This window comes from Staurois parvus, unplaced genomic scaffold (assembly GCF_062004578.1).
Source record: "Staurois parvus isolate SC_StPar_1 unplaced genomic scaffold, SC_StPar_1.0 ptg002268l, whole genome shotgun sequence".
Taxonomy (NCBI): domain Eukaryota; kingdom Metazoa; phylum Chordata; class Amphibia; order Anura; family Ranidae; genus Staurois; species Staurois parvus.
This window is the reverse complement of record NW_028320064.1, coordinates 6,291-294,648: the sequence shown is the minus strand read 5'-3', so window position 1 is coordinate 294,648 and position 288,358 is coordinate 6,291. Positions and strand designations below refer to the sequence as shown.

Below are 288,358 nucleotides of genomic sequence, written 5' to 3'. Positions count from 1 at the left end.
GTATCTGCCTAAGGGCCTTAAAAGGCAAAAACAAATTGCCTGAGGAGGAGTCTAGCAATGGGTTTAATGGGACATTCAAGTCCCCCCCAGTATCAGCATACCTGATTGAAACTCAGCCAAAGTAGCAGCAGTCATACGCATGAACGTGACCTGTTTGGTATTGGGAGCATAAATGTTGGCAAGTGTGATGGGTCTGTTGGAAAAAGAGCCCTTTACAAACAGATATCTGCCCTCCGGGTCAGCAAGGGAATCCTGTAGCACGAATGGGAGATGTCTGGCAAACAGGATAGCCACTCCTTTCGATTTAGCCAGTGGATTGGTGGCATGAAGAACAGTAGGGTATCGGAAGTTAAAAAGCTTGGGTATGGAGTCCCTGCAAAAATGCGTTTCCTGGAGGAGGAGTATATCCGCCTTTTGCTTATGCGCGTAAGAAAGCAACATAGATCGCTTTTCAGGAGTGTTCAAACCCTGAACATTGAGTGAAAGAATTTTTAAGGACAGCAGGCCCGCGTTAGAGGCGGGAGAAAGCATGACTGTCGAAGCCTGACACAACTGCAAATGTGCAGGGAGGAAGGAGAAAAAAACAAAAAAACAAAAAAAAAAAACCGGGGGGGGGTGGTGGAGTAGGAGAAAAGGGAGAGAAGTAAGGGGGCAGAGAGCGAGAAAAAAGAGAAGGAAAAAGAGAACTCCCAAGAGAGAAAAAAAAAAAAAAAGAGAGGGAGGAAAAGGGGGGAAAGTACTACATGGCTCGGGGAGAAGACCAGCTAGTCCACGTATGAAAGGAAGAGTACAGAAAGAGGGAGGAAAAATAGAAAAATAGAAAAAGAAAGAAATTAGAGCCAAAGAAAGAGAAAAGCAAAAAAAAAAAGGGGGGGAGAAAAACGAGAGAGAAGAAAAAGTAGAGGAGAGAAAACTAATAATAGTAGCCTAATGTAGGAGGTCAGTGAAAGCTCACAGAGCTCACTGTGTGGGGAACGAAGTAAGCGTTGAGCCAAGAGTGAAGCAACCGCCGGCCGGTCGCCTTGTAAAGTGCATAACCAAAAAGACAAAACTAAAGGAGGGTGAGTGTTGAAAAAGGGGGAGCTCAAGCAAGGCATGTAATACTGTGTACTGTAAAGGCCAAGCTAAAAGGGAAAAGACCTTGGACAACCCCAAGAGGTGACAAGCCAGGAGGCGTATGCGGGTGCCCGCGGCGGGCATGCTGGCAAAAAGGGGCAACAGTGATGGGATAATAGGTCACAGATATTCCCATATATGTATTGGGAAGATATCTAGGGGCTAACCAATCCCGCATGAGGACAGGGCAAATTATATCCGTATAAGAGCAGAACCTACAGGCAGGACATGTAAAACAGCAGATCTGTGAGAGGCCGTAAGGAGTAATACAGGCTTATCAATTAAAGAAGCAATAATACAACATCACATATGAACAAATGCCATACAGGAAAAACAAATTTCAATACAAAAACCGAGGTCAGGAGAGAACCCTAGAAAACATTATACCCCAGCTTCAGGCATCTGTACTAGTCAGGGTCCCCAGACTCAGTGCCAGAACTGTTACCCCGTGGAGACGAGCTCATCTAAGTATTGCAAAATATGGAACGGAGTCTACCAAAACCCCTGTGACACCCACGAGAATGAGCAGCACCTCTCTCATAACCAATGCTGAAAGGAGGGGGGGGCACACCCCCAGGCCTGGGGGGATGCATAAAGCCTCAAAACAGCCGTAAGCGCTTACATAAGAGCAGGTCACAGGGGAGTACACCAACCGGCTCCGTGAGGCCTCAAACAAAGTGCGCAGAGGTGATGGTCATTCACGCGGCGTCGTTCAGAATGTAACAGAGCTCCCATCAATCCCCTGGCAGCAACATAGCGAGGTAGATCCCTCTCCCCCCCATCCCACCCCCCTCCCCCTAAATAACAACTGCCCCTCATCAAAATCCCGTATCTAGTGCAGAACTCAAAAAGGATATCAGATGTAACCACGGGTATCATATAGAGCACGTGTCCAAAGCAGGAGCAGAGGCAACTCCCTCCGGTCAAATAGACCCCAAAAGGCTGCAAAAATCCCACGATGCAATAGGCGCAGAGATCCATAGCAAGAGCAGAAGGCTTGTTAGAGCAAGGAGAATCCGCAAACTAATGGGGTGTATACCGGGTGTCGATCTTAAACAAGTCTCCTGACCTGTATGCTAATAAATATCACCCCAAAACCTGGGGAGGTGGCATATCTACATGGATGACTAAAGCCTGCGGGAGCGACTGTAACGAGGCAACAGTAACCGTTGGGGCAAACCAGTAGAGCCCAACTCAAAGCAAAAGTAGCTGGCCAATCACAAATCAACAGGAAAACTGGAAAAACGGAGGCTGAAAGCCTCCTGGTGTGGCGGATCATTGGTTCTCGTACCGAGGCTTCCTGTGCGCCGGGGAGGCCGTGGGACTGGAAGTGTCCATAGAGGCCCCTGCAGGGAGTCTTGGAGGTGTTGAAGGGACCATCCGGCGCCGTCGTTGAGCAGGGTTAGGCCCGCCCGTTGCACCATCTTCAGCTCTCAGATCTGGGGCACGTGGCAACCTCATAGACCCGTTCCAATCGGGTAAGGCAATCGGAGGAATATCCAAAGCAGAGCAAAAAGATGGCAGTTCTTCAGGAACTCGTAGGTTGAAATTACGGCCATTCACTTGAGCAGAAAGGCAGAACGGAAACCGCCATCTATAGGGGATGTTGCGCGTGCGGAGAGTATCCAATAGAGGGCGCAGCGCCCGCCTTTGTTGCAGGGTTAGATTGGAGAGGTCCTGATATAGCTGTATCTCCGCCCCCTCATAGGCAAGATGTCTTCTCCCCCTAGCGCATTTAAGGATATCCTCTTTAAGCGGGTAACTTTCAAGACAGCAAATTATGTCCCTGGGAGGGTCTGTGTCTCCCCGCCTAGGACGGGTCGCCCGGTGTACACGTTCAATAGCAATCATGGTTGAAGGCGGGCGACCTAGGAGGTCATTAAAGATAGCTATTACCGCTTTAGGGACATCACAAGGTTCCACTGATTCAAGAAGGCCCCGGACCCTAATGTTGCGTCTGCGTCCACGATTGTCTAAGTCCTCAATTTGTCTATAAAAATCTCGAATGGTCGACACGTGCAGCGCTGATTGTTGTTGTAGAACAGAAATTGCGGCCTGATTCTGCCTAGTATCCAGCTCCACCCGCTCCACCCTTGTGCCCATAGAGCGGATGTCATCTCTCAATTCAGTGAGGGCAGAGGTTAATGTGGTGGTCAAGGTGGATTTTATGTCAGCTGCCACAGCCTGGAGGTCCCTTAATGATAGGGAATGTGTAGCAGGTGAAGAATCCAGCTGTGGCACTGTGTCCAGCACAGCATATTCGGCTGTGCTTGTAGAGCAGCCTGTGTCAGAGACTGCAGAGGGAGGGGGAGAGGGGGAGGGGGAGAGGGGGATGAAGCTGGAGAGGGAGAGGTCTGCGGCCCGTCCTTCTGCTGGGAGCGGAAGAGCTCCTTTATATGCCTCCCCTGTGTGTTCTGACCCCGCGGGGACCGCGATCTGGCCCCAGAGGGTGCCCTGTCGGTCTTCCCCATAGCAGAGGGGAGATGTCTCACCCGTCAATGCAGAGCGGCAGCAAGGTAGGATCCGGCCGGCGGGAGCTCCGTAATTATGCGGCCATCTGCACTCGCGGCTCGGCCACGCCCCGCATTTATCTTTCTTACCCACTTATATTATTCTTCAGTTTGATTTACTTTCCGACTCTGTCAATATTGTTTAACTTTACTGGTTGCTTTGGGTGACCTGTACTGTACATATGTGTAGCCCTATGTGTATGGAACACCATGACCACTGAAATCACCCTAACCTGATTATAACCACCATATTGCAGCTTCTTTGAGCTTACAACAATGTGTGTTTATCCATTTGAGCTCCAGAAGGGTTTACCCCCTCAAATAAGAAGTGTGAATTTCCCCCCCCCCCCATTTCTATTTACCTAGGTGGATGCAGTATCGGTCTAATCCTGAATTTGTCCCCTGATCGCTCTAAGTGTGAGAACTCAGCGATCACAAGACTGCTGATCAATGAGTTCTCATAGGCACTCTGAGCAGAGAGTGATGACTGTCAGTCACCACTGTCTGCTCAGCCCCCCACCGCACCCCCACTCTCATTGATGCACTGGGCTGTGGAGGGGAGGGAGCTGCTAGCTCAGGTTCTCAGCACCTTGCTTAGAGGCTGAGCCAAGTGCTGCTCAGGCCCAGCGCTACCACTAGGCAAACTAGGCAGCCGCCTAGGGTGAACTGCTGCCTAGAGACTCAACCACGGCTGTTGGTTTCCCTACTCTATGCCATGGCCAGATCTAGGATGGTGCTGGGATGGGCTTTGGGGGGATTTGGGTAAGGTTTTGTGCTGGGATTTAGCTAGAGTAGGGATTATGGGGAATTTGTCCTAGGTGGGGAGATCAAAGGAAGAGGAATGATGCTTGATAGGGGGATTTGTTCTAGGAGAGGGGATTGGTGGGATTTGTGTTAGGAAAGAGGATTGGGGAAAAAAATTTCCATTGGGAGTCGTTGCAGATACTGAACATCTGTTCATTGAGCATCAGAGTGGTCATATGGTCCCGCACCCCCTGAAGAGGGACAGACGGGCTCTTTCATGCCTGAGCAATTGTTCTAGTTGCCGACAGGATCAAATAGGAAGCCAACTTCTGCTGATGATCCAACAGGCCCGGTATGGAACAATGAAGCAAAGCGTACAGAGCATCCCGGCATATGGGGAGATGGAACAAGGTGAAAAGAGGCCAAATACACGGGACCAAAAACAAATCAGTTTTGGGCATAACCACCATATATGCAACACATCTCCACGATGACCACAGCCCTGAAAGCATCGATCACTGCAGGCGGGGTTCACCTGGGCCAAACGAGCCAGGACCCAATACCAACAAAACCATACTTTGTATACCGCCTCTAGTGTGGTTGTAGTAAACAAACATTTTGCTATAAATGACCAGGTCCTATTCCAGTCCTTCATATCCGTGACCGCCCCAGGTAGCGCTCCCACTGAGCGAAATATGAGGGAGAAGTATATGTTGAGTGTCTATTTAAAGATGCGTAAAGTAGGGAAATAAGGCCCAGGGCACCCAGACACTGTTGGCAAAGCTGTTCAAAGGCATATTTCTGATACGGAAAAGTGGAATTGCCCAGCAGTGAGGTCAGCCAGTGCCGCAATTGAAGGTAATGAAAAAATTCAACCTGAGGGACATCCCGTGACTCCCGAAGAAAATTCCAGGTGGGGAAGGACTGAGAAGTCAAAAAGTGTTGCACCTGTGAAAAACCATTGTCCACCCACCAAGAGAGTGCCCTTGGTTGATCTAACCCCGGCTGGAAGAGAGGATTGTTATTAATTGGGAGCAAAGGTAGGAAAGATGACATCAAGCCACTGGAGTAGCGTACCGCGTCCCACACTTGTAGGCAATGGAGAAAAATTGGACTCAGTATCATAGGGCGTAGGGCAGGGGGGAGCCATAGAAGCGTCGATGTCGCAAAAGGGCACAATTAGGTAGGTCCAGCCGGACCCAGAGAGGAACGTCAGAGGAAGCCTGCAACATAGACAGTGGCTCGCCTGATAATACTTAGTTACCTTAGGCACCCCAAGACATCCCTGGAGTTTATGAACAAAAAGCATGTCTGGAGAATCTGGGGCACCTGTTGACCCAGATAAATCGCATAATCCTCGCTTGAATCAACCAAAGGAAATGAAGAGGAACCCTCACTGGGAGGGTGCAAAAATAATGCAACAATTTGGACAGGATGATCATTTCTACTGAGTTAACCCGTCCTATCCAAGACAGGTACAGGTATGGAAATTGTCAGGAGAGCATAAGAGAGGACGCAGAGCAAAGCAATGGATAATAATATGCAGCAAGCAAAGAGCCATAGATGGGGGTCAAACAAATGCCTAGGTATTCAAGTGAAAAGGAATCCCATTTGTAAGGGAAGTGGGATTGTAGGCGCAAAATCAAATCTGAGGTCAAAGTAATATTGAGAGCGACAGTCTTATCCAAATGAATCCAGAAACCTGTTATTAAGGAGAAACGCGCAAGACCTGTTTCAAATTTGGAATTGTCGTCAGGGGATTAATGTGTGTCAAGAGGGCATTATCCACAAAAAGGTTCAACCTAAATTCCTGCCCCGCGTATGGAGCACCCGATATATTACAATCAGCCCAGAGCGCTAAAGCCAGCGGTTCAACGCCAGGACAAAGCGCTCTGGTGACAGGGGGCATACCCAGCATATTTAACAAAAACCAAAGGGGAAGAATACAAGAAAGAATAGAGTCCCCAAAGCCCCAACAAGACAACACAAACCACAGATATTCCCAGGATAGAGAATCAAAAGCTTTATATATGTCTAAGGATAGTAAGAATCCTGGGATTTTCCACTGTTGTAGAAAGTGTATAAGGTGGACCACTTTACGTATGTTATCACCCGCCTGCCTCCTGGGGACGAAACCTACTTGGTCCCTGTGGACCAGACTACGCAAATATTTATTGATATGAAGACTGAGCATCTTACCCAATATCTTCAGATTTTCATTAAGAAGAGAAATGGGCTGAAAGACTTGTGGTTCCTGCACATCATCTGTTTACTTAGGAATCATTGAGATATGAGCTCTGAACGCGTTCGGAGAGGGCAAAGAGTCCTGTTGTAACTCTTTGAAATAATAAGCAAAAATGGGCGCCAATAGGGTCGCAAATTTCTTATAATAGAGACCTGAAAAGCCATCAGGACCCCGGGGCGCGGTGGACCGTAGAGATTTGATAGCTTGAAGAACTACTGATACGGTTACACTGGCGTTGAGGGCCATCCGCACCGCTTTGGACAATCCAGGAAGTCGGAGATCTTCAAAGAATGCCTCTGCCTGAGCTACAGGGAAGGGATCTCGTTTAGCGTAAAGGTTTGAAAGGAAGTCCATGAAACAGGAAACAATCTGCTGGGGATTGGAGGTACAGCCTCCCGCAGGAAGTCGCAACTGGATCGGTTTGTGTGGTTTCCCCACAGGATTGAGTTTCCTGGCCAGCATCAGACCCAGCTTATTAGCACAGGAATAAAATTTATGTTTGGTCCAATGCAGGGCCGTTCAGCCACCAAAGAGGCAAGTAGTTCCAACTCGCAGCCAGAGCGTCCCGCGTACGTTTATGGGCCGCGGATGGGCGTATCTTCCAACGAACATCCGCAGAGGCCAGTAGAAAGTGAAGATCCAAAAGATTGCACTTATGCTTCCGAGCCGCTGCCAGCTGTATAATGTGGCCCCACACCATGGCTTTATGTGCTTCCCACAGGAACACTGCCTAAGAGACCGATCCCGAGTCTTCCACAAAGTATGTATGTAAGAAAGATTCTATTTGTTGGCAGGTAACCTGAATGGTCAATAAAGATTTGTTAATGCGCTAGTGAAAGGGGTGCCGTACCAACCCCGAGAGGGCAAGGAGTGGAATCAGGGGATCGTAGTCCTAGCAGGGTGAGGAGGGGATAGATATTCGCCTGACCAAGGTAAGCTGTTGGACATGCATAAATACATGGTCAAAACTGTCATGGGAATTTGAGTAGAACATAAAGTCGCGCTCAGTTGGGCGAAGTTCTCTCCAAACATCTGCCAGGCCGCCATCTGCAAGAGAGAATGCATACGTTCCTCTAGCACGTGAGAAGGGGCTGCCCCCTATCTAAGGTGTAATCCAAGGTAACATTTGAATCTCCCAAAAGAAGAAGACCCTTGAAGTGTCGGGAAATGATAGTGCAAAGATGGGAAAAAAATGTATGCGGAAAGTGGTTGGGGGCGTAGTAAGAGACAAAAGTAACCTCCTGGTCCCAGAGGGTGCCCTGCAGGAGCAAGTACCTACCTGTGGGGTCCGCTATATTCCAAGCACAGACGAAGGGGAGATAGTGTTTGAAAGCTATCAACACACCCCGTCATTTCTCAGGAGCTAAGGTCATGTAAAAAATGGGATAATGAGGTAAAAGATACCATGGGGCAGAGGACTGAGAAAACCTGGTTTCCTGCAAGCATACCACATCAATTTGTTGCGATTTGAGGAGATGAAAAACTTTAGACTGCTTCTGAGGCGAATTGAAGCCTTGAATATTTTGTGAATGTACTTTCAAGAGGGGTGAGGCCATGGCGGAATCGGTGTAGCATGCTCAGCACAAAAAGCATAAGTCGGCCTACAATTTCCACTCCCAAGGACGGTCGGACTATGGCGTCCCAAAACCCTGCATAAAACAAGAACAGAAGGAGCAGAAAAGAAAAAAAGACAAGGAAAGAAAAGAGGAAGAAGACACAAGGTGCATGTACAATAGCACAGCCATATCACACCAATGGTGAAGTACATCCTACACTTGAAGGATACCAGTTGGGGGTGACTCTACCACCAGACACATGGCTGCAAATGGATACATCAAAAACATAAGGAATTTCGATCCTCAGGAGCAGACATTATTTTTGTCCAAGAGACCCATTTCAAGTCTACAGGCTCCTTTCGTTTTGCCTCAAGATTTTTTCCCCAAGCCTACTCAGCCTTTGATCCTTCTGGGAAGGCCGGGGTGGCAATTCTGATTGGGTCACACTGCTCCCTTCGGGTTGTTTCCTCCAAAGTTGACCGACAGGGCCGTTTCATTATTTTGGAGTGTATGCTTGGTGAGACTCCCCTTGTTCTGCTGAATTTATACGCCCCTAACACGGGTCAATTGCAATTCCTATCCCAAACACTCGCTGAACTAGATTCCATTTCCACTTCGCAGGTGATAGTTGGGGGTGATTTTAATCTGATCTTTTCCCCCCATAAAGACAGGAAGGTTCTTTTTGAGTCCACCCCCTCGAAGCGGCAATGCTCCTCCTCAAAGTCTTTTTGTAGATTAATTAGAGAGCATCGTCTCTTTGACGCATGGTGGATTAAACATCCCCTCCATAAACAATTCACTTTTTATTCTACCCCTCACCGTAGTTATTCTTGCCTAGACCATTTTTTCATTTCTGCCCCATTGCTTTCGTTTCTGGTTTCTTCTGATATTAATCCCATCACTTGGTCAGACCATGCCTCTTTGACTTTAAACCTTTTTTTCCCCCCTGTTCTATCCAAACCATGTCATTGGCGCCTTATTGAGACCTTTCTTTCCACAGACCATTTTAGAGACGAATTGTCGCAGGGACTTGATACCTACTTCACCCACAATGTTGGCTCCGTAACCTCTTCCTCAACTCTATGGGAGGCCCATAAGGCGGTTTTTCGAGGGCTTTGTATTTCTCTGGGTTCTCGTCTCAAAAAGTCCTCGGCGAGTGCTAGGGCTTCTCTCATACAACAGCTATCTTGGGCGGAGCGACGTTTATTGGCCAAGCCGTCGATTCCTGGGCTCCAGAGGGTAACATTTTTACGTGACCAAGTTAAAGCTCTTGACTCCAGTAAGACTGCTCAATCCCTCCTTTGGGTTAAGCAGAAATTCTACGAATTTTCCAATAAGCCCCATCGCATGTTAGTCAATCGTCTCAAAGCTCAGTCCCCTTCTACGATGCCTGACCTACTAATACAGCCAGATGGAAGCCCTACTTACGACCCTCGGGTTATGGCAGCTCTTTTTGGCTCATTTTATGGGAAATTGTATAATTGTTTGACCCCGGACCTGCATCCACCCCTCACACAGTCATTATTTGATAGTTTTTTTGACACATTGTCACTCCCGAGAGTCTCACCTTCCAACATTGCCGCCCTTAATGCTGATATCACACTAGAGGAATTATTGGACACAATCAAACTTCTCCCTTCTCGTAAAGCTCCGGGACCGGATGGATTGCCCTACTCCTACTATAAAACTTTTATTGGTATTCTGGCCCCGCATCTCCTCTCTTTATATCACGATCTTTTTAAGGGAATCATACCCCAGACCGAATTCTCCCGTGCATATATCTCGGTCATCCCCAAACCCGATAAGGACCATTCTATTGTGGACAACTACCGCCCCATTGCCCTACTCAATTCAGATTACAAGATTTTCACCAAAATTTTAGCCAACCAATTGTCCGGAATCATCTCCAAGATCATACATAGGGACCAAGTGGGCTTTGTACCTGCCAGACATGCCGCAGATAACGCTAGGAGAACTATCGATCTGGTTGATCTGGTTAACAGGTCCTCTACCCCTACTGTGTTATTAAGCTTGGACGCTCAAAAAGCTTTCGACCGTTTAAGCTGGCCTTATATGTTCATGGTCTTGGAGAGATTTGGTTTCAAAGGTCCGTTTGTAGCAGCTTTGAAGGCCCTCTATTCATCCCCCCTCTCGCAGGTCAGATTAGCTTCTTTTCTCTCGCCTCCCTTTCAGATGTCAAACGGTACACGTCAGGGCTGTCCACTCTCTCCTTTATTGTTCATTCTTTGTCTGGAACCATTAGCCATCGCCATTAGGTCAAACCCGGATATTCGCGGGATACATTCACATGCCCATGAGTACAAATTATCGTTATTTGCAGATGACATCCTTCTTACGCTTACGAGTCCCCATACTACTTTACCGATTTTGCATAAGAACTTGAAACAATTTGGGGCTATTTCAGGCTACAAAGTCAATACGTCCAAAACTGAGGCGCTACCAATACACGTCCCGCCTATCGGTCTGGCCTCGCTTCAGGAAGCCTTTCCCTATCGGTGGTGCACCCACTCTTTAAAATATTTAGGTACTAATATTACTCTCTCTTACCAGTCCATATACGAGGCCAATTTCCCCCCTTTGTTCATAGCAATCTCTCGCTCTCTGAAACAATGGGATGCCTTGCCCATCTCTTTTCTCGGCCGCATTAACGTTCTAAAAATGACCGTGTTACCCAAACTCTTGTACCTGTTTGCGACTCTTCCCGTTCCCGTTCCTATGTCCAAGCTTCACTCCCTTCAGAAATCTTTCCTACACTTTATTTGGCACAATATGCGGCACAGGATTGCATGTTCTGTTCTGCTCTCTCCGCGTTCTAGGGGAGGATTGGGAGCGCCGGATATAATCAAGTATTATTATGCAACCCATCTTTGTTTTCTTATGTCCTGGTCCACGCAATACTCTCCCAATACATGGACTGAGATTGAATCTTTGCAACTGTCCCCAGTTCATCCATGTTCCCTCCTTTGGTCAACCGCGGCACTGGATGTCTCTTCCTTCCGTCATCTATTCCTTGGTCCTATGCAATTTTCATTGACAGTATGGCAGAAATGTAAGGCTAAATTTACACTGGCTTCTGAATGCTCCCCTTTGACAAATATCCTCTATAACCCTAATCTACCAGACAATATGGCCATATCCCGGATGTCTCTTTGGGTGGTATCCAATCTTTTTCAATTGCGTCACTTGGTACATCCTGTGACTCGTAAATTACATTCATTCCCGGATCTCCAGAAAAAAGCTTCTTTATCTCCTCATCACCTATATATATATTTTCAAGTACGCCATTTTTTCTCTACTTTATCATCCTCATTGACCCTGGGGAAGCCAACACCCTTCGAACGTTTATGTATGCAGGGCCCCCACCAAAGGGGTATTATCTCCAATACTTATAAACTCCTTATAGACTCATCCCCTTTATCTAATGAAACTCACCTTTACATGCGTAGGTGGTCTCAGTTTGTACAACATGATATTGATTTACTAACGTGGAGGAATATTTGGGTAAATGCATCTAAATCTTCTGTTTGTGTGGTTTATAAGGAAAACATATACAAGATTATGATGTTATGGTACAAAACACCTGAGGTTCTTCATGCTTTTAACCCGAGTGCCTCTCCTGTCTGCTGGCGCTGTGGTAGGGAGTCTGGCTCTCTCTATCATATTTTTTGGATATGTAACTCTATTGCTCCTTTTTGGGAGGAAGTTCGATCTTTGTTGCAATCAATGCTGCATGCCTCGCTCCCTTTTGACCCTCTGCATTTTTTGCTGGGCTTGCCATTCCCGGGTCTATCTAAACCAGCCAGAAAACTTGCTGCACATGTGCTGACCGTGGCCAGGAGAAGTATTCCTATGTTTTGGTTATCCTCTGCTCCCCCTACAATGCAGACTTTGTACAAACTTATTGCTGAAGTAAGACGGATGGAGTTTTTGACTGCTGTACATAATTATTCGTCTGCTGTATTTGAGTTGATCTGGCTCCCGTGGGATTCCTTCATTTCTTCTTTACTGGTTCGAATTTAAGATCCCGATTGTTTCCGCACTGATTTTGTCTCTTTTGACTCTACTGGTCCTGATTCTGTGTAGTTATGCCATCGATGTTTCTTTCTGTAATGTTTATAATTTTCCTTTTTCTTTTGTAAAGCATGTTGTTTGTAATTATTTGAAAACCAATAAAAATTGTTAATACAAAAAAAAAAAAAAAAAAACACTCGCTGTCTAGACACTTTAGAGAGTGCCACCACAGAGATCCACAGGGCATTACATTCACAGGGATTGACATTTTAAGCCCCCATTGGAGGGGGTGCAATAAGAGAAGAGCAGTATCCCAACTTGAAACCAAGTGGATATACCAATTACGCTCCCTGATGCCCATGGGCCTCAATGTAGAAATTGATCTGAATTGTTTTATTGATAATAGCTGAATTTGTTCGGTAGATAATATGTCTCTGCATTAGATCGCCTGCTTTTTAATTTGATCGATTTTTTACTCATTCCATTCATGTTTATCCATTCTATTCACTTTACCAGTTTACCCATTCCATTTATTTCCTGTTTCCCTTGTCACTTTTGTTATAGTGTAGAATCCACTCGTGCATAGTTTTGATCCTCATTTAATTTATTTTGTGACATTGACATTCATTTTCACATGAAATACTTCATATACATTTTTATCCGGGTTGGATTTATGTCCTTTTTTTATACTTTCTTATCATCATCCCACTTTTTTTATTATGAAGCATATTTTGGTAACACTTTTTTGTCTAACATGCTTCTTTGCAGAGAGTGATTCAACACTTTTATATGTTTTTATAATGACCATTCAATCACAGCAGTTTTCCCCGTTTACATTGCTCTGTAGCAGTACATATGTCATCAAGTTTGTACTACGGGATCATCTACGGAGCCGGGGTCAGAAGCCAGGAGGAGTCTTTGCCAAAGCCGAGTCGGTATCCAGGAGAGCAATGAGTTAATTGCTGCTGTGCAACACACAGGACACGAATGCAATGGACAGCTACAAACAGCAGAATTAAATGTGATAAGCCGCCACCTCCTGGGAGGAGCTGCAGAGGGCTGAAAGCATAAAGGATCCCACAATGCTTTGCAGACCTAAGATGGATGCCAGCACATGGAGCAGCACAAGCCCTGAGGAAAGGTAGGACCTTGATAGTACCTCCTCCTCAAGGGCCCCTCCCCCTCCGCGGCTCAACATAAGGCTTCTGGGGAAAGCGAGCGTAAAAAACGCGGAGGAGGGCAGGAGCATGAACATCCACGGTAGGAACCCAGGAATGCTCCTCGGGACCATAACCACGCCAATGGACCAGGAACTGCACCCGACCGCGAACCAACCGAGAGTCCAGGATGCGGCTCACCTCATACTCCTCATGACTGTCAACCCGGATAGGATGGGGCTGTGGCAGTGAGGCAGTAAAGCTATTGCAGACCAGAGGCTTCAACAGGGATATGTGGAAGACTTTGGAGATATACATCCCAGGAGGAAGAGCAAGGGCATAGGCAACCGGGTTCACCCTAAGGAGGATGCGGAAAGGACCAACAAAACAGGGAGCCAGTTTTGGTGCGGGCACCCGAAGATTGAGGTTACGAGTGGACAACCACACCCAATCTCCGTCCTGGTATGAAGGAGCGGGCAACCGTCTACGATCAGCCTGGAGCTTCTGGCGCTGTGCTGAGTCCTTCAAGAACCTCTGGATCTGCCCCCATGAAGAACGCAGGGCAGCAAGATGGTTCTCCACAGCCAGAATGTCCTGTGGCGAGAACAACTCAGGCAATACAGCGGGTTGGAACCCATAGTTGGCCATGAAGGGAGACATCCCGGAGGAGGAGTTAACAGCCGAGTTCCTCGCAAACTCTGCCCATGGCAGGAGATCGACCCAATTGTCTTGATGGTCTGAGATATAGCAGCGAAGGAATTGTTCCAGGGCCTGGTTGGAACGCTCCGCAGCCCCATTAAACTGCGGGTGGTAGGCCGAAGAGAAGGAGAGCTTGATACCCAACTGGGAGCAGAAGGCGCGCCAGAACCTGGACACAAACTGGCTCCCACGGTCCGAGACAATCACCTTAGGCAACCCATGCAAGCGAAAGATCTCCCTGGTGAAAGCCGTAGCCAGTTCTTGCGCAGTCGGCAATTTCTTGAACGGAACACAATGGCACATCTTGGAGAAACAATCAATGACCATAAGAATGACCATATGGCCTTGAGACGCAGGGAGGTCCACAATAAAATCCATGCCCAGGTGTGACCAGGGACGCTCCCCATTGGGAATGGGTTGCAGAAGGCCAAATGGAAGATACCGAGGAGATTTATTCTGGGCACAGACAGAACATGCTGCTACATATGAGGCGATTTCCGAACGGAGAGATGGCCACCAGAATAGACGAGAAACAACCCTTGACAACTGGTTCCTCCCCGAATGACCGGCAGTCTTGGAATTATGGTAGGTACGCAGCAGGTGGGTGCGCAATCCTTCAGGTACGAAGCATCTGCCAGCCGGTCTCTCAGAGGGAGCATCAGTTTGAGCCGCCAAAATCTGCTCCCCAAGGCGAGAAGTCAGGCTGGTACGAATGGCAGCCAGGATCTGATCTGGAGGTATGACCGAGGTCGGCTCAGAGTCCTCCCTGGACAGCTCAGAGTATTGCCGCGACAAGGCATCAGCCCTGACAGATGCGGAGGTAGGCACAACAACCGGAGCAGCAGCGGGAGCGACCACAGGAGTGACAACCGGCCTAATTGCACCAGGAGCAAGGTGCGCTGTGCATGCAAGCAGCGTCTGCAACGCCTGAGCAAACTGATCCAACAAGAGATCCTGCTGATCAAGTCTGGCAACCAACATAGGGAGTGAGGGCGTACCTGCACCATCAGGATTCATGGCATTCGTGTAGTGTCAGGGAGCAAGGAGCCAGACACACAAGGAGGTGCAATTAAAGGTAGGTTTATTTACACAGAAACAAGGCAAGAGTCTATGCAAGTCCGACAGCAACAGCGGATGACTTGGTAGGACAGAAGTTCTCCTGCCGAGGTCGTCATCCAGGATAATCAAGTCGAGAACCAGCGGGAATCATAGCCAAAGCCGGGGTCAGAAGCCAGGAAGAATGGTCACCAGAGCCGGGGTCAGAAGCCAGAAAAATATAGTGAAATATTAAACCCCAAATTGGAAAAATATATGAACGCCCTGGGAGGAGAGATGGACATAAGGGGAGAATCTTTACAGGCTCATGTGGTACTGTTACATAAAGAAGGGAAAGACGCCTCGCAATGTTCGAGTTATAGGCCCATCTCACTGTTGAATTTAGACACTAAGATATATGCAAAGGTCCTAGCAAATAGGTTGAAGGAGTTATGCCTGAATGGATACATGGAGATCAGGTGGGCTTTGTCCCAGGAAGAGAGGGCAGGGACAATGGGCTGAGATCCCTGATGCTGATACAGAGAAGTAAAAAAGGGGAAGTACCGGTGGTGGCCCTTTCAATTGATGCAGAAAAGGCCTTTGATAGAGTAGACTGGGGCTTCATGATGGACACCTTAGAATGCCTGGGAATTGGAGGTAGAATGAGGGAATGGATTGGAAAACTGTATAGTAAACCCTCTGCAGTGGTAATAGTAAATGGGGAAAAAACAGAGCCCATTGGGATGTCAAATGGAACAAGGCAGGGCTGCCCTTTGTCCCCCTTATTATATGTTTTGTCACTAGAGCCTCTTTTATCAACAATAAGGAAAAATGGAGATATAAGGGGAATTCAGATAGGAAGTGTAGAACATAAAGTGGCAGCTTTTGCTGATGATCTGCTGTTTTATGTGGGGAATCCCAGGACAACACTCCCAAATCTAATGAAACTGCTGAAGGAATATGGAGAATTATCAAATTTAAATCAATCCAACAAAACTGAGATCTTAAACATAAACATCCCAAAGAGTGAACAAGAAAAAATACAAGAAGAATTTCCCTTTATTTGGAAAGAAAGATATAAAATATTTGGGAGTAAGGCTTAGCACGTCGTATAAAAACTTGTATAAGCTAAACTATATTTCTTTATTAAATGAAGTAAAAGGGGAATTAAAAGCATTAGAGAGAGGAATCCCATCATGGTTAGGACGTATAAACTTGGTAAAAATGATAATTGTACCAAAAATCTTATACAGATTCCAAATGATACCAATTAAACTCCCGGAAGCTTTTTTTAAAGTAATAAAAAAAATGATAACGGGATATATCGGGAGGAAGAAAAAACAGAGGGTGTCCCACGAAATACTAAGTAGAGATAAAGAGAAGGGCGGTCTGGGAGTTCCAGATATAAAGAGATATTATAAAGCAGTAATATTAGGGAGAATTTTTGCTTGGACGTTTAATTTAGAGGGGAAAAGGTGGGTAAAAATAGAGAATACACTTAGTGGAACTAATTTGAATAGAATAATATGGCTACCGACACAATATAGAGGATTGAAGGAGGATTTAAGTTTATACACTGTAAATGTATTAAGGGAATGGGATAAAATACACAAATATATGAAATGGGAATTTAATTCTATACTCATGCCACTAAGAAACACAGAATTTTTTCCACCAGGTAGAGAAGAGATAACAGGTAGTTGGTTTATAAAGGAGGATGTCCAACTCAGAGATATAATGGGGGATGGGAAATTGAAGACCTTTAAAGAGTTGGAAAAGGAAAAGGGAAATATCTTCACTAGGCTAGATGAGTGGCGTTATTATCAATTAAAAAGTTTTTGGGGAAATCTCCCAAAACCCCTGAGAACGAAAAAGGATTGGAATTTGTTTGAAAGGTTGTTGGATTCACGGGGTGATGGGAAACATGGAATAGCTAAAGTATATGGAATTCTCACAGATCTAGACACAAACACTAAACCATTGCACATTGTGAATTGGGAAAGAGATATGGGGGTGGTATTAGATGAAGGAAAACAGAAGAAAATAAATAGATTAGTTCACGGAAGTGTAAGTTTGAGGGATGTAGAATTAAATTATAAATGTTTGACAAGATGGCACATTGTTCCGAGTGTGGAGGGTAAGATAAGTGCGGAGAAATCACAGTGGTGTTGGCGAGAGTGTGGGGAAGTGGGGACAGTTTTTCATATTTGGTGGGAATGTCCAAAGATTCAAATATTCTGGAAAAAAATAATATATTTAATAGAGAACATCATTGAAATGAACATCGGGTTAGATCCTGGGTTGTGCCTGTTACATAGTTCAGAGATATCAGTTAGTAAATATAAGAAATTAGGTTTAGGGTACTATTTGAACGCAGCAAAAAGCCTGATCCCCAAATATTGGAAGAAAAAAGAAATACCGAAAGAGGAGGAGTGGATAGAGAGAGTAAACTGGACCAGGGAGATGGAGAAGATATATTATATACAGGAAGATAAGCTGGAGATATACCTCGCAAAATGGGAAAAATGGGAAAATTTTGTAATAAGTATGAGAAAGTGAAAAGTAGAACGTTATAGAGAAAAATTGGGTAGGATATGCTTGCTTTGGATACAAGTCAAGGAAATGCAGAGTGGGGGGGGGGGAATTGATCAAGGTTTTAAGAGGGGGGTAATTGAAATATTAAGAAATAATCGTATATTTATGATGATTGAGATGAAACTGTTTATTGTTATTTCTGTGAAAATGTATTAATAAATATTTAAAGAAAAAAAAAAAAGAAGCCAGGAAGAATGGTCGCCAGAGCCGGGGTCAGAAGCCAGGAAGAATGGTCGCCAGAGCTGGGGTCAGAAGCCAGGAAGAATGGTCGCCAGAGCCGGGGTCAGAAGCCAGGAGGAGTCTTTGCTAAAGCCGAGTCGGTATCCAGGAGAGCAATGAGTTAACTGAACAGGAGCTTGCTGCTGTGCAACAGACAGGACACGAATGCAATGGACAGCTACAAACAGCAGACTTAAATATGATAAGCCCTCTCCACTTGTAAGGAGATGGAGGCCCCGATCTCAAAAGAGGAATTGGGATCGGCGCTCTCTCTTTCTAATCAGATAAAGGAAAGTGATGAGTGGGTGACACAGTATACAAATAACACCACATCCCTATAGTTGAGAATATAGAGTTGAAAAACGTGGGATTTAAAAGGTGCAAAAATATAACAAAAAACATATATTAAATAATTAAAAACATATATTACTGCTTGTTTTGCCATGTCTGTTCTGAATGGGAGGGTCTGCCTTCGTTATAACCACCTGGTGCGATCTCAGGCTTGTAATGAGGAAAGCTGTGGTGTTGGCATTACTTTAGTAGAGGACAAGATGGTGGTCATACACAATCTGACTGTGCAATCCCTGCTCAACACCACAGCTTTCCTCATTACAAGCACCAGGTGGTTATAACGAAGGCAGACCCTCCCATTCAGAACAGACATGGCAAAACAAGCAGTAGTTTCTTCAGAAAGCTGGGTGGGAGGGCTTTATCCACCCTCCTTCTGATATTCCATCAGTATATAGGCTTGTGGCCAGTAGGAGCATCTTTAGCTCTGAGGAAGGGGGTTTAGCTCCCGAAACGCGTCAGCTCATTCGCATCATTAGACACAGATGTACTGTGACTGTGTTTGTGGACCACATATACTGCTTTTAATCACGCTGGTTTGTGAGTATATATCTTCTTTTTCAATAAACACGTGTTTTACCACGGTAATTCACGATGGGAGTGCGCCCTTGTCTGTTCTTTTTCACTTGTGAACAACTTTACCTGTGTTACTTATAGTGACTCAGGCAAAGAGAAGAGAAAGTTTTTAGTAAATTCTATCTCTGATTGTTAGTACTGCTTGGACCTTGAAGAAGGGGGTCACTCCCCGAAAGCTTGTCCTCAAAATTGTATGTTAGTGCAAATAAAAAAAGTATCACGGACAGTACTCAATTGTTTTTATCTCTGATTGTCAATTTCAAATTCTGCCACTAGATGTCAGGAGTGGCCACTGGTAAAAGGATATCAGCTGAAAAACCAAACAAAAGCTTGGGAAATTCTACATGAGAGATCACCTAGATGAGTATGCAATCACCATGTTGTTGAAGCCAACCAATTAGCATTAGACTAGACCCTCAATATGATGCCAAAACAACTTGCAGGGCCACGCATTTAAACCAACACAGCAAAACACTTTTCTCCTGCGCTGGGAATGGACCCGGTGGAACCAGTAAGGATGTTCTGAAACATGCACTGCTTGCTGCCCTCAACAGACCGGGGTGGTCCAACTTCACTGAATGCAAAATAGAAAAACAAAAAGGGCGCACCGACCTAGTGCATTATCGTTTAAAATATTTATTGAAACAACAAGGTAAGTATTATACTCACAATGGACATAAAAACACAGGCATATCACACCGAACAAGATAATAGATCCAAGCAGCATCTGAGTCCATACGATGGAACCCTGGATGACCAACTGGCTAAGGCGTTTCGAGGCCACAACCTCTTCCTCGGTGCCAACCTCTGAGGAAGAGGTTGTGGCCTCGAAACGCGTCAGCCAGTTGGTCATCCAGAGTTCCATCGTATGGACTCAGATGCTGCTTGGATCTATTATCTTGTTCGGTGTGATATGCCTGTGTTTTTATGTCCATTGTGAGTATAATACTTACCTTGTTCTTTCAATAAATATTTTAAATGGTACTGCACTAGGTCGGTGCGCCCTTTTTGTTTTTCTATTTCCACGCATATCAACGAATTTGCAGCCAAACGGCCATATCCTGTTTCCCACCCTCTTTTATATCCTCCACGCCGGCTGGCTCGTGACAATCAGAGATAAAAACTGTCTCTTCTCTTTGCCAGGGGTCCTTAAAGAATTGAGCTCTGTCATTTCAAAGCCATTGTTTCTCATTTTTAGGGACTCTTTAATGACTAGCATAGTATTGAACACAACACAGAAATGGGAGTTCTTCAAAAAGACTGTATGTGAACACACTGCAAAATAGGTGAAAAAGGTACCAGGGGCATCTCATGGAGCCCCCTACTGACCCCGGGCCCTCGGGCAGTGCCAGAGTTTCCAAATGGTCAGTCCACCCCTGACCTACACCCTTGTTATCTCCTGCCACCCCTGTGTATATCTAATCTTTCCTGCATCCCAGAAGACCATTCATATCATTTTTCTTCTTACTCAAAACCTTATAAAATCAACCAGCTTTATCATTTCAGTGAGATGCATGAGTTCCCCAAGCCTTGGATTGCTGCACAATTAACATCTAGGAATACCTGAAGGGAAAAGTGGCCATAGTTCTGCAGTAAGAGAAGTGACATTGTTTGGTTTGAGATGCAGCAGAGGAAATTGGAGGGCAATCTGGCAGGATATTTTTGTTGGATCCATTTATAAGTATCATATATCATTTATGTTTCATAAAGCACGCACATACTAAGACTGACAGGCAGTAGTGTGCTAATTTGAGAGCACCAAAGATGAGAGTTGGTGTGACCTTCCTCCCTTGAAGCTCTATTTAGTCACATCTCCGGAGATGTCTTTCTGATGTCCTGCAGAGCAACAGACAGAGTATCTTTGGATGGAAGAAGTATAAAAACACGTCCTGGAGATTAAGGGTTAATTTTATAACCAGAGATGCACATTTTACCCATAATTCCCAGTTTGTATACCATTTATAGAGCACTTGAGGCCAAGCAGTAAGTGTGCCAGACAATGGTACAATATAATAAGATCTGGACAAGTGTAGGAGGATACGGCAGAAAGAGGGTCTGTACAAAGGACAGCAATCAGTGGGTTGGGGCTAGAGTACATGCAGCCTATTCAGAATGATTTGTTCTTGTTTTATTTCAAATTTTTACTTCAGCAAAATATAGTACCATCATATGTACAGAACTTTCAAAATATTTCCTGTTTATTAGGACTTCTCTATATTCCCATCAAGCAAAGTAGAGATATCGTCATTGTGGACATTATAAGAAGCACTCTGCCAATACAAATAATACAGCAAATATTCTTCCAGTCTTCTATGTAGCTTCAGGTTACTACTTCTCAATCCTGAAAGGAGAACCATTTTTTTTCTAAATGCTTCAGCAGGGTGGCAATGCTGTTCATTCTGCAGTGAAATCAGCGCAGCTTTGTCACTTTATGGACATATACTCATGTGTGAACTTTAACTAAGCGCCACATAATTTGAAGCTCAACTCCAGACCCTTTCTCTAAGCAGAACAGATTGTTTTTTTTTTTAAAAAGCATTTTAAACTATTATAACACACTTGGCAGTGTTTTACTAATCCCTGGATCCCGCATTCACTATATCTGCTCTCCCCGGACCCTGCATTCCTCAGGGGGATATCGGTTTTCTTTGGTGCCTTCGAAGACCAACAACTTCTCCTGTATGTTTCTGTTTTAAGGAATGTTTTTTATGTATTAAAGTTGAATTGTTAATAAAAGGCCATTCTACTCCAACGGTGTTTTGGTTTTACTTTATTGGTATGTTAAGGGGGTATGTGAGGGAGAGAGAGAGAAGGTGGTGTAGGGGGTCTTAACTAGCATATCTCTTATACACAAGTCAAGTGAAGAAGGACGCAGCAGAAAGAGGGTCTGGAAAGAGAATCACACAAAGGACAGCAATCAGCGGGTCAGGATTAAAGTACGTAAGAACCAGGGGGGATGAGCCATCTTGACATGAGCTGCGACATATTGTCCATCATCTGTTTCTATGGAGAGGATGTCAGGGGTGAGTTGTTTGTGTATGAGAAATAATACTCCTGCTTTATGGTGAAGTGAGGGGGAGCCTAGTACCTGTCCCACCCATAACTTCTGCTATTATTTTGAACACAACTGTAAAGCCTATTCAATCTGACTTTTTTTTTTATTTATAAATGCACAGGCAAATACAAAACAGTAACAACATCAAACAGTTTGAACAATAAAGCGAGTTACATCCCAAATAGTAGCGCAAAGAAAAGGTTCACTAGGTTAATCATCGTCAGTCCCAGTTTACAAAACACGTATAAACACAGTATTATAAAAGGCACAACTGTAGAAAGAAGGAAGCGTTTAGAAAGGGCCCATCGCTGGGCTTGGTAGGGATGCATTATTCAAAGATTGAGTCTCTAGGACCCCAAACACCATCTCACCATTCAATGTGTATTGGCTAAAGAATTGTGCAATAAGGAATTTTTGTGTTAGTTTAATTTGGGAAAATAAAGCAAACAACAAGAAAACAAGTAGGAAGCAGAGCAGAAAAAAAGGGGGGGGGGAGAGTAAAAAGGAGAAGATGGGTGTCAAGGTCCTACCTTTTCCCTGAGGTTGTGTTACTCCATGTGCTGGCGTCCATCTTGGATTCTGCTGTGCATGGTGGGAATCCTTTTTATGCCTTCAGGTCTCTGAGGTCCACCCCCCAGAGGAGCGTGGCTGATGACATATAAGCCTGTGGCCCGCACATGCTCTTTGCACTTGTGTCTTGTGTCTTGGTGTTACTATTACTCTGTTCTGACTCTCGTGACTCTCCTGGTATTCTGATTCGGCTTGTGACTTGACTATTCTTTGTATTCTCCTTTGATCTGACCCTCTGTTGTTGAACCCGGCTCGTGACCTGTGATTCTCGTCTGCTGTCCTGTACTGTTTTGTCCTGTTGTTGTTGACCCCGGCCTGTCTGACTACTCTTTTGTCTCTTCCACCAGCTACACGCCATTGGCGGCGGCCATTACCGCAGCTGAGGTGTCTCGGGGGCCGCGACCTGGTTCCTGGCTGCGTCAAGTCCATCCCCACCATCAGGGGCCCTGGTGAAGGGCAGCCTGGGACTTAGACTCCGCGCCCTGAGGGACTTCGGTCTGTGGGTGGTGGTTGTCGTCAGCCAGTGCGTTACATTGTTAGGCCTGCCTGTCCGTTCCTCGGCCCCTGCCCTGACATTGGGTAGGGGTGGGGGCAGGGGTAGGAAGGAAGCTGATGAGGACAGAGAAATATAGCAGCAAAGGTGGTGTATGGCACAAAATTAAGACAATCCACCGATACTGTATCAGTGGGCCAAGGATTTAAATGTACTGAGTATATTCATCGGAGAAGTGAAACTGATCCCAATAGAACTATCTGATTCGGTGTTCCTCACACTTTCCCCGTAGAACAGAGGTGAAGTGTTCCATGCTCTCTATATTGTTCACCATGGCGAACCACTGGGAGATAGTAGGGGGGAGTCTGTTGCTTCCACATAGCCGGAATACAGGCTCTTGGCACATTTAGTAGATGTTTAAGTAGGGATTTGTGGTATTTTTTCTTAGACAGAGGAGTCAAATTTAGGAGGATCGCCGTTGGGTTGTCTGACAGGGAAATGTCAGTAAATTTGTATACACTCCCAGAAGATGTGGAGAAGTGTGCCCGGATGAGCATTACATCACTAGCACTGATCAGTTTCTTGAGGAAACATTCCAGCTAGAATTGAAGGGGTCCTGTACCACCTAGTAACAATTTTATACGTTGTTTCCTGATACTTGCTGCACAACGAAGATGTATGTGCGAAGAAGAGGATCCGATCTTTTTGCTGATCAGAGAAAGTGACCTGCAAGTCCGATTCCCACTTTGTCAGGAACGGTGGATCTGTTGGAGCATGTAAGGATAAGAGGTATTGATAACAAAGCGACAGTGATTTACGGATCGGCTCCTCTCCCAGGCGCAGTTCCTCAAACGGAGTGAGTGGTGTCTGAAACAATTGTGGTTTGGGGAGGGAATGTAAAAAAATGTGCTAATTGGAAGTCTCGCCAGCTGTTTAGAATTTTGGGACCCAAGTATGCAAAAACAGTGCTAGCCAGTGCCCACCCCATGGGTCGAAGGAAAAAGGATGCACGTAAATGTTTCTGGGAAGCATGATGAAAGAATGAGAGGTCCGTCAAACCTGGGGTGAAGGACGGGTGACCTATGATTGGTGTCATTGGAGAAAGAAAGCTATTCAAAGGAGAAAATTTGTATATCCTTCCCAGTTCTGTCAGCATGGCCTGAATTAAAGAGTGAAGGTGGAATTGTCTGGTAAATTGAACGCCTGCCCAGGGCAACCCCCCCAGAGGTGCTCCCGCAAAGTCTAGAGAGACTAAAAGTTTACATAGGCTATGTCTGCACCAGTCTACCACTCGAGTCATGTGGAATGCTGTGCAATACAATGCCAGGTCTGGGAAATCCATTCCCCCCTCAGTTTGGGTCATAGCAAGAATGATCTGCTAAGATGCGGAGACCTCCCATGCCAAACGAATTGGACAAAAATTGACAGTAAAGCATGAAAATAGATCTGTGGTAATTTAATCAGAAGGGCCTATAGGAGATTCAGTAATCTGGGCATTGCATTCATTTTGAGTAAATTACATTGTCCAAACCAAGACAAAGCCAGATGTTTCCATCCGGCCAAGTCCTGTTCTAAGGAAGACAAAAATGGTTGGAAATTAAGCTTGTAGGTAGAGTTCAGGTTCACCGGAATTTCCGTTCCAAGATATTAGATATAGTTTGTCACCCATTTAAATGGAAAATTAGACTAAAAAGAACAGAGTCAGGAAGTGATATATTGAGGGCTTCCGATTTTTGGAGGTTCACCTTGAAATTAGATAGGGAGCCATAAAGCTTAAGTTCATGTAACAGGGAAGGCAGAGAGGTAAGCGGTTCCAAGATATAGAAGAGAAGATCGTCAGCATAAGCCACGACTTTATGATGGTATGTAGACTCTGTTAGTTCTCTTATGGTCGGGTTGTGGCAGATATGTTGGAGGAAAGGTTCTAAGGTAAGAATAAACAGAAGAGGTGATAATGGACATCCCTGTCGAGTGCCAATATAGACAGTAAACGGGGCAGAATTAAGGCCATTAACTCGTACACACATCAAAGGGGATGTATAGAGAGCTAATATCCAAGATAAGATCGGGGCTGGTATGCCAAGATATTTAAGAATCTCAAGAAGGAAAGTCCAGTCAACTCTATGAAACGCCTTTTCTGCGTCAGTGGACCGGAGCAGTAAGGGAGTGTGCTGCCGCTTGGACGTCGCCAGGATGTTTCACGTCCTAATAGTATTATCTTGCGCTTCTCTAGACTATATGAAACCAGTCTGATCTAGGGAGATAATGCGTTGAAGAATGACATTCAATCTTGACACAAGAATTTTGGTAAACAGTTTAAAATCGCAATTCAGCAGAGATATGGGGCGGTAACTGGCACAGAAAAGAGGATTATATCTGGTTTCAGAATCATCGAGATAGAATGTCTGAGGGAACACTCTGTCCATCCGTAAGAGCATTAAAAGCGTCCAGAAAATGAGGTGTAAGTTGCGGAAGGAAAGTTTATAATATGCAATGATAAAGCCATCCGGGACCTGGAGCTTTAACGGGCTGGGTGGATGCCACCGCCGCAGAAAGTTCATCAGCCGAAATCACTTGTGTTAGGGATTCCTGTTCATCTGGGGTTAGCAAGATTGGTTTTGCGTAAATAGTTTGAAACTTCTGCAATATGGGTCTTTTGTTGAGATGCAGAAGACATGGGCCGTATATTGTGACTGCCCATCTCATTTCTTTTTTTTTTCCATAATAAATTTTTATTTGGTTTTACAAGTATACTTACAACAACAAAAACAAAAACAAAAATAGAACAGTTAAAAGCTACACAATATCACAGTATAGGTGCTGCATCACCTATACATTTTAGGTGCTAAAATACCAGGATAGTACAAACACTCCCAAATGACCCCTTTTCGGAAAGTAGACACCCTAAGATATCTGCTGAGAGGCATATTGAGTCAATGGAAGGTTTATTTTTTTTCCACAAGTTTTTGGAGAATGAGAAACTTTTTTTTTTGTACACAAAGTTGTCATTTAAATTATATATTTCTCACACAAGCCATGGGTATATGTGGAATTACACCCCAAAATACATTCTGCTACTTCTACGGAGTATGTGGATACCACATGTGTGAGACTTTTTGGGAGCCTAGCCACATACAGGAGCCTGAAATCCAATGACCACTTTGAAAGCCTGAAGGTGCGTAACTTCCTCATTTCACTTCCTCACTACCTATCACAGTTTCGGAGGCCCTGAAATGCCAGGATAGCACCCCCCCCATGACCCCTTTATGGAAAGTAGACACCCCAAGGAATTTAATAAGACGCTTGGTAAGTATTTTACAGATCTAATTTTTTCTCACAAGGTTTTGAAATATATATATTTATAAAAAAAGGAAAAAATATGTTTTGTTTTCTTTCTTCATATAACAAAAACCTGCGTCAACAAATGAGATCTGCAAAATACTCGCCATGCTTCTTATCAAATTCTTTTGGGTGTCTACTTTGGGCCCCCCCCGTCAGTACTTTGTAGGACCCCCCTTTGGCTGCAATTCCAGCTGCAAGTCTTTTTGGGGATGTCTCTCCCAGCTTTGCACATCTACTGAGGGACATTTCTGCCCATTCTTCTTTGTAGAATCGCTCAAGCTCTGTCAGATTGGATGGAGAGCGTCTGGGAACAGCAATTTTCAAGTCTTGCCACAGATTCTCCATTGGATTTTGTGAGCACTGGTTTCTGTCTGAGCTGTGACTGGGCCATTCCAACACCTGAATATACTTTGATCGGAACCATTCCACTGCAGGTCTGGCTGGATGTTTCGGGTCATTGTCCCGCTGGAAGGGGACCCTCCGTCCCGGTCTCAAACCTTTTGCAGACTCTAACAGGTTTTCTTCTAAGATTGCCCTGTATTTGGCTCCATCCATCTTCCCATCAACTCTGACCAGCTTCCCTGTCCCTGCTGAAGAATAGCATCCCCACAACATGATGCTGCCACCACCATGTTTCACAGTAGGGATGGTGTGTTCAGGGTGATGTGCAGTGTTAGTTTTCTGCCACACATAGCATTTTGCTTTTGAGCCAAAAAGTTCCATTTTGGTCTCATCTGACCAGAGCCCCTTCTTCCACATGTTTGCTGTGTCCCCACATGGCTTCTCGCAAACTGCTAATGGGACTTCTTAGACTTTCTTTCAACAGCGGCTTTCTTCTTGCCACTCCTCCATAAAGACCAGATATGTGGAGTGCACGACTAATAGTTATCCTGTGGACAGATTCTCCTCCCTGACCTGTGGATCTCTGCAGCTCCTCCAGAGTTCCCATGAGCCTCATGGCTGCTTCTCCTTCTCTGATGAATGCCCTCCTTGCCCAGTCTGTCAGTTTAGGTGGACAGCTATGTCTTGGTAGATTTGCATTTGTGCCTGCCATACTCTTTCCAATTTCAGATGATGGATTGAACAGTGCTCCGTGAGATGGTCAAAGCTTGGGAGATTTTTTTATAACCTAACCCTGCTCTAAATGTCTCCACAACCTTATCCCTGACCTGTCCGGTGTGTTCCTTGGCCTTCAGGATGCTGTTTGTTTACCAATGTTCTCTAACAAACCTTTTCAAAGGGCTCCACAGAACAGCTGGATTTATACTGAAATTAAATTACACCCAGGTGAACTCTGTTTACTTCTTCTTCTGAAGGCAGTTGGTTCCACTTGATTTTAGTTAGGGATATCAGAGTAAAGGGGGCTGAATACAAATGCTGCCACACTTTTCAGATATTTATTTGTAAAGAAATTTGAAAACCATTTATCCTTTTCCTTCCACTCCACAATTATGTGCCACTTTGTGTTGGTCTATCACATAAAATCCCAATAAAATACATTTATGTTTCTGGTTGCAACATGACCAAATGTGGAAAATTTCAAGGGGTATGAATACTTTTTCAAGGCTCTGAATATTGGTACATAGGGAAGCTGGAATTTAGAAAAAAAAGGTAAACTTGGCTTTAAATCAGCTTTGAAAATCAACAAAGTGTGTAATTTGTCCAGAGCAGCTTGTGCTAAACCTTGGCTCAGAACAATATAGCAAATGAAGATGAAAATGGCAAGAAACTAAATTATAACAGCAGGTCTGCGCTTCCATACATTTCATTGTGTAGGATTCTATAGCGGGTCCATTCGCTTGGCTCATACCAGGAGCCTATGTTTTTGATGATGTTATTGCAGAACATTTGATCACCATCCGCCTCTTCGCTGTGCAGGGATGCGTTTGAATATGTCTGTTTACCGCTATGCCAGCACTCAAAAACAAGTTCCCCGCATATTATCTTCATTATTTGTCCATACAAACTCTGTCCCTGGCACACGCATTAGAGGCAAGAGAGTTACTTATATTTATTTTTAGCTGAAGTTGATTTCATGTTTGGAAGCGAAGAATTAAAATGTTGGTTAAAATTTACTGCAGAGTCAAAACAGTCGTATGCTACATAAATAATAAATAAATGTACTTTAACCACTTGGTAGCCGCGCTATAGCCGAATGATGACTACAGCGCGGTTACCCAGTTCTGGGATAATGTCATATGATGTCCTCCCAGAATGCACCCTCCTGTGTGCCCCCAGTGACACGCACCCAGCGATCTATGTGATCACCGTGTCCTACGGACAAAGCTGATCATGTGATGTGGTAAAAGGCCAATCACAGCAGCCTTTTACTATGTGATCAGCTGTGTCCAATGACACTGTGTGAGGAAAGTACTGCCGATAGCCGGCAACTGGCATGGAGCAGATCGGCACTGATCATCAGGGTACTGATGATCAGTGCCCTGCAGTGCCACCCAGCAGTTGTGCCCAGCAGTGCCACCCATCAGTGCCCAGCAGTACCGCCAGTCAGTGCTGTCAGTCAGTGCCTTCAGTCAGTGTCGCCCATCAGTGCTGCCTATCAGTGGCCATCATTGCTGCATATCAGTGCAGCATCATCAGTGCCTCCTCATCAATGCCCACCAGTGCCGCCTCATCAGTCCCACCTCATCAGAGCAGCCTATCAGTGCTCATCAGTGCTGCCTATCCGTGCCACCCTATCAGTGCCCATCAGTACTGCCTATCGGTGCAGCCTCATCAGCGCACATCAGTGAAGGAGAAAAATTATCTGTTTGCAAAATTTTATAATAGAAACAAAGAAAAACTTTTTTTTTTACAAATTTTTTGCTTTTTTTGTTTATAGTGCCAAAAAATAAAAAAAACCCAGTGGTGATTAAATACCAGCAAAAGAAAGCTCTGTTTGTGTAAAAAAAAAAATTATAAAACTTTCAAATGGGTACAATGCTGTATGACCGCGCAAATTTTTCAAAGTGCAACAGCACTGAAAACTGAAAATTGGCCAGGGCAGGAAGGGGGTATAAGTGCCCGGTAGGCAAGGGGTTAAATAAAGCATTCAGACTGTCCAACATTCCCACTCATGCTGTATAAAACATTAATTTGTTTTTGAAAGTCACAAATAAACATAAACACTCTAAAATATTTGGCCCAAAACACAAATACAAAAGATAAAAATGTACAAAAACGGCTTTCATATCTATAGAAATGAAGAGAGAGGGGGGCAGGTCATTTGTGTATGTTTTTATATTTTGTATTTGTGTTCTTGGCCAAATATTTTAGAGTGTTTTTGTGACTTTCAATAACCTTTATATATGTTTTATACAGTATGAGTGGGAATGTTGGACAGTCTGAGCTGGGGAGATATCGTATGTACAGTTGCAAGAAAAAGTATGTGAACCCCTTGGGATTACGTGGAGTTTTGCATGAATTGGGCATAAAATGTGCTCTGAACGTCATCTAAGTCACAACAATAGAAGAACACAGTCTGCTGAACATAATACTACACAAACATTAGATGTTGCCATGGTTTCATTGCACATAACATGTAAACATTCACAGTGCAGGGAGGAAAAAGTATGTGAGGCCCTAGCTTAATGACTTCTCCCAGAGCTAATTGGAGCCAGGAGTGAGCCAACCTTGACTCCAATCAGTGTGATGATATTGGATGTGTTGCTGACAGCTGTCCTGCCCTTAAAAAACACACACCTGTTTTGGGTTTACTGGTTTCAAGAAGCACTGTCTGATGTGAACCATGCCTCGCAGAAAAGAGCTCTCAGAAGACCTACGATCAAGAATTGTTGACTTGCATGAAGCTGGAAAGGGTTACAAAAGTATCTCCAAAAGCCTTGATGTTCATGTGTCCATGGTAAGACAGACTGTCTACAAATGGAGAAAGTTTAGCACTGTTGCTACTCTCCCTAGGCGTGGTTGTCCTGTAAAAATGACTGCAAGAGCACAGCACAGAATGCTGCAAGAGGTAAAGAAGAATCCCAGAGTGTCAGCTAAAGACCTACAGAAATCTCTGGCACATGCTAACATTTTTGTTGACACATCTACAATAAGGAAAACATTAAACAAGAATGGAGTACATGGGAGGACACCACGGAGGAAGCCATTGCTGTCCACAAAGAATATTGCAGCACGTTTGAAGTTTGCAAAAGAGCACCTGGATGTTCCACAGCACTACTGGCAAAATATACTGTGGACAGATGAAACCAAGATTGAGTTGTTTGGGAAGAACACACAACACTATGTGTGGAGAAAAAAAGGCACAGCACACCAACATCAAAACCTCATCCCCACTGTAAAACATGGCGGAGGGAGCATCATGGTTTGGGGCTGCTTTGCTGCCTCAGGGCCTGGACGGATTGTTGTCATTGATGGGAAAATGAATTCCAGAGTTTATCAAGACATTTTGCAGGAAAACGTACGACCATCTGTCCACCAACTGAAGCTCCGCAGAGGATGGGTGATGCAACAGGACAATGACCCAAAGCATACAAGTAATTCAACAAAACAATGGCTGCAACAGCACAGAATACGGCTTCTGGAGTGTCTCAGTCAGAGTCCTGACCTCAACCCGATTGAAATGCTGTGGCATGACCTTAAGAGAACGATTCACACCAGACATCCCAAGAATATTGCTACACTGAAACAGTTTTGTGAAGAGGAGTGGTCCAAAATGACTCCAGATCGTTGTGCAGGTCTGATCTGCAACTACAGGAAACGTTTGGTTGAGGTTATTGCTGCCAAAGGAGGGTCAACCAGTTATTAAGTCCAAAGGTTCACATACTTTTTCCTCCCTGCACTGTGAATGTTTACATGTTATGTGCAATTAACCATGGCAACATCTAATGTTTGTGTAGTATTATGTTCAGCAGACTGTGTTCTTCTATTGTTGTGACTTAGATGACGTTCAGAGCACATTTTATGCCCAATTCATGCAAAACTCCACGTAATCCCAAGGGGTTCACATACTTTTTCTTGCAACTGTATGTATACCTTGGTGTTGATTCTAAACCAGGATTTTTTGATCATTTTTGGTGTACTTTAAATAAGCCCTGTACATCCTGTGCTTATCTATTGTATTTTAGGCATTTAAGAGGTTAAAATCACTTTCCTGCTCTGAACTATAGCAGAGATGTTAGCAGTGGCATCCCTAGGGGGGTGCGGGCCGCACTGCGTGACACCATCACAGGGGGTGCAGGATGCCAGCAGAGCAGCTGGGCTCTGTGAAGGTCCTGGCCAGTTATTGGGGTGATCCCGGATCACAGTGACAGCTGCCCCCGGTGTAGCGGTAAAATGAGTACCTGTGAAGATATGTATCCCCTGAAGCAACTGCGCATGTGCCGGTTTGAGGCTGAAGGAGTCGATCTCCGTCTTTAGCACAGAGCTGCCACAGTTAACCCCTTACAGGCTGCAAACCGCTAAAGCTGATCCCGCGGATCACTATGGGTTGCAAGATCAGTTAACCCCGTATAGGTTGAACTTATACCAGGGGATACTTCACGGGATACTCATTTTACCGCTACACTGGCACCGCTCCTTCCTCTCTGGAGGGGTGACACCACGTGTTACAGCACCGGATGACACCAACCCTAGAGACGCCTCTGGGTGTTAGAATCACAACCAAAAAAAGTTTTATGATCTAGTTCTTTATTTCCTTAAACCTGCATATAATTCAAATCAAGCTGCATAATGTACAGTTGTGTTCACAATAATCGCCGTGTGTTGAAAAAAGTGAATAAAGCTGAAAATCCTTCTAATAGCTTTTATTTCCATCCACACAAATGCATTGGGAACACGACACATTCTATTCCAAATCACAACATGAAGAAAAATACATCAAATTTGTGTTGTTCCTCTAAAAAAATGGAAGAAAAGTGAATATTAGACGGTTCAAAAAAATCTCAGTGTTTGTATTCTTCTTTACAAACTCAAACATTCACTATATAAACTGAGAAATGTTTGAAGATTTGGCTTTCCTTTGAATGACTTCATGAATATTTGGTTGTAGTCGCACTGTTTCTGAGAACTGCTGTACATCTGTGTTGCATGGAGTCACCCAACTTCTGGCCCCTGTGATCAGGTATTCCAGCCCAGGATGATTGGACCACATTCCACAGTTCTTCTCTATTTCTTGCTTTTGCCTCAGAAACGGCATTTTTGATGTCACCCCACAAGTTTTCTATTGGATGAAGATCCGGGGATTGGGCTGGCCACTCCATAACGTCCATCTTCTTGGTCTGGAACCAAGATGTTGCACGTTTACTGGTGTGTTTGGGGTCGTTGTCTTGTTGGAACATCCATTTCAAGGGCATTTCCTCTTCAGCATAAGGCAGCATGACCTCTTCAAGTATTCTGATGGATTCAAACTGATCCATGATCCCTGGTATGTGATAAATAGGCCTAACACCGTAGTATGAGACACACCCCATATCATGATGCTTGCACCACCATGCTTCACGGTCTTCACAGTGTACTGTGGCTTGAATTCAGTGTTTGGGGGTCGTCTGACAAACTGTCTCCGGCCACTAGACCCAAAAAGAACAATCTTACTTTCATCAGTCCACAAAATGTTGCGCCATTTCTCTTTAGGCCAGTCAATGTGCTCTTTGGCAGATTGTAACCTCTTCAGCACGTCTTTTCTCCAACAGTGGGACTTTGCGGGGACTTCTTGCAGATAGCTTGGCTTCACATAGGCGTCTTCTAATTGTAACAGTCCTCACAGGGAACGTCACACCTTCTTTCATCTTCCTGGAGCTGATTGTTGGCTGAGTCCGCCCCATTTTGGCTATTCTATCCATTCCAATGGTAGTTTTTCGCTTTCTTCCACGTCTTTCAGGTTTTGGTTGCCATTTTAAAGCATTTGCCATCATTTTAGCTGAGCAGCCGATCATTTTCTGCACTTCTTTATATGTTTTAAACTCTCCAATCAACTTTTTAATCAAGGTACACTCTTCTTCTGAACCATGTCTGGATCGACCCATTTTCCTCAGAATTTCAGAGAGAAATGCACTGTAACCAGCATGTCCAACATTTGCTGCCTTCCTTCCTTAAATAAGGGCAATAATTGCCACCTGTTTTTCAAAGAATGAATGACCTCACTAAGAACTCAGCAGCATGCATGTCATGACTGTTGGGTCTGTTGCATTTCTATTACTCTACTACACCTGCTAGTAAATTATTTGCCATGTAGAAATATCATTTCCACCTAAACCAGCGATTGATCCGGTTAGTGATGTCTGACGGATATTATTTTGAACACAACTGTAAATAGTAAAAGTGCACCCATTCATTGACTAGGCTGAATACGGAAGGGTGCACTGGTAGAATGGCAGTAAGCACTAAGGCGCAGTGGCTAGGGGTGTTGAGATTGGGTGGGGGGGGGATGGGATTCAGCAAGCGAGGGGTACAACTACAACAGTGTGACGAAGCTTCTTTCATTGAAGTCACTCCAGCCCTGTCACCCTGTGCATGTAGAGCTGAATGCTTGCATAGGTTGAGGAGGAGGGTTTTTAGGGTTGTAGCCACACACCTCGACCCCGATGTCCATATCACCCGGGATGTAGAGCTACCATGGCTCTTCTGGGTCAGAAGGAAGTGACATGGGGTGCCCTCTAGGATGTGAACTGAAGGGCTGAGCACATTTTTTTAAGTGTTGACATCACAAGGGCACAGAGGATGATGTATGTTCTCAGGAACCAGGTAGGTAAAGGGGGGAGGGGGGCAGATTGTACACAGGAGAAAAGGAGCATTTAGGGGGAAAAGACAGTTTGTCCATAGAGGGATTTTAAAGTGCTAGTAAACAAGAAAATATTAAAAAAGCAAAGCACAAACTTTTGCCGTTTTTTTCTTCTCTAAACTCCCCTGCATGTTAGTCTATGTGTCCATGCAGACATAGGCGTCTAGAGGAGTTTAGATACAGGGGAGTTAAGAGGTAGAAAAAAAATCCACTACCAGTGTGTCCAGGAACAGTGGTGTATTGGCAGATAAAAACCCCCTTGATGCCTGTAAACGCACCTAAACACCAGGCCAATGAAATGAATTTGTGCCCAAGTGCTTGATGCTGGTTTTCCTGCATCCACATTCGACAGACTCTTCAACTTTTGTCTCATCAGTCCACAGAATATTTGCCCAAAAGTCTTGGGGATAACCAAGATGTTTTTTTGCAAATATGAGACAAGCCCTTGTGTTCTTTTTGTGAGCAGAAGCTTTGACCTTGGACCTCCCCATGGAAGCCCTTTTTGCCCGGTCTCTTTCTTATTATTGAATCGTGAACACTGATCTTAACCGAGGCAGGTGAGGCCTGCAGTTCTTTAGATGTTGTTCTGGGTTCTTTTAATGACCTCATTGGATGAGACGTTGTTGTGCTCTTGGAATAATTTTGGTAGGCCGGCCACTTCTGGGAAAGTTCACCACTGTTCCAAGTTTTCTCCATTTGTGGATAATAGCTCTTACCGTGGTTCGCTGGAGTCATAAAGCCTTAGGAATGGCTTTGTAACCCTTTCCAGACTGTTACATGGCAATTACTTTGTTTCTCATCTGTTCTTGAATTTCTTTAGATCAGGCACTTTGTCAGACAGCTTCTGTATTAACCTCTTGGTGTCCGCCCATTGCATATAGACAGCGAACGGGAAGCTTTGCAGATGTAGGCTAACGTACCTGTATGTCAGCAGATGCTGCGCGTCTCACAGAGCGTGCACCCGGAGCTCAGCGATCACTATATCGCCCGGACACATTACCCATGTGTCTAGGCAAACTCATGGTTTTTTATCATGTGACTGCTGTGACCAATTACAGCATTCATATTGTAAATGTAAGCCATGTACCGGGGTGCGCTCCCCAGGATACAATGAACGAGGAAAGCAACCCCAACACCAGCTTTTGCCACAACAGAATTTTACTTAGATGTGGCAAATGCTGAGAACAATAAATTTACATACACCGAGCCCAAAGGCTGAGACCCTTGTGCTGCACAGCACGGCGCCTCCTGATGGATGAAGGTAGAAGTTGTAGTAATTTACCTACTGGGGGCACAACTAAGCTGCCACACCTTACCCGTTATTACCCTAAAGGAGCAGGAATCAGTGTATGGGTGTACGGTATGGGCTAGCCTGCGGTGCAGCACAACAGCTTACAATCTTACACAAATCTACAGTATTCCCCATCCCATAACTGGTCCTGTAGCACGTGCCTGAGTATTCCTTCTGAGCAAAACGCCAATCTGGCTTGAGTTTGTGGGATGTTATCAGCTCTCCAATGTGAAATGTCACTTTAATTTATGGAGTCCTTCCAATGATCAGTAATAACACTTGTGGCCTGACACAAACAGAGACCCTAACTAACTAACTATAGGCTTGGACTCAGTCTCAAGGCGCCAACACTGAAATGAAGTGCGTGCACGATCTTACCGACCCGGGTCTGCTTTTCATCCGCTGGTGACTCTGAACTGAACAAATGTCTCTCCAACAATCATGCAGTATCGCAGTGTATGTTGCTTTGTTCCTCTGCTTTCATCAGAATTCCTGGCAGCAATCTTCCTTTTTCTGAACAGGATCAGGGTCTTGGACACGATCAGCTTCACTTAGCTACTCTCTGGTTACTGAGGGATGTTCTCACACCTGGATGCCATCAGATTCTCTGCTCACATGGCTCCTGCATTCACCATCCTCTAAACATGGCTGCTGTCTCTCTCCTTCCTGTACAGCAACCTATCGTGCTGCATGTACACTCACACTGCAGTGCCAGCCACCCCAGTGTCCCACTTTAGTGCCCCTGTGTCCTTGATCACTGCTCCAGTGTATCCATAATAAATAATGCATCCAGCCCCTGTCACCTGTCCCAGTGTGCACAAAAACACCCCCATACACCATACCAATGTCCTGATCACCACCATACCAATACCCTGATCACCGCCATACCCCATACCAATACCCTGAACACAGCCATACCCCATACCAATACCCTGAACGCAGCCATAACCCATACCAATACCCTGATCACTGACATACCCCATACCAACATGCTGCTCACTGCCATACCCATACCAATACCCTGATCACCGCCATACCCCATACCAATACCCTGAACGCAGCCATACCCCATACCAATACCCTGAACGCAGCCATACCCCATACCAATACCCTGATCACTGACATACCCCATACCAATACCCTGATCACCGCCATACCCCATACCAATACCCTGATCACAGCCATACCCCATACCAATACCCTGATCACAGCCATACCCCATACCAATACCCTGATCACTGCCATATCCATACCAACACCCTGATCACCACCATACCCCATACCAATACCCTGATCACAGCCATACCCCATACCAATACCCTGATCACAGCCTTACCCCATACCAATACCCTGATCACTGACATACCCCATACCAATACCCTGATCACAGCCATACCCCATACCAACACCCTGATCACTGCCATACCCCATACCAACATCCTGTTAACAGCCATACCCCATACCAATACCCTGATCACTGCCATACCCCATATCAATACCCTGATAACAGCCATACCAATACCCTGATCACAGCCATACCTCATACCAATACCCTGATCACTGCCATACCCCATACCTATACCCTGATCACAGCCATACCAATACCCTGATCACAGCCATACCCCATACCAACACCCTGATCACTGCCATACCCCATACCAACATCCTGTTCACAGCCATACCCCATACCAATACCCTGATCACTGCCATACCCCATATCAGTACCCTGATAACAGCCATACCAATACCCTGATGACTGCCATACCCCATATCAATACCCTGATAACAGCCATACCAATACCCTGATCACTGCCATACCCCATACCAATACCCTGATCACTCCATATGCCATACTAGCGTCCTTATCACTGGCATACCCCATACCAGTGTCCTGATCACCGGCATACCCCATACCAGTGGCCTGATTACCGGCATACCCCATACCAGTGTCCTGATCACTGGCATACCCCCTACCAGTGTCCTGATCACAGGCATACCCCATACAAGCGTCCTGATTACCGGCATACCCCATACCAGTGTCCTGATCACCAGCATACCCCATACCAGTGTCCTGATCACCGGCATACCCCATACCATTGTCCTGATCACCGGCATACCCCATACCATTGTCCTGATCACTGGCATACCCCATACCAGCGTCATGATCACCGGCATACCCCATAGTAGTGTCCTGACCTGGTCAGGTTTCAAAGACAAAGATACATAATTTCAGAACTTTTTCCACCTTTACCGCTTCTGCACCACCCTATAGAAGAAATACTGCTACAGGATGGCACAGCTGTGCCAAAATCACATATATATATGATTTTGCATTTCTGGGTAGGGGGTGCCCTACCCGGAAACCCTACCCATGCTGCCATTCGCAGCTTCGGCTGTTGATCACTGGGTCCCGGCCGATGATTCCCCACTGGCACCAGGCAGTCACTGAGTATCACTGATGTGGAAGAGACCTGTGTATAAACAAAACAGATCTCTCCCCTGTCAGCTCCTGCACACTGCTTTGTATGGCTCTGCATAGCAGTGTGCTTACAGTGTAAATCACACACAAAGCCCACATAGTAAAACAGCACACAGTTAACCCTTTGATTGCCCCTCATGTTAACCCCTTCCTGCCTCGTGCCATTAGTACAGTGTCAGGGCTTTTTATTAGCACTGATCACTGTATTGGTGTCACTGGGGATGTCAGTGACACAAATCCAGTTTCCCCCAGTGGCAGAATGCCCACCGCAGTCCCACTAAAAGTCGCTGATCACCGCCATTACTAGTAAAAAAAAACAAACACGTATTGGGATTTGTTTTTAACAAAGACATGTCGCAGAAAACATTTTGGCCTAAATTTTATGACAAAATTAGATTTTTTAAATTTTTTTACTGGACATGTTTAATAGCAAAAAGTAAAAAATATATTTTTTTTCATAATTGTCAGTTTTTCTTTGTTTATAGTGCAAAAAATAAAAAATCACAGGCGATCAAATACTGTAAGCACACTGCTTTGTATTGCTCCATTATGCAGAGCAATACAAAGCAGTGTGCAGAAGCTGACAGGAGAGATCTGTGTTGTTTACACACAGGTTTCTCCCCCATCAGTGATACTCAGTGATTGCCTGGTGCCGGCGGGGTATCACTTCCTGGGACCCGGTTATCGATTGCCGAGACCACGAATGGCGGCATAGGTAAGGAGTGTGCATGCGCCCCCCTACCCGGAAATGCAAAATCACATATACATGACTTTGCGCAGCCGTGCAGCCCCGTAGCAGTATTTCTGCTATAGGGTGGTGCAGAAGCGGTTAAAGGTGGAAAAAGTTCCGAAATGATTTCTCTTTATCAAATTTTTTTTTAACATCACAGAAACCTGACATTTTACAGCGGTGTGTAAACTTTTCATATCCACTGTATATCCCAGTTTGGGGACTCTATAGCTTTAACACAGACTAAATACTAGACACAGTTTTGGGTTATCTTTACCCCACAAATGTAGCAGAATACATTTTGGCCTTAATTTAATGAAGACAAATTATTTATTTGAAAAATTTTATAACAAAAACTAAGCAAATAATTATTTTTTTTCAACATTTAAAATTTTTTTTTTATTTATAGAGCAAAAAATGAAAAACCCAGCAGTGATCAAATACCACCAAAAAAAAGCTTTATCTGTCTCAAAAAAAGGATAAACATTTCACAGCGTTGCATGCCTGAGTAATTGTCACTCAAAGGGTCATAGTGCTGAAAGCTGAGAATTGGCCTGGACTTGAAGTAGTTAAAGTGTTACTCAACCCAGGACCCTGCATTCACTATATCCGCTCTCCCCGGACCCTGCATTCACTATATCCACTCTCCCCAGACCCTGCATTCACTATATCTGCTCTCCCCGGACCCTGCATTCACTATATCCGCTCTCCCCAGACCCTGCATTCACTATATCTGGTCTCCCCGGACCCTGCATTCACTATATCCGCTTTCCCCGGACCCTGCATTCACTATATCCGGTCTCCCCAGACCCTGCATTCACTATATCTGGTCTCCCCGGACCCTGCATTCACTATATCCGCTCTCCCCAGACCCTGCATTCACAATATCCGCTCTCCCTGGACCCTGCATTCACTATATCCGCTTTCCCTGGACCCTGCATTCACTATATCCGGTCTCCCCAGACCCTGCATTCACTATATTCGGTCTCCCCGGACCCTGCATTCACTATATTCGGTCTCCCCGGACCCTGCATTCACTATATTCGGTCTCCCCGGACCCTGCATTCACTATATTCGGTCTCCCCGGACCCTGCATTCACTATATTCGGTCTCCCCGGACCCCACGTTCACTATATTCACTCTCCCCGGACCCCGTGTTCACTACATCTGCTCTCCCCGGACCCTGCATTCACTATATCCACTCTCCTCTGACCCCGCATTCACTATATATGGTCTCCCCGGACCATCCATTCACTATATTCGCTCTCCCCGGGCCCTGCATTCACTATATCCGCTTTCCCCAGACCCCGCATTCAGTATATCTGCTCTCCCCAAACCCTACATTCGCTATATCCGCTCTCCTCGGCCCCTGCATTCACTATATGCACTCTTACCAGACCCTGCATTCACTATGTCTGGTCTCCCACAGTACACAGAACTTGGAAATACAATTATGTTAGTAAAAATAAACTGCTAAATACCTATCAGCAGTATTGAGCAGTCTTGTGACTTCTATCAGTGTCCAGCCGAGCACATGTTAAAGCTTGTAGGAGGGGTTTTCATTACAATCTAGGAGGATACAGGACCCCTGACCTCTGTCTGGATAGTGCTGATGGGCTTGTGCTGATCACATGCACTCTCTCAAGAAAAAAACTTTCTAGCAATACACCAAACTGAGCATGTGCAGAGTGACTCCACACGATACAGTATGTCTTCTCAGGAGATAGGAGGGGTACAATGGAAGAAGGGGAGGATCAGGGAAGTCAGCATTAAACCGCATTTTTACACAATGCAGAGGATTAACCCCTTACGTTCCACAGTGAGTATAACAAGCATGCTTTACTGCATATAGAGACTGATTGTACTGTTGTGGGTTTAGTAGCACTTTAAGTGAATTCTTGATTCAACAGGTCTGGTAGTAATCAGGCTTGGGTGTGGCAAGTGAAATTTAACTCCGCTTTCCAAAAAATGTGGTCAATCACAGTTCATTATTTAGCAAGGGAAGGTGGGGGAGCAATTGCTTTGTCACATCGGGCCAGGCAGGTTTGGGCAGCTTTTTTTCCCCTTAATAAATTAACTCATTTTAAACTGCATTTGTATTTACTCAAGTTATCTTAATATAATATTAAAATTTGTTTGGTGATCTGAATCATTTACATGTGACAAATGTGCAAATTAAAATGATCAAGAAGGGGGCAAATACTTTTTCACAGCCCTGCATTCTGTATATCACACTGGCACATATTTAGTAGGACATAAGTCAGTAACATAGTGATGACCGATGTAAAATGAAGATATTATGTAGCAGCGTATCTCCAACCTTATATCATACGTGGGCTGCATGACTGACTTCCATCTCATCTCTGCAGCACACAAAGGAATTGTTGTTTAACCTGCTGGTGACAGGATATGTTTTCTTTTTATAATGGATTATTTTAGGCTAGGTTTTATTTATAGCTTGACTTCAGGCTGACTTGGCGCTTTGCTCCTGGTAATATTTCACTTTGCTGTGCAGTAGTAAGAGCCAATCTGCGCTATGCAGAAATCCAGCTAAATGCTTTCCTTATACAGAGCCGTCATCATGACACCTTTCCTTTGTGCTGACATCTGCCATGAATACCATCTTTCCCTCCACTGTGTTAGAACCTCTGGAAGGACCAACATGGGAAATGAATAGACATGGCAGAATAATCATGCTCATGGCCAGGGGGGGACTGACAACTCATGGGGCCCCTGGGCAATAGGGGATCATGGGGCCCCTGTGTCCTTGCTCAAACTCAAAAAAGCCTATGAAAAACGTACCAGGGGCATCTCATGGGGCCCCCTACTGACCCCAGGCCCTCGGGCAGTGCCCGAGTTTCCAAATGGTCAGTCCACCCCTTCTCATGGCCATTAAAGAGACTCTGAAATGATGGTTAACACATGTGTTTGTGCCTTTGGTTGGACCCCTCACACCTCTACACAATAGGATGATGAAAATGAACAGTCATAGGATAGAAAGAAAAGAAAAGAAATAAAAAGCTTTCAGGAACCTAAAGTGGACCTATCCTTCAATGGTAACTTTCAGCTGGGTTTCTAGTTTTGCTGGAATGGATTAAAGTGATTGTAAACCTTTACATACAGTATACCCAGTGATTTTACTGGTCTCAGGTGATGAAACTCTGTCTCTCACCTGAGACCAGTCACTACATAAGTTGTACCTGTCTATCTGCAGTCTTCTATTCTCTACATCTGTTCAAAGTTTAGAATTTATAAAGGTTGTCTGAGAGGTCAGAAAAAAGGAGAGGAGAGCTGAAATAACACACTGTAAAGCTCAGTGAGGAGAGCTGGTCGGAGGGAAGGGACAAATCCCCCTCCACACAACTCATACGAACAGAGATGAGACTGTCAATCTGCTGGAGGTCCCTCCCCTGTCACCATTTTTCTCATGGTGTCAGGGAAAGTTGTCAAAATTGACTCATGCTGATAGCAGAGGAATGAAGCAGCAGAGAGAAATGACACTGTAGAAAGGATATGCTTTGTTCATATTTCATGTCTGAGATTTCTTAACCACTTTAATAAACAGGAATCGGAAGGCTGTAAATCTGTTCAACATCTGTAGCGGGACCATTGCTGTTTCCCTTTTAAGACTGCATGTTGTCAGAAAGGGTTTGATTGGCTCAGCTCTCAGCAGTACTGGAGTGTTTGTGGGAGTTGTAGTTTCATCAAAGAGGCAGACAATTAACTTTATACTGCACAGGACTACAGGACCAGGATGCTTTGCAAGGAGGAAGGGGGGAGGAGCCATGTTTGCCTTTGCAGAGGACATGTGGGAGGTAGTCTGCAGCCCCTACTGTTAAAGTACACTGACACTGTTTCCGGAACAGCAGAGGTTGCTAAGGACAACGGTTATCTACAGCAGCTGAAGTCAGCAACTGTGATCATTGGTACCAGTCACCCGCGACGGCAGTTACCGACAGCAACGACATCTCCCACCGCAGAGAGAGTGTTGGTCATCACAGAGGAGGTGTGTGACCATCCCAGGTGAGGCACCTCAGAGATTGTGCAGCACCGACAAAAGACTAGCAGAGAGACAAGAGCCCCATTCATCATCCCTTCAAGGAACTATCCCCTGGAGACTGTTCTTTGTGGATGTGGTGAGCAGCTGCTAACCAGTAACATGTCAGTCCTTCAGAGCGCTCCACCGATTCACTAACACAGTTCTGTGCAGCACATAGACTCGCACAGTGTTACAATCCCACAGTATACAAGTGAATTTGGGACTGAGCCTAAAGAGATGTCGGTTTAGCTGGGGACATATTGCTGCTGTAGTTGTAGGGGGTTAATACTGATCTATAGCTATACCGGTATATACAGTTGTGTTCAAAATAATAGCAGTGTGTTGAAAAAAGTGAATAAAGCTGAAAATCCTTCTAATAGCTTTTATTTCCATCCACACAAATGCATTGGGAACACGACACATTCTATTCCAAATCAAACCATGACGAAAAATATATCAAATTTGTGTTGTTCCTCTAAAAAAATGGAAGAAAAGTGAAAATTAGACGGTTCAAAAAAAATCGCAGTGTTTGTATTCTTCTTTACAAACTCAAACATTCACTATATAAACTGAGAAATGTTTGAAGATTTTGCTTTCCTTTGAATGACTTCATGAATATTTGGTTGTAGTCGCACTGTTTCTGAGAACTGCTGTACATCTGTGTTGCATGGAGTCACCCAACTTCTGGCCCCTGTGATCAGGTATTCCAGCCCAGGATGATTGGACCACATTCCACAGTTCTTCTCTATTTCTTGGTTTTGCCTCAGAAACGGCATTTTTGATGTCACCCCACAAGTTTTCTATTGGATGAAGATCCGGGGATTGGGCGGGCCACTCCATAACGTCCATCTTGTTGGTCTGGAACCAAGATGTTGCACCTTTACTGGTGTGTTTGGGGTCGTCGTTATGTTGGAACACCCATTTCAAGGGCATTTCCTCTTCAGCATAAGGCAGCATGACCTCTTCAAGTATTCTGATGTATTCAAACTGATCCATGATCCCTGGTATGCGATAAATAGGCCCAACACCGTAGTATGAGAAACATCCCCATATCATGATGCTTGCACCACCATGCTTCACGGTCTTCACAGTGTACTGTGGCTTAAATTCAGTGTTTGGGGGTCATCTGACAAACTGTCTCCACCCACTAGACCCAAAAAGAACAATCTTACTTTCATCAGTCCACAAAATGTTGCGCCATTTCTCTTTAGTCCAGTCAATGTGCTCTTTGGCAGATTGTAACCTCTTCAGCACGTCTTTTCTCCAACAGTGGGACTTTGCGGGGACTTCTTGCAGATAGCTTGGCTTCACATAGGCGTCTTCTAATTGTAACAGTCCTCACAGGGAACGTCACACCTTCTTTCATCTTCCTGGAGCTGATTGTTGGCTGAGTCCGCCCCATTTTGGCTATTCTTCTATCCATTCCAATGGTAGTTTTTCGCTTTCTTCTGCGTCTTTCAGGTTTTGGTTGCCATTTTAAAGCATTTGCCATCATTTTAGCTGAGCAGCCGATCATTTTCTGCACTTCTTTATATGTTTTCCTCTCCAATCAACTTTTTAATCAAGGTACGCTGTTCTTCTGAACAATGTCTGGAACGACCCATTTTCCTCAGAATTTCAGAGAGAAATGCACTGTAACCAGCATGTCCAACATTTGCTGCCTTCCTTCCTTAAATAAGGGCAATAATTGCCACCTGTTTTTCAAAGAATAAATGACCTCACTAATAGAACTCCACACTGCTATTATTTTGAACACGCCCCTTTCACATTAGTGATTCAATGACACAGAATCAGCAGCATGCATGTCATGACTGTTGGGTCTGTTGGATTTCTATTACTCTACTACACCTGCTAGGAAATTATTTGCCATGTAGAAATATCAATTCTACCAAAACCAGTGATTGATCCGGTTAGTGATGTCTGACTGCTATTATTTTGAATACAACTGTATGTATATACATGAATATTGTGTTTATTGATGTGATTGTGCCAATTCTAGAAGGTTTGTGTATTCAATGCATTTAACTGCTATTTTCCAAGTTAATTTGCAGTCTATTTGCAGAGTTTTACCTGTCTTAGTAAACCTGTTATAAAAGTTCCCACAAGGTGTGTTGGTGTACTGTGGATCCAATATATACAGGTGAAACTCGAAAAATTAGAATATCGTGCAAAAGTTCATTTATTTCAGTAATGCAACTTAAAAGGTGAAACTAATATATGAGACTCATTACATGCAAAGCAAGATAGTTCAAGCCGTGATTTGTCATCATTGTGATGATTATGGCTTACAGCTCATGAAAACCCCAAATCCACAATCTCAGAAAATTAGAATATTACATGCAATCAATAAAACAAGGATTGTACATAGAACAATATCGGACCTCTGAAAGTATAAGCATGCATATGTACTCAATACGTGGTTTGGGCCCCTTTTGCAGCAATTACTGCCTCAATGCGGCGTGGCATGGAAACCTCAGGGGGTTTTCAAAGCCCTTTGAAAACGTGTGTGTGACACGAAACGCATCAGGGAGGTGCCCCCCAACTGTCTGGACATACCAATTTACTGCCCCATGTTCCTGTGATTCTTTATTTGTAAGTGTGTTTCTCTACTACTTGAAATCTCTATTGAAATAAATACAATACTACACTATCAAAGCTTCTGGCCTGTGGCTCTCTTTTCTGGAGGGAGCCCGGGCTTTTTGAAGGTGCTCGGTTCCTCCTGGTCTCCTGGGTGCTGCTGGCTGGTTTGCTGGATTAATTCTTCCTTTGGCTGATGTATATCTCCGTGATCACCATCCTGCTGTCCTGGGAACATGACATCTAGTGGCGAGAGATCAGATGACATCATCCCTTCCAGTGGCTTCTTTTCAGAGTACCAGGAGTAGGTCTTAATTACTCCATGCTCCATGTGCTGAGACATCTGGTTAGTGCAAGCTATTCTCAGTTTTTCAACACAAGAGTCACAAACTTTTTCTCTATGGTTTCCCAACCCTGGATGCACAGAAGTCACTAGTTTATTATGTCTACCTTTATTTTTATCATGAATTATATCTAATTTATATCTATTATATGCGATCAGGTTTCTCTAACATATGGGATCTGGTTAATCTCTAATTTATGAGCGCTGCATATTTTCATGATATACTACCCGAAGTTGTTTTTTGAGGTTCACTTTCTATGCCAGCAGCTCAACTAATCAATTTATTAATCCATATATTCATATATCTATCTGAATAATTATTAGACACCTAGCGCTGTTGTACTTTATTCCAATGATGGTTTTCTGCACAACTGTCAGGTCAGCAGTCTTTCCCATGATTGTGATTCCTACTGAACCAGACTGAGAGACCACTTAAAGGCTCAGGAACCCTTTGCAGGTGTTATGGCTTAATTATCTGATTAGAGTGGGACACTTTGAGCCTAGAATATTGCACCTTTTCACAATATTCTAATTTTCTGAGATTGTGTATTTGGGGTTTTTATGAGCTGTAAGTCATAATCATCACAATTATGACAAATCACGGCTTGAACTATCTTGCTTTGCATGTAATGAGTCTATCTCATATATTAGTTTCAACTTTTAAGTTGCATTACTGAAATAAATTAACTTTTGCACGATATTCTAATTTTTCGAGTTTCACCTGTATATGGTTCATCACTGAAGTAAGGACAGAAGTGCCCTTTAATTCCAGCGGCTCCTTCGGGGGTGACGCTACATAATTTTCCCAGAAACAAAGTGTTGCTCTAGGCTCCCCCTGTGCTGATCACAAGCCTAGTTCTTTGGTCATGCGATCTCAGTGATGGGCAGCTTAGAGTTCCTGATCTCCAGTAAAGAATTATTGAACAGATGCTTAGTATTTTGGTTGTGTGAGAATCACATTAGGAAGGCAAATGGAGCAACATCTTTTGGACATACATTATAACAATGGCATCACCCTGACTTGTTTTACCAATGCTAATTCTAGGCAAATGCCTAAATTTCACACAGATGTTGGTGGAGCCAAGGGCTGTACATCAGTGAACATCATCCCTCTATGTGTAAAAAAAAAAATGCCTTTCTTAGAGAACCTCTATAAAATACACGTTTATTGGCTTCACAGGGGTTTGATCCCCTCTCTTGCCTTTAGTAATGGTGGGTACACACAAGCAGAATTTTGTTCAGAAATTATCAGAATTCGAAGAAACAGGATGGAAATTTTTCTGGTAAAAACTGTACAGATTTGAATGAAACTTGTTTAATATGCTTGGGATTCCATTCAAAAAGCAGGTCAAGACAAAGCGGTGAGAACATTTGAACAAAATGACTTACTCGGTGACGGCAACAATGCTCTGATGAACCATTTCCACATTGATGTATGGGTGACATTCTACCAGGGGCAGACTGACCATTTGAATTCTCGGGCACTGCCCGAGGGCCCGGGGTCAGTAGGGGGCCCCATGAAATGCCCCTGGTACTTTTTATAGGCTTTTTTTGAGTGTGGGCAAGGACACAGGGGCCCCATGATCCCCTATTGCCCGGGGGCCCCATGAGTTGTCAGTCCACCCCTGAATTCTACTCATGTATGCCCAGCTTAAGTCTTCACCCTGGGCTGTCCTTACTTGTTTAAGGAGCAGTGTCCGAAAATGAGATCTTCTCACCAATGGTATATCGGATGAACAGAACCTAGAGGATAAAATTGAGAAGCGCAAGAAGGAACTTGAGAGGAATCGGGCCAGACTGCAGACTCTACAGAGGGTCAGGTGAGTGAGGCTTCCTTAAAAGGGGATTCTGTTTTGAAAAGAAATGTACCATCTGCTTCTAATCCTCAATGTATTAATATGACTCCTTTGTGGGAAAGTGGATGAGATTAACAGCTTCCCGACCACCCTATAGCAGAACTACTGCTACAGGGCGGCAGGGCTGCACAAAATCAGGGAAGTGCGCGCGCCCTACCCACGTCACCATTGGTGGCTACAGCTGTCCATCATTGGGTCTCGGTCGGAGATTCCACGATGGCACCAGGCAATTGCCAAGGATCACTGACAGGGGAGAGGTCTGTATGTAAACAATACAGATCTCTCCCCTGTCAGCTTCTGCATGCTGCTTTGTATGGCTCTGCATAGCAATACAATTGCATAGCAGAGCAATACAAAGCAGCGTGCTGACTCAGTAAAACACAGCACACAGCAAAAACCTCACAGCACAGTTAACGCTTTGAGGGGCCCAGATGTTAACCCCTTCCTGCCCAGTGCCATTAGTACAGTGTCAGTGCTTTTTATTAGCACTGATCACTATATTGGTGTCACTGGGGATGTCAGTGACAGTTATTCAGTTCCCCCCCAGTGTCAAAATGCCCACTACAGTCCTGCAGTCCCGCTATAGGTCGCTGATCGCCGCCATTACTAATATAAAAAAAAAATCCCAGTATTTATACCGCCATTTGTAGACGCTATAACTTTCATGTAAACCAATTAATTTACACGTATTGGGATTTTTTTTCAGCAAAGACATGTCGCAGAATACATTTTGGCCTAAATTTTTGATGAAATTTGATTTAATTTTTTTTACTGGACATGTTTTACAGCAAAAAGTAAAAAACACACATATATTTTTTGTTTATAGTGCAAAAATAAAAACAGCAGAGGCGATCAAATACCGGTGAAAGAAAGCTCCATTTGTGGGAAAAAAGGACATACATTTTGTTTGGGTGCAGCGTTGCATGACCGCGCAATTGTCAGTTAAAATAACGCAGCGTGGAATCACAAAAAATTGCCTTGTAAGGGGGGGGGGGGTCTTCTGGAGGGGGAGGGGTTAAATGAAATCCGTTACAAGAAAAACATGGTGGTTGTCACTACTGACCAGTTCTGCAGAAAGTGCCTGACTCTCACGCTCTGGCCTCAATACTTTTTAGAGTCAGTGGCCCAGAACAAGCATGTAAATAAGGTCTGCTGATTTTTCTCTGTTATCCTGATCTGCGTACTTAACCTGTTGCTGCCCACATAGTGCACATGTGCTTCTATGGACAACCAAGGTTTCTGTGCTGCAAGCTTGCTCCCAGCACAGTTATTGAGCTGTCCTAGACAGCTCTTGGGTTCCTTGTTATGATCAGAACCTAGTGAGGCAGGCTTCTGATCATGTGACTACTGTAACAGGCCAGGGGCGGACTGACAACTCATGGGGCCCCCAGGGAATAGGGGATCATGGGGCCCCTGTGTCCTTGCCCAAACTCAAAAAAGCCTATGAAAAAGGTACCAGGGGCATCTCATGGGGCCCCCTACTGACCCCAGGCCCTCGGGCAGTGCCCGAGTTTCCAAATGGTCAGCCCACCCCTGGTGACAGCCAATCACAGTGGACCGGAACCTAACCACTATATAGAGAGGTAAAGATATGGCTTCAGCTTGAACCCTTCCTGGTTATGCTTCTCTCTTAGAGGAACATAGCCGGGAGGAGTTCAGGCTGAAGCCATATCATTGCCTCTCTATATAGTGGCTGGGTCCTGGTGTGCGGCGTTTCCACTGCCTGTCTTCTGATCTGTTTTAGCTAGCCTGGATGGGCTTGTTTGAACTTCAGCACCCAATCTGTGCTTTGGACTGCAGGAGGAAGTTTTGCAGTGGTTTTAGCAGCAATCCGAGTCTTTGCATATGAGTCACAGCCAATCACAGTGGTCATGTGAATTTGGTTTTGTAAATAAGTAGGTTCCACCATGCATTGGCATCCATGGAACAAGGCTCTTTGATCTCCAATCTTCTGGGTTTCATGATATGTCTCTACACAGGCGTGCCTTTATGGATGAGTATGAGAAGCTCGAGGAAGACCTGCAGAAGTAGTATGAGATTTATGTGGACATGTTTTGTAATCTCTGCTTTCTGGAACAACACCTGGACGATCATCATCGGGTGGAGTGATTTGAGGTGAGAACCATAAGGACCGGTCTACACATTTATATGTCATAAAACTCATTGAAAGTAGAAATCTCATTTAATACTCTGGAACTTGTTCACATCAATCTGCATTTTTGTAGCCACTGTGCTTTCTTTAACCTTACTGGTCCTTTAAGTTAATGTTGTTTCTTGTTAGTTACAATATATCAGAATAAGACAGTCGTCCATAAATAGTTATCCCTTAATAGAACCTTGGGATGTGTTTATTTCTTAGCACTCATCTCTTGAACTGTCACTTATTTTAAGGGCTTAATGCATTAGACTACTTTGAGCATTTAACTTGTCAGCACTAAACATGCTTCTCACAGGCACCCACTATGAAGATGTCACTTTTGATGGCTTCAGCCACACTGATTGGCAATCAAAAAATATTAACCTCCCTCCAACGAAACTAACAAACCGTTTAATGATTCCATGATTTAATGCTAGATTTATAGTAGGGTTTTATGCCATCAGAGTAAACATTTGACTTGTAAATAAATACTTGTGCTGTGTGTCCAGTGGACAATTAGTGCAGCTTTTAGCAGACACATAATGAGACGTGGTGCTGTGTGTCCAGTGGACAATTAGTGTAGCTTTTAGTAGACACATAATGAGACGTGGTGCTGTGTCCAGTGGACAATTAGTGTAGCTTTTAGTAGACACATACTGAGACGTGGTGCTGTGTCCAGTGGACAATTAGTGTAGCTTTTAGTAGACACACAATGAGACGTGGTGCTGTGTGTCCAGTGGACAATTAGTGCAGCTTTTAGTAGACACATAATGAGACGTGGTGCTGTGTGTCCAGTGGACAAATAGAGAAGCTTTTAGCAGACACACAATGAGACGTGGTGCTGTGTGTCCAGTGGACAATTAGTGTAGCTTTTAGCAGATACATAATGAGACGTGGTGCTGTGTGTCCTGTGGACAATTAGTGTAGCTTTTAGCAGACACATAATGAGACGTGGTGCTGTGTGTCCTGTGGACAATTAGTGTAGCTTTTAGTAGACACATAATGAGACGTGGTGCTGTTTGTCAAGTGGACAATTAGTGCAGCTTTTAGCAGACACATAATGAGATGTGGTGCTGTGTGTCCATTTACTAAAATAATTATATATCCATGTTCTGTGTACTGTGGGAGACTGGATATAATGACTGTGAGGTCCCGGGAGAGTGGATATAGTGAATGAAGGGTCCAGGGAGAGCGGGTACAGTGAATGCCGGGTCCGGGGAGATCGGATATAGTGAATGCAGGGTCTGGGGAGAGCGGTTATAGTGAATGCAGGGTCCAGGGAGAGCGGATATAGTGAATGCGGGGTCCGGGGAGAGCGGATATAGTGAATGCAGGGTCCGGGGAGAGCGGATATAGTGAATGTGGGGTCCGGGGAGAGCGGATATAATGAATGCGGGGTCCGGGGAGACCAGATATAGTGAATGCAGGGTGCGGGAAGAGTGGATATAGTGAATGTGGGGTCCGGGGAGAGCGGATATAGTGAATGTGGGGTCCAGGGAGAGCAGATATACTGAATGCGGGGTCCAGGGAGAGCAGATATAGTGAATGCAGGGTCCAGGGAGAGCAGATATAGTGAATGCAGGGTACAGGGAGAGCGGATATAGTGAATGCGGGGAGCGGGGTGCAGGGTGAAGGGATATAGTGAGTGTGGGGTCCGGGGAGAGCGGACATAGTGAATGCGGGGTCCGAGGAGAGCGGACATAGTGAATGCGGGGTCCGGGGAGAGCGGATATAGTGAATGCGGGATCCGGGGAGAGCGGATATAGTGAATGCGGGGTCCGGGGAGAGCGGATATAGTGAATGCGGGGTCCGGGGAGACCAGATATAGTGAATGCGGGGTCCGGGGAGAGCGGATATAGTGAATGCAGGGTACAGGGAGAGCGGATATAGTAAATGCGGGGTGAAGGGATATAGTGAGTGTGGGGAGAGCGGACATAGTGAATGTGGGGTCCGGGGAGAGCGGACATAGTGAATGCGGGGTCCGGAGAGAGCGGACATAGTGAATGCGGGGTCCGGGGAGAGCGGACATAGTAAATGCGGGGTCCGGGGAGAGCGGACATAGTGAATGTGGGATCCGGGGAGAGCGGACATAGTGAATGCAGGGTCTGGGGAGAGCGGATATAGTGAATGCGGGGTCCGGGGAGACCGGATATAGTGAATACAGGGTCCGGGGAGAGCGGATACAGTGAATACGGGGTCCGGGGAGAGCGGATATAGTGAATGCGGGGTCCGGGGAGAGCGGATATAGTGAATGCAGGGTCCGGGGAGAGCGGATATAGTGAATGCAGGGTCCGGGGAGAGCGGATATAGTGAATCCAGGGTCCGGGGAGAGCGGATATAGTGACTGCAGGGTCCGGGGAGAGCGGATATAGTGAATTCAGGGTCCGGGGAGAGCGGATATAGTGAATGTGGGGTCCGTTGAGAGCGGATATGGTGAATGCAGGGTCCTGGGAGAGCGGATATAGTGAATGTGGGGTCCAGGGATTAGTAACACTTTAAGGATGGTAAGGTACAAAGTCTGCTTTTAGAACTGACACATTCTGTTTGGTAGATGGTATGAATATGCAGTGACGCATAGTTATTAGAGATGAGCGAAGAAATGAAAAATTCGATTCGACTGATTCGGCGAATTCGTGGACAATATTCGATTCGAGTCGAATAAATTCGCTGTGAATTTAACTTAAAAAAGGGTGTTTCTAGGCTTCAGAGAGACTTAATATTAGTGCAGAACACTGTACCTTTAATTTAAATGCCCTTGGAGTCTGCTGGGGAAGAGAAATAATACTGTCTGTCAGTATGACATGCAGATGAGTGCCGTCGATCTTAGAATCACTGCACACTTCACTCCTTTGGCCAGTCACGGGGCCAAAACCAGTGTTTGGAGCCACAGTGTGGCGGTGGAGGCAGCAGCAATGGAAGGCCATACAGCAACCTATGACAAAATGGAAACCAGCAGGAGCGTGAGGAGACCTGAAAGTGGCACATGGCAGAGTGGGAGCAATGGGAGGCGGTACAGGGACCCAGGTCACACTATGGGCCCAGCAGCAGCGTGACCAGGCGGTACGGGGGCCCATGGCCGATATGGGGCTTGGTGGCACCTATGGAAGGCCTGTAATCTGCCAGCAACCTATGACAAAATGGACAACCGCAGGAGTGTGAGGAGATTTCAAAGTGGCACATGGCAGAGTGGAAGCAATGGGAGGCCGTACAGGGACCCAGGTCACACTGTGGGACCAGCATCAGCGTGAACAGGCGGTACGGGGGCCCATGGCCGATTTGACCTCATTCATCCCATAGTCCTGCCGACTCACGAATAGCGTGGCCTCCTCAAAGGGCCTGAGCAAGCGCAGGTGTCACACATGAGCTGACAATGGCTGACATCTAAGTTACACAGGGAGTACCTTTATCCGCTTTTAACATCAGGAAATCTGTGATGGCCTTTAGCTGTTCGTAAAGGCGGTCTAACATATGTAGGGTTGAATTACACCTTGTTGCAACGTCACAGCATGAGGAGTCGGTACGGGGGCCCATGGCAGATTACATGTCTGGCAGCAGCAATGGGAGGCCCGTAATCTGCCAGCACCCTATGTCAAAAAATTTAACACACCAGCAGTGTGAAGAGACCTGAAAGTGGCACATGGCAGCAGAGTGTGGCGATGGAGACAGCAGCAATGGGAGGCCGTACAGGGACCCATGAGAGACTCTGGACTTGGCAGCAGCATGAGGAGGCGGTATATAGGGGCCCATGGCAGATTAGGGGCCTGGCAGCAGCTATGTGAGGCCCGTAATCTGCCTGCACCCTATGTCAAAAAATTTAACACACCAGTAGTGTGAAGAGACCTGAAAGTGGCACATGGCAGCAGAGTGTGGCGATGGAGACAGCAGCAATGGGAGGCCATACAGGGACCCATGACAGACTCTGGACTTGGCAGCAGCATGAGGAGGCGGTATATAGGGGCCCATGGCAGATTAGGGGCCTGGCAGCAGCTATGTGAGGCCCGTAATCTGCCTGCACCCTATGTCAAAAAATTTAACACACCAGCAGTGTGAAGAGACCTGAAAGTGGCACATGGCAGCAGAGTGTGGCGATGGAGACAGCAGCAATGGGAGGCCGTACAGGGACCCATGAGAGACTCTAGACTTGGCAGCAGCATGAGGAGGCGGTATATAGGGGCCCATGGCAGATTAGGGGCCTGGCAGCAGCTATGTGAGGCCCGTAATCTGCCTGCACCCTATGTCAAAAAATTAAACACACCAGCAGTGTGAAGAGACCTGAAAGTGGCACATGGCAGCAGAGTGTGGCGATGGAGACAGCAGCAATGGGAGGCCGTACAGGGACCCATGAGAGACTCTAGACTTGGCAGCAGCATGAGGAGGCGGTATATAGGGGCCCATGGCAGATTAGGGGCCTGGCAGCAGCTATGTGAGGCCCGTAATCTGCCTGCACCCTATGTCAAAAAATTAAACACACCAGCAGTGTGAAGAGACCTGAAAGTGGCACATGGCAGAGTGTGGCGATGGAGACAGCAGCAATGGGAGGCCGTACAGGGACCCATGAGAGACTCTAGACTTGGCAGCAGCATGAGGAGGCGGTATATAGGGGCCCATGGCAGATTAAGGGCCTGGCAGCAGCTATGTGAGGCCCGTAATCTGCCTGCACCCTATGTCAAAAAATTTAACACACCAGCAGTGTGAAGAGACCTGAAAGTGGCACATGGCAGCAGAGTGTGGCGATGGAGACAGCAGCAATGGGAGGCCGTACAGGGACCCATGAGAGACTCTAGACTTGGCAGCAGCATGAGGAGGCGGTATATAGGGGCCCATGGCAGATTAGGGGCCTGGCAGCAGCTATGTGAGGCCCGTAATCTGCCTGCACCCTATGTCAAAAAATTTAACACACCAGCAGTGTGAAGAGACCTGAAAGTGGCACATGGCAGCAGAGTGTGGCGATGGAGACAGCAGCAATGGGAGGCCATACAGGGACCCATGACAGACTCTGGACTTGGCAGCAGCATGAGGAGGCGGTATATAGGGGCCCATGGCAGATTAGGGGCCTGGCAGCAGCTATGTGAGGCCCGTAATCTGCCTGCACCCTATGTCAAAAAATTTAACACACCAGCAGTGTGAAGAGACCTGAAAGTGGCACATGGCAGCAGAGTGTGGCGATGGAGACAGCAGCAATGGGAGGCCGTACAGGGACCCATGAGAGACTCTAGACTTGGCAGCAGCATGAGGAGGCGGTATATAGGGGCCCATGGCAGATTAGGGGCCTGGCAGCAGCTATGTGAGGCCCGTAATCTGCCTGCACCCTATGTCAAAAAATTTAACACACCAGCAGTGTGAAGAGACCTGAAAGTGGCACATGGCAGCAGAGTGTGGCGATGGAGACAGCAGCAATGGGAGGCCGTACAGGGACCCATGACAGACTCTGGACTTGGCAGCAGCATGAGGAGGCGGTATATAGGGGCCCATGGCAGATTAGGGGCCTGGCAGCAGCTATGTGAGGCCCGTAATCTGCCTGCACCCTATGTCAAAAAATTTAACACACCAGCAGTGTGAAGAGACCTGAAAGTGGCACATGGCAGCAGAGTGTGGCGATGGAGACAGCAGCAATGGGAGGCCGTACAGGGACCCATGACAGACTCTAGACTTGGCAGCAGCATGAGGAGGCGGTATATAGGGGCCCATGGCAGATTAGGGGCCTGGCAGCAGCTATGTGAGGCCCGTAATCTGCCTGCACCCTATGTCAAAAAATTAAACACACCAGCAGTGTGAAGAGACCTGAAAGTGGCACATGGCAGCAGAGTGTGGCGATGGAGACAGCAGCAATGGGAGGCCATACAGGGACCCATGACAGACTCTGGACTTGGCAGCAGCATGAGGAGGCGGTATATAGGGGCCCATGGCAGATTAGGGGCCTGGCAGCAGCTATGTGAGGCCCGTAATCTGCCTGCACCCTATGTCAAAAAATTTAACACACCAGCAGTGTGAAGAGACCTGAAAGTGGCACATGGCAGCAGAGTGTGGCGATGGAGACAGCAGCAATGGGAGGCCATACAGGGACCCATGACAGACTCTGGACTTGGCAGCAGCATGAGGAGGCGGTATATAGGGGCCCATGGCAGATTAGGGGCCTGGCAGCAGCTATGTGAGGCCCGTAATCTGCCTGCACCCTATGTCAAAAAATTAAACACACCAGCAGTGTGAAGAGACCTGAAAGTGGCACATGGCAGAGTGTGGCGATGGAGACAGCAGCAATGGGAGGCCGTACAGGGACCCATGAGAGACTCTAGACTTGGCAGCAGCATGAGGAGGCGGTATATAGGGGCCCATGGCAGATTAGGGGCCTGGCAGCAGCTATGTGAGGCCCGTAATCTGCCTGCACCCTATGTCAAAAAATTTAACACACCAGCAGTGTGAAGAGACCTGAAAGTGGCACATGGCAGCAGAGTGTGGCGATGGAGACAGCAGCAATGGGAGGCCGTACAGGGACCCATGACAGACTCTAGACTTGGCAGCAGCATGAGGAGGCGGTATATAGGGGCCCATGGCAGATTAGGGGCCTGGCAGCAGCTATGTGAGGCCCGTAATCTGCCTGCACCCTATGTCAAAAAATTAAACACACCAGCAGTGTGAAGAGACCTGAAAGTGGCACATGGCAGAGTGTGGCGATGGAGACAGCAGCAATGGGAGGCCGTACAGGGACCCATGAGAGACTCTAGACTTGGCAGCAGCATGAGGAGGCGGTATATAGGGGCCCATGGCAGATTAGGGGCCTGGCAGCAGCTATGTGAGGCCCGTAATCTGCCTGCACCCTATGTCAAAAAATTTAACACACCAGCAGTGTGAAGAGACCTGAAAGTGGCACATGGCAGCAGAGTGTGGCGATGGAGACAGCAGCAATGGGAGGCCGTACAGGGACCCATGAGAGACTCTAGACTTGGCAGCAGCATGAGGAGGCGGTATATAGGGGCCCATGGCAGATTAGGGGCCTGGCAGCAGCTATGTGAGGCCCGTAATCTGCCTGCACCCTATGTCAAAAAATTAAACACACCAGCAGTGTGAAGAGACCTGAAAGTGGCACATGGCAGCAGAGTGTGGCGATGGAGACAGCAGCAATGGGAGGCCATACAGGGACCCATGACAGACTCTGGACTTGGCAGCAGCATGAGGAGGCGGTATATAGGGGCCCATGGCAGATTAGGGGCCTGGCAGCAGCTATGTGAGGCCCGTAATCTGCCTGCACCCTATGTCAAAAAATTTAACACACCAGCAGTGTGAAGAGACCTGAAAGTGGCACATGGCAGCAGAGTGTGGCGATGGAGACAGCAGCAATGGGAGGCCATACAGGGACCCATGACAGACTCTGGACTTGGCAGCAGCATGAGGAGGCGGTATATAGGGGCCCATGGCAGATTAGGGGCCTGGCAGCAGCTATGTGAGGCCCGTAATCTGCCTGCACCCTATGTCAAAAAATTTAACACACCAGCAGTGTGAAGAGACCTGAAAGTGGCACATGGCAGCAGAGTGTGGCGATGGAGACAGCAGCAATGGGAGGCCGTACAGGGACCCATGAGAGACTCTAGACTTGGCAGCAGCATGAGGAGGCGGTATATAGGGGCCCATGGCAGATTAGGGGCCTGGCAGCAGCTATGTGAGGCCCGTAATCTGCCTGCACCCTATGTCAAAAAATTTAACACACCAGCAGTGTGAAGAGACCTGAAAGTGGCACATGGCAGCAGAGTGTGGCGATGGAGACAGCAGCAATGGGAGGCCGTACAGGGACCCATGACAGACTCTGGACTTGGCAGCAGCATGAGGAGGCGGTATATAGGGGCCCATGGCAGATTAGGGGCCTGGCAGCAGCTATGTGAGGCCCGTAATCTGCCTGCACCCTATGTCAAAAAATTTAACACACCAGCAGTGTGAAGAGACCTGAAAGTGGCACATGGCAGCAGAGTGTGGCGATGGAGACAGCAGCAATGGGAGGCCGTACAGGGACCCATGAGAGACTCTAGACTTGGCAGCAGCATGAGGAGGCGGTATATAGGGGCCCATGGCAGATTAGGGGCCTGGCAGCAGCTATGTGAGGCCCGTAATCTGCCTGCACCCTATGTCAAAAAATTAAACACACCAGCAGTGTGAAGAGACCTGAAAGTGGCACATGGCAGCAGAGTGTGGCGATGGAGACAGCAGCAATGGGAGGCCATACAGGGACCCATGACAGACTCTGGACTTGGCAGCAGCATGAGGAGGCGGTATATAGGGGCCCATGGCAGATTAGGGGCCTGGCAGCAGCTATGTGAGGCCCGTAATCTGCCTGCACCCTATGTCAAAAAATTTAACACACCAGCAGTGTGAAGAGACCTGAAAGTGGCACATGGCAGCAGAGTGTGGCGATGGAGACAGCAGCAATGGGAGGCCATACAGGGACCCATGACAGACTCTGGACTTGGCAGCAGCATGAGGAGGCGGTATATAGGGGCCCATGGCAGATTAGGGGCCTGGCAGCAGCTATGTGAGGCCCGTAATCTGCCTGCACCCTATGTCAAAAAATTAAACACACCAGCAGTGTGAAGAGACCTGAAAGTGGCACATGGCAGAGTGTGGCGATGGAGACAGCAGCAATGGGAGGCCGTACAGGGACCCATGAGAGACTCTAGACTTGGCAGCAGCATGAGGAGGCGGTATATAGGGGCCCATGGCAGATTAGGGGCCTGGCAGCAGCTATGTGAGGCCCGTAATCTGCCTGCACCCTATGTCAAAAAATTTAACACACCAGCAGTGTGAAGAGACCTGAAAGTGGCACATGGCAGCAGAGTGTGGCGATGGAGACAGCAGCAATGGGAGGCCGTACAGGGACCCATGAGAGACTCTAGACTTGGCAGCAGCATGAGGAGGCGGTATATAGGGGCCCATGGCAGATTAGGGGCCTGGCAGCAGCTATGTGAGGCCCGTAATCTGCCTGCACCCTATGTCAAAAAATTAAACACACCAGCAGTGTGAAGAGACCTGAAAGTGGCACATGGCAGCAGAGTGTGGCGATGGAGACAGCAGCAATGGGAGGCCATACAGGGACCCATGACAGACTCTAGACTTGGCAGCAGCATGAGGAGGCGGTATATAGGGGCCCATGGCAGATTAGGGGCCTGGCAGCAGCTATGTGAGGCCCGTAATCTGCCTGCACCCTATGTCAAAAAATTTAACACACCAGCAGTGTGAAGAGACCTGAAAGTGGCACATGGCAGCAGAGTGTGGCGATGGAGACAGCAGCAATGGGAGGCCATACAGGGACCCATGACAGACTCTGGACTTGGCAGCAGCATGAGGAGGCGGTATATAGGGGCCCATGGCAGATTAGGGGCCTGGCAGCAGCTATGTGAGGCCCGTAATCTGCCTGCACCCTATGTCAAAAAATTAAACACACCAGCAGTGTGAAGAGACCTGAAAGTGGCACATGGCAGCAGAGTGTGGCGATGGAGACAGCAGCAATGGGAGGCCGTACAGGGACCCATGACAGACTCTGGACTTGGCAGCAGCATGAGGAGGCGGTATATAGGGGCCCATGGCAGATTAGGGGCCTGGCAGCAGCTATGTGAGGCCCGTAATCTGCCTGCACCCTATGTCAAAAAATTAAACACACCAGCAGTGTGAAGAGACCTGAAAGTGGCACATGGCAGCAGAGTGTGGCGATGGAGACAGCAGCAATGGGAGGCCGTACAGGGACCCATGACAGACTCTAGACTTGGCAGCAGCATGAGGAGGCGGTATATAGGGGCCCATGGCAGATTAGGGGCCTGGCAGCAGCTATGTGAGGCCCGTAATCTGCCTGCACCCTATGTCAAAAAATTTAACACACCAGCAGTGTGAAGAGACCTGAAAGTGGCACATGGCAGCAGAGTGTGGCGATGGAGACAGCAGCAATGGGAGGCCGTACAGGGACCCATGAGAGACTCTAGACTTGGCAGCAGCATGAGGAGGCGGTATATAGGGGCCCATGGCAGATTAGGGGCCTGGCAGCAGCTATGTGAGGCCCGTAATCTGCCTGCACCCTATGTCAAAAAATTAAACACACCAGCAGTGTGAAGAGACCTGAAAGTGGCACATGGCAGCAGAGTGTGGCGATGGAGACAGCAGCAATGGGAGGCCATACAGGGACCCATGACAGACTCTGGACTTGGCAGCAGCATGAGGAGGCGGTATATAGGGGCCCATGGCAGATTAGGGGCCTGGCAGCAGCTATGTGAGGCCCGTAATCTGCCTGCACCCTATGTCAAAAAATTTAACACACCAGCAGTGTGAAGAGACCTGAAAGTGGCACATGGCAGCAGAGTGTGGCGATGGAGACAGCAGCAATGGGAGGCCATACAGGGACCCATGACAGACTCTGGACTTGGCAGCAGCATGAGGAGGCGGTATATAGGGGCCCATGGCAGATTAGGGGCCTGGCAGCAGCTATGTGAGGCCCGTAATCTGCCTGCACCCTATGTCAAAAAATTAAACACACCAGCAGTGTGAAGAGACCTGAAAGTGGCACATGGCAGAGTGTGGCGATGGAGACAGCAGCAATGGGAGGCCGTACAGGGACCCATGAGAGACTCTAGACTTGGCAGCAGCATGAGGAGGCGGTATATAGGGGCCCATGGCAGATTAGGGGCCTGGCAGCAGCTATGTGAGGCCCGTAATCTGCCTGCACCCTATGTCAAAAAATTTAACACACCAGCAGTGTGAAGAGACCTGAAAGTGGCACATGGCAGCAGAGTGTGGCGATGGAGACAGCAGCAATGGGAGGCCGTACAGGGACCCATGAGAGACTCTAGACTTGGCAGCAGCATGAGGAGGCGGTATATAGGGGCCCATGGCAGATTAGGGGCCTGGCAGCAGCTATGTGAGGCCCGTAATCTGCCTGCACCCTATGTCAAAAAATTTAACACACCAGCAGTGTGAAGAGACCTGAAAGTGGCACATGGCAGCAGAGTGTGGCGATGGAGACAGCAGCAATGGGAGGCCATACAGGGACCCATGACAGACTCTGGACTTGGCAGCAGCATGAGGAGGCGGTATATAGGGGCCCATGGCAGATTAGGGGCCTGGCAGCAGCTATGTGAGGCCCGTAATCTGCCTGCACCCTATGTCAAAAAATTTAACACACCAGCAGTGTGAAGAGACCTGAAAGTGGCACATGGCAGCAGAGTGTGGCGATGGAGACAGCAGCAATGGGAGGCCGTACAGGGACCCATGAGAGACTCTAGACTTGGCAGCAGCATGAGGAGGCGGTATATAGGGGCCCATGGCAGATTAGGGGCCTGGCAGCAGCTATGTGAGGCCCGTAATCTGCCTGCACCCTATGTCAAAAAATTTAACACACCAGCAGTGTGAAGAGACCTGAAAGTGGCACATGGCAGCAGAGTGTGGCGATGGAGACAGCAGCAATGGGAGGCCGTACAGGGACCCATGACAGACTCTGGACTTGGCAGCAGCATGAGGAGGCGGTATATAGGGGCCCATGGCAGATTAGGGGCCTGGCAGCAGCTATGTGAGGCCCGTAATCTGCCTGCACCCTATGTCAAAAAATTTAACACACCAGCAGTGTGAAGAGACCTGAAAGTGGCACATGGCAGCAGAGTGTGGCGATGGAGACAGCAGCAATGGGAGGCCATACAGGGACCCATGAGAGACTCTGGACTTGGCAGCAGCATGAGGAGGCGGTATATAGGGGCCCATGGCAGATTAGGGGCCTGGCAGCAGCTATGTGAGGCCCGTAATCTGCCTGCACCCTATGTCAAAAAATTTAACACACCAGCAGTGTGAAGAGACCTGAAAGTGGCACATGGCAGCAGAGTGTGGCGATGGAGACAGCAGCAATGGGAGGCCGTACAGGGACCCATGAGAGACTCTAGACTTGGCAGCAGCATGAGGAGGCGGTATATAGGGGCCCATGGCAGATTAGGGGCCTGGCAGCAGCTATGTGAGGCCCGTAATCTGCCTGCACCCTATGTCAAAAAATTAAACACACCAGCAGTGTGAAGAGACCTGAAAGTGGCACATGGCAGCAGAGTGTGGCGATGGAGACAGCAGCAATGGGAGGCCGTACAGGGACCCATGAGAGACTCTAGACTTGGCAGCAGCATGAGGAGGCGGTATATAGGGGCCCATGGCAGATTAGGGGCCTGGCAGCAGCTATGTGAGGCCCGTAATCTGCCTGCACCCTATGTCAAAAAATTTAACACACCAGCAGTGTGAAGAGACCTGAAAGTGGCACATGGCAGCAGAGTGTGGCGATGGAGACAGCAGCAATGGGAGGCCGTACAGGGACCCATGACAGACTCTAGACTTGGCAGCAGCATGAGGAGGCGGTATATAGGGGCCCATGGCAGATTAGGGGCCTGGCAGCAGCTATGTGAGGCCCGTAATCTGCCTGCACCCTATGTCAAAAAATTTAACACACCAGCAGTGTGAAGAGACCTGAAAGTGGCACATGGCAGCAGAGTGTGGCGATGGAGACAGCAGCAATGGGAGGCCGTACAGGGACCCATGAGAGACTCTAGACTTGGCAGCAGCATGAGGAGGCGGTATATAGGGGCCCATGGCAGATTAGGGGCCTGGCAGCAGCTATGTGAGGCCCGTAATCTGCCTGCACCCTATGTCAAAAAATTTAACACACCAGCAGTGTGAAGAGACCTGAAAGTGGCACATGGCAGCAGAGTGTGGCGATGGAGACAGCAGCAATGGGAGGCCGTACAGGGACCCATGAGAGACTCTAGACTTGGCAGCAGCATGAGGAGGCGGTATATAGGGGCCCATGGCAGATTAGGGGCCTGGCAGCAGCTATGTGAGGCCCGTAATCTGCCTGCACCCTATGTCAAAAAATTTAACACACCAGCAGTGTGAAGAGACCTGAAAGTGGCACATGGCAGCAGAGTGTGGCGATGGAGACAGCAGCAATGGGAGGCCGTACAGGGACCCATGAGAGACTCTAGACTTGGCAGCAGCATGAGGAGGCGGTATATAGGGGCCCATGGCAGATTAGGGGCCTGGCAGCAGCTATGTGAGGCCCGTAATCTGCCTGCACCCTATGTCAAAAAATTAAACACACCAGCAGTGTGAAGAGACCTGAAAGTGGCACATGGCAGCAGAGTGTGGCGATGGAGACAGCAGCAATGGGAGGCCGTACAGGGACCCATGAGAGACTCTAGACTTGGCAGCAGCATGAGGAGGCGGTATATAGGGGCCCATGGCAGATTAGGGGCCTGGCAGCAGCTATGTGAGGCCCGTAATCTGCCTGCACCCTATGTCAAAAAATTTAACACACCAGCAGTGTGAAGAGACCTGAAAGTGGCACATGGCAGCAGAGTGTGGCGATGGAGACAGCAGCAATGGGAGGCCATACAGGGACCCATGACAGACTCTGGACTTGGCAGCAGCATGAGGAGGCGGTATATAGGGGCCCATGGCAGATTAGGGGCCTGGCAGCAGCTATGTGAGGCCCGTAATCTGCCTGCACCCTATGTCAAAAAATTTAACACACCAGCAGTGTGAAGAGACCTGAAAGTGGCACATGGCAGCAGAGTGTGGCGATGGAGACAGCAGCAATGGGAGGCCGTACAGGGACCCATGAGAGACTCTAGACTTGGCAGCAGCATGAGGAGGCGGTATATAGGGGCCCATGGCAGATTAGGGGCCTGGCAGCAGCTATGTGAGGCCCGTAATCTGCCTGCACCCTATGTCAAAAAATTTAACACACCAGCAGTGTGAAGAGACCTGAAAGTGGCACATGGCAGCAGAGTGTGGCGATGGAGACAGCAGCAATGGGAGGCCGTACAGGGACCCATGAGAGACTCTAGACTTGGCAGCAGCATGAGGAGGCGGTATATAGGGGCCCATGGCAGATTAGGGGCCTGGCAGCAGCTATGTGAGGCCCGTAATCTGCCTGCACCCTATGTCAAAAAATTTAACACACCAGCAGTGTGAAGAGACCTGAAAGTGGCACATGGCAGCAGAGTGTGGCGATGGAGACAGCAGCAATGGGAGGCCGTACAGGGACCCATGAGAGACTCTAGACTTGGCAGCAGCATGAGGAGGCGGTATATAGGGGCCCATGGCAGATTAGGGGCCTGGCAGCAGCTATGTGAGGCCCGTAATCTGCCTGCACCCTATGTCAAAAAATTTAACACACCAGCAGTGTGAAGAGACCTGAAAGTGGCACATGGCAGCAGAGTGTGGCGATGGAGACAGCAGCAATGGGAGGCCGTAGAGGGACCCATGACAGACTCTGGACTTGGCAGCAGCATGAGGAGGCGGTATATAGGGGCCCATGGCAGATTAGGGGCCTGGCAGCAGCTATGTGAGGCCCGTAATCTGCCTGCACCCTATGTCAAAAAATTTAACACACCAGCAGTGTGAAGAGACCTGAAAGTGGCACATGGCAGCAGAGTGTGGCGATGGAGACAGCAGCAATGGGAGGCCGTACAGGGACCCATGAGAGACTCTAGACTTGGCAGCAGCATGAGGAGGCGGTATATAGGGGCCCATGGCAGATTAGGGGCCTGGCAGCAGCTATGTGAGGCCCGTAATCTGCCTGCACCCTATGTCAAAAAATTTAACACACCAGCAGTGTGAAGAGACCTGAAAGTGGCACATGGCAGCAGAGTGTGGCGATGGAGACAGCAGCAATGGGAGGCCGTACAGGGACCCATGAGAGACTCTAGACTTGGCAGCAGCATGAGGAGGCGGTATATAGGGGCCCATGGCAGATTAGGGGCCTGGCAGCAGCTATAGGAGGCCCGTAATCTGCCAGCACCCTATGTCAAAAAATTAAACACACCAGCAGTGTGAGGAGACCTGAAAGTGGCACATGTTTGAGGCATGATTCATGGCGGATTTAGTCAGTTGTGTCAGGAACTGGTGGTTTGAAATCCAGACTAATCCACGCCTGATTCATTTTCACAAACGTGAGTCTCTCCACACTTTGGGTGGACAGTCGTGTCCTCCGCGGAGTTACAATACCTCCTGCCGCACTAAACACGCGCTCCGATGCCACGCTACTGGCCGGGCATGACAGCCTTTCAAGGGCAAATTCAGCTAGTTGGGGCCAAAGGTCAAGTTTCGTTGCCCAGTAGTCAAGGGGATTGTCTACCTCGGTTGGCAGGGTGCTGTCCAAGTAGGCCCAAGCCTGTTGTTTGAGCTCCTGCTCCAGGTCCACCTGATGCTGCTGCTGCTGCTGCGGCTGGTTAGTAGTTTCCTCACTGCGCTGGTGAAGAAAGCTACTCATCATCGACTGCAGACTGAGGCAGCCGCTGCTGGTGGAGCTGCCACTGCTCCTACCACCCCACCCCTCCCCTGCTGCCATGCCAGCGGAACGCGAGCGCACAGGGCCCACAGTGTCTGAGGATGGACGTTGGCGCACAAAGGCAGAGACCAACTGACTACATAGGTGGTTTTTATAGTACGTAATTTTGGCCTCCCTCTCAGCAGGTGTGAAAAAGGCCACCATTTTGGACCGGTAGCGAGGGTCCAACAAGGTGGACAGCCAAAAGTCATCCCTCTGTCTGATGGTTATTATTCGGCTGTCGCTACGCAAGCAACCGAGCATGCTATGGGCCATTTGTGCCAAGGAATGCGAGGGACTCCCTGCCTCCATCTCCACAGCATACTGCCACGGTGCGTCTGGGTCCTCTGTCTCCTCCTCCTCCTCCTCTACCAGATGCTCCTGCTCCTCCACTCCTGTCCGCTGAGTGGAAAAACCACCCATTTCACTCAATAATTCCTGAGCACAAATGTCCTCCTCTACCTCCTCCTCTTCTTCCTGTCCTGCCCCCACAGGGGTCATGTGGCGTTGAGATCTGTGCGCCACGTCTACCGCACCCTGACCAGCCATTGTTAACAGCATTTGTTCCAGGACGTGCAACAGAGGAATGACGTCGTTCATCCCATAGTCCTGCCGACTCACGAATAGCGTGGCCTCCTCAAAGGGCCTGAGCAAGCGGCAGGTGTCACGCATGAGCTGCCAATGGCTGACATCTAAGTTACACAGGGGAGTACCTTTATCCGCTTGTAACATCAGGAAATCGGTGATGGCCTTTCGCTGCTCGTAAAGGCGGTCTAACATGTGTAGGGTTGAATTCCACCTTGTTGCAACGTCGCAGATCAGGCGATGCTGTGGAATTCCGTTCTGCCGCTGCAGCTCAATGAGGGTGTTCTTTGCGGTGTAGGAATGGCTGAAATGCATGCACAGTTTACGTGACATTTTAAGGATGTCTTGCAGTGGGATGGTGGATTTTAGGAACCGCTTGACAACCAGATTGAACACGTGAGCCATGCATGGCGCATGGCACAACCTTCCTTGACGCAGAGCAGACACCATGTTCTTTCCGTTGTCAGTCAACATGGTTCCGATTTTTAGTTTGCGCGGAGACAGCCATCTGTCGATTTCTCTGTTCATTACACTCAGCAGTTCCTCCCCTGTGTGACTACGTTCGCCAAGGCATACCAGGTGCAGCACAGCGTGACACCGTTGCGCCCTGCACATGTGATATGCCGGTCGGGTAATGGGACTTGGCACGGGGGTGGCGGCTGAGGACACGGCGGAAAAAGAGGTGGTAGAGGCGGACATGCTTGCTGGACCAAGGACGTGCAAACGTGGAGGCAAAAGCGTCGTGACCTGTCCAAGTTGCTGGTGCGGCTGTGCCGGCACCACGTTCACCCAGTGGGCCGTAAATGACATGTACTGTCCCTGACCGTAGTTACAGCTCCACACGTCGGCGCTGCCGTGCACTTTGGCAGAGACCGACATGCTCAAAGACTGGCCCACCATCTCTTCTACATGTGAATGCAGGGCTGGCACTGCCTTTTGGGCAAAGAAATGACGGCTTGGCACTCTCCACCGCGGCGCGGCACAAGCCATCATTTCTCGGAAAGGTGCTGAGTCCACCAGTTGGAAAGGGAGGGACTGCAGCACCAGCAACTTGGACAGGAGGATGTTCAGCTTTTGCACCGTCGGGTGCGTGCTCGCAAACTGTTGTCTCTTGGATACGGATTCCAAGAAAGACTGTTGACGGAATCCGAGAAGAGGAGTAGCAGGAGAAGGAGCATCTGAACGAGCGGAAGATGCCAATGAGCGACAACTCCCCTCAGCAGAGGTGTTGGAGCCTTGACTGGCTGATAGAGGGCGATTGACGACGTCGGGTGACGGAGCAAGTAACGGAGCGGGTGATGGAGCGGGGGCTGGGGCAGGCAGAACCGCCGTATGTTTATCACGGTTTTCCCAGGCCACCGAATGGTGACGCTGCATATGCTGACGCAACGCTGTAGTCCCAACATGGGCCCCCTGGCCACGCTTGCATTTCTGGCCACATAGTCGACATACGGCTACGTTTACTTCCTCGGGCGGCTTGAGGAAAAATTGCCACACCACCGAGTAGGAAACTTTGCCCCCGCTACTCTTCACTGGCTGACTGCTACTTCCTCCGTGCGCACCGGCACCACTACTGGCCGTGGTGGTAGGCTGCAGTGGAGCTGGTGCTCTACTCCGTGGACGTTTGGCTCCACTGACACTGATGCGACCCTGCTGCTGTCTCCTGGGCAACCCACCGACTGTTTTGCTCGCTGCCAAGCTGCCACCCTCTTCTCCTGATGATGCGGAAGAAATTGCCTGATGACGACGAGGCTGCCAAGTGCGATCAACCTCCTCATCATCAAGTAGGGTCTCCGCCTCACTACTAGCCCCCTCGGCTGCGTCTGGGTCAGGAGACAGACCTGTCTCTAGACCGGCTACCGAGCCACTCTCCTCGCCAGTACTTGTTCGCTTGGCTGCTGAAAAGGCCGATGTCTCCCCCCGTTCCTGACCGCCCTCTGTTAGCTCTTCCTCACTGTACAGTGGGGCTGAGCCCACAGCATGCGATACTTCGCTTGGTGAGGGAACAGCAAAGGACAGGGGCAGGTAGAGGACACGTGATTTCAGTGGGCTTGGTCCCGGGCCATGCCAACTAACGGTTGTGTCTGACGTACCCACCGACCGTTGGCTGTAGGTGTCAGAGGTGACCTGGGAAGAGGAAGACGACCGAGCCAACCAATCAATGACGGCAGGGTTGTCGGTGGAGACACGACCGCTGGATGACACCGGGAGCACTGGCCTCTGGCTGCGAATACTGCTGCCTCGACCCCTTCCTCTGCTGCCACGTCTGCTCGCTCCTAAAACATTGCCTCCTCTGCCACTCCTCTGCATGTTGTCTGACATACTATTTAATTCAACGATTAGGTGTCCCTGAGTAACAATTCTCTGGCACTCAGTAACAATTCTGTCTGTCCCTGAGTATGAATTCTGTGGCCCTGAGTAACAATTATGTGTCTGTGCGAGTAACAATTCTGTGTCTGTGCGAGTAACAATTCTGTGTCTGTGCAAGTAACAATTTTGTGTCTGTGCGAGTAACAATTCTCTGGCACTCAGTAACAATTCTGTCTGTCCCTGAGTAACAATTCTCTGGCACTCAGTAACAATTCTGTCTGTCCCTGAGTATGAATTCTGTGGCCCTGAGTAACAATTCTGTGTCTGTGCGAGTAACAATTCTGTGTCTGTGCAAGTAACAATTTTGTGTCTGTGCGAGTAACAATTCTCTGGCACTCAGTAACAATTCTGTCTGTCCCTGAGTAACAATTCTCTGGCACTCAGTAACAATTCTGTCTGTCCCTGAGTATGAATTCTGTGGCCCTGAGTAACAATTCTGTGTCTGTGCGAGTAACAATTCTGTGTCTGTGCAAGTAACAATTTTGTGTCTGTGCGAGTAACAATTCTCTGGCACTCAGTAACAATTCTGTCTGTCCCTGAGTAACAATTCTCTGGCACTCAGTAACAATTCTGTCTGTCCCTGAGTAACAATTCTCTGGCACTCAGTAACAATTCTGTCTATCCCTGAGTATGAATTCTGTGGCCCTGAGTAACAATTCTGTGTCTGTGCGAGTAACAATTCTGTGTCTGTGCAAGTAACAATTTTGTGTCTGTGCGAGTAACAATTCTCTGGCACTCAGTAACAATTCTGTCTGTCCCTGAGTAACAATTCTCTGGCACTCAGTAACAATTCTGTCTGTCCCTGAGTAACAATTCTCTGGCACTCAGTAACAATTCTGTCTGTCCCTGAGTAACAATTCTCTGGCACTCAGTAACAATTCTGTCTGTCCCTGAGTAACAATTCTCTGGCACTCAGTAACAATTCTGTCTGTCCCTGAGTAACAATTCTCTGGCACTCAGTAACAATTCTGTCTGTCCCTGAGTATGAATTCTGTGGCCCTGAGTAACAATTCTGTGTCTGTGCGAGTAACAATTCTGTGTCTGTGCAAGTAACAATTTTGTGTCTGTGCGAGTAACAATTCTCTGGCACTCAGTAACAATTCTGTCTGTCCCTGAGTAACAATTCTCTGGCACTCAGTAACAATTCTGTCTGTCCCTGAGTAACAATTCTCTGGCACTCAGTAACAATTCTGTCTATCCCTGAGTATGAATTCTGTGGCCCTGAGTAACAATTCTGTGTCTGTGCGAGTAACAATTCTGTGTCTGTGCAAGTAACAATTTTGTGTCTGTGCGAGTAACAATTCTCTGGCACTCAGTAACAATTCTGTCTGTCCCTGAGTAACAATTCTCTGGCACTCAGTAACAATTCTGTCTGTCCCTGAGTAACAATTCTCTGGCACTCAGTAACAATTCTGTCTGTCCCTGAGTAACAATTCTCTGGCACTCAGTAACAATTCTGTCTGTCCCTGAGTAACAATTCTCTGGCACTCAGTAACAATTCTGTCTGTCCCTGAGTATGAATTCTGTGGCCCTGAGTAACAATTCTGTGTCTGTGCGAGTAACAATTCTGTGTCTGTGCAAGTAACAATTTTGTGTCTGTGCGAGTAACAATTCTCTGGCACTCAGTAACAATTCTGTCTGTCCCTGAGTAACAATTCTCTGGCACTCAGTAACAATTCTGTCTGTCCCTGAGTAACAATTCTCTGGCACTCAGTAACAATTCTGTCTGTCCCTGAGTAACAATTCTCTGGCACTCAGTAACAATTCTGTCTGTCCCTGAGTAACAATTCTCTGGCACTCAGTAACAATTCTGTCTGTCCCTGAGTATGAATTCTGTGGCCCTGAGTAACAATTCTGTGTCTGTGCGAGTAACAATTCTGTGTCTGTGCAAGTAACAATTTTGTGTCTGTGCGAGTAACAATTCTCTGGCACTCAGTAACAATTCTGTCTGTCCCTGAGTAACAATTCTCTGGCACTCAGTAACAATTCTGTCTGTCCCTGAGTAACAATTCTCTGGCACTCAGTAACAATTCTGTCTGTCCCTGAGTATGAATTCTGTGGCCCTGAGTAACAATTCTGTGTCTGTGCGAGTAACAATTCTGTGTCTGTGCAAGTAACAATTTTGTGTCTGTGCGAGTAACAATTCTCTGGCACTCAGTAACAATTCTGTCTGTCCCTGAGTAACAATTCTCTGGCACTCAGTAACAATTCTGTCTGTCCCTGAGTAACAATTCTCTGGCACTCAGTAACAATTCTGTCTATCCCTGAGTATGAATTCTGTGGCCCTGAGTAACAATTCTGTGTCTGTGCGAGTAACAATTCTGTGTCTGTGCAAGTAACAATTTTGTGTCTGTGCGAGTAACAATTCTCTGGCACTCAGTAACAATTCTGTCTGTCCCTGAGTAACAATTCTCTGGCACTCAGTAACAATTCTGTCTGTCCCTGAGTATGAATTCTGTGGCCCTGAGTAACAATTCTGTGTCTGTGCGAGTAACAATTCTGTGTCTGTGCAAGTAACAATTTTGTGTCTGTGCGAGTAACAATTCTCTGGCACTCAGTAACAATTCTGTCTGTCCCTGAGTAACAATTCTCTGGCACTCAGTAACAATTCTGTCTGTCCCTGAGTAACAATTCTCTGGCACTCAGTAACAATTCTGTCTGTCCCTGAGTAACAATTCTCTGGCACTCAGTAACAATTCTGTCTGTCCCTGAGTAACAATTCTCTGGCACTCAGTAACAATTCTGTCTGTCCCTGAGTAACAATTCTGTCTGTCCCTGAGAATGAATTCTGTGGCCCTGAGTAAGAATTCTCTGGCACTCAGTAACAATTCTGTCTGTCCCTGAGTAACAATTCTCTGGCACTCAGTAACAATTCTGTCTGTCCCTGAGTAAAAATTCTGTGGCCCTAATAACGTTTCTGTGGCCCTAAGTAACAATTCTCTGGCACTGAGTAACAATTCTGTCTGTCCCTGAGTATGAATTCTGTGGCCCTAACTAGCGTTTCTTTGTCCCTAAATAACGATTCTGTGGCCCTCATTAACAAGTCTGTGTCCCTGAGTAATGGTTCTCTGTCCCTAAGTAACTTCTCTCTGTCCCCAATTCTCGTTTCTGTGGCCCTAACTCTGTCCCTGTCCCTAGTACAGAGCGGTCTGCCTCTGTTCAATGACTGCAGGCAAATGAAGATTTCCAAAATGGCCGCTATATATACCTCGACCATTACACAGTGCTGGCTGGCTGGCTGCTGATTGGCTGATGCGATCACATGTCGTTGAGGAATGCATTATGGGGCAGCGCGCCTTGTCTGCGCGCCTTCCCCGACATCCCCGCTCCGTCGCCGCACATGTCAGCCGCCATTTTCGGAAAAATTTCGATTCGCGCGTCCGAATTAGGCTGTTTTTCGGATTCGGCATGAATCGAAATTTTTCCGATATTCGACTCGAATTCCACTTCGGATACTTCGATTCGCTCATCTCTAATAGTTATGCACATCATTGTATGCATTTTTGCACATCTTTGTACACTTTATATGTGGGTTTATGCACATTTATATTCACATATTTTATGCTTGATGCAAAGTATGGGAGAAACTGGGATTTTCGTTTCCAATATTTTTATTGATCAGTTTTCACAATAAATGGTGTAAAAGGGTTACAAAGAGCATTACAACATACATTACAACATAGCACTTCACATGCCAGGTAAGGCAGACAGCATAATGGTAAATAACATTTTTTCTTATCAAGTCATGTTCCACTTGTTATCTTGGTATCTGAAATACTTGTGGGGCACGAGGGGAGCCCCTGTAACATGGTTGTTACTCAACAATATTGTGATCCTGGTAAATACCAGGGTACCTATACCTTAGGGCAAGTACCCAACAATGAGGTAAATAACTCCATAAAAATATAATATATATAACCTTATAAACAAAATAGGGAATAACTGAGTAGGCGCAATATACGCCAAACAGCCCAATTCCATCGGCTTCCTTCCCTAAATTTAGGGAACATACCATAAATTCGCTGTAGTAAACATTATTCCTGATTTTGTTGTAATACAGCTTTATAAATGAAGAAACGGCAAGAGTGCCTAGAAAAAGGAAGGAGGGGATAGATAAGGAGCTGCATGCTCTAGCTCAATCCTTTTTCAGATTTTCCTAATAGGGGAAAACCTGAGGGGGTCGTCTGTTAAGTATCTAACCCATGGGTCCCACACCTTTTCAAATACTTTCATTCTATCTTCTGTTATACAGATCTTATAATATTCACAATACTGCAGGATCCATGTGTGTATTTATGACCTCACTATTCATTTTAGTTGACCTGCTTAAAGCCCAACACCAATCTCACTCCTTTTCTCTTCCAGTGTTTCCCTCTACCCTTACAGAGCATTGATTTCTTCATTAGTGAGTGCAAGTTCTGTGGTGACAACCCTCAGGTTGTCAGACAGGTCCATGTTGCCCTGCACTTCCAGCATGTTCTTAGTATTCTGGGTTGGATGATGCTGGGAGTCACCTAGTGACAAGAAGGAATCACTGTAGGAGGCTGCTTCGGAGAGGCAGTGAGTATTGCAGCTAGAACTGTTTTTTTTAAACTCCTGCTGGTGACCATTTGAATAAGAAAAGTCACTGGAGTTGAGCTTTAGGGGTGCAAGTACACAAAAACGAAGAATATCTTATTGATAAAAGCGTCCTGCATCACATCGATGTCCATAGCCACATAGCTGAACCAGCCACATATGAAGGAATGGGATTTCTACTTGAATTGAATTTTCCTGCAGTCAAAAAGGCCAAGCCCCTAAAGCATTGCCTATGGCAGTTTCTTCCATGGGGTAACCATCAAGCATTTATAAGCAAGGAAAATGTCTAAAGAGGCTGAAGCGTTCTCTCGGGTTTTGTGATCGCCAACCTCTGGTGAGCACTTAACTAATGTGGGCCACATTTAGCCCCAGGGAAATGTACATCGAAAAGAGTGATTTGGTTTCTCGAATTATTCTTTTTGGTTGATACCTATACCTATCATCTTTGTCTCTTCTGTCCCTCTGAGACTTGGTTTCACTTTGTTTATTAGTGCCTCACTTCCACCGATGTCATGGCTAAGCTCTGCCCCCAGTACATTTTGTGAATAGTATTTTTTACCTATCCTGTTCCACTGGATCAGGGGCGGACTGACCATTTGGAAACTCGGGCACTGCCCGAGGGCCCGGGGTCAGTAGGGGGCCCCATGAGATGCCCCTGGTACCTTTTTCATAGGCTTTTTTGAGTTTGCGCAAAGACACACGGGCCCCATGATCCCCTATTGCCCAGGGGCCCCATGAATTGTCAGTCCACCCCTGCATTGAATGTAGAGGTTTCTAAAGTATTCATTCTGCCAAGTAGTGAATGGTGAAATCTAGGTTTTTTCCATGTAAGGGCTAAATCCATACAATCCACTGTACTTCATATCAGCACATTGGGATCTTTCTTGGGCAGTTGATCTTTCTCTTCTTAGCTTGTTATAACTGTAGATCACAGTAGGCAGGAAATGTGGCTGCCAACAAAGTTTGAACTTTCCATGTCTTGCATAGCACATGTATCAAAAGCATGCAAATAGTACAATCCAACATAGTATTTCTTGCCGATCTATCACATTGATTATATAACTTCCTTTGCAAGCTGCACTAACACACAAAATTATCAGATCCTTTTTTTTATGTTTTAAAAAAAGTAGTAACGAAAAGAAACATTTGTAAAGATAAATAGGTCAAAACACATCTACACATACTCAAATAATGGTGCCCACATCTACACATACTCAAATAATGGTGCCCACATCTACACATACTCAAATAATGGTGCCCACATCTACACATACTCAAATAATGGTGCCCACATCTACACATACTCAAATAATGGTGCCCACATCTACACATACTCAAATAATGGTGCCCACATCTACACATACTCAAATAATGGGTACCCACACATCGGTGAGGAGGGAGGACTGCTGAGATATGTGAGTTTTACTGCTTTGCAATTTGAAAGTAAAGGAGTCTGTAATACTACACTTAGAGGGTGTTTTCTTCTTTGGCTCACTGGATTGGTGAGCCTCTGTTCTTCAGAGGCACCTTGGCTGAATAAGGGAAATAGGAGGCCCACCAGGAAATACAAAGAAGGAAGAAAAAGGTGTTGGCCCAGTTGATTTTAGGATCCAGGTTGATCCTACAAGCCTGTTGGCCCTTAGGGGTCGCAGGGAGGAGGTGAGGAGGAAATTTAGCCACTGTTTGGAGAAGATTTTGGCACAAATCACTTATTGAGCATCACCGTATATTGCATGGATTGATTTATCACTTGAAGAACATTCTATATATTGATTTATAGAAGGAACGGACATATATATATAGTTTTTGCACTATTTTTTGGCACTTTAAACACTGTTTGATTTATATTAGGCTGCTGCTACTTTTTTGGTCACTATTATGTCAATTACAAGCATGTAATTTATTTAAGCCACTTGATCCATTTAGAGTGTGATCACTTGAGTTATTTATTGACGCACTATTTATTTGAGACACTTTAATTAATTAGAGTGTGATCACTTGAGGTATTATTGCAATTATTTATTATTATTTATTTTAGTTGATAGTAGTCATGATTGTTATATTTTGTATATGAATTGATCACTTATTTATATATATTTATTCATTTATATATTTTAAGCGCCACACTATATTATTTATTCAAACTATATGCTAGCTTGCCTTTGTGGAGGTGACAGGTACACCTACAATTGTACCTGTTATCAGGGGTAGAGTATTGTCGTATCTTGCCAATTCTCTATTTCTAGTTTAATTTGTCGTGTTCAGCTCACATTGATTGCACATTCCATTTTTATACATGTCACCAGGCATGAGGCTGTGAACATTTTTCCCTAATCCAATCATTCAAGATTCTCTTTGTTAATTATAAATCTGCCATCTTTTTCCAGATAATATGCTTGGATCCTGAATGAGATTATATTCACTGAATTCTGCATAACAAACAGAGACATTTCTATAATGAGATCTCTAGGAGAAAGGGGAGCTGTCCAATCACTTGCCAGATACCATCTACAACCCCAATTCCAAAAAAGTTGGGACGCTGTGCAAAATCTACATATCAACAGAATGCATTGGTTTGCAAAGTTCATAAACCCATATTTTAGTCACAATAGTAAAATAGAAAACATATCACATATTTAAACCTCCCCACTTCTTCATGAGATATGGTACACACAGGGGCGGACTGACCATTTGGAAACTCGGGCACTGCCCGAGGGCCTGGGGTCAGTAGGGGGCCCCATGAGATGCCCCTGGTACCTTTTTCATAGGCTTTTTTGAGTTTGGGCAAGGACACAGGGGCCCCATGATCCCCTATTGCCTGGAGGCCCCATGAGTTGTCAGTCCGCCCCTGGGTACACATGCACCTTTAAAGGGCAAAACTCTGACATCTTGTCACTCACATTCTCCTGGCCCAAAGCCCACCTCCATTGTACTACTCACACTCTTCTGACCTAAAGCCCACCTCCAGACATAAAGGAATATCCGCACAAGCAACCTTTTAATGACTTTACTGAAGAAAAAACATGTCAGGTCCCCTGTTCAGCAACTTCTTCATTTACATAGCTCTAGTTCCAGCATTACAGGACGCAACAATGTAGTAACACTTGAATACAGAATGTTCAGCCATCTGTCCCTGTCAGGGAGCGAGGAGCCAGACACACAAGGAGGTGCAATTAAAGGAAAGTTTATTTACACAGAAACAAGGTAAGAGTCTATGCAAGTCCGACAGCAACAGCGGATGACTTAGTAGGACAGAAGTTCTCCTGCCGAGTTCGTTTTCCAGGATAATCAAGTCGAGAACCAGCGGGAATCGTAGCCAAAGCTGGGGTCAGAAGCCAGGAAGAATGGTCGCCAGAGCCGGGGTCAGAAGCCAGGAAAAATGGTCACCAGAGCCGGGGTCAGAAGCCAGGAAGAATGGTCGCCAGAGTTGGGGTCAGAAGCCAGGAAGAATGGTCGCCAGAGCCGGGGTCAGAAGCCAGGAAGAATGGTCACCAGAGCCGGGGTCAGAAGCCAGGAGGAGTCTTAGCCAAAGCCGAGTCGGTATCCAGGAGAGCAAAGAGTTAACTGAACAGGAGCTTGCTGCTGTGCAACACACAGGACACGAATGCAATGGACAGCTACAAACAGCAGACTTAAATGTGATAAGCAGCCACCTCCTGGGAGGAGCCACAGAGGGCTGAAAGCATAAAGGATCCCACAATGCTTTGCAGACCTAAGATGGATGTCAGCACATGGAGCAGCACAAGCCCTGAGGAAAGGTAGGACCTTGATACTCCCACACTCCTCAATGTAGGTTACCTAATGGAGTCTCTTATGGCCTATCTTGAAGAGTACTTTCTCCCAGGTTAAAAACAAACAAAAATTCCCAGCTCATTTACCAGCCAGCCTGCAACAAAATCTAATTGACCCTGTGTAACAATTCATGCTAAAACAAGGGGTTTAGTTGTACACATTTACAAATGTATGTGTAAGCTGCAGTGGCCACATCAATCTATAATTGTGATTGTAATTTTGAGTGTCTCCCAAGTTTTAGAAAATATATTAATGGATAGATTAAGGGAAGTTGTGTCTGGAGGGAGGCCACCCTCCTTAAATGTACAGGGATGCACGGGACACCCCGGCTACAGACCTACATACTCTATGACAGGGGTAATCTGTTCCCATTACTCTTTCTGCCTTAGCCTTCTCCCCCCCCCCCCCCCCCCCACACTATCTTAGAAAGGAGTAGAGTACTCCACTTTCTTACATCACCCAGAGGAGGGGCCTCAGTAAAAGGGGTACTAACCCTTGCCTACAAGGTTATAAGTGCATTAGGTTCAAATTCCAACCACAGCACTGCCTGCTTGGAGTTTGCATGTTCTCCCTGTGCCTGCATGGGTTTCCTTAGGTACTCTAGTTTCCTCCCACACTCCAAAGACATGCTGTAGGTGAATTGGCTCCTGTCTACATTGTCCCTAGTATGTGTATGTATGAATGTGAGTTAGGGACCTTAGATTGTACACCCCTTGAGGGTTAGGGACTGATGTGAATGTACAATATATATGTAAAGCGCTGCGTAAATTGATGGCGCTATAGAAGTACCTGAAATAAATAAATTGTCATTTGTGCATGTTACTTGCCTGTAAAATGCCTTGATAATGTAGACTTCCTAAAGGCCGTAGACAGCTGCCTGGCACCACAATCATGGATGTCATATCAGCAGCCCTGGCAGACTAATGAGCTGTCACCCAAGTGATAGTCTATACTATTCCCCTTCTCCCCTGGTAAGGGGAGGGGCAGAGTTTCTGGGCCAGCATAGACAGTAATTAGACACTCCCACAAGAAGAGAAGGTTTAGGCATGGTAAAGAGGAGGGAGAGCTGTGGGTGAATTCCCTAGAAAGCTTAAAGGCACATTCCAAGTTGATAAATCATTGTTAACGGAAGGGAAAATACTACAAGTAAGCATTTAAAATACTTCCCTGTGCCTTTCAACTGTAATTTTTAAATTGGTGACATGGTCCCTTTAAAAAAAAAATCTCCTTCCTTATTGATGCACATGCATTTTATTGAAATCTTCCGAATATTACCAAAATTTTGTAGCAAATATATTCTTTTCCCTGCTGGCAATGTTTCATAAGTGGTAAGGTTTCCCCAGTAGCATTTGTTATTCAATGGCTTTGCTGCCTGTAGTTTCCTGAGAAATGGAGCAAGTTTTGTTTTCAGCAATTGTGCAGTTTATACCATATAATAGCATCTTATAGTTAGAATACAGATGTTTTAGGTACTAAATAAACAAAACGACATTGGGGAGATGATACTAAAACACCAGGCTCCATGGCACATTCTATCTTCACCTGTAGCCTTTTACCTGCTGTACATGCTTTGCCTGCTGTAATAATGTCTCCGGGATCCTTTCACACATAGATAATGAGAACGCGGAGGACAGTTATATTGTTAGAGCAATTGATTAGGGAATGGAGTAAATCCGTCTTTTGCCAGAGCTCTCTAATGAACTTTGATGACTTGCTGTGAATTTCCAGCTAATCATTCATCCAAGTGGAAAATATTTCTTGAACTTTTTAACTAAGTATTAAAGCAAAGCTACATTTCAGTCCATTGAAATGAAAACTTTGTGGGAAAAACTGACATCCTCCAACAACCTGTTACTCAGGGGCGGACTGAGAACTCATGGGGCCCCCGGGCAATAGGGGATCATGGGGCCCCTGTGTCCTTGCCCATACTCAAAAAAGCCTATGAAAAAGGTACCAGGGGCATCTCATGGGGCCCCCTACTGACCCCGGGCCCTCGGGCAGTGCCCGAGTTTCCAAATGGTCAGTCCGCCCCTGCTGTTACTTTTATTATTATTATTATACAGGAATTATATAGCACCAACATTTTGCACAGAGCTTTAAAATATAAAGAGAGACAATGCAACTGCAATACAGTTAAATACAGTAGGAACAGGAATGCCCTGCTCATGGAACTTACAATCCAAAGTTCCCAGATGTAGCAGTTCATATTCAAAAGGTCTTTTGATGTATTAAACTTTCAAATATTCTTAAAGAAAGTTGTGTTTTTTCAGTGTCACCTCTTATCTTAGTAACTCTTGGCCAAAATCCCAGTTTAGCAGATAGGATCAGGGTGACGTTTTCAGGGCATGCACCTTATTTTTACAAATGCTCTTTAATGATGTTTTAAGTAGTTACAAAAGAAGTAGCACAGTTCTCGAAAACATATCTGTGCTTGCAGTTGGCCCACTGTTCCCTGCTCTTCATTCCACAAAAAAATTTGTATTTGGAAATGGTCAGTGTTTATGAATACCATCAGCCTTTAGAAAGTATGTACAGCGGGTAAAATAAGTATTGAATACATCTCCACTTTTCTCAGTAAATATACAGTCAGGTCCATAAATACCTCAGTGGGAGGCACATATGCAAACTGTTTTAATTCCTACACCGTTCACCTGATTTGGATGTAAATACCCTCAAATTAAAGCCGACAGTCTGCAGTTAAAGCACATCTTGTTCGTTTCATTTCAAATCCATTGTGGTGGTGTATAGAGCCAAAAATGTTAGAATTGTGTTGATGTCCCAATATTTATGGACCTGACTGTATTTCTAAAGGTGCTATTGACATGAAATTTTTACCGCATGGTGGTAACAATCCATGCAATCTATACATACCAAGAAACCAAAACAAATACGTTCAAAAATTAAGTTATGTGTAATCAAATGGAATGACACGGGGAAAAAGTATTGAACACATGAAGAAAGGGGGGTGCAAAAAAGCATGGAAAGCCAAGACACCAGCTGAAATCTGTCAGTAATTAGAGAGCAAACCCACCCCTTGTCAGTGCAAATTAATATCAGCCGGTTCAGTCTCAACTGATGGCCTATAAAAAGGTGTCTCATTACCAAGGAATCACACAAAAAACCTCTGATGGGTGAAAACAAAAAGCTCTCTCAAGACCTTCGCATCCTTATTGTTGCAAAACGTACTGATGGCATTGGTTACAGAAGGATGTCTAAACTTCTGAATGTTCCAGTGAGCACTGTTTGGGCCATAATTTGGAAGTGGAAAGTACATCATTTCACGACCGGGTGCTCCTCCAAGATTTGTGACAGAGGAGAGAAGAGAATTATCAGAAGAGTTGTCCAAGAGCCAAGGACCACTTGTGGAGCGCTTCAGAAAGACCTGGAATTGGCAGGTACAATTGCTTCAAAGAAAACAATAAGTAATGCACTCAGCCGCCATGACCTGTATGCACTCTCACCACACAAGACTCCATTGCTGAAGAAACAGAATGTTGAAGCTCATTTAAAGTTTGCTGCATAACATTTAACCACTTGAGCACCTGAGGATTTACCCTTTTTTTGCTGTTTGGCGCTGCCCTAATTCAAATGATAATTGCGCGGTCATGCAATGCTGTACCCAAACGAAATTTACGTCTTTTTTTTCACACAAATAGAGCTTTCTTTTGGTAGTATTCGATCACCTGTGCGCTTTTTATTTTTTGCGCTATAAACAAAAAAACCACGAAAATATTGAAAAAAAACAATATTTTCTACTTTCAGCTATAAAAAATATATCGTAAACTCAAAGTTAGTCATAAATTTAAGCCAAAATGTATTCTGCTCCATGTTTTTGGTAAAAAAAATCCCGTGCATTAGCGGGCAAACTGGCGCTATCTGGGAGGGGCGCTAACACTATCGGAAGTCACCAGTGACACTAATACAGTGATCAGTAAAAATCTGTTCACTGTAATCAATGACACTGGTGACAGGGCAGTGAAGGGGTTAACTGGGGGGGGGGGGCGATCAAGGGGTTAAATGGGATTTCTGGTGCACTAGCTGGCAAACTGGCGCTATCTGGGAGGGGCGCTAACACTATCGGAAGTCGCCAGCGACACTGATACAGTGATCAGTAAAAATCGGTTCATTGATCAGTGACACTGGTGACAGGGCAGTGAAGGGGTTAACTGGGGGGGGAGATTAAGGGGTTAGACGGGATTATTGGTGTATTAGTGGGCAATCTGGCGCTATCTGGGAGGGGCGCTAACACTATCGGAAGTCGCCAGCGACACTGATACAGTGATCAGTAAAAATCGGTTCACTGATCAGTGACACTGGTGACAAGGCAGTGAAGGGGTTAACTGGGGGGGGAGATTAAGGGGTTAAATGGGATTACTGATGTACTAGCGGGCAATCTGGCGCTATCTGGGAGGGGCGCTAACACTATCAGAAGTCGCCAGCGACACTGATACAGTGATCAGTAAAAATTGGTTCACTGATCAGTGACACTGGTGACAGGGCAGTGAAGGGGTTAACTGGGGGGGGCGATCAAGGGGGTAAACGGGATTACTGGTGTACTGGCGGGCAATCTGGCGCTATCTGGGAGGGGCGCTAACACTATCGGAAGTCGCCAGTGACACTAATACAGTGATCAGTAAAAATCTGTTCACTGTAATCAATGACACTGGTGACAGGGCAGTGTAGGGGTTAACTGGGGGGGGGGGGCGATCAAGGGGTTAAATGGGATTTTTGGTGCACTAGTGGGCAAACTGGCGCTATCTGGGAGGGGCGCTAACACTATCGGAAGTCGCCAGTGACACTGATACAGTGATCAGTAGAAATCGGTTCACTGATCAGTGACACTGGTGACAGGGCAGTGAAGGGGTTAACTGGGGGGGGGAGATTAAGGGGTTAGACGGGATTATTGGTGTATTAGCGGGCAATCTGGTGCTATCTTGGAGGGGCGCTAACACTATCGGAAGTCGCCAGCGACACTGATACAGTGATCAGTAAAAATCGGTTCACTGATCAGTGACACTGGTGACAGGGCAGTGAAGGGGTTAACTGGGGGGGGGATTAAGGGGTTAAATGGGATTACTGGTGTACTGGCGGGCAATCTGGCGCTATCTGGGAGGGGCGCTAACACTATCGGAAGTCGCCAGCGACACTGATACAGTGATCAGTAAAAATTGGTTCACTGATCAGTGACACTGGTGACAGGGCAGTGAAGGGGTTAACTGGGGGGGGGGGGCGATCAAGGGGTTAAACGGGATTACTGGTGTACTGGTTGGCAAACTGGCGCTATCTGGGAGGGGCGCTAACACTATCGGACGTTGCCAGCGACACTGATACAGTGATCAACACAGGACAGGATAGGACAGGGACCGATCATCTGATTTCAGCCAGACATCACTGGCTGAAATCTAATGACTGATCCCTCCGGGATCGAATGGTGTCACCCGCGGGTCGGCGGGAGCGCGCGCGCACGCCCCCTGCAGGCGAGAACGGCGGGAGCACGGAACCCGTTTTAAAACGTGGTTTTGCGCCTGAGTGCCGCCCTGCACACGTATATATACAGTGGCAGGGCGGCAAGCGGTTAAACAAGCATGTGAAATAGAGAAGATAGTCTACTCATATGAGACCAAAATTTAACTCTTTGGTTTCCATAATACTCACCATGTTTGGAGGTCAAATGGCTCTGCACATCACCCCAAAAACACCATACCAATAGTGAAGCATGGCGGTGGGAACATCATGGTGTGGGGCTGTTTTTCAGCAAACTTCATCTCATTGAAGGAAGGATGAATGGCAAATGTACCAAGACATTCTTGATAAAAAGCTGCTGCCATCTACCAGGATGATGAAGATGGAACAAGGGTGGATATTTCAGCAAGACAATGATCCCATATACAAAGCCAAAGGAACTCAATTGGTTTCAAAGATAAAAATAAAGCTGCTAGAATGGCCCAGCCAATCACCTGACTGGAATCCAATAGAAAATCTATGGAAAGAACTAAAGATCAGAATTCATAGAAGAGGCCCTCCGAACCTTCAAGATTTGAAGACTGTTTGTGTTGAAGAATGGGCCAAAATCACACCTGAGCAATGCATGCATCTAGCTTCTCCACACAGGAGGCATCTTGACGCTGTCATTACCAACAAAGGATTTTGTACAAAGTATTAAATACATTTCAGTTAGTGTGTTCAATACTTTTTCCCCGTGTCATTCCAATTTATCACACAAAGCTTAATTGCTGAACCTATTTGTTTTGGTTTCTTCCTATGTATGGATGGCATGGGTTGTTATGGATGTGTGGTGGAAACTTCATATCAATAGTACCTTTAGAAATATATTTACTGAGAAATATGGTGACGTGTTCAGTACTTATTTCACCCGCAGTATATACTTGTTAAAGTCAGCATCCTGTAATCCTTGCAAGGCGCTCTGCAGATCTCACTGTGTCCAAGGTACCAGGAATGATAGTGGAACCGTGCATGCACAAGTGATATCACAACAGGTGAGGTCTATGCAGGATTTGTTATAAAAATATACCATCACCATTAGAGCTCTCCAACAAGGCAACCAGATTTTCTGAAATTTCCCAGGCCAGTTTCTGCTCAAGTATATTCATTTCATATAAAGAGTGAGACAAATGTAAAATCCAATCCTTTTGGGTTGGTGCATGTGACAATTTCAACTTTAAAGCGCAGATATAAAACCTTCAACCCACCCTGCTCCCACTCATTCACTGATTACAAAAACAAATAAAACAAGACTTTTAGTCTGTCGCCACGTGACCCGACATGGTGACTTCAAGGAATGAAGACTTGTGGTCCCACTGCTTCATCCTAGGCCACTGCTACCCCTCCCTGAGATGTTATATCACACGTCCTTGTGGACCCGCTGCTAGACAGTCAATGGGAAATGGTTATACCACCCTAGCACTGATGTGGGCATCTGAGGAAGGGCCCCATACTCTACTGAATCTTCTGTCATGTAGTGCACTGGGTTCCAAGTCTTCTTTCTTCTGGACTGTAAAGTAAAAGAGGTTTTAATATTTTTTTTAATTAAACCTAGCAATTTGTCGGAAAGGTGGTGTGGGTTAAAAGGGTAGTGAGAGGGCTGTTCCCAAACATGAGCTTTAACAGAATGTCACAAAATGTGCCCTGGATTGAGAGCAGTGGTCTCCAAACTGTGGCCCTGTGGCTGATTATAGCCCTTTGCTTGATTTTATCTGTCCCTTGGGCCATTATTCCCCCCATTGTCAGCAAAGGTGGGGCATAGTTCCTGCCACTCACACCAACAATGGGGCACTATTCCTTCCACTGACACCAACGATGGGGCACTATTCCTCCCACTGATACCAATGATGGGACACTATTCCTCCCACTGATATCAATGATGGGGCACTATTCCTCCCACTGATACCAATGATGGGGCACTATTCCTCCCACTGATACCAATGATGGGGCACTATTCCTTCCACTGATACCAATGATGGGGCACTATTCCTCCCACTGATACCAACGATGGGGCACTATTCCTCCCACTGATATCAATGATGGGGCACTATTCCTCCCACTGATACCAATGATGGGGCACTATTCCTCCCACTGATACCAATGATGGGGCACTATTCCTCCCACTGATACCAATGATGGGGCACTATTCCTCCCACTGATACCAATGATGGGACACTATCCCCCCCACTGATACCAATGATGGGGCACTATTCCTTCCACTGATACCAATGATGGGGCACTATTCCTTCCACTGATACCAATGATGGGGCACTATTCCTTCCACTGATACCAATGATGGGGCACTATTCCTTCCACTGATACCAATGATGGGGCACTATTCCTTCCACTGATATCAATGATGGGGCACTATTCCTCCCACTGATACCAATGATGGGGCACTATTCCTCCCACTGATACCAATGATGGGGCACTATTCCTTCCACTGATACCAATGATGGGGCACTATTCCTCCCACTGATACCAATGATGGGGCACTATTCCTCCCACTGATACCAATGATGGGGCACTATTCCTTCCACTGATACCAATGATGGGGCACTATTCCTCCCACTGATACCAACGATGGGGCACTATTCCTCCCACTGATACCAATGATAGGGCACTGTTCCTCCCACTGATACCAATGATGGGGCATTTTTCCTCCCACTGATACCAATGATGGGGCACTATTCCTCCCACTGATACCAATGATGGGGCACTATTCCTCCCACTGATACCAATGATGGAGCACTATTCCTCCCACTGATACCAATGATAGGGCACTATTCCTCTCACTGATACCAATGATGGGGCACTATTCCTCCCACTGATACCAATGATGGGGCACTATTCCTCCCACTGATACCAATGATGGGGCACTATTCCTCCCACTAATACCAATGATGGGGCACTATTCCTCCCACTCACACCAACGATTGGGCACTGTTCCTCCCACTGACACCAATGATGGGGCACTATTCCTCCCACTCACACCAACGATGGGGCACTATTCCTTCAACTGATATCAATGATGGGGCACTATTCCTTCCACTGATACCAACGATGGGGCACTATTCCTTCCACCGATACCAACGATGGGGCACTATTCCTCCCACTAATACCAATGGTGGGGCACTATTCCTCCCACTGATACCAATGATGGGGCACTATTCCTTCCACTGATACCAGTGATGGGGCACTGTTTCACCAACTAACACCAATGATAAGGCACTATTCCTCCCACTAACACCAATAATAAGACACTATTCCTCCCACTAATACCAATGATGGGGCATTATTCCTCCCACTGACACCAGTGATGGGGCACTATTCCACCCACTAATACCAACAATGGGGCACTATTCCGCCCACTGACACCAATGATGGGGCACTATTCCTTCCACTGATACCAATGATGGGGCACTATTCCTCCCACTGATACCAATGATGGGGCACTATTCCTCCCACTGATACCAATGATGGGGCACTATTCCTCCCACTGATACCAATGATGGGGCACTTTTCCTCCCACTAATACCAATGATGGGGCACTATTCCTCCCACTCACACCAACGATTGGGCACTGTTCCTCCCACTGCCACCAATGATGGGGCACTATTCCTCCCACTCACACCAACGATGGGGCACTATTCCTTCAACTGATATCAATGATGGGGCACTATTCCTTCCACTGATACCAACGATGGGGCACTATTCCTTCCACTGATACCAACGATGGGGCACTATTCCTCCCACTAATACCAATGGTGGGGCACTATTCCTCCCACTGATACCAATGATGGGGCACTATTCCTTCCACTGATACCAGTGATGGGGCACTGTTTCACCAACTAACACCAATGATAAGGCACTATTCCTCCCACTAACACCAATAATAAGACACTATTCCTCCCACTAATACCAATGATGGGGCATTATTCCTCCCACTGACACCAGTGATGGGGCACTATTCCACCCACTAATACCAACAATGGGGCACTATTCCGCCCACTGACACTAATGATGGGGCACTATTCCTTCCACTGATACCAATGATGGGGCACTATTCCTCCCACTGATACCAATGATGGGGCACTATTCCTCCCACTGATACCAATGATGGGGCACTATTCCACCCACTAATACTATTGATGGGGCACTATTCCTCCCACTGACACCAACAGTGGGACACTATTCCACCCACAGGCACTAACGGTTGGGCACTATTCCTCCCACTGACACCAAAGATGGGACACTGTTAACTCCCACTGACACAAAGACATTTTCTACTCCTGCTGACCATAGTCCGGCCCTCCTAAAGTTTGAAGGACAGTATACTGGCTCTTCATTTACCCTCGGTTCACACCTAAGCGTTTTCTGCAGCGTTTTGCAGAAACGCAGTACAGTCCATTTAACATGATTTCCTATGGGTCAGGTTCACATCTCCGCGTTCTCACCCAGCATGTTTTTTGGAAAGGGTCAGGGACTTTTTGTGTTTTTGGTTCTATAGATTTCAATGGGAACGCTGCAGAAAAGCATGTGTTGCGTTTTTGCTGCATTTTTGCCGCTTTTTTTATGTTTTGTGGTTAAAATCTGCCTAGCAACAATAAAAAGAAAAAAAAGAAAATGCAAAATGCATAAAAAATGCAATGCAGAAACACCTCAAAATCAACCTGCATAGGTGTGAACCTAGATTTAGAAAGTTTGGAGACCCCTGCCCTAGAGCATTGTTTCAGGGCTGAAGTACACACCTTCTAAGAACAAGGCAGCTTGCATGTTACGCTGTTCACAGGTTTATTTTAAAATTTATTATTTTCATTTAAAAAAAACTAGTCTTTAACATCACCACCTGTTGTACTACAATGGTTTGCACAGAGCGACCCTAAACCTCCTCTTCTAGTGCTTCAGACTCCTCCTCTTTTCTGTGTGCCCCCATAGCAAGCTGCTTGCTATGGGGGCACACCTGTGGGCTCTCTCCTGAGCTGTGCTGTGTGTATCTATCAACGCACAATGCAGTGTGGCTGGGCCCCTCCCCCGCTGTCTGCTCACTGGATGCCTGGCCCAAACAAACTAGTTAAAGTGACAGTAAGGCTGGAGATCAGCTTTATCCATTTGCAGCCCGGCCTATAGCCGTTTGGCGGCCACAAAAATGCATTACCTTTCCGGGTTGTACGCCATTTGGCATCCTCTTGCACATGCGCAGTTTGCGCGGTTACAGAGCCGCGCAGCGGCGCGATCTGTCACCAGCCGTATACCTCGGACACGGCCGATGACAGATCTGAATACCGGCTCCTGTTGCCAGTACCATGTGACCTGCTGTGACCAATCACAGCAGGTCACATGACAGTTGTATACAATGGATGGCTTCATTCATGCCATCCATTGTATACTAGTGTCTAGCTGTGAATGGTCACAGCAGGTCACATGCACATGTCATGTGATTAGCTGTGGCCAAATCACAGCTAAGCACAAAAAAAAAAAAAACCTGAATGAATCGATGTCATTCAGGTAAATGCTTGCTTATAGCAAAGTAATTCTTTGCTATAAGCAAATTGTGTAAAAAAAAAAAAATGCTGATCACTTCCCCAAAGTAGTACAATGTTACTATGGTAACATTGTACTACTTTGTTCATAGAAAAATATGAAAAAAAAATCTTAAAAAAAATAAAAAAAAATGTAATAAAAAATAATAAAAAATAAATAAATAAATAAAATATATATATATTTTTTTTTATACTGTCACCAGTCAGTGTCCCTGTTAACCGCCATGCCAGTTATATGATGACACTGTACTGCACTGGTGACAGTATGTAAAAAAAAAAATAGTGAAAATAATTTTTCTAATTTTTTAATTTTCCGAAAAATTATGACAAAAAAAATACAACTTCAAAAAACTCGCCATGCCTCTTATGAAGTACGTTGGACTGTCTACTTTACAAAAAGGGGTCATTTGGGGGGATATCTGTACTGTTCTGACATTTGGGGGATATCTGTACTGTCCTGACATTTGGGGGATATCTGTACTGTTCTGACATTCTTGGACCTCAAGAAATTAGATTGGCTGTCAGTACTTCAGGATTGATCAATATTCAGATCTATACCATAGTTTGTGAACTCTATAACTTTCCTACAAACTAAATAATACATCCTAATTTGGGTTATTTTCACCAAGGTCATGTAGCAGAATACATCTCGGCCTAAATTTATGAAGAACAATTATTTATTTGTAAACTTTTATAACAGAAACAAAGAAAAACGTGTGTTTTTTTTTTAAATTTTTGGGCTTTTTTGTTAATTTAGCAAAAAATAAAAACCCCGGCTGTGAAATAAATACCATCAAAAGAAAGCTCTAGTTGTGTGAAGAAAATGATAAAATTTTAGTTTGGGTACAATGTTGTATGACCGCGCAATTGTCATTCAAAGTGTGAAAGCGCTGAAACCTGAAAAATGGCCTGGGCAGGAAGGGGTAAAATTGCCCGGTATTGAATTGGTTAAGGTCAATAACAAGATGGAAATGTATCTGCTATAAGGAATTAAGGAGCTTGGATGGAAGGCTGAAATATGAGAGAAGTGTGGGAGTATGTCCTCAAATGGACCGTGTAGGCTGGACTCTAAGCCAAGAGTCAGGGCAGCTGTTGGTGGGCAAAGATGTATCTCTGAAAATAGATATCTTCAATAAAGGATATCAGAAACTTCTGAGGCAAACTATTTCATGTATAAGATATCTTAAAAAAAGTTGTGTCCTCAATAAAGTGTTAGCAAACTCCGCTTTTTACTTGTACTTAGAGGTAAGCCCACAATAAGGGCTCATGTACACTGCAGCTGATGAACTCACTTTATTTGCTGTTCAGCATTTTTTTCAGCAGCCCCTGAACTCTCCCTAATGTTTTCCTATGTGTCCATGTACACATCTTCGTTTACAATCGTTTACAGGCATTTGAGTTTACAGTCATTTTTTTGACTGCAGAAAACTTGCGTTCAGCAATCGATTTTATCAGTGTTTCAAACCCAAACGTGGCTAAATGTGGCAAATCGAGTTTACAAGTGTTTGCATTTGAAATTTTTTTTTAACTCTTCCAGTTCCCAATGCTGTCCAGAACCTTTTTTCATCATGAAAAATGCATGCAAAGCATTTTCAAGGTACTCAGATGGACAAAACTGGATGTTCCTACCAAGCTTGTCACACATTGTAATGTTCCTACCAAGCTTGTGACACATTGTAATGACCTCAGACCTCTCCCGCCCTTAGAAACAAAAGATATGTTAATGACCATTCACACCTCAGACCTCTCCCACTCTGGGAAACAAAAGGTATGTTAATGACAATTCACACCTCAGACCTCTCCCACTCTGGGAAACAAAAGGTATGTTAATGACAATTCACACCTCAGACCTCTCCCACTCTTGGAAATGACCATTCACACCTCAGACCTCTCCCACTCTTGGACCTCTCCCACTCTTGGAAACAAAAGATATGTTAATGTCCATTCACACCTCAGACCTCTCCCACCCTTAGAAACAAAAGATATGTTAATGACCATTCACACCTCAAATTCCCCATGAAGACCCCCTGCCAGGTGGCCTTAATGACTCCCTCCACCAGACACCTTTCCCACCCTTGGAAACAAAAGAAATGTTAATGAGCAACTCACGCCTAAGCTAATCTCAACACATACTGCTGTCTCTGCTTCTACTCTGTATTTCTCAGAAACAGTCTGAAATAGTTACTTATTTACCACTTTTCAGTGCATTCTGGGCATTTTGGAGGTTCTCCTGTGCTTATCTTTAAAAAACGCTTCTAAACACAAACGCGCATAAACACGTTATGCAAACGCAGCTAAACAGATGTTTTTTGACCTACGTTTTCCAGCAGTCAGTTTCCATCGTTCAGAAGTGTCCTGTGTACATGGGGCCTAAGGCACATCTGTAGGTCCAGTGAATATCTCCTAGCCGTGCGCAGGAGATTGGAGATATATACATGTGTAGCCGATGGTGACGTCACCGGAGCATGCACACTGAGCTCTCAATGGAAACATGCAGTCCATTGGCTGAGCTGTGCCGCCACTCCTGTCTGCCTGCTTGGCAGGGACATCATTGGGATTTGATAATTATCCAGAACGTGACCCGGAAGGTAGCCTGAGTGGAGGTGGAATCCCTGTCAGTGGTTACAACCAGCCACTGGAGGAATCTGTTTTATAGGTAAGTATGCAGTACACGCTAGCACACCCTGACATGAGCCTGCAGGGGAACCAGTGTTGCATTTTTTAACACGGTTTACTATCGCTTTAATAGCTAGGCCTTATATTTGGGAATGAGCATCCCAGGCTTGTACTGAGATCAGTGTAAGGTCTGTCTAGGTTAAGCAGTAGAAATTTGGTGATCAGTATTTTAAGACTAAGCCCTGGTTCACACTGAACGTGGCTTTGAAATTGCGATACTTCAGGTGAAGTAGTACGATATCAAATCCTCCGGTCAGTGCGATTTCATGTGCAGCTTGTCGAAATCTGTGCAACTCCATGCACAGATGTCAATGCAAGTCGCACATGAAGTGACCCAAAATATTGCAGGAACCCTTTAAAATCGGAGTCACTCTGGATTGAATGGTTTCAAAGGCTCAAATAGGGTGCACCTTGTCATGCAATTTTGAACTGTCAAATCACACGAAAAATTAATTGATGTGAACGGGTGCTTAAAGTGGTTGTAAACCCTTCCATATACCCAGTGAAGTGAATGGCCCCACGTGATGCACAGAGGTGATTCAAATCCTCCTACATACATCGTACCTGTCTATCTGCAGTCGTCTTCTCTACATCCGTTCAAAGTCCAGAATTTATAAAGCTTTTCAGAGTTCAGAAAAAAAAGGGGGTGGAGAGCTGAAGTTACACTGTGCAGAGCTCAGTGAGGGGAGCTCTGAGAGCTGATTGGAGGGAAGAGACACACATGCCTCCACACAGCTCACAGTCCCTCCCTTGTCACCATTTTTCTCTTGGCGTCAGGAAAACTTGTCCCAAGTGATTCATGCTGATAGCAGAGTAACGAGGCAGTGGATAGAATAATGCTCAAATAAATTGTGTTGTGCTTGACCTGAATTAGTGCTACAAGTGTTCAAATTATACAAATATAAACATAAAACTACATATATATATATATATATATATATATATATATATATATATATATATAAAGAATACAAATGTGAATGAAACAAAGTTTATGTGAAAAAAGTCCCGTCCAAGTATTAACAATTGTTGATATATGGGAAATTCATTCCTTCCCCATAACACAGAGTGACATGACCCAACACCTCCCCCCGAAGTGGTAATGGGGTATACACTTACCAGCTTCCAATGACCATCTCGCTATAAGAATGGTCAAAAAGTACTTGTGTAATATCCTCTGGTATCAAAGATACCCCCACAGCAGCCTCAACGCTAACCCAGGAACACCAGCAATAGGGTATAAATGATCCTCACAATGTCATATTTCATGAAAGGCAAAAAAGAGGAAGAGAGCCTCTCCATAGAGCAAACCTTCCCAACCACTTGCACTCCTGAGGATTTACCCCCCTTAATGACCAGGCCTCTTTTTGCTACTCGGCGCTGCACTAATTCAACTGATAATTGCGCGGTCATGCAATGCTGCACCCAAACGAAATTTACGTCTATTTTTTCCACACAAATAGAGCTTTCTTCTGGTGGTATTTGATCACCTGTGCGCTTTTTATGTTTCACGCTATAAACAAAAAAATACCAAACATTTTGAAGAAAAACAATATTTTTTTTTACGTTCGGCTATAAAAAATAAATAGTAAACTCAAAGTTGGTTATAAATTTAGGCAACAATGTATTCTGCTACATGTTTTTGGTAAAAAAAATCCCAGTAAGTGTATATTGATTGCTTTGTGTGACAGTTATAGCGTCTACAAACTATGGGATAGATAATGGAATTTACACAGCTTTTACTTTCTGACAGCCCATCACATTTCTTGAGCTGCTAAAATACCAGGACAGTACAAACACCCCCAAATGACCCCTTTTCAGAAAGCAGACACCCTAAGCTATCTGCAAAGAGGCATATTGAGTCCATGGAAGATTTATTTTTTTTCCACAGGCTTCTGGAAAATGACAAAAACATTTTTTTTGCTCCCAATACTCCTCAGTATGTATACTGCTCCCAGTGCTCCTCGGTACTCACAGTGCTGCCAGTATTTTTCAATACTCACGCTGCTCCCAATACTCCTCAGATTTCACACTGCTCCAAATACTCCTCAGTACTCACACTGCTCCCAGTACTTTTCAGTACTCATGCTGCTCCCAATACTCCTCAGTACTCACACTGCTCCCAGTACTCCTCAGTACTCACGCTGCTCACAGTACTTTTCAGTACTCACGCTGCTCCCAATACTCCTCAGTATTCATATTGTTCCCAGTACTCCTCGGTACTCACACTGCTGTCAGTACTTTTTCAGTATTCAAACTGCTCCCAATACTCCTCAGTACTCACATTGCCCCCAGTACTCTCCGATACTCACACTGCTCCCAGTACTCCTTGGTACTCACACTGCTCCCAGTATTCCTCAGTATTCATACTGCTCCCAGTACTCCTCAGTGCTCACAATGCTCCCAGTTCTCTTCAGCACTCACGCTGCAACCAGTATTTTTCAGTACTCAGGCTGCTCCCAATACTCCTCAGTATTGATACTGCTCCTAGTGCTCCTCGGTACTCACATTGCTCCCAGTACTCCTCGATACTCACACTGTTCCCAATACTCCTCAGTACTCACACTGCTCCCAGAGTCCCCATAAACTGAAGGATATGCCGGGGCCAGATTAGGAATGTGCTCTTGCTGTGTCTATTCCACACTCATACAGTGGGGATGGTAGCTGCTACACCACCAGCAGGTCAGTGACATGGCAGCTTCTTAAAGTAGAGCAATAACTCTTCAATATCTATGGATTTGTGACCTTTTTCCCAGCTGACCTCTCATTCCTGCTTTCTCAGTCTGCTGTAAAACTCCTGTGCACTCACAGCTGAAGTGGCTACAATGCTAAGCTCTGGGAGATTGCAAAACTATGTTCACCCAGCAGATTGTGAATGACACCTGTCCTCTCCATACAGGGAAGGTAGGGACTCTGCATTGTGCCAATGTTCAGAACTATACAGCCTGTTCAATCCTGAGGCAATACTGACATTTCTAGAGCACTCGGTATCACTAGTTACTAGTGAATTGGTCCGTCTCAAGAACTTCCATAACATTTGCTACTGACAAATGAACGTCTTTTTTGCTGATGTCGCTGACCTTGTTGAGCCATCTCTGTACTGATCCGGCTTACAAAATGGCTACTTCTGTGATCTCATTACTGGTACTTTGATTGGCTGTATGTTGGCCTAGCTCACAAAAGACCTACCTCTGTGATATAATTACCATCCTGTTGGTGGTGCTGGTTTATTATGGCCCAGTCCACAGAATGGTTACCTTCGTGTTATTAACATAAAACACAAAGATTCAAACTCTTGCACTTATTGTTCTGTCTCTCCAATCTAAGCATTGATAGTGTGATCTCTGTAACTTACAGTTGTGATGAGATAGCGATAACTCCAATCTTAGTTGGATACCACAGTCAGTGACTCAATCGATAAGACATTTTGTAGATCTTGTGAAGTTTATTCCATAAACTGAGAGAATCTTTGATAGGTCAAAAGATTATTATTATTATACAGTATTTATAAAGCGCCAATAGTTCGCTCAGCGCTGTACATTACAAAGGGGGACAGAACATGTGACAGAACAATACCAATACAATGCAAAACATGAGGGGATCGAGGGCCCTGCTCTTTGGAGCTTACAATATAGGAGGGAGGGGATGGTGGCACAGGAGGAGATAGCTGTGGGGGATGGAGTGGTAGGAAGAGTGGAGGAGGTCGGCAAGTTAGCAGGGGGTGGGGTAGGCTTCCCTGAAGAGATGGGTTTTCAGGGTGCGCCTAAAGGAGAGGAGAGTAGGTGATAATCTGATGGGTTGGGGCAGGGAGTTCCAGAGGATGGGTGACACCCTGGAGAAGTCCTGGAGGCGGGCATGGGAGGAGGAGACCAGGGAACTAGAGAGAAGGAGGTCTTGTGAGGAGCGGAGTGTGCGTGCTGGGCGGTACTTGGATATTAGGTCAGTGATGTAGTTCGGGGCAGTATGGTGCACAGCTTTGTACGTCAGTGTTAGGAGTTTGAAATTGATCCGTTGCGCAATCGGAAGCCAGTGGAGGGATTGGCAGAGGGGGTGGCGGAAACGGAGCGGTTGGAAAGGTGAATGAGTCTGGCAGCCGTATTCAGGATCGACTGAAGCAGGGATAGCCAGCGGCGAGGCAGGCCAGTGAGGAGGGAGTTGCAGTAGTCGAGTCGTGATATGATGAGAGAGTGGATGAGCTGTTTAGTGGTTTCTGGGGTTAGGAACGTGCGGATTTTGGCGATGTTGCGGAGGTGGAGTCTGCACGAGTTTGTTAAAGATTGGACTTGGGGCTGGAAGGATAGGTTTGAGTCCAGAATGACACCCAGTACTCTGGCCTGCAGGGCGGGTTTGATGGTAGCGTTGTTGGATGTGACGGAGAAATCAATGGGGGGTGGTGTCCGGGCTGGGGGGAAGACAAGAAACTCGGTTTTGGAGAGGTTCAATTTAAGGAAGTGGAGCGACATCCAGTCTGATATGTCGCTCAGTAGGTGTGTGATTCGGGCTGAGACCAAGGGGGTGAGGTGGGGGGTTGAGAGATAGATTTGTGTGTCGTCAGCATAGAGGTGGTAGTTGAAGCCGTGAGAGTGTATGAGTTGGCCAAGGGAGGAGGTATAGATGGAGAAGAGAAGGGGCCCAAGGACAGAGCCTTGAGGGACCCCAACAGAGAGGGGGAGTGAGGGGGAGGTGGTAGCATTATAGGTAATGCTGAAGGAGCGTTGTAACAGGTAGGATGAGAGCCAGGAGAAAGCAGAATCTCTGAGACCGAGGGAGTGTAGTTTTTTGAGGAGGAGGGGGTAATCGACTGTGTCGAAGGCCGCAGAGAGGTCAAGGAGTAGGAGCACTGAATAGTGGCCATTAGCAGGTCGTTGGAGAGTTTGAGTAAGGCAGTTTCGGTGGAGTGTAGGGGACGGAAGCCGGACTGTAGGGGATCGAGGAGGTTGTTGTCGTTGAGGTGAGAGCATAGGCGGGTGTAGACTAGGCGCTCGAGGAGTTTAGATGTAAATGGGAGCAGGGAGATGGGTCTGAGGTTGTTCGGGTCATTGGGGTCCAGGGAGGGCTTTTTAAGTATGGGGGTGATGTGTGCATGTTTCAGAGGGGAGGGGAAAGTGCCTGAGGAGAGGGAGAGATTGAAGATGTGGGTGAGGGAGCGTAGGATGGAGGAGGAGGAAGGTCGTAGGAGTTGTGAGGGGATAGGGTCGAGGGGGCAGGTGGTGAGGTGGGCATCAGAGAGGATCTTGGAGACTTCCTCGATGGTAGTAAGTAGAGATGAGCGAATCGAACATGACGAAGTGGAATTCGTTCCGAAGATTTGGAAAAATTCGATTCACGACGAATCCGAAGATTAGCAAACTTCGGATGCACGAATCGAATTTTCCCAAAAATGGCGGCGACATGTGTGGCGACGGAGCGGGGATCTCTGGGAAGGCGTGCAGACAAGGCGCGCTGACCCATAATGCATTCATTCATGACATGTGATCGCATTAGCCAATCAGTAGCCAGCCAGCCAGCACTGTGTAATGGTGGAGCTATAAATCGCGGCCATCTTAGAATTCTCCATTAGCCTCCGGTCATTCAAGAGAGACAGACCTGTCTGTATTAAGGGACAGAGTTAGGGCCACAGAGACTTTAGGGCCACAGAATCGTTACTCAGGGACACAGAATCGTTACTCAGGGACACAGAATCGTTACTCAGGGCCACAGCTATCAAAGAATCGAAAATTTAAAGTGACATACACCCTTTTTTTTTTTGGTGGCTGTCGTGCACAGTTGGTGCTGCAGTTTGCCGATTGTGCAAAATAAACTGACTTTCTGCTTCACAACCACTATTGTACTTTCAAAGAGTTAAATCCATTTACACGCCGGCTGGCGGTAATATTTTTTGGGTGATTAGTGCATTCCAGTGACATAAACGTACAGTTTCCAGCCAACGGCAAGCTGCAATTGACCGATTGTGCTAAATAAACTGACTTTCTGCTTCACAACCACTATTGTACGTTCAAAGAGTTAGATCCATTTACACGCCGGGTGGCGGTAATATTTTTTGGGTGATTAGTGCATTCCAGTCACATAAACGTACAGTTTACAGCCAACGGCAAGCTGCAATTGACCGATTGTGCTAAATAAACTGACTTTCTGCTTCACAACCACTATTGTACGTTCAAAGAGTTAAATCCATTTACACGCTGGGTGGCGGTAATATTTTTTGGGTGATTAGTGCATTCCAGTGACATAAACGTACAGTTTCCAGCCAACGGCAAGCTGCAATTGACCGATTGTGCTAAATAAACTGACTTTCTGCTTCACAACCACTATTGTACGTTCAAAGAGTTAAATCCGGTTTTATTTTTGGGGTGCTTATTGAATTAAAGAGTATGTCAGACAACACGCAGAGGAGTGGCAGAGGAGGCAATGTTTCAGGAGCGAGCAGACGTGGCAGCAGAGAAAGGGGTCGAGGCAGCACTAGTCGCAGCCAGAGGCCAGTGCTCCCGGTGTCATCCAGCGGTCGTGTCTCCACCGACAACCCTGCCGTCATCGATTGGTTGACTCGGTCGTCTTCCTCTTCCCAGGTCACCTCTGACACCTACAGCCAACGGTCGGTGGGTACGTCAGACACAACCGTTAGTTGGCATGGCCCGGGAGCAAGCCCACTGAAATCACTTGTCCTCGACCTGCCCCTGTCCTTTGCTGTTCCCTCACCAAACGAAGTATCGCATGCTGTGGGCTCAGCCCCACTGTACAGTGAGGAAGAGCTAACAGAGGGCGGTCAGGAACGGGGGGAGAAATCTGCCTCTTCAGCAGCCAGGCGAAGAAGTACTGGCGAGGAGAGTGGCTCGGTAGCCGGTCTAGAGACAGGTCTGTCTCCTGACCCACACGCAGCCGAGGGGGCTAGTAGTGACGCGGAGACCCTAATTGATGATGATGAGGCTGATCGCACTTGGCAGCCTCGTCGTCATCAGGCTATTGCTTCCGCATCATCAGGAGAAGAGGGTGCCAGCTTGCCAGCGAGCAAAACAGTCGGTGGGTTGCCCAGGAGGCAGCAGGGTCGCAGCAGTGTCAGTGGAGCCAAACGGCCACGGAGTAGAGCACCAGCTCCACTGCAGCCTACCACCACGGCCAGTAGTGGTGCCGGTGTGCACGGAGGAAGTAGCAGTCAGCCAGTGAGGAGTAGCGGGGGCAAAGTTTCCTACTCGGCGGTGTGGCAATTTTTCGTCAAGCCGCCCGAGGAAGTAAACGTAGCCGTATGTCGACTATGTGGCCAGAAAGTCAAGCGTGGCCAGGGGGCCCATGTTGGGACTACAGCGTTGCGTCAGCATATGCAGCGTCGCCATTCGGTGGCCTGGGAAAACCGTGATAAAGATACGGCGGTTCTGCCTGCCCCAGCCCCCACTCCATCACCCGCTCCGTTACTTGCTCCGTCACCCGACGTCAATCGCCCTCTATCAGCCAGTCAAGGCTCCAACACCTCTGCTGAGGGGAGTTGTCGCTCGTTGGCATCTTCCGCTCGTTCAGATGCTCCTTCTCCTGCTACTCCTCTTCACGGATTCCGTCAGCAGTCTTTCTTGGAATCCGTTTCCAAGAGACAACAGTTTGCGAGCATGCACCCGAAGGTGCAGAAGCTGAACGTCCTCCTGTCCAAGTTGCTGGTGCTGCAGTCCCTCCCTTTCCAAGTGGTGGACTCAGCACCTTTCCGAGAAATGATGGCTTGTGCCGCGCCGCGGTGGAGAGTGCCAAGCCGGCATTTCTTCGCCAAAAAGGCAGTGCCAGCCCTGCATTCACATGTAGAAGAGATGGTGGGCCAGTCTTTGAGCATGTCGGTCTCTGCCAAAGTGCACGGCAGCGCCGACGTGTGGAGCTGTAACTACGGTCAGGGACAGTACATGTCATTTACGGCCCACTGGGTGAACGTGGTGCCGGCACAGCCGCACCAGCAACTTGGACAGGTCATGCCGCTTTTGCCTCCACGTTTGCACGTCCTTGGTCCAGCAAAGATGTCCGCCTCTACTACCTCTTCTTCCGCCGTGTCCTCAGCCGCCACCCCCGTGCCAAGTCCCATTACCCGACCGGCATATCACATGTGCAGGGCGCAACGGTGTCACGCTGTGCTGCACCTGGTATGCCTTGGCGAACGTAGTCACACAGGGGAGGAACTTCTGAGTGTAATGAACAGAGAAATCGACAGATGGCTGTCTCCGCGCAAACTGAAAATCGGAACCATGTTGACCGACAACGGAAAGAACATGGTGTCTGCTCTGCGTCAAGGAAGGTTGTGCCATGCGCCATGCATGGCTCACGTGTTCAATCTGGTTGTCAAGTGGTTCCTAAAATCCACCATCCCACTGCAAGACATCCTTAAAATGTCACGTAAACTTTGCATGCATTTCAGCCATTCCTACACCGCAAAGCACACCCTCCTTGAGCTGCAGCGGCAGAACGGAATTCCACAGCATCGCCTGATCTGCGACGTTGCAACAAGGTGGAATTCAACCCTACATATGTTAGACCGCCTTTACGAACAGCGAAAGGCCATCACCGATTTCCTGATGTTACAAGCGGATAAAGGTACTCCCCTGTGTAACTTAGATGTCAGCCATTGGCAGCTCATGCGTGACACCTGCCGCTTGCTCAGGCCCTTTGAGGAGGCCACGCTATTCGTGAGTCGGCAGGACTATGGAATGAACGACGTCATTCCTCTGTTGCACGTCCTGGAACAAATGCTGTTAACAATGGCTGGTCAGGGTGCGGTAGACGTGGCACACAGATCTCAACGCCACATGACCCCTGTGGGGGCAGGACAGGAAGAAGAGGAGGAGGTAGAGGAGGACATTGGTGCTCAGGAATTATTGAGTGAAATGGGTGGTTTTTCCACTCAGCGGACAGGAGTGGAGGAGCAGGAGCATCTGGTAGAGGAGGAGAAGGAGACAGAGGACCCAGACGCACCGTGGCAGTATGCTGTGGAGATGGAGGCAGGGAGTCCCTCGCATTCCTTGGCACAAATGGCCCATAGCATGCTCGGTTGCTTGCGTAGCGACAGCCGAATAATAACCATCAGACAGAGGGATGACTTTTGGCTGTCCACCTTGTTGGACCCTCGCTACCGTTCAAAAATGGTGGCCTTTTTCACACCTGCTGAGAGGGAGGCCAAAATAACGTACTATAAAAACCACCTATGTAGTCAGTTGGTCTCTGCCTTTCTGCGCCAACGTCCATCCTCAGACACTGTGGGCCCTGTGCGCTCGCGTTCCTCTGCCATGGCAACAGGGGAGGGGTGGGGTGGTAGGAGCAGTGGCAGCTCCACCAGGAGCGGCTGCCTCAGTCTGCAGTCGATGATGAGTAGCTTTCTTCACCAGCGCAGTGAGGAAACTACTAACCAGCCGCAGCAGCAGCAGCATCAGGTGGACCTGGAGCAGGACCTCAAACAACAGGCTTGGGCCTACTTGGACAGCACCCTGCCAACCGAAGTAGACAATCCCCTTGACTACTGGGCAACGAAACTTGACCTTTGGCCCCAACTAGCTGAATTTGCCCTTGAAAGGCTGTCATGCCCGGCCAGTAGCGTGGCATCGGAGCACGTGTTTAGTGCGGCAGGAGGTATTGTAACTCCGCAGAGGACACGACTGTCCACCCAAAGTGTGGAGAGACTCACATTTGTGAAAATGAATCAGGCGTGGATTAGTCTGGATTTCAAACCACCAGTTCCTGACACAACTGACTAAATCCGCCATGAATCATGCCCCAAACATGTTATTATTTTTAACATAGGCCTCTGTATGGCCTTCAATTTAAGCTGCTTACGCTTCGCCACTCTGCCATGGGCCCCTGTACCGCCTCCTCTTGCTGCTGCCAGGTCCAGAGTGTGTCATGGGTCCCTGTACGGCCTCCCATTGCTGCTGACTTCATCGCCAGACTCTGCCATGTGCCACTTTCAGGTCTCCTTACACTGTTGGTGGGTTCCATTTTGTGATAGGGTGCTGTATGGCCTTCCATTGCTGCTGCCTCCACCGCCACCCTGCGCCATGTGCCTCTGCCCATGGCAGAGTGGCGAAGCGTAAGCAGCTTAAATTGAAGGCCATACAGAGGCCTATGTTAAAAAGTCCCCCCAGCAGCAGCGTGGGGAGACGACTATTAGTCTCCTCATGCTGCTGCCAGGCCCGTAATCTGCCATGGGCCCCCGTACCGACTCCTCATGCTGCTGCCAGGCCCGTAATCTGTCATGGGCCCCTGTACCGCCTCCTCATGCTGCTGCCAGGTCCAGAGTGTGTCATGGGTCCCTGTACGGCCTCCCATTGCTGCTGTCTCCATCGCCACACTCTGCCATGTGCCACTTTCAGGTCTCCTCACACTGCTGGTGGGTTCCATTTTGTCATAGGGTGCTGTATGGCCTCCCATTGCTGCTGCCTCCACCGCCACACTGTGGCTCCACACTCTGGTTTTGGCCCCGTGACTGCCCAAATGAGTGAAGTGTGCGGTGATTCTAAGATCGACGGCACTCATCTGCATGTCATACTGACTGACAGTATTATTTCTCTTCCCCAGCAGACTCCAAGGGCATTTAAATTAAAGGTACAGTGTTCTGCACTAATATAAAGGCTCTCTGAAGCCTAGAAACACCCTTTTTATAAGTTAAATTCGCAGCGAATATATTCGCCTCGAATCGAACTTATTCCGCGAATTCGGCAAATCAGCCGAATCGAATTTTTGAATAATTCGCTCATCTCTAGTAGTAAGGTCAAAGGTGCGGAGTGTGGGGGGAGCTTCAGTATGAGGAATGTAGGGTGGGGTGGAAGAGGAGGTCAGAGCAGTGCTGGGGCCATGGGAGAGGGGTGATGAGGGGGTAGCTGAGTGAGGGTGAAGGGGGTTGGAGAGAGTTTGAGCAGCGACGAAGTCCCTGCAGGTTATGTCGAGGGGGAGGGGGGATAAGGGGGTAGCTGTGTGAGAGGGGACGGTTTGAGAGGGTGTGTGAGTTGCGGCAATGTCCTTGCGAATTGTGTCAATCTTGTTTTTGAAGTGATTGGCAATCTCAAGGGCAGTGAGTGAGGTGCTGGGTGGAGGTGGGGGTGGAGAGAGTAGAGAGTTGAAGGCAGAGAAGAGTCGGCGAGGATTGGAGGAGAGGGCCTTGATGAGGGTCAAGAAGTAGGCCTGTTTGGCAGCATGGAGGGAGGAGGTGTAGGTGTGGAAGGCAGATTTGTAGCGGGTGAAGGCTTGTTGGGATTTGGTTTTGCGCCATAGTCGCTCCAGGGCACGACTTTGTCGTTTGAGGGTTTTGGTGTGATCAGTCTGCCAGGGCTGGAGCGGTCGGGGTCTGATGTTGCGTGTGGTTAAAGGCACTAGTGAGTCAAGGGCTGTTGAGAGCGCATTGTTGTAGGCGGTCAAAGCCAAGTCAGGGCAGGACAGGGGGAGGATGCGGTCGTGGAGTTGATCAGCTGCAGAGTGGAGGGAGGCAGGGTTAAGGTTGCTGGTAGTAGTGTGACATTTGGAGGGGTAGGTGTTGGAGGACGAGGAGATAGAGAAGGTGATCAGGTTGTGGTCAGAGAGAGGGAAGGGGGTGTTAGTGAGGTTGTGGGGAGCGCAGCGGTTGGAGAAGACAAGGTCCAGGATATTTCCGTCGGAGTGGGTGGTGGATTGTATGCACTGTGCAAGTGCAAAGGAGGAGGTTAGGTGGAGGAGACAGGCTGTGTCTGGGTTGTCGAGGTTGACAGGGATGTTGAAATCCCCAAGGATGATGGTGGGTAGCTCAGAGGAGAGGAAGAAGGGTAGCCAGGAGGAGAAGTCATCCAGGAAGCGGGGTATGGATCCAGGAGGCCGGTATATCACAGCAATCTTCAGGGGGGTTGGGGAGAATAGTCGGACGCAGTGGGCCTCGAAGGATGTCGGGGTGAGACCGGATTGCAATAGCCAAAGGTTCCAAGCAGAGGATAAACAATAGAGGGGAGAGTGGGAATCCCTGTCGCGTACCATTCGACATCTGTAAAGGAGGTGAGAGAAAAGAGGCCAGTCTGACCTGTGAGGAAGGATAAGAGTAAAGAGCTTTTAAAGCTGCCACGAAAGGGCCACGGAAGCCAAACTTCTCCAAGACCATAAACATATAAGGCCAGCTGAGGCGGTCAAATGCTTTTTGGGCATCTAAGCTCAATAAAATGGTGGGGGTAGAAGACCGATTAACCAAGTCAACCAGATCAATGGATCTCCTGGTATTGTCCACTGCATGTCTGGCAGGAACAAAGCTTACTTGGTCTCTGTGTGTGAGCTTGGAGATGAGCCTGGACAGCCTATTGGCTAGGATCTTAGTAAAAATCTTGTAATCAGAGTTTAGTAGAGCAATAGGACAGTAATTATCTAAAATAGAATGATCCTTGTCCGGTTTGGGAATTACAGAAATATATGCATGGGAGAAGTCAGCCTGGGGAGTAATACCCTTGAAAAAATCTTAATAGAGAGAGAGAAGATGGGGAGCCAGGATACCAATGAAAGTCTTGTAGTAAGAGTAGGGAAGTCCATCTGGTCCCTGGGATTTGCGTGAGGGGAGATGTTTGTATCAAATAGTTCTTCAGATGAAATGTCAGCGTTAAGTGCCAATATGTTAGAAGGCGATAGCTTCCGTAATAGTAGAGGATTAAAAAAACTATCAAAAGAAGTATCTGTGAGGGGAGGATATAGATCTGGGGTCAAACAGTTGTAAAGGGACTCATAATATGAGCCAAAAAGGGTGACCATTACATGGGGGTCATAAGTAAGGTCCCCATTCGGCTGTATGAGATGGTCTGGCAATGTAGAGGGAGTTTGGGCTTTGAGTCTATTGACGAGCATACGGTGAGGTTTGTTGGAGAATTCATAGAATTTCTGTTTGACCCAGAGAAGAAATTTTATGGACTTACAGGCATCAAGAGCGTTGATTCGGTCACGAAGAGAGGTCACTTTACGCAGCCCAGAAACAGATGGTTTTGCGAGAAGTCTACGTTCAGCCAAGGTTAACTGGCAGACTAGGGTAATCCTGGCACTCTCTGAGGATTTCTTCAAGCGAGAACCCATGGAGATACACAGACCTCGAAATACCGCCTTGTGGGCTTCCCATACGGTCGAGGTGGATGGTACAGAGCCTACATTGTGGTGGAAATACATGTCAAGTCCCTGTGAGAGCTCAGCACGGAGACGTGGTTAAAAAGGTTTCATTGAGGTGCTAATGACCTGCTTTTGGCATAACAGTGGGGAATAACAGGTTTAAGGTGAAGGAGGCATGATCAGACCACGTGATAGGGTTGATGTCAGAGGAAACCAGAAGAGGGAGCAGAGCAGCTGAAATAAAAAAATGATCTAGGCGTGAATAACTACGATGAGGGGTGGAGTAGAAGGTGAATTGTTTATGGAGGGGGTTCTGAATCCACCAGGCATCAAAGAGACGATGTTCCCTGATCAATTTGAGGGGGGGAGGGATAACGGACAACCCCAAAGTATCCACAGGAGAACACCCTAGAAGAGCATCAGGTTGGCTGATCACTGGAACAAGGACGAGGACGTTGTGGAGTACGTGAAAAACGCTTCTGGCCCCCGCAAACTGGTGTCCAAATCTTGTTGGGGGTAACGGGAGGGCGAGATGGAGTAGGCGGTAATGAGGCGGCGTCTTCCGATAAAGGAGGCAGTCCCAATTGCTTCAGAAAGGAGTCTGCCTCTAAAAGATCACGTAGGATAACTTGGGAATTGTCTTTGGAGACAACCAGCTTGAAGGGAAAACCCCAGCGATAAGAAACACGGTGATGTTGAAGGTGTGTGGTGATTGGTTTCAGTGCCCGCCGTTTGGCCAGGGTAATCGGAGAAAGATCACAAAAGAGCTGGAGCCTGTCCCCTTTAAATTCCAAGGAAGGCTTGCTGCGTACAGAGGCTAACAAGGCTTCTTTGCTTTAAAAAAAATGAAAGCGGACGATGACATCGCGTGGTCTGGTGCCGTCAGCAGGTCTAGGGCCTATTGATCGGTGGGCTCTGTCCATGCATCAATCTGCTTCTGGAACCATGGATGCGATTGCAAAGGGTGCCCCCCATACCAGTGTTAGGGGCTCCGGATCCTTCATCTGGGGGTTAGGAGACGATGGGTGATGCTGGCTGCACAGTATAGTTAGTGGTTGCAGTACCTCCGGCCTCCACTGGGGCCCCGGAGCTCATTCCCTGGGTCGCGGCCGTAATTGAGGCCGGGATTGCGGCCTATTGAGGAGCCGCTGCAGCGGGGAGGGGGAAAGGGGCTTCCAGCGCCCGATCTTCCCCATTATCTTTTCCCTTATTGTGCTGGGCCGGGTGCAGAGCTGATGTGACTCACCCAGGGAAGCCTGGAGGTGGACGCTGCGCCGTGGGTGAGTCGCTAAGGCCAGGGAAGCACGGAGCTTCAGAGGGATGCGACCTTCATCTTCCCTGGTCGCACATGCGCCCCTTTTTTGGGTTTAATACTACTTCAATGTCTGGAAGCTGAATGAGCAAACAAATTATCAAATATGGACAAGACATTGTTAAAGGGAGACACGTTTGATCAACCTGGTGTTCCAAGCAAAGGTTGGCAAACTTCATGTTGAAGGAGCAAGAGTCTCTGGCAATGATGTGGAGGAAAAGCAATCCTTTATCTAAAGAGAAGTACAGTATGGGGTTGAGACACTGTGCAGGCTACTTTAAAATGGTTCTAAAAGTCCTTTACCCCAATGTGACACCCACTGTTGTCCTAGACCCCTAGTCTTTAACCACATGCCGCCCAGCCACTGTATAAATACGGCGGCAGGGCGGCACGGCTGGGCAAAAGCATGCTTTAAAACATGCATTTTGTAAACAGGTAGGGGGCATGCACAAGGTACGCCGCCGCCCTACCTGTCCTGCCGATCACAGCCGCGGATGTCAGTCGCCAGGTCACAGCCGGTCGTTACCGGCTATGTCCTGGCGATCGGCGGCAATCGCTGACAGAGAGCACAGCTGCAGCAGCTGACAGCTCCTAACACGCTGATCGGGACAGAAGAGTTTATCTCTCCCGATCAGCGGTGTTCCCTGCAGTACACCCCCCGCCCCCTAGTAAAACACTCCCCTCACACAGGTAACCCTTCCCTGAAAAATAAACTTAACCCCTTCCTCCCCAGTGCCATTAGTACAGTGTCAGTGTTTTTTTTTTGCACTGATCACTGTATTGGTGTCACTGGGGATGTTGGTGACCCCAAGTCAGTACCCCCCAATGTCAGAATGTCCGCCGCAGTCCCGCAGTCCTGCCATAAGTCGCTGATCGCCGCCATAAGTCACTGATCGCTGCCATTATTAGTATAAAAAAAAACTAAAAATCCCAGTATCTTTCCCCCCATTTATAAGCACTATAACTTTCACGTAAACCAATTAATTTACATGTATTGGGTTTTTTTTTAGCAAAGACATGTCGCAGAATGCATTTTGGCAGAAATATATGACTAAATTTGATTTTTTAATTTTTTTTTACTGGACATGTTTTATAGCAAAAAGTCCAAAATATAGTTTTTTTTCCTCAAAATTGTCAGCCTTTTTTTTTATAGCGCAAAAAATAAAAACCGCACAGGCGATCAAATACCACCGAAAGAAAGCTCAATTTGTGGGGAAAAAAAGCATGTAAATTTAATTTATGTACCGTATTGCATGACCGCACAATTGTCCGTTAAACTAGCGCAGTGCTCTATAGCAAAAAAATGGCGTAAATTGCAGTATCTATACCATAGTTTGTAGACGCTATAACTTTCACACAAAGCTATCAATATACACTTATTGGGATTTTTTTTACCAAAAACATGGAGCAGAATACATTTTGGCCTAAATTTATAACTAACTTTGAGTTTACTATATATTTTTTATAGCTGAAATTAAAAAATATTGTTTTTCATCAAAATTTTTGGCCTTTTTTTGTTTATAGCGTGAAAAATAAAAAGCACACAGGTGATCAAATACCACCGAAAGAAAGCTCTATTTGTGTGAAAAAAAGGACGTAAATTTCGTTTGGGTGCAGCATTGCATGACCGCGCAATTATCAGTTGAATTAGTGCAGCACCGAGTAGCAAAAAGAGGCGGGGTCATTAAGGGGGGTAAATCCTCTGGAGGGCAAGTGGTTAAACACGTACCCACCTGCAGCACCTTTTCATACTGCTGTAGCCTCCTGTAGCCTCCTGCAGCCATAGCCTTTTGCTGTTGTCAGGTAGGTATGACCAGTACTCCACTGAATCCACTGTCCAGCAGTCCTGAACCTGAGGATCCCTGGAGAGTTTCTATTGGGATAGCACACCCTAAAGTCTGGACTGTTGCTGCACATCTTAAATATATTTTTTTTTAACCTGCTCTGGTCCGGTCACATAATCCTGCAGCTCTTCTGTTGCCATGCTGTCTGCTGCATAGGAATGTGACAATGGAGGGACAATGGGAGCCCATGGGTGACAGACACCCCAGTTCCAGGAAGTCACATCTATTGTTGAGCACTTCCGTATAGGGGGGGGGGCGAAACTGCAGGATTGTGTGATCTAGCGGGATAAAAAAAAAGTAAATTACACATCTGTTTTCTACAGGGTGTGCAGGATAGGTAACAGGAGAGGGGAGGGAACAATTTTTAAAAATAGTTATGTTAATCTTTACTACCACTCTAAAAGTAGTTAGATATCTACTCCAAGGTATTTTAAATAATCAGTGAGTTTATTTTCAACAGTTAGATGTAGATCAAGTGATTGAGTCATGGATAAAATATTGGATTTGCTCCAATAAACCTTGCGTCCAGAGTAGTGGCCTAAATATTGAATGATATCTAAGACAGGACCCCCCGCAGACTGTGGATAGGACGGATGTACAGTATGCCCAGAGGCCTTAGCTATGTCACTATTAAAATCACTAGTTCTTCCTACACTGAAGGGAAAATGCAAGAATAGCACCAAAATGAAAAAGGTAAAAGTGTCACACTGCTAACAAAAGACAATGAATATACAGACAAGAATGTGATTAATAGTCCCAAAAAATTATGAAACATGAATAATAAATAGAATTGCTTCAAATAATCCAAGTGGGTGAAATATCTTCCTGCTGGTGATTGCACCCAAATTCCCAGTGCTGTAAATCCTCAATAAACGTGAATCTCCACAGTGGACATAGACTTTCAGGTGGACTCCCACCTTTTCACATGGCCCTGTATGTGCACATGGGTCAGAAAAGCATCTCCCCTATTAGTGGGGGTAACACATAACTTGCTCCTCTGTGGGCAATTTTCCCCTTCTGACTCACCGCTGGACCTTCACATATGGCACCTGATTTCAGTACAGCCGGCTCTGTGGATAAATCTGGACAACTACAAAGAAGACCATAGTGCAGTAGGCTTCTTTAAAATTGATATCATATATTGAGGTATATGAACTCACATGGTAACAATGTCAAAAACGCATAAAAAGCAACAGCCAAAGCAATCAAAGGAGAGCAAAATTCTGCCGTCAGATCGGTGTTAGAGCCCTGACGTCACCCGCCTCCTCCCCACACATATCGTCACTGTAATGCACCGCCTGGTGGTACCTCCAGCAACCCACGGGATAGGATTCCCCAGAGCACGGAGTCTAAGTCCCAGTCTGCTTGTTCACCAGGGCCCCTGATGGTGGGGATGGACTTGGAGCAGACAGAGACCAGGTCGCAGCCCCTGAGTACACCCACCCATGGTAGAGGGATCCGCCAGAGGTATCTGCTGGATAAGAGCCTGATGTGAAGAGGCGGATGGGTCCGTGCAGGACGGATGGATGGCTGAGTAGAAGCGTGGTCAGACAGGCCGGGTCGGTAACCGTGGGGACGGCGCGGTACCAAGGCAGCAGGCAAAGAATAGTCGGGTCACTCGCCGGGTCAGTAACGGGAGGTCAGATCCAATGGGGGGCATCCAAAGAGAGGTCAGGCAAGCCACTGGTCAGGGCAGGTTTAGACAGCACGGTCAGGATCAATCAGGGTCGGCAACAATCAATCAACAGGTAACAGGAGCAGGAACAAGCAGATAAGACCATACGGCAACATTGGTGCCAGCCGCGCGCCCACGGTCCCGAGTGCACATGCGCGAGTTCCGCCATCGTCGCGGCCGCCCAGGACCTAGTGCCCGCACGCCAGTGTGAATCGGCACACTGCGCCTGCGCTGAGCCACATGCCGCGACGGCTCCTGACATTCACACACCACGTGACTTCATCAGGGGTAGCTAGGTGACATGCATGAACAGTAATATATAAAGCCGACAGATACCTTCAATCAAGCAAATGCAAAAAAGCTGCAGCTGGAGAGAGAAGCAAGGAAGGGACCATACTCACACTCAAGATGGACATCTAGTCGTGAAACAAGAAAAATGCACCAATGATCCATAGATTTAAAAAAAAATAGGTTGCACTTAAATACATACAAAAGTGTAACAAAAAAATAAATAACAAAAACAATAAGAAACAATATTTTGAATCAAAATAAAATCCAGCAAAAACAAAAAAGTCCAAAAGTTCAAATAATCAATAATGTCCAAAATAATTCATCACCAAGTAAATCCACCACCAAAAATGGTAAAATAGAACTCACCAGAGTCATATGCTGATTGTTGAAAAACCAGCATATAGTACTTGTTATGCTGGGAGAAATGAGTAATATGGTGACAACAACACTGAAGAAATGAGGGACGAACTCCAACAGATGATGTGCTGCAAAGTTGAAAATCCACTCCAAAGGTGATTTAGTATCCAAACTGAGAGATGATCAGACCGTCACTCGAAAGTAAAAAGCAAACAATCATGGTGCAGTATGTTTTAAAAAGCATCAGACTTTAATGAAGAAATGCACTTACAAGCAAGGTGTCCAGACTGACACCAGTATAGACAGCGTGTGTAATGAATACAGGCGACTCAGACCCAGCCAAACATGCACATGCAACGTGCAGACAAACCAAAAGTATTCTGAACCTCACATCCAAAGGCACCGCCCTAAGCTTTTCGTCATCAACGATTGATTATTTGAACTTTTGGACTTTTTCGTTTTTGCTGGATTTTATTTTGATTCAAAATATTGTTTCTTATTGTTTTGTTATTTATTTTTTTGTTACACTTTTGTGTGTATTGAAGCGCAACCTATTTTTTTGAAGTTTTTTATATCCTATAAGTTTATAGGCTAGGTTTTGCAGCTTACTGTTTTATATAATTTCCGTGGCGCTGGTTCTTTATTTATATATAATGATCCATAGATGCTAAAGTAATAAGCAAAAAAATGGCCAGCGGGGAGGAAAATATAAGTAAAGGATAAAAAAAATCTAATGGGCCTCCTAATAAAAATTATGATAACTAAAAACATAATAAAATACATGTAAGATATAAAATCAGACTATAAAATCAGATAAGGGGGAAGAATAACTCATAACCGACAAAAAAAAAATAATTCAAAAAAAATTTTCAAAAAAAGGGGCAGAATATTAAATAATGAATGAAAAAAGGTACCAAAAAGGAGGAGGGAGGAAGGAGGGAAACTAGAAAAAAAACATATTGAATAATAATTGCTTATAAAACAATATTACTTCTAAAACTTATAAAACATTTAATCCTTTGGGTACAAAAGTCTGGAGCTCATAAATCCAACAGGACTCTTTTTGGCCGAGGACCCTAATTTTATGGTGTGAGGGAATAATAACAATTCTTGTAGTTGTTTTTTATATATAACTTCCTCCTCCGATAGGGACATGAATAGAGAAAGGATTTGAACCTATTCATGTTCCTATGGGAGGAGGAAGTTATATATAAAAAACAACAACAACAATTGTTATTATACAGACGCTACATTGATGACATGATAATGGTGTGGCAGGGTGATTGGGAGAAATTAGAACTTCTCATCTCAATAATAATGAGAAAAATATTCAATTGTCTTGGGAAGTGGATGATAAAAGGATTTGTTTTTTGGAATTGGAGATTTATGTTAATAGACTGGAAACCCATATTTATTTCAAAGAAGTGGACAGTAATAGCTACATCCCCACACATAGGTGTCATTTTGATCCATGGCTCATTAGCATACTCAAGGGACAGTTTATCAGGCTTAGAAGGAACTGTAAGAATAAGGAATGCTATATATCACAGACATAACAAATGGGTAATAGATTCATCGAGAAAGGATATGACAAATCGTTTACAGGAGAGAAAATGAAAGAGGTCTGATCAATGAGTAGAGGCACTTTACTAATAGATAAGAAGAAGATGGACACACACAAAAATATTTTGCCCAATATTCTGGACTATAATGCTCAATATAGGAAGGTGGAACATATTTTTAAGAAATACTGGCCCATCTTGAAAGCTGATAAACACTTAAGAGACCTATTACCTGAGAGGCCGCAATTTGTATATAGACGAGTGCCACAATTAAGGATAAACTAGTGAAGAGGTGCTGGATCCCCCTGGTAAGAGAGGATGGACCTTCTTTGAAGGAAAAGGTTTTTTTTCCTGCAAAAAATGCTATGCATGTAATAAAACTAACAAAAAACAACTGAGAAGGAATACATTTATAGCTACATCAACTGGGAAGGAATATTCCATCAAATATTGTATTTCCTGGTTTATGTACTCCAGTGCACATGTTACAAACAATACGTAGGAAGAACTGAGAAACCACTTCAAATAAGAATTTAGGAACATATTCAGAATATCAGTAAAGGATCCACCAAACATCATTTATCTAAACATTTCCTGAGATATCACAACAAAGACCCCACAGAGCTTCAATTTTGGGGAGTAGAAGTGTATTACAGACATTGGTGAGGTCGCCATAAAATTAGGGTCCTCAGTGTTAGCAACCGCCTGGTGGTACCTCTAGCAGCCCACAGGACAGGATTCCCCAGAGCGCGGAGTCTAAGCCCCAGCCTGCTTTTTCACCAGGGCCCCTGATGGTGGGGATGGACTTGGAGCAGACTGGAACCAGGTCGCGGCCCCTGAGTACACCCGTCTGTGGTAGAGGAATCCGCCGGGGGTCTGTGCAGGTGGAGAGCCTGACGTGAAGAGGCAGAAGGTGGAAGCAGGGATGGCTGGATCCGTGCCGGATGGAGGGATGGATGGATGAGCGTGGTCAGACGGGCCAGGTCGGTAACAGAGAGGCCAGCGTAGTACAAGGCAGCAGGCAGAAGAATAGTCAGGTCACTCGCCGGGGTTGGTACCAGTAGTTCAGATCAGGTAGGGATATCCAAAGAGAGGTCAAACTTAGCCAGGGGTCAGAGCAGGAGAAGTCAGCAGAGGTCAGCTCCAGGCAGGTCAGCAACGAATCTTCAGCAACAGAATACAGGAACACAGGAATCAGATCAGACCATACGGCAACTTGTGTCTGTGCAGGGCTGGTTTAAGTAGCCCGCCCTGCACATGACAGGCGCAGCCTAGGTCCTAGTGCCTGCCCAGCACTGTCATAGGCGACGGGTGCGCCTGGGTCCTAGTGCCCTGCTGCCTGCATGTCTTGACAGACACCTACGCATGTGCAGACCCATGCGTCGCGATGGTCCCTGACACTCAGCCAAAAAGAGTCCCGTTGGATTTATAAGCTCCAGACTTTTGTATCCAAAGGATTAAATGTTGATTTTGATACCAATTGTTTTATAAGTGATTATTAATTCATATGTTTTTTTCTGGTTTCCCTCCTTCCTCCCTCTTGGTACATTTTTTTATTCATTATTTAATACTCTGCCCCTTTTTTTTAATTTTTGTTTTTACTATTATTTTATGTCGGTTATGAGTTATTCTTCCCCCTTATCTGATTTTATAGTCTGATTTTATATCTTACATGTATTTTATTATGTTTTTAGTTATCATAATTTTTTATTAGATTTTTTTTTTTAAACAATTGGCTTTTTTTCAGACAAAAAGCAGAATATATGAACAGAAATGAACTGCAAGGAGGCATGACATAATATCATATCATGTAGTACACAATTATACAAATTAGTTTTGGAGAAAACTCAGTGGCATAATCACAACTTTATTCTGTAGAAAGCGTTCATATATTAAAACGTTTACAATTTGCAGGTACAAATGTCAAGTCAGATATAAAGGAGTGTATGAACAAAAGAAAATGAAAAGCTAGTAGAGAAAGCATGAGAACAACAATAGTAAAGGCAGGACCATCCTTGTGAGAGGTGTCAAGAATTCACTGGCATGGCTCACATGTCCAGGAGAGAAAAAGAGCTATTTGCCCATCAGCCCCTTATACTTTTCTGAAAACGTGAAAGCATACCAACAGGACCACAATTTGTGGAATCTGGCTACCATGTCATCAGTCATAGCCAGTGTGCGTTCCAATTCCTGAATGGCATTAATTTTTCTTATCCAGACTTGGATCGAGTGGGTATAAGCGGTCTTCCAGTGCCTGGGAATTAAGGACTTAGCTGCATTCAAAAGGTGCCACACCAAGGATTTCTTGTACGATTTCAGGGAACACTCAGAAATATGAAGGATGCAACATTCAGGGGTTAATGTCAATGCAGTCCCCTTAATAGAGTAGATCAGCTCTCGAACATCATCCCAAAATGGCTTGAGCCGTGGACATTGCCACCAAATATGAAAAAAGGATCCCTCAGTTGACTCACAGTGCCAGCATAGGCCTGACGCCTGGGGGAACCACCTCTTTAACCTGTCCGGTGTAGCGTACCAACGTGTTAACAATTTATAGGAGGTTTCTTGAGTCCTGGTGCTAATGGAGCATTTGTGAGCAAAGATGCAAGCTTTTCTCCACTGGTCATTGGAGAACTCTGCCTGAAAAGCTGATTCCCAACCTAGCCGAAAATTGTCGGGGGTGGAAGAGGCATTGTTTTGAAGCCAAAAATAGGCCAAACAGGTGGTTTTGTCAACGTGTTTGCCTTCCAGACGTTGCATTTCTAGGGTCGTAAGAGGTCTGGAAATGGCTGCCTGCCGTCTGTGGTTCATCAGGTAATTGTGTATTTGAAAATAAGTCCAGTATGAGAGAGAAGTCTGACCACATATCTGCTAGAGCTCACCTTTGGACCTAACTCCCCCTCGCTTAAAATAGTGAGTTGCCAACAAAGGCAGTCCCGACCCGTGCACCGGAATCACTCCACGCTCCAACCCAGGGGGAAACTCAGGGTTGTCAGCAATGGGGGTGAGGGGACCTGGAGCACACGCAAAACCCTCAACCTACGCAAGATCATGATATGCATCTAAAGTCACACCAATTAATGGATGAGCCAACAAACGCTTCGAGTGGGTAGACATTGACAGCCATGGTGAGAATCTTAAAGGAGCTGAAGAGTAGGAGCTTTCAAGGAAAACCCAGTGTTTATGTATGAAATGACAATTCCAGTCTATGATTCTGGTAATGTGAGTAGCGTAATAGTACTTTTTAAAGTCTGGCAACCCCATACCCCCAGAACCTTTAGTGCGCGTGATTAGTTGAAATTGAATCCATGTTTTTTTATTGGCACACACAAAGGCCCTCTGAGCCTGTTGTAATTGCTTAAAAAAGATGGAAGGGAGCCAAATAGGGAGAGCATTCATACAATACAGTATCTGAGGAAGAATATTCATTTTGATGATTGCTGCTCTGCCAAACCAGGAGAAGGTTTTTGTGTGCCAAATATTGAGATCGTTCCGAATCTTGCGTAATAAAGAGACAAAGTTTTGCGTGTCTAAATCCTCCAGATTTGGAGTAAGCTATATGCCTAAATATTTAAGGGCTATAGGGACCCACTTGAAAGAGCAATTTCACTTGATGAGGTCTAAGGAAGAAGGACTTACAGTCAAATTCAAAGCCTTCAATTTAGTGCAATGGTAGTGATTAACCACTTGCCCTCCTGAGGATTTAACCCCCTTAATGACCAGGACTCTTTTTGCTACTCGGCGCTGCACTAATTCATCTGATAATTGCGCGGTAATGCAATGCTGCACCCAAACGAAATTTAAGTCCTTTTTTTCCACACAAATAGAGCTTTCTTTCGGTGGTATTTGATCACCTGTGCGCTTTTTATTTTTTGCACTATATACAAAAAAAGACCAAAGATTTCGAAGAAAAATTATATTTTTTACTTTCGGCTATAAAAAATATATAGTAAACTCAAAGTTAGTCATAAATTTAGGCCAAAATGTATTTTGCTCCATGTTTTTGGTAAAAAAAATCCCAATAAGTGTATATCGAGTGCTTTGTGTGAAAGTTATAGCGTCTACAAACTATGGGATAGATGCTGCAACTTACGGCATTTTTTTTGCTATACCGTGCTGCACTAGTTTAACTGACAATTGTGTGGTCATGCAATATGGTCCATAAATGAAATTAGTGTAATTTTTTCACACAAACAGAGCTTTCTTTTGGTGGTATTTGATTACCTGTGTGATTTTTATTTTTGGAGTATAAACAAAAAAATTTTTAGAATTATATTTTCTCATTTCTGTCAGAAAAAAACATCCATAAAAACTAAAATTTTGTCATAAATTTAGGCCACAATGTATTTTGCCACATGTTATTGGTTAAAAAAATCCCAATAAGTGTATATTGATTGCTTTGTGTGAAAGTTATAGCGTCTACAAACTATGGTATAGATAATGGAATTTACACAGCTTTTACTTTCTGACTGCATATCACATTTCTTGAGGTGCTAAAATACCAGGACAGTACAAACACCCCCAAATGACCCCTTTTCGGAAAGTAGACACCCTAAGAAATCTGCTGAGAGGCATATTGAGTCCATGGAAGATTTATTTTTTTTCTACAAGTTTCTGGAAAATGGCAAAACTTTTTTTTTCTTTTTTTTTTACACAAAGTTGTCATTTAAATGATATATTTCTCACACAAGCCATGGGTATATGTGGAATTACACCCCAAAATACATTCTGCTACTTCTAACGAGTATGGGGATACCACATGTGTGAGACTTTTTGGGAGCCTAGCCATATACAGGAGCCTGAAGTCCAATGACAACTTTGAAACCCGGAAGGTGTGTAACTTCCTCATTTCACTTCCTTACTACATATCACAGTTTCGAAGGCCCTGAAATACCAGGACAGCACCAAACCCCTCCCCCAAATGACCCCTTTTTGGAAGTAGACACCCCAAGGAATTTAAAAAGAGACATGGTGAGTATTTTGCAGATCTAATTTTTTCTCACAAGGTTTTGAAATATAAAAAAAAGAAAAGAAAAAATATGTTTTTGTTTTTCTTCTTCACTTTCCAAAAACTTGTGTCAACAAATGAGATCTGCAGAATACTCACCATGCTTTTTATCAAATTCCTTGGGGTGTCTATTTTCCAAAAAGGGGTAATTTGGGGGGGGGGTTTGGTGCAATCCTGGCATTTCAGGGCCTCCTGAAATGCCATTGTTAACCTTGTGAAGACTTACAGGAAACGTCTGACCTCTGTCATTGCCAACAAAGGATATATAACAAAGTATTGAGATGAACTTTTCATATTGACCAAATACTTATTTTCCACCATAATTTGCAAATAAATTCTTTCCAGATCAGCCAATGTGATTGTCTGGATTTGTTTTCTCATTTTGTCTCTCATAGTTGAGGTCTACCTATGATGCCAATTACAGGCCTCTCTCATCTTTGTAAGTGGGGGAACTTGCACAATTGGTGGCTGACTAAATACTTTTTTGCACCACTGTAATGCATTTCCTAATGAATGTTACAAAGTCATACATCCTATTTTCGAATGTCAAACATTTTCAAACTTATATCTCAAATCATTTTAAAACATGTCCAGTTCTAATTTCCCAATATAATTATATATCTTCATTCCAGCTCAATCTCTGTCTGTTACAATGGCTTAGTGGTTAGCACTGAGGGCTTGCAGCACTTGGGTGATGGGTTCTAATCCCAGTCATGGCTGCACCTGTCTAGAGTTTGCAAGCTTTCTCTGTGCGAGTGTGTTTCTGCCAATACTCCTAAGACATGCTGTTAGGTTCATTGGGACTAGTATATATCTGAGTTTCTGTCCTTAGATTGTAAGCTCCTTGTCAGACTATTGTGAAAGCCTGAAATATGGAGGTCAATTTCCAGGATTCTGTCAGTGCCAGGAATATTGATCAATCAATTAAGATTTTGGCTGCTGACTAGAAAGTGGAGAGGGAGTAGAGCAGCTGACTGGTGTATGCAGGGCCGCTGATAAGGGGGTCCCGGGCCACTGACAATCCCATCTACAGCTGATAAATTCCATTCTTATGCAGGCCATAGATGGGTCGAAAATCGGCCGATTTTTGCACCGTTAGTGGGTTAATTGGTTGGCCGTTTTTCTGGATTTTGGCAGATTTTTTTGTTTGGTAAAGTTGGAAAAAAATCGGCCGATTTTTGCGGCAATGATGGGCAAATCTGCCGATCTTTTTACCGATAAAAAAAATCTGCGCATGAGCTGAGAGAAGGCAGAAAAAGAGAAGGCAGAGAAATCAGAGAAGGAAGAGAAATAGGAGAAAGAGAAAGAAGAAGAGGAAGAGAAAGAAGAGAAAGAAGAAGAAGAGAAAGAAGAAGAATTCCAGTCCGCTATTATATTTGACATTAAAAAGTATTGCGGTTGCAACAATGTATCTATTTGTATCTGGAAAAACCCATCTGTATCCAAAATGGATACAAATAGATACAATGTTGCAACCGCAATACTTTTTAATGTCAAATATAATAGCGGGGCTCTCTGCAGGGACAGAAGTAATTAAATGCTGGCCATAGATGGGAAGAAAATTGGCCGATATTTTTACTGTTGGTGGTAACGTCGGCCTACTGAACGACCGATTTTTTGTTTTTTGGTTAAAAAACATGCCGGTTTTCTCCCAATCTATGGCCTGCATTAGTCTCCTCTCATTCTATCACACAGCGGCTCAGTGGTGTGGATGTTACCTGCGTCTTGTTCTTCTGACAAGTTTGTCACTGTCAATTTTCCTTCTGTTTATATTGGATTGCAACTTTGTTTCTCTTCTCTCCCCCAGACTGCTGATCCCTTTCTGTTCACTAATACAAGCCTCTCTCCTTATACAACTTGACCCCCTTCCCTCCCCTCCCCCCCATCACCTGTTCCATCTGCCAATCTATGTATCCCCGCCCCACTCTTTATGTAATATTATTTCCTGATCTTGTTAAAGTGTCTCATTTCCTATCACCTCCAGCTGAGATCTGGCATTATTATACGATTCCTGATTGTATCTCACCACTAGTCTGACTGAATTCACAATTCCTGGTCAGTCCCATTCCCTTACATATAATAACATTTAGGACCAGTTCACACTACATGTGTTTCAGTTGCTTTTGTTGGCATCACAAATGCACAGAAAGTAGGTTATATGGTTGTCAATGTCATAGTTCACATCAGTGCTTGCAGTTCTAGTGCATTCCGGATTCAGAAAAAAAAAGTAGAACAGGCTGCATTATTCCTGCACAGAACTGTACTGGAACGCGGTAAAACGCACCAAAAATGCACTGGAACGCACATGTCCCTAATTAAATTGAAGAAAAATAGAGGGGAAAAAATTAACTGGAATGCGTCAAAAATGCACTGGAACGTTATCACCTGAGCAATGCAGAATTGTTGGCAGAATTCTTGCCGCAATTTCAAATTGTGCTAAAATAGTCTTAAAACACGCGGTGCACTTTTGGGGGCCATTCATTGTTAATGACACCCCAAATGCTGTTAGCAGACACACATTTTGCTGCACATATGACAAATACACTATCCACGCACCTAAATGAGCATTGAAAAAACACACAACACTCCATGCCCACAAAAGGCTCCATTTTGCTTTTTTGGGCCTTTTAATGCTCATTGTGGTGCAGTTTTTAACCAACATTTTGCTGCTTTTTTTCAACACATATTTTTGTTAAAATGTGAGTTGAAATTTTTATGTGTATTTTGGTGCTTTTGGAACATGTATTTTGGCTGATTTTGTACCAGCATTTTTGTGTGTGTTCTGGAAATGCATGTCATGTTTGCGGTGACATTATTTTGTTATTGTCACCCCAAAGTGGCCACAGATGTGCAGTTTGCCAAAATATGCCTAAAAACAAAATCAAAATGCACTTTAAAAACTTGTCAAAATACATGCTAAGAAAACCAAAAGGCATGTTAAAATAACCTGTGCCTAAATGTGTGCTTGGAAAAGCGTCAAAACGCACATTAAAAAAACCCGTGTCAAAATGCGTGTTAAAAAAATACAGCAAGTTAAAGAGGCAAAATGCACATAAATGATGCTAAAATGTGCGATAAAAAGGAGCCAAAATACACATTTAAAGAATGTGCCAAAAGGTGCGTTAAAACGTACCAGGGGTGAGTGGTGATTATTTTCAGGTCATTTCATTGTCTTTTTAACTTTGATTTCACTGTAATCGCACAATTATCTCCGGAGATCACATGCAGCCCCTCCCCCTTCTACACAGATCTCAGCTGTTCTCAGAGGAAAAACTTCTCTCTTTTTCTTCTGAAAACAAATGTCCTCCGCCTTATAAACAGGGGGACCGAGGAGAAGATTGTTCCCTGAGAACTGAAATGAGATCAATTATCTGTGCTGAATAAACATACACCAATATTGCAAATGCCGTGTACTCTGTAAACACACTGTAGACTAGCGCACTGTGCACTCTAACACATAGAGTACAATGTTAGTGTATAGCAGGGGCGGACTGACAACTCATGGGGCCCCGGGCAATAGGGGATCATGGGGCCCCTGTGTCCTTGCCCAAACTCAAAAAAACCTATGAAAAAGGTACCAGGGGCATCTCATGGGGCCCCCTACTGACCCCGGGCCCTCGGGCAGTGCCCAAGTTTCCAAATGGTCAGTCCGCCCCTGGTGTATAGTGTGTTAGAGTACAATGCGTTAGAGTACAGTGCGTGAGAGGACAAACGCACTATACTCTAACGCACTATACCTTAACATATTGTACACTCTAACGCACTGTACACTAACACAATGTACAGTAACGCACTATGCACTCACGTACTGTACTCTAGCACACTGTACGCTCTAATGTATTGTACTCTAACGCAATGTACACACTAACACACTATACACTACCACATTGTACACTTAACGCATTGTACTCTAACACAGTGTACAGCAACGCACTGTGCACTAACGTATGGTACACTCTAATGCATTGTACACTAACGCACTGTACACTAACGCACTGTACTCTAACCCACTATACACTAAGGCATTGTAGACTAACGTACTATCACACTGAACACTAACGCACTATACACTAACGCACTGTACTCTAACGCACTATACACTAATGCACTGTACACTAACGCACTGTACACTAACGCACTGTACACTAACGCACTGTACACTAACGCACTATACACTAACGCACTGTACTCTAACACACTGTACACTAACACACTATACACTAACGCACTATACACTAACACACTATACACTAACGCACTATACACTAACGCACTGTACACTAACGCACTGTATTCTAACACACTATACACTAATGCACTGTACACTATCACACTGAACACTAACGCATTATACTCTAACGCACTATACACTAACGCACTGTACACTAACGCACTGTACTTCAACGCAATGTACACTAACGCACTATACACTAACGCACTGTACTCTAACGCACTGTACACTAACGCACTGTACACTAACGCACTGTACTCGGTATATATGTACATATACGCAAAGTTTAAACATGAAGGCCTAGCTTCTGGGATGGTTAATATCGGTGACCCATCAATACCCGCGAGCTAATGTGCAGATAAGCAGGAAGTAGCGTGTGTATGCACATGTGCGCTAAGTGACAGGCTGCTAGCCCCCCAAAAGCTTCACATTACCTGTAAACCCAAAATAGCATCAAACCATCACATCCCCCCACATGCTATGAACATTGTTGCAATGGCCACACTTACTTTGCAGATGAGGATCAGCTCCTCTGTAGAGAGCAGCGATCTCGCCCTCATGTGCTCACAGAAATCAGCCAATTTTGTCACTCTCAAATGTGAAACTCCCCCAACTCCTCTCCTAACCACCGAGACTCCCCACTACCACTGTCGGGTGCACACGTATGTCCTTCTGCCAACGCGATGACGTATTTCCGGTATGACAGCCTCTCTGGAGCCTCATGATTATATATCTGACTTTGGTGAATATATGTTGTTATTTTGCGGTTAAAGGGCCAAAGTGAACACAAATTGAAGGCCCCAATGATCACTGTAAAGAGGATTGTATAAAGATAATAGCTAGCTGCACATTGAACATGACCTATTCGTTGGTACATAACATTGGTGGTGCAATAGGGGGCTTTTGGATTATTTAGGATATACTTGCACATGTGCGCTCTAACAAGGAAGATTTAATCATATTATATAGGTAGCAAAAAAAATGTATGGGTGCGAGTACATTCAACTAGAACATGAAATAAACCAAAAAAAAAAAAATCAAACAATACATAGTCCAAACGTTTATTGATCAAATACATATTCAACATTTATTTTGACAGCAGCAACAAGTAGGTACATTCAATTTCTTGGTGGGAAAAAAAAAGGATGTTGCTAAAATAGAACGGTCCTGCTCATAAGAGCTTACAATCTAAAAGATCACACCTTCCAATGAACAGTGCTATTACAGGGTACAGCAGAAAACGGTTAATAGGAATCCAGCAACATTTTCAAGGCCATAAACTTAGCACACACCATCAATTATTTGCACGTTTATCTATCCACAAAACAGGCTCCAGATCAAAAGATCAAGATAAAAATACATAATAAAGTGTCAAAAAAACAAACACCTCCCACCTCCCCAAATCCCCCACACATACATTTCTGATTAGGTTTGTCCTAAAATTGCATTTCTGTCTAAATAAGCACATTATAGCCAAGTGCAGATTTAGAAGAGCAGAGAAATTGACATGTTAGGATTACAAGTCAAAGATCATCATATGCTCCCAAACCATAAACACACCATCACTGTACAATAATACACAACAAAACACACTGTACGCTCTAATGTATTGTACTCTAACGCACTAGCACACTATACACTAACGCATTGTACTCTAACACAGTGTACAGCAACGCACTATGCACTAACGTATAAACACACCATCACTGTACAATAATACACAAAACACACTGTAGAAGGACAAAATGCAGAACATTTACAGCCCACATCAAAACACAGCGTGAGTGGGGTCTGGGGAAATTCGGCACAATAACTGGTCTTTATTACAGTAAGCTCCCACTCAGAAGGAAAGTTTCACACTGGATTACTGCACAGATCTGGAACTAATACACAAAGCACACCAAGATTCAAAGAAGAATACACAAGAATCTTGTATTTAGAGAATGCCTGCTTATCCCAGAGTTTAGTTTAAGCCGGCTCCATCTGAGTTTTTTTTTTTGTTCACTTCACGAGAGGAAAATTAACTTTTTTTGCATGAGGAAACCAATCACAAACATATTGGCACTGTAATGGTACACACCAGATAAACAATACAATTTAAAATGTAACATTCATCCCATTGATGATGTACAATCGGTTGAATGGCTTTGGAGATGTTGTGTTGGTACACTGTACAGCTTGGCCCCGCACTAAAGCAAACACCCCTCAATTCCATGGTGACAGGTTCACAAAGCATCCAATGTCATTATGATTGGTTATTGACGGCAAAGGATGGCCTGTTCGGGTTCCACATCTGCCATTTTTTTCGTATCTCATGCCTGACCTATAAAGGATAGAAATACAGACAAATCTATGTAGTTAAAAAAAATCTGTCACTTTGCCCAATCAAAACTAATTAACAGGTTCTCTTGGCAATAAAAGAACCCATGAATGGATGCTTGTCTATTTCATGCTCCTCCACTGTGCTAGAGCGCTCAACAAATACCTGGTGCTTCTGGGTATGGGGGAGCAGATGACCTCCTCCCACATCGCAGTGCTCAGGCTTGTGCATTAGATCGCCAAGCTTGAAACACTCAAATGAGGAAGAGGAGGAACACAATTATTCAATGTAAAGCCGGAAATTCAGCTGGTTCAGCAGGGACCCACCGAATTTCAATCGATTTATGGGGACAATGGTTGTACAGAATTCAATCTGCCAATCAACTTCTGTACAACCAACCTGAACTCCAACACTATGGAGTCTAAAACTATAGACACTTGGTGTATTACACTGTTCAACAAATTTTTATTTTTTGCCAGTTTTGGAAATAAAAGGATCCATTTCTTAATGAATTTCACATTCTGAGTTCAAATATAACAATGAAATTTGTCAATTGGCTCTAGTTTTTCTGTAAACGGAAAGTTTTCTACTATAGGCGTAATGACTACATAATGCACAATAATTATATAGATAGATGTCTTTCCACAAATATAAAGGAAGTGATATTGACTACATAACAAAGCCTAAATGGCATAATATATTGCATAGGATTACCAAGAAAAATTATAGCCATAAGCTAAGTTGAATCATTTTAATACTTAGGATTCTCACTAGTTTTGTCTTCAGTTTGTGTCGGTTTTGCTTCTCTTGGCTTTTCTCTTGTATTCGAGGAAAGGGCTATCTCTTACAACTGCACGTGACTACACGCTTCAGGTTCTTCCTCACTTGACTCAACCACGAAGGATTCTGGTGCTTTAGGAATTGGTAGCCCCTCTCCATGAGGAACTGGACGTATTGCCGATGGAATATTTGGATAGTGCACAGATAACTTTTTCTTCTTATTTAGCCCTTTTACAATTGGAGGCACCATACAAAAGTAACAATTACTAACATGATCTGTTGGCTCTCTCCAAATCATTGGCACAGCGAAAGGCATAGATGCCTTTTTTCCATTCAACCATTGCTCCAGTGCCGTCCCACAAGAATTGCAGCATATATGTGGTGCCCAGCTCTTGTCCTGGTCTCCTATCTTGCAGCCAAAATACAAGTTGTAGGCTTTCTTAATCATTCCTGTTATCCTCCTTTTTTGTGAGATAAAAGTTATTTCAGCGCAGATATAGCAGAAATGATCTGCTTTATTCACACAAGTTCGAGGCATTACTGAGTAGCCTATATAAGCATAAAACAAAATGTAAAGACGCTGTCGAACTACAATCAGCTACAGATACTGCAGCTTTTATGCAGTGAAGTGATGCAATTAAAGGCTAATATTGCATCATCTCAGTATACATGCAATTTTCTATTGGTCACCAGTATCAATTGCGCAATATGCAGCTGAAGTTGCATCATAATTTTGAATGGCTTACGTCATTAGATGGGTGAATATATCATGGAAACTAGAGCCAATCAACATTTTTTAGGGTCATTTTCGTTTTCAGCACCCCAAAATTATGTAAGATTAGCTAATTTTATGCCCAAAACTTTTTACCTGTTGAACAGTGTTATTATTATTATTTTGGAAAGAGAGGGTTATAACCTATGTCAAGTATTTTGTCATCTGTGTCCCATTGGTGAGATATCCATCTACTTCCTGCCCAATGCCCAAAACAGGAAGTGAGGAAATCTCTTCAAAGTGAGGGATTCCCTGGTTGTCACCAGAACTAGTGTCCTCATTAAATGATTTCCTCTCTTGCTGTTCAGGGGACTTAAAATGTGGACTTTTTTTTATTATGTTAACAGTAGACAAATAGAGAGGGTGAATCTCCCTAACAGGGACACCGTAATAAAAAATTAACAGGTATTCTAATTTCTCTCCACTCTATCCAAAACTGAAATTTAAATTAAAAAAAAATAAAAAAAAATAAAAAAAAAAAAATATATATATATATATATATATATATATATATATACACACAGTTATGTTCAAAATAATATCCGTCAGACATCACTAACCGGATCAATCACTGTTTTTGGTAGAAATGATATTTCTACATGGCAAATAATTTCCTAGCAAGTGTAGTAGAGTAATAGAAATCCAACAGACCCAACAGTCATGACATGCATGCTGCTGATTCTGTGTCATTGAATCACTCATTGAAAGAGGCGTGTTCAAAATAATAGCAGTGTGGAGTTCTATTAGTGAGGTCATTCATTCTTTGAAAAACAGGTGGCAATTATTGCCCTTATTTAAGGAAGGAAGGCAGCAAATGTTGGACATGCTGGTTACAGTGCATTTCTCTCTCTGAAATTCTGAGGAAAATGGGTCGTTCCAGACATTGTTCAGAAAAACAGCGTACCTTGATTAAAAAGTTGATTGGAGAGGGGAAAACATATAAAGAAGTGCAGAAAATGATCGGCTGCTCAGCTAAAATGATCGCAAATGCTTTAAAATGGCAACCAAAACCTGAAAGACGTGAAAGAAAGCGAAAAACTACCATTCAAATGGATAGAAGAATAGCCAAAATGGCGCGGACTCAGCCAACAATCAGCTCCAGGAAGATGAAAGAAGGTGTGACGTTCCCTGTGAGGACTGTTACAATTAGAAGACGCCTATGTGAAGCCAAGCTATCTGCAAGAAGTCCCCGCAAAGTCCCACTGTTGGAGAAAAGACGTGTGCTGAAGAGGTTACAATCTGCCAAAGAGCACATTGACTGGTCTAAAGAGAAATGGCGCAACATTTTGTGGACTGATGAAAGTAAGATTGTTCTTTTTGGGTCTAGTGGCCAGAGACAGTTTGTCAGACGACCCCCAAACACTGAATTCAAGCCACAGTACACTGTGAAGACAGTGAAGCATGGTGGTGCAAGCATCATGATATGGGGATGTTTCTCATACTACGGTGTTGGGCCTATTTATCACATACCAGGGATCATGGATCAGTTTGAATACATCAGAATACTTGAAGAGGTCATGCTGCCTTATGCTGAAGAGGAAATGCCCTTGAAATGGGTGTTCCAACAAGACAACGACCCCAAACACACCAGTAAACGTGCAACATCTTGGTTCCAGACCAACAAGATGGACGTTATGGAGTGGCCAGCCCAATCCCCGGATCTTAATCCAATAGAAAACTTGTGGGGTGACATCAAAAATGCCATTTCTGAGGCAAAACCAAGAAATAGAGAACTGTGGAATGTTGTCCAATCATCCTGGGCTGGAATACCTGATCACAGGGGCCAGAAGTTGGGTGACTCCATGCAACACAGATGTACAGCAGTTCTCAGAAACAGTGCGACTACAACCAAATATTCATGAAGTCATTCAAAGGAAAGCAAAATCTTCAAACATTTCTCAGTTTATATAGTGAATGTTTGAGTTTGTAAAGAAGAATACAAACACTGCGATTTTTTTGAACCGTCTAATATTCACTTTTCTTCAATTGTTTTAGAGGAACAACACAAATTTGATGTATTTTTCTTCATGTTGTGATTTGGAATAGAATGTGTCGTGTTCCCAATGCATTTGTGTGGATGGAAATAAAAGCTATTAGAAGGATTTTCAGCTTTATTCACTTTTTTCAACACACTGCTATTATTTTGAACATAAAACTGTATATAAATATATATATATATATATATATATATATATATATATAAAAATTTTTTTTTTTTGTTATACTTAATGTGGAACTTTACTAATAAAAACTTGTAATAATGTTCTTTAGCAAGCAACATACATTCCTGCTGCCAACATTAGTGTGTGCTAAACTGCCTCCAGTATTGTTCCTGTATCTTCTTGCTGGAGGCTGCCATTTTGCTGAAGCCCAGAGCCCCTGAGCAGCAGTAAATCTCCAGGAAGTCAGCAGATTGGACTCTACATTTTTGGCACAGTGACATAAAATAGAGAGCAACTGAACATGTGCAGAGCAGAGTGAGAGAGTGTGTTACTGTAATTTAAACAGTATAGGCACTTATTTTTTAATATTTTACATAGCTGTACCTGCAAAACCTTATAATCAACTTTAACAATATTGGCTTCCTATGATCATCCGTTTCATCTAGTGGTCATAATGTGGTCAGTAGATGACACTGAGGATCATAGGAAATCTTCTTTCGGGAGAACAAAAGTGACTTAGCCTCTTTAATCTAATTTATTTTAGGTTGTTACAATTCCACAGCTCTATCAATATATTGTACATTCTGACTTTGTGAAAAAAAACATAGATTACAGCTTCACTCCAATCACTGAACACTGATTGCCTATCAATGTGCAAGAAAAGCTACAATGTCCTACAAAGGATTATTTAATATTGGAAGTATCCCTTATAAAAGAAAAATTCAATCTTTATAACTGGGCAATAATAAAGTCCAAACGAGTTTAAAATGGATTAACCTTGCTGGAATCTTTTCATTCTAGATAAAAAGGTCTCTCCCACCAAGTAAGGGGATGTTTATCTCGAGGGAGGTGGCAACAGACAGTGTCTGTCTTTGCCTAATGGTCTCTCAGCTGCTTGATGTAAAATTTGCATCTCTTTCAGGTTTAGAATACATTACACTCATATGTCATTTACCATTTATTCATATAATTGTGGTGTTTATATTACCTTTCAGATATAATTTCCTGACCCAATTTCCTTCACTTTACAGATGCTTTAAAACAAGCCCTCACTGTCCTCTGTAGCAGCAAGTATTGTGTAGTAATTCATCCTTCAAGTTTACAGCAAATACTGTTTAACTTTGATTTTCAACAACTCAGCTCATTCTGCTCCCCCTTCTAGCAATGAGCCCACAACTTGGCTAACCCTGCTTGCCTCTTCTAGCAGTGACTCAGTAGTTCAGCTGAACCTGTGACTCCACAGCCCAATTGACCCTGATCCCACCTCCCCACCCTCTTCCCCCAGCAATGGCTCAGCAGATTTCTAATGTATACACAAAGCAGATGCATAGGAAGAGGGGAGGGAATGAAATGCTGACACCAGACTTGGATGACTTCAGAGCATCTGATGAACTTAGAGGTTGAATTACTCCAGTGTCTGCAGCTACAGAGGTCAGTGAGGTCTTGTCTTAAAGCTTATTTACTACTTGTTAAGAATAAAGATTTGAATGTCCGTAGCCTGGATACAGCACTTCTTTAAGCCGGTCACACACATTACAATCTGACTGTACAGTCTGCTTTGCTGCTACCAAAACTATAAAATGCTAGGGCCTATCTACACATTTCATTATATTTGTACCCACTGGGACAGACTAAAACATTTAAAGGGAAAATGGCTTAATGTAGCTTAACGTGTAATAAACTGCCTAAATCTCAATCAATTGACTTGAAACTTTGCACAGCCCAAGTTATCAACATCCCAAACATGTCCTAGAAGTTTCATAGATGTCGGCCTGCCACAAAGTAAATGGGGGACATTAAGCTTGTTTTTTGGGGGAGCTTACTGTGGATTAACGTACAAAAAAGAGCTTAGATGTTAACCAATTTCCCCCAAATTTCACACAATAGAAGACTCTATCTATGGTAACATATTCTGAAAATTTCAGATTATTTGGTAAATCACACCAAAAGTTATTCACATTAAGCTATATTTTACAATGCTAAAACATTTCATGTAAACAGCTTAATGTAAAAAGAGCTTTACGCACCATAATGTGCCGAAATCTCAATCAATTGACTTGAAACTTTGCACAGCCCAAGTTCTCAACTTCTCAAGCATGTCCTAGAAGTTTCATATATATCGGCCTGCCACAAAGAAAATGGGGGACATTAAGCTTGTTTTTTGGGGAGCTTAATGTGGATAAATGTTCAAAAAAGAGCTTAGATGTTTACCAATTTCCCCCAAACTTCACACAATAGAAGACTGTATCTATGGCAACATATTCTGAAAATTTCAGATCATTTGGTAAATCACACCAAAAGGTATTCATGTTAAAGTGACACTAAAGGCTCGGGTTTTTTTGCATAAAAATAACAAATGTGATAATTACCTCCTCTGTCGCATTTGGATTTGCACAGAGCAGCCCAGATCCTCCTCTTCTTGGGTCCCTCTTCTGTGCTCCTGGTCCCTCCCTCCTTTTCAGTGCCCGCAGAGTAAGCAGCTTGATATGGGGGCACCCGAGCTGTGTCACCGCTCCGTGTGTCCATTCAGACACAGAGGCCCGCCTAAGCCCCACCCCCTCTCTCCTCTGATTGGCTAGTTGACTTTGATTGACAGCAGTTGAAGCCCTTGGGCTGTGCAAAGTTTCAAGTCAACTGATTGAGATTTACGCATTTTATTACACGTTAAGCTACATTAAGCCATTTTCCCTTTAAATGTTTTAGTCTGTCCCGTACCCACTCAATGGCCCTAAGTGGCTGTTGCTAGATCTAAAAGGCTTTAATGTGTACAGTCAGCTTCATTCATATTTCTGTATGGGAATAAATAGGTTCATAGGCATGCGCACAGAGTGTGGCAATTGTGCCTAGGCACACTCTAATCACCCAGTGCGCATTAGCATTATCACTATGTGTGGCAGCAGAGAGATTGGAAAGAACTCCCTCTTACCAGCTCTGTCATAGGATAAGTGATTACGCACTTCTTTCACTGTGCTGACAGAGAAATCATTGTGCCGGGGCCATATATATGTAGACACACACGTGTTTGAGCTTTGGGGTGCACACCCTAATGCTATAGGTCGTGCACACCTATGAATAGGTTGTTGCTGCTTATAGCATCCAGGTACATACAGTAGATGCTTCTCTAGCTGTGGATAACAGCTGCTTGCTTTCACTCACCTCTTTAATGGTAAAGCAGTACAGCACAGAGACCAGCAAACCCTGCAAGAGAGAGAAAGTGAATTGAAGGTTGTAATTTTAGCTACATATTCCTGCTGGTTCAGACTAATATAGAATCACCCCCTTGCTCGTGTACTCCAATATCCCCAATGCATCAAACAGAGGAAATTGCAATTTGTATTATTATACAGGATTAATATAGCACCAACAGTTTGCACAGTGCTTTACAATATAAAGGAAGACAGTACACTCACAATAAGTTTCAATACGGAAGGATTAGGAGGTTCCTGTTCATGAAACGTACAATCTAAAAGGAGGGGAAGGTGGTCAAAATAGTAATAGCTGCAGTGGATGAACTGCTAGACATAGCCAAAGTCTGTTTTTTAGGTGGAGGTAGGGTAGGCTCCCCTGAATAAATTAGTTTTCAGGGATCACCTATAAGTAGACAGGGTAGGAGATAACTGGATGTACTGGTAGGGATTTCCAGAGGATGGGAGATGTTCTGGAGAAGCCCTTGAGATGAGCATGGGAGGAGGTAACAAGGGAGCTAATAGAGCAAGAATTCCTGTGAGGAGTGGAGAGGAAAATTTGGGTGATATGTCAAGATGAGGTTGGTGATGTGGATGGTTTTATGTGTTTTATTAGTATTGGATTTTATATATTGGGCTAGTGGAAGCTGGTGAAGGGATTGGCAGAGAGGGACAGCAGCCAAGGATCAGATAGTAAGGTGCGAGAGTCTGGCAGCAGCATTCATAATAGACTGAAAGGGTGATAACCTGTGTAAAACTATGCCAATGAGAAGGGAATTGCAGTGGTCAAGGTGGGAGGTAACCAGGGAATGAATATGTTGTTTTGTGGTGTCGTTAAGAAGGGGCAAATTCTAGAAATATTACTAATGTTCAGGTGGCAATATTTAACCAGTGAATGGACGTGGGACCCAAGAGAGAGGTCATTGTCTAGGATTACACCTAGCACTCTGGCGTGCGTGGAGGGACTAAGAGTTGTGCTGTTGATCTCAATGGTAAAGTCTTGAGTGGGGGGAGGTTGGGTTAGGAGGAAATATTACAAGCTCAGTTTTAGACAGATTTAGTTTGAGAAAATTTGTGATATGTGAGGAGGTTGAAGGGGTGAGCTAGGGAATAGAGAGAAAGATCTGAGTGCTGTTGACAAAGAGGTAGTGCTGGAAGCTATGGGAGGTTATCAACTGTGTCAGGGAAGAGGTGTATAGAGTGATTAGAACAGGCCCAAGGACAGAGCCTTGGGGTTCCCCAACAGAAAGAGATGGAGAAGATGGAGTTGTAGGTGACACTGAAGGTGTGATGAGAATGGTAGGGGGAGAACCAGGAAAGAGCAGGGTCGTGAAGGCCAAGGGAGTGGACTCTGAGGAGGAGCAGGAGGTCAACTGTATCAAAGGCAGCAGAAAGGTCTAAAAGTAAGAGTATGGAGTATTTAGTAGGTCATTGGTTATTTTTAGTAAGGCAGTTTCACTGGAATGGTGTGGGATGAAACTAGAATGTAGGGGGTCAAGAAGGTTGCCATCAATGAGGTACCAGCTCATATGGTTGTGGACAAGAAGTTTGGAGGCAAACAGGAGCAGAGAGATGGGTCACAAGTTGCTCAAACAGGTGGGGTCCAGAGAAGGTTTTTTTTAAGTATGGGGGTAACCACTGCATGTTGTAGAGGGGAGGGAAAGGTGCCCATAGAGAGGGAGAGATTGAAGATATGGCTTAGAGAGTGTAGGATAGAGTAGGAAAGGGACCGTAGTAGTTGTGAGGGGACAAGGGATGAGATGGGCCTCAGAAAGGAGTTTGGTCACTTCCCCAGCGGTTAGAAGGTAAACCGAGGAAAGTATTGAATGTGTTGTTGGACCTGGTATGTTGGTTGGAAGAGAAATCTAGACAGTTGTAGAGAAGCCATGTGTATTTATGAAAAAATTAGCAGAGCTATTTCATGCTGTGAAACTGCATGTTCGTCCATTCTGTGCAGATAGTGCAAAAACTGATGTCATGCAAAGGGCGTGAATCAGGACAATACCACATTATGACCCCTCGATGTAGCTGATGAGCATATCATATACTAATGGCAATAAAATAGCCTAGTACCGTTTGATTTTGCTGGAATTGCCTCAGAACAAACATACATGACAGGACAAATAGCTCAGTAATTTTTTTACTCTATAAATGGACATCTTTATGTAAATGATCCACATTTTTACTTATTGCTAGGCTCACCTGGAAAGAGCTGCAAAAGAGGGTGAATAAGACTTTGATATATCGCAGAAATCCCGATGCTTGCTCATCTGTGTCAAACATGAACATAACTTCATGAATCCCAAAAAGAGGAATCAGTGTCAGTGTAGCCTTGGCCAATCTGTGGAAGAGAGACTGAATGAATTATAAATTGTGAATGGGAATAGGTTTTGCAGTATTTACATCTCATGGGTCAATCCACCCAAAAGTGATATTTAATTAGCAGATGGGTTTGCAATACATTAAACCACACACTGGCTTCTTGTATATCCCCAGAGTCTGCAGTGTACCATCTTCTCACCCTTCAGAATATGGGGGAATAGTTTGAAATACTAAATTATTATAAGGACAAATGAGTTTTTGGAAAGGATTCAGAGGTGGACAACTAAATAAGGAGCTGTAAATCCTACTTACTAGGAAATAAATATACATTTTTTTGTCTTACCTTCCTCTAGACCAGGTGTACAGAATTCACAGAGGTCCCATCAGTAAAAAGTTTTTTCTAACTGAGGTCCAAATCTCATGCGCCATCCTTCACATCACAGCCTCCCTTCTCTTACATCACAATCCCGATCATACATCAGTGTCCTCAGTCCTCCCTGCATATCACAATCCCCCCCACCTTTGCATCACAGTCCCCCACTTCACATCAAAGTTTCCCCTTCACATTACCCCCCACTGTGGTGTACTCCTTTCACATCACTTCCCCCAGCCATGTCCCAGGGGCGTATCTACAGAGAGGCAAACAAGGCATTTGCCTTGGGCGGCATTTTATAGGAGGGAAGCGTGCCCCCAGGCAGAAGGGACACTGGTTGGTGTGAGTGGCAGGGCCGAGGGGGGGGACAGCTGACACACAAAGTAGAGGGCGGAGTGGTGGGTGGATCTCCGGTGTGTGTGCAGGGAGTGGTCGGGGGCCAGGATCCGCTGTCAGGCAGGCTCCAGTCAGGATCTGCAGTGTGCACTGGACTGTGTGGGGTGGGTGAGGCCAGCGGGTGCCAATGGATGGCCTGTGTAGGAGAAGGAAGAAGAAGATGAAGTCAGGGTGGAGGAGGCCCCCCCCGCTCTTTGTTGCAGTTGGCGCTGGAGATCCTGGTGGAGATGGGACACAGGCTCACCTATTGTTCCTGGCACCAGATCCTGACACCATGTGGAGGAACCGCTGCTGGACAGATAAGAGCTGGCTGGAGGACTGGTGCTTTCCCACTCCTGTCCCGCTGCCCCCTCTCTTGTCCCGCTGCCCCCCCTCTTGCCCTGTCCTGAAGGGGTGGATCTTAAACAGGAAGGGTTGGGACAAATTCAGATGAAGGGCACCCGATTTTAGTCTTGCCTAGGGCAGCACAATACCAAAATACACCACTTCATGTCCTCTGCCCCCATTCTTATTACCCCCCTCCCCCAACATACACACAGTGTCCTTCTTTCCCCCTTCACATCATCTTCATTCACACTTGTGCGACTTGACATGTGACTTTTGACACAAAGTCGTATGACAAATAGCAGCCATTGTTCTCAATGGCACCTGTTCAGATCTGTGTGACTTAGAAAAGTTGCCTGTGCTACTTTGCTGTGACTTTTGATGCAACTTAGTGCCAATGAGTGTAAAGTTGGATCAAGATGCATAAAAGTTGACCTCCAAAGTTGCAATGGAAGTCTTGAGACTTTGGAGTTACGCAAGTGTGGATGGAGCCTCACTCTTCTGCCTTACACAGATACATCAAGCTGGAGGCAGGACAGTTCTGGACAGAAGGCTGGAGCTGCTGAAGTTAACTTTTCATATTAATAAGCTAGTGATTGGTTGCCAGGACCGCCCTGCGCCCTAGCAACCAGTTACCTGCTGGTCAACTTGAAAAGTTAACTCTGGCAGTTCCCGCCCCCCATCCAGAGCTGTCCTGCTTCCTGCTCTCTCTCTTTGTATCTGTATCGACAGCAGAGGCTGGGCGGAATAACTCATAAATGATGTAACTGCAGCAGTCCAGATTGGACAGTGATCCGTTCTGGATCTGGACCGTGGTCCACCATTTAATGAATCCTGCTCTAGATCAATGGTGGTTAACTTTCTCAATATGGGGGGAGGTAAGGGGGTCTAATGTTCAGCCCCCTACATTACCAAAGGTCAAAACATAAATTCAGTGACTATTCATCATCAGAGACAGTAGACACCAAACAGGAAATTAGTCAAAGGCTCTTACCATGATACGTCAAGAGATGGTCAGAGAATGTAGACATCAAACAATAGATGGTCAGAGACTGTGGACATATTACAGGGGATGGTCAGAGATTGAAGACATAACACAAGAGATGGTCATAAACTGCAGATATGAAACAGGAGATGGTTAGAGATTGAAGACATAATACAAGAAATGGCCAGAGACTGCAGATATGCTGCAGGAGACTGTCAGAGACTGTGACCATGCTACAGGAATTGCTGGAGATGTGGGACATGCTTCAAGAGACAGGCATAGACTACTGACTTATTATATGAGGCTCAGCGGTGTATTTAGGTTTTGTGCTGCCCTAGGCAACACAAAAACTGTGTGCCCCCCTTCCCCAATAAGAGAGTTGAGTGTGTGAGTATGTATATATATATATACATTTCTCTCTCCTCTCTCTTTCTCTATTCTCTCCCCCCCCTACTAGCACATATTCTCCTAGCAAATACCACCATCCCCTTCCCAAAATCCCCATTGCACTTCCTAGAAAAAGTGGAAAGGAAAGAGCCGGGAGGAGTTGAGCTGTGTTGTGTGCTGTGGGCTCTCCCTCCTGTCATCCATGCAGCATATGAGACAGGATCACTGATAGATCACACACAATCTCTATGATTACCGCCCCCTACCTCCACCAAGGGCTGTTCATCTCCGGGCTGCATGGACAACAGGAGGGAGAGCCCAGAGAACACAACACAGTACACCTCCTCCTGGCTCTGTCCTCTCCGCCACTTCTCTCCCTGCTCCAGGCTTTTCCCTGGTCCCAGCTCTGAGTGTGGGTGGGGGAAGGAGCTCAGTGGCCACTCAGGAACACCAGGGCACCCCCTCGATTTGGCCAGGTTTGTCTCTCCCTTCTGCTGTCTGGGCCCCCTACCGGAGTACCGGCGTTACCCCTGAGATGGTGGCCCTGCATGGCTCAGTCCGCCGCTGCTCACCGGGTCCCTTCTTCCAGGGAACGGTATCGCCCCCCTCTAAAAATTGCTGCCCTAGGCAAACACCTTGTTTGCCTAATGGTAAATACACCGCTGATGAGGCTGCTAGAAACCATTGCTATACAGTGCATCCAAAAAGTATTCCTAGCACCTAATGTTTGCCACATTTTGTTATGTTACAGCCTTATTCCAAAATGCATTAAATTCATTTTTTTCCTCCACATTCTACAAACAATACCCCATAATTACAACGTGAAAGAATTTCGTTTTGAAATCTTTGCAATTTATTAAAAATAGAAAACAAAAAAAAACCCCATGTACACAAGTATTCCCAGCCTTTGCTCAATTCTTTGTTGAAGCCCCTTTAGCACCAATTACAGCCTGAAGTCATTTGGAGTATGATGCTACAAGCTTAGCACACTAATTTTTGGGCGATTTCTCCCATTCTTCTTTGCAGGACCTGTCCAGCTCCATCAGGTCGGATGGGGAGCGTTGGTGCACAGTCATTTTCAAATCTCTCCAGAGATGTTCAATCGGGTTTAAGTCTGGGCTCTGGTTGGGCCACTCCAGGACATTCACAGAGTTGGCCTGTAGCCAATACTTTGTTATGTGGGCTGTGTGCTTAGGGTCTTTGTCCTGTTGAAAGATGAACCGTCGCCCCTGTCTAAGGTCCAGAGCGCTCTAGAACAGGTTTTCATAAAGGAAGTCTCTGTGCATTACTGCCTTCATCTTTCCTTTTATCCTGACTAGTCTCCCAGTTCCTGCCACTGAAAAACATTCCCACAGCATGATGCTGCCACCATGCTTCTTTGTAGGGATGGTATTGGCCAGGTGGTGAGCGGTGCCTGGTTTCCTCCAGACATGATACTTGGCATTCAGGCCAGAGAGTTCAAACTCAGTTTCATCAGACCAGAGAGTTTTGATTCTCAAGGTCTGAGAGTCCCTCAGGTTCCTTTTAGCAAACTCCAGGTGGGCTGCCATTTGCCTTTTACTGAGGAGTGGCTTCCATCTGGTCACTCTACCATACAGACCTGACTGCTGGAATGATGCAGAGATGGTTATTTTTCTATAAGGTTCTCCTCTCTTCACAGAGAAACAATTGAGCTCTTACAGAGTGACCATCGGGTGCTTGGTTACCTCCCTGGCTAAGGCCCTTCTCCCTTGATTGCTCATTTTTCCCGATGGCCCACTCTAGGAAGATTCCTGGTGGTTCCAAATGCCTTCCATTTATGGATGATGGAGGCCACTGTGCTCATTGGGACCTTCAATGGTGCAGACATTTTTCTGAACCCTTCCCCAGATCTGTGCCTTCATACAATCTTGTCTGGGAGGTCTACGGCAATTCCTTGGACTTCATGGCTTGGTATGTGCTCTGACATGCACTGTTTATGCCTTTCCTGATCGTGTCCAATCAACTGAATTTCCCAGGGGTGGACTCCAATCAAGTTGTGGAAACATCTCAAGGATGATCAGTGGGAACAGGATGCACCAGAGCTTAATTTTGAGTGTCATGGCAAAGGCTGGGAATATGTATGTGGTTTTTTTTTTCGTTTTTTATTTTTAATAAAATTGCAAAGATTTCAAATGAACTTCTTTCATGTTGTCATTATGGGGTATTGTTCATATAATGTTCATGAAAAAAAATGAATTTAATCCATTTTGGAATAAGGCTGTAACATAACAAAATGTGGCAAAAGGTAAGCGCTGTGAATACTTTCTGGATGCACTGTAATAGAGCAACAGAGAAACACATAGTATCTGCTGCAGAAAAAGTGCCAAAGGGTCATATGAGGCCCTAAGGCCACAGGTTGGGCACTAGGGCTCTAGACCAAAGCTTCAGGTAGGCCACCTTGGACAGCAGTATTTTTTTCAATAAAAGCTGAACTCAAGTCAATACAAAAATAGTAGCTTATTAAAACAGAAGAATAAAATACTGTATATTAAAGAATATGTAAACCCAATATTTCATATTCCTGATATGTGCCTGCTGTACCATGTTCTTGTATGAAAAAGTATCCTGTTCTCTTTGTATTGCTTCCTTTGTGTGAAATCCCTGGTGTTCCTGCCAGTCCCTCTGCTTTTGTATTAAAAATTGACCACGCTAAACTGGAGAGCACACTGTGCTACTCATTCGCACGGGGGGGGGGGGCAGAATCTGGGGAGCCCCTTGCTAAAGAGGGCTTCCAGATTCCAATAAGTCCTTCCTGCTTACCCCCAAAGCACCTCCCCCATGTTGCAGGCATGTGGCCTGGTATGGTTTAGGAGGAGGGGAGGGTGACACTCTCTCGTCCCCCCATTTCTTGACCTGGCAGGCTGCCTGCTCACATAAGCATCTAGAATGGATTTTGGGGGGACACCAAGCTGTGTTTTTTTCTTTTTTTAAATTTGGTGTGAGGTTCCCCTTTCAAGTCCGGACACTTTCACTCCCTTCCTGTCCCGGCCAATTTTCAGCTTTCAGCGCTGTCACACTTTGAATGACAATTGCACAGTCATGCAACACTGTACCCATATGAATTTTTTAACATTTTTTTGAGACAGATAAAACTTTATTTTGGTGGTATTTATTCACCACTGGGATTTTTATTTTTTTGCTATATAAATGAATCAAACCAAACATTAAAAAAAAAAAAAGTGTTTCTTATAAAATTTTGCAAATAAATAATCTTTCTTCATAAGTCTTGGCCAAAATGTATTTATCTTTTTAGTAAAAAAAAAAAGAAAAACCCAAAATTAGTTTAACCAAAAACTATGATTTTTCAAAAATGTTTTTAACATTTCTATTTTTTTTATATTATTATTTATGTTTTTTTTAACATACTATCACAATAGTGACACTGTACTACTTGTGGGGGGTGATGAAGATTTTCTTTTTTTTTTGTTTTACACTGATTGCTTTTACACCCATAAAGGCTGTAAAAGCAATCATTTCTCCTCTCTGGCTGCATTCCTGCAGCCATTGAGAAATACTGTGTGAGCTGTGATTGGTCACAGCTTGTCATATGGTACAAGGCTGTAGTGAATAGCCTTCTACCATGTGATCTCTGTGATCATTCACAGATTTCACAAGTGGTAAGCAATGATATCAGGAAGTGACATCTTGCTTACTACTATGAATCTGGACCTCACATAGAGGTCCCGTACAGCGATCCTCTGGACACAGCGGGCACTGGATCACGGTGCTGCGCTCTACGCACGTACAGGCAGGGAATGTGGGAGGACGTTTATAAACGGCAATTCGCTCCTGCCGTCAGGGCTCCGGGTATGACCAGAGGTATGTGAACTGACGCAGGGAAACGCAGGCTTCAGATATGTTATAAACAATATAATTTATTAATACTAACAATACAAAATGCAGTGCAATACTAAAACATAAACAAAGTGCAAACAAACCAAACCACCCACAGATAACAATACATACAATGCAAGTGTAGTCAGGCAGGCCGGGTCAATAACAATCGGGCAGAACAGGAGGAGCAGGCAGAGAGTAGTCAGGTCACGAGCCGGGTACAGCAACTAACGGGCAGGTAGGTACAGGGGGTCAGGCAGAGAATGGTCGGGGTCACAAGCCAGGGATCAAACAGGAGAAGTCAGCAGAGGTCAGGATCAGGCAGGGTTGGCAACGAGTCAGTCAGACAGGAACAGGAATGCAGGTAACAAGATACAGGGGCCCATGGAAAAACACAAACCAAGGCCCAGACTGCAGGTCTGGCCATCCCTTAAATACACCTCCGTAATCAGCTTCAGGTGTTTGGCTGACTGCAGGGTTGAGTCTCTGATTGCTGAGAGCACCCGCTGGCCAGCCCTGGTACTGCAGCCCTCAAGGCAGGTGAGTCCCACCATTACTGGCAAGTCCATTCCTGACACCTGCGCTGCTCCCATCCAGCCGTTTATGTACATGGGCCGGATGGGAAGTGGTTAAAACCCATACCAGACTCAAAGGGCTTGGTATGGATTGGGGGGGGGACCACACACTGTCTTTTTCCGGAATTTTATCTGGCAATAGATTTGTTTATGCTCAGCTGTCAGGGGAGAGCCCCACTAATGACTCCGGTTGTTTACTGGTTGTTAAGGACACTGGCGGCCGCACACTTCTTGACAACCAGCTAAAGTCACACAAAGCAAAAAATGCATAAAAAAAAAACTGCAAAAAACAAATAAAAACAGGTGTAAAAAAAAAATAAAAACTGCAAAAATGCACCCAAAAAAAGCATCAACCGCAATCTGCATAGATGTGAACCTGGCCTTAATTTGCACTGAATCTGCACTCAGGCTGCACTGAACATATGTGAAGAGGCATTAATAGAAAGCAATGTTATTTCACATGTCATACAAATTAGATGCGGCTCAAAATACACCCACCAGCCAATTTATTAGATAAACCTTACTAGTGCCAAGAAAATCCCCCCCACACTATGACACCACCACCAGCCTGAGCCGTTGATTCAAGGCAGGATGGATCCATGCTTTCATGTTGTTTTCTCCAAATTCTGACCCTACCCTCTGAATGTCGCAGCTGAAATCGAATGTCCGTTCTCCTCTGACATCAACAAGGCATTTTCCTCCACACAACTGGGTATTTTCTCTTTTTCAGACAATTCTCTGTAAACCCTAGAGGTGGTTGTGTGTGAAAATCCTAGTAGATCAGGAGGTTTTGAAATACTCAAAGCAGCCCGCCTGGCACCAACAAGCATGTCATGTTCAACGTCACTTCAATCCCCTTTCTTCCCCATTCTGATGCTCAGTTTGAGCTTCAGCAAGCTGTCTTCACCATGTCTAGATGCCTAAATACATTGAGTCTCTGCCATGTGATTGGCTGGTTAGCAATTTGTTGTACCAAGCAATTGAACAAGTGGACCTAATAAAGTGGCAGGTGAGTATGTAAATGGATTTTACTGGCTGGATCACCAGACCAAAATAGAAGACAGAGCATTTGTTGTGGCTGTATTATGTATGTGCCTTTTTTATGTTGTTTCTCTTTTCAATAAAAATATAGTAAAAGAAAATAAAAGAAATAAAGCTAAAAAAGAAAACAAATGCATCCATCAAATCTATGGAATGGTAAGGTGCAACATCGTAACGGTTTGATTTGGGTTTTATACTGCTTTAGTATTCTTTCACGTGAACAGAAATAAAAGTCTAGGTTTTTACATTTAAAAAAAAGGGTTTTCTTTTTGTTGGCCTGTACATTGTTGATCCTTTCAAAGTGATATTAGCTAATTGCTAAAATAAAGAATACGCATATTTGTCGTAGGTGTATTCATATTCCAGCCATCACGCTGGTGGAGACGCTGTTTTCACAAGGATCTGCCAAGGATGGATTCTGCTGCTGGCACACCACGTATAATTAATGCATTACATATGCTGCTGGCACACCACATTGATGTATACAGGAGCAAAGGGCAAGTTTTTTTTTCTTATTTTGGACTGACAAACAACAAGATGGCACAGAAATACATACAATTAACACATTACGTATAGCAGTTGGAGAGGGTTTACCATGGCCTAAATGTGTGTTTGTTCCATCTGTCATTTATGTACTAATTTACATTCACTCTGCATTTTCATTTAAGGTCCAGCTATACCGCGTATTGACAGTTAAAACCTAAGTTTACCTACAAAAAACCCCAAAATCAGCACAAGAGACATTACTTACATTCAGTGTGATGTGTCCCTTGTACTTCTGTTTTCTAGTTTGCTGCAGCAGGGTTTAAAGTCTATGTGACCCCTCACCATGGAAAACAACCCATTCAGTTTAAAATAGAAATGAAAGGCAAAAAACATTTGTGTATAGATATAAAAAAAAATTATATATTCCTTTTTTTGTTTTTTACATATATGCGCATTGGATGCGGTTTGAACTGCATTCAATTGGCATGACATGTGAAAAAAACATTTCTTGCTATGGTGCCTGTTCACTTATGTCCGGTGCAATGACTGTGGATTCAGTTCGGATTGAAAAAGAGTCATCAACGATTTCTGAGCAGTGCGGTCAGGTTCAGGTGCAGATTGCAGTCTATTGACTTCTATGGGAACCATTCCTAAACCGCACGTCATCATTTGTGAACAGGATAAAACCCTGACCTGCACAACTGCTGTGTCAATTAGTTGTGAAGCCTCAGCTTCAATCTGCACGCACATGTGTGAATCCAGCCTTACACCCCGGTCACACCGATCAGAGTTTGAAATCAAGCAACTTCCAGTGAAGTCGTGCGATTTCAGAGTCGGATGGTATTCTGACTTGAGGTGCGACTTGTAAGACATCTGCGGCTTGCAAGACACAGATGTCTATGCTAGTCGCACCCAAAATAGTACATGCACTACTTTAGAAACTGATGTGGCTCCGACCAAGTCGGAATCGCACCAATATGACCAATGTAATTGCGGACAATACGGTGCGACTTGCCATTTGATTTGCAAGTCGCATGGCATAGCAAATCACATGCCAAGCCACACCTGGTGCGACAGGGGCCTTGGTGATCACATACCCTCTGTTCTCAGCTGTATGAGTAGCTCAGCAATCTGGGGGAGAAAAAACAGCAGTACACTGATCTTCCCAGTGAATGGTTATGTGAGGGGTGGGGGGCATACCAGGAAAAGTATAATCATTCGCTGAGTTCTCATCACAGCCAGAAAACTGACCAAGTTGTGCTCTCATGCCTAGAGTGGTCAGTTTTTAATAGAAAAGCAGAGGGACTGGCAGGAACACCAGGGATTTCACACAGAGGAAGCAAGAGAACAGGATACATTTTCATACAAGAACATGGTACAGCAGGCACATATCAGGAACATGAAATGTTGGGTTTACATATTCTTTCATATACAGTATTTTATTCTTCTGTTTTAATGGGCTACTATTTTTGTATTGACTTGAGTTCTGCTTTTAATAAGAATGAAACAAATACTGATGTCCAAGGTGGCCTACCTGAAGCTTTGGTTTAGAGCCCTGGTGCCCAACCTGTGGCCTTAGGGCCTCATATGACCCTTTGGCACTTTTTGTGCAGCAGATACTAATATGTACATTGTACAGCAGGCACATACCAAGAATACGAAATGTTGGGTTTACATATTTTTTAATAGAGAAGATGTCACAGGCACTTATTAGGAGTGCCGACTATGCTCACCCTTTCTGTCTAGCGCCACCATTCATAGAAGCTTAGTACTTACTAAATCACTGACTTGGAACAAACATGTAACAAGTACTAGCACTTTAATCCAGGTTGTATGTTTGTGCCTATGTCTCTAGCCTTACCCCAAACTCTTAAGAGACACTATATTGCCCAAAGTATTGGGCCCGCCCTTCAAATCACTTAATTCAGGTGTTCCAATCCCCTCCATGGACACAGGTGTATAAAATCAAGCCCCGAGGCATGCAGACTGCTTCTACAAACATTTGTGAAAGAATGGGTCGCTCTCAGTAGCTCAGTGACACCAAGCGTGGTCCCGTGATAGGTTGCCACCTGTGCAATAAGTCCATCCGTGACATTTCCTGGCTACTAAATATTCCACGCTCAACTGTTAGTGGGATTATAACAAAGTGGAAGCAACTGGGAACAGCAGCACCAAGTGGTAGGCCACGTAAAATGACAGAGCGGGATCAGCGCATGCTGAAGTTCACAGTGCGCAGAAGTCCCCAACTGTCTGCAGAGTCAATAGCTAAAGACTTCCAAACTTGGTGTGGCCTTCAGATCAGCACAACAGTGCGTATAGAGCTTCATGGAATTTCTCTGGCAATCCGATGGATTTGGAGGTTGCCATGAGAATGGTACTTGCCTGAAGGCATTATGCCAAGTGTAAAGTTTGGTGAAGGGGGGGGGGGATTCCGGTGTGGGGTTGTTCTTCAGGGGTTGGGTTTGGCCCCCTAGTTACAGTGAAGGGAACTCTTAAAGTGTCAGCATACCAAGACATTTTGGACAATTTCATGCTCCCAACTTTGTGGGAAGAGTTTGGGGATGGCCCCTTCTTGTTCCAACATGACTGCGCACCAGTGCACAAAGCAAGGTCCATAAAGACATGAATGAGTGAGTTGTAGGTGGAGGAACTTGACTGGCCTGCACAGAGTCCTGACCTTTGGGATGAATTAGAGCGGAGACTGTGAGCCAGGCCTCCTCCCCCGATATCAGTGCCTGACCTGAAAAATGTGCTTCTGGAAGAATGGTCCAACCTTCCCATAGACACCCTCCTAAACCTTGTGGACGGCCTTCCCAGAAGAGCTGAAGCTGTTATAGCTGCAAAGGACGGGCCAACTCAATATTGAACCCTACAGACTAAGACTGGTAGGCCATTAAAGATCATGTGTGTGGAAAGGCAGGCGGCCCAATATAGTGTTATACACACACACACACACGCTCAATTTTCCCTCCACATTGCCATTATACAAATGTAGCCCTGGCTCAGAAAGATCTGCTGCCGCCTCTTTCCTCCTGAAATATACCAAGTCACTTCCTGAGCCTAATAGCTATATATCTGCAGTGTTAGATCTAAGGCACTGTTGACTCTGACTGCTAACCTCAGATTTGGAGTTGGATGGTTCATGGTTCTCCTTGCTGGAGAGGAAGCTGTACCTGAAAACCTGCAGTGCAAGGATCTCCTTGCTTCTACTTCATTCTGTGCTTTGTCTTCTTTTGGAGAGCACATGCAAAGACATAATATTTTGTTATGTCCATACTTCAACAAGTAAGGTTTGTACATTACTGGAAACTATGGGCAACTCATTGTCTTGCAGATATAATGAAACTGCTATGGTTCCTAAGCCCTGGTTCACACCAATGCAACTTGTAATGCAACTTGCCATTTCGAAGTCCCATAACAAGTCCCATTCAGTGTATGTCTATGGCCCCGTTCTAATAGCTGCAACTCAAGCTGCAGCGAGTTTAAAAAAAAGGCTCTTGCATTGTGCAACTTACATTGAGCTGTATGACTGAAGTCATCTGAAGTGGCAGCAAGTCACACAGAACAGTCAGAGGTTAAAGTCGCACAACATTAAAGTTGCATTGGTGAAGACAGGGCCTAAGGGAATAAGCTGATATGTCTCACCTTAGATTGTAGTCAACACGTCTTCTCTGAGCGTGTCTCAGTTTTGAAGATATCATCTTCAGGATCCTTAAAAAGATCAGAAGGTTGACCTGAAAAGGAAACAGAAAATCTTAACACATGGCAATATTAAAAATGCACTATTAAAGCACATTGTCCATTTCACTGCACAGTCACCACTGTAAAAGAGTAACGTGCCTCCATTATGTATGCTGATGAAACACTGTACACGTCTCTATAGTCAAGATTAGACTCCACTCTCCATAGTTATCTTAGGTGTTGGGTCCGCTCATCTTAACCAAAACAGTTATACCAGATACATGAACAATGCACGCCGAGATGTAAAAGTGTCCTAATCCTTTATTAAAATAGCTCTAAATTGAAAGTTCAGTTCAAAGCGTTTCACACAAGTCACAGTGCTATATATTACATACGCACACCTCAAAAACATTAAAGGAACACTTTGAAAACTCATCAGATCTCAATGGGGAGAAGTCTCCTGCTGGATCTCTATACTGTCATGGATGGGGTAATGTGTTCGGAACATAAAGATGCCCCATTGTTTGATGGAAATGAAAATGATCGACCTACAGAGGACTGAATTCAAAGGACACTCCAAACATCAAAGTGAAAAAATGATGCAGCAGGCTAGTCCAGTTGGCTGAAATGTTATTGCAGCAACTCAGAAGGGTCTTCAGTAGTTTGTTTTGCCCCCATATGCTTGTATGCATGCCTGACAACATTGGGGCATGCTCCTAATGAGACCATGGGTGGTGTCCTGGGGGATATCCTCCCAGATCTGGACCAGGGCATCACTGAGTTCCTGGGCAGTCTGAGGTGCAACCTGGCGGCGTTGGAAGGACCGAAAGATGACATCCCAGAGGTGTTCTATTGGATTTAGGTCAGGTGAGCGTGGGGGCCATTCAATGGTATCAATTCCTTCATCTTCCATGAACTGCCTGTATACTCTCGCCACATGAGGCTGGGCATTGTCGTGCACCAGGAGGAACTCAGGACCCACTTCCACAGGAGGAACCCAGCACCCACTGCACCAGGAGGAACCCAGGACCCACTGCACCAGTGTAGGGTCTGACAATGGGTCCAAGGATTTCATCCCCATACCTAAGGGCAGTCAGGGTGCCATGGTCTAGCCTGTAGAGGTCTGTGGGTTCCTCCATGGATATGCCTCCCCAGACCATCACTGACCCACCACCAAAACGGTCATGCTGAACCATGTTACAGGCAGCAGAACGTTCTCCATGGCTTCTCCAGACCCTTTCACATCTGTCACATGTGCTCAGGGTGAACCTGCTCACATCTGTGAAAAGCACAGGGTGCCAGTGGTGGACCTGCCAATTCTGGTGTTCAATGGCAAATGCCAATCCAGCTCTATGGTGCCAGGCAGTGAGAACAGGGCCCACTAGAGGACGTCGGGCCCTCAGGCCACCCTCATGAAGTCTGTTTCTGATTGTTTGGTCAGAGACATTCACACCAGTGGCCTGTTGCATACATACACACACACATACTTATATCACATAGGAAATTTAATTATGTAATTAATTCTGTTTAAAATTATACTAAAATATGATTTTGATACAAAAGCATGTCAGTTATTTACAAATTAAACTAAGGCTTTTCTTTTTTAATGTGACAAAATCTGTATTTAAACCCAAAAGAAAACATTCATTATATTGCAGCTTACCAATTCTTGGATGTGATAGCTGCATTACTTTTCTTTTTTAGACTTTCTTCTATTTTCATCTGGTGATCTGCCCATTAAATCTGTTGGTTTTCAAAACAAGTTCTCTTCCAGATGTATCAGTTATAGAGATGAGACAAACCATTTACCACTGGCAGGGGTGCTTATAATGATCAGCTTTTATTTGTTCATCTAAAATATTTAAACTCAAAAGAAATAAACAGTTTGCTGTAACTAATTATAAGTGTGACCTGGAGTTTGGCTTCAATGTGTAAGTGTGTTTAAATCTGCTAGTACATCCAACACTCTCTCCCCTCCCTCCCAGACTGACAATGCTGGTCTCTGCTGTACCCCCTGTGCTCCTTCATCCAGAGAGTAGTCACTCTATTACAGGATGTGTGTTACTGGTCAGATCACCAGGTGAAACGGGAAAAGCCTTAAAAAAAAAAAAGAAGAAGAAAAAAGAAAGAAAAAAATGAATGCATCCACCACCACATCTAAGGATTGATATGCTGCAATATTTATCATTTTTGGTTTTGGGTTTAACTGCTTCCTGCCCAGCCTATAGCAGAATGACGGCTGAGCAGGAGCTTTCCCATCCTGGGTGGACATGTGGACATCATAAAACGTCTTCCCAGAAGCGTGCTTCCTTTGTGCTCTAGCGGCTCTGCTGCAGCTCGATTTATCCACCAGACACAGTGGATGACATCATTGTACTGGGCCAGCCAGTACAATCGCAGCAAACACATGACAGTTTTACACAATGAACTGCTTTCATTCATAGCCATTCATTGTGTACTATTGTGATGATCTTTGTGATTGGTCACAGTGATCACATGGTACATACAGGGCCAATCACATTGCAACTGTACAATGTGATAGCTGTGACCAATCACAGCTGTCACAATAGTACACCCTATGAATGAATGAATGCCATTCAAAAAATAATTGCTTATAACAGTGATCAACACTGTTATAAGCAATCAGTGTACAAAAAAAAAAATCCTGATCACCTCCTCAGAATAGTACAGTGTCACTATGGTAACACTGCACCTCTCTGGTAACAGTTTGTAAAAAAAACTGTAAAATAAAAAAAAGAAAAAGAAAAACATTATTATTGTTATTAATATTTTTTGTTTCCTTCTGTCACCGGTCAGTATCCCTGATCACCGCCGCACCAGTCAAGCCGCGATCCTGCTGTGTGCTGAGATGCATAGGGGTGCCATTCAGAAAGAGCCCCACGTGTTTCGGAAGAGCAGCGTGATGCGGCTGCATATGGTTGCGGGTGTGGGAACAGGTGCGATTCTTGCACCCACAACCATCCTGCAGCCTGAGGGCAAAGGTGAACCCAGCGTTAAAGTGTGACAGTTGTCCAGTATTGAGGAGGTTAATTCCACATTCATGACAACCTGCTGCAATAAGTATCATTGTACGGAATGTTTCCTCCCAAGTGTTCTTATGGCCATGGCTCCTTTCATCTCTTTGATTTTTCTCTATCATCCATAACCTCTCTATCCTTACTCATAGAAATATTTAAAGTTCTATTCATAATATGTATCGTCTTTATAACCTCTTTCTTTATATTGCTGCCATAGTTTATCTGCAGAGGTTTTAAGAGGCTGCAAATCAACAACGACATTGTTTTATATAAAGAGGTTATATGGAAGATATTTTTTAATAAGAGTTGATAGGAATTTATGATAGAAAAGAATCAAAGAGATAAAGAACATTGACCAGCCAATACAGGGGGAAAATAATGATTTGATCCCCTGCAGATTTTATAAGTTTGCCCACTTACAAAGAAATGAGGGGTCTATAATTTTTATCATAGATCTATTTTAAACGACAGACAGCATATCAACCAAAAATCCAGAAGAAACATGATACGAATGTTATAAATTGAATTGCAGTTCAGTGAGTAAAATAATTATTTGATCCCCAAGCAAACCATGACTTAGTACTTGGTGGAGAAACAATTGCTGATAAGCACAGAGGTGAGACGTTTCTTGTAGTTGGTTACCAGGTTGGCACACATCTCAGGAGGGATTTTGGTCCACTCTTCTTTATAGATCTTCTCTAAATCCTTACGTTTTTTTGGCTGTTAAATAGTCCCACTACAAAAAATATTGGTGAGCAGAATGAAACTGAAAGTCCTTAATCCAAAACCCTTGACCAGTGTTCACACCCGTTTGTGCTAGAATCACATACCGCACTCACCAGATATTGGTGAAGAAAATGCCTTATATATGGGCTCAGGAATCCTAGATCCCCTCAACTCAGCCTCCAAACACCAGGTCAAGATGGAAATCCCCCAATGCAGGTAAAGATGTATGCCTCAGAATCCCAAACTGTAGTTTTAATCAGCCTCCAACCTCCAGGACCACCAAAGATCACTCGCCATAGGAAGATGATTGGTACAGAGGAAAAAATGTATATAGTGTAATACTGCAAGACTCAAACAGGATGAATGCAAATACCATTAAATAGTTTTAATCAGCCTCCCATTTTTTTGGGGGTAATATATATTTAGGAAGATATATAATTTTATTTCTTGTTTTTCATTTAAATTGTAGTTTTAAATTGTGGTTATTTGTAATGAGCATTGTTGTTATCGAGTGAGGCTTAATAATAATGATATTTTTTGCATTACTAGTAAATTAGTAGATGTCATCTTGGAATTTCATTCGACGTATGTGATAAGTATTTTAAAAGGATCCCGCATAAGAAATAGCTGACAGCTGAATCGTTTTGTTAATGGTATCTGACCAATCCGGTATAAAGGGGAGGATCTCAAACTTACTATATTAAGGGTGAGGACCGGAATATCGTTGTCTTTGAAAACGCCCTGGAGGTGGGGCAAAACGCGTTGGCTCATTTCCAGCTTCGCCGTCCAACGTACCATGTCACTTCCAGTAAGTGGAGTGCACGCCAGCGTGCGGCGCTCTCAGGGGCCATCTTGCTAGAGGGCGGATTCTAACATGCTGTCATTTATCGCTGACTGTGAGATCTTTACCCTGGTGATGTGGCGGTTTGGCTCCAGATAAATAATAAATGCTGATTACATTCTTTTAAGATGGGAGTGGTTTGGTATTTGCATTCATCCTGTTTGAGTCTTGCAGTATTACACTATATACATTTTTTCCTCTGTACCAATCATCTTCCTATGGCGAGTGATCTTTGGTGGTCCTGGAGGTTGGAGGCTGATTAAAACTACAGTTTGGGATTCTGAGGCATACATCTTTACCTGCATTGGGGGATTTCCATCTTGACCTGGTGTTTGGAGGCTGAGTTGAGGGGATCTAGGATTCCTGAGCCCATATATAAGGCATTTTCTTCACCAATATCTGGTGAGTGCGGTATGTGATTCTAGCACAAACGGGTGTGAACACTGGTCAAGGGTTTTGGATTAAGGACTTTCAGTTTCATTCTACTCACCAATATTTTTTGGAGTGGGACTATTTAACAGCCAAGAAAACTTAAGGATTTAGAGAAGATCTATAAAGAAGAGTGGACCAAAATCCCTCCTGAGATGTGTGCCAACCTGGTAACCAACTACAAGAAACATCTCACCTCTGTGCTTATCAACAACAGTTTCTCCACCAAGTACTAAGTCATGGTTTGCTCGGGAATCAAATACTTATTTTACTCACTGAACTGCAACTCAATTGATAACATTCGTATCACGTGTGTCTTTTTTTATTTTCAGTTGATATGCTGTCTCTGTCGTTTAAAATAGATCTATGATAAAAATTATAGACCCCTCATTTCTTTGTAAGTGGGAAAACTTACAAAATCTGCAGGGGTTTAAATCATTATTTTCCCACTGTATGTGTCACTGAACATCGTGAGAATATAAAAAGAATCATACAAGGTACTTTGTATTTTGATTCTGTTTATTCTGAAATTGTGAAAATTGGTGAGAACATTGTAGGAAAAAGAGCCCCCATTAGGTATGTACTTATCCCCTAGTAAGGCTTTTAAAAAGAAACAGTACCTGGCTAATCCTAAACTCACACCTAAGTGTTTTCTGCAGCATTTTGCAGAAACACAGTGCAGTCATTTAACATGATTTCCTATGGGATATGTTCACACCTGTGCGTTTTCACCTAGTTTGTTTTCTGGAAAGGTCGGCAATTAAATTAAAAAATAGTACATTAGATTTGTGGAGTACAATGGTTGAAGAGCATATCTAGTAAATGTGACCAACACGAAAAAGAGGATGTCACCATTCAACTGACACGTTGCTTAGGTAGTGTAAGTGTATGTAGCCTCAGCCAATACCACTCCAGCCACACTGGAGCCTCATTGGCTGAGGCCACATACACTTATACTACCTAAGCACCAGGTCGGTTGAGTGGCGACGTATCCTCTCTTTCATGTTGGACCCAAATTTCGGAATGGTACATTGAGGGAGATGCTTGCTCCCTCAACTATATGACCAGCAAGGAAATCTTTCACCTTTCTGCCTGGAGCGGTACTACAAGTCTCATGCATATCTGACCAACTCACCACAGAAGCCAGCAGGATGGGGCTGTGGATTATCCACCAATATTCCATGTTGCCATTAAAGGCCCAACATCTGGAAAAGAAACAGTTCAACCAGTTAGAGAATTTTGATAAACTGGTGGCCTATGATCCAGCTTATAATGGTGGTTTTTGGTGTGCAGAATAATGGTAATTAATGGCTTAATAGTGACCTATGCATGAGGGCTAGCTATGGAATATGGTGCATGATGTAAAAATGGCATATCATTTCTGATCCAACAGTTGCCTATAGTCCAATGGTGGTCTTTGAGCGGACAGTGGTCTATGAATTATGGTCTAATAGTGGCCTGTGGTTTATGGTCTGATGATGACCTGTGGGTTATGGTCTTCTGGTGACAAACAGTCTATGTTCTGCTAGTGCACAAGTCAGAATAGAAAAAGGTCCGGCAACAAGGAAGTTAAAAATCTGTGGAATCTTTATTAAGCATTCATCAAGACATAAAAGGGGAATCCAATACAGAGCAAGTTTGATATGTTTCAACCCCTTCCTGGGTCTTAGTCATGACGGTGCCCTATAATCTATGTATCAAGGGTCATGTCACACCAGAATCTTTATAGAAGAGATTTGGGACCAATACACATCTTTATGTTGATTTTTCCTTGCTACAATACTTTCCTGACACCAACATGGCAGCATACATGTGACATATCTCCACCCCTATATCCACCCACAGCACCTGTGTATATCTATAAAAGACTGACTGAGAGCAACCTCCCCCGTTCTCCTTTTTGTCCTCAAGATCTCCACATGCAAGACTGTGATATTGCATTAAGTCCCTACCTGCCGACTGAGTCGGAGTCCGCCTAGATTCAGCCTCTCCCAGGCAGAGTCCTGCATCTTAGGTTGCTGAATGCACCAACAAGGTGGGGAGTCCCTTCTGGTGTTCTTTTGGGGCTGAGGAGTTCTCTAACAAGAGACGTCAGAGCCTCATGTGCTGCATCTGAGCTGGTGTTTGTTAGCTTCAGTCCATGCTCTGTGTGTTTCTCTGCACACCTGAGCATAATCATGGTGCTGGAGTTAGTGCTGCCTGTTTCTTTTCTCCCACAGGTTCATGCTATCCCTTTTTGTCTTCCTCCCTTGCCTCTACGTTCATTAGATTTTGTCATTTTTTCCTTTGTGATAGTGATTTGAGGGTTTTTCTTTTGTCAGCAGTTTTTCTTTCACTTGTGGCCTGTGCGTGTACACGATCCGGTCCAGGGTTTGTGGCTATTTCTGGTCTCATGGCTGGCTATGGCATCCATACATACACTGTGCAGAGGGCCTCTTGTGGCGACCACCTTTAAGGCGTGTCCAGCCTTACGCATGTGCAAGGTGGGTTTGTACTGGAAACCTCTTCTGTTTTCCCTTGCTTATGCTGCAGATGAATGAGGAGAGGGAGATGATTCTGGCACATGTCTATGATCTGTTTGCTTCTATCTCTGAGTCTTTCATTTTACTTTCTGCGCAGGGCTGACATCCTTGCTCCAACATGAGCCTTCTGCCACATAACCAAGACCTCCAAGTGCTCAGGTAGGGACCATCAGTGTGGGAAGTAAGAAGAGGCAAAAGAGGGCCTTTCTATGAGCGTGGCCTTCATCTTCTAGTACAACCCAGCTCACGCTTGCTTAGAGGGCCAGTTCACACTGCATGCTATTCAGTTGCTTTTTTTTCTGCATCAGCAATGCTCAGAAAGTAGGTTACATGGTTGTCCATGTCATAGTTCACATCAGTCCTTGCGGTTCCAGCTGTAGAAAAAGAAGTAGAACAGGCTGCATTTTTTTCTGCACAGAACTGTACTACAATGCGGTGGAACACACCAAAAGCACACTGGACCGCACGTGTCCCTATTTCAATTGAAGCAATAGAGAGAGGGGAAAAAATGCACTAATACATAAAAACGCACTGGGATGAATCAAAAATGCACCGGAATGTGGCAAAAACGCATAAAAAATGTGTATGCAAAAATGCATCCGGAACACATCTGGACTGCGTTTCTATAGTGTGAACCAGCCCTAAGGTCAAGCTAAAATAGTGTTGCCATGGCATGACGAGTCCAGTGGCTCTTCCAGCCACGCGGGTCTCACCCAGGATGCACACAAGTTCCCAGTGAGTGTTGGCATGTCTGCTTCCCTGAGCTCTAAGGGTGACAAAGCAGAGTGCTGAGCCTGTAGAGGGGACCTAATACCAGACTAACATGTCTGATATTGCCACTGAAACCTCTCTAAGGACAAAGGAGGTTGGGAGTCAGCAAGTCATGGTCCTTCATGGACAAATAGTTAATGATCCTCTGAGTTCTCCAACCACTTATGCCAGCAGACTCCAGGCACAACGTCAAGGATGTAGCCCTGCAGAGCAGTACAGGGTACCACAGCCCTCCTTACCAAGGAGGCCCCAAGCCCATCATAGCCATCTTTAATCCTGGCTCTGGAGGCACCTTTATCCAAGGCATTCACTTTTGCCTTGCACCTGGCTTCACCAGACATAGAAAAAGGTCAATCATCCTCCTTGAAAAGGCTAAGCAGGGTTCAAGTGCCTCTTGGGTCCATTCATTCATTAGGGTAGCAGGCCCAGAACAGGATGACCCAGATGACTGCCTTTCGAAGTCAGAACATCACGTTTTCAAGGCACAGCCTTCCACTCTCCCCAGTGAATAGAAGGATGAAGAGGTTGTTTCAAGAGGAGTGGCAATAGTGGCATGAAGTTTTTCATTAGTAAGCAGCTGCAAAATTATACCCTATCCAGGAGGAAACCGCCACTTCTATGTTGAAGATAATGGCATGGCCACATGCTAACATACTTAACGTGTATTGCAGTAACACATTACAGCATTGCACTCCACTGCAAAGATGTGGACAATACTAAACTACCTGTTTAATGCCCTATGAAAAGTGACTACATGGGATCACTTTTCAGAGGAGCAGCTATGTTATCTGCACATGCAAACGAGCCCTAATGCTCATGTTTGACAAGCCGCTCTGTATACCAATCAGCATCCCTACGCTAAGCACTATTTCAAGAGCTGTCAATGGTTAGTTTGGCCTTCCTCTTCATAGGAGGTCAAGGCTCAGGTGAGTTCTCTCGGCTAGTTTGACCCACGTTACATTTCAAGACTCAAGACTATTTCACCAAAATGAGAAACTTCAAGAGCTGGTGTAAGAGTGTACAAAGGCACCTTTCTGAAGGAAGAACAGCCATGGTCCATTTTGTTCCTTTCAACCCCTAATACAGGGCTAATAGAGACCACGTCCAGCACTCACCTCCCGCTGTGTGGCTATGTCCAAAGCAGGGCCCACAGGAGGAGTGGCAGTGATGCTTCCTGAAGACAAGCAGGAAGCACCGCTGACACAGGGACACCTCCTCGGCCGGCCGCTGCACTGAAGACACTGTGACAGGTCTGTAGTAGCAGTGGATGGGGCTGTCTCTTTGCTGGACTGGGCTGTCTCTTTGCTGGACTGGGCTGTCACTTTGCTGGACTGGGCTGTCTCTTTGCCCAGTTGAGTCCAGCAAAGAGACATCCCAATCCAGCAAAGAGACAGCCCAGTCAATGAAGGGACATCCCCATCCAGCAAAAAGACATCCCTGTCCAGCAAAGAGACATCCCTTCTTAGCCATATGAAGATGTCTCTTTGGTGGATTGGGTCATCTTTTTGAATATATAGGGGGCACTGTGATTAGATCTCTAGGGGCACTGTAATGTAAAGGGACACTGTGATATAAAGGGGACTGCGCTGTTAAGGGGCACTGTAATTTATATCACAGTGCCCCTTTATATTCCAGTGTGGAGGACCGACTCCGTGAATATTCCATCACCAACTGCTCCCGTGAATGCCCTTGCACCCCCCCCCCCCCCGTGAAATTGTCTGCTCAGTCTAAAATGTCCAGGCCTATTTTTTGCCCCAGTCCAGGCCTGGTGCCTTCTATGGTGAAACTCGGTTACTTTTGGTGGTTCAGACATCGCCCTCTAGAATTATTCTTCATCCAAACCAGAGTAACATTTTCTGCTCAAGAGGTGGATGTCCTCCTTCAGTACATCAATAATATGACTGCAAAGGACATTAATTCTAAGTCCTCCCTCAGACTTTCTCTTCTGTGGCTGTACGAAGAAGACTGAAGATTCAACTGGTGTTGAGTTTAAAGAAACTGAATCTCAATGGGGGATTGACAATTCCAGTTTACATACCTTCCTTCATGGCTCTCCACTTCACAGATTACCTTTTGAAAAGGTCCTAATCTCCGTGTAGCCCCTCTGAGGAAATGGGGTGCTTTGTATCCATCATTACTTGGATGGTATTCTACTGTTGGCCCAGAGCCCAGATCACCTACTAGTTCAAAAGGGATTTTCATCAGGCCAGCCTGAGAAGTTTTGGCTGGATTGGAGGTGTCAAAACAGTGGGAGCCGACCCATCTAGTCATCAATACGGAAGCCCAGTTCAATGCTCAAGTGAGTACATTTCTGCTCCTTCTCAGAATAGGCCAATGAGCAGGGAACCTCTTCGGAAGTGGTATCTCTGTCAGTTTTGTCAAGTTTCCCAATTTAGGGGTCTCCTGGAAACGCTGATGTCTTGCAACCCTATGCTACCCTAGGCATACTGCATTCTCTGTACATTCCAAAGAATTTCCTTTTTGCAATACAGAAGTCAGCACTTGAGCTGACTCAAAGTGCTTCTCCTCAGGCATGCAGGAGTCTCTGGGTATGGGTGTGACTGGAGATCACTGGATCCTGTATGGTAGGTTCATTATCTCGGACTATTGTCACCTTTGATGCCTGTGATTACAGGGTGGATCACCACCTGCAGTTACTATGTGCATTGTCACCTCGCATTCAGGCTTGACTGGTTATTCTGCATGATGTTAACAAAGCAGCGGTGTCATGCATTTAGAAATGAAGGAAACTCAACAGCAGGTTCCAATGGAAGTGGAACTATCATGTCCATGACCGAATGTTATCTTCAGAGGCTGCGGGTGCCCAGAATGTCAAAAGGGGCTGTGGCGCCAGGTGTTTTCGGTTCCCAATAAATGGGTCTTTAATCAAAAAGATCTTGCCCGTATCACTCTGTCACAACTCTGGCAGCAGCTCTATAGGTCCACAGTTTGGGGTTCCCCAGGGTCTAAGCCCCAGTCTGCTTGTTCACCAGAGCCCCTGATGGTGGGGATAGACTTGGAGCAGGCTGAGACCAGGTCGCAGCCCCCAGGTATACCCAGCTGCGGTAGAGGAGACCGCTGGTGTCAGAGCCTGGGATCGAACCTGGCCCTTCTGCAGTGGGAGGCAATGTCTCTTCTCACTGAGCTATCTGGAATGCTGGACAGCTCCCTTGACAATTCTTGGATAATCCTGCCTTGTGCCTTGATTTCTCTTGAACCTTGAACTCCTTGCTCCTCCCATGAACTTCCTTATAAAAGCCATGTCCATGCACTTCCTAGTTGCCAGATTATTGTGCCTTACCAGCCAATATCCCGCTTATTGTTCCTGCTGCTGTCTTCATCTACGTTACCGACCTTTGGCTTGCTACTGACTATGATTCTGCCTCATCCTATCTACTACCATTGGTGACCGACCCTTGGCTTGTGACTGACTCCGCTTCTGTTTGATCCCTGAACTGTTTGATCCGCTTTTGGTTTCCAGCCTACTCATTCCCTGGTGGGGTGATCCTGAGATCTGCGACCTGGTATTCACACGCAGCCAAATCCATCTCCACCATTAGGAGCTCTGGGGAAGACCGGTGGATGCTTAGACCCCGCACCTCAGGTGAGCCTGCGTCATTCCCAGGGTGGGCCGCTGGTGTACCAATCCTGCTGGTTTCAAGTAAGCCTTACACTGCTGTAGCAACTGGTCTCTGAACCTGACCTTATATCGTGACAGCTAGTGTCACGTAATTTAGTAGTGAGCCTGACATGAAGAGGCAGAGCAGACCAGAGCAGGATGCGGATGGATCCGTGCAGGATGGATGGATACGGATGCACCGTGAGGCAGTTAACAGAGTCAGGCGGGCTGGGTTTGGTATCCGAGGAGGCAGAGAAGACCCGAGCAGCAGGCAGAAGGATAGTCGGGTCACAGGCCAGATTCAGCAACAGGAGGTCAGAATGATCAGGAGCAGGCAGAAGAATATCCAGAGACAAGCCAGGGGTCAGGGCAGGAGAAGGTCAACGGTAGTCAGGAGCAGGCTGAGTTCGGCAACAGGAAATAACACAGAGTCAGGAATCACAGGCAAAGAATTGGACCATATTTTGGATCCTGCAGTGGCTCGTTTAAATAGCCTGCCCGGCGCCGTCATTGGTGACAGGCACACCTGGGTCCTAGTGCCCGCCCGGCGACGCATTGGTGACAGGGGTCCTAGTGCCCGCACGTCTGTATGCCTTGTCGGGATCCTGCGCATGCGCAGATTCGTGCGCCGCGGCGATCTTCCCTGACACACTCAAGTACGGGGCCTCCCTCATTTGATCCTATTTGTGGAGGAAGTGGACACTTACTCAGCCAAGGAATAGTTGCCTAGCAAATGGCTTTCCTCTACTGGCTTTGGTCATGAAGTTCCAGGGGGGGATTGTTGTCTGAGAGTCTCACTGTGGTAACACACATGCCCGAGTAGCCTGCAGGTCTGGGTTTTACCCTAGCCATGGAACTAGAGTCTGGACCATGCACTTCAGCTACCAGTGTTTCCACAACAACGGGCCCAGGATGGATTGAAAATTGAGACGGAAGGATGGAAGGATTGAAGGATTAGGGCCATCCTCTTTCAGTGGTAAATCCTGCAGGGTTTCAGGAAGGATGCAAACAAATGCCATTTACTCTGAAGTCTGGAACAAGTTCACAGTCTTTGCAGTTTTTTTTTTATATTTAAATATTTATTAGTAATTTGCACAGAAATAACAATAGAAAAAAAAATAACAAAGACATTTTCATCTCTATCATCATAAATAGAGATGAGCGAAGAAATGAAAAATTCGATTCGACTGATTCGGCGAATTCGTGGACAATATTCGATTCGAGTCGAATAAATTCGCTGTGAATTTAACTTAAAAAAGGGTGTTTCTAGGCTTCAGAGAGACTTAATATTAGTGCAGAACACTGTACCTTTAATTTAAATGCCCTTGGAGTCTGCTGGGGAAGAGAAATAATACTGTCAGTCAGTATGACATGCAGATGAGTGCCGTCGATCTTAGAATCACTGCACACTTCACTCCTTTGGCCAGTCACGGGGCCAAAACCAGTGTTTGGAGCCACAGTGTGGCGGTGGAGCCAGCAGCAATGGGAGGCCATACAGCAACCTATGACAAAATGGAAACCAGCAGGAGCGTGAGGAGACCTGAAAATGGCACATGGCAGAGTGGGAGCAATGGGAGGCGGTACAGGGACCCAGGTCACACTGTGGGCCCAGCAGCAGCGTGACCAGGCGGTACGGGGGCCCATGGCCGATATGGGGCTTGGTGGCACCTATGGAAGGCCTGTAATCTGCCAGCAACCTATGACAAAATGGACAACCGCAGGAGTGTGAGGAGATTTCAAAGTGGCACATGGCAGAGTGGAAGCAATGGGAGGCCGTACAGGGACCCAGGTCACACTGTGGGCTCAGCAGCAGCGTGACCAGGAGGTACGGGGGCCCATGGCCGATATGGGGCCTGGCGGCACCTATGGGAGGCCGCTAATCTGCCAGCAACCTATGACAAAATGGACAACCGCAGGAGTGTGAGGAGATTTCAAAGTGGCACATGGCAAAGTGGAAGCAATGGGAGGCCGTACAGGGACCCAGGTCACACTGTGGGCCCAGCAGCAGCGTGACCAGGAGGTACGGGGGCCCATGGCCGATATGGGGCTTGGTGGCACCTATGGAAGGCCTGTAATCTGCCAGCAACCTATGACAAAATGGACAACCGCAGGAGTGTGAGGAGATTTCAAAGTGGCACATGGCAAAGTGGAAGCAATGGGAGGCCGTACAGGGACCCAGGTCACACTGTGGGCCCAGCAGCAGCGTGACCAGGAGGTACGGGGGCCCATGGCCGATATGGGGCCTGGCGGCACCTATGGGAGGCCGCTAATCTGCCAGCAACCTATGACAAAATGGAACCCTGGGCTGGGGCAGGCAGAACCGCCGTATCTTTATCACGTTTTTCACAGGCCACCGAATGGCGACGCTGCATATGCTGACGCAACGCTGTAGTCCCAACATGGGCCCCCTGGCCACGCTTGACTTTCTGGCCACATAGTCGACATTAGGCTACGTTTACTTCCTCGGGCGGCTTGACGAAAACTTGCCACACCGCCGAGTAGGAAACTTTGCACCCGCTACTCCTCACTGGCTGACTGCTACTTCCTCCGTGCACACCGGCACCACTACTGGCTGTGGTGGTAGGCTGCAGTGGAGCTGCTGCTCTACTCCGTGGCCGTTTGCCTCCACTGACAAAGCTGCGACCCTGCTGCCTCCTGGCAGCAGCAATGGGAGGCCGTACAGGGACCCAGGTCACACTGTGGGCTCAGCAGCAGCGTGACCAGGCGGTACGGGGGCCCATGGCCGATATGGGGCCTGGCGGAACCTATGGAAGTCCTGGAATCTGCCAGCAACCTATGTCAAAATGGACAAGCGCAGTAGTGTAAGGAGACCTCAAAGTGGCACATGGCAGAGTGTAAGCAATGGGAGGCCGTACAGGGACCCAGGTCACACTGTGGGCTCAGCAGCAGCGTGACCAGGAGGTACGGGGGCCCATGGCCGATATGGGGCCTGGCGGAACCTATGGAAGTCCTCTAATTTGCCAGCAACCTATGTCAAAATGGACAAGCACAGTAGTGTGAGGAGACCTCAAAGTGGCACATGGCAGAGTGTAAGCAATGGGAGGCCGTACAGGGACCCAGGTCACACTGTGGGCTCAGCAGCAGCGTGACCAGGAGGTACGGGGGCCCATGGCCGATATGGGGCTTGGTGGCACCTATGGAAGGCCTGTAATCTGCCAGCAACCTATGACAAAATGGACAACCGCAGGAGTGTGAGGAGATTTCAAAGTGGCACATGGCAGAGTGGAAGCAATGGGAGGCCGTACAGGGACCCAGGTCACACTGTGGGCTCAGCAGCAGCGTGACCAGGAGGTACGGGGGCCCATGGCCGATATGGGGCCTGGCGGAACCTATGGAAGGCCTGTAATCTGCCAGCAACCTATGACAAAATGGACAACCGCAGGAGTGTGAGGAGATTTCAAAGTGGCACATGGCAGAGTGGAAGCAATGGGAGGACGTACAGGGACCCAGGTCACACTGTGGGCTCAGCAGCAGCGTGACCAGGAGGTACGGGGGCCCATGGCCGATATGGGGCCTGGCGGCACCTATGGGAGGCCGCTAATCTGCCAGCAACCTATGACAAAATGGACAACCGCAGGAGTGTGAGGAGATTTCAAAGTGGCACATGGCAGAGTGGAAGCAATGGGAGGACGTACAGGGACCCAGGTCACACTGTGGGCTCAGCAGCAGCGTGACCAGGAGGTACGGGGGCCCATGGCCGATATGGGGCCTGGCGGCACCTATGGGAGGCCGCTAATCTGCCAGAAACCTATGACAAAATGGAACCCTGGGCTGGGGCAGGCAGAACCGCCGTATCTTTATCACGTTTTTCACAGGCCACCGAATGGCGACGCTGCATATGCTGACGCAACGCTGTAGTCCCAACATGGGCCCCCTGGCCACGCTTGACTTTCTGGCCACATAGTCGACATTAGGCTACGTTTACTTCCTCGGGCGGCTTGACGAAAACTTGCCACACCGCCGAGTAGGAAACTTTGCACCCGCTACTCCTCACTGGCTGACTGCTACTTCCTCCGTGCACACCGGCACCACTACTGGCCGTGGTGGTAGGCTGCAGTGGAGCTGCTGCTCTACTCCGTGGCCGTTTGCCTCCACTGACACTGCTGCGACCCTGCTGCCTCCTGGCAGCAGAAATGGGAGGCCGTACAGGGACCCATGAGAGACTCTAGACTTGGCAGCAGCATGAGGAGGCGGTATATAGGGGCCCATGGCAGATTAGGGGCCTGGCAGCAGCTATGTGAGGCCCGTAATCTGCCAGCACCCTATGTCAAAAAATTAAACACAACTAAAGTGTGAAGAGACCTGAAAGTGGCACATGGCAGCAGAGTGTGGCGATGGAGACAGCAGCAATGGGAGGCCGTACAGGGACCCATGAGAGACTCTAGACTTGGCAGCAGCATGAGGAGGCGGTATATAGGGGCCCATGGCAGATTAGGGGCCTGGCAGCAGCTATGTGAGGCCCGTAATCTGCCTGCACCCTATGTCAAAAAATTCAACACAACTAAAGTGTGAAGAGACCTGAAAGTGGCACATGGCAGCAGAGTGTGGCGATGGAGACAGCAGCAATGGGAGGCCGTACAGGGACCCATGAGAGACTCTAGACTTGGCAGCAGCATGAGGAGGCGGTATATAGGGGCCCATGGCAGATTAGGGGCCTGGCAGCAGCTATGTGAGGCCCGTAATCTGCCTGCACCCTATGTCAAAAAATTAAACACACCAGCAGTGTGAAGAGACCTGAAAGTGGCACATGGCAGCAGAGTGTGGCGATGGAGACAGCAGCAATGGGAGGCCGTACAGGGACCCATTAGAGACTCTGGACCTGGCAGCAGCAGGAGGAGGTGGTATATAGGGGCCTATGGCAGATTAGGGGCCTGGCAGCAGCTATAGGAGGCCCGTAATCTGCCAGCACCCTATGTCAAAAAATTCAACACACCAGCAGTGTGAGGAGACCTGAAAGTGGCACATGTTTGAGGCATGATTCATGGCGGATTTAGTCAGTTGTGTCAGGAACTGGTGGTTTGAAATCCAGACTAATCCACGCCTGATTCATTTTCACAAACGTGAGTCTCTCCACACTTTGGGTGGACAGTCGTGTCCTCCGCGGAGTTACAATACCTCCTGCCGCACTAAACACGCACTCCGATGCCACGCTACTGGCCGGGCATGACAGCCTTTCAAGGGCAAATTCAGCTAGTTGGGGCCAAAGGTCAAGTTTCGTTGCCCAGTAGTCAAGGGGATTGTCTACCTCGGTTGGCAGGGTGCTGTCCAAGTAGGCCCAAGCCTGTTGTTTGAGCTCCTGCTCCAGGTCCACCTGATGCTGCTGCTGCTGCTGCGGCTGGTTAGTAGTTTCCTCACTGCGCTGGTGAAGAAAGCTACTCATCATCGACTGCAGACTGAGGCAGCCGCTGCTGGTGGAGCTGCCACTGCTCCTACCACCCCACCCCTCCCCTGCTGCCATGGCAGCGGAACGCGAGCGCACAGGGCCCACAGTGTCTGAGGATGGACGTTGGCGCACAAAGGCAGAGACCAACTGACTACATAGGTGGTTTTTATAGTACGTAATTTTGGCCTCCCTCTCAGCAGGTGTGAAAAAGGCCACCATTTTGGAACGGTAGCGAGGGTCCAACAAGGTGGACAGCCAAAAGTCATCCCTCTGTCTGATGGTTATTATTCGGCTGTCGCTACGCAAGCAACCGAGCATGCTATGGGCCATTTGTGCCAAGGAATGCGAGGGACTCCCTGCCTCCATCTCCACAGCATACTGCCACGGTGCGTCTGGGTCCTCTGTCTCCTCCTCCTCTCCCAGATGCTCCTGCTCCTCCACTCCTGTCCGCTGAGTGGAAAAACCACCCATTTCACTCAATAATTCCTGAGCACAAATGTCCTCCTCTACCTCCTCCTCTTCTTCCTGTCCTGCCCCCACAGGGGTCATGTGGCGTTGAGATCTGTGCGCCACGTCTACCGCACCCTGACCAGCCATTGTTAACAGCATCTGTTCCAGGACGTGCAACAGAGGAATGACGTCGTTCATCCCATAGTCCTGCCGACTCACGAATAGCGTGGCCTCCTCAAAGGGCCTGAGCAAGCGGCAGGTGTCACGCATGAGCTGCCAATGGCTGACATCTAAGTTACACAGGGGAGTACCTTTATCCGCTTGTAACATCAGGAAATCGGTGATGGCCTTTCGCTGCTCGTAAAGGCGGTCTAACATGTGTAGGGTTGAATTCCACCTTGTTGCAACGTCGCAGATCAGGCGATGCTGTGGAATTCCGTTCTGCCGCTGCAGCTCAATGAGGGTGTTCTTTGCGGTGTAGGAATGGCTGAAATGCATGCACAGTTTACGTGACATTTTAAGGATGTCTTGCAGTGGGATGGTGGATTTTAGGAACCGCTTGACAACCAGATTGAACACGTGAGCCATGCATGGCGCATGGCACAACCTTCCTTGATGCAGAGCAGACACCATGTTCTTTCCGTTGTCGGTCAACATGGTTCCGATTTTCAGTTTGCGCGGAGACAGCCATCTGTCGATTTCTCTGTTCATTACACTCAGAAGTTCCTCCCCTGTGTGACTACGTTCGCCAAGGCATACCAGGTGCAGCACAGCGTGACACCGTTGCGCCCTGCACATGTGATATGCCGGTCGGGTAATGGGACTTGGCACGGGGGTGGCGGCTGAGGACACGGCGGAAAAAGAGGTGGTAGAGGCGGACATGCTTGCTGGACCAAGGACGTGCAAACGTGGAGGCAAAAGCGTCGTGACCTGTCCAAGTTGCTGGTGCGGCTGTGCCGGCACCACGTTCACCCAGTGGGCCGTAAATGACATGTACTGTCCCTGACCGTAGTTACAGCTCCACACGTCGGCGCTGCCGTGCACTTTGGCAGAGACCGACATGCTCAAAGACTGGCCCACCATCTCTTCTACATGTGAATGCAGGGCTGGCACTGCCTTTTGGGCAAAGAAATGACGGCTTGGCACTCTCCACCGCGGCGCGGCACAAGCCATCATTTCTCGGAAAGGTGCTGAGTCCACCAGTTGGAAAGGGAGGGACTGCAGCACCAGCAACTTGGACAGGAGGACGTTCAGCTTTTGCACCGTCGGGTGCGTGCTCGCAAACTGTTGTCTCTTGGATACGGATTCCAAGAAAGACTGTTGACGGAATCCGAGAAGAGGAGTAGCAGGAGAAGGAGCATCTGAACGAGCGGAAGATGCCAACGAGCGACAACTCCCCTCAGCAGAGGTGTTGGAGCCTTGACTGGCTGATAGAGGGTGATTGACGACGTCGGGTGACGGAGCAAGTAACGGAGCGGGTGATGGAGCGGGGGCTGGGGCAGGCAGAACCGCCGTATCTTTATCACGGTTTTCCCAGGCCACCGAATGGTGACGCTGCATATGCTGACGCAACGCTGTAGTCCCAACATGGGCCCCCTGGCCACGCTTGCATTTCTGGCCACATAGTCGACATACGGCTACGTTTACTTCCTCGGGCGGCTTGACGAAAAATTGCCACACCACCGAGTAGGAAACTTTGCCCCCGTTACTCTTCACTGGCTGACTGCTACTTCCTCCGTGCGCACCGGCACCACTACTGGCCGTGGTGGTAGGCTGCAGTGGAGCTGGTGCTCTACTCCGTGGACGTTTGGCTCCACTGACACTGATGCGACCCTGCTGCCTCCTGGGCAACCCACCGACTGTTTCGCTCGCTGCCAAGCTGGCACCCTCTTCTCCTGATGATGCGGAAGAAATTGCCTGATGACGACGAGGCAGCCAAGTGCGATCAACCTCCTCATCATCAAGTACGGTCTCCGCCTCACTACTAGCCCCCTCGGCTGCGTCTGGGTCAGGAGACAGACCTGTCTCTAGACCGGCTACCGAGCCACTCTCCTCGCCAGTACTTGTTCGCTTGGCTGCTGAAAAGGCCGATGTCTCCCCCCGTTCCTGACCGCCCTCTGTTAGCTCTTCCTCACTGTACAGTGGGGCTGAGCCCACAGCATGCGATACTTCGCTTGGTGAGGGAACAGCAAAGGACAGGGGCAGGTAGAGGACACGTGATTTCAGTGGGCTTGCTCCCGGGCCATGCCAACTAACGGTTGTGTCTGACGTACCCACCGACCATTGGCTGTAGGTGTCAGAGGTGACCTGGGAAGAGGAAGACGACCGAGCCAACCAATCAATGACGGCAGGGTTGTCGGTGGAGACACGACCGCTGGATGACACCGGGAGCACTGGCCTCTGGCTGCGAATACTGCTGCCTCGACCCCTTCCTCTGCTGCCACGTCTGCTCGCTCCTAAAACATTGCCTCCTCTGCCACTCCTCTGCATGTTGTCTGACATACTCTTTAATTCAACGATTAGGTGTCCCTGAGTAACAATTCTGTGTCTGTGCGAGTAACAGTTCTGTGGCCCTAAGTAACAGTTCTGTGGCCCTCAGTAACAGTTCTGTGTCTGTGCGAGTAACAATTCTGTGTCTGTGCGAGTAACAATTCTGTGGCCCTAAGTAACAGTTCTGTGGCCTTCAGTAACAATTCTGTGTCTGTGCGAGTAACAATTCTGTGTCTGTGCGAGTAACAATTTTGTGTCTGTGCGAGTAACAATTCTCTCGCACTCAGTAACAATTCTGTCTGTCCCTGAGTAACAATTCTCTGGCACTCAGTAACAATTCTGTCTGTCCCTGAGTAACAATTCTCTGGCACTCAGTAACAATTCTGTCTGTCCCTGAGTAACAATTCTGTCTGTCCCTGAGTATGAATTCTGTGGCCCTGAGTAACAATTCTGTGGCCCTGAGTAACAATTCTGTGTCTGTGCGAGTAACAATTTTGTGTCTGTGCGAGTAACAATTCTCTGGCACTCAGTAACAATTCTGTCTGTCCCTGAGTAACAATTCTCTGGCACTCAGTAACAATTCTGTCTGTCCCTGAGTAACAATTCTGTCTGTCCCTGAGTATGAATTCTGTGGCCCTGAGTAACAATTCTGTGTCTGTGCGAGTAACAATTCTGTGTCTGTGCGAGTAACAATTCTGTGTCTGTGCGAGTAACAATTTTGTGTCTGTGCGAGTAACAATTCTCTGGCACTCAGTAACAATTCTGTCTGTCCCTGAGTAACAATTCTCTGGCACTCAGTAACAATTCTGTCTGTCCCTGAGTATGAATTCTGTGGCCCTGAGTAACAATTCTGTGTCTGTGCGAGTAACAATTCTGTGTCTGTGCGAGTAACAATTTTGTGTCTGTGCGAGTAACAATTCTCTGGCACTCCGTAACAATTCTGTCTGTCCCTGAGTAACAATTCTCTGGCACTCAGTAACAATTCTGTCTGTCCCTGAGTATGAATTCTGTGGCCCTGAGTAACAATTCTCTGGCACTCAGTAACAATTCTGTCTGTCCCTGAGTAACAATTCTCTGGCACTCAGTAACAATTCTGTCTGTCCCTGAGTAACAATTCTCTGGCACTCAGTAACAATTTTGTCTGTCCCTGAGTATGAATTCTGTGGCCCTAACTAGCGTTTCTTTGTCCCTAAATAACGATTCTGTGGCCCTCATTAACAAGTCTGTGTCCCTGAGTAATGGTTCTCTGTCCCTAAGTAACTTTTCTCTGTCCCCAATTCTCGTTTCTGTGGCCCTAACTCTGTCCCTGTCCCTAGTACAGAGCGGTCTGCCTCTGTTCAATGACTGCAGGCAAATGAAGAATTCCAAAATGGCCGCTATATATACCTCGACCATTACACAGTGCTGGCTGGCTGGCTGCTGATTGGCTGATGTGATCACATGTCGTTGAGGAATGCATTATGGGGCAGCGCGCCTTGTCTGCGCGCCTTCCCAGACATCCCCGCTCCGTCGCCGCACATGTCAGCCGCCATTTTCTGAAAAATTTCGATTCGCGCGTCCGAATTAGGCTATTTTTCGGATTCGGCACGAATCGAAATTTTTCAGATATTCGACTCGAATTCCACTTCGGATACTTCGATTCGCTCATCTCTAATCATAAATATACGATTATTTCTTATAGTTTCAGTAAAACTCTTAAAAACCTTAAAACCTTGACCCCTCCCCCCCCCCCCCCCCCCCGCTCTGCATTTCCTTGTCTTGTATCCAAAGCAAGCATATCCTACACGATTATTCTCTATGATGTTCTACTTTTCACTTTCTCCTACTTGTTACAAAATTTTCCCATTTTTCCCATCTCGTGAGATATATCTCCAGCTTATCTTCCTGTATATAATATATCCTCTCCATCTCCCTAGTCCAGTTTACTCTCTCTATCCATTCCTCCTCTTTCGGTATTTCTTTTTTCTTCCAATATTTGGGGATCAGGCTTTTTGCTGCGTTCAAATAGTACCCTAAACCTAATTTCTTATATTTACTAATTGATATTTCTGAACTATGTAACAGGCATATCCCAGGGTCTAACCCGATGTTCATTTCAATGATGTTCTCTATTAAATATATTATTTTTTTCCAGAATATTTGAATCTTTGGACATTCCCACCAAATATGATAAACTGTCCCCACTTCCCCACACTCTCGCCAACACCACTGTGATTTCTCCGCACTTATCTTACCCTCCACACTCGGAACAATGTGCCATCTTGTCAAACATTTATAATTTAATTGCACATCCCTCAAACTTACATTTCCGTGAACTAAACTATTTATTTTCTTCTGTTTTCCTTCATCTAGTACCACCCCCATGTCTCTTTCCCAATTCACAATGTGCAATGGTTTAATATTTGTGCCTAAATCTGTGAGAATTCCATATACTTTGGCTATTCCATGTTTCCCATCACCCCGTGTATCCAACAACCTTTCAAACAAATTCCAATCCTCTTTCATTCTCAGGGGTTTTTTAAGATTTCCCCAAAAACGTTTTAATTGATAGTATCGCCACTCATCCAGCCTAGTGAAAATATTTCCCTTTTCCTTTTCCAGCTCTTTAAAGGTCTTCAATTTCCCATCCCCCATTATATCTCTGAGTTGGACATCCTCCTTTATAAACCATCTGTTATCTCTTCTCTACCTGGTGGAAAAAATTCTATATTTCTTAGTGGCATAAGTATAGAATTAAATTCCCATCTCATATATTTGTGCATTTTATCCCATTCCCTTAATACATTTACAGTGTACAAACTTAAATCCTCCTTCAGTCCTCTATATTGTGTCGGTAACCATATTATGCTATTCAATTTAGTTCCACTAAGTGTATTCTCAATTTTTACCCAACTTTTCCCCTCTACATTGAACGTCCAATCAAAGATTCTACCTAATATTACTGCTTTATAATATCTCTTTATATCTGGAACTCCCAGACCGCCCTTCTCTTTATCTCTACTTAATACCTCATGGGACACCCTCGGTTTTTTCTTCCTCCAGATATATCCCGTTATCATTTTTTTTATCACTTTAAAAAAAGCTTCCGGGAGTTTAATTGGTATCATTTGGAATCTGTATAAAATTTTTGGTACAATTATCATTTTTACCAAATTTATACGTCCTAACCACGATGGGGTTCCTCTCTCTAATGCTTTTAATTCCCCTTTTACTTCATTCAATAGTGAAATATAGTTTAGCTTATACAAGTTTTTATACAACGTGCTAAGCCTTACTCCCAAGTACTTTATATCTCTTTCTTTCCAAATAAAGGGAAATTCTTCTTGTATTTTTTCTTGTTCACTTTTTGGGATATTTATGTTTAAGATCTCAGTTTTTGTTGGATTGATTTTTAAATTTGATAATTCTCCATATTCCTTCAGCAATTTCATTAGATTTGGGAGTGTTATCCTGGGATTCCCCACATAAAACAGCAGATCATCAGCAAAAGCTGCCACTTTATGTTCTACACTTCCTATCTGAATTCCCCTTATATCTCCATTTTTCCTTATTGTTGATAAAAGAGGCTCTAATGACAAAACATATAATAAGGGGGACAAAGGGCAGCCCTGCCTTGTTCCATTTGACATCCCAATGGGCTCTGTTTTTTCCCCATTTACTATTACCACTGCAGAGGGTTTACTATACAGTTTTCCAATCCATTCCCTCATTCTACCTCCAATTCCTAGGTCTTCTAAGGTGTCCATCATGAAGCCCCAGTCTACTCTATCAAAGGCCTTTTCTGCATCAATTGAAAGGGCCACCGCTGGTACCTCCCCATTTTTACTTCTCTGTATCAGCATCAGGGATCTCAGCCCATTGTCCCTGCCCTCTCTTCCTGGGACAAAGCCCACCTGATCTCCATGTATCCATTTAGGCATAAACTCCTTCAACCTATTTGCTAGGACCTTTGCATATATCTTGGTGTCTAAATTCAACTGTGAAATGGGCCTATAACTTGAACATTGCGAGACGTCTTTCCCTTCTTTATGTAACAGTACCACATGAGCCTGCAAAGATTCTCCCCTCATGTCCATCTCTCCTCCCAGGGCATTCATATATTTTTCCAATTTGGGGTTTAATATTTCACTAAATTTTTTATAGTACCCTGCTGTATAACCATCTGGTCCTGGACTCTTCCCCATCTCCATACTTTTTACTACTATCTTTATCTCTTCTTGTGTAATCTCTGCTTCAAGGGAGTTTAGTTGGTCCTCTTTTATTTTTGGTAATCCCACATTTTTTAGATAAATCTTCCTTTTTTCCCTTTTTTCCTTATCCATATTATTTACTTCATCGTATGGAGTGATATTATACAACTTCCTGTAGTAATCCACGAACGTCTTTGCAATTTCTTTATTTGAGTGGACCATTTCTCCCTTAGGGCTTTTTATTTTATCTATATAATTCCTATTTTTTTTTTCCTTAAGGTTCTCATTAAATATTTTCCTGGCTTATCTCCCCATTTATAGTTTTCACTTAACACTTTGTTATACACTCTCCTTCTCTCCTCTTCCATCAGAGTTTCCAGTTCCTCTTTCTTTTTTATTATCTTCTGCTTAATTTCTTTTAGCATTCTATTTTTGTATAGTTGTTCTAACTCCGATATATCCTTTAAGAACCAACTAATTTTTTCTCTTCTTTCTCTTTTTTTTCTTGCCCCAATTGCAATCAAAATTCCTCTTATATATGACTTGTGAGCCTCCCATACTGTTGCCTTAGACACATCCTCTGTCTCATTCTCTTTAAAGAATCTCTCAATTTCCTTCCCAATCCTCTGTGCATTATCCTTGTCCATGAGAAGTGCTTCATTCAGCCTCCAACCTACCCCTTCTGTTCTCCTCTTTCCCCATCCCATCCTCAATACAACAGGGGCATGATCCGAAAGCGTCATTACTCCTATATCTGCTTTAACCATTGAGTCTATAAAGTGATGTTCTATCAATATATAGTCCAACCTTGAATATATCTGATGTGCATTTGAGAAGAATGTGTAGTCTCTATCTTTCATATGCAAGATTCTCCATGAATCTACCAATTGGCATTCATGGATCACCTTCTTTAATAGTCTCAGAGATCTACTCCCCTCTCGTTGCACCTTAGAATTTGTATCAATTTGTGGATCCATACAAAAATTAAAATCTCCCGCCACTATTATACAACCCTCTTTAAAATCCATCAACTTTTTTAACACACCCTTCAAGTACTCCTCTGGTTTTTTTATTTGGACAGTATATATTAGCTACTGTGCACTCCACCCCTTGTATTTTACCCTTCAAAAACAGATATCTCCCCATTTACTCTGAAGTCTGGAACAAGTTCACAGTCTTTGCAGTTGAGCAGGATTTTGATCCTAGTAACTCAGTGGTCGCTCAGTTGCTATAATTTCCTCACACCGATCTGGATTTGGCGCGTAGCCTAGCTCTGTAAGAGCTCAAATTTGAGGCATTTCAGCTTCATCAAGGAATATGAGCGTGTGAGCTGCCAGGGGAACGTTTCAGGAGGTTGGTCCTGAGACTTTGCCCTGAGGAGAAAAACATTTTGCCTGTGGGATTTTATTCTGGCTGCCTTCAGAAGCGGTAGAGGCTTATTCAGCCAGGTCCATCTCTACATTCAGGGCAGCGCATGCAAAGTGTCTATGAAGACTTTTGCAAAGCAGCAGGCTAGTTACCACAGTGCACTTGCCTCAGGCACTATGGGTAAGATCCAGGGATTTTATGTCAATAGACTTCAACAGAATGGTAGTCTAGGCTTCCATGTCCATTGTAATGCATTTTGATTATACAGTTTAGCCCAGCAATGGGCAAACTACGGCCCGCGGGCCGTATACGGCCCGGCGGACCTTTTTAATCCGGCCCGCGGAGCGTGATACTGTAGGATGGCTGTCAGGATGTGTGTATGCGGGGCAGCGTGACGAACGTGAGGGGAGCTAAGTTCCTCTCACAGTCCGCCCTGAAGACCGGTGTAGCATGAAAATCTGTCTCCTATGAGGATCTGTCCCCCTCGACGTATCTGCGCATGTGCCGGAGATCGCCGATCGGCTGCTAATGCCTGAAACTGGCACATGCGCAGATACGTCGAGGGGGACAGATCCTCATAGGAGACAGATTTTCATGCTACACCAGAACGGCGTGGGAACACGGCGAGAGGAACGCGCGGAGCAAAGGTAAGTGAATTGACACAGGGGGGACTTGGGGACTTAATATGGGGGATGAATTAATATGGGGGATGAATTACTATAGGGGGGGTGAATTACTATATGGGGGATGAATTACTATATGGGGGATGAATTACTATGGGGGATGAATTACTATAGGGTGGATGAATTACTATAGGGGGGATGAATTACTATGGGGGGGATGAATTACTATAGGGGGGATGAATTACTATAGGGGGGATGAATTACTATGGTGGATGAATTACTATAGGGGGGATGAATTACTATATGGGGGATGAATTGCTATAGGGGGGATGAATTACTATGGGGGATGAATTACTATATGGGGGATGAATTACTATATGGGGGATGAATTACTATATGGAGGATGAATTACTATGGGGGATGAATTACTATATGGGGGATTAATTACTATAGGGGGGATTAATTACTATATGGGGGATTAATTACTATATGGGGGATTAATTACTATATGGGGGATTAATTACTATATGGGGGATGAATTACTATATGGGGGATGAATTACTATATGGGGGATGAATTACTATATGGGGGATGAATTACTATGGGAGATGAATTACTATATGGGGGATGAATTACTATGGGGGATGAATTACTATATGGGGGATGAATTACTATATGGGGGATGAATTACTATATGGGGGATGAATTACTATGGGAGATGAATTACTATATGGGGGATGAATTACTATATGGGGGATGAATTACTATGGGGGATGAATTACTATGGGGGATGAATTACTATATGGGGGATGAATTACTGTGGGGGATGAATTACTATATGGAGGAATAATTACTATGCTTACTATGGGGGAATTGTCAGGAATGGACTGGCCAGCAATGGTGGGACTCACCTGCCTTTTGATCTGCAGTACCAGGGCTAGCCAGCGGATGCTCCCAGCAATCAGAGACTCAACCTTTCAGCCAGCTAACACCTGGAACTGATGATACTGGTGTATTTAAGGGATGGCCAGACTTGCAGACTCTGCCTTGGTGTTGTGTTTGTCCTGGGCCCTGTATCTGTCCTGCATCCTGTTTCTGTTCCTTTGCTACCTGTTCTGATCCCTGGCTTGTGACCCTGACCATCCCTCTGCCTGACCCTCTGTACTACGCTGCTTGCTACCTGTTCTGATCCCTGGCTTGTGACCCTGACCATCCCTCTGCCTGACCCTCTGTACTACGCTGCTTGCTACCTGCTGAACCTGGCCTGTGACCCCGACCATTCTCCGCTTGCTCCCCCTGTACCTACCTGCCCAATTGATATTGACCCGGCCTGCCTGACGACGCTTGCTTGTATGTACTGTTATCTGTGGGTGGTTGGTTTGGTTTGTTTGCACTGTATTATGTTTAGAATTGCACTGCGTTTATGTTTGTATTGTTAGTGTTAATAAATTACATTGTTAATCACATATCTGAAGTCTGCGTTTCCCTGCTTCAGTCACACACCTCTGGTCATACCTGGGAGCCCTGACATTACACCAAGGCCAATCCTGACCAGAAGTGGCTGCACAGGGAAGCCATCTTGGCTTGTTGATGGGAAGGATGGATCTGGATGAGGTTGCGTATTTATATCTGCTAGTGTTTGATGACAAAGAGTATGCTTATCAGACTCTGAAGGAGTATCCCCGGGATGAACTGCTAGAATGTATACGGCTCGCTCATGTTCTAGTAGATCAGGGCACAGAGTTCTCTGAGGTGCAGCCTTTGATTGAGGTTTGTGCAGAGTTGGTTTCATCTGGTACCCCCGAATGCAGGGATGAATTTTTGCCACCATTTAGTGCAGACCAGGTAGAGTCCCTGGTGTGGTTATTAGAGGATGATGTGGGTTACTTTCTGGAGCGTTATTCCACATGTTCACCACAGGTACTCAGAGATTGTATAAACGCAGTGCAGTCTTTGGTCAGACAGGCTTTGTGTAAGCTCAGTTTTGTTCAACCCATACTGCAGACATGGTCAGACTTGTTGCACCCAGCCTCAGTCAGCTTACAAAGACCCAGTCCTGCTTCTAACTCTACTCCTGTATTCCCACCAGCTCCTCCAGTTACAGCCCAGTATACTTGGCTATCTACCGCATGTCAGTACCCTGTTCCCACTCGCTGCACCTATCCTGCCTTTAACCCTGTAAAAAAGCCCTCTGTAGCAACTGCTCCCTCTCCTGTTCCATCCTCCAGTTCTTCTCTGTCTCCAGCTGCTCCATTCGTTTGCAGACCTGCGTTTACTTGCAGTGCTCCAGTAGTTAAAACCAGAAAAAAGCGAAAATTCTTTCCAACCAATACCATCCTGCCAGTATCCAAACCGGTGAGCCTGCCTTCCGTGGTTCAGCCTGAAGCCTCTACTCGGCCTGAAGCCTGTACTCGGCCTGAAGCCTGTACTCGGCCTGAAGCCTGTACTCGGCCTGATGCCTCTACTCGGCCTGATGCCTCTACTCGGCCTGAAGCCTCTACTCGGCCTGATGCCTCTACTCGGCCTGAAGCCTCTACTCGGCCTGAAGCCTCTACTCGGCCTGATGCCTCTACTCGGCCTGAAGCCTCTACTCGGCCTGAAGCCTCTACTCGGCCTGAAGCCTCTACTCGGCCTGAAGCCTCTACTCGGCCTGAAGCCTCTACTCAGCCGGACGCCGGCATTCAGCCTGATGCCTCTACCCAGCATGATGAACTGATCCAGCCTGACGATCCTATTAGGCCAGTTGACTCGATGCCCGCTGTTGATCCGGTACCTGATCCGGTGCCCGCTGTCGTGCCAATTGACTCAGAGCCCGCTGTCGTACCTGGTGACTTGGTGCCCACTGCCTTGCCAGATGACGCGGTGCCCACTGGCGAGCCAAATGACCTGATGCCTGGTGACCCAGTGCCCGCTGTCATACCTGGTGACCCGATGCCCGCTGTCGAGCCAGACGATCCAATGCCTGGTGACCCGGTGCCCACTGCCTTGCCAGATGACGCGGTGCCCGCTGGCAAGCCAAATGACCTGATGCCTGGTGACCCAGTGCCCGCTGTCATACCTGTTGACCCGATGCCTGCTGTCGAGCCAGACAATCCGGTACCTGATGACCCGGTGCCCACTGTCGTGCCTGTTGACTCGGAACCCACTGCCTTGCCAGATGACGCGGTGCTCGCTGTCAAGCCAAATGACTTGATGCCTGGTGACCCGATGCCCGCTGTCCAGTCAGACGATCCAATGTCTGACCCAGTGCCCGCGGTCATACCAGTTGACTCGGAGCCCACTGCCTTGCCAGATGACGTGGTGCCCGCGGTCGAGCCAAATGACCTGATGCCTGGTGACCCGATGCCCGCTGTCCGGTCAGACGATCCAATGTCTGACCCAGTGCCCGCGGTCATACCAGTTGACTCGGAGCCCACTGTCGTGCCTGGTGACTTGGTGCCCGCCGCTCCACCTGGGGGTCCGGCGCCCGCTGCCCCGCCTGGGGGCCCGAGACCTGTCGCTCCGCCTGAGGGCCCGAGACCTGTCGCTCCGCCTGGGGGTCCAGCGCCCGCCGCTCCGCCTGGGGGTCCGGCGCCCGCCGCCCCGCCTGGGGGCCTGAGACCTGTCGCTCCGCCTGAGGGCCCGAGACCTGTCGCTCCGCCTGGGGGTCCGGCGCCCGCCGCTCCGCCTGAGGGCCCGAGACCTGTCGCTCCACCTGGGGGTCCGGCGCCCGCCGCTCCGCCTGAGGGCCCGAGACCTGTCGCTCCACCTGGGGGTCCGGCGCCCGCCGCTCCGCCTGAGGGCCCGAGACCTGTCGCTCCACCTGGGGGTCCGGCGCCCGCCGCTCCGCCTGGGGGCCCGAGACCTGTCGCTCCGCCTGGGGGCCCGAGACCTGTCGCTCCACCTGGGGGTCCGGCGCCCGCCGCTCCGCCTGAGGGTCCGAGACCTGTAGTTCCGCCTGGGAGTCCGGCGCCCGCCTCTCCGCCTGGGGGTCCGGCGCCCGCCTCTCCGCCTGGGGGTCCGGCGCCCGCCTCTCCGCCTGGGGGCCCGATGCCTGTCGCCCCGCCTGGGGGCCCGATGCCTGTCGCCCCGCCTGGGGGCCCGATGCCTGTCGCCCCGCCTGGAGGCCCGATGCCTGTCGCCCCGCCTGGAGGCCCGATGCCTGTCGCCCCGCCTGGAGGCCCGATGCCTGTCGCCCCGCCTGGAGGCCCGATGCCTGTCGCCCCGCCTGGAGGCCCGATGCCTGTCGCCCCGCCTGGAGGCCCGATGCCTGTCGCCCCGCCTGGAGGCCCGATGCCTGTCGCCCCGCCTGGAGGCCCGATGCCTGTCGCCCCGCCTGGAGGCCCGATGCCTGTCGCCCCGCCTGGAGGCCCGATGCCTGTCGCCCCGCCTGGGGGTCCGGTGCCCGCCGCCCCGCCTGAGGGCACGAGACCTGTCGCTCCACCCGGGGGCCCGGCGCCCGCCGCTCCGCCTGAGGGCCCGATGCCTGTCGCCCCGCCTGGGGGCCCGATGCCTGTCGCCCCGCCTGGGGGCCCGATGCCTGTCGCCCCGCCCGGGGGCCCGAGGCCTGTCGCCCCGCCCGGGGGCCCGAGGCCTGTCGCCCCGCCCGGGGGCCCGATGCCTGTCGCCCCGCCCGGGGGCCCGGTGCCTGTCGCCCCGCCCGGGGGCCCGGTGCCTGTCGCCCCGCCCGGGGGCCCGATGCCTGCCGCCCCGCCCGGGGGCCCGGTGCCTGCCGCCCCGCCCGGGGGCCCGGTGCCTGCCGCTCCGCCCGGGGGCCGGGTGCCTGCCGCTCCGCCTGGTGGCCCGCTGCCTGCCGCTTCGCCTGGTAGCCCGATGTGCCTCTGCCCGGAGTCTAGCCCGATGTGCCTCTGCCCGGAGTCTAGCCCGATGTGCCTCTGCCCGGAGTCTAGCCCGATGTGCCTCTGCCCGGAGTCTAGCCCGATGTGCCTCTGCCCGGAGTCTAGCCCGATGTGCCTCTGCCCGGAGTCTAGCCCGATGTGCCTCTGCCCGGAGTCTAGCCCGATGTGCCTCTGCCCGGAGTCTAGCCCGATGTGCCTCTGCCCGGAGTCTAGCCCGATGTGCCTCTGCCCGGAGTCCAGCCCGATGTGCCTCTGCCCGGAGTCCAGCCCGATGTGCCTCTGCCCGGAGTCCAGCCCGATGTGCCTCTGCCCGGAGTCCAGCCCGATGTGCCTCTGCCCGGAGTCCAGCCCGATGTGCCTCTGCCCGGAGTCCAGCCCGATGTGCCTCTGCCCGGAGTCCAGCCCGATGTGCCTCTGCCCGGAGTCCTGCCCGGTGTGCCAGTCTTTGATATCCCGCCAGTTACCAGACCCGGGCGGTGGAACATTTTTCCCAGCTAGGACTGTTTGGAGCGTCCTGAGGCCGCTCCTTGAGGGGGGGGTACTGTCAGGAATGGACTGGCCAGCAATGGTGGGACTCACCTGCCTTTTGATCTGCAGTACCAGGGCTAGCCAGCGGATGCTCCCAGCAATCAGAGACTCAACCTTTCAGCCAGCTAACACCTGGAACTGATGACACTGGTGTATTTAAGGGATGGCCAGACTTGCAGACTCTGCCTTGGTGTTGTGTTTGTCCTGGGCCCTGTATCTGTCCTGCATCCTGTTTCTGTTCCTTTGCTACCTGTTCTGATCCCTGGCTTGTGACCCTGACCATCCCTCTGCCTGACCCTCTGTACTACGCTGCTTGCTACCTGTTCTGATCCCTGGCTTGTGACCCTGACCATCCCTCTGCCTGACCCTCTGTACTACGCTGCTTGCTACCTGCTGAACCTGGCCTGTGACTCCGACCATTCTCCGCTTGCTCCCCCTGTACCTACCTGCCCAATTGATATTGACCCGGCCTGCCTGACGACGCTTGCTTGTATGTACTGTTATCTGTGGGTGGTTGGTTTGGTTTGTTTGCACTGTATTATGTTTAGTATTGCACTGCGTTTATGTTTGTATTGTTAGTGTTAATAAATTACATTGTTAATCACATATCTGAAGTCTGCGTTTCCCTGCTTCAGTCACACACCTCTGGTCATACCTGGGAGCCCTGACAGGAATATTACTATACTTACTATGGATGACACATACACATCATTCATCTACTCTTGGTCCGGCACCCGGGTCCAATATATGAACCCATTGCGGCCCTCAAGTCAAAAAGTTTGCTCACCCCTGGTTTTGCCCTTCCTTGTTTTAGCTAGTTATTTATCACATGTATGCTGCCATGTTGGCGTCAGGAAAACAAAAAAATGTATCATACTTACCGTAATTTTCCTTTCCTGATGCCAATCCATGGCAGCATACGAACCCTCCCTTGTTTGATCTTGATTGTACAGAGAATGGGGGAGGTTGCTCTGTCAGACTTTTACAGATATACACAGGTCCTGTGGGTGGATTTAGTGGCAGAGATATATCACATGTATGCTGCCATGGATTGGTGTCAGGAAAGGGAAATTACGGTAAGTATGATACAATTTTCTGTTTTTTTTATGCATCAGCAATTGCAATCCTTTTTTTTTTTTTTTTTACTAGCAACAAAACTCTAATTGAAGCAATTCTATAGCGGCTGCAAATTTCTTCCACAAAACACTCATGTGACATGGCTTTAATGGTATGAACTTGGTTTTGTGGTTTGTCAATGGCCCATTGTTGTCCTCATGGTTGACTATAGACTTATATGGTTCCCTTGCAGATGAATAAGTGGAGAACATTTAATAGGGTAGTAGATAGAATCTAATAAATAATCTTGGCATTGCTATATTGTGCTGGATTTACTGTATATCGTATCAAAAATAGTGTTTTATCTTACCCTTTGTTGTCCTTCTGATATTTCAGTAACATCCACGGAATAACAAACAACCCTGGACTCCCTGCAGAGGAGATTAAATAATCCATCAGTTTTTGTAAACTGTTTCTCAGCTCAAGAACACAAATGTAATATATTGCAGTTTACTAGCCTTTAGATGTGCTGGCTGAAAGCCCAATTGATTTTCTTTATTTAGACTTTTTTCCCTTTATATTCACTTAGCACACTTCCTTTCCTAGGGTGACAATTTTCATGCACCCTCCTATATCTGTGGAGGGGTTCAGTAGTCCCCAGCAGTGAAGTAGGCAGGGTTGATAACAATACAGTAACTTACATGTTCACTTGATTTCTGGCAGGATCAACAGGTATTTTGTGAACTTTTCAAACAGGTGTAATAAAATTATTTTATTGGTATATTTAATAAACCAAAGGGACCAAATAAGAGAATTCAGTGGAGAGTTTACTGGTACCCAAAGGCACAGAATGAACACTTCCTGATTGGCTGTCTGTTCTGCAGATACTCTTTGGCTGACAGATCTCAAAAGAAGGATTAGCTAGATATTTTCAGCCCACTATTATTATGTTACCCAGTCACAAGCCAGCGGTTGGGTAATTCCTCCTGCTCCCCCCCTTCTATATGAATAGACATGCATACTTGGCTGCTCAAAGGATTAATTTTACTCGAAGAGCCTTCCCAAAATAGATCATTGAGTCCTTCTATAGCAAGGAAATGAATAAATGAATAAAACTCCCAGTAATGCTATTACTAGGCCGCTGCTAGAGGGAGCTCTAATGATTTGTAGTGTGACTTCAGGAGACTAACACAACAATCTCACATTAAACTTGGAACTAGCAAGTGAGCAACATGTGTTTTCTGTTCTCCTCTTGTTAAAAGGTTAGTCACACTTGATTTATGCCATCTTTGTTCAGTTTTGTATTCACTTTCTCTGTTTAGTATTCTATATGTTAGTAATGGTAACTCTTTAACACAAATTGGTTCACTTTTCCATGTGGTCTGCACTGCCACTATAAAGAGAGTAATTATCTGTATAATGTGCTCCATTTTGGTTTGTCACATTAAACTCAGAATGAGCAAGTGAGCACATGTGTTTTCTGTTCTCCTCTTGATACAGATACTGCAGGCTGCATCTTTGTCATACCTCATACTCAGATCACCGATAATCCTGTAACATTTACACTGTGCTACATATCTGACTATCCTCTAGAATCCAGAGACAATAGATAGCTTTATATACAGTACTTCCCAATAATGCAGGGTCTGGTTGAGAGACGTGTCTACCCAAGTCATTTATAGTCATCAGAGGAATCCACTTACCCCATCCAAGGCACAGGTACAAGACACCATTGTTGCTCTTGCAAAATACAGCACCAATCAGCAGTTTATATAGGTAGACTGCCTCCACCACAAACCAATAGTGATTGGCCAGCATACAGTAATGCATTATCGCTTGTGTCCTACGACATTCATCAGCACCCTGTAACATTGAGATTCCATTTTAAGGGTAATGCTTACACAGCAGGTTTTAGCAGAAAGCTGAATTAAATGTATAAATTGCTTTGTATAAAATACATTTGTAGCATTTGAAATTAGAAGCAAGCCACCCTACTCACTGGTTCTCATTAGCCATATAAAGCTGCTGACAAACATGTAAAGCGGGCATTAAGAAAAAATACAGAAAAGCGATGATTTGTGCAATGCAAAATACATGACTTGAGATTACTTGAATCTGCTTCGAGAGGCGATCTAGCTGGAATACAGTCCTATGTCCAGCTACAATATTATCTGTTCCATTTTGACAGAAATAATAAATATGATTGTAAGTAGAAAAAAACACTAATTATGATTGAATCAAAATGTAGGAGTGCTGGAAGGCAACATGTTTTTATATCAGACATTTATGGATTCTTACTGCCTGGTTATCAAAGAATCATTTGACCTGTTGGATGTCAGCTTGGAGTGTCAATAGAGCAAGAATTTACAACAGGGCGTGTGTACCAAAAGGCTGCATACCAAAGTCCTGGTCCTAGGAGTTCACACATACCCCCTAGTGGTTGGGCATGGAGATAAGAGAGCCTCAGCCCAGCTTCCCTGGTGACATGAAGATTAAAAGGACAGATTACCTGGCTTCTAACCAGAAGGAAGAACCCGGATGTGGACTGGAATGTTGACCTGGGTCATAGCATTTTGGGCAATATAGCAGTGCCCCCTGGTGGAGACAACAACTTACTTCCGGGAGGATGGCTGGGGTAATACTATACTTCCTAATGAGTAGGGAGGAGAACCCCTTATGAGTTGCGGACTGTTGCTCATTGGACGGAGGACTACACCAGGTGGGGCAGGGGTGTTTGGGTGGTGTCTGAGATTGCTTTTAAATGCAAGTCTGACCATGTTTGCCCTCTCCTTCCCTCTTTCTATCCAGGGCCCAGCCAAAGTATACTGCACTTACGTAACGTATCATATTCGCTCTTTTATTTCTATATGCTCTGTAATATTTGTTTAGATTTATCTGTTCGTGTTTTACTTCCTTTTGTAGATAAATAAGACCTTGCTTCTGTGAGCTTTGTGTTTATTATTATTATAGCTAATATTGTAATATATTACGTCCATCAATATTGTCAGAGCTTAGATATACTAATTATAGGGACCGACAAGATAGTACATAATTTTATTTTAAACGGGGAGTCCAAAAACACCACACCCCAATTTTTATTTTAAGGAGCACCAAAAGTAAATCTGAAAAGCATTCTTTTTTTCTAATTTTGTTCTGTTAGTAGCACAAAAATCTTAGATTCCACAGTTAGTGATCTTAACATGCCCTCTTGTTGAGAGATATTGTGAATAGGAAAAAAAAATAAAAAAAATAAAAAATATATATATATATATATATCCTGTATATATAATTTTATTTTTTTTTTATTTTATTGATTTTCCATGAACAAAAAATATAGCAAATGCAAGTTATACAACTTGTACAAAAAGAACATGCAACATACAATTATTTTTTCATATAATAATGTGTTGCCAGCCAATCCTATATAACACATCTACTGTTTGTCTTTTAAGGCTCAATGACAATATTAATTATACATATTTTATACCTCAACAATGAGAGTTAGAACATGCGTCTTCACAGGCCTTTTTTTAAGCGGGAACGTGGGGGAACGAAGTTCCAGCACCTCCTAGCACTGAATATATGTAATGTCAAAGGGTGCTGGAGGGTCTGTTGATGCTGGCTGCTGGGAAATTTATTGATGAGGGAGGGGTCTATTGTTGCTGAAGAGCCAATTGTTGCTAGGATGGATCTACTGTTGAGGGAGGGGTCTATTGGCTGCTGGGAGATCTATTGTTGCTGGCAGGGGTCTAATATTGCTAGGGGTTATTTTGTTGCTGATGGGGCTTTTGTTGCTGGTTGCTGGGGATCCAAATTCCATACAAATTACTTAAAACCACAAAATGATACTTGGTTCTGTATTCATTAAAAAGGGGTGGTACTGAAAGGTGGGTAGGCTATGGAACCAAAGGATGGTGGTCATAGGTGGGTAGGGGGCAAATACGAGGAGTGACTTGGAAAGGGGGAGTTCCTGCACCTATTCTGTCAGGGAAAAAAAACCCTGTCTTTTTACTTTTAATCCCATGTACAGATATTGATACAAAAAAGATAATATTCTATGGGTATTGTAAATTGTTTCCAGCCAGAATGACCAGATTTTTTTCAAATTTCTTAGGACAACCTCAATGTTCCAGCTGGCATATTCTGATCACATTATCCCTATAAAAGAGGGCATGTTGAAAGAGAAATGTGTGATTTTGGTCCGATGCTGCATTTGAGTAATCAAAGACCACTGATCACTCAGTTCTTTGTCTTCAGTGAGCAGAGAGCAGTAACTGCCAATCATCGGCTCTCTGCTCTGCCCCCCAGCGCTCACTGGAGTGCCAGGCAGTGGAGGGAACAGAATCGGCTGGTTCAGGCTCTCAGCAGTGCATTGAGAGGCTAAGCTAACTGCCGCTCAGGCATCTGCGTGATTGTCAACATTAAAGTTGTGATCCCCAAAGAGTATGGACCAGATGAGTGACATCAACCAACACCGGACTTTAGCCTGCTGTCGGCTGAATCTGGGTCACAGGAGTGCAAAACTAAGTGCTTTTGACTTACAGGAGAAGTAGGGCCAAAAAAGCTTTGGCCCTACTTCTCCTTTCAGAACCCAAAAAGAGCTTGCAGTTTAGACAGATATTTGAGCAGCTAAAAAGGAACAACTTCAACAATCTTGTCTTTAGGTCACTTACATTTGGTGCTTCTATATTTGAATTCACTCAAAGCTGCAAAGGTCCTCCACCAATGAGGACAGACCGTCCTTGAGTGAAGCCTAGATTAAAGACTCAAAAAAGCCTTGCAACAATGCCTTGCGATTTCACTATATTCATCGCTATTCCCAAACTGATCCAACTCCACCACATTCCACCACATCCCCACCTATTGTGGAGTATACAAGGACAAATCAAATAATAGAGCTTACTTAGCATCTGGAATATCTGACAATAGGTTATGGAATTTTTAAACATTGGGGTGAATAACAAAGTGACTCTCACCGTGTTGCTGATCAGGAACTCCCTGTCAGACATATCAATGATTTGCATACCCCATTTCTCCTTGTGCAAAACATCATTCACGATCACCGAGATGGCACGCAGTGCAAAGGAGGCGAATAGGTGGCAGTGGATGTAATTCCGCGTACAGTGCAACTTCCTGGAGAAATATCAGGAAAAAAAGGGATTGCAAGGGTTAGTAAATTCATGAGAGCTGTTTTTGTGATGGGTCAGAAGACATTGACAATAGGACCCACCAACTCTGTGAAGGTATGATCACTGAAAAGCAGAGACACTTACCTAAACATAGTGAAGATCAGCAGAGATAAAAGGATGGCCCCCAGGGACACCGAGTACCCAATAGTGTACACGACTCTAAAACTGAGTAACATGCCCTTTGCCACCTCCTAGGAAACAAAGCAATGAATTCACCAGATAACGAAGCACAAGTTTACATTTGACAGGTGCTCTTCAGTTATGTTGCAAAATAACAATTTAAAAATGTATTCAAGGAAGTCAGTAACGTTTTGCAAACTTCTGGTGGATTTGAGTTTAGGAAATCAGAATTTCATAATCCTCTGGCAGAATGACTGCGTTCTAAAGAGGCTGAACTATTCCCAAGATGCTTTCAAGTGTAGTGATGTGATCATTTCTTTGCCCATTTTCCAGTGTATACTTCTATTATGCAGTGTTTGTTTTGCCCTTTTCCAATATGGTTGCTATTCTCTCTGGGCATGAAGGATGAGGTCATCAGAGAGCACACTTGTGGAGAAGAGAGGGGTGTGGATTTCTTACAGAGAGAGAGCTCAGACTATAGGTGTTGCAGACTCCCCGCACTGAGACATGCAAAAAAGACTGTTAATGCTTTAATGTTCCTGTTTGGAAGATACTTTATGTTGGATGGTTCACTGAATGTGATTTCTTCAATACATGGACTTTCATATACAATGCTGTGTGGATTGCTGTCTATGTGGATGATACATTTTTTCAGTTGGAATTTCACTTGTTATTCTCAAGCCCTAATTGAGTGGAGGCACTAGCGCTTGTTAGAGATCTTGTCCTGATCACACAGATTATAAGGACTCTGCTCCTAAATACTATAGAGGTGGTGCCATCATACCCCAGTAGCCGCAAAGAGTGTACAAATAGCGCTACACAAGCATTCAAATTTATAATCAAATGAATACTAAACTGAATTTTTAATTGTCATAACAGACAAAACCAAGTGTGAGACATGTCTTTATTCCTGGCATGTGCTAATTGCTAATATACAGTTGTGTTCAAAATAATATCCGTCAGACATCACTAACCGGATCAATCGCTGTTTTTGGTAGAAATGATATTTCTACATGGCAAATAATTTACTAGCAGGTGTAGTAGAGTAATAGAAATCCAACAGACCCAACAGTCATAACATGCATGCTGCTGATTCTGTGTCATTGAATCACTCATTGAAAGGGGCGTGTTCAAAATAATAGCAGTGTGGAGTTCTATTAGTGAGGTCATTCATTCTTTGAAAAACAGGTGGTAATTATTGCCCTTATTTAAGGAAGGAAGGCAGCAAATGTTGGACATGCTGGTTACAGTGCATTTCTCTCTGAAATTCTTAGGAAAATGGGTCGTTTCAGACATTGTTCAGAAGAACAGCGTACCTTGATTAAAAAGTTAATTGGAGAGGGGAAAACATATAAAGAAGTGCAGAAAATGATAGGCTGCTCAGCTAAAATGATGGCAAATGCTTTAAAATGGCAACCAAAACCTGAAAGACGTGGAAGAAAGCAAAAAACTACCATTGGAATGGATAGAAGAATAGCCAAAATGGCAAGGACTCAGCCAACAATCAGCTCCAGGAAGATGAAAGAAGGTGTGACGTTCCCTGTGAGGACTGTTACAATTAGAAGACGTCTATGTGAAGCCAAGCTATCTGCAAGAAGCCCCCGCAAAGTCCCACTGTTGGAGAAAAGACGTGCTGAAGAGGTTACAATTTGCCAAAGAGCACATTGACTGGCCTAAAGAGAAATGGTGTAACATTTTGTGGACCAATGAAAGTAAGATTGTTCTTTTTGGGTCTAGTGGGTGGAGACAGTTTGTCAGACGACCCCCAAACACTGAATTCAAGCCACAGTACACTGTGAAGACAGTGAAGCATGGTGGTGCAAGCATCATGATATGGGGATGTTTCTCATACTACAGTGTTGGGCCTATTTATCGCATACCAGGGATCATGGATCAGTTTGAATACATCAGAATACTTGAAGAGGTCATGCTGCCTTATGCTGAAGAGGAAATGCCCTTGAAATGGGTGTTCCAACAAGATAACGACCCCAAACACACCAGTAAACGTGCAACATCTTGGTTCCAGACCAACAAGATGGACGTTGTGGAGTGGCCAGCCCAATCCTCGGATCTTCATCCAATAGAAAACTTGTGGGGTGACATCAAAAATGCCGTTTCTTAGGCAAAACCAAGAAATAGAGAAGAACTGTGGAATGTGGTCCAATCATCCTGGGCTGGAATACCTGATCACAGGGGCCAGAAGTTGGGTGACTCCATGCAACACAGATGTACAGCAGTTCTCAGAAACAGTGCGACTACAACCAAATATTCACACACAAATTTGATATATTTTTCTTCATGTTTTGATTTGGAATAGAATGTGTCGTGTTCCCAATGCATTTGTGTGGATGGAAGCTATTAGAAGGATTTTGAGCTTTATTCACTTTTTTCAACACACTGCTATTATTTTGAACACAACTGTACATTTAAAACCCACTTTTGCCCGGGTTCACACTGATGTGCAGAATTCACACTGGTTTCTGTGCAATTTCCACACCGCATCAGAATCGCACCCCGTCCATGCGAACCGCTGTGGGAATGCATGCTAAGTTAACAACACCCCAAAACGGTTCACAAAATGTGTTGCAATGTTTAAAATCGGATCGCATGGGTGTGTATACCCAATGCGATCCGATTCTAGTACGGACAAAAAAAAAGGGTCCTTCACTATTTTGGTGTGGATGCGTGCAATCTAAGCCATACAAAATGTACGGCTCAAACTGCACTGCACAGAAATCGCATGTGAATCGCACAGGAATGCAGTGTACCACACTTGATCAGTGTGAACCTGGGCTAATGATAAAAATTGCTGCTTTATCTGAATTGTAAGGTGTTGGAGTTCTGCTTTATTTAATATACTGAAAATGTATTTTCTGAAATGTCTTTTTTTTGTGGTATGGACATATTCGCTGTTGAAGATGTTGAAGTTTCCACCCATTGTTACCTGAACTGTGAGAATGTTTCTACATACAGAGAACTGCAATTCTGAGAGGCTGTTTCCTGAGATCGTTTTCCTGGAACACATACATCTGTTTCTTGTTGTAACTATCATGGAGGACTGTTCCCTATTATGTATGTTTATTGTTCCTTGAATATCATGTGTTTATTTAATATATCATGTGTTTATTTTACACTAATGTCTCATCCCCTTTTTAAAATTTATATGAGATGTCTTGAACCTGAATATGGTTGAATATAGACTGAGTGACCACATGGGGTTTATTTACTAAAGCTGGAGAGTCCAAAATCAGACTCCCTTCTGCATAGAAACCAATCAGCTTCCAGGTTTCATTGCCAAAGCTTCATTGAACAAGCTGAGGTTAGAAGTTGATTGGTTTCTATGCAGAAGAGAGTCTGATTTTGGACTCTCCAGCTTTAGTAAATAAGCCCCCATGTGTCTGATGTCTTATTTCCAAACGCTCGCACTCATTACAGGTTGAATGGAGGCTGGCCAGCAGAAGTGTACCTTCCAAATGGTACTAACCTATCAGTAAGGTTCCGTGCACACTGTTTTCATAAAACGCCAGTGCTCTTGGAAGAAAAACTGCTAAGTTTGAGCATTTTTGTACTGGCGTTTAGGAGCATTTAGCATTTTTTTTTCTGCCAGAGAAGCACTCTCAAAAACACAAAATATAAGGGTCGTTTTCCTGCCTCTAAACGTTGAGCTTAAAAAATGCCTCTAGACCACCTAATGTGCATGGGCACATGGGATAACATTAGTCGCTTCTACAGGCAACACACTAAACTCTAGGAGAAGCGTTTTTAAGCCAGCGTACATGGAGCTTTAATAATATTTGGGGCTAAAATGAAACAATAAGACTAATCAATCTATAGACATGTGCGGTTCGTTTCAAATGGAATTTTGAACACATTGTTTTGTTATTCAGAGATTTGGATCAGAATTCGAATTACAAAAATAAGGAATTTAAACGAATCCGAAATAACAAAATGAAATTCAGCCAAAATTCGAATTCAAAACAAATTTGAAAACAAAATCAAACAAACATTCAAAAACAAATTTAAAGCACAGCTCCACTCAAAAGAGGAAGTTCCATTTTTAAGAACTTGTCCCCTGTTCCCCATTAAGAATTGGCACCTTTGGGGATGGGGGAAGAGCAGGTATCCAAAATTGACAGGTACTCGCTTCCACTTACTCTGCAATCACCTAGGCAATCAGAAGCTGACGTTTTCGGGGAGTGGCCTGATCATGGCGCTGGGAGACTATGTGCAGGGCTCCCACCATGAATAAGCTGCCTGGGTCCTGATCCACACTACACCATCCCACAAGCTTACCTGGCCTTGCTGCTGGCTTCCGGTCGGTGTCGTGCAGTGTGTCGTCGTCCTCCCCCCCCCTGCGCTGGTCATGCGGTGGCCGGCGGCGGCGGTGAGCCCTGCCGGAAGGATCAGGTGGCTCGGATCCTGGTGCCCAAGCGGAGAAGGACCCCAGGGGAAACTGTCTGTACATGGTTGCACTAGGCAGGCTAACAAGGGTGGAAGAAGTGGAGGAGAAAATGGAGACACAGGCTCAGAAGATATGTAACCTGGAAATGCAGTTGGAGGAGATGCGAAGGGAACAGAGGAAGCTTTCATACAAATTGGAGGACCAAGAAAATAGAGAGAGAAGAAATAATCTAAGGGGCCTCCCAGAAGATGCGCATGAAGAGGAGCTCCGGGAAAAAGTAAAGAAAGTGTTCAATCGATTGACAGGTAGACTAGTCAGATTGAAGATTGAGAGAATTCATAGATTAAGACGCCCACCAGGAGTAACAACAGACACCCCTAGAGACGTGATTGTTCAATTCCATGATTATTAGGACAGAGAATATGGAAAAAAACCGCGGGAGACCCCAGAGTAAAAACATGGAGAAATCAAACTACAAGTCTTTTGCAGACATTTCATCTGAGATATTAGCTAGAAGATTGTTGAAACCCTTATTGGATCAGATGAAGGAAAAAAGAATTCAATATAATTGGGGATTCCCAGCATGTCTGATTGGGTGGAAAGATTGGAAATCAGCAAGGCTAAGATTCCCAGAAGAACTTAGTGACTTTTGTGAAAAATTAGAACTGCAGAAGGTGGGAATTGTGGATTGGATAGAGGGGTCAAATGAAAGGGTAAGGTCAAAAGAAGAGAAGTGGCAGCCAGTGGATAAAAAGAGAAAATAGACTGAATTGGGGGAGGGTAAGCAGAAGAGGGATATGGGGCTCCGGGGGATGAATTGTTGTCCCCCCCCCCCCCTTTTTTTTTTCTCTCCCTCTCTCCCTCTACCCATCTCTCCTGTGTTTTCTCAGCAGGTCTTTGGGGAAGATAACTAGAGTCAGCAGGGCACTGGGTGATCAAACAGGATTTTAAACACTTAAGCCCCATGCTGAGAGCGGGGGGTAGGAGTGGATGTCTATGTTCAGAGTTTTACTCCAATTTAGGAAATCATCAGTGAGGGAATCCAACATCAGATTCCAAGGCAACATACCGACCAAGTGTTTTTAGTAATTTAGGTAAGGGTTGGGGTGGGTGGGAGGGTAGGAGGGAGGAGGAGGGGTGGGATGGAGGGGATGTGGAAGGGGTGAGATTGGAGGAAGGTCCATGAGAGGGGTAGTATATATCATTTTCCCTTTGAACAAGAAAGAGAGCAGAAATATTAGACAGTTATAAGCCAGATTAATTTAATGACATACAATGTGAAAGGTTTAAATTCTCCTACCAAAGACATAAGATACTTAAGGAAGTTCATCAACTCTCCGCAGACGTGTTCTTACAAGAGATACATTTATCATATGATACTAATGTCAAATTACACTCAAGGTACTACCCAACTTGGTATTACTTGGACTCACCAAAAAAGAGGGCTAAAAGGAGTAGCGATTAGGTTCTAAAAAAACTTGGGTTTTGATGTGGAGGAGAGATTGGTGGACCCAGAGGGATGGTTCCTATGTTTAAGAGGGAAAATGCGGGGAAAAAGCTATACCTTGGTTAATATTTATTGTCCGAATCAAAATCCAGAAGTATTTCTGTATACTTAAAAGCGAAGAATTAAAAGACCTACTGGAACAGGAATCAAGGAAGATCTTCAATAGGGTCTCAAAGGAAGGATATCAGTGGGGAAATAAGCCAGGAAAATATTTTGATGAAAAGACTTAAGGCGAAGAAATTGAAAAATTATGTTAAGAAGATTAAAGATGAAAAAAGATAACTGGTATACACCACCACTGATATTGCTGAAACATTCCAAAAATTGTATAGTAGGTTGTATGATGTAAAACCTAGGAACCCGAAAGCTTCAGAGGAAGAAAAAGGGGGAAACGTCAGGAATTTCTAAAGGCCGCAGATCTGCCAAAAATGACAAAAGAAAAATGAGTATCGTTAGAACAAGCGATCTCCCAAGAGGACATGAATACGGCCCTAAAGAATACAGCAGGAGGGAAATTCCAGGACCCGATGGGTAAATGGTGGGGTATTATAAGAAATTTGGAGACTCCCTAAATTATGTACATATATGAATGTCATGGGAGAGGGAATGGGAATAAGAGCAGAATCGCTGCAAGCGTATATAACAATAATCCTAAAAGAAGGAAAGGATAGTTCACAATGCACTAGCTATAGACCTATATCACTACTAAATACAGATACAAAACTCTTTGCGAAGGTGCTAGCTACGAGGATAAAAGAGCTGATGCCGGCATGGATATATTTGGGTCAGGTGGGTTTTGTCCTGGCAAGGGATAATGGTTGGAGAACATTGCTCCTTTTACAGAAGGCAAAGAGAGAAAGTTACCAACAATTTTATTGTTGATTGATGCCGAGTGATTGTGATAGGTTAACTTTGCCTAACCTAATAGAATTACTAAAAGGGTATGGAGAGCTTTCAAATTTGAAAATAAACCCCTCAAAATCAGAGATCTTGAACATCAGTGTTTCAAAAAAATGTGATGCAGACTATACAAAAAGACTTCCCATTTTCATGGAGGGAGAAGGAATTAGGTTACCTAGGCATAAAGTTGACTCCTTCTTCTATGAATAATATATTCCGGGTAAATTATATTCCATTAATAAGAAAGAGAAAGTTGGATTAAATTTGCCCAATTTTAAGAACTATTACACTGCGGTGATATTGGCACGAACTGTAGATTGGACATATAATTCACAGGGGAAGAGTTGGGTTGAAATCAGGGGCGGACTGACCATTTGGAAACTCGGGCACTGCCTGAGGGCCCGGGGTCAGTAGGGGGCCCCATGAGATGCCCCTGGTACCTTTTACATAGGCTTTTTTGAGTTTGGGCAAGGACAGAGGGGCCCCATGATCCCCTATTGCCCGGGGGCCCATGAGTTGTCAGTCTGCCCCTGGTTGAAATAGAAGATATATTAAGTAATACACGATTAGAGAGGATTAGTTGGATACCACGAAAGTTTTGCACTATGGATAAGACTAGTAGTACATAGATACAGGAGGTACTAAGAGTATGGGATAGAATGCACAACCAAATAGATTGGAAGTACAATCCACTGTTGGTTCCCCTGGTGGGTACTGAGTTTTTCCAGGAAATGGTTTAAAGATATAGATGCACTTTTGGGGATATAGCAGTTAAAGGGAAGTTGGGTACTTTTCAAGACTTAAAGACTAAAAAAAGAGTTTTGTGTCATTTGATGACTTGAGATATTATATATCAACTAAGACATTTTGTTGCGAAGTTGCCCCAACCACTGAGGATGACGGAGGACATGCTCCCATTTGAAAAGATGCTGGGTTCCAGTATGGCACCAAAACATGTTATGTTATTTCTGGAATTTATAAGATTCTTCTTGAACTGGGCGGGGGGCAGGTTCTCCGCTGCTCTTAGAAAAATGGGAAAGGGAACTGGGAACAAAAAAAAAAAGAAAATGCGGAAGTTGTCCTTCATCCTCTCTCCCCGTAGTCTACTGGGCCACGTGACAGGTCCCAGAAGACTGCGGGACCATTCACAAAGCGCAGCGCTTCTCGCGCATGCACAGTGAGTAGTGAAACAGCAGGCTGTCACAGCCGAGGGCCCACACTGAAGATGCCGGCACCGGGAACACAGGGCGGCCAGTGAAACAGGCTGCGGGGGGGGGACACAATAGAATCGAGGGACAGATAAGTGTCCATTTTTAAAAGTCAGAAGCTACAGTTTTTGTAGCTGTTGACTTTTATTAATTTTTTTTTACTATTTTCACTGGAATTCGGTGTTAAACTCAAATTTTAAAACAAGAATACGATTAGAAAATCAAACAAATATTCTTGAAATGAAACTTCTCGGTTGAAAATCTATATGTGTATGGCCAGCTTAATGATTGGAAAATCAAATGAATATTCTTTAAACAAATATTCTCGGTTGAAAATCTACACGTGTATGGCCAGCGTTAAGCCCCATACACACGATGAAAATGTCAGACGAATGATCGTCTGTTTTTTTTTCTCCTGCACATTGAAAGTGAAAAGGTTATTAAAGATATAATTCTCACAAGCAAATCTCTATATACTGTATCTTGCGAGCCAAGCAGTATCTACTAAATATCCACCTTAAAGCACAAATCTGGACAGAATATGTCCTTGATTTTACTGGATCGCAAACACCTAACACATAACTACCACTGTGTGCATAAATTATTTCACCATATTGTGTTGCGCTCTTTATTAATTAGTATCTCTTTAGATACTTATAATCCCAAAATAAATAATCATATATTTCCTAGTGATCAAATATACAAAAATATTTTGGTCTTATCTGTGGAGTACCCGGATCTGCAACTTGTAAGGTGAAGTCTGTCAGTATCATTTTATGGAGTATCCCAGCCACAAATTTTCAGCAAGGAGATCCACAAAATTGTGTATGACTACCGTCATGTACCAAAATTATCAAAATAACAGAAACATAAAATAGTAGAGGTAGGGCCCTAAGAGCCCCTATAGCTAAAGAAATCATAACAAACCATGGATCAGGTAGGCTAGCTGCCTCACCTGAAAAGGCAGAGAAACAAAACATTAAAAGGCCAATCGGCCCAAACCCCGTCACCGTAAAACATGGAGTGCAGAGCGGCCACTCCACATCTGGGCAGTGACATTTCCGATCATGCTAGGCAACAGGGTGGGGTCACACATCAAGGAGTCCCATAGGAACAGCATGCGAGCTGTGACTAAAGGGTCCGAGGGCCCATTCAAAACTTTTGCACGTCCTAATAGCTAAGGGATAAGACAAAATTAACAGCCATATATAAATATGATGAATCTTCAGCATGTCTCAACATCTTTTCAAAATACTGAATAATAATCAAAAGAGCAAAATCCTTTTCATCCCGGCTCTTGTCTGACTCTCCTTCTTTCCCATTGTGAAGATGGAGTGTTCCAGATAAGGGATACCTGAGGGGTAGAAGCTGGGCGTTGAGGTGAGGGAGCATCCCCCAAACCCAACTTTGGGAGGATTTCTCAACCCTCCAGAAGAGTTGTGGTTGTATATGTGCTGCCATTGTGTGGGACTATCAGCTTAAAGGGAAAACCCCATTTCTAATGAATTTGGCCCGAGAAAAGAGCAGACATGATTTCCAGCATTTTTCAATGTTTCTCCAATGTGGCCGGAGAGACATCTGGAAAAATTAGCAGAGTTGAGCCATCAAAGGAGATCACAGAGGTATTGCGAGCAGCTCTGAGTATATCTCCTTTAATCAGGAAATCTTTCATACACAGGACAATGTCACGAGGCGGTGCATCGTTAGGAGGCTTTGGACGCCGAGGTCTATGTATCTGATCGCATGCAAAGGAACTAGTGTCGTGGTCCGGAAGGAGGGATTTGAACACTTTAGTTGTAGCCTGTGAAAGATCGGTCACCATCTCTGTGACTCCCCGAACACACAGATTGTTCCTACGATTATGATTATTGTCATCCTCAACCTGCAGCTGTATAAAGGCTGTTTGTAGATGATCATGATCTCTGGAGAGCTCGCCATAGGCCAAGCTGAGCTTGTCATGTTTGGTTTCTAAGCGATTTGTTCTAGAAGCTCTGACTGAAATTTAGCGGCCAGTTTAGTGTCCATAGTCTCTAAACAGGATTCCAAGTCCCCCTTTGTAAGCTGCTGTGTATACCCACTGTCCTGTGTATATGGATGAGCTGCGGTATCCTGCATGAAGCGGGATGGGGATGCTCAGTCGCTATTATCTTGTGACATGCTGCAAGTTTCCTGCGTCTTCAGCAAGTATGTTGTAAGGGATTTCTGAGCAGTTCCCTTACTTTCTTTCCTGGCGGACAGCATGCAGGGAGTCTCCTTGGGGTGATCAGGTGAAAAATATATAGCCAAGGGAGAGAGTAGCCCCAGGGGAGCAGTTCAGCCCGGTGCAGAGACGAGGCTCCTTCTACATAGGAACAATCTCCGCAGGATGGCACATACGCCCCGACATATTCTTTATATTGTAGAAGAAGTTATCACAAGGAGGGGAGAGGTAGATGTACGCCACAATTATATTTGATAATCCATATAAGAATTGAAGGCCCAATTAACTCAGGTGCGGGTCCTAGAAGAAAAGCAGCCTCTACCGCAGAGCCAGAAGAGATGCAGGGGTCGTCACCACCCAGGCCTCAGTGCCAGAGTCCTATGGGGGGTTGTGGAACACCAGGGCTCTCACCACCCAGGTAGCTGCCAATTGTAATAGGCCCTGGGCCTGGTGGCTAGATCTTGGAGTGTCAGGGCAGGGCTGTGGAACGGACAGGTAGGCCTAGTGGCAGGGTAACGCACTGGCTGACGACAACCACCACCAACAGACTGAAGTCCCTCAGGGCGCGGAGTCTAAGTCCCAGGCTGCCCTTCACCAGGGCCCCTGATGGTGGGGATGGACTTGACGCAACCAGGGACCAGGTCGCGGCCCCCGAGACACCCCAGCTGCGGTAATGGCCGCCGCCAATGGCGTGTAGCTGGTGAGAATGACAATAGCGTAGTCAGGCAAGCCGGGTCAATAACAACGGGACAAAACAGTACAGAACAGTAGACAGAGAATCACAGGTCACGGGCCGGGTTCAGCAACGGAAGGTCAGATCAAAGGGAAACACAGAGAATGGTCTTAGTCACAAGCCGAGTCAGAATACCAGAAGAGTCACGAGCGTATACACAGAGCTGTAGCAAGACAAAGACACAAGACACAAGTGCAAAGAGCATGTGCAGATCCCAGGCTTATATGTACTCAGCCACACCCCTCTGGGGGATGGACCTCAGAGACCTGAAGGCATAAAAGATTCCCATCATGCTCAGCAGAAATCCAAGATGGATGCTAGCACATGGAGTAACATAACCTCTGGGAAAAGGTAGGACCTTGACAGTACCTCCTCCTCAAGGGCCCCTCCCCCTCCACGGCTCAACAAAAGGTTTCTGAGGAAAGCGGGTATGAAACATGGTTCTCCACTGCCGGAATGTCCTGTGGTGAGAACTTCTCAGGTAATACCGCGGGTTGGTACCCATAGTTGGCCATGAAGGGGGACATCCCAGAGGAGGAGTTGACCGCTGAGTCCTGGCAAACTCTGCCCAAGGCAGGAGATCAGCCCAATCGTCCTGATGGTCCGAGATATAACACCGAAGGAATTGTTCTAAGGCCTGATTGAAACGCTCCGCAGCCCCATTGGACTGCGGGTGGTAGGCTGAAGAAAAGGAGAGACTAATACCCAACTGGGAGCAGAAGGCGCGCCAGAATCTGGACACGAACTGACTCCCGCGGTCCGAGACAATCACCTTGGGCAACCCATGCAGGCGAAAAATCTCCCTGGAAAAGACCGTGGCCAGTTCTTGCACTGTTGGTAATTTCCTGAGTGGAATACAATGGCACATTTTGGAAAAACGATCGACGACCATGAAGATGACCGTATGGCCCCGAGACACAGGGAAGTCTACAAAAAAGTCCATGCCCAGGTGTGACCAAGGACGCTCCCCATTGGGAATGGGTTGCAGAAGACCCATTGGAAGATGCCGTGGAGATTTATTCTGGGCACAGATCGAACATGCCGCTACATAAGAGGCGATGTCGGCACGGAGAGTTGGCCACCAGAACAACCGAGAGACGACCCAAGACAACTGGTTCCTCCCCGGATGCCCGGCAGTTTTGGAGTTATGGTAGGTACGCAGCAGACGGGTGCGCAACCCCTCGGGTACAAAACATCTACCCTCCGGTCTCTCGGGAGGAGTGTCAGTTTGAGCCGCCAAAATCTGCTCCCCAAGGGGAGAAGTCAGACTGGTACGAATGGCAGCCAGGATATGATCCGGAGGTATGACCGAGGTTGGCTCAGAGTCCTCCCTGGACAACTCAGAGTATTGCCGCGATAATGCATCAGCCCTGACATTCTTGGAACCAGGCAAATAGGAGACCACATAGTTGAACCGCGACAAGAACAAGGCCCATCTGGCCTGACGGGGTGTCAATCTTTTGGCCTCCGAAAGATAAGTCAAGTTCTTATGATCGGTAAGAATGAGGACCGGAACTGCGGAGCCCTCGAGCAGGTGCCTCCATTCCTTGAGAGCCAGAATGATTGCCAACAACTCCCTATCTCCAATCTGGTAGTTGCACTCTGCAGAGGAAAGCTTCCTGGAGTAGAACCCACAGGGAAGTAGGGGTCCATCGGGCGACCGACGTTGAGACAGGAGAGCGCCTACTCCCGTCTCGGGTGCATCAACCTCAAGGACGAAGGGCAATCCAGGATTGGGATGAGACAGTATCGGAGCCGAAGCGAAGGCGGATTTCAGAGCCTCAAAAGCTACGATGGCCTCGGATGGCCACTCGTGAGGATTGCTGCCCTTCTTGGTTAGGTCTGAGAGAGGTTTTGCCAGCGTGGAGAAGTTCCTGATGAACTTCCGATAGTAGTTGGCAAAACCCAAAAAGCGCTGAATGGGCCGAAGACCATTGGGACGAGGCCACTGCAGAACTGCCAAAACCTTCTGAGGGTCCATGGAGAATCCCTCCGCAGAAATGATGGAGCCTAAAAAGGCAACTTGGGATCGATGGAATTCGCACTTCTCAAGTTTACAAAAAAGTTTGTTCTCACGTAATCGTTGCAGCACCTGCTTGACATCCTGGATATGGGACTCCATGGAGGCAGAGTAAACCAGGATGTCATCCAAGTAAACTACCACGCACTGCTGCAACAAGTCACGAAGGACATCATTTATGAATTCCTGAAAAACTGCGGGTGCGTTACACAACCCGAAGGGCATCACCAGGTATTCGTAGTGACCGGTTCTGGTGTTAAACGCGGTCTTCCACTCATCCCCGTTTGATCCGTACAAGGTTGTACGCCGCCCTAAGGTCAAGTTTGGTAAAGACTGTTGCCCCCTTAAGGCGGTCGAACAACTCAGTAATCAAGGGAATCGGGTATGCATTCTTAGTGGTGATTCGGTTGAGACCCCTATAATCGATGCAAGGCCTCAATTCACCACCCTTCTTCTTTACAAAGAAAAAGCCCGCTCCTGCTGGGGAAGTAGACTTACGAATGTGCCCCCGGGAAAGCGCATCCGCAACGTACTCCTCCATGGCCTTATTCTCCGCAACCGAGAGAGGATACACCCTGCCACGCGGAGGAGTGGCACCGGGTTGCAAGGATATGGCGCAGTCGTAAGGACGATGAGCAGGTAAGGCACCAGCGCGTACCTTATCAAACACGTCCTGGTACTCCCCATAATCAGTGGGCAACGCAGAGTCCGAGGAGGCACACAACACCTTAACCGGCCCACGGATGCACCCGGCCCCACACTGTGGAGACCACGAGAGAATCTCGGCAGTTTGCCAATTGAAGGTTGGATTGTGCATCTGCAGCCAGGGATACCCCAAAACCACTGAATAGTGCGGAGAAGAAATCACCTGGAAACAGGCCAACTCCCTGTGAACAGCCCCAATAGCTACCTCAACTGGCATAGTCTCGTGGGTAACCTGCAGTGGTTGCAGGGGCCTGCCATCTATCGCCTTGAGAACCAATGGGGTAACTCGAGCCTGCAGGAGAATGGAGTGCTGGGCAGCAAACGAGCTGTCCATAAACAACCCGCCGGCCCCAGAATCTACCAACGCCTGGGCCGTCACCGAGCCCTCCGCCCAAGAGAGGACAACGGTGATCAGTGGCTTATCTCTGCGGAACGCCGGGGATGAGGAGACTCCACCCAAGATCTGTCCCCGACAGGATCTCAGGTGCGAGCGTTTCCCGGACGGACCGGACAGGACTGCTGAAAGTGCCCACCAAGACCACAGTACAGGCAGCGACCCTCCCGACGCCGAGTGGCCCGCTCTCCCTCGGATAGGCGAGCAAACCCCAGCTGCATGGGCTCACCACCAGACAATCTATCCCCAGGAGGCGTGGGAGGAGAGGGAGGAATGGGTGGGATAGAAAACGCAGGTGCCAGTCGATTGGAAGGCCTCCGCAGGCGTTCCTTGAGTGAAGGCCTCTCCCTGAGCCTGGTATCAATCAGGATCAGGAAGGAAATTAGTGCTTCCAGCTCCACAGGCAATTCCTTGGCTGCGATCTCGTCCTTCAATGCATCAGAAAGACCCTGAGAAAACGCAGCCACCAGAGCCTCATTGTTCCAACCCACCTCTGCTGCCAGGGTACGAAACTCTATGGCGTACTCGGCCACGGTCCGTGAACCCTGATGCATAGACATGAGCAGCTTGGCAGCCGAGGCGGAGCGAGCCGGTACATCGAATACCCTACGGAAGGCATCAACAAAACCGGAAAACCCGTGAATCACTGGGTCATTCCTCTCCCATAAGGGATTCGCCCAGGCCAAGGCCTTGTCTGAGAGTAGTGAGATGAGGAAACCCACCTTTGACCTCTCAGCCGGAAATGCGTAGGGGATTAATTCAAAGTAAATCCCCACCTGGTTAAGGAACCCACGACACTGACTCGGCTCACCCCCAAAGCGCTGTGGAAGAGGGGCTGAACCGGTCATACCTCTGGACACCGCGGGTGCCGCATCAGCCGCGGCGGTAGGCACAGCAAGCGGAACAGCAGCGGGAGCGACCACCGGAGTGACAACCGGCCTAATAACACCAGGAGTAAGGTGCGCGGTGCGTGCCAGCAGAGTTTGCAACGCCTGAGCGAACTGATCCAACAGGAGATCCCGTTGATCCAGTCTGGCGACCAACATTGGAAGTGAAGGCGTACCTGCACCGTCAGGATTCATGGCACTTGTGTAATGTCAGGGCTGGGCTGTGGAACGGACAGGTAGGCCTAGTGGCAGGGTAACGCACTGGCTGACGACAACCACCACCAACAGACTGAAGTCCCTCAGGGCGCGGAGTCTAAGTCCCAGGCTGCCCTTCACCAGGGCCCCTGATGGTGGGGATGGACTTGACGCAACCAGGGACCAGGTCGCGGCCCCCGAGACACCCCAGCTGCGGTAATGGCCGCCGCCAATGGCGTGTAGCTGGTGAGAATGACAATAGCGTAGTCAGGCAAGCCGGGTCAATAACAACGGGACAAAACAGTACAGAACAGTAGACAGAGAATCACAGGTCACGGGCTGGGTTCAGCAACGGAAGGTCAGATCAAAGGGAAACACAGAGAATGGTCTTAGTCACAAGCCGAGTCAGAATACCAGAAGAGTCACGAGCGTATACACAGAGCTGTAGCAAGACAAAGACACAAGACACAAGTGCAAAGAGCATGTGCAGATCCCAGGCTTATATGTACTCAGCCACACCCCTCTGGGGGATGGACCTCAGAGACCTGAAGGCATAAAAGATTCCCATCATGCTCAGCAGAAATCCAAGATGGATGATAGCACATGGAGTAACATAACCTCTGGGAAAAGGTAGGACCTTGACATGGAGTAGGCCCTGGGCCCGGTGGGGGCTGTACCACCCCAAACTGGAGCACCCAGGCTATGTATGAGCAGGCCCCAGCTGGCTACGGCCCTCAGAGGTCATTTGGGGGACCAGGCAGCCTCCGACAGCTTCTCCCGACCGCAAGCACACCAGGCAGGGCTAGGAGGCAGAGCAGCTGTGCCCCGGGTGGCTCCAATGTTAGAAAACACAGAGGCTGCACCAGGCCGTGGTAGGCCGCAGGACCGCGATGCTCCGGAGAGGGGGCCGGAGCCACTCAGCTCCCCTCTTCCGGTGACCGTTTTAGTCTGCTGCTACCAGCGGATTAGTAGAGGAGGTGATGGAGCTCTGGATTATGTGGCTGCACCGGTCGCCATCTTGAACACGCCCCCCTATCATTCGATTTTAAAAGGAATGTAATTTCTGAACGATAACCACATACACTGGCCAAAAATTCTTTTGATCGAGAAAAGTTTTCTCTCCTGCCCCTTCGAATATTTTCATCACTGCCATCGAAAACAAACATCGATTTGACCCCACTAACGGTCAGAAAATGACTTCTTGAAATGAATATTCTCGGACGAAAATCTACACATGTATGGCCAGCCTAACTTTTCGAATTCGGTTGAATTTTTTCAAATTCGGTTGAAATCTTTTCGATTTTGAACAAATTTTGATGATTCAATTTTGAATTTGGTTGAACCAATTTCGAATGTGAACTAATTTTCGAATTTGGTTGAAACGTTTTTGAACAAAATTTGCATATGAATTACAGAAATGAATCCCGAAAATGAATTGAATCTATCTATCTATCTATCTATCTATCTATCTATCTATCTATCTATCTATCTATTAAATAAAGCAATTACAAGAACACAATATATTTACAATATCCATTGAAATTTTTTAAAAATCACTCAAAATAAATAAACTCACCAGATCTCTTGTCACCTCTATCTCATCATTGCATTGTGAGTTCCTCGTAGGTTCGGTTTCATTGATCACCTCCCACTGACCATCTAGACTACAGTATTTTGATACCAGCCCATTCTTCACTGCCAAAACACACAACATTCATTTGTTAAGTAAAATGTGTGTCCTACAATACTGAACTCTGTCCCAATGTATTGCATTGTGATAAAAGGTCTCAAGAGTCACTTCTTGACGATATATTTGCTGGTCATTACAATTGAGCATCAAGCCATGGTTGTATTTAGACACCTTGATGCTTTAGGTCAGCGGTTCTCAACTTGGGGGTCGCGACCCCTTTGGGGGTCGAACGACACTTTCCCAGGGGTCGCCTAAGACCATTGGAAAACACATATTTCCGATGGCCTTAGGAACCGAGACACCGCTCCTCTATCCGTCTCCAGGTGTGGGCGGGATGACATGCCGTCCCTGTCATCTGGACACACCCCCGGGATCATTCCTCGTCGGTGATTGGCCGCCGGACCTGTAGCTCAGGAGAGGCACACAGGCGGCCAATCACCGGCGAGGAGGTGGAGCTTGGAAAGGAGGAGCCGAGCGGCACCGCGAAGATCGAGCGAGTGAAGAGGAGGAGAGCGGCCGGAGAAGAAAGACATCTGACTGGTAAGTGTCTGTGCCATGGGAGAGGGAGGGAGTGAGCGAGCCCAGGCTGGAGCAGGGGTCAGCAAGGTAAGTATCATTGGTGTCAGTGGGAGGAATAGTGCCCAATCATTGGTGTCACTAATACCAATGATGGGGCACTATTCCTCCCCCCACTGACACCAATGATGGGGCACTATTCCTCCCCCCACTGACACCAACGATGGGGCACTATTCCTCCCACTGACACCAACGATGGGGCACTATTCCTCCCACTGATACCAACGATGGGGCACTATTCCTCCCACTGACACCAATGTTGGGGCACTATTGCTCCCCCTGATACCAACGATGGGGCACTATTCCTCCCACTGACACCAACGATGGGGCACTATTCCTCCCACTGATACCAATGATGGGGCACTATTCCTCCCACTGACACCAATGTTGGGGCACTATTGCTCCCCCTGATACCAACGATGGGGCACTATTCCTCCCACTGACACCAACGATGGGGCACTATTCCTCCCACTGACACCAACGATGGGGCACTATTCCTCCCACTGACACCAACGATGGGGCACTATTCCTCCCACTGACACCAACGATGGGGCACTATTCCTCCCACTGACACCAACGATGGGGCACTATTCCTCCCACTGACACCAACGATGGGGCACTATTCCTCCCACTGACACCAACGATGGGGCACTATACTTCCCACTGATACCAACGATGGGGCACTATACTTCCCACTGATACCAACGATGGGGCACTATTCCTCCCACTGACACCAATGTTGGGGCACTATTGCTCCCCCTGATACCAATGATGGGGCACTATTGCTCCCCCTGATACCAATGATGGGGGCACTATTCCTCCCACTGACACCAATGATGGGGCACTATTCCTCCCACTGACACCAATGATGGGGCACTATTCCTCCCACTGACACCAATGCTGGGGCACTATTCCTCCCACTGACACCAGTGTTGGGGCACTATTCCTCCCACTGATACCAGTGATGGGACACTTTTCTTCCCACTGACATCAGTGATGGGACACTATTCCTCCCACTGACACCAGTGATGGGGCACTATTCCCCCCACTGACACCAATGATGGGGCACTATTCCCCCCACTGACACCAATGATGGGGCACTATTCCCCCCACTGACACCTATGATGGGGCACTATTCCTCCCACTGACACCAATGATGGGGCACTATTCCTCCCCCACTGACACCTATGATGGGGAACTATTCCTCCCACTGACACCAATGATGGGGCACTATTCCTCCCACTGACACCAATGATGGGGCACTATTCCTCCCACTGACACCAATGATGGGGCACTATTCCTCCCACTGACACCAATGATGGGGCACTATTCCCCCCACTGACACCTATGATGGGGCACTATTCCTCCCACGGACACCAATGATGGGGCACTATTCCCCCCACTGACACCTATGATGGGGCACTATTCCTCCCACTGACACCAATGATGGGGCACTATTCCTACCACTGATACCAATGATGGGGCACTATTCCTCCCATTGACATCAGTGATGGGGCACTATTCCTCCCACTGCAAAATTACAGTTATGAAGTAGCAACGAAAATAATTTTATGGTTGGGGGTCACCACAACATGAGGAACTGTATTAAGGGGTCGCGGCATTAGAAAGGTTGAGAACCACTGCTTTAGGTATACCCTACATGACAACATCCCTTTGCAAAGCTTTGAGCCTTGTATAATGGGCCTATCCTAAAGTGTATTTATAGGCAGAACTTTTTTTTGGGTTAGAATTGGAAAAGGTTAGAATACCTTTTGGGTTTTACTACAATACAAGAGATTCCAAGCTTTCACCAGACAGGAAATGAGGGAAAATCTACACCAGAGAAACAGACTGTTAACTTGGAGAGTTTCTTTCAATTCCTGTCCCGTAGAAGAGGTTGCCCTGGGACAGGAAGTGAGGGGAACTCCCTCTAATGGGGACGTGGACAGCAGTAACTTGACAGGGGTTCTAATCTGTTCCCACTTGATCCAAAACTTAAAAAAAAAAAGTTTGGGCTATAGATACACTTTAATAAAGTTATTGTGAACATATGCTATTGAAGGCAGCATAGGGTCTGCTTTGCATGCGGTGCAGGTTCTTCAATAAAGAGAAAGGAAAGATGGTTCCATGTTTCTAGGTCTATAAAAAGCCTTGAGACTCCTCTCTACACCCTCTGAATCCCCTTCTCCCCATAGTTTTCTTTTGTTTGGAGGTGTCCAGAAAAGGGAAACAAAACTATCACAAGCTTCACATTTTGAGACTTGCTGCTGCCCCCTCGAACCCTTTACTTTATTTAAAAAACGTACAATGCTTATTGTTTCTATATCGTATGTACCAGTTCCCCACCAATGTATTTACATATGTTTTGTGCTTGCAATGTTATATATTCATATATTCAATAAAAATTTGGTTAAGAAAATCCAACCCTAGCTATAGCTAATGTTGGCCTATGTCAGTGAGGAACATTAGTTGACTTCTTGCATTCCCATTTCCAGGGCTTTTTTACAGCAGGAACACAGGGGAAAGCAGTTCTGGCACCTCCAGCACTGAATGTATGTAATGGCAAGGAGTTATGGGGTGTGCTAGAGGGTCTATTGCTACTGGGGGATCTATTGTAGCGGGGGCATGTATTGTTTCTTGTGAGGGATCAATTTTTGCTGGGGGGGTCAGTTGGTGTGGGGAGGGATCTACTGTTGAGGGAGGGTCTATTGTTTCTGCATGCTGCAAGATATATTGTTGCTGGGGGATCTATTGTTACTTGTTGGGGGATGGTATTTTGTTTTGGGGGTCTATTGTTGCTGGGGGATCTATTGGTGCTGTGGGTTCTACTGTTGCTGGCTGCTGGAGATCTATTTTTTTGCCTTTTTATCAATAATAAATTCCATACAAATTACTAAGCACCATAAACTGATACTTGGCACTGTATTCTCTAAAACTGGGAGGTGGGTAGGGGGTGGAACAAAGGGACAGTGCTCGGAGGTGGGTAGGGGGTGGAGGCAAGGGATGGTGCTCGGAGGTGGGTAGGGGGTGAAGGTAAGGGACGGTGCTCTGAGGTGGGTAGGGGGTGGAGGCAAGGGACGGTGCTCGGAGGTGGGTAGGGGGGTGAAGGTAAGGGACGGTGCTCTGAGGTGGGTAGGGGGTGGAGGCAAGGGACGGTGCTCGGAGGTGGGTAGGGGGTGGAGGCAAGGGACGGTGCTCAGAGGTGGGTAGGAGGTAGAGGCAAGGGATGGTGCTCGGAGGTGGGTAGGGGGTGGAGGTAAGGGGCGGTGCTCAGAGGTGGGTAGGGGGTGAGGCAAGGGCTGACACAGAAGAGGGAGTACCTGCACTTGAGAAAAAAAGCCCTGCCCATCCCTATAACGCCACTTATTATTATTATTATACAGTATTTATATAGCGCCAAAGGGTATGCTCAGCGCTGTACAGTAGCAAGGGGGACAGAACATGAGACAAGACAGTAACAAAACAGTACATGAGGGGTTCGGGGGCCCTGCTCTTTCGAGCTTACAATCTAGGAGGAAGGGGAAGGTGATACAGGAGGAGATGGCTGTGGGGGATGGAGTGGTGGGAGGAGTGGAGGAGGTTGTTAGGTGAGGTCAGGTGTTAGGTGAGGTTGGGGTAGGCTTCCCTGAAGAGGAGGGTTTTCAGGGTGCGCCTGAAGGTGAGGAGGGTGGGTGAGAGTCTGATGGATTGGGGTAGGGAGTTCCAGAGGATGGGGGAAGTCCTAGAGAAGTCCTGCAATCGGGCGGGGAGTCCTGCAATTGGGAGGAGGAGACAAGGGAGCTAGAGAGTAGGAGGTCCTGTGAGGAGCGGAGGGCACGGGTAGGGTAGTATTTGGGTATCAGGTTAGTTATGTAGTTTGGGGCGGCGTTGTAAATGGCTTTGTAGGTCAGGGTTAGCAGTTTGAATTTGATGCGTTGGGAAATCGTGAGCCAATGAAGGGATTGGCAGAGGGGGGAGGCAGATGTGGAGCGGTTGGTGAGGTGGATGAGTCTAGCCGCTGGGTTTAGGATTGACTGGAGTGGGGATAGCGTTCGTTTGGGTAAGCCAGTGAGAAGGGAGTTGCAGTAGTCCAGGCGTGAGATGATGAAGGAGTGTATGAGTTGTTTGGTGGTGTCTGGGGTGAGGAATGTGCGTATCTTGGAGATGTTGCGGAGGTGGAGCCTGCAAGATCTAGATAGCAGTTGGATGTGGGGTAGGAAGGAGAGGTAGGAGTCCAGGGTGACACCCAGGACTTTGGCGTGTGGGGTGGGAGAGATGGTGGCGTTGTTAGTAGTGATTGAGATGATGGGGGGGGCGCGGGGGGGGGGAGACCAGGAGCTTGGTTTTGGATTGGTTAAGGATACTTATTTATTTGGATAGGTTAAAGATACTTATTTCTTTGATGCACTTAAAGCTCACTGTTAAAATAAAATTCCACTTTCAAAAGCAATTTGTTGTAGGAAGATACCTTTTTGGAACCAGGGAAGATGATCGGGACAGGGTACACTTGTGATAGTCCCGGGTGTTCCGTCTGTCCAGCAGGCATACATGTCAAAAGTACGGTTGCAGTGCAGCCCTATAAAACAAAAGACAGAGAAGCAAGTCGGGGTGAGGGGATCCTAATCCGCAAGTAAAGTGAAGGGTGATCATTGCAAGAAGACATTTTACCATTAATACTAGATCTCTCCCCTTGTAGATACAGCATGAGATGGGGATTTCCCTTATGATGAATGATATGATGACTTGGGGATATGACGTAAGGACTGCTCAAATGTAGACATGTGTGTTTCATTACAAATCAATTTTTGAACACAATTTGATTTTCAGATGTATACAAATCTCTGAATAAACATAGTAATGAATGTCAACGAATCCCAAAAAATTTTTAACAAAATGATTGAATCCATTTGATTTGTTCAGATGATGGGGAAATTTAGAATTAGTTTAATCATTTTTGAATTAGCTTAATAAACCAGATTCATGTAAACTTGTGATTTACATAGAATTTGTAATTGTCACAGTCAGTCAATTCAGTTGCACAGTAGAAAGCAATTCTTAGGTCTGAAAAACTCAGGGCTGTCAAATTTTGCATTATTTTATTCCGTTGTGTCCGATATCAAATCCTTCCAAATAGTTTTGATATATGATAAAAAAGAATCCATCTGAAATATCAAATCTGCAAATTAATATATAGCAATCTTCGGAAAAACTGCAACATTTTCCTAATTCACCTGGACCAACAAATGTATGAAACAAATGCAGAAGATACAAAACTAATTCCGAAAACTGGGGTTGTGCCAATACTAATCATTTTCATGAGAATCGATACTTGTGCAAATTCACCAATACTTACAACTGATACCTTGCCACTTGCACACCCAGGAGCTCAGCTTGTGTGTGTAGAAGAGACAGGCTCCTCTCCCGGCGGTACCTGCTCTGTACTGTCCTAATACAGCAGAGGAGGAGAGGGTAGGAGGACATGCACAGCTCCAGTGCAGCCAATGGTGGACTGACTGACAGTCCAGTCCGAACCGTCACCCAGCCATTCCGCTGCTCTAAATCCTCAGGAACCGCAGTCATTGGTTGTTAGGACCCACGTTGTCATAGCAACCAATGATGTCACATGTGCACCCTATCCTACAGCACACGTCTCCTCCCAGCTCTCGCCGCCTACCTGCCGGGCTCTATGGAGTGAGTCAACAGGTATGGGGGTGCTCTGATAGGGGAATCTGATGTATGGGGGGCTCTGATGGGGGAATCTGATGTATGGGGGAATCTGCTGTATGGGGGGCTCTGATAGGGGAATCTAATGTATGGGGGGCTCTGATGGGGGAATCTGATGTATGGGGGGCTCTGATGGGGGAATCTGATGTATGGGGGGCTCTAATGGGGGAATCTGATGTATGGGGGAATCTGCTGTATGGGGGGCTCTGATAGGGGAATCTAATGTATGGGGAGGCTCTGTAACGGAACTGGACCCCAGACCACACTTGGGTACTTTCCGTTATACTGCAGCTTCCCTGTCCGAACACCATCCATGGACCACACCCGCTGATCATGCAGGAAATAGACAGCACCCGACTCTTCTTAGACAGGAAGTCAACTCCTTTATTTTTACACAAAACACAAGATATATACACAGGGCGGGGAAACACAACCAGGAACAGGAATCACATCATTAGCCCGCCCCATCCAACCAAGACACAGAACAATGGGATGTAGCACATGGCAGATAACAATGGGCAACCACATGGCAGGGAACAAAGGACAACACACCAATACACAATATACATTCACATTCACACCCTGTACCCCTTAACAGGCACAGGGTGGGTTAAACATAATGAAGGGAACATGAGCTGACACAGGGGTCCCCCACCCCCAAAAGTCACTCCCGTCACAGGCTCTGATTGGGGATATGATGTAAGGGGGGCTCTGATGGGGAAAATCTGATGTATGGGGGCTCTTATGGGGGAATATACAGTTGTGTCCAAAATTATTCAACCCCCACTGAAATTGAGTGTTTTGGCCAGTTTGACATTGCTTTTGATCATTCAGTCATCTTGCTTACATTTACATTAAAGAGGCACTTGTAGGTCAGACAAATATAACATAACAGTTATAATGAAATAACCACAAATGTCTTTTCTGTGCTCACAGCATTATCAGTTTTATTCAACCCCCAAGTGACATTCAATCTTAGTACTTAGTACAGCATCCTTTTACAGTTATAACAGCTTTTAAACGTGAAGCATAGCTTGACACAAGTGTCTTGCAGCGATCTACGGGTATCTTCGCCCATTCTTCATGGGCAAAGGCCTCCAGTTCAGTCACATTCTTAGGCTTGCGCACTGCAACTGCTTTCTTTAAGTCCCACCAGAGGTTCTCAATCGGATTTAAGTCTGGTGACTGCGATGGCCACTCCAAAATGTTCCAGCCTTTCCTCTGCAACCATGCTCTAGTGGACTTGGAGGTATGCTTGGGATCATTGTCCTGTTGAAAGGTCCAACGTCTCCCAAGCCTCAGGTGTGTGACGGACTGCATCACGTTTCCATCCAATATCTCCTGGTACTGAAGAGAATTCATGGTACCTTGCACACGCTGAAGCTTCCCTGTACCTGCAGAAGCAAAACAGCCCCAAAGCATGATTGACCCTCCACCATGCTTCACAGTAGGCAAGGTGTTCTTTTCATCATAGGCCTTGTTCTTCCTCCTCCAAACATAGCGTTGATCCATGGGCCCAAACAGTTCTAATTTTGTTTCATCAGTCCACAGAACACTATCCCACAACTTTTGTGGTTTGTCCACATGGCTTTTGGCATACTGCAGTCGACTCTTCTTATTCTTTGGAGACAGCAAGGGGGTACGCCTGGGAGTTCTGGCACGGAGGCCTTCATTACGCAGTGTGCGTCTTATTGTCTGGGCTGAAACTTCTGTACCCACATCTGACAAATCTTTTCTCAGTTCCTCAGCAGTCACACGGGGACTTCTCTCCACTCTACGCTTCAGGTAGCGCACAGCAGTCGAAGTCAGCATCTTCTTTCTGCCACGACCAGGTAGCGTTTCAACAGTGCCCTTTGCCTTGAATTTGCGAATGATGCTTCCTAAGGTGTCTCTTGGTATGTTTAACATCTTTGCAATCTTCTTATAGCCATTGCCCTTCCTGTGAAGAGAAATCACCTCTTCTCTTGTCTTCCTGGACCATTCTCTTGCCTTCACCATGTTTGTAACCACACCAGTAAATGTCTAGAAGGAGCTGAGTATCACAGTCATTTTAAAGCTGCCTAATTGGTGCTTATTATGCTTGATTGCTGCTCGGTGACATCCACAGGTGTTTTCAATACCTGATGGAAAGCACCTGTATGAACCTCTGTTCTTCAGAGTGGTAGTCTTTAAGGGGTTGAATAATTGTGGCAATGAAGAAACCACATAAGAACCATTTACTACTGTATTACATAAACAATTGATGTCATTTTAGTTGCATTTGGGTAGTTACAACGTCCTTGTAGGATTTGATTCTGAATACAATTCCAAATGTACACTATAGTCCCTAAACCCCTTTACAGCATTGGGGGTTGAATAATTTTGGACACAACTGTAATTGATGTATGGGCGAATCTGATGTAGGGGGCTCTGATGGGGGAATCTGATGTATGGGAGCTCTGATGAGGGAATCTGATGTATGGGGGCTCTGATTGGGGAATCTGATGTAAGGGGGGCTCTGATGGCAGGATCTGATGCATGGGGGCTCTTACATACGATTCTTTGCAGTGCAAGTTGAGCCCATTCATTTTGGGCTCAAATTGCACTGCATGCAAAATAGGTATCAGTAATTGGTAGCAGCTAGTACCTGATAAAAAAGTATCGGTGCTCATACTCACTCTTAAAAATTTGGTATTGACATTTTTTAAAATATGGGAGCCGTGGTTGCAATATGCCCTTCCCACGCTCCCTCCGGCTAGTCTGGGCTTGTGATGTGGCCCAGTATTGGCATTCCCGGGCCCCAGCTCATGGTCTTGTCATCTTTTTCCTTTTGTATTCCTCCTTCCTTTACTATTTCTGTTTGTTTTTTGTGTGGCAGTGGATACCTGCCTTTGGTTTGAGTTGCTGTCGGTGTTAAACCAATGTTTTTGTCATTTATGTGCCATTGATAGCCCCTGCGTGGGAGCACCTTTTGCTCTGTTGGTGTTGGAGCACTGTTTTCTGTATTTTTTTATGTGCAATTGTTGGCCCCTGTGTGGGCATGTCTTGTGGCTCCTGTTTTTTTAAAAGTTTATAAATTAATAAAAATCATTTAAAACACATAAAACTAGTATTAGTGCATCCCTATTAAAAATGATTCGAAATTCTTCAATGAATGAATACATCAGAAACAAAATGAATATTTCCGGTGTGCACGTGACTACTCAATTAAACAATCGTGTATAGATAGGCGCTGTGCAACTATATAACATATACTCAAAACAAAACATCTCTCTGCATCTTGTAGCAGCTAATGCAAAGTGTGCTAGTAAATACTCACCAATCAGGGGTGGACTGACAACTCATAGGGCCCCCCGGGCAATAGGGGATCATGGGGCCCCTGTGTCCTTGCCCAAACTCAACAAAACCTATGAAAAAGGTACGAGGGGCATCTCATTGGGCCCCCTACTGACCCGGGGCCCTCGGGCAGTGCCCAAGTTTCCAAATGGTCAGTCCTCCCCTGCTCCCAATTATAGCTAAACAATATATGAATATTTAACATTAGTGAACTGAAAAAAATAATCACAATAATAATAGCGAGAGTCTCTCTGCACGACGTGAAAGCGCACAGAATTTTGGTCCACAGCAACATATCTTGAAGGGACTGTCACTATTATTATTGTGATTTGTTTTTATTTTCTTTTGAAGAGTTGCTTCAAAGCATAATGCGGCCCTAACCGAGGCAGCAGCCACCGCTATCCTTTGAGGCATTAATGTGGATTGCAATAAACAGTGAAGCTGCATAGTGTTGACCAGTTGTACTATGTCCCTGATTTACTGCAGAACATCCCCCAGACCCTGGACTCCCGTTCTCCCCGTGAACCCTGCCACATACATACAGTATACCAATAACAACATTTGTGTACTATTAGATAAGCCTGTTTATTCAATAATGATGAAAGCCATCAGGTCAAGGCAGATCATTTCTATATGTTTGATTGGGCAGTCACAGAAAAAAGAAATCCAGTTTATTTTCTTCTCAGTGACAAAAGACTTTTGAAACAAAGATGTCAGCTAACCCAGAGGGATTGGTGTTCTTGCCATCCATTTGTAGCAATCTTCTCTATATCGCTGCCACTTTTCAGATGGTTTCTCCAGAACCTTTCCTGCAACACTCTGTACAGGACAGAAAATACAGAGACAGAAATCAAAGCATTGTCGTTTCTCATATATTGGATATACCGTATTATCCCTCATTACATACTTCTGTATGCATACATTTTTTTGCCACAAAGAACAGAGACCTGGTATACTACTAGTTGCTATAGTGCACTATATAGCCAGAAAATTGTTGAACATTCCAAATGTTTCCATTCCAAAATGATGCTCTGTACTACGGAGGTGGACCCTCCTTTGTGGCTATAACAGCCTCCACTTATGACATGTGTGATAAGAAGACTTGCCTGGAAATCAGTGTTCCAATACTTCTCAGTGGTGTTCAGTAGGTTGAGGCCAGGGCCTCTCGAGTTCCCCATTATCAAACTCATCAAACCACGGCTTTATGGAGCTGGCTTTGTGCCCTGGGGCACAGTCAAGCTGGAACACAAAGGTCCTTCAACAAACTGTTGCCCAGGGGTGGACTGATAACTCATGGGGCCCCCGGGCAGTAGGGGATCATGGGGCCCCTGTGTCCTTGCCCAAACTCAAAAAAGCATATGAAAAAGGTACCAGGGGCATCTCATGGGGCCCCATACTGACCCCGGGCCCTCGGGCAGTGCCCGAGTTTCCAAATGGTCAGTCCACCCCTGCTGTTGCCACAAGGTTGAAAGCACACAATTTGCTAAAACGTCTTTGTATGTTGTAGAATTACCAGTAGCCTTCACTGGGAGCTCCATCAATTGGAGGGGCATTAACCTAGTTTTGGCCATATAGCGTTGTGATGGTCAGATGTTGACAAACATATATTCAATAACATCTTTTAAAGCAGAACTAAAGTCCACAATACTTACCTCTCCTTGAACGGGCCGTGGTCCCTTGCTGACATCTTCTACTGACTTCTCCTGTGTATTGCGCTGTAGCTGGCTCCATTGGCTGGCACATTAGTTCAGTGTTTTCAGCACAGAGGATCGGTCAGAATGTAGACTGAGCTGCACATGCCTGTACATTCTAAAGACTGCAAGCAGGTAGGTTTGTTTTATTGCAGAAGTTCTATTGCATGCCTCTTCTGCAATAAAAAGCTGCCTGCTCATTGTTGTATTTTGTAGACTTTAGGTCCACTTTAACTGCTTTAGGACTGCCCACAGTACATTTACTGCTACAGGGTGGCCCCTGTGCGCAAGATCACGTATATATACGTGATTCTGCATTTCAAGCAAAGGGTGCACACGAGCAGCGCCTTACCGGGCATAGTACAAGTCCCGGGCAGTGATTGCCCACTGACGTAATTTCTGGCTGAGATTTCTTCTCTTTTTTCATTCAGCTCACAGGCTGCATACAAAAAAAAAAAAAAAAAGAACATAGCATATATACCCAACAAGGACCAGCAATGTACTGGTACATCACTGGACTTTGGTTATACCAGGATGATGCCTACAGCTGCAGGCATCATCCTGGTATCATTTTTTTCAGCCGGCGATCAAAACACTGATCAAAACAATTAAACAACACTTTTTAATCAGAGCATAGCATCAAGTCAATGAAACTCCTGGGATATTGATCTGGTCAGTTAAGTAGCAGAGGGGGTTGTTAATCAGTTTCAGCTGCTTTGGTTTTAATGAAATTATCAATAGGTGCACTAGATGGGCAACAATGAGATGACCCTCAACACAGGAATGGCTTTACAGATAGAGGCCACTGAAATTTTTTCCCCTACTCATCTTTTCGGACTGTTTTTCACTAGTTTTGCATTTGGCTCAGTTCAGTGTCACTGTTGGTAGCATTAGGCCATACCTGGACCCTACAGAGGTTGCACAGGCAGTCCAACTCCTCCTGGATGGCACATCAATACATTCCATTGACAGAAGGTTTGCTGTGTCTCCCAGCACAGTCTCAAGAGCATGGAGGAGATTCCAGGAGACAGGCAGTTATTCTAGGAGAGCTGGACAGGGCCATAGAAGGTCCTTAACCCATCAGCAGGACTGGTATCTGCTCCTTTGTGCAAGGAGGAAAAGGATGAGCCCTGCCACAGCCCTACAAAATGACCTCCAGCAGGTCACTGGTGGGAATGTTTCTGATCAAACAATCAAACAGTCTTCATGAGGGTGGCCTGCGGGCCCGACATCTTCTAGTGAGCCCTGTGCTCACTGCCCGGCACCATAGAGCTCGATTGGCATTTGCCATTTAACACCAGAATTGGCAGGTCCCCCACTGGCTCCCTGTGCTTTTCACAGATGAGAGCAGGTTCAACCTGAGCACATGTGACAGACGTGAAAGGGTCAGGAGAAGCTGTGGAGAATGTTATGCTGCCTGTAACATCATTCAGCATGACTGCTTTGGTGGTGGGTCAGTGATGGTCTGGGGGGGGCTATCCATGGAGCGGCGCACAGACATCTACAGGCTAGACAATGGTACCCTGACTGCCATTAGGTATTGGGATGAAATCCTTGGACCCATTGTCAGACCCTACACTGGTGCAGTGGGTCCTGGGTTTCTCCTTGTGCAGTGGGTCCTGGGTTCCTCCTGGTGCAGTGGGTCCTGGGTTCCTCCTGGTACAGTGGGTCCTGGGTTCCTCCTGGTGCAGGACAATGCTCGGCCTAATGTGGTGAGAGTATGCAAGCAGTTCCTGGAGGATGGAAGAATTGATATCATTGAATGGCCCCCCAAGCTCGCCTGACCTAAATCCAATAGAAGACCTCTGGGATATCATGTTTCAGTACATCCGACGGCACCAGGTTGCACCTCAGACTGTCCAGGATATCATTGATGCCCTGGTGCAGATCTGGGAGGAAATCCCCCAGGACATCATCCGTCATCTCATTAGGAGCACGCCCTGACATTGTCAGGCATGCATACAAGACGTGGGGGCCAAACAAACTACCGAGGACCATTTTGAGTTGCTGCAATGAAATTCCAGCAAAATAGACTCGCCTGCTGCATCATTTTTCACTTTGAATTCAGTCCTTTGTGGGTTAATGATTTTCATTTCCATCAAACGTTGGGGCATCCTTATGTTCCTAACACATTACCCGTCCATATTAGTATAGAGATCCAGCAGGAGATTTTTTTGACATTAAGATCTAATGTGTTTTCAAAGTGTTCCTTTAATTTTTTTGAGCAGGATATATACTGTATATCTACAATACTTAGATAAGGTTTTGATAAAACTAGCAACACAGATTATTAAAATTATTATTGTGTAACCTTGATCCCATTTACCGTATTTTTTGCTCCATAAGACGCACATTTTTCCCCCCAAAAAAGGGGGGAAAATGTCAGTGTGTCTTATGGAGCGAATGTAAAGCGGCCGGTCCGGTATTTCTGCTGCCACCATGTCAGAATATCGGGCCGGCCACTCAGCTCTTCTCTCCTGCAGGACGTTACCAGTTCCTCCCTCCAGCACTGCAGTCTTCCCGCGGCGGCTTCTGTGACAGCCAGGTGCCCACTGCGCATGCGCGAGAAGCGCCGCACTTTGTGAATGGTCCGGTGTATTCTGGGACACATGATAGGTCCCAAAAGGCTCCGGGCCATTCACAAAGCGCAGCGCTTCTCGCGCATGCACAGTGTGCACCCGGCTGTCACAGAAGCCGCCGCGGGAAGAAGAAGGAAGGACAAAATCAGGTACCCGTTCCCCCTCCCTCCCCAAAGGTCTGCAGTCTCTGGTAATCTCCTTTACGGTCTGCAGTCTCTGGTCATCCCCTGCACTGTCTGCAGTCTCTGGTCTTCTGTACTATGTCCACAGTCTCTGGTCATCCCCTGTACTGTGTCCGCAGTCTCTGGTCATCCCCTGTACTGTGTCCGCAGTCTCTGGTCATCCCCTGTACTGTGTCCGCAGTCTCTGGTCATCCCCTGTACTGTGTCCGCAGTCTCTGGTCATCCCCTGTACTGTGTCCGCAGTCTCTGGTCATCTCCTGTACTGTGTCCGCAGTCTCTGGTCATCTCCTGTACTGTGTCCGCAGTCTCTGGTCATCTCCTTTCCTATGTCCGCAGTCTCTGGTCATCCCCTGTCCTATGTCCGCAGTCTCTGGTCATCCCCTGTACTGTGTCCGCAGTCTCTGGTCATCTCCTGTACTTTGTCCGCAGTCTCTGGTCATCTCCTGTACTGTGTCCGCAGTCTCTGGTCATCCCCTGTACTGTGTCCGCAGTCTCTGGTCATCTCCTGTACTGTGTCCGCAGTCTCTGGTCATCTCCTGTACTACGTCCGCAGTCTCTGGTCATCTCCTGTACTGTGTCCGCAGTCTCTGGTCATCTCCTGTACTACGTCCGCAGTCTCTGGTCATCTCCTGTACTGTGTCCGCAGTCTCTGGTCATCTCCTGTACTGTGTCCGCAGTCTCTGGTCATCTCTTGTACTGTGTCCGCAGTCTCTGGTCATCTCCTGTACTACGTCCGCAGTCTCTGGTCATCTCCTGTTCTGTGTCCGCAGTCTCTGGTCATCTCCTGTACTGTGTCCGCAGTCTCTGGTCATCTCCTGTACTGTGTCCGCAGTCTCTGGTCATCTCCTGTACTGTGTCCGCAGTCTCTGGTCATCTCCTGTACTATGTCCGCAGTCTCTGGTTATCTCCTGTACTGTCCGCAGTCTCTGGTCATCTCCTGTACTATGTCCGCAGTCTCTGGTCATCTCCTGTACTGTCCGCAGTCTCAGGTCATCTCCTGTACTGTGTCCACAGTCTCTGGTCATCTCCTGTACTATGTCCGCAGTCTCTGGTCATCTCCTGTACTGTGTCCGCAGTCTCTGCTCATCTCCTGTACTGTCCGCAGTCTCTGGTCATCTCCTGTACTGTGTCTGCAGTCTCTGGTCATCTCCTGTACTATGTCCGCAGTCTCTGGTCATCTCCTGTACTGTGTCCACAGTCTCTGCTCATCTCCTGTACTGTCCGCAGTCTCTGGTCATCTCCTGTACTGTGTCCGCAGTCTCTGGTCATCTCCTGTACTATGTCTGCAGTCCATTGGTTCAGAATATTTTTTTTCTTGTTTTTCTCCTCTAAAACCTAGGTGCGTCTTATGGTCAGGTGCGTCTTATGGAGCGAAAAGTACGGTATATACATCCAAGTAAATTCCTCTATATCTCTTTTAATAATGCACATTGCAGAATGTCACTCTGAAGGGGAAGATTAATAAATATAATTATGTAACATGTATAATTATGTATTATGGAGAAATCATTTCCTACATTACAGGACCCCATGAATAATTATAATTCACTGAATATGATGAGCAAGTGGACATAATAATAAAAAAGTCTATATTTATCCTAATTATGTGATGTTATTCTAGTAGGGGCATGAGTGGATCCAACTGGAGCCCTGAAGATGGAAGGTTGTACATGGCACTGATTGAGTGCATTACCTTGCCCTGATTTTATAAAACCAATTAGATTCTGATCACTGTTCATGTGATATCAATGCATTAAGAATAGGACTTTCAACATTGCGCTGTGGCACCTTAGAGTAGCGTTTCTCAATTTTTTTTCACTTATGGTACCCTTTAAAAATTTGTAAACTCTCAAGGCACCCAAGGTGAATTATACCTTGTTTGGTAAATGTTAATGGATATGTAATTTTCTTTTACTAAAGGAACACTGACCTATAAAAAGGAAAATAATATCATTTTTAAACTTTAGCTGTATTCTTTTTGTACCATTACCATGACCTACTGGAACAGACCCAACCAGGACACGGGCTTATGGAGGGGACTGCAGGATAGCCTTTTGTCTATTGGCCATGGGCCCTGGCATCTGAGGGGGCTCTATTCTTTGTGAGATGTGTGCCTGGCGGGGACCTTTTGGAGTAGTTTTAATTCAGATTCAAGTCCATGTCTCCCTGAGACTCTAACAACTGAAGGATCCGGATACAGATTTGGCATCTCAGTACCCAAACCAGCATTGACTGCTTCAACCCGCCCCCCCCCCCCCAGACTAAGAGACTCAGAACACATGTTAATATAATCAGCCCAAAACAACCAGATGCATAGGTCTGCTGCTGTAATCTTTTTTATTAAAGTGTTATGTCTTTACTGTTGTGTTTTTCTCCCATTTTTAATTGACTCACCTATTGTTTCTGTCTGTTGGCTAATCCTCCTGGACGTTCCTACATGATGGGATTAGACTTCTGTCAGTTTTACCTTGTTACCTAATTATTGTGGGACGTTTATCCCAATGTGTAATATTTGTTTTTATTCATGTGGGGACTGCCCCTGTATTTATGTGCAATAAAGTGATTCCTTTGGTTTTTACCTCAACATCTTGGCCATGTATGATGCTTGGGGTAAAGGGCTGCTATTAACTCTCGGTCTGCTGGTAGGGTTTGAAGGACAGGCGGCACTGTTTGGCGGACGCACCCAGACAGGGTGCCAGGTGGTCCGTCACACCCACCATCAAAAATAAATAAATTCTCCTACTCGAAATGGGGTTACTACATATGTGCATTATATGTTGCTTGTACCTTTGGTAGGGAACAGAAGCAACGGTGTCACTGATGTTAAAGCGGGCCAAATATAGCCTGAATTTCAACCAATTCCTGTGGTGCTAACAATGACTCCTTTGCTATCACAGACACTAACAATATCTATTTTATCTTTATTTTTGTTCCAACAGACTTCTTTTGTTTACACAGATCACCTCTAGAGAGGAGAAAAAGCTCTGATGAATTCTTTCTCTTCACAGAGGTATGACAGTTCAGGGGCGGGTTCTAACACTTAATGATTACTGTGATTGGCTATCACAGGGATCACGCGATTGGGAAACAGTAAAACTGGATCCTGATCATTACACTGAAACCAGGATTTGTGTCTCCATTCTTGTGGCACACAATGGATCATATTCTCAGCCCGAACACGTGTGCAGGACCACATAAAAAAGCACAAATTCCTTGCTGCCACATGTATGTATGAAGCTGTCATCGGGTTTGTGATTTTTTTGACTGCAGCCCTGCAGAACCCAGACAGCACTCAGCCTGGCAGGCTGACAAGATCTGCTTTCCATAGAAAATTTCTGAGATTGTACTGCTTCTGCTGTGAACTTTTAAGATTAATTTCTCCACAATGCCAAGAGCTACAGAGATAAATAAGAACTTGTTTTAACCACTTGCCATCCGGCCGCTGTATATAAACGGCCGGACGGTGGCAGTCCAGGGGCGGGTTGCCATTCATAAACGGCACCCGCCATTCTGGAGTGTGTGTCCCCTGGGAGCACTCAGCACCGCGATCCGGTGCCCGCTGTGTCCTCCGGACACAGTGGAACAGATCATTGTACGATCTGTTCAAGGTCCCGATCATTTGATCACTGATTGGCCAATCAGTGATCACATGCAGAGTAGTAAGCAAGATGTCACTTCTGACATCATTGCTTACTACGTGTGAAATCTGTGAATGATCATAGAGGTCACATGGCACAAGGCTATTCACAACAGCCTTGTACCATGTAACAAGCTGTGACCAATCACAGCTCACACAGTAGTTCTCAATGGCTGCAAGAATGCAGCCAGAGAAAAGGAGTAATGGTTGCTTTTACAGCCTTTATGGGTGTAAAAGCAATCAGTGTAAAAAAAAAAACAACCCCACAAGTAGTACAGTGTCATTATGGTGACAGTGTACTGCTAGGGTGACCGTATGTAAAAAAACAAACATAAATAATAATATAAAAAAAATAAATAAAAATGTAAATACATTTTTAAAAAATTATAATTTTTGGTTATAAACTAAGTTGGGTTATATTTTTTTTACTAAAAAGATAACTGAATAAATTTTGGCCAAGATTTATGATGAAATATTATTTATTTACAAAATCTTATAAGAAAAACACTTTTTTTAAAAAAATTTGGGACATTTCATTTACATAGCAAAAAAAATAAAAATCCCAGTGGTGAATAAATACCACCAAAATAAAGCTTTATCTGTCTCAAAAAAATGCTAAAAAATTCATATGGGTACAGTGTTGCATGACCGCGCAATTGTCATTCAAAGTGTGATAGCGTTGAAAGCTGAAAATTGGCCTGGACAGGAAGGGGGTGAAAGTGCCCGGACTTGAAGTGGTTAAAGTGCTTCTACTGCTTGTCCAGAACATGTAAATAATTAAGTGTGTTTGGATCCAAGTTTACTTTAATTGCTACAGCCAACTCCAATGACTTGCTGTATTGCCTTGCATGCACAAGTTCCTCTACTCATCTTCAGATCAGATTCACTTTGCCCAGTGCTGTATTTACCCTAAAGACACCAGTGGACCAGTGCCATGGCTACAAGGTTGGGGGGGGGGGGGAGGCACACCAGGTCTCAAAATGTACAATTTGTTATAACTTTACTTATTGTGTTTCCATTTTCTGTCAATCCCTGAACATCTGTGGCTAAATTCCACAAGAGGGAAGAAAATACAGGGTATATTAAAAGGAGTCAGAATTCTCTGTGTAGTTTCAGAAAACATGAAGCCATCTTATCATTGGTGGCATGTAGAGTTGAAATGTAATCATGTATGAAAAGTAGACTACATGCTACTTCCACTGTGCAGCCTTGCAGTTTTGTTTTCTAAAATAATAGCAGAAAACAATATGCAGAACTTGCGCAAAAGGATGCCATCGTTCAGGGGTACCTAAGGAAATTGTTTGAGAAAGCGCTGTGACTAGCGCAAAACAAGTCAGAACAGAACAGCATTCCTGTTGCTGATATAGTTGATTGTGTCAGTGGAGATGAGCCTGAGCCAGCACCTGAGATGTGATTGTGTGGGGTGCGGAGCCTGTTCTCACCTCGAGCTGCATGTGAAACATTTAGTAAGGCAAATTGTTGCTTGAGCCTGGGAAGGACTTAAAGTGATTGTGAATCTTCATGTAAATCTTTAAAGTGATTGTGAAACTTTATGTAAATCTTTAAAGTGATTGTAAATATTTGTAAATCTTTAAAGTGATTGTAAATATTCATGTAAATCTTTAAAGTGATTGTAAATATTCATGTTTTCTTAAATAAACATGTTATGCCTACCTGCACTGTATAATGGTTTTGCACAGAGCAGCCCTGATCCTCCTTTTCTGGGGTCCACCAACCATTCCTGGCACTTTTTCTTCTGTGAGTGCTCCCATAGGAAGCTGCTTCATATGGGGGCACTCATGCGGGCTTGATCATAAGCGGGCCTTACAGACAGGGTGGCTAGGCCCTGCCCCTTGTCACAGAATTTGATTGACAGCATCGGGAGTCAGTGGCTCCTACATACATCAATCTACCCTTTGAGAAGGAGAGAGCAGAGAGAGCTGCTCTCAGCACAATGCTGGATCGAGATCAGGCTCAGGTACAGTAAGTATAAAGGGGGGCTGGGGGGAATCATCTGCACAGAAGTTTTTTACCTTAATGCAGAGAATGCAATGAAGAAGAAGGGCCAAAGCATTTTTGGCTGTACTTCCCTTATGGATCACAGGAGTGTAGTTCGTTCTGCGCTCCTGTGACGTGTTTTTATCCAACAAAATCTATATTATTTAGGCAGAGGTATGTGGCATACAGTTTTGGATATGTGTATGACTAAGGGTACACTGTTCTTCTAAAATGTAGATAAAATAATATGTACGTATATATGTAGTACTGTTGAAGCAGAATTCTGGGCAAAAATGTTTTTTGCCTGTGCAGTGGGGCTGTGTCCCCACTGCACAGGTTAACTTCTCATTTTCCTCTAGGGGAGAGAACAGCAGAGATATACTCACCTCACCTGCTGATCCTTCCTGCACAAGACAGGTCCCTTTGGCTCCTGCCCCACCTCAGTCCAGCGATCTTGTAAATAGACTGTTCCTGACGTCACCATGCTCCATAGACAGGAACAGTCCACTGCTTGACCGTGGGGGAGTGCGGTTTTCCAGAGCTCTGCTTTAAATATGACTTTGTGTTACATTGAAGAAGGTCAATCAAGCCTAAAATATTATCTTTATCCATCAGTTTTTTTAAATAATCAGCCAAGACATCCTCAGGCACATGCATGCCCACTGCACTAATATTTGATGTACTGTTTCACAAGCCTGACAGGTTCTCTCCAGTTACATTTCTAAAACACGATATAACACATAAAACATTTTGCAAACTCCAGGTGGATGTAGGTTTTGGAAATCTGAATTTAATGATTTTCTGAAATTTCCTGCACAACAAATTCTAAGTGGGCTGGAATAGACCTGAGAAACTATTATAAATTCAAACTCATCATCGGTTGGGTTCTAAACATTTTTTTAAGAGAATAAAAAAACTTTTCAAATTAAGCTAAACTAATAGGAAAACCTATATTTCCCTGTTTGTGGCAAATCATTCATGTAAATGCATAGCTACTGTAGATAGATAGATAGATATGAATAGATAGATTATTTTTTACATCCACATTTTCCCATATACTTGGTTTGGGCTTTAATCTATTTTTGAATCCATTTTGAAAGTATGTTTGACGTTTGAGTGGAATGGAATTGATGAAACAAAAACACAATAAGATAGCGCTGTCCACTTCATCCAATCAGTGTTTTAATCAATATTACATGTCAAGTCTTCTGCCAGCACACATGAGGCCCACTTTCCAGGAGCCTTCCTGCTGAAATGTTTTGCTGGAGAAGACTTGTAGCAGCATGTGAAGTACACAACAAATTATTGCACATGGAGGAAATGATTTTAGAATGCTTACAGGCTAATAAAATAATGCACTGAACAATGCTGGGCTTTAAGTCAATTCCACCAATCAAATTCATCCAAGGGCTCATTCCCTCCAGACTGCATTTTCCTACATTTCAAGGGAATCTGAATTGAAGTTAAAGGCAGTAATAATGTATGGGAGTTATTCTGTGTTGGGATAATTGGTGCATGCAGTATTTTTGGTTTGATGATCTGCAATGTCTTGTTCAGAACAATTCTATGGGGCCCTTGGAAACTCACATATAATAAGTGCCTGAGCAAGTGTCTTAAAGAAGAATTCCAGGTATGAATATTTTTACATAATTACATTGATCCAGCTTGGACAAGCCATGTATATATCATACCTGTGGGATCCCTCTGGAAGCTAGAATCACTGTAATAGACAACACTACTCCAGTGATCTCCACTAGTTTCTGGGTCTTATACCGAGCGACTGCCTTGCTGCATTGTGAACACAAGAGATGAGCCTTTGGACAGGAGTGCCTTTCAGAGAATGCTTTGCATTTTCTCAATGAATGCAAAGCATTTTTTGATTTGACAAAGACAAGGTGTGATGTCACCATCCACCCCCTCCACCTCCACTTCACTCATTTGGAAAATGTTTTGCATTCATTGAGAAAATGCAAAGTGTTCTCTGAATGGCACCAGTGCCCAATGGCTCACCTCCTGTGTTCATAATGCAGCAAGGATGCAGCTTAGTACAGGAGTAGAGATCAGTGTAGTTGCGGTGATTTACAGTTTCTAGAGGGATCCCACAGGTATGGTATATACAGTTACATTGTTCCAAGCTGGACCAAAGTAATTTCGTAAAAAATATCCATACCTGGAATTCTTCTTTAACAGTAGGACAATATTTTGAGTAAGGTCCCTTTCACACAAGTCTTCTGATCTGGTCCGTCTGTTTTTCAGGCAGCCCTGATTGGATGCTCCATGCAGGTATATGGGCAGGGAATATAAATGGACTGCTGTCTTTTTACATCCACCTGCCTCCAAAGCCATCCAGCTGTGTGTCCTTTTCTGTTTCTCTAGACTTAAACATGACAGACTGGAGGTAGCCTAATGTAAATGGACAAAAATCCATTTATATCTTGCAGCTAAAGTTCTGACATCGGTCCGCTGTCAAAATGCAGACTAAAAAACCTGAATGGGCACAGATGTCACAAAACTGATGTCCATTTGGTTCTGCTCTGATTTAGCAGGTGATCTGCTCATGGATCTCTTTCAGAACAGAGCAAAGCATGCTGGTGTAAGAGGACCCTTACTATTGTAACAAAGCAGGAGAGAAATTAGCAGACAGTTGTCACCTTATAAACAGAAAGTGCCTGAACAAGGACATTTATGGCAGGACTGAGAGGTAGAATTTTAATTAAAACAGTAGATTTAAATAAAAAATAAAAACATTGAATGTTGCTTTTCTTAGATGTGGTGGCTACATTATTTTTTTTCTTTTTTAGGTCAAGTACATCCTCCACAAGTACACAAAAACTCCCTTTGATCCAGTCAAAAAAACTTGTTTTCTTGTAACTTCCAGTGCACTGAACTGAAACCCCAAACAAGTTATCATCTTTCCCAGCTATCTTCTTGACAGGAACTATGAACCAGGTGGAGACAGAAAGTGCAGTTCAAATCACACCTTTAAAAAAATAGCAAATATAACATAGATTAGAAGATAGTCAAAACAGAAGCCAGGGTTTGGATGATGGCAGAACAGGTAATCAGATGATCTAGCGTCAGGAAACCAGAAGTCAGCATAGTCAGGAGCCAAAAATCAGGAACAGGAATAATCAGAAGAGAAGTCAACCAGACCGAGTTGTACACAAGAACACAGGCAGGAACACACTGGAGGTCATAGACCACACAAGGGCAAGGAGGACCTTTGTTAAACTGCTACAATAGCAAAAGGGTTGGCAGTGGGCTGGACTAATGAGGCAGGTAATGGTATCCAGTGGAGACAATGAGTGGCTGGTAATTAACCAACAGCTGATAGGGATGGGCTGACGGTTTGAGTTGAACATTGGCCATTCGTGTGTTCGACGGTAAGGGCGTTCGGCGGGAAGTTCACCTGCGCATCCAAACAATGTAAAACACACTTTGTGATTGGCCAAGGTGCAGGTGCAATGCTTTGTCCAATCACAGCTGAGTTCTCAGGAAGAGCCATGATTGGCTAAAGTCTTGGTGACTTTGGCCAATCATGGTTCAGGGGCTAAGACCACGCCCCACACTATTTAAGCCTACTGATACCACTGCCTTGCGTAGTGTGTGTTATAGGAGCGATCTCATGCAGTGTTATAGCAGTAACCTGGTGCAGTGTTATAGCAGAAAGAAATTAAAGAAAAAATAAAAAAAAAATCAGTTTATAGTGCACCAAGCACAAACATATTGCACCCAAGCACCAAAATTCCACACAGAAAAATAAAGTGGAAAAATCCCCTTAAAAATCCCCATCATGTCTGAAAGGCCAAGAAGGAGAGGCAGATGCTCCCGGGCAGCTAAGAGAGGACAAGCAGCTTCTGTGTCCACAGTGAAAAGTGGTGGCAGTGGACATGGTGTATCCTCTGCAGGCAGGGCATGCGTGTCCTTTTTTTCTGGTGCTGGCCGTATTATTGAGCCACAACATGCAGGACAGTTGGTGGAGTGGATAACCCAGCCATCCTCATCCTCTGTCACCCAGGCTCATACTATTTTGCCTTCCACCGCAGATGCCAAACTGGCCTGTTCCACAGGCTCCTTGTCCACCACAGCTTCTCCCTCTGTAGCCCCACCATCATGCACGGAGGAGTTGCCAGAATTATTTGATCATAATGTCAGTTACATGCTGCTGGAGGATGCGCAGCAATTTGAATGCTCCGAAGTTGGTTCCCAGGATGAGGAAAGGAGTGATGTGAGGCTGGAGAGAGGGGGTGCCAGTGAGGGAAAAGAAATTGGAAGTCATGTTCCCCCAGCCGCATCATACTGCCAAGTTGGCTCCATTGATGAGGAGGAAGGGGATGATGAGGTCACTGACCATACATGGGTGCCTGAGAGAACAGAGGAGGAAAGTGAGGAGGAGGCAGAACTCCAATGAGGCAGGATGTCTTCCAAGGGCAGGCGTAAGGGCAGTCAACTGATGGCATCACACGACAAAGCTCTACAGGTGCAGGGCCCTGCTGTTTCTCGGCAGACTTCCAAAAGTTTTCTGGTGTGGGATTTTTTCAACACATGTGCAGCAGATCGCAGCATTGAAGCTTACAGTTTCTTTCTGAAGCGGATCAAGCGTGGCCAAAACACCAGCCACTTGGGCACCACATGCTTGACAAGACATATGACGAGCTGCCATGCATCCCGTTGGCAACAGCACCTGAAAGACCCACATCCGAAACAAGTGCAGACTTCTTGCTCCTCATCTGGGATCTCTACCTCAACTTTAAAATGTCAAGTCTTCTCAACAGCCTTCACAGAGAGGAGTGATGGTACAGCAGTTGGTGCCCAAGGTCCTGGCACCCCATCTAATAGCAGTACACCACCTGTTGATTTTATCAGGAAAATTTCTTTACCCCAGTTGCTGAATTGTAAAAAAAAATACTGTCCCACCCATCCACATGCGCAGCGTCTAAATGCTAGCTTGACCAAATTGCTAGCATTACCACTGCTGCCTTTCCATCTGGTGGACTCTGCCCCCTTCTGTGAATTTGCAGAATGTGCTGTACCACAGTGGCGGGTTCCAAAAAGACAAATCTTTTCACGTAAGGCCATTCCAACCGTGTATACTAAGAAACAAACAGACGGGCGCGGGCCTAGTGCATTACCTATGAAAATTGATTTATTATATAAAAAAGTAATACTCACAAAAGCATAGAATATCAAAGGCACATCATAAAAAGTACAGCACGGTCCAATCTCCCTAGATGGTGTCTTTATGGGAAGTATTAGACCTCCAAATGGCTGACGTGTTTCAAGGCCTTGCCTCTTCTTCAGAGCCAGTACCTACACAGCCTGTGTCCTATCTTTAATATGCTGGTTTCTAAGGGGTGAATTGTAGTATATTTTACTTTATTGATCATTCCACTATGCACTATAGCTATGCACACTATTGGGCTCTTAGGCTCCACCCCCAACAGCATCTGACACATCTGTCATTCCCACACATGGGTGGGGCCACTGAGTACCCACCCCTTAGAAACCAGCATATTAAAGAGAGGGCACAGGCTGTGTAGGTACTGGCTCTGAGAAAGAGGCAAGGCCTTGAAATGCGTCAGCCATTTGGAGTTCTAATAGTCCCCATAAAGACACCATCTAGGGCGACTGGACCATGCTGTTCTTCTCATGATGTGACTTTGATATTTTATCATTTTGTGAGTATATTACTTTTTTATATAATAAATCAATATTCATAGGTAATGCACTAGGCACATGCGCCCTCTGTTTGTTTCTTTGTATGCAATTAATTTGGATTTCCCTGGTCTGGTGAGGGCAGCAAGGCGTGCATCCTATAGGCTTCCTTTCTGTGGTTACAGTTACTGTGGAGTCCATCGTCCAGCGCAGGAGTCAAAGCATTTGTTATTTTCTGTTAGGCATTCCAGCTGTGTATCATCATGTGGAAGGAAATGTTTTAGCCTCGTTGGACAGGGCCGTCAGCAGCAAGGTCCACATTATTGCTGACACGTGGTCCAGCAGCCATGGTCAGGGACATTACATATCCTTCATGGCGCACTGGGTAACTTTGCTAGCAGCTGAGAAGGATGTAGCACAGGGTTCAGTGCTAGAGCTTCTTCTGCCACCAAGCCTCCAAAAAGGTAGTGGTGATTCTGCCACATCTGTCTGTTCCACCTCCTCCTATTCCTTTGCCTCTGTGGCATCTTCTGCTGAATTTTCATCTGAACTAGCAGTGCTCTGTAAGCGTTCAAGGGGCTACATAAGCAGTCAGGTTAAAAGATGCCACGTGGTGCTTCAGCTGGTCTGTCTAGGGGACAGGAGCCACACCAGGCCAGAGATTCTGTTAGCTCTGCAGGGGCAGGCTCAGAGGTGGTTGACGCCATGGCAGCTTGAGCCAGGAATTGCTGTAGGCAACAATGGCACCAATCTTCTCTCCACCCTCTGACAGGGACACTTGACACATGTTCCAGGCTTTCAAGATCTTATGAGGCAGGCCAGAAAGTCTGTGGCCATTTCCAGCAGTCATACATAGCCAGTGTTCAACTGACTGAAATTCAACGGGAATTCAATCTGCTCACCAACCGTCTCATTTGTGACATGCTCACTTGGTGGAACTCAACTTTGCCAATGCTGCAGCAGCTGCACATGCTGCAGAGGGCCATCAATGAGTACCTATGTGAAAATGGCACAAGGACAGGCTCAGGGGAGCATGGCTTCTTTTCGCCATGCCCGTGGCTGCTGATAAAGGATGCATGCACTGTCCTGTCACCGTTGGAAGAGGCCACAAGGATGGTGATGGTTGCGACACTGCATACATCCGTGACACTATTCCTCTAGTCTTCCTGCTGGAGCAAACACGGCGTGGAATCATGGACAGGGCACTTGAGGCAGAACAGCGGGAGGAAGAGGAGGATTTCCTGTCTTCTCAAGGCCCCCTTTATGCAGAAACCATTCCTGTGGGGCAGGACTATCTAGGGATAAGAGCAGACTTGGAGACCTTTCCAACTGAGCATCCATTGGGTTACTGGGTCTTGAGAATAGATCACTGGCCAGAACTTGCTCACTATGCCATCAAGCTACTAGCCTGTCCTGCATCCAGCGTGCTTTCCGAAGTGACATTCAGTGCTGCTGGAGGTTTTGTGATGAATAAAAGCGTGCATCTGTTGAGTTGAGTGATACAAAAGGTACTAGCTGCGGGGGAGAAGCTGGTGGAGTAAATAAATGGCGGTTTACTGGGTAGAAGCAGGATAGGCTTCTTTAAAGAGAAAGGTTTTCAGGGATCATATAAAGGTGGATATATTAGGAGACAGCCGGACAGATTGGGGTATGGAGTTCCATAGGATGGGAGAAGCTCGGTAGAAGTCCTGGAGGCAAGCATGGAAGAAGGTGACACAGGAACTAGAGAGCAGAAGGTCTTGGGAGGATCGAAGAGAGCGGTTTGGTTGATATTTTGAGACCAGGTTGGTGATGTAGCTGGGGGCAGAGTTGTGGATAGCTTTGTAAGTTGTTAGTTTTAGGAAGTGGTGTGACATCCAGTCTGATATGTCTGTTAGTAAATCGGTGATATTTGAGGAAACTGATGGGGTGAGCTGAGGAGTAGAGAGATAAAGTTGTGTGTCATCAGCATAGAAATGGTATTGGAATCCATGGGAAGCTATCAGCTGACCCAAGGAAGAAGTGTAGATCGAGAATACGAGAGGTCCAAGGACAGAACCTTGGGGACCCTGACAGTAAGAGGAGGAAGTGGAGTTGTAATTGACACTGAAGGTGCGGTGAGATAGGTAAGATTCAAAACAACGGAGAGTACAGTCACAGAGACCCAGTAAATAGAGTTTTTTGAGGAGGGGGGGTGGTCAACTGTGTCAAAGGCAGCGGAGAGGTCTAAGAGCAAGAGTATGGATAGTGACCATTGGTTTTAGCAGTTAGTAAGTGGTTTGTGAGTTTTAGGAGAGCAGTTTCTGTGGAGTGTTATGTGCAAAATACAGACTAAAGGGGATTGAGAAAGTTATTTGCAATAAGGTGACAGCTCAGCCGGTTGTAGACTAGACGTTCCAGGAGTTTGGTGGTAAAAGGGAGTAAGAAGATGGGTCTTAGATTGCTAAGATTGGCAGGGTCCAGTGTGGCTTTTTAAGTATGGAGGTGACTAGCGCATGTTTTAGAGAGTTTGGGAAGATGCCAGTAGAAAGGGAGAGATTGAAGTTATGAGTTAAAGAATGAAGGATAGAGCCAGAGGGTGATCGTAGTATTTGTGAGGTAACAGGGTCCAGGGGGCAGGTGGTTAGGTGGGCTTTAGAAAACAGTTTACCAGCCTCCTTTATAGTAGCTGGGTTAAACAAGGGAAGTATAGGTTGTGCAGGTGGACAAGGAGTGTAGGATGAAGGAGATACCTGTACAGTGGAGATCTCATCACAAATTGTAATAATCTTATTTTTTTAAGTGATTAGCGATCTCCTGGGCAGTGAGTGATGTAGTGGGTGGAGGTAGAGAAGGACGAAGTAGAGAGTTAAAGGTAGAAAAGAGTTGACAGGGATTGTGTGAGAGGGAGTTAATGTGAGTGATAAAATAGGTTTGTTTGGCAGTGTGGAGGTAAGAATTGTATTTTTGAAGGGCAGATTTATATTGGTCGAAGTCTTGCTGGGTCCTAGTCTTATGCCATGAATGCTGAAGAGCACGGCTACGTTTTTTGAGGCATCTGGTATTGTCTTAAATAAGTTTGTTAAATAAACGTGTATGTGATATTTAACAACAGCTATTAAATTGCACTTAGTGTATCAAATATATTCAACAAATATATATATTAATCAAAAAACTGCTGCCACTTTAAAGAAACCGTAATAAATTAGTGAATAAAACAACACATAAAGTGTTATAGTGGCGCTAAATTAATAGCAATGGGGTGATATAGTGAGTACAACACAATAAAATGTGAATAAATCAATAAAATGATATCAGTAAATTACTGTGAATACAAAAATTATATATAATAATCCAAAGTCCACAGAAATTGTTCCTCCTTCTTTGGAATCCACCACGTGCTGTCTAATAACCGGGTGCCTCGAAGTGTCCCCCACACGGATGTGCACTCACCAATAGTTGTTGCCTCCCACTTTCGTGATTGGCAAAACAGGCTTCAAAGAATAATTCTCCATTTATAAGCGGACTATAACCAATGGGGTACAACCATCATGGAGGTGTAATGGTTCAAACTATTAAGGACTCCATGGTGATCGTGGGAAAGAGGAATATAATGCTTGTATGATACGTAAGCATTGGAATGTATGGAATCCTTAATAGTTTGAACCATTATACCTCCATGAATTATACCTTGCATGGCTAGCAGGGCAAACTTCTCACACCAAAAGGAGGACTACAAGAGACAACAAGAGAGCAGAGGGAAGAGTTGTGAAGATTAGGATCAGCTCATAAATTTGAGTTAGACAATAAGAGCAAAACAAACACCACAGTAATATGGACCAGAGTTAAAGATATTTGAAGCAGTAAGAATGACCAATAAGAACATTGATAGTTATGAATCAGCTACAGTTAGAGGTGGATTTTAAAAGCAGTAGAGATTACCATATAGCAGTGCAGGGTGAATTTGCATTCATACATGGCATGGGCGATATTACAGATGGATATTTGTTTGCAGGCATTTACCATATAGCAGTGCAGGGTGAATTAGCATTCATACATGGCATGGGGGATATTACAGATGGATATTTCCTTGCAGGCATTTACCTGTGATGGGATAGAGAAGAGTTATTCAGATGATGCAAAGCCGAAGTGTAATACTTAATCCAAGATCAATACGTTATCCAAAGGTGATAGTGCTGCCCTTGGCTGTAATAGCCTAAGTCATATTGTGTAGTTCTTCACCTTGTTTTTCCCTCAGCTTCAGCTGAGTTGTGATTTCTCACTGTCAGTAGTTGGTGTCACCGTTGACACTGATCATGATATGAGATTTCATAAACAAGACTGAGCTATGAATATTTATATTTCCTTCATCCAATCTAGTTGAAGATTACAGCCACTGGTGCATGCTGAGGGTGGATAAGATTTGGGACAGGCCATGTGCTCTCTCTCTTCCCCTGGGATGAGACCTAGGAAGATGCTGCTGGATGGAGCTCTACTGTTAGGCCCAATAGCCTGTTTGGGGTCTAACATATGCTGAGGTGGTCCTGAACCTGGTGTGGAGGAAGCTGTGCCAAGGAGAAGATCCAGGGGAAGCCCCTTGCTGAAGAGAGCCAGGAAGAAGGCTGCTTTCTCAGAAGGGCCTGGTGACTCAGTTGGAGGACACACTGAAATTTAGAAACTTGCTTACAATGTTGCCAGATTGGCTTAAAGATTCTGACATTGATCTGGAAAGTCTGTGATTGATCTGCCTGGTATCTGTGACCCCCTAACCTTAACCTTCTTAACCTCCTCTGCAATAAAACTATAAAAATGACTGGCACCGAATGTTTTGTCTCAGTCCCCCATTGTAGCCCTGGGGTGACATGCTAGCCGCCCCTGCCTCTGGAGGTGCCATCCTGCCTTTGGGGTGTCAGGGAGGTGCTACACCATTCTCAGCAAGGGTTCAATCGAACCATAGGGTTCCTTCAGAGGTTGCTAGGGGTTCCTCAAGCTGTGGCTGATTGACCTCCCATTTCACTGTCTGCATAGTTCTGATGCCAATGCCACTTGGCAAAGCAAGCAGATTGACACTAATGATCTTTTTTTTGCTGTCTGTAGGGGTGGCATTTGAACCACCACTGTAAGGGTTCCATTCTACATTCTACTGGCTACCAATTTTAAATGCATTTTTCCCATTGACCCCTGATTAATTGGTTTTAGTAAAGGTTCATCAAGACTTGAAAATTATTTTAGGGGTTCCTCTGGGTGAGTTATGTTCTACACTATCCACATCCCTCTATGTAATGCAGATGAGGAGAGGGAGAGGTGTTTGTAGTCCAAATGAAGAGAGCATCCTAGGATGACAACACTGCTCCACCGTACAATGAGTGCTATCACTCTAGAACAGAAAGTGTGTTACTGGCTGGAATACCACGTAAAAATAAAAAAAGCCTAGAAATGAAAGCTAATGTAGCCACCAAATAAGGAATAGTAATCTGCAACATATTACATTTTTTGGGGGGTTTGGATCACTTTGGGGTCTTTTTAATTCGCAAACCTGCAACTTTATCAGCTACCCAATTGCTAACTGTCTTTAAAAAATCTAAATCAGAAGATGTACGTATTGCACTCCCCTTGATGTCAGGATAGATCTTTGAACCTACAGACTGGAGAATCGAGCTGGGAAAACCATGGGGGCTTTTTCTGACAATGGTTGCACCAAAAAAAACCAATACTGATGTTTAATAAAAGCGTGCATCATGGAATTATTAAGAAAAAAAAAATACATTGTATGATTTGTAGGAGAATGTGTATGGTGGGGTATACCACTGTAGCTACAGAAAAAATAAAGACATGACAGACTCTGGAGGAGATCACTGATTGAAAGAGCATTAATAAGGAATAACTCTGAATGTCAGCCTCTCCTGCATCTAGTAATTGGAGTTATTATTGTGAAGAACCTCAGAGACATCAGTGCAGTGTCAGGGTGGCTGGTACCTGTCTGAGTGCAGGGTGACCTTACCTCTAGATGATAGACGGTGCACAGGCCGAGCAGCAAGAGCAGAGGTGAGGAACGCATCCAGCTGAGGGGTCAAAACACAAACTGGATTAGCCATCAACATCCAGCATTGCTCCCAATGTTACTGTCATATCATCACTTATGAGAATCAGAGCTTTTAAAAGGAAACTGTCACAATGAAAATATGCCATGCCTGAATTGTTTCTGAAAGTGCATGCTCTACGGTTATCCTTATCATCGCTTTAATATTTAGTGAAGTTTCGGCAAGAATCCATGGAGTCAAGTCAATAGGGGAATACAATAATTCTGGATTAGCTGTTCTTAGATTCAAGATAGCCTACTAGGATAGCGTACTAGGACAACAAATCCAAGGGTGGAGGAGATGATAACATGTATACAGTATATATAGATAACAATTTACACAGCGGTTTTCATACAGTATATTTTGCATTCACATCAGTCCCTGCCCCCAAGGAGCTTTCAATCTAAGGTTGCTATTCCACATGCATACACTTGGGCCAATTTAAACAGGAGCAAGCTGAAACAAACAAGCCACCCAGACTGAGCGAATGGTTTGCCAAGTAGAAGAATAAACAATATACAGACCATGGAGACCCTCGCTTCTGCCATTATGAATGAGTTGGAGGAACACAGGTCCAGATGGTTTCGTTGGGAGACGTTCCGATACTCCACTGAGTTTTAGCAATACTGCATGAAACATGACCTTTGTCTCAGAGGCAATGTTACTAATGTTATCTATTTTAGTTTTGGATAATTAAAGGTAACTATTATTTGTATGCTTAATGCTATTATAATAATAATTTAATATAAAACTTTCCTACCAGGATGCCTTTGGCGCATGGGAGGAAACTGGAGTACCCATAGGAAACCCACTCAAGCAAAGGGAGAACATGCAAACTCCATGAACCAAAGACACTAGTGCTGCAAAGCAAAAGTGCTGATGATTAAGCCATTTTACTGCCCCATGTCTCACCATAAAATACAGAGTCCAAAGAGTTCTGGGTGCCAGACTCTGCCCCTTCATCCGGGATCAATATACTCTGTGAAATAACAAGATTAGGCAGGTGGAGAACGTATTCTAAAAAGGGTTTGCTGTGAATTTCTGTCGGCAGCTAATGGTTAACAGATTGTCTTTCCAATAGAAATTCCCAACAACATTTTTTTAGAATATGTTGTTTAGCTACCTGCGTCCTGATCTTGTTGTTACACACTGTATTCCTAGCCCTGATGAAATAAAAATATGTTGGCTTATTGTTTCAGATTCTATATCAGGATAGTGGGGAGCTTTCATTCACCTCTCAACCTCCTAATGGTTAGTGATTCACTAATTTAGAACAAGCATGTAGGGATGATGGGAAACCTGGAAACCTTTTCTATTCATTTAAACCCTAGTCTAAGCAATAAATTCAACAATTACACACATTCAATTCAATAAATTAAATAAAACAGCTTTGATAAACGTTCATTTTCTAAAAATAAACGACACTTTCCATTTCTATTCCTATATAGAATTAGATTTATGACAAACAACATTAGAGGAAAAACCCTTACTATGTTAAGACCTAGCATCAGATAATTTTTTTATATTAGAGCCCAAATCTATCTTTTAAAGGGAAAAGTGTGTGTATGTATATATATTTTAGATATTTAGTTACAGTTGTGTCCAAAATTATTCAACCCCCACTGAAATTGAGTGTTTTGGCCAGTTTGACATTGCTTTTGATCATTCAGTCATCTTGCTTACATTTACATTAAAGAGGCACTTGTAGGTCAGACAAATATAACATAACAGTTATAATGAAATAACCACAAATGTCTTTTCTGTGCTCACAGCATTATCAGTTTTATTCAACCCCCAAGTGACATTCAATCTTAGTACTTAGTACAGCATCCTTTTACAGTTATAACAGCTTTTAAACGTGAAGCATAGCTTGACACAAGTGTCTTGCAGCGATCTACGGGTATCTTCGCCCATTCTTCATGGGCAAAGGCCTCCAGTTCAGTCACATTCTTAGGCTTGCGCACTGCAACTGCTTTCTTTAAGTCCCACCAGAGGTTCTCAATCGGATTTAAGTCTGGTGACTGCGATGGCCACTCCAAAATGTTCCAGCCTTTCCTCTGCAACCATGCTCTAGTGGACTTGGAGGTATGCTTGGGATCATTGTCCTGTTGAAAGGTCCAACGTCTCCCAAGCCTCAGGTGTGTGACGGACTGCATCACGTTTCCATCCAATATCTCCTGGTACTGAAGAGAATTCATGGTACCTTGCACACGCTGAAGCTTCCCTGTACCTGCAGAAGCAAAACAGCCCCAAAGCATGATTGACCCTCCACCATGCTTCACAGTAGGCAAGGTGTTCTTTTCATCATAGGCCTTGTTCTTCCTCCTCCAAACATAGCGTTGATCCATGGGCCCAAACAGTTCTAATTTTGTTTCATCAGTCCACAGAACACTATCCCACAACTTTTGTGGTTTGTCCACATGGCTTTTGGCATACTGCAGTCGACTCTTCTTATTCTTTGGAGACAGCAAGGGGGTACGCCTGGGAGTTCTGGCACGGAGGCCTTCATTACGCAGTGTGCGTCTTATTGTCTGGGCTGAAACTTCTGTACCCACATCTGACAAATCTTTTCTCAGTTCCTCAGCAGTCACACGGGGACTTCTCTCCACTCTACGCTTCAGGTAGCGCACAGCAGTCGAAGTCAGCATCTTCTTTCTGCCACGACCAGGTAGCGTTTCAACAGTGCCCTTTGCCTTGAATTTGCGAATGATGCTTCCTAAGGTGTCTCTTGGTATGTTTAACATCTTTGCAATCTTCTTATAGCCATTGCCCTTCCTGTGAAGAGAAATCACCTCTTCTCTTGTCTTCCTGGACCATTCTCTTGCCTTCACCATGTTTGTAACCACACCAGTAAATGTCTAGAAGGAGCTGAGTATCACAGTCATTTTAAAGCTGCCTAATTGGTGCTTATTATGCTTGATTGCTGCTCGGTGACATCCACAGGTGTTTTCAATACCTGATGGAAAGCACCTGTATGAACCTCTGTTCTTCAGAGTGGTAGTCTTTAAGGGGTTGAATAATTGTGGCAATGAAGAAACCACATAAGAACCATTTACTACTGTATTACATAAACAATTGATGTCATTTTAGTTGCATTTGGGTAGTTACAACGTCCTTGTAGGATTTGATTCTGAATACAATTCCAAATGTACACTATAGTCCCTAAACCCCTTTACAGCATTGGGGGTTGAATAATTTTGGACACAACTGTATATGCCTAGACAAGCGCACATCAGAAACTTTCATTCCATCTTATATAAGACGCCATTTTTCCTGCCCACATTGTGCACATGCAACCATTGGATAGATTACCTCACTTTCTGCACAGCTGGTATGTTATGTTCATATATTTCTGACTCGGTCGCACTGGTATATATATATATATATATATTTATATATATATACTGTATACGCCATTTTTATATATCTAACACACACAATCCATTGCTATATATTTTGTAACATCAAAGAAGCTGTCTTCATGCCAGTTTACAGCAAACATTTGTAGCTCTTTGTGGGGTATGACCCATTTTGGACTTGCTTAGTAAGCACATTTTTGTCTCAATAAGAGCAATGTGGGATGGCATTTATCAATACACTGCTTGGCGTCAGGCTGTCAGCTAACTACTCTTTTACTATCATGAATGTATTTTTTAGAGATTAACTCGAATGCGGAAACCTTTGCCTATCCCTCTGGTAGTGCCCTTGGGGGGCCACTCTTGAAGGCAGCAAGGGCAGCACGTATCCCCTTTCTCCACACCCGTCTGGGAAGATTTGAGACACAGCGACTACACATGTGCTTCTTGTTTTCATAACAAGTGGTGGTCCAATATTTCTCATCCCATGTTGGACTATGTAAGTTTTCCTTCATATATTTGTAAATGAAATTGGGAATTGATGTATTGCAGTGATATAATCCCATGTACATATCTAGATCACAGGTATCATGTCTTATTTAAGCACCTCTGAGGAAGAGATTGTCTATCATCTCGAAAAGCGTCAACTGCTATTTGATGATCCGGTTTCCATCTTTCTTGCCCGTACTGGAATTGTAAGGTATACCGCCACATTCTTATGTTCATGGAAATTTTAAAAACATTCTGTGCTTAATAAAGGGTGGTGTCGCAAACGTGCGCAACACACAGTGGAGGACACAGACTATTTTGTTAAGAGTATCCATTTCTCCCTTATTCTCCTTCCCCCTCCCTTCCTGAGAGGCCCAGCGACATGTGGCCAGTATGTGTGTGAGTTAGGAATGTCACAGGAGGGTCATAGGAGCTGTAAAAGCCCCCAAGAGTGTTGGAGTCTCTCTCTCCACAGAACCTACCAATTGTAACACTCCTAAGAGATAAGGCAAGCTTTCTCAGGAGTTGAAAGAGATTCTAACCTCATAAAACCTAACTCTGTGTAGGTGACATAATCAGATAACTTCTGGTAAATCCATTTTTCCCCTATGTCTCATATCTTGGAATATGAGAGACGTACATAAAAACTGGACACCTCGTCAGATGGCAAATGAGCAGACGAACAGTTTGATGGGTCACTCACCTTGTCTCAGACACTCAGGGAAGCAGAAACATAGATCTCGTGAACCGTGCAGTATATAATTTCCTAATTCATATCTAATTAATCCTTAGACTTGTCTGCATAATAATCTACCCGCGGGTGGACTGTCACTTGTGCAGATGAAAAGCTATAGGCAAATATGAGTTATGGGAGATTGCCTAATCAGTGATCACATGATTGGGACCTTGCATGGAGGTCCCGCCCTACGATCGGTGTTTCACTGTGTTCGGAGGACACAGTGGGCACCGGACTGCGGTGCTGCGCGCTCCCAGGGAGCGCGCACAAGCATGGGGCCGGGAAAGCCGTTTATAATCGGCCACCCGCCCCTGCACTGCCACAGTCCGGCCGTTGATATACAATGGTCGGACGGGAGGTGGTTAAGGCTTGTTTACACTTGCTTTGATTTTAACACACATTAAAGCGCCTACCGCTTCAACATGCATTTATTATGTGCTTTTATCTGTTTATTTATGTTTTTGAAAAGTAGTGCATCCACTACTTTTGGTGCGATCCAGTGCTATTTAAGCCAATTCAAATGAATGAGCTGAAAATCACACTACACTGAGACACACAGAAATCGTTCATGAATGCAGACGGTGCTCATGTGTGATTCAGGTGTGAACCGGCACTAAAACGAAAAGTTTCAAAAGTTTGCCATACTGCAAAAAATGGCCGGGTCAGGAAGGGGGGGGGGGGGGTAATGAACCCATCGCAGGACTTTCTAAAGGGTCAATACCACCAAAAAAGAGTGTCCCAAATGCTTTATTTCATTGGATCCAGTATGTTCTATGAAAGCACTTTATGTGAGAGGGATGTCGAACTTTGCCAAACAAGAGACATTTTCGCACTTCTGGCAAGAGAAATTCAATGTATTACTTTGACCTTCATAAACATTGAATAGCACTGGTTACAGTTGTACTGTGAAAGCCGATTATATTCCAGGAAGAGAAAGTGCTCATCACCACACAAGCCAATTATCATGGAAGTCCTTCAAATAGTGACTCAAACACTTCAGCAACAAGTGGTAGGGATAGTGAGGCCACCTGCTCATTCTCATTGGGTATCATGAAAAACAAAATCATTTTTAAAATCTAAAATACTTGTTTGCACAATTTTTCATCCTTTGTTGCAATTTTAGTGCAGCTGATCTCCTGCGGTCTATTTGTAGCCACTTCCTGTCTGCATGTGCTCCAGAGATTTCGGCATGGCATTTCTCAAGGATTTCTGATTCTGACAACAGTGGACCATGTTTGAATAATGTATGCTAAAATGACCACTTGCAGTGCCAATCGAGAGCTCGGTGTGCCCGGGTGACAACGCAGGAGCATAGCTGGGAGACAGACAGACTGCAACCACCCTATAAGAGGAGGAGCCTGAACAAAGACCATCATGGCAGGGGCACTAGATAATATTTTAATACAAGCGACAGATTTCAAATGTGGAAAATTTTATCTAATAAATAATGGGACCAGAGCTTCATTCCATACTATGCCATCACAGAGGTCATTCCACACTATACCATCACATATGTCATTTCATACTATACCACCACAGAGGTCATTCCATACTGTACCAACACAGAGGTCATTCCACACTATACCATCACAGAGGTCATTCCATACTCTGCCAACACAGAGGTCATTCCATACTCTGCCATCACAGAGGTCATTCCATACTATACCATCACAGAGGTCATTCCATACTATACCATCACAGAGGTCATTCCATACTATACCATCACAGAGGTCATTCCATACTATACCATCATAGAGGTCATTCCACACTATACCATCACAGAGGTCATTCCGCACTATGCCATCACAAAGGTCATTCCATACTATGCCATGACAGACGTCATTCCACACTATACAACCACAGAGGTCATTCCACACTATACCATCACAGAGGTCATTCCACACTATACCATCACAGAGGTCATTCCACACTATACCATCACAGAGGTCATTCCACACTATACCATCACAGAGGTCATTCCACACTATGCCAGCTTCCTATTCGTTAGATGAGGTGGCTGCATTAATTTTCTTCTTTTAGGCTTTTCTCCCTATGTTTTCACCTGGTGATCTGGCCTCCTGTATTAGGCCTCATGCACACGGGCGTAAGAATTCATGCACCTAGTATGCTGCCAGGAGATGGCAGAAAATATTCCTCTAATCTCGTTTTTTCATTCCCATTTATGCGCATTTACAGGTGTAAGGCGTTTAGCACTGTTTGAGCATAAACTCATTCTATTGGCTAGAATATTCAAGTATACTAGCCACTAGAATAAATTGACATGCATAAGAATTGACGCATTTCTGTGTAAGTTATGTTCGTAGGTTCTTCTCCAAACGCAGCTTTGGGGCATTTATTTTAATGCCTCTGAACTCTGCTCTATAAATGTAGATGTCATAGCCCAGTGTGCATGGCCGCATGGACTAACACTGAAATAAAATGAAAGTGGTTGTAAAGGCTCAAAGGTTGTTACCTTCATACATGCAAAAGCCCGTCTGTGTGCAGCAGTGCCCCCAGCCCCCTCAGTACTTACCTGAGCCTCATAGTGATCCAGTGATGTGAATGACTGACTCAACTGTCCCGGGTTTCTGCCTCCTCATTGGCTGAGACAGCAAGCAGGAGCCATTAGTTCCTGCTGCTGTCAATCACAGCCAGTCAGCCAATGAGGAGATGGGGGGGCAATTGAATGGACATATGGAACAGCTGGTGTCCCCCGTAGCAAGCCGCTTGCTATGGGGGGCACCCAACAGAAAGGAGGAGCCAAGGGAGCCTTTGGGGTATCCAAGGAGAGGGAGATCTGGGCTGCTCTGTGCAAAACCACTACACACAGCAGGTAAGTATAGACATGTTTGTTATTTTACATTGCTTATTTTAACATCGCTTTAAAGGCATAAACAAAATATGATGGATGCCTTGAGGCATTAGAGTGCCTACAATCTGGATGAAGAAACAGCAGAGACACCTTTAGACAGCAGCATTGTCCGTCTGGGGGCAGGGGAGAGTTAGATGTACTGGCAGATTGAAATATACTAACAAATGGATGCCAAACTGCAGCTAATACTTTATCAGCAGTTACAGCATGCAGGTTTGTTTCTTTTAAGATGAAGATTTTCTGTAAATAAATAAAAGCTGATCATTGTAAGCACCCCTGTCCGGGGTAAAGGATTTGTCTCAACACTCTAGCTGCTACATCTGCAGGATGGCTTGTTCTTTTTTGGAAAAAAAAAACATTAGCCTTACTGGCAAGATCACCAAGTGAAGATAAAGAAGGAAAGCCTAAAAAATAAAACTAATGCCACCACATCTAAGAATTGGTAAGGTATAATATAATAAATGTTTGCTTTTGGGTTTAATGCTGCTTTAACTGCTTTTTTAGGCCTAGGGGCATGGAAAAGTACATTTACTTACCCAATTCTCTGCTTCTCTGCACTGGTAGACTGGTCTCCTCCTCTATGATTCAGAGCTCTAAGGTCTGGATTATTATTATTATTATAATACAGGATTTATATATTATTATTATTATTATACAGGATTTATATATTACACTGTTCAACAGATTTTTATTTTTTGCCAGTTTTGGAAACAAAAGGATCCATTTCTTAATGAATTTCACATTCTGAGTTCAAATATAACAATGAAATTTGTCAATTGGCTCTAGTTTTTCTGTAAACGGAAAGTTTTCTACTATAGGCGTAATGACTACATAATGCACAATAATTATATAGATAGATGTCTTTCCACAAATATAAAGCAAGTGATATTGACTACATAACAAAGCCTAAATGGCATAATATATTGCATAGGATTACCAAGAAAAATTATAGCCATAAGCTAAGTTGAATCATTTTAATACTTAGGATTCTCACTAGTTTTGTCTTCAGTTTGTGTCGGTTTTGCTTCTCTTGGCTTTTCTCTTGTATTCGAGGAAAGGGCTATCTCTTACAACTGCACGTGACTACACGCTTCAGGTTCTTCCTCACTTGACTCAACCACGAAGGATTCTGGTGCTTTAGGAATTGGTAGCCCCTCTCCATGAGGAACTGGACGTATTGCCGATGGAATATTTGGATAGTGCACAGATAACTTTTTCTTCTTATTTAGCCCTTTTACAATTGGAGGCACCATACAAAAGTAACAATTACTAACATGATCTGTTGGCTCTCTCCAAATCATTGGCACAGCGAAAGGCATAGATGCCTTTTTTCCATTCAACCATTGCTCCAGTGCCGTCCCACAAGAATTGCAGCATATATGTGGTGCCCAGCTCTTGTCCTGGTCTCCTATCTTGCAGCCAAAATACAAGTTGTAGGCTTTCTTAATCATTCCTGTTATCCTCCTTTTTTGTGAGATAAAAGTTATTTCACCGCAGATATAGCAGAAATTATCTGCTTTATTCACACAAGTGCGAGGCATTACTGAGTAGCCTATATAAGCATAAAACGAAATGTAAAGACGCTGTCCAACTACAATCAGCTACAGATACGGCAGCTTTTATGCAGTGAAGTGATGCAATTAAAGGCTAATATTGCATCATCTCAGTATACATGCAATTTTCTATTGGTCACCAGTATCAATTGCGCAATATGCAGCTGAAGTTGCATCATAATTTTGAATGGCTTACGTCATTAGATGGGTGAATATATCATGGAAACTAGAGCCAATCAACATTTTTTAGGGTTATTTTCGTTTTCAGCACCCCAAAATTATGTAAGATTAGCTAATTTTATGCCCAAAACTTTTTACCTGTTGAACAGTGTTATTATTATACAGGATTTATATATTATTATTATTATTATTTTGCAGTATGTTTGCGGTTTGCGTCCTGCAAACATGTCCAGTACTCACGGAAAGGTCCTGATCTCCTCTTTTGATCGGGATTTTTCCCAATCATGTGACTGCCGTGACAGCGAATCACGGCAGTCACATGACCCTAAAACCCCGCCCTGCCTCCCGGCCTCTGAAACCCTTAAAGGGCCAGGAGGCGCCGGCGCCAAGTGGTTGAAGTCAAAGCTTCACATGTTATTGTTAAACATGCATGTCAACATGTAGAGAAGATTTTTTATATAAGTGGCTTTACATCCTGTACACCTGTGCTTCTTACACGAAGGAAAGCTTTGAAATGACAAACGGATTTGGATGAATTTTTTAACCACTTGCCATCCAGCCGCTGTATATAAATGGCAGGACGGGGGCAGTGCAGGGGCGGGTTGCAGTTCATAAACAGCGCCCACCATTTTGGACTGTGCGTGCTCCCTGAGAGCGTGCAGCACCGCGATCCAGTGGAACACCGATCATCGGACTCTTTATCACATGAAGAGTATTAAGCAAGAGTAAACTAATTTGGGTTATTTTTTTTACTACAAAGATGACTGAATAAATCTTGGCCAAGATTTATGATGAAATATTATTTATTTGCAAAATTTTATAATAAAAACACTTTTTTTCAAAAGTTTTTGACATTTTCATTTATATAGCAAAAAAAATAAAGATCCCAGTGGTGAATTAATACCACCAAAATAAAGCTTTATCTGTCCCAAAAAAATGGTAAAAAATTGGTTCAGTATTGCATGACCGCGCAATTGTCATTCAAAGTGTGACAGCGCTGAAAGCTGAAAATTAGCCTGGACAGGAAGGGGGTGAAAGTGTCCAGACTGGAAGTGGTTAATTGGAGGTTGTCAGCTCACAAATATATACGAGGGGTCCTTCTTGTACGAGACCCAGACTTGTCACTCTCTATACTGACTACACAAATATAAATTGCTGAAGACACGGATCTTCTCTCTCATTTCAATATTTTTTCGGTGTAAAATAGTGAAAATGTCTTTTGAAATGACTGCACATGTCAATGCTTAGTTGAAAGTAAATTTTTGCATTTACACTTTAAAGTGTATTTCCACTTTTGCAGTCAAATTTCCATTCACGCTGCATACCTAAACATTAAAAAAAAAAGCTTTCTTACCTTTTTTAGTTGTTTCTTTTGGAGCAAACATAATCATAGGACAATGGGACAACTTATATTACCTTGAAAATATGGCAATATGAAGATAAGTAGGGAGAGAAGTAGTGACATTGTTTTTTTTGGTTAACCTCCTTAGCGGTATTCCTGAGTGTAGCTCGGGGTAAAATTTCTATACCAAGAGCGGTAACTCCCCCCCCCCCCCCGAGCTACACTCGGGCTTACCATGCGGCGCTGCTCAGGGATTCCCTGCAGCACTTACCTTGTCCTGCGCTCCCGCGATGTGTCCCCTGCAGCATCCCCGGCCATCTCCGGCCGATGCCGGCATCTGGCTTCTGTGTTCCGGTCCCAGTGACGTCGGGACGTACGGGCGGCGGAACCGGCGGCAAATTTGAAATTTTTAAAAAATTTAATTTTTGCTGTCATTTCTGTTTCAATGCATTTCACATATATTTTGTCCCTACTGCTTTGTCCTGCACCCTGCCTGCATTTTGAATGTTCTTTCTGCCTGGAAACTGAGAAAAGTCCATGGCGTCCAAAAAGCGTCCCTTTAGGTCAAAAGCGGTTTTAGAGCAGCGATAGTAAATCAGAACCACTTGCAGAATTGAGTGATAATGATTAGAGATGAGCGAATCGAACCTGGCGAAGTGGAATTCGTTTCGAATATTGGGAAAAATTCGATTCGCATCGAATCCGAATATTAGCAAACTTCGGATGCGCAAATCGAATTTTCCCTGATCGGCCGATTTTCATCCCTTCTACAGCCGGCAAAAAGTGTCCCTGCAGAGAGCTGAGCTATTTCTGACAGTTCTCTGACAGTTCCTTCACATTTACAGCGGTTGAAACATTGTATCTATTTGTTTCCATTTAGGATACAGATGTTTTTATTTGGAAACAAATAGATACAATGTTTCAACCGCTGTAAATGTGAAGGAACTGTCAGAGAACTGTCAGAAATAGCGGAGCTCTCTGCAGATACACTTTTTGCTGCACTGGAATTCTTCTTATTTTCATCCTACTTCTTCTTCTTCTTCTTCTTCTTCATCCTCATCCTCTTCTTCTTCTTCTTCTTCATCCTCATCCTTCTTCTTCTTCTTCTTCATCCTCATCCTACTTCTTCTTCTTCTTATTCATCCTCATCCTACTTCTTCTTCTTCTTCTTCTTCTTCTTCTTCTTTATCCTCATCCTACTTCTTCTTCTTCTTCTTCTTCTTCATCCTCATCCTACTTCTTCTTCTTCTTCATCCTCATCCTACTTCTTCTTCTTCTTCTTCTTCATCCTCATCCTACTTCTTCTTCTTCTTCTTCTTCATCCTCATCCTACTTCTTCTTCTTCTTCTTCTTCTTCTTCATCCTCATCCTACTTCTTCTTCTTCTTCATCCTCATCCTACTTCTTCTTCTTCTTCTTCTTCATCCTCATCCTACTTCTTCTTCTTCTTCATCCTCATCCTACTTCTTCTTCTTCTTCATCCTCATCCTACTTCTTCTTCTTCTTCTTCTTCATCCTCATCCTACTTCTTCTTCTTCTTCATCCTCATCCTTCTTCTTCTTCTTCTTCTTCTTCTTCATCCTCATCCTACTTCTTCTTCTTCTTCTTCATCCTCATCCTACTTCTTCTTCTTCTTCTTCATCCTCATCCTACTTCTTCTTCTTCTTCTTCATCCTCATCCTACTTCTTCTTCTTCTTCTTCTTCTTCTTCATCCTCATCCTACTTCTTCTTCTCTGACAGTTCCTTCACATTTACAGCGGTTGAAACATTGTATCTATTTGTTTCCATTTAGGATACAGATGTTTTTATTTGGAAACAAATAGATACAATGTTTCAACCGCTGTAAATGTGAAGGAACTGTCAGAGAACTGTCAGAAATAGCGGAGCTCTCTGCAGATACACTTTTTGCTGCACTGGAATTCTTCTTATTTTCATCCTACTTCTTCTTCTTCTTCTTCTTCATCCTCATCCTCTTCTTCTTCTTCTTCTTCTCCTTCTTCATCCTCATCCTTCTTCTTCTTCTTCTTCATCCTCATCCTACTTCTTCTTCTTCTTCTTCTTCATCCTCATCCTACTTCTTCTTCTTCTTCATCCTCATCCTACTTCTTCTTCTTCTTCATCCTCATCCTACTTCTTCTTCTTCTTCTTCTTCCTCATCCTACTTCTTCTTCTTCTTCATCCTCATCCTACTTCTTCTTCTTCTTCTTCATCCTCATCCTACTTCTTCTTCTTCTTCTTCTTCATCCTCATCCTACTTCTTCTTCTTCTTCTTCCTCATCCTACTTCTTCTTCTTCTTCTTCATCCTCATCCTACTTCTTCTTCTTCTTCTTCTTCTTCTTCCCAAATGAGTGAAGTGTGCGGTGATTCTAAGATCGACGGCACTCATCTGCATGTCATACTGACTGACAGTATTATTTCTCTTCCCCAGCAGACTCCAAGGGCATTTAAATTAAAGGTACAGTGTTCTGCACTAATATAAAGGCTCTCTGAAGCCTAGAAACCCTTTTTATAAGTTAAATTCGCAGCGAATAAATTCGCATCGAATCGAATTTATTCCACAAATTCGGCGAATCAGCCGAATCGAATTTTTTAATAATTCGCTCATCTCTAATAATGATTCGTGGGGGAAATTCCTCATCAGACACTGAAAACGATTCTGCGACTTTGCTCAGCGATGTGTGAATTTGCCTCTGTATTTCAAATTTCAGTGTTTTTGGTTTGATTATATTATTGAATTAAATTTATTATTATTATATTATTATTCTTTATGATTATTTATTAAATTATAATTTATGATTTCGTGTTTCAAATTTTATCCTACCCTTACTAGACTCTTGTTCGGACAGATTTCAGTGAGTTATTCCTAAAAATTACAGCCTACAATAAAAAAACTACATATATCCATGCACAAAAATGGTACCGCTTTCAGCACAAAAAATCGGAAAGAATCATACTGCCAAGCAGGTTAAAGCACATTACCATTCAGTGCAGAATCCAGTCTGTGAGATCTTTAACCCTTCGTTAGACAATAATTGGAAATGTCCGCCTAGGTAGAATTCCCCTGGAGGTAGACCAACGGGGCTGCAAAGCTCACAGAGTCTTTATGGAACTTTGAACAGCAAAGGAGTATAAGATGAAGAGCCGGCGACTCGTTCTCCCAATAAAAGTACTTTATTCGTAGCTTTGAAGAAGGTTTTTTACCGAAACACGTCAGCTGCTGTATCTTGCACACTGTACCCTTTATGAATAAAGTACTTTTATCGGGAGAACGAGTCGCCGGCTCTTCATCTTATACTCCTTTGTTACACAATGTTCAAATCTAATTTACAACTGACAGTGATGTAACGCCCTCCAGGTTAGCTAGATGGAGTTTGTTGTTTTCCTTTTTTTCTTTTTTTAGATAGATGAGTCAGCCTGGGAGTGAGGCAGGAGTTCACCTCAGGACAGGCTGGGTGGTTCTACATACAAGTCAGGGCTTCTGGAGACTGCCCAACTTTCCAAAAACTTGAGAACTTTCTGGAACAGGAAACAAACAAGACTTTCTAGAACACGATCATCCATTACAGTCCATAGAAATACATGGGTGTCCATTTTTCGTCTGTAAAAGGACAGATGAAAAACGGATGTACAGAACGCCCGGGTGAAAGAGCCCTTACTGGCAACATAATTTTGTTAACTAGTGCAATTTGTCAGAGTGTTCTTTTTTATAAGATGGTACTTTTTTTTTTAATTAGCCCCATTATGAATTCAGTAAACCTGTGAAATTAGTTATAATGCATCGTTTAGCTGTCAACTGTTCTGTGTATAATAAAACCTTTTAATGTGTACATTCATATAGGTTAACTCTGCAAATAGCTCAATCTCTCTAAGTGTGGCCTTCTGCTGATTCCCTGGCAGTGACATAACAATAGTCATAGCATCCCATATGGCTGCTGTGGGGCCTGGGGGTGGATATTGAGCCTTAATAGGGGGGGCTATTGAGGCAAAAAAAATCTGTATTCACGTAAAGATAGCCCAAACCCAGCAATATGTCATTAAAAAATGCAGAGGTTGCTGTTGACACTGACCCTGAGCCCCTGTGACAATTCCATTCAAGAGCAGTGCATTCCATTCAAAAACATAAAAAACACATAAAAATGCATGTTGAAGCAGGTAGGTGCTTCAATGTGAGTTAAAATCAAAGCAAGTGTAAACAAGCCTTAAGGTCTTGAACACAAGGATGACTTTATTAGCTCCTCGCCCTCCAGAGGATTTACCCCCCTTCATGACCAGGCCATTTTTTGTGCTGCATTACTTTAACTGACAATTGCGCGGTCATGCAACGCTGCACCCAAAATTAATTTATGGCCTTTTCTTCCTCCCACAAATAGAGATTTCTTTCAGTGGTATTTGATCGCCTGTGTTTTTTTTTATTTTCTGCGCTATTAACAAAAGAAGAATGACAATTTTGAGAGAAAAAAATATATTTTTTACTTTTTGCTGTTAAACATGTCCAGTAAAAAAGATGTTAAAAATCAAAACATATTATGTGTAAAGTAATTGGTCTACTTGAAAGTCATAGCATCTACAAATGGTGGTATATGTACTGGGATTTTTCAAAATTTTTTATACTGGTAATGGCGGCGATCAACAACTTAGGAGGAGCCAGCAGAGCGTGACATTCAGCCGCCTGGAGCCACGAGGAGGCCCGGCGGCCATCTTACTTTTGGGTCAGTTACACTCCCATTCATTGTTCACTGTCACAGTGTTCCTGCCCTGTTTTTTAAGTTCAAAAAATTTTTTGGAATAAACGTTTTTGCTTTTTACATACTACACTATGAGGTGTTTTTTGGCTCCTATCTGGAGCTAACATATTTCAGGTAATTCCATTTCTCATCTTCACCAACGGAGGGAGTCCCTTACTTATCATTCACCCAGTCTTAAGGGGATTTCTGGATCTGGAAGTTGTCCATTACACTGAGATCATCTGTTCCTGGATGGCTATCTATTGTCCCCGTATGATGGATTTCCAGTGGTCATACTACACATGCGCTTTTATATAGCGCGTCCGGTGAGTGCGCAATTTTACTGTTGGATCCTGGTTCTTTTCACTTCATGCAAGATCCTGCGTTTTATTTGGACATTATTATTTATTTGATATATTCATCTGATATATTTATTTTTGCTTATTATATTTGTGTTTTAGTTCATTTGAGACACATATTTATTAGCGCCGCACTTCTTATATTCTTGATCAACAACTTATAGTGGGACTGTGGTGGGCATTCTGACACTTGGGGGGGAACTGACTTGGTGTCACTGACATCCCCAGTGACCCCAATAATAAAAAGCACTGACAATGTACTAATGGCACTGGGCAGGAAGGGGTTAACATGAGGGGCGATCAAAGGGTTAACTGTGTGCTGTGTTTCACTGTAAGCGCACTGCTTGGTATTGGTCTGCTATGCAGATCCATACAAAGCAGTGTGCAGGAGCTGACAGGGGAGAGGTCAGTATTGTTTACATACAGGTCTCTCCCCCATCATTAATACATGGTGATCACCGGGTGTGGGTTTGGAATCACCAGCCAGGATCTGGTGATCGACAGGTGAGGCCGCCAATGGCACGTGCCCTTCCTGGAAATGCTAAATCATGTATATATACGTGATTTTGCGCACCCATGCTTCCCTGTAGCAGTATTTCTGCTATAGGGTGGCGGGAAAGCAGGTAAAAGTCGAACATGTATTAAGGCACGGGTGTCAAACTGGTGGCCCTCCAGCTGTTGCCAAACTACAAGTCCCATGAGGCATTGCAAGATTGACAGTTACAAGCACGACTTCCAAAGGCAGAGGCATGATGGGAATTGTAGTTTAGCAACAGCTGGGGGGCCGCCAGTTTGACACCCCTGTATTAAGGCTTGGTTCACACCTATGCCTGTTGCAATCTGCTGCTGGAAAAAATATCCCTGACCTGATCTAAAAACGCAGAAAAACACATAGATGTGAACGTGTGTCATAGGAAACTTGTTGGATGGACTGTAGTGAATTTCTGAAAAATTCAAAAAGCACTAAAAAACTCATAGTTGTGTACCAGACCTGAGAGAATAAAAATCAAACAAATAAACATGTTTGTAGGTTACCATGGCACCAATAATTGGAAAACCAATACATGAGAAAGGTTCAGCTGCTCTCCTCAGAACATCAATGATACCAAAGTCTCCCCCAAGCTGCTCTCCTTACAGCTGCCATGGTAACACGGTAACATACATGCACACGGCACACTTGTAATAAATGATGAAAAAAGAAAAGATTGAGATGTATTGAGTGGAAAGTTAAAAGCTGTATTGAGTGGAAAGTTAAAATGATTAGTAGAGATGGAGGCAGGTGAATAGATTTGGAAATCTTGGCTTTTCCTGTAAAAGTTGAGCTTGGTTCCACACCGTCCTCATGGGCTTCCTATTGGTCCCTTTAATGGTGATGACGCCTCCTGCACACGGGACATTTTAGAACGCAGCTCCTTTTGAGAGCATTTTGGCAGAAATGTCAAAGTCACTAATGCTTTTACAAACATTTAGGCGCGTTTACCATCAAGCGCTTGGGCCTGAATTCATTTCATTGGCCAGAATAATAACTTATAATAGCTAAATGCGCCTATCATTAACAGGTGTTTAGGCGTGTTTATACGCTTCAACCATTTTTTCTGCAGCTCCTGGATGGCACTGGCAGTGTTTGGGTTTTTTAGAGCTCCTAGAAGCCCCTGTCACTAATGCAGGCCATAGATGGGGAGAAAACCGGCCGATTTTTCTTTCAAAAAACGAAAAATAGGTCGTTCAAGCGGCCGACGTTACCAGGAATGGTAAAAAAAATTGGCCGATTTTCATCCCGTCTACAGCCGGCAAAAAGTGTCCCTGCAGAGAGCTCTGCTATTTCTTTGACAGTTCTTTGACATTTATAGCGGTTGCAACATTGAATCTATTTGTATCCATTTAGGATACAGATGTTTTTATTCGGAAACAAATAGATACAATGTTGCAACCGCTATAAATGTCAAACAACTGTCAAAGAAATAGTGGAGCTCTCCGCAGGGACACTTTTTGCCAGATTGGAATTCCTCTTCTTCTTCATCCTCTTCTTCTTCTTCTTCTTCCTCTTCTTCATCTTCTTCATCTTCCTTTTCTTCATCTTCCTCTTCTTCTTCATCCTCTTCTTCTTTATCATCATCCTCTTCTTCTTCTTCTTCTTCATCTTCTTCATCCTCTTCTTCTTCATCCTCTTCTTCTTCTTCTTCTTCTTCTTCATCCTCTTCTTCTTCTTCATCCTCTTCTTCTTCTTCTTCCTCTTCTTCTTCATCCTCTTCTTCTTCATCCTCTTCTTCTTCCTCTTCTTCTTCCTCTTCTTCATCCTCTTCTTCATCCTCTTCTTCCTCTTCTTCTTCTTCATCCTCTTCTTCATCCTCTTCTTCATCCTCTTCTTCTTCTTCTTCATCCTCTTCTTCTTCCTCTTTTACTTCTTCCTCTTCTTCTTCTTCCTCTTCTTCATCCTCTTCTTCCTCTTCTTCCTCCTCTTCTTCTTCTTCATCCTCTTCTTCTTCTTCCTCTTCTTCATCCTCTTCTTCTTCATCCTCTTCTTCTTCTTCTTCATCCTGTTCTTCATCCTCTTCTTCTTCTTCTTCTTCATCCTCTTCTTCTTCCTCTTCCTCTTCTTCTTCTTCTTCATCCTCTTCTTCATCTTCTTCTTCTTCATCCTCTTCTTCATCCTCTTCTTCTTCCTCTTCTTCCTCTTCTTCTTCCTCTTCTTCCTCTTCTTCATCCTCTTCTTCTTCTTCATCTTCTTCTTCTTCATTCTCTTCTTCTTCTTCTTCATCCTCTTCTTCCTCTTCTTCATCCTCTTCTTCCTCTTCTTCTTCATCCTCTTCTTCTTCATCATCCTCTTCTTCATCCTCTTCTTCTTCCTCTTCTTCTTTTTCCTCTTCTTCTTCTTCTTCCTCTTCTTCATCCTCTTCTTCTTCTTCCTCTTCTTCTTCTTCCTCTTCTTCATCCTCTTCTTCCTCTTCTTCTTCATCCTCTTCTTCTTTTTCTTCTTCTTTTTGTCTTCCTCTTGCAGGTCCCTGCTCATGCGCAGATTTTTTTTTTGGTAAAAAGATCGGCCGATTTGCCCATAATTGCTGCAAAAATCGGCCAATCGGCAAAATCGGCTGATTTTTTTCCAACTTTACCAATAAAAAAAATCTGCCAAAATACCGAAAAACGGCTGAACAATTAGCCCACTAACGATCCGAAAATCGGCCGATTTTCGACCCATCTATGGCCTGCATAAGGCTAAGTACACACTAGCTTTGTTAGCAGACATTAGACAGGCGTTTGGGAAGCGTTTTTAACGCTCCTCAAACACCTATGAAAATTCTACACATGGCACGCAGTGCTGTTCACAGTGAAGCTTCAGCGTCGCGGCAAAATTGATGCCTCATGTCGAGTCAGGAGGAGTTGAAGCCTCCCATTCAAGTCTATGGTGACGCTCCTCAAACACCTGGCAGGCATTTGCAAGGCATTTACGGAGCGTTAATACCATTAAACTTTATTATAGGCGTTTGTGGTGCAGTTTTAACACTTGGAAAACGCCTATCAAACACCTCAAAAATGCACATAGGGCGTTTGGGGAGCATTTGAGGAGCGTTAAAAACACTTCCCAATTGCCTGTCTAACGCCTGTCAAATGCTATAGGTGCGTTTGCCAAGAGTTAGAAATTAGTCAAGTGTGAACGAGCCCGTAACCTCCCTGGCGGTCTGATTATTTCAGATTTTTGGTGCTAAAAGCGATACCATTATTTTGCATGGAAATATGTATTTTTTTTATTTCCAATTATTGTCTAACAAAGGGTTAAAGATCTCACAGATTGGGTTCTGCACTGAATGGTAATGTGCTTTAACCTCCTCGGCGGTATGATTCTTTCCGATTTTTTTGTGCTGAAAGCGGTACCATTTTTTTGCATGGAAATATGTAGTTTTTTATTGTAGGCTGTAATTCTTAGGAATAACTCACTGAAATCTGTCTGAACAAGAGTCTAGTAAACATTCCGGGTAGGATAAAACTTGAAACACGAAATCATAAATTATAATTTAATAAATAATCATAAAAAATAATAATATAATAATAAATTTAATTCAATAATATAATCAAACCAAAAACACTGAAATGTGAAATATAGCGCCAAGTTCGCACATCGCTGAGCAAAGTCACAGAATCGTTTTCAGTGTCTGATGACGAATTTCTCCCACAAATCATTATCACTCAATTCTGCAAGTGGTTCTGATTTACTATCGCTGTTCTCTAGCCGGTCTAAAACCGCTTTTGACCTAAAGGGACGCTTTTTGGACGCCATGGACGTTTCTCAGTTTCCAGGCAGAAAGAACAGTAAAAATGCAAAATCTAACAAACAAAAACAGGGTAAGTGAGCGCAAATATCTGAACAGCAGCTAGCACACAAGGCAAACCTCAACACCAAAAAACAAAATATCCAAATGGTATGCAGCGCTAGATAATGTATCAACCATCAATATAAAGATGGATATAACAGTAAATCCTCAGTCACAATATGAATAATTCCACATAAGTGAAAATGTGAATGTACAAATATATTGAATAAATCCAATACGGCTTCTGGGCGAATCTGGTAAATGATTGCGCTTACCACAAAGACATACAAACAGGGCGTTGTATGTATGGATGGACATCCGGGCCTGATCAGCAAAAAGGACAGCATCCGGTTACCAAACGAAACTTTCAGGGATGGTGGAACCCCCCAAGATCGTCGCCTGATTTTGCCAGCAGGTCCAACGCAGTCCTCTCCAAATGAAGTTTCTCTAGACCGCTCCACCTTGATGGGGCTCGTAAATAACGAGCCAGAGTAGAAAATGGCAATAATAGTGAAGTATGTCTGTTTATTGGGTAAATAGCAGCAACAAATGTAAAGAACTCACAAAATGGGAAAACACAGCCCAGGTCAAACGAAGAGGTTCCCTGGTGATTAGTGGTTCCCTGATAATCAAATGGCGTCTGTTGGGTGGATCCCCTAACATGTTTCGAGCCACGCTCGTTGTCAAAGGGGTGAATCCTAACCCAAGGACGCCAGCATTTAAAACCACCGCGGTCGCGCCTGCGCAGTACGCACCTCGCGCAGCTCGAATCAACAGCGCATGCGTGGGTGACGTCACTCGTCAGACTCCACCGGACCACATCGCGCATGCGTAGGCGCATGCGCAGTCGTATTATGAGTCTCCCATACAAACGCTTCCGCCCACAAGTATGTGGGCTAAGCTCCAAAGGGGAAACCACACTGCGCATGCGCAGGCGCATGCGCAAACGCCACAAAGTGACGGGAACTTAAATTCCCAAATCCCTCCACCTTAATGGGCGGGCAGAAACGGAAAAAGGGTAAACAAAGAAGGAAGCCCAGTTACCTAGTGACTGCAGCGCCCCAATGTTATCCTAAAAGCTTAATGTATATGAGGAAACATATGTAATAAAAATTATTCTTAAAGGGACTACAAATACATCCTCAATCCTTATATTGTAGTCCAAAGACAACCCATCAGACAAAAAGTATAATGGGGTGCCCAATAAATACAGAACCCCCCAACAGGAGCCTATAGACAAATAAATGTAACATCATAATATAATCCATATCAATGTAACCATAATACAAAAAATATTAAAAACAATAAAAAATGTCCATATTCATAATATGATCAAATAGAATGAACAAGACAGTTAAATCGGCATAGCAGCCAGTCAAATGACCTACAACCCCGTGTGTTCTCAATCAATAGGAATAAACAATAAACAATAGATAAAAGTTAATATATAAAACTATCCTATGTTATTCATAAATAAGCACATAAAAATGATAAAATATGATAAAATGAAATCAAATAAGATAAAAACTTAGATATCCCCCTTACTCACATTGGCAGGGCACAGATGGTGTACATAAATGGAAAAATTGGCATCAAATCAATTCAAAGTGTAAATAGGCAGGGGGAATTAACAAGAAATCAACTATTATCAATAAACGAATGCAGGCAGGGCGCCGGACAAAGCACTCGGACAAAATGTATGTGAAATGGTTTGATACAGGAATGTTATACTATGTAATATTCGTTTACAAAAAAATTACATTTTTTAAAATTTTTAAATTTGCCGCCGGTTCCGGTTGCCGTACGTCCTGACGTCACAGGGACCGAAACACGGAAGCCGGCATTGGCCGGTGTCATGGAAATTTTGTATTGTTGGTCGAACTTTAAATGTGTCATATATTCGTGTTATTCATATGTCTCTCGTGTGGCTTAATTAAAGCTCTGAAGGCTGCAATTGGGCCATGCGCATGTACAATGTATGTATTACAGTACTCAGCTTGGTAATGGATGAGATGGCAGATCTGCGCTTATAGACCGGCGTGTATACCACCACGGCATTCGATGCGAATGCTGCTGTCAGTAGACCGTGGGCCTGTATCCACATATCAGCAGCATGGTACCACATGGGCTTCATAACGCAAGGCGCCAAGCGGTGTGAACTCCACGTGTAGGCTTATGCATATCTTACAACCCATTACTAATCTGAACTGTATCTTGGATGGATGTGTTTTAATAAAGATCGTATCGGGCCCATCCAGGTACAGACTGATATTTTTAGGAGATGCTTGTACAAAGAATTTACATACCAATAGAAGCTAGTAGGACAGGAAATATGACCTCAGATGGCTCAGGGGGGGGAAGGGGAGGAAGTCTGCTGACCTCAGAAGACTCATGGGGGAGGACCAGTGATAGATAATAGGAAAGGCTATGCTCCAATTGGAATGTACATCCTGTGTATAGGCACTCCCCATTGCATTGTTCGGTGGGAGGGGATTGACTTTATTCATGTGGGGGGCATGTGTGTATTTTTAATAAAACAGAGAGCTGGGTCTAAAATCGGCCCTTATGTGAGTTGCAACACCATCCTGAGAGTGTCGTTTGATCATTCTAGGGTAACGGAGCTCCAATTCTCCCACATTTCAACAGAACCAAAGTATTTGGATGGGCAGGAATCGTGTAGTTTAGCTGCAGTCGTGGTAAGCGAGATTCGCACAGCTTTATGGGGGATTTCTGCGCATCCAACTGCGAGTACTCACGGTAAGGAGAAATTCGTTAAAGCGAATTTCCAAGACAGTTTGGCGAGCCTGGTGGATACTAACGCGTATTCTTGCGTAGCTAACCAAGAACGAGGGGGGAATGAGCTATCATGAACTAGCAAAAAGTATGCCGGCACATTTCAGGTCTCTCTGCCATTAAGAGGATCGCTTTTTGCGTGTTCGTGTGGCTGATTTCGCTCTCTGTTAGCTAACAAGAATTACCGCTTAACAAGGACCTAGTTTTTTTGTCCTAAACTCTTGATTTGTGGGTGAAAGACGAGGGTTTGTCTCTGCTGAGAGCAGCAGAGGGGTGGGTTTGGTTGGCTGGATTTGGTCAAGTTTAAAAATCTTCCAACCAAAAAATTAAACGGGTATATGTTTTAGCGGGTAAAAGTTGTTGCATAGTGTTAGGTAAGTATTTGTGGGTTGTAGGTACTGTGGTAATTGCTCTACCCCCCTCCACGTGAGGTAATTATTACAGTGCTGAAAGGTTTAGGTTAATTGTTAACTGCTGTAAGATCTCTGTGTGTATGTAGTCTGTGCAATGTTTTGTGGTATTACTGCTCCCAGCAAGCATGCAGCAGGGGGTTCTTTCTGTTACATGTGCATGTTAGTGTGATATGTTGGTGTTTTATGTCTGTTCTGTGATCGTGCCAAATTGTGTTGTATGTGTGCTGTATATTGTTGTGTAATTGTCCAGTGTATGTTCTGTCCAAAAGTCTGTTTTATGTAAGAGGTTAGAGGCAATTTTGAGGCTAGAGTCTGCTGCCATGTGCTTCTCTGTGGGGGGCCATTCTAGTGTTACCATGTGCTTCCCTGTGGGGCGTAATTCTAGTATCTGCCATGTGCTCCTCTGTGGGGGGTCATCTTCTTGACTAACCACATGGACTCCTTTTGTTTGGTGGCCATTTTGTTGGCTACCATGTGCTTTCCCTGTTGGTGGCCATTTTGTTGACTACCATATGTGCAGTAATCTCTATGCAATGTGTATGCAGCTTTCTATATGCATTTGACCCATATTGTGTTTTTAATCCAAATTTTTTACAGTTTCATTTGTTTGCTTTTAGCTTTAAATTTGCGTATTGCCAGCCAATTTAAAGTGTGTTAAGCGAGTTTTCCCTTCACGTGTTCCACATTTAGTGAGCGCAGTGAAGTCTGGGTTTTTGCACATAGATTTCTTGTATAGTGATTATGTTTTCTTGTGTTTTTCCTGTTAAAAGTAGTTCCTTATTGTAAAGCGGGTTTGTTTTAAGCTGCTGTGTCGCGTGTTTCGCGTCCAGCCGACTTTTTGTGTAAACGGTTTTAGGTGGTTGCAGTGAAGAGTGCGTGTATAATGTGGATCGTTTAGCGGTGCTGGTATGAGTGATTTTTGCGTCAGCAACAAGGTTACTTTTGGCGCAGTTTTTCGGTTTACCTCTGTGTAATTGTTTTACTGTGAAACGTCCCGTGTTTTTCATAAGGATCCACTTTGTCCTTTTTAACAGTTTTTCAGGTTGAAAAAGGGTTTTTCTGTGTGTATTGGAAAGTTTTTTTCTTTACACAAATTTCCTAAAGGTCAGTTAGTAGGTTTCTGGCCAACCAGTGACCCCTAAGTAACATCCAAGAACCCCTCTTTTTGTTTTGACTTGTGTTAGCTACTGTGTGCAGGGAGAGAAAAGCCACTTTCATCATTGTGCGGTGTGGCCTGCCAAACACAGTGGGTGATGAGAACCACATAAATTACGCTGTGTGAGTGGGCGGTCCAGGGAAGTCCTGGTTACCACAAACACTTCGGGTGGTCAGGATCACATAAATTGCGCTGTGGGAGTGGGAGGTGTGCTCTCAGTCTGACCGCCACTTGATGCGCTTCGGGTGATCGATAAGTATCACATAAATTACGCTGTGCTGGGAAAGTGGTGGAATCAGGCCTCTCGGTAGGATCCCACCGAGTGCTCCAGGGGGTAAACAGGTACCCGGACGCGGGATATATACCAGTGACTAGTCACGATGGGCAGTAGTCAGTCCATGAAGAGAGAGGGGGAAGCAGCCCTCTTCAGGGTAAGGACAGCTGCACAACTGATGAAGGTGAGTTTGGGGGGGAAGTCTACAGAACCCCTCAAAAGGTGGAATAAATGGTCGAAGGGTACCAGATGGGAAATTCCCCGGGAAGGTACATTTGACGCATGGAGGTGGGAAAAATTCATCTCTGAATTTGAACCACGGATGCAGGCGTCAGAACTAGAGATCGCACAGCTATGGCTTCACAGGTCAATCCGATTAGGGAAGCAGGGCATACATAAACTGGTGTCTGTCCGGAAGAACCAGGTGATGTATACCTGGCCTCCAGAGGGAATAAAACAGGAGGATCCAGTGTCAGAGGTGGAGGAAGCTCTTTCAGGGCTGACTCTACTAAGGCAGGCAGGATCAGGGTCTGCTGGGGTTCCCCAACAACCAACAGTGGCTGAGATAAGTATAACTGCACCTGTCTCTTCTTATAGTGGCGTCACTCTTGACGTACCTTCCGTGTCTTCTGTATCTATGCCTCAGCCTCTACCTCTCCCTTCTCCCTGCTTCACCCCAGCTCCTTCTGTTTCCAACTATGAAGCCTTCTCAACAACCGATTTGCAGACTATCTGTGAATCAAGGGGAATAGACACCCGGTTAAGAAACAGGGCGGATTGCATCAAAGCGCTACGAACCACTGATCAGACCCCTGCCCCCCAGCTATACCCTGATCTGAGGGACCTCAAACCTGAAGGTGCAGTAAGCGAGGTGGTTAATCTAAGCCCACCGATGATGCTGGGTCAGCCCTTGCTTTCTTCCCGGACCGAGGCCTATCCAGTCAGGGTGCAGCAATTTGAAGGTCCTCCCAATGCACAGGGGGAACGGACTTTAGGGGAACGGGTAGTTTGGCATGTCCCCTTCACCCCGGCAGAGATCCTCACTATTCTGGCTGAGCTCCCGGACTATCGAGTCAATCCGAGAGGATTTGCTCGAATGTTTGGACAAAACCAGTTCAGCTATGGTATGAGCGGGTCAGATTGTGCACAGATCCTACGGGCAAAGGTGGGCATGGAAGTGGCCAGTACAGTGATTGCAGGGTGCTCTATAACCACGCATGAGGAGATGACTTCAGGGGGCAAAGAGTTCTGTACACAGCTAAAGGCAAAGCTTCCAGAAATGTATGGTGCTACCTCTACTACGGACATGATGAAGCTCACCCAGGGTCCTAATGAGGAAAGAGCCTGCTTCTGGCGCCGTCTCAAGCAGACGGCACTGGATGCGGATCTGGAAGTTGGACCTGATGCTCCAACTGAAGGGGTAAAGGTGACCGCGACGCACATTCTGTTGCGGGCCAAATTTTTGGAAGGCATCGATACTAAAATTCGGGAAAGGCTGGTTCTGGCCCGACCCGAATATAATGAGATGTCTATCCCTGCTGTCCTTTCCACTCTTGCGGCAATAGAGAGGGAAATGGATAGAAGAAAACAAGACAAGGCCAAAGTTCTTATGTCCCAGACCCCACACGAAAAACCAAGGGATCTGGGTCACAGGAAGGATAGGCCCCCACCCAGGTGCTTCCAGTGCCACCAAACGGGGCACATGAGGAGGAGCTGTCCCCAATTACCTAAAGGTCGGTGGCAGTTCATTCCTGATGAGTCCTCCGCCCCCATGACCACCATGGTAAGTAACTCCTATGAATTCTCATAGGAAGTTGACAAATCGGTGTCGGCCCAGATCCATCTTTTTCTAGAGGAATTAAAATATCCCCTCCCTTGCCTCACCGACACCGGTGCAGCAAGAACGGTCCTGCGAAAACAGGACATCCAAGGCAAGGTACCCCTCTCAGGGGAAAGCCCTCCTAACCCCTACTAACCTCACTATCAAACGATGCACTATTCTTAACCCAGCTTCTCTTCTTCCTGTGTCGGAAGATGAGAAGGGGGGGGAGGACAGCAATGACAGTGCTGAATTTTGCAACACGACTAACAATACTAACACCTCTTCTGCTAACATGTCTTCTTTGTCCACTACTAATCTCTCTTCCAAAGGACACGACTGCATTTCTTTGGTGGAACTGGAGTCAGCGGCGACACACCCCATATCACCCCGAGAGTAGCGGTAAGGTTGAACGTCTTCCGATACCCAAAAACCTTGGCCTGAGTGTCTCCCCATTGCCCCCTATTCCATCCGGAATGCCCCTCGGCAACCACATGGGCTGTCACCCTATGAGGTGTTGTTTGGGGGACCTCCCAAAACAGGGTTGTACTTTCCTCAACAGTTGTCGTCTTTGCATTCACAGCTTACAGGTTATGTGCAATCTCTGCAACGGGAGCTGCAGAAGATACACCATCGGGTTCGCGAATCGCTCCCCGATCCAAATACAATAACAGGTGTTCTTTCTATTGAGCCAGGTGATTGGGTCGTCCTAAAGAAACATCAAAGAACCGGACTCGAGCCGCGGTTCACCGGACCATACCAAGTCCAGCTGACGACACCTACCTCACTCAAACTCGAGGGACGAGACAACTGGGTGCACGCAAGCCACTGCAAGAAGCTTTTCAGCTACACCAGAGAATGAGGGGTGTCATTTTCCTTTTTCTTTTTGTTTGTATGTCTTACATGTGTGTGAACGGAGGAAAAGACGGCAGATACCCCAACCTTTTATTTAAAATGCACCTGCGTTTAGCCAGAACCGCCAACAAAACCAACTGTTGGGTATGCTCAAAGCCCCCACCCAGTCATCACATGTCTGCAATGGCCGCTGTTCATGCCCTATATGACATCCGCGTCGGCATGAAAAAGCAAGGGACCCCTGGTCAGCCCCCACGTAGACATTTGTCGGTAGAACTTAATGACACATTTTTAGCAGGTAACATCAGTTTCAGCACCAATATTAGCTCTAGCTCCTGTAGGGCCCTCACCAGTCCATTATGGGTAACTGGGCAGCTAGGCAGCCCTCAGGTGTGCTTTAACATCAGCTTTGGCACAGGTAACAAGTTTGTTGGGACTACCACCTGCGAGGGAGGTATAACTGTCAATCTGACTAACCAGACTTCCCTTCTGAGTAACCACACTGACCGACCAGACCACGTGTGTTGGAAGGACGGATGTGATGTGCAGACTGAGGGAGCAATCCCCCAGTCTGTGCAACTGTTGCTCAGTGCCAGAGGCCGAACGAGGAACTCTTCCTGCTCTGCTCTGACAGGTCCATACTATTTTCTGTGTGGTTCGGCAGCCTATAGAACATTTCCCCAGAACGCGAAAGGTTCGTGTGCCCTCATAAAGCTAGTCCCAGCATCCTATGTAGTGATGGATCATGAAGAGTTGATGGTCCACAAGAAGGTAAGGATGGCAGGGAGAGTTCGCAGGGAGCTGTTCTCTGAGGGCGACCAAGCATGGGCTTGGTTCCCCTCATGGACAGGATGGGGAATAGAACTTATGAAGCGCCTGAACAATTTTTCTGTCATCGTGGATAGTATGTTTAACGAGACCGTAGAGGCTGTCAGAGAAATTGCCCAAGAACAACGGCAGATGGGAATTTTAGTGCTTCAGGAGAAAATGGCCCTTGATTATCTTTTAGCCGCCAAAGGGGGGTTCTGTGAGTTCATCGGAGAGGATTGTTGTACTTGGATAGAAGACACCGATGACAAGGTCCAGGCCCATATGGACAAAGTTAGTGAACTACAGGGAAAAGCTAGAGCTATAGCTAGTGAGGGTTGGAATCCGTTCAAGGGTTTGGGAGGATTGGGAGATTTCCTGTTCTCCATCGGATCTTGGTTGAAGGAAGTGGGAGTGTATGTCCTGATGCTTCTCTTTTTCATCTGCCTTTTATATGCCGCGGTGAGATGTTCCTGTTGCCTCATCGACCGTGTAAGCCAAGCTCGGGCAGACGACCACATCTCCATGCCCGCTCCTGGGATCCCACTCCAACCACTGATCGGAGGAAAACCTCACCAACCAACCACCTTCTCTACAGATTACGTCCTGGCTTCCCTCTAATTTATCTCTCTGAAGACCACATTCTCCAAGACCTTCAAGCAAGCTTCAAGCCTCATCATGGTTTGTGTCTGCGATTTAGAAAACTGTCTGGGTCGAGACCAGCCTTGTGTGGCCCCGTCTGCAGGGGCAATTTGAGAATCTGTTGCTGGATCTCCCCAGACCACCGTGGGATCACAAGCCTTATTCATACCACAAGTCTGTTTGTGGTTTTTGCAAGAGCCTTCCTGTAGTGAAGGTTCCAACGCTCTTGAGGATCATCGCTTCAATCAAGCCTGTTTGCGTCGAGTCTGCGTCGGGTCTTGTTGTTTCAGGTACCCCGTGGAGCTTTATTCTCAGGGACAACTACAGGAACTCTTTGAAGTTTGAGACTACACCCATCAAGCTGAAGAAGATCAAGAAGGGACACGAGGAGAATATGATAAAACAGGAGGGAATGTCATGGAAATTTTGTATTGTTGGTCGAACATTAAATGTGTCATATATTCGTGTTATTCATATGTCTCTCGTGTGGCTTAATTAAAGCTCTGAAGGCTGCAATTGGGCCATGCGCATGTACAATGTATGTATTACAGTACTCAGCTTGGTAATGGATGAGATGGCAGATCTGCGCTTATAGACCGGCGTGTATACCACCACGGCATTCGATGCGAATGCTGCTGTCAGTAGACCGTGGGCCTGTATCCACATATCAGCAGCATGGTACCACATGGGCTTCATAACGCAAGGCGCCAAGCGGTGTGAACTCCACGTGTAGGCTTATGCATATCTTACAACCCATTACTAATCTGAACTGTATCTTGGATGGATGTGTTTTAATAAAGATCGTATCGGGCCCATCCAGGTACAGACTGATATTTTTAGGAGATGCTTGTACAAAGAATTTACATACCAATAGAAGCTAGTAGGACAGGAAATATGACCTCAGATGGCTCAGGGGGGGGAAGGGGAGGAAGTCTGCTGACCTCAGAAGACTCATGGGGGAGGACCAGTGATAGATAATAGGAAAGGCTATGCTCCAATTGGAATGTACATCCTGTGTATAGGCACTCCCCATTGCATTGTTCGGTGGGAGGGGATTGACTTTATTCATGTGGGGGGCATGTGTGTATTTTTAATAAAACAGAGAGCTGGGTCTAAAATCGGCCCTTATGTGAGTTGCAACACCATCCTGAGAGTGTCGTTTGATCATTCTAGGGTAACGGAGCTCCAATTCTCCCACATTTCAACAGAACCAAAGTATTTGGATGGGCAGGAATCGTGTAGTTTAGCTGCAGTCGTGGTAAGCGAGATTCGCACAGCTTTATGGGGGATTTCTGCGCATCCAACTGCGAGTACTCACGGTAAGGAGAAATTCGTTAAAGCGAATTTCCAAGACACCGGAGGAGATGGCCGGGGACGCTGCAGTGGACACATCGCGGGAGCGCAGGACAAGGTAAGTGCTGCAGGGACTCCCTGAGCAACGCCGCATGGTAAGCCCGAGTGTAGCTCGGGGTTACCGCTCTTGGTACTCAAATTTTACCCCGAGCTACACTCGGGAATACTGCCAGGGAGGTTAAAGCTTCTAAATATCAGCAGCATGTGTGCATGGACACATAGGATAACATGGAGGGGCGTCTGGAGCTGTAAAAAAAACTTCTGACGCCCCTAAACTGTTCACTGAACAATAAGTCCTCCTGCACACGGGATGTTTTTACAGCGGCTGTTTTTTTCTACAGCCAGTAAATCCCCCAGCATGTTACCCTAGGTGTCCATGCACACATAGGCTGGAATCAGCGTTTTTTGGCTGGAAAAAACAGAACTAGTGGGTTTCTAGAGGAGTTTTTAGCTGTGAAAATGCTCTGACACTGAAAATCACAGCAAAACGTGGCAAACTGGTGTTTTTGGACTTTTTTTGAGCGAAAAAAATTTGGGGGGGTAAAAAAACACTAAAGAACTATAAAAACCGCAAACGCGGAAAAACACAGCTAAACACTAATGCAAAAAACGATAAAAAATGCTGAAAAACTGGCGTTTCTAACGTGACTTTACACAGCTAACGCTACCAGATTTATTAAAAGGCCCCCCCCCCCCCTAGTGTGATGGAGCCTAATGAGGAGCATACAAAACAGCTGCTGTAAAAACATCCCGTGTGCAGGAGGACTTATTGTTCAGTGAACAGTTTAGGGGCGTCAGGAGTTTTTTTACAGCTTCCAAATGCCCCTCCATGTTATCCTATGTGTCCATGCACACATGCTGCTGATATTTAGAAGCTTTAAGGGCTCGTTCACACTTGACTAATTTCTAACTCTTCCCAAACACACCTATAGCATTTGACAGGCGTTAGGCAATTGGGAAGTGTTTTTAACGCTCCTCAAACACTTACCCAAATGCTCCCCAAATGTCCTATGTGCATTTTTGAGGCGTTTGATAGGCGTTTTCCGAGTGTTAAAACTGCACCACAAATGCCTATAATAAAGTTTAATGGTATTAACGCTCCGTAAACGCCTTGAAAATGCCTGCCAGGTGATAATACACTCGGATATTTGCACTGATCCACCAAACTAGGATTGATAATAACATACAAACAGGGGCGCTCTGACAATTTGGAAACTCGGGCACTGCCCGAGGGCCTGGGGTCAGGAGGGGGCCCCATGAGATGCCCCTGGTACCTTTTTCTTAGGCTTTTTTGAGTTTGGGCAAAGACACAGGGGCCCCCATGATCCCCTATTGCCCGGGGGCCCCATGAGTTGTCAGTCCGCCCCTGCATACAAAGCAACATATATATATATAACATATCAAACCAAGAAATGAATATGCAACATCGTACATTCATAATAATACTTTGACCAGATAATACAGAGGAGGTGAGAGGGACAAGCTAGACTTTTTCTTTCCAATTCTTTTTTATTGAATTTTAACAAAGCATATGAAGTTAGAAAATAGGTAGAGAGTTAATTCTGATTGTAAGAGTGATAATACACTCGGATATTTGCCCTGATCCACCAAACTAGGATTGATAACATACAAAGCCATGTATGAAACCAAGAAATGTATATACAACGTCGTACATTCATAATAATGCTTTGACCAGATAATACACAGTGCAATCAGCAGATTTTTCTTCCGCGTAGACAAAAGATATAGTCCTGTTTATAGGTAGTATATAATGAGCAAATCAGAAAGATAGAAAGGTAGAAAAAGGGTAAAGAAACAACAGAGCTCAAATTCAGAAACATGTTGACTCTAACCGATGCACCGTCACCAGTTATTAATCGTGTACTTGAATCAGATTCTAGAGATTCTCAATGTTAAACATATTATTCCAATAGGACCACCTGGTATCGAAAACCGTGATATTCTGTGATGAGATGGCGAAAGCCCTCTCATAGATATAATGACTGCATACTCTATTAATAACATCCCATATATTAAACATTTTAGAGGACATTAGCAATTATCAGCCTGGCTGCAATTAGAATGTGGGCGATTATCGTTCTGTATTGCACAGGGAAGAGGTTTATGGTAAGATTTACTAATGCCAAATGAGGGGTTGGCCTTGTGATCATTCCAGACACTCGAGAAATTAGTGTGAAAACATCATGGCAAAAACAACGCTTCGTCCATTTTAAAGGCCGCTTATCTACCTAACCAGGAAAGTTCAAATTTTTCAATTCATGTCAGTTCCATTAAGGTTGACTGGTATAATTTCTCATAGTTATCTTTAAACGTATCAGAGGAAGGGGCAGATATACAAATGCCCAAGTAGTCTAACTTCTTATGAGTCCAGCTATCAGGGAATTTATCTTTAAGACATTGTAATGGGACCTTTGCAATACCCAATGGGAGAGCGCAGGATTTTGTTATGTTCAGCTTATAATGTAAAACTTTGCTGAATGCCTTCAAAGTTTTTGAAATCTCCATTAACCACTTCCTGTCCGGACACTTTTACCCCCTTCCTGTCCAGGGCAATTTTCAGCTTTCAGCGCTGTCACACTTTGAATGACAATTGCGCGGTCATGCAATACTGTACCCATATGAATTTTTTACCATTTTTTTGGGACAGATAAAGCTTTATTTTGGTGGTATTTATTCACCGCTGGGATTTTTATTTTTTTTACTATGTAAATGAAAAAGTCCAAAAATTTTGAAAAAAAGTGTTTTTTTTTTAAATAATTTGCAAATAAATAATATTTCATCATAAATCTTGGCCAAAATTTATTTCGTTATTTTTTTAGTAAAAAAAAAAAATCCAAATTAGTTTATAACCAAAAATTATAATTTTTAAACATTTTTTTTTTACATTTTTATTTTATTTTTTTTATATTATTATTTTTTATTTTTATTTATTTTTTTACATACTGTCACCCTAGCAGTACAGTGTCACCATGGTGACACTACTACTTGTGGGGGACGATGAAGATTTTTTTTTTTTTTTACACTGATTGCTTTTACACCCATATAGGATGTAAAAGCAATCATTTCCCTTTCTCTCTGTCTGCATTCTAGCAGTCATTGAGAAGTACTGAGTGAGCTGTGATTGGTCACAGCTTGTCACATGGTACAAGGCTGTTGTGAATAGCCTTGTACCATGTGATCTCTGTGATCATTCACAGATTTCACACGTAGTAAGCAATGATGTCACAAGTGACATCTTGCTTACTACTTTGCATGTGATCACTGATTCACCAATCAGTGATCACATGATCAGGACCTCGTACAGAGGTCCCGTCCGATGATCGGTGTTTCACTGTGTCCGGAGGACACAGCGGGCACCGGATCGCGGTGCTGCGCGCTCCCAGGGAGCGCGCACAGCTAGAAAAGGCGGGTGCTGTTTATGAACGGCAACCCGCCCCTGGACTGCCACCGCCCTGCCGTTTATAAACAGCAGGCAGACGGCAAGAGGTTAATGAATTCTACATCCTCATGCACACCGGACGTTTTTACAGCGGCTGTTTCTGGCTTTTGACAGTTTTTCATGTTTTTTTCTACAGCTAGTAAACCCCCCAGCATGTTATCCTACATGTCCATGCACACATAGACTGTGATCAATGTTTTTTGGCTGGAAAAAAACCCCAGAGCTATTTTAGCTGTAAAAACGCTCTAACGCTGAAAAATGTGGTAAAACGCTGCAAACCGGCTTTTTTGGATGTTTTTTTGACCCAAAAAACATTTTTTGTTTGGTAAAAAAAATGCTAAAAAATGCAAACATGAAAAAATGTGGGAAAAATCTGCTAAACGCTAATGCAAAAATGCAAAAAAAAGCTGAAAAACTCCCGTTTACATGACTTTACACAGCTAATATTAGCAGCGTAATCAAAACGTCCCCCCAGTGTACATGAGGACTAAGGGGTCTGCTACTGTAAGTATAACATCATCTGCGAATAGCCCTATTTTATGGGATTTATTTGCTATTTGTATACCGGAGATTAATGGATTAAGTCTAATTGCAGTCGCAAAGGATTCCATCGCCAAGGAAAAAATAATAAAAGACAGGGGGTAACTTTGCGTAGTGCCGTTGGTGATTATAAAAGAGTCTGATAGATCGTTAGATGTAAACACTGCGCAGTGGGGACTGTATATAAAGCCGTAATAGCTGATTTAATGTACCAATAAATACCAAAATTGTTTAGAGCAGCCTCTAGGTATTGCCAGTGGACCCTATCAAAAGCCTTTTTGGCGTCCAATGCCAAGAAAACAGCCTGAGATTTACAAATTTCAGTAATCCTCATCAAATTAAGTACTCCATGGGTCCCATGTGTTGCTTGTTTTCCTTTCACAGAGCCCACTTGGTCAGTTTGAATGACAGAAGGGGTTATTTTCAATAGGCGAATTGCAATAATTTTAGCGTATATTTAAGGTTGGTATTTAATAAAGATATTGGTCTGAAGTTTTGGGGGCGGTCTATAGTTTTACCAGGTTTAGGTAAGGTGAATATAATTGCCTCCAACACCTCGGGGGGAAATGATGCCGTGGTCACAGCTTCATCAAACGTTTTTTAAGATGAGGCAGTAATGTGTCTTGGACTTCCTTATAATATTCTGCAGAGAATCCGTCAGCACCGGGCGAGTCCCCTTTCAGTAATGATTTAATAGCGGCTTTTAACTCACTCTCTGAGATCGGTTGATTTAACTCTTCCAACTTTTGTTGGTCGAGTTTAGGCAGCGGGAGGTTATGGAAAGCATTTAATAAGGTCAGGAGTAGGCTGAGGGGTATTTGGGTCATCTTTAAGATGATAGAATTGAGAATAGTAGGAGCGAAAAGCCTCCGCTATTTTGTTGGGGTGAAACGTTATTTTATTCGATATAGGATCCATCACAGATGATAGCTTAGATTTATATTGTCTAGCAGTAAGGTAGTTGTCAAGCATCTGCCTTGTTTCCCTGTGTATAATAAGGCGCTTTAGCACTTGTAAGATGTCTTTCATGTTGGAGTAGTAGCAGGTTTCTAAGAGCTAGTCTATTAGTTTGTAACTCTTGTAATATATTAGGTGAAAGGGTTTGTTTGTGTTGGGATTCCAGTCTAGCAAATTTATCTACGGTTTCAGAAAATACTCGTTTTCTTCGCCTTTTTTTCTGTGAGGCTAGTTTCAATAATCGTCTCCTGCAATAGGCTTTATGGGCACACCAAATATTAAATACATTAGTATCAGAAGAGGCATTAATGTCAAAGAATTCCTGCAAAGATTTGGAAAGGGTAGAACGAAAGATAGAATTAAGAAACATGGAGGTATCATTGCGCCACAAGAAAAATACAGAATTTTAGAGTCTCTCCCATATTTGTAAGGATATAGGTGAGTGGTCTGACCATGTCATCGGGTGTATTTCCTCTTTGGAAACGTTGTGTAATAATTGGAGTCAATCCTTGAGTAGGACTTGTGAGGAGCCGAAGAGTATGTGAAGTCTTTTTCAGACACGTGATGAAATCGCCAAGGATCATATAAATTGGTTTCTTTCAGGATAGGAGCTAAGGAATGTCGCAGACTACGAGAGGAACTCAAGACATCCAAGCATTTGTTAATAATGACATTGAACAGAAATGAAATCCCCCTGCGCTTAATGGAAATCTATCTAATAAATAAGCAGCTGACACCCTGTCCTATCCTTATAGGTACAACACAAAAAATAAAATGAATAAATGGTGTAGCGCTAAAAGACCATCAACATATGAACAAATAGCATGTGAAAAATAATAAAATAAACTGAAATATAAAAAAATAAGTGATAGATCCCCCAGGGATCTAGAGCATATCGGTATCACAAATTGTGATAATAGTGAATACATCAACTAGGTCCCAAAATTGGACCCAAATATAATCATCTGAATGACACCCAATCCCAAATGGGATGCACACGCACAAACAAAGTGACTTACAAAGTGAATCCCAAAATGCGGGATAATCCTAAATATCAAAGTGACACGTGCTGAAATCCCCAAAAAATACAAACACATAAAATAATGTGTCATAAAAGACATAAAAGACAATACCAACAAATTCAGTGACCAAAAAATATTAGATAAATACATATGGAAAAAGTCTAATAAAGTGTAAATCTGCAAAAGGTGCTTCAATCTTCCAAGTAGGTGATATGGTGTATGTGCAAAATAAGCCAATATCCTTAAGTGGCAGAAATGCCCCCTCACCTCCTTCACGTGACCCAATGGGCCAACATGCCTTATGCATCACCCCAGATCCTTCACAGGTAATAACTCCATACCATACAGACTCCACTGACTCCACAGACCCTCACTGGTAGCTCGCATACAGCAGAGGTTCCCCTTCCACAGGCAGGTTAACGTGGTACAGCCAACTTACTCCAACCAGCCAACCATGAAAGAACAAAAGAGATCCTCCATAGCGCAACACTATTAATTCACAGTGTAAATGGATGAAAATCGCCAAGTAAACACTCACATTTGAGACAGCATTAACAGGCAGTCACACCACATGCTATGTGTGTACTCTGTATGAGATCGGGTATACCAAGATGGCGTACGCCGGAAACACGTCACCGAGCATCTACGCGTTGCGTCACGCTCCACACGTGACTTCACCACAGTAGAGCAGAAATCCTTTCTGGACCTTTGCGACTTTTTTTCGTAGAGTATTGAAAAAGGAGATTTGGTTGATATTAGGAGCATATAGGTTCACAATCGTATAAAGGATATTGTTTAGCTCACAGACCATAATTAGAAAACTTGCCCTTCGATTCTCCACCAGGGAGTGTAGAGAAAATGCATAGGAGTGTCTGATTGCAATGAGAACCCCGCATTTCTTTTCAGGACCATTAGCTGTAAATATATTCGGAAATAATCTATGGGAGCAGCATGGTGCTTTGAGATTGGAAAAGTGAGTTTCCTGCCAACAGATCAAGTCCCCATGGAGCTGTTGTGCTTCTTTCCATAGCATTTGGCGTTTGAAAGGGCTATTAAGGCCATAGGCGCTCATAGACACAATCTTCAGTACCAAAATGAAGTATACAACATATATAATGTTTCATCGTCCTCTATTGACCTGAGTAGAGATTACATAATAGTGTTTACAGAATATAGAATCACATTTTCCAGATGTTCCTGTTGGCAACAGATGCACCTCCACCTACGCAGAAAGAACAGAGACATCTTAAAAAATTCCTGAGATAAGCAAGCATTGGTGCTCTGTTAGAGAAACTAGAAAAAGAGTGTAGAAAGAAACTGGAGAAAAACAAAATAAACAATTAACAAACAGGCTCCTGTGAACCTAATCACTTCAGCGTGTTGGGGTTATATTCCAGGAGTCACTGACAACAAGATTCACGTTCCAATTGGATTTCAAAATAATAAGGAAACAATGATAGTGCGTAAACGCAGATTCGTTTCATATCACCCCGTCACTTGCTCCCATTCAGACGTAACTTTCCTAGGTGATGTCTTATTAGATGCAAGCTCCTCTTCAGCAGGTAGAATTCCCCATTTCTTAGCTAGTTGGAATCCCTCCTCCTCTGAGCTAAGAGTTAAAGGATTATCTTTCATAATCAGCAATTTAGTGGGAAATCCCCATTGATATCTAACATTGCTGTTCCGTAATAATTTCGTAAATGAGATCAATTTTTTTTCGGGCAAGAATGGTATGTTGGGAGAGATCAGTGAAGAGAGAGATCCCACTGTATGGAGCTGGAAGAGGGTTTTTTTTTCTTGCAAAGATCATTAATTCTTCCTTTATGTGGTAGAAATGGATTTTCGCAATTATGTCTCTAGAGAAATGATCAGGAAGAAAAGATGGTTTTGGCAGTCTATGCACTCTATCCACTATCACCTCTCTATATGGCGTGTGCGGTAATAATGTAGAGATCATCTACTGGACATATCATCTGAGGTCTGCGGCTGGGACAGTTTCACTCACTTCCCGAAACTTGATATTGTTGCTATGTGAGCGATCCTCTAGATCCGCCATTTTCATTTTTAGGGCTTTTAACTCTTCTTCAGTATTGTTATGGGCATCAACTAATTAGTTGTGAGCCGTAGCAAATTTGCCCATTTTAGAGTCTCCCGCTCCCCTAAGTTTTCCACCTCTGTGTTCATTTGCATCACAAAACTCATCATATCTTTATGTAGCGAGTCTTTGAGCATAACTAACATATCTTTCATGACTGAAGCAGCTAATGGAAAAGACTCAGCAGGATAGTCCTCCAGATGTTCTATGAATTCTCTGGTAGTATTATGAGAGAAGGAATCATTAGATTGCTCACCATTATGGTGTAAATCTGGGGAGCAGCATTGTTTGGTCTTCTGAGGACTGCTGGTAGGAGTAGTGTTTAGGAGACCTGAAGGGCTAGAGGTTTGCAAGCGAGAGTGATGACTGTCCTCAGCCACATGTTGCTGCATGTCTAGAGAATTGCAGGCACCGGTGCCAACTTGAGAGGAGGGGACACCTGCCGGAGCGAAGAACTCCATTAATTTGCTGGGTCCCTCCTTGATCTTTCTCTTCCCCATGATTCTGGGTATGTTTCCCACACTGTCAGGATGCAGGCTGCGGTCAGGGCTAAGATTCCTGCTGCACCTTTCGCTGTGTTCCATTGTCCATGTCGGCGGCTCCCAGAGCTCTCACTCTATGCGGCTATCTCCGTCAGCTGCCGGCCACGCCCCCCCAAGCTACACTTTTTCAAGAAAAGTTGAAATTACATATCACTAAAGCCTGCCATTGACAGTCCATAGGGAACTAGGTGAGATTCGACCCATGCATGGCCAGGTTGAATGTTTGATGGATCAGTCAGCTTCTGTACAACCAGCCTGCCAGGTTTTATATGCAATTATTGCAAGTGGCTATTTTAGCCGCTAGCAATAATCACTGTGTTCTCTCTGCGGGGATGGCTTCCCCCACCCCCCTACCGGGAGAACATAATGACTTGGTGGGAGGGATTCCCATGTCAACAAGGCAAATTTCTTTCCTGCAACCCAGCCTTAGCTGCCTAAATCTCTTGATTTACTAATTGTGTTTACTTGTAGTTTTCACAGATAGTAATCTTAATTTTCAAATTTTTCATCATATTCTTAGTATGAATTACTCAACTTTATGAAAGGTTACTTTAAAAGAAAAGCTTTTTTTGGCCATACTTCTCTTGTGGGTGACCAGGGTGCACTTACTCCTGTGACCTAGAGTGAGCTTGTAGCAGGCCATTACTTGCTATTATCTGGTATGGCAGAGCCGCTCCAGGTTCTGGAAGGATCCCCTATTGTCGGGATCTACCCAGCTACCTATTTAGCAGCTGGCTTGGGCTTTCAGTGCACAGATGGAGCTGAAGCCAGACACTCCTGCCCTCTCTCCAGCCCGGCTCTCCAGTGAGCACTGCAGGAGCAGAGCAGAGAAAGGCAAATGACAGTCTTTGCTCTCTGCTCTGAGAAGACCTCCACTATCTCACTCCCACACCAGGCATCCTCTTTCTTCCGGAAATAGCTGCAATCCCCTCAATTTAATATCGGTCCCCGTGCTCCCAAAAACCACCCTGCCTTTTTCATGTGCACTCTGGAATGCCCGCTCTGTCTGTAATAATCTCACTTCTGTCCATGACCTTTTTGTATCCCGCTCCCTTAACCCACTAACAATTACAGAAACCTGGCTCCAAGCAGCAGACTCTGCTTCTCACGCAGCACTTTCCTATGGAGGCCTCATCTGGACCCACTCACCCAGATCCAGTGGTCGGAAAGGTGGTGGAGTTAGTTTGCTTCTATCCCCACTGAGCACCTTTCAAGTCCTCCCTAACCCTCCCTCTCTATCCTTCTCTTCTTTCGAGACTCACTGCATCCAGCTGTTTTCTCCCATTTCTCTGAGGATTGCAGTGATCTATCGGCCTCCTGGACCGGTGTCCCGCTTTTTTGATGATTTCTCCACCTGGCTACCCTACACAAACCTCACAAACACCCCCTTTCCTCTCTCTGATCACAATCTCATCACCTTCACACTGTCCTCATCTTCAAACACCTATCCCTCCAAGCAGCAAACAATTACCCGCAGAAACCTTCACAACTTGAACCCTGCTCCTTTCCACTCTGCAACTGACCAACTCTATGACAGAATCTCTCCCCTATCCTGCCCTGACCTGGCCAGTACTGTCTACAACAGTTCGCTTTCATCCGCATTAGACTCGCTTGCTCCTCTAACAACACGAAGTATCAGACCCCAACCGTTACAACCTTGGCAGACTGACGACACTAGAAATCTTAAACGACATAGTTGTGCGCTGGAGCGATTGTGGCGTAAAACCAAATCTCAGCAAGCATTCACCCGATATAAATATGCTCTCTTAACATACAATTCCTCCATTCATGCTGCCAAACAAGCCTACTTTGTCACTCTTATTAATACCTTGTCATCTAGTCCTCGTAGTCTCTTCTCTACTTTTAACTCTCTACTTTCTCCACCTCCACCCCCACCCAGTACCTCACTCACTGCTCACGAGATTGCAAATCATTTCAAAAACAAGATTGACGCAATTCGTAGGGGCATCGACACTGCACAGACATCCATCCCACTTAGCATACCTTATACTAAACCTCCCTCAACACTTTTCTCTTTTCACCTTGCCACTACCGAAGAGGTCACTAAGGTTTTCTCAGAAGCCCGTCTCACCACTTGCCCCCTGGATCTTGTCCCCTCACAACTACTACGGTCACCCTGTTCTTCCATCCTATGCTCCCTCACTCACATCTTCAATCTTTCCCTTTCTACTGGTGCCTTCCCCTCCCCTCTAAAGCACATCACTCCCATACTTAAAAAGCCCTCCCTGGACCCCACCAACCTAAACAACAAGACCCATCTCCCTGCTGCCATTTACCTCTAAACTAGAATGCTTATTCTACAATCACCTGAGCTCCCACCTCACCGACAACAACCTTCTTGACCCTTTACAGTCTAGCTTTCACTCACTACACTCCACTGAAACTGCCCTACTAAAACTCACTAATGATCTACAAACTGCTAAAACCAATGGCCACTACTCCGTACTCTTACTACTTGACCTCTCTGCAGCTTTTGATACGGTTTACCATTCCCTCCTCCTCAAAAAACTCCACTCTCTTAGCCTCAGAGACTCTGCTCTCTCCTGGTTCTCCTCCTACCTATTGCAGCGCTCCTTCAGCGTTACCTATAACGCTGCCTCCTCCTCTTCACTCCCTCTTTCTGTATGGGTTCCCTCAAGGTTCTGTCCTTGGACCCCTTCTCTTCTTCACCTACACCTCCTCCCTTGGTCACTTGATAAACTCCCATGGCTTTAAGTACCATCTCTATGCTGATGACAAACAAATCTATCTTTCTACCCCTCACCTCACCCCTTCAGTCTCCTCTCGCATTACTAACCTACTAAGTGACATATCGGCATGGATGTCACTCCACTTCCTCAAACTCAAAAACTCAATCTTTCCAAAACTGAGCTCTTAGTATTCCCCCCAGCCCGTGCCCCCTCCCCTGACTTCTCCATCAAGATCAATAACACAATCATCATTCCCTCCCCTCATGCCAGGGTACTAGGTGTAACCCCGGACTCTCATCTGTCCTTTCACCCCCAAATCCAATCACTGTCCAAATCTTGTAGACTTCACCTCCGCAACATCTCCAAGATACGCCTGTTCCTAACCACGGAAACCACTAAACAACTCATTCACTCCCTTATTATATCTTGCCTTGACTATTGTAACTCCCTCCTCATTGGCCGACCTCATCACAGGCTATCCCCTCTTCAGTCTATCATGAATGCTGCTGCCAGACTCATCCACCTTACTAACCATTCTGTATCTGCCAGCCCTCTCTGCCAATCCCTCCACTATCCTCCAATCAGTGTCCTCCACCCCCCTCTGCCAATCCCTCCACTGGCTTCCTGTTGCCCAACGGATAAAATTCAAAACATTAACGTATAAAGCCATTTATAACTCTGCCCCAAATTACATCACCGATCTTGTCTCTAAATATCACCCAAACCGTACTCTCCGCTCCTCCCACAACCTCCTACTCTCTAGCTCCCTTGTCTCCTCCTCCCATGCTCGTCTCCAGGACTTCTCCAAAGCTTCCCCCATCCTCTAGAACTCTCTACCCCAATTTATCAGACTATCGCCTACTCTGCTCACTTTTAGGCGATCTCTGAAAGCCTATCTCTTCAGGGAAGCCTATCCTGCTCTCAGCTAATAATGGAATCTTCTACTCTTCCAACCAGTCCATCCCCCACAGTTACTACCTTTTGTACCACTAGCCCCTCCCTCCTAGAATGTAAGCTCCAAGGAGCAGGGCCCTCAAATCCCTCTTGTATTGAACTGTATTGTTGCTGTATTGTCTCCCGTTATATTGTAAAGCTCTGAGCAAACTGTTGGTGCTATATAAATCCTGTATAATAATAAGACCGAGAACTGAGTGATTAACGGTCATGTGATCACTCAGTGCTCGGTCTTAGTTATATAGCCTACAAACTATGAAATATATATTTGAAAATTGATCAATTCTGATATACTAATGGCCTATCTCAATTTATGAGGCCCTAAAACACCAAGCAGTACAAATACCACCCAAATTACCCCTTTTTGGAAAGTAGACAATCTGAGGTATTTTGTAAGAGGCATTGCAAGTTCTTTGACGATGTAATTTTTTTGGCACAGTTTTTTTGAAAATTAAGAAATGAAATACAATTTGAATTTTTTTCCACAATTGTTTTTTACATACTGTCACCAGTGCAGCACAGCGTCATCATACGACTGGTGTGGTGGTGATCAGGGACACTAACTGGTGACATTACATTAAAAAAAATATATATTTTTTACATTTTTACTATTTTTTTTTTACTTATGTGTAACTTTTTTATTTATCTTTTTACTGTTTTTTTGTACTTTCATCAAAGTAGTTCAGTGCTACCATACTAACACTGTACTACGCTGGGGGTGGGTGATCACGGGTTTTTTTAATTTTTTTTTACACTTTGATTTGCTGTTACAGTGATGTTCACTGCAACAGCAACATTTTGAACTGTCATGAAAGGGTTACATTCATGACAGCTATGATTTTACGACTGTGATCTGTGATTGGCCCACAGCTATCACTTGGTACAGGGTGCTAAGATTGGCCCATGTGATAGCTGTGGGCCAATCACAGCTCACTATAGCAAACACAACTCTGGGTGGAATTCACCCATAACAGCTTTTTGTTGCCATTGTGATCAATTAAAGTGGCCAGGTACCAGCAACCACAATTCTCTGTGTCACAAAGGTCACTGAAGTGGCACGCTGTGCGTTCCAGGCGGTGTGCAAGTGCTAAGAAACATACAGATATGTCAAATTAACCTGTGGCTGCCCCCTGTACGTGGTATATGTGCTGCGAGTGATCGTCAACTGGATATAGTAAATTTATGTACTGTACAGTGGGGATCGAAAGTTTGGGCACCCCAGCTAAAAATTTGTATTAATGTGCATAAAGAAGCCAAGGAAAGATGGAAAAATCTCCAAAAGGCATCAAATTACAGATTAGTCATTTTCATAATATGTCAACAAAAGTTAGATTTTATTTCCATCATTTACACTTTCAAAATAACCGAAAACAAAAAAATGGCGTCTGCAAACGTTTGTGCACCCTGCAGAGTTAATATCTTGTACTGCCCCCTTTGGCAAGTATCACAGCTTGTAAACGCTTTTTGTAGCCAGCCAAGAGTCTTTCAATTCTTGTTTGAGGTATCTTTGCCCATTCTTCCTTACAAAAGTCTTCCAGTAATTTGAGATTTCTGGGCTGTCTGTCACGCACGGCTCTTTTAAGGTCTATCCATAGATTTTCAATTATGTTGAGGTCAGGAGATTGTGAAGGCCATCGCAAAATCTTCAGTTTACGCCTCTTGATGTAATCCCCCGTGGATTTCGAGGTGTGTTTAGGATCATTATCCATTTGTAGAAGCCATCCTCTCTTTAACTTCAGCTTTTTCACAGATGGCATCAAGTTACCATCCAAAATTTGCTGAAATTTTATTGAATCCATTTTTCCTTCTACTCATGAGATGTTCTCTGTGCCACTGGCTGCAACACAACCCCAAAGCATGATTGATCCAACCCCATGCTTAACAGTTGGACAGAGGTTCTTTTCATTAGATTCTGTGCCTCTTCTTCTGACCTTTGCTCATTCTGGCCAAAAAGTTCAATTTTAACCTCATCGGTCCACAGAACTTGTTTCCAAAATGCATCAGGCTTGTCTATATGTTCATTTGCAAAGTTAAAACGATGATTTTGTGGTGAGGACGTAGAAGAGGTTTTCTTCTGATGACTCCTCCATGAAGACCATATTTGTACAAGTATCTCTTTATAGTGGAATAGTGTACCACAACTCCAGTGTCTGCCAGATCTTTCTGGAGGGATCGTGCAGTCAAACGTGGGTTTTGAATTGTTTTTCTCACAATCCTGCGAGCTGTTCTGTCTGATATTTTTCTTGGTCTTCCAGATCTTGCTTTAACTTCCACTGTTTCTGATGACTGCCATTTCTTATTTACATTCTGAACAGAGGATATTGACATCTGAAAACGCTTTGCTATCTTCCTATAGCCTTCTCCAGCTTTGTGAGCGTCAACTATTTTCAGTTTCAGTTTTCTAGACAACTGCTTAGAAGAACCCATGGTGCTGATTGTTGGGACAAGGGCAGATGAGTCTGGGCATTTAAAACCTTTGAGATTGACATCACCTGGTCTTCCCAGACGATGATTGAGAACAATCCATGACACTGGCAGGTCTCAGCTTTGCAAAGGGTGCAATGCATGCTATAAATTCTGCAGGGTGCTCAAACTTTTGCAGACGCCATTTTTTTGTTTTCTGTTATTTTGAAAATGTAATTGATGGAAATAAAATCTAACTTTTGTTGACATATTATAAGAATGTCTAATCTGTAATTTGATGTCTTTTGGAGATTTTTCCATCTTTCCTTGGCTTCTTTATGCACATTAATACACATTTTTAGCTGGGGTGCCCAAACTTTCAATCCCCACTGTATATGTATACTCTGGTCCAAGCTAGACCAGTGTAACTCTGTATAAAATTCCATACGTGGAATTCATCTTTAAAGTTAAAATTGATCTTTCATTAAAATGGAACTTCAGCCATCAAAATAAATTTCTTCATCCTGCCTCCTCCCACCCAGGGGCGGACTGACAACTCATGGGGCCCCCGGGCAATAGGGGATCATAGAGCCCCTGTGTCCTTGCCCAAACTCAAAAAAGCCTATGAAAAAGGTACCAGGGGCATCTCATGGGGCCCCCTACTGACCCCGGGCCCTTGGGCAGTGCCCAAGTTTCCAGATGGTCAGTCCCCTGCTCCCACCTTTCCTGTCCCACAGTTAATAAAAATTCCAAATATTTTCAAAACACCTATGACCTTTTTGGTGCTGCATTCCAGTACTTCCCTGCTCCTTGCCTAGGTGAGAATGATGTTGCTGTCCCCATCAGTCATCCCATGAGGCAGCTCTAAAGTTGTGTAGATGTGTCATGGGTTTTGTGTCATGGGTTTTCAGGACCTGAGGCCTGCAGCACTTCTTTGCACATTTGGGGGTTTCCAGCACATGTGCTCAGATGTGCAGTTTGCTTCATGTCTCTGCCAAGTCCCAAAGACCTCACAAAGCCTTTGTCACATGTGTGCATGCAGTACTCAAAGATGGCAGCATGGGGTAGTAGGACAGGGCAACAATTTCAATGAACTGAAGTGTCTCTTTAACATTAATAGTCTGTCTGTCTGTAAAAATTACATATTGCTTGACAAGTATGCACTTACAATGATGCTAATATGATGTTATTTGCACTTAAAGGTGCCTGAAGGCTTCATGAAGACTAGCATCTCCTGACAGCACTAAAGATAGCCAGCTGTGTTTGATGCTCTTAACTATTACATGTTTTAAAAAGTCTTTCAAATGAAATTCACTTTTTTACCAGGCACTCCTCAATACACATCCAAGCAGGGGTGGACTGGGTTGGTGGCAATTGTCCCCCGGGTCGCTCTGATGCCACTGTGGGGGGCCCCAAGAGGCTGTACTGTGGCTCCCCAGTAGCTGCAGGGCTCTGAGCTGAGAGCCTCTCTCACAGCCCAGAGTCAGCACTGACAGTTTCCCACTCACCCTCCATCCCCTTCTCCTCCTGTGTCTGCCCCGCTCACACACCCCAACAGTGTTGTGCCTCAGAGAAGGAGATGTGTGGGTGGGAAGTTTGAAGCCCTGCAGGCGGAAGAGGAAAGGTGCAGCCTGCTGATCCATCCATCCACTGTGAGTGAAGTCTCTCTCCTCCCTTCTCTCTCCTGCATCCTGGTGAATACCCAAAAATAAGGGGGGCTTTGATGTAAGGGGAGCTCTGTGGCTTTCTTTCCTTTCTTTCTGATCTTTCTTTTTTTAATATATAAATATTTTATTAATTTTCAATAAATCACATTACATATTTAAAAATAAATCCAAAATATTCAACAGTACACAATACCCTTATACTTGTAGAGAAAAGAGAAAAAAAATCCCGCCCATCTACTCCCACCCCTGCCCCCCTCTGTTCCCTGATATTTTCCCTCTTATCTCCTTGCTCCACTTCTTTACTCTTCGCTCTCAAGGCACCCTTCTCTTTCTTCCTTTCTTATCTCCTCCCCAGGGGCGGACTGACAACTCATGGGGCCCCCAGGCAATAGGGGATCATGGGGCCCCTGTGTCCTCACCCACACCCAAAAAAGCCTATCAAAAAGCCAATGAAAGGAACCAGGGGCATCTCACGGGGCCCCCTACTGACCCCGGGCACTCAGGCAGTGCCCGAGTGCTCGAATGGTCAGTCCGCCCCTGCTCCTCCCTATCTTTCTTTAAATTCCTCTTTGAACATATCCCATTTCTCCCACCTTTCTCTGAATCTCACCATTCTATCTTCTTCCTGATGGTAGAGTTCCTCCATCCTATATACATAGTCAACCCTACTTATCCAATTCTTTTTTTTTTTTTTTTGGTATTTCCTGCTCTTGCCAAAATTTAGGTATTAACTCCTTTGCTGCATTTATCAGATGAAATGTCGATGAGTTCTTATATTTTTTAACTGTAGTCTCAGTTTTATGGAATAAGCATATGCCTGGATCTTTCGGAACCTCAACCCCCATTATCTCCTGAATTAAATAAATTATTTCTTCCCAGTACTCTTGAAGTTTGCGGCACTCTCACCATATATGTGCCATTGTGCCTTTTATCCCACATCCTCTCCAACATAAAGGTGATTTATCTATTTGTTGTTTATGTGCCACACTTGTTATAATATACCACCTTGCCAAACACTTATAATTCATTTCCACCACCCTCATATCTACTGCTCCATGTGCTCTTCTAAACATTTTCTTTTTTTGTTGCTCATCAAATGTTATTCCTAATTCCTTTTCCCATTTCTCCATGTATGCAGGAGGGGCAACCCCCACCATTTCAGTAAGAGTTTTATCAATCCGGGAAGTACCCTGTTTCCATGTTTTATTTTTATTAAAAAGTTGTTCTAGTGAGTTTAAGTCCGTCATTGGTCTTAACGGCTTAGGAATCGAACTAACAAAATGTTTTTAACAGTGATGGTGTGAACCTCCTGCGCTCCCAAGTGTTATTTGAAATTTTAAACAAAATAAATATGTGTCTAAATCCCAAAGAAAGCTGCTAACATCAAATCATATACCAGTGATTATATACAATGAAAGTAATAAGGGATGCAGCGCTACATTCAAATAATACAACTATGTGAATGTGGGATCCTAAATCATCAAATTAAGTAAAATTAAATAACAATGACAATGTTAACAATACATATCAATACGTGCTCGTTAATAATATCATTAACACAAATAAAGTAAATAGCTCAAAACTTGTGAAAAACATATATGAAAGACCCCATCCATATATATATGAATGAAGCAAAATTACACATATATATGGTGTAATCCCACGTGCCTATTGTGAAGTGAAATAATTATAATAATAGTACAAACAAAATTATATCTCAAAGTCCAAAAAATATACTAATGGTGACAAAAACAGTAAATGGTGCTTCCAAATAATACTGTTAGTGACCATAGGTGAAATTCGTGCAAATTTCTGAGTGCGTCCAAATCTGAGAATCCAACCACCATCTGGATTAGCCTCTCACCTCATCCCTTCGACCCTTGCGGATCAAAGAGCAGTAGTGGATCCCTCTCACGGATCCTCCAAGCAATGAAACACTCCAAGGGCAGTTTTCTCAGACCAATATTCCCACACTGGCTCTTCTCCAGGAAAGGTTGTAGTATCAATCTCTCAAATGAGACAAAGGAATCCTCCCATAGTGTAGTATATTTAATTATACCATAGGGACAAACAGCATTTTTTGCATTACACTTACGTAGCAGCCAGTCCAAGAAAAAACCTCATGCTTTCAAATGAGGATATATCTGTTTGGGTGTACAGCTGAATACACAGGTGTACCAAGATGGCCGCCACGCCGGAAATACGTCACCACGTCAAGCCGACGCGTTGCGTCACAATGTCATGTGACTTCATCAGGGCTGTCAATCACAGTGACGATCTCACTTTAAATACCCATCCTGTTACGAGGAAACACCCTCATAGGAGGAGTTTTCCTCAGCATCGTTCCACCACTACTTGCCGCGGCCATAATACTGAAGACCACCAGGGACTCCTATGTAAATACTACATATTAATGACTACAGCGGGCACATGTATACAGGAATCAACTGGACACTGTATACCAATGCACCTGCTATAACCTATATACCTTATCTTTAGCGGAAACATATATAAACTGACCTTATTTTTAATTGATAGAAACAAAATTATATTAAAAATCAAACGTATATTATTTATTAAATTAAAATTAAAATATTAATTAAAAATATAAAAATAAATATAAATAGACCATCTTTCCTATAATTACATAAACTATTATCAATCCTTACAATATAGATGACAGCATATGATCTCTTATTATGTATAAGGAATCTACAAACAGATTAATTTATATCAATATCTGGAAAAAACATATATATATACATGCGTACATAAAACGCACATATATATACATGTTCCTAACCTCAGTTTGATCAAAAATTATGTATATTAAAAAATATAAAAAATAATAATAATCTTGAAAATTATTATTTTATTAAAAATGAAGATATATATTAATAATATCCCACCTCTTCACCAGCTAATCAAAGGACCTACACCGAAAAAATTCACACATATATATTCTATCCAAAAGCATGAGTTCACATGATCAATACATAAAATGGTCAAGAAAATATATATATATATGACTATAGCACCATCTCAAAATACCCTCAAAAGTCAGAAATGAAACAATTTAGATCAAACTCGATGTTCAATCCATTAGGGAAATATGTGTGCATGTTATAAATCCATTTTGACTCTATTTGGCTCAAAGAACGCACCTTATGGCTACCTCGCCAATGTCTCTTGTATTTGGTGATACCCCAAAATTTCAATTCACTAGGATCTTTATTGTGAAATTTTATTGTGAAATGCTTTGAGACGCTATGCTTCGGGAACCCCTTCTTTATATTTTGTACATGTTCCCGGAGCCTGACCCACAAAGGTCGTTTAGTTCTCCCTATATACTGCAGTCCGCAACTGCATTGCAGTGCGTACACAACACCCTCTGTCCTACATGTAATAAAATCTTCGATCTTAAATTCTTTGTCACTTACAGATGAAGAAAAGCACATCAATTTCTTGTTCTTTCCTTTAGTGGATTTGCACGCATAACATGCCCTGCACGGAAAAAACCCATTTGTATCTAAAAAGGTGACTATATTCTTTTTAATGGGTGGATCAAGGACATTTTTCACAATTTTATCTCTTAATGATGGGGCTTTTCTATATCTGAAAATAGGGAATTCCGATATTATCTCCTTTAGGGCCGGATCGGCTTTCAATAGTGGCCAGTATCTTCTAAAAATAGTCTCCACTTTCTTGTAATGGACATTAAAATCTAGGCACATCGCCAGTTGGCTTTTTTGTTCCTCAATTTTTTCTCGATCTACAAGGAGTAGATCTCTACTATATTTACTATATTTCTTTGATAATCTAAACAAGAACAACAATAATATTGTTTTATCTTGGGAACATAGTCGGGAGCATATAAGCTTTCTAGATTTAGATATTAAAATCATACAAAATAAAATTATCACGAAGACATTCTTTAAGAGTGTCGATAGGAATGGGTACATTCCTCAAGACAGCTGCCATTTCCCGCCATGGTTATTGAATATACCTAAAGGTCAAATGATCAGACTCAGAAGAAATTGTACCACACAGGAGGACTTTCTTAGCCAAGCAACAAATATAGGCCATAGATTTGAAGCCAAAGGTTACCCACAGCATTTAATTAGTAAAGCGATCCAGGAAGTTGGTAATACAAAAAGAGATCTACTCCTTGTAGATCGAGAAAAAAAAAATTGAGGAACAAAAAAGCCAACTGGCGATGTGCCTAGATTTTAATGTCCATTACAAGAAAGTGGAGACTATTTTTAGAAGATACTGGCCACTATTGAAAGCCGATCCGGCCCTAAAGGAGATAATATCGGAATTCCCTATTTTCAGATATAGAAAAGCCCCATCATTAAGAGATAAAATTGTGAAAAATGTCCTTGATCCACCCATTAAAAAGAATATAGTCACCTTTTTAGATACAAATGGGTTTTTTCCGTGCAGGGCATGTTATGCGTGCAAATCCACTAAAGGAAAGAACAAGAAATTGATGTGTTTTTCTTCATCTGTAAGTGACAAAGAATTTAAGATCGAAGATTTTATTACATGTAGGACAGAGGGTGTTGTGTACACACTGCAATGCAGTTGCGGACTGCAGTATATAGGGAGAACTAAACGACCTTTTTGGGTCAGGCTCCGGGAACATGTACAAAATATAAAGAAGGGGTTCCCGAAGCATAGCATCTCAAAGCATTTCACAATAAAATTTCACAATAAAGATCCTAGTGAATTGAAATTTTGGGGTATCACCAAATACAAGAGACATTGGCGAGGTAGCCATAAGGTGCGTTCTTTGAGCCAAATAGAGTCAAAATGGATTTATAACATGCACACATATTTCCCTAATGGATTGAACATCGAGTTTGATCTAAATTGTTTCATTTCTGACTTTTGAGGGTATTTTGAGATGGTGCTATAGTCATATATATATATATTTTCTTGACCATTTTATGTATTGATCATGTGAACTCATGCTTTTGGATAGAATATATATGTGTGAATTTTTTCGGTGTAGGTCCTTTGATTAGCTGGTGAAGAGGTGGGATATTATTAATATATATCTTCATTTTTAATAAAATAATAATTTTCAAGATTATTATTATTTTTTATATTTTTTAATATACATAATTTTTGATCAAACTGAGGTTAGGAACATGTATATATATGTGCGTTTTATGTACGCATGTATATATATATGTTTTTTCCAGATATTGATATAAATTAATCTGTTTGTAGATTCCTTATACATAATAAGAGATCATATGCTGTCATCTATATTGTAAGGATTGATAATAGTTTATGTAATTATAGGAAAGATGGTCTATTTATATTTATTTTTATATTTTTAATTAATATTTTAATTTTAATTTAATAAATAATATACGTTTGATTTTTAATATAATTTTGTTTCTATCAATTAAAAATAAGGTCAGTTTATATATGTTTCCGCTAAAGATAAGGTATATAGGTTATAGCAGGTGCATTGGTATACAGTGTCCAGTTGATTCCTGTATACATGTGCCCGCTGTAGTCATTAATATGTAGTATTTACATAGGAGTCCCTGGTGGTCTTCAGTATTATGGCCGCGGCAAGTAGTGGTGGAACGATGCTGAGGAAAACTCCTCCTATGAGGGTGTTTCCTCGTAACAGGATGGGTATTTAAAGTGAGATCGTCACTGTGATTGACAGCCCTGATGAAGTCACATGACATTGTGACGCAACGCGTCGGCTTGACGTGGTGACGTATTTCCGGCGTGGCGGCCATCTTGGTACACCTGTGTATTCAGCTGTACACCCAAACAGATATATCCTCATTTGAAAGCATGAGGTTTTTTCTTGGACTGGCTGCTACGTAAGTGTAATGCAAAAAATGCTGTTTGTCCCTATGGTATAATTAAATATACTACACTATGGGAGGATTCCTTTGTCTCATTTGAGAGATTGATACTACAACCTTTCCTGGAGAAGAGCCAGTGTGGGAATATTGGTCTGAGAAAACTGCCCTTGGAGTGTTTCATTGCTTGGAGGATCCGTGAGAGGGATCCACTACTGCTCTTTGATCCGCAAGGGTCGAAGGGATGAGGTGAGAGGCTAATCCAGATGGTGGTTGGATTCTCAGATTTGGACGCACTCAGAAATTTGCACGAATTTCACCTATGGTCACTAACAGTATTATTTGGAAGCACCATTTACTGTTTTTGTCACCATTAGTATATTTTTTGGACTTTGAGATATAATTTTGTTTGTACTATTATTATAATTATTTCACTTCACAATAGGCACGTGGGATTACACCATATATATGTGTAATTTTGCTTCATTCATATATATATGGATGGGGTCTTTCATATATGTTTTTCACAAGTTTTGAGCTATTTACTTTATTTGTGTTAATGATATTATTAACGAGCACGTATTGATATGTATTGTTAACATTGTCATTGTTATTTAATTTTACTTAATTTGATGATTTAGGATCCCACATTCACATAGTTGTATTATTTGAATGTAGCGCTGCATCCCTTATTACTAACAAAATGTTTTATCTGAAGATATCTCCACTCGTTTACCGAGGAAAACAACTCCTGCTTTTTTTTTTACTCCTGAAATGGGTGAATCCCCCCCCCGTCCATTATATCTTTTAACTGTGCATTCCCTTTTATTATCCATTTACCTCAGATGTCTTCCCTCCCTGGAGGGAAGAAATCTGTGTTTATCAATGGTATATACATAGAATTAAACTCCCACCCCATTTGTTTATAAACCATATCCCATATCCTAATTGCATTTTGTGTGTAAGTGCTTATACTTACTCCAAATATACGATATTGATGTGGAATCCATACTATCTTATCCAATTGTGTCCCACTTAATGTGTTTTCTATATTCACCCAACTTTTCCTTAGTGCATTATATGTCCAATCAAAAATACGTGAAAGTAACCCTGAATAGTAATATCTCCTAAAATCAGGCACACTTAGGCCCCCCTTATCCTTGTCCCTACATAACCCTTCATAACTTATTCTCATTTTTTTATTCCCCCAAATATATCTCAATATCATTTTTCTAATTGTTTTAAAATAGGATCCTAGGAGTTGTATAGGCAACATGTGGACTTTATATAGGATTTTTGGGACGATTATCATTTTTATCAAATTTATTTGTCCTATCTGAGAGGATGGTCCTAGAGTTTGGCAGAGCATTCAGCCTCCAGACAGCCCGCCCTCGCCTTCTCATCGTCTGTCTGGTTTCTGCTGCCCATCTAACCCTTTTGATCCCTCTATACGTTAGACCTGCAACCCCATTGTGGGGAAAGAGAGCTGGGGGAGGAGGGGTGAAAAGAGAAAAAAAAAAATTTGAGAGGGTCACCCCCATCTCCTCCCTCATCCCCCCCCCCACCCCACACCAATATACTTTCTCTTTTTATTTACCATCTGCCACATTTCTTTTACCAGCTCTGAACGCTAAGTAGACGCCCCTGACCACCCCACAATGTACATTTCCTGTAAATCTAATTTTCTAATTCTTCCGGGAGTCTCAATCTTGCTGATTTTCCATCTTTCCACCCAATCAGGCAGGCCGGGAACCCCAGTTATATAGAATTTTTTTCTCCCTCATCTGCTCCAGCAATGGTTTCAGGGATCTTCTCCTAGCTAGAGTCAGAGATGAAATGTCAGCAAATATTTGCAACTTTATCTCTCCATATTTTATTTCAGGGATCTCTCAGAGTTCTCTCCATATTTTTTCTCTGTCCTCGTAGTGATGGAACCGAACAATCACCATCTCTAGGCAAGTCTGTTGGCACTCCTTGCGTTCGCCTTATCCTGTGTACTCTCTCCATTTTTAAATGCTCTGTTGTGGATTTACCCATCAATTGGTTAAGCACGTTCTTTATTTTATCTCCCAAATCTTCCCCATGGGACTCTTCTGGCAAACCACGAATCCTTATATTATTTCTTCTTGCTCTGTTCTCTTGATCTTCCAATTTGAATGCAAGCTTTTTATGTTCTCTTTGCATCTTTTCAACCTGTGTTTCTAGTTTAGTGATTAAAAGCACCTGTGTTTCCATTTTTCCCTCTACTTCTTCCATTCATGTCAGCATTTGGCCCAGATTGTTGCGTATTGCCACCATTTCATTTTTCATAGACATTTCCAATTTCACAAACATTTCCGCCATATCAGCTTTTGTAGGTATTTGTCACACAACACCCTGTTGTTCCGAAACACTTTGATCTGTTATACTATCCACATCTACTGCATCAGGTCATTGGTCTGGTTCACATCTTGTGTACAAAGTGACATTCGTGGGGGATCTCCCATCCCTCTTCTAGTTCTCTCCTGTTGTTTATCAAGGGTTGAATTCTCCGGGCTTTGCTCCTGCATAGGTAGATATTTCCTTATTGTGCTAGTATTTGCACTTGCTTGATGAGTTTTAACCCCCCCCCTTAGCTTATCTGTTCCTCATCTCTTTAAACATTGCTGCTAAATTTGCTACTGATGCTCCGCTATTATATTATCCGACCTCAGGGAAAACTTTTCCTTCTGATGACTTTAATTTCTCCTATTTGTTACTTTGGGACCAGGAGTAATCTAGCTAGTTCCGCCAACCACTGAGGACCACTGGGAACCCCCGCAAGTATAGTCCTCCATCCCCTCTAATGCTCTAGAGTGCCAACTTTTGTGCCGGCAAATCAGGATCTCTCCATTCCAGAGCGCACTCAATCCCAGCTGTTGCCTCCGAGCCTGACTCCTAATGAGATCAGAAGAATTAGTGGGGGGTTGCTGTATAGTAGACTTCTAGGGTATCTCTGGGTCTCCCAGGGCTGCTGTCTCAGTCCAGCATAAATCAACTTTAATATACAGCCCGCTCTTCAGCCATGAAGCCACACCGCATTCCTGGACTTTAGGACAGCTTGTCACTTTCAAATTTGCCACCAGACATCACATGGGCTGTCACCTGGGAAGTCATGTGGGTAGACACATGCGTGGTCACGGGGACACTCTCACCGTCTCCTTCTCCTCCGATGCCACTACCTCCTGCTCCCAGGGATCTGCCGAGCCTCACCGACCCGTCGTCTCTCCCAGGTACACAGGTCTGGGCTCTACCAACACCTCCTCCGGCCGCCACCGGGACCACCACCAGGACGCCCAGGCTCCACTCCTCACCCAGGCTCAGGTAAGACAGGGCTCTGGGCAGATCTGTTAAAATTCGCTATGGACCACAACTATTTCTGGTTTAGCGACAAGTACTATCTTCAGATTACCGGTGTCGCCATGGGTGCTAAATTTGCGCCACGTTTGGCGAACCTATTTATGGCTAGGTGGGAGGAGGATTTAATATACTCAAGGGATTGGCCACACCTCCTCTTCTACCGCCGGTATATAGATGATATCTTGCTACTTTGGGACGGTGATGATTTCTCATTAAACAATTTTTTCACAACCCTTAACTATAATGCCCTTAATATTAAGTTAACGTTCCAATATGATTACCGTGAAATTAATTTTTTAGACCTCAATCTTTTTCATAATGGCACAGAGATATCCTCTAAGTGTTTCTTTAAACCCATGGATAGAAACAGCTCTATCCCCAAAAATAGTTGCCACTTGCCTAGATGGCTTAATAACATCCCAAGAGGCCAGTTCCTCAGAATTCGTAAGAATTGTGACAATCTGGATGACTTTGTCATACAATCAAATGTACTAAAAAATAGGTTCATTGAAAAGGGCTATGACGGTAATGCATTGGATGTTGAAATCAATTTAAGTTAAGGACACGAGTAGAGAAATTCTTCTCTCCTCTAATGTCAGAACGAAAACAGAGCAAGTATGTCCCTTTATAACCAATTTTTCAGTTCAATATAAGGACGTGGTCAAAATTATAAATAAGAACTGGGGTATCTTAAAGAACGACCCTGTGTTAGGAGAGTTGTTACCTACGAAACCCGAAATTATATACCGGAAAGCTCCATCATTGAGGAATAAATTGGCCCCGAATGTTGTGAAACCTCCCAAACCCTTGTCCTTCTTTTTTGACCGTAAGGGCTTTTTTCCATGCAATAAGTGCATGTTATGTGTACACAATGGTATCCATAAGAAACCCATATACTCGTTCCGGTCCAACTCCACAGGCATACAGTATGACATTTCATCTACCATTACGTGCAATGTGGTCTATTTATTACAATGTTCCTGTGGTAAACAGTATGTTGGGAGGACGACTAGGAGACTAAGGGACCGTTTACGTGAACATTTGACGAATAATAAGAAAGGCTTCAAAGAGCAATCGGTCTCCATGCATTACCGCCAACTGCACCATAGGAACCCTTGTTCTCTCCGGTTTACTGGTATAGATACCATCCAGAAACACTGGAGAGGGGTTAATAAAAAGAGAGCGGTATCTATGTTAGAGACCAAGTGGATTTATTTATTACGCACGCAGTCTCCACTTGGCCTGAACATAGATTTGGATATCACCTGCTTTATAGATACTAGCTAGTACTGCTCCTCCATTTCTTATTTCTCCATTTCCCCTCTGTGTTTATCCTATTCGACATTACAGTTTTTTATTCTTATTGTTACTCATTTTTAATATTTTTAAGTATTTTTTAAGTATTTTTATTTTCATTTATATTAAATTTAATATTTTTATATTAATCCTTATAATAGCTTTTATATATATGTTTTATTCACTGATTTACATATTAGCTTCATTTAGTCTGATTTTTCATATTCATATATCTATTTATTGATTTGTTGTATTTATTATTGTCCAGGTCTGTTTATGTTGTTCAATAAGAGATTGGCCAAACTTGGATGGTACTCCCCCCCCCCCCCCCCCCGGCCTCTCTCCATCTATTATTGAACAGGGGTTCTATTATAATTTATCCCTCTTTCTCCTTTTATTCATGTATTTTACATGTGTTTTCAATCATCTACAGCTAGATGCGCTTCTATGTCCACAGCTATTTATGCCTATATCCATCATTTATTATTCATTATTTGTGTCTCGTTATTACCATTGTTTGGGCTATGGTCCCTTTAAGGGGGATGATAAAGAGCATTTTTGGAGTACTCAGGATTAAACAAGACAAGCTTGAAAATGGCAGGAAGTTGCCAACAGGTTGATTAGGTGTTTTGTGGAACAGGACACACTTGTGAGAAAGAGCTGTGGCTGTTCAATCTGCTGAGGCACTGCTGGGCTATTGTGCCCTTTTCAGAACCCTTGGAGCAGGTGGGAACTTTAGAACCCCGTGGTGGGACAAGTTAACACCGGCAGTGAGCTAAAGCTTTGTTTTATACCAGAGGTTATGGACTGTTTTGCTACTTTGATGCATGAAGTTAGGCTGCTCTTTTTGCTTTCTTGGATAAACAAAAACTGTTGGTTTTACAAAGACACAGCTGGCTAAAGATCCATACCCCCAAATATCACATCTATCATGGAGGAATGTTCTTAGTCGACAATGTTAATAGTTGATTGATCTTCTGGTTGAATGTTTTAACCTCCCTGGTGGTATTCCTGATTGTAGCTCTGGTAAAGTTTCAGCACCACAAGCGGTAACCCCGAACTACACTCGGGAATACACTGCAGTGTTGCTCCGGGATCCTTTCTGTACTCACCTTGTCCTGCACTCCCGCGATGTGTCCCCTGCAGCGTCCCCGGCCATCTCCTTTGGCCGATGCCGGCATCTGTCTTCCGGGTTTCGTCCCCTGCGACGTCGGGACATACAGGGGACGGAACTGGCAGGAAATTCAAAAATGTCAAAAAGTGACATTCACTAAATACACTAAAATCACATAGTAAAACATTCCTGTATAAAACCATTTCACATACATTTTGTCCCGAGTGCTTTGTCCGGCGCCCTGCCTGCATTTTTAATGTTCTTTCAGCCTGGAAACTGAGAAATGTCCATGGCATCCAAAAAGTGTCCCTTTAGGTCAAAATCGGTTTTAGACCGGCCCCCTCCCTTATCTCCTCCAGCGGCCCCTCCCTCATCTCCTCCAGGGGCCACCCTCCTCATCTTCTCCAGGGGCCACCCTCCTCATCTCCTCCAGGGGCCACCCTCCTCTCCTCCAGAGGTTCCCCCCTCATCTTCTCCAGCGGCTCCCCGTCATCTCCTCCAGTGGCCCCCCTCCTCATCTCCTCCAGCTGCCCCCTCCCTCATCTCCTCCAACAGCCACCCTCCCTCATCTCCTCCAGCGCACCCCTCCTCATCTCCTCCAGTGGCCCCCCCTCATCTCCAGTGGCCCCCTCATCTCCTCCAGTGCCCCCCTCATCTCCTCCAGCTGCCCCCCCCTCATTTCCTCCAGAGGCCCCTTCCCTCATCTCCTCCAGCGACCCCCCTCCTCATCTCCTCCAGCTCCCCCCTCTTCTTCTCCAGTGGCCCCCTCCCTCACCTCACCTTTTTCTTTCTCTCCTTCCTTCTTTCCCTACTGCTTCTTTCTATCCTTCCTTCTTCCCCTCTTTCTTTCTTTCTTTCTCTTTCCCTCCTGCTTTCCCTCCTTCTTTGTTGCTCTCTTTATTTCTCTTTCCCTCCTTCTATAGGTCTCTCTTTCTTTCTCTCTCTCTGTCTCCTGTTTCCCACATTTTTTCTTTCTCTCCTTCCTTCTTTCCCTACTGCTTCTTTCTATCCTTCCTTCCTTCCTTCCTTTCTTTCTTTCTTTCTTTCTTTCTTTCTTTCTTTCCTTTCTTTCTTTCTTTCTTTCTTTCTTTCTTTCTT

The 288,358-nt window shown here is 45.0% G+C and overlaps 1 protein-coding gene across 1 annotated transcript; it reads right to left on the bottom strand.

Moving 5' to 3' along the window:
* Nucleotides 1–120,239: 120,239 nt before the first annotated feature.
* Nucleotides 120,240–267,319, bottom strand: LOC149431424 (glucagon receptor-like). The gene is made up of 13 exons (XM_089665617.1): nucleotides 267,269–267,319; nucleotides 208,196–208,292; nucleotides 202,903–203,010; nucleotides 197,766–197,884; nucleotides 181,003–181,109; nucleotides 180,706–180,862; nucleotides 177,433–177,592; nucleotides 176,100–176,160; nucleotides 149,006–149,075; nucleotides 142,801–142,889; nucleotides 130,614–130,752; nucleotides 128,383–128,424; nucleotides 120,240–121,515 (listed from the first exon to the last, which is right to left on the bottom strand). The coding sequence occupies exons 1-13, from the start codon at nucleotides 267,317–267,319 to the stop codon at nucleotides 121,438–121,440; spliced, it is 1,278 nt and encodes a 425-aa protein (XP_089521743.1). The 3' UTR covers nucleotides 120,240–121,437.
* Nucleotides 267,320–288,358: the final 21,039 nt, after the last annotated feature.

Bases quoted from the DNA above. Each gene is read 5' to 3' on its own strand.
- LOC149431424 (XM_089665617.1), bottom strand. From the start codon at position 267,319: ATGGCGGATCTAGAGGATCGCTCACATAGCAACAATATCAAGTTTCGG. The intron at 197,885-202,902 runs GTATCTTCCTAC...GTGTTTTGGCAG, and splicing joins TCTTCCCTGGTTCCAAAAAG to TGAAGAATGGGCTGGTATCA. The intron at 177,593-180,705 runs GTGAGAGTCACT...TCAATGTTACAG, and splicing joins AGTTCCTGATCAGCAACACG to GGTGCTGATGAATGTCGTAG.